This window comes from Melozone crissalis, unplaced genomic scaffold, assembly GCF_028551555.1.
Source record: "Melozone crissalis strain CALT ecotype California unplaced genomic scaffold, PUWL_Pcris_2 ptg000061l_1, whole genome shotgun sequence".
Taxonomy (NCBI): Eukaryota; Metazoa; Chordata; class Aves; order Passeriformes; family Passerellidae; genus Melozone; species Melozone crissalis.
In genome coordinates this window covers 18,167,929-18,456,286 of record NW_026535839.1, presented here as the reverse complement: position 1 = coordinate 18,456,286, position 288,358 = coordinate 18,167,929, and the positions used below count along the sequence as shown (strand labels likewise).

At 43.1% G+C, this 288,358-nt stretch overlaps 3 protein-coding genes across 4 annotated transcripts in view; all 3 read left to right on the top strand.

Annotated features, from left to right (window-relative positions):
• Positions 1-75,935: 75,935 nt before the first annotated feature.
• On the top strand, positions 75,936-243,663 carry LOC128944414 (Kv channel-interacting protein 1). Of its 2 annotated transcripts, XM_054287644.1 has the most exons (9): positions 75,936-76,610; positions 91,167-91,236; positions 227,714-227,838; positions 233,911-233,980; positions 235,416-235,486; positions 237,092-237,199; positions 238,117-238,221; positions 238,789-238,851; positions 241,066-243,663. In XM_054287644.1, the coding sequence occupies exons 3-9, from the start codon at positions 227,737-227,739 to the stop codon at positions 241,111-241,113; spliced, it is 567 nt and encodes a 188-aa protein (XP_054143619.1). In that variant the 5' UTR covers positions 75,936-76,610; positions 91,167-91,236; positions 227,714-227,736; the 3' UTR covers positions 241,114-243,663. The 2 variants fall into 2 exon arrangements, with proteins under 2 accessions (XP_054143619.1, XP_054143618.1); XM_054287643.1 differs by lacking the exon at positions 91,167-91,236 and having other exon boundaries at positions 75,937-76,610.
• Positions 243,664-259,809: 16,146 nt separating this feature from the next.
• On the top strand, positions 259,810-272,637 carry LOC128944563 (gamma-aminobutyric acid receptor subunit pi-like). Its single transcript, XM_054287876.1, is given in 9 exon segments — positions 259,810-259,863; positions 259,866-260,076; positions 262,432-262,499; positions 264,096-264,313; positions 265,171-265,253; positions 267,563-267,700; positions 268,907-269,059; positions 269,583-269,776; positions 270,698-272,637. Coding segments are annotated over 9 exon segments (1,434 nt in total). The 3' UTR covers positions 271,013-272,637.
• A 6,889-nt stretch (positions 272,638-279,526) lies between these two features.
• LOC128944549 (kazal-type serine protease inhibitor domain-containing protein 1-like) overlaps positions 279,527-288,358 on the top strand; it is a 9,993-nt gene continuing 1,161 nt past the window's right edge. The window contains exons 1-3 of the mRNA XM_054287852.1: positions 279,527-280,461; positions 286,272-286,432; positions 287,120-287,264. Of these exons, the coding sequence (XP_054143827.1) occupies positions 280,005-280,461; positions 286,272-286,432; positions 287,120-287,264 (763 nt within the window). The 5' untranslated portion in view covers positions 279,527-280,004. The remainder of the gene's footprint in view (positions 280,462-286,271; positions 286,433-287,119; positions 287,265-288,358) is intronic.

The window sequence follows — 288,358 nt, the reverse complement described above, 5'->3', positions numbered from 1 at the left end:
TTCATCCCACATTATGGTGAACCTTCAGTCAATATTTATGTATTGCTTTCAGATGAACATTATGTTCTAAAATAGCATCATACCAAGAAGAGAGATGCAAGTCATCTACATCTCTAAAGCGATGAAGACTTTTTAAGCAGGCCTGTACCTGTTGGCCTCTATTGCTTCTGCTTGCAAAACAGCCATTTGTTTTCCCTGTCAAATGCCAACTTAAGCCATGATTTATTCTCAAAACACCTTTTATAGATAAAATAAAAATTGCCAGCTTTGCTGGATTTGTAAGAGGAGCACAGTACTTGGTGATAGTTTATTGGTCGAATGCTTTTTGTGAGAACCAGTAGGTAAAAGTTTTAGATTTATAAATCTGAGCTCTCTACTGGTTATGTTACTGGAACAGCACTCATATTTACATACTTAGAACTCTCTCTAGGAAGAGTTAGTTGGATCATTTCCACTTGCTTATCTGTTTTCCATAGGTACTTCAACACTGCTTAGATTCTTCCTTTCTGTTTCAATCCTATGCTCATCATTTTCTCATCTGCTGCCCCACCACTTGCAACAGGCTGTAGTCAAAAATGTATTCTGTTAGCACTTTCTTTCTCTTTCCCCAGTCTCTAGCAGTTACAGGCATTTTTTGCTGGTGCTAGGGAAGTGCTGCAGACAGGGAACACCAGTTTTTTCATTAAATAATAAGCTTTCTGTGTGTCTGCAACCACAAATACTTTATGTTACAGAATGAGGTGATGCTGAGCCTCGATGGAAACGTGCACAGAAAAATTTCTCATGTAGTTGTGTTGGAAATCTAAAGCAGCAATATTTTGACTGTGTAACATAATACAACTGTTTATTTTTTGAAACATGCTGTATAATTTTGCTTTATTACTGAACTGTTTACCAGATGTGCCACTAGAGTGAATTAAAGAAGTTAGATTTTTAATTGTCTAAAAACATATGCAGTTGTTTAAGACTAATTCTATTAGCTTTTAAACATGGTGGGTCTTAGAAAAAGAAAAAAATGGGGGGAAAAAGACAGAAGTTACTTGCTTAGTTCAGCTGTTCTGAAATATTTCTGGAGTACTTTTTCCTTTGATTCTGTGCTGTAGAGGGCTGCACAGAAGGAATCAGTTTAGGACTAGATTTTTGGGAAGCCTTCAAGAGTTCATGTGCCTGGTTCCTCTCTTACTTAGGGGTAGGTAAGAACATCCTCTAAAGTAATGCTGAAAACCCAAAGCCATGAGACTTCTAAAAGCAAAAGTGCATTTACCATTAAAATGAATAAGAACTATGGTCTTATTTGAGCTACAGGCTCCCAATTTATGAAAATATTATTGTTACCTTTGCTAACAGTTGTGAAGAATTATCAGATTACATCCAGTTACAAAAGAGAGAACTCAGTCTGCATGCTACAGAAAAGTTATCTACCCTGTCCTCCATACTGCTGCAGACATAAAAAACCTTTTACTTACCCAAAAGTAGTTTTTTTGCTTCCCCCACTGTACTTTTCAAAACACAAAGCTATCATATGCTCTCAAGGAAAAAGAGTTGTTTAGAAATAAACTTACAATTTTTGATGAAATGCTGCTTTCTCTGATGAAAAAAGTCTGTTACATGACAGACTTGGGATAGTAGTGGAGCTCAGAGCTGAAAGGGATTTTTTATTAATTTTTTTCCTTTCCTGTACGTCGCTGGGTTTGCTTTGCTGTGGCTGAAGTCCTAACTTAATTCCCCTATTACAAAGCCTTTTGTAACCATAAATGGTAAGGTATGAAAGAGCACTGTCCTTTTGGAAATTAATTGCTGGAAACCAGGAAGTCAGAATACTGAGACTGAGCTTTCTCATACACTAGAGCTCCTTTACAATGCATTCTGGTGGATTTGTCTTAAACTATGGACCCACTCCATTTGTACAAGCCTTTTAGTTTAGAAATCTGACAGATCTTTTGAGTAAGATTTATGAAATTTAACTGTATTGATGACCAGTGGTATTCTTTCTTAATAACCTGAGCCATTACCAGCTGTGTGGGAATGCTTTATTGCCTCTATTTTCAGTGAGTTTGGATGCAACAGGTGCTACAATTTTGACTGTACATCAGAGCCTTGTAGATAAGAACATCCATCGTACCATAGGTGCATTAGTGTCTAGCATGTTCCTCCAGCCAAAAAGCCAAGCCTATTTCTGGGACATATAAACAGATAACTCCTAGCACAGAGCTTCAGAAAAGAGATTTTTTTTTTTTTTGAAACTCTATTATTGGGAGTCTAAAGGAATTTAAATGAGTTAATCCAGTAGAATCATTAGGAGAGAACATAAGCAAGGCTAGGGTATTTGCCCCTCCCTCCTTGCTTTAGGTATCTCATAATTAGCTGTTTCAGTTAAAGCTGTTCTTCTAAACTTGCTTTGATAAAAGATTTGAAGTTGACAAGATCAGAATGTTCATGCTGTCTAAAGATAACTGATTAATCTCCTTCAGTAGGACCCTTCTGTATTATTACAGATGCAGAAGAGAGCACACAAAGCTAACCTGGATTTAGATAACTGGTAGACATTTACAGCTTAGTAAAAGTAAGTCTGCTACTATCATCTAGATTGGAAATACTTATGATCATAGTAGTTTTATAATACTTGCGAAGTAATGTAGAGAAAATTTTGAAATTGCATTTGAAGTTTGGAAAAAGAGTCTTATGAATAAAAGTTATTTCTGGATAAAAGAGGATCTGGTTGAGTGGAGTTTTTACTGTTTTTAATGCTTAGTAATCAAGACTGGATATTTCAAAGAGGCAGTCTCTGTTGGCTCAAGGAACAGTCAGGCTTTTAATGAGGAATTCATTGTAAGTGATTTTTGGGTTCTGTGATTCAGGGTTCAAAGTAGAATACAAGGTAAGCCATGCTGAATGAAATTCATGAGTCTTCAAAGTGAAGGTTTGTCCTCTGTCTCCTCTCTGTGTATGACTTAACCCCAGTGGCCAAAATAGATTTCATTTCAGCCATAATTTCCCATAATTCTTTTAAAAAAGAGCAATGCCTCAACTTGGAAAATCTTGCCATATCTGTAAATTACTGAAGCAGCTGCACTCAAAATTGCCAGCCTACAGAACTGCAAGTAGCTATCTGAAAAATTAAAAGGAAATAAGATATATTTCTGGGGATTTATTTTCTTATTTTCCCTGTAGAGTGACTACAGAAGAAAATTCCTGTGAGAGAAGGTGCGTGGCTCTGAAAGAGACATTGTGTAAACATAAGCATACAAGGATTGTAGCTTTTGCTCTGCAAATAAAAGTATAGGGAGACTGTAAACATTTTGGCAATGGCAGGGAACAGAAGCTTCTGGTGCTTTTTTGCTGTACTGCTCTGCAGTGAGTACTCGCTGTTGTCCTTTGGGCACCATCTTTATCGCAGAGTGCTTTGTTCCAGCCCCTTCTGCTCCTCATGGCTGGCTGTTGCAGGGGCATATTTGTCCAGAGAGTGTTTAACCCTCCCAAGGAATCCATCTGACTTTGCTGGGATGCTGAAATTTCAAGAAAGTCTGGTTTGACCCCACATGCTACTGAACAATTTGTTCTTGTGAGGTCACATGAATCAAACTTAGTGTTTGCAGGTGACCTGTTCCACATTAGGCTGCCCTGTGTGACAGGGGGTTCTGGCTGGAAATCTGAGTCAGATTATATAAATAATGTCTGCAGTCAAACAGAATTTATGTGAATTTGCAAACTCTGAACTCCTTTTTGACTCTAATGTCAAAAGCAGTTCAGATGTTAAAAGGGGGGAAAGGGGAAAAAAAAAAAGAAGCCGTATCTTTCAGTTGCTCAAACTCCTTATTCAGTTCTTTTAAGCTGATCGTCCATAAGGGTTGTTTTCACATTAGAGCATAAGAAAAATTCACTGGCTATGAGATAAAGACAATTTAATAAATATTGTAATTTTATTTCCAGGACTCTCTAATGCTTCTAAAGAATCACTGAGCTGTGAAATGAGCAGGTTTTTGTGTCTTCAGAGAACCCTGCAAAGTGATTAGCTCCCCCTTCCTAGCTGAAACATATTCATAGTGTAGTACATTGTCATATTTAATGGCCTTCATAAAAAGAAGCTGTGGCTCTTGAACAAGGAACAGTCACATATTGAAAATTATATGAGTCAGGAGCACAAGGTTCTAAATGTTGGCATGCCTACAACAAACACAGGCAAACTTGAGGACTGGCTGCTTCCTTTAAAGTAGCTACATTAACAAACTGTCTGCTGGATTTGCTGTTAACTAACCAATTTCGTGAGGGTTTCGTGAGGAGAGTGTCCTCAGAATGTTTTTACACAGATACTTTACCATGAATTTTGAATGGTTTGTTTAGCTTCCAACTTCACAGTGTGGTGGTTGTGAAGTTCTGATGACTCCCCGAGTGGAAGACAGTGGAAGGCTGTTCTGTGGGGAGCCTCCCCTAGACACGTCGTACCTGCAGTAAAGCAAAATTGCTGTTATTCCTCTTCAAAGTCACTGAGAACTCTCAAATTACTGTGTCTTGAAAGTGAAGTTAGAGAGGATTCGTATCTCTTTGCTGCATCCAACTGCCTGTGGGGACACACTGCTGTCAGAGAAAAGAGGCATGGTTTTCAGTCAGAGCGTAAGTGCATATGTGCTTTGTCAGTCTGGATGTTGTATGCGTAATCAGTTCTTAATAATGTTATTCCAGGTAGAGGAGCCCTTTAAAAAAAAAATAAAAATCTAACCACTACCACAAAAAAACCCAACCCACAAAACTCATAAAACCAAACAAACTCACGACACAAAGTGAACTTAGAACTGTGGATTTAGAAGTATTATTCTTTATCCTTGCTTTATTAGATGGGCACAAGGTGATAACTCCTTTGCCTAGCAAGGGACAGGTGATCAGTTGTGGGAAACGACACTCAGTTTAAAAATTTCAAAGGTTTATTAAACCTTAACAAAATACAACAAAAGACTGAATAAGGAAAAATTTACAGCACTGAGACCACGGAATTAAACCACCATGTGCTCGTCTACAAAATGGATGCTCCACATTTTGTACCCTGGCCCCTCCTGTCAGTCAACTCCTTCTGTGCCGCCCATTGGTGGAGATCCCTTTCTTGCGGCTTCATTGGAGGGCAGGCGTTGCCATGCAGCGCCTCCTGGTAACAAGCCTGCCCTCGCCCCAAGTGCCCCGGCTACCGAGGATATCCAGTGACAACAATGCAAGGAGAAGGGAAGTAGGGCTATGGGGAGAGCATATCACAGGATCATAACTATACATCTATAAAACTTCTCTGAACATACACATAATATTCATCCCTAAACTGTGAGAGCCAATCGCATTACCCATCTATAACCCAGTCGACAGGCTTTGGACAGTTTCTGCCCTGTTCTCTGGCCAGACTGGAGTCAGAAGTACAAGGGAGGCATGGGGATTGCTCCAAGACCCTGTCCTCTTCCACCTTACTCCTTTTATCTGCCACTGTGACTTGTGCTATCTCACCGTTACATGCTGAGCTGTATTGAAACTAGCGGGCAAACCTGAATATCAAATTTTCTGCATAGCCAGAAATTAGGGTTGTCTGATTTTGTCTGAGGGTATATCTCAGTCATGTAATATGTACTATTGGAAACAATATAACTTTTTAATTTTTGTCTCTCCAGTTAGGCTTGAGTTGACTTTGCCTTGGGGAAAGGAATTTTCTTTAGTTTTTTCAAGAGATGTAGAATCACTCTAAGGAGATGGACTTAACATACCAACAGACTGGGAATAGCCCAAAGATACCCAGAAAGATAAAAGGCCATAAATGGAACATCAATGGAACATCAGAGTCTATCTACAAATATCTACTCACAGATGCTGCCTCTGGAGGAGTTGGAGACATCTGGTCTGGAAAAGACTGATATGAAAATCGAAGAATGAAGAGCTAATTCTTCATTCGGAGGCAAGGAGATTTGAATCCAATGGGAAACTGAATATTGAGGGTTGCTCAACTCTGGACCAATGAACTTTGAAACAGCACATCTCTATGGGTTTTGACTATATAAAGTTTGGGGGGAAATCCTGCCAAAAAAAAAGTATGCTTGAAATATTTTCCTTCGCACGTCCTGGCCAGAAAATAAACTAATGCCTGATTCTCTATCATTTCAAATACAGTGCTAGAGGGTTTTATTTTTTCCCCGATTTTTGGTGACAGTAGTGTTCAACAGTTCAGGAATTAGGATTTGTGTCTATAACGCTGGTTCATTGATCCAAATCCTCTCAAAATGTAGCACTGAGTTCACTCTTTCAAAATGCTTTTGACTTCTCAGCTCATCAGAGATGTAACAATCTTGTGATTCCCTCCCAGATCTGCTGCTGCTGCTGCAGTTCCTAGATGTGTTCTGGCTCTTAATAGAGTTGTCAAGGAATAAAAGTAGCTCTGAGCATTTTTCCCCTATCAGGTTTTAATTGAGAAGTTCAAGTCTGGTAGAATACGTACCACTCCTGTTTCATGCTCTACATTAGGATCAAACTTTAATATGAGAAATGTAGATTAATTTGTCATTAGCTGTCACCTACATATGTTGGTCTAGGGCCAGTGACATTCAGCTTCTAATTGCAGCTTGTTTTGTTGTTCAGCTCAATTGTGTCTGCTGTTTTCAATAAAACAAATCTGCTGAAAGCAAATTGTATCCTCATTAGGACTAATTAACAATTGCTTTCTTTTAAAATAACTTCATGTGAGGCTTTGCATAGAACAATAAGCTGAAATTTTATTCAGCTGCAGACTTCATGTCAAACATTTTGCAAAGAGAGGTAGATGCCATATAGAAATAGTTCTGCAAACCTCTCACTTTCTTTGTGTTTTAGCTTTTCCAAATGTTACATTTGTTCTTTATTCAGACTAGTAAAACTTGTGAAGTCTGGTATGTTGCATCCTGCTGCCCTGGAAATCAGGGGAAGTAGAGGCTGAAAACTATCATGTCTTAATACTGATTCTTATAACTTGTTTGCTGAGAAAATTCTGTTCTAGTATTCCTTTGGTGAAAGACAGAGCAGAGACAGTGAGGGATCCGTTAGATTTGCTCTGTTCTTTCACGTCACACAAGACCTTTGGCTTTTCATCACTATAGCTTTTTTAAACATTTAGTTAAAGTCTGTAAGACAAAAATAGATTGTGATCCAAATATGGTACTGGCAGGTCCCATCTTCTAACAGTCAAGGCACAGTAGCTGGAGGAGGCCTGCATGAGTGAGACTGGAAGGGACGCGGCTGTCAAATGATGCTGTGTATCTGCAGTTCAGGCAATTTTGCAGTGGCAAGTTTTCCTGAGAAACACTGTAATTCCCACAGCTTCCCCAGCCACAGGTCATTTGTTTTGCTTTGTCTCATCTCCTTGTCATTCCTTGGGGCAGCAGCAGGGATGCAGATCCCACAATCAATTCTATTGACTGCTGTTTCGAGAGCAGTGGCAAATGCTACCCTGTGCAAAAAGGAGTTCTCTCCTGTTTGTAAAACAAAATACTGGTTTGCTTTCATTTAGAATTTTTTCTCTTGATCCAAAGTTTTATCTAATTTGAGATCAAATAAAGGTGTACCCACTCTATCAGAAAGTGCACTAATTGCATAGGACTAAGTGATACACAGAGTAGAGACTCCACAACCAGCAAGGTTGTTAAGTAGGTATGTTCATTCAGCACTGGGTACACAAGGGATCTCTCCACCACAAATGGGTGCACCTGCCGTGGTGATTTACCTGGTCTTTATAAATAAAGATGTTACACATTCAAGATAATTGTGAAAGAGCCTATACATACTCATAACCTTTCCCCGAAAAGGCAGGTTTTATTATAATGAGTTCTGGGAAATAATTTCCATAGTCCCCACCTTTGGCTTCTCCTGATTGTGCTGCATAGTGCCTTCTGGTGGTCGTGGTCTGGGGGCTTAGGGTGAAGTTAGTTCCTCTTCTTTGCGCTGAATTTTTCACCTCTGTTCTCACACATGCTCCTTGGACCCATGGCATTTCTTCAGACCACAAAGCCAGTTTCAGCTGGTTTAAGATGCTCCAGGCAGCAGTCCTTGCTATTATCAGGAACTGTCCATAACAGACCTTCCTTGTCCCCTTTATAATAAGAGAGCTTTGTTTGTTTGTTTGTTTGTTTGTGCTGAGATTCATAAAGTAAGAGGGTTTTGAGAAAGTGGTTAAAAAGGACAGGTCTTTGAGAGAAGTTTTGTTAACATTGCTAATACAGCAAAAAGTTTTCTAAGCAGTAGAGCAGACGTGACAAATAGCACAACAGACCTCTGTAGAATTGGCCTTTTAGATTGCAACAAGGTTATTTAATGTATATTTTTAGAAAGTTAGTATGAATAGATCTTTGCTTTGTCTCTTATGAACAAGCCATTGTTTTAGCTACCATCACGTGTGTTTCATATAATTGGATAGAATTCTTGTCAATATGTTTTGCTCTATGTGTGATTGGCTGAAATCTCGGCCGAGATGGTTTTATGCTATGCTGTAATGCCACACCCCCTCGGCATTTCCCTTGAACCAGCGAGCTGTTAACATCCTGTCGCCATTGTCCTAACAATGTACTGAGACTGATGTGCTGAATAAGTAGCTCATGTCACTAGTTCAGATCTACCCCGTCTCCGTTCGTTTGTAAATACTGGCCAGAAGCAGTTTGTTTGTTTGTTTGTTGGTTGGTTGGTTTGTTTGTGTGGGTTTTTTGTTTTGTTTTGTATCTAGGCAAATATAGTTGTTTATTCATTCCTGTTTACTATCAGCTGTGAACCCAGCACTCAAAGTCACAGGGCAGGATGTAGAACTTCTAGGGGAATTTGAACTTGTCCTGGTGGTTGTTTTTGATCTGATTTCACAATTGGATCATATATCTGAATAAAAGAGAAATAACAGCAATGAGAAATTTTGTTTGCTGTGTCCTTTTTCCTGGCACCAAGTAAAACGTTCATCTGCATACATGTCCTTGGAAAGCCTTAACAGTGGAGGAGTAAGACACTGCCAGCTGCTTTGTTCTTCCAGATGTTTCTTGCAGTGCCTGGTGAAAAAGGACTCTTTTTGAGCATGAAGACAGCTTGGCAATGGGGACAAAAGAAATGCCCAGATAAGCAGTCCTGCACTTTAAAATCTAGAAAGTAGCTGTGTTTACTTTTCTCTTTGTCGTTCCCAGGGACTAAGGGGTTTGGTATTAAGTGGGGATTGCAGTCTTGGCATGGGGCATCCGTGTTTCATCTGCATCTAGGAAGGACTGCCTGCTAAGGAAAATTTAAGCAAGTCAGGCATGGTTTACTTGCAGTGCTAATATACATAGATCAGTCAAGGGTATCATTCATGTCTTAAAAATGTGTGCGAAATTTTGTGTGCCCTTGGAAAGAGGGAGAGATCCTGTAGACACTTCTGCATGGAATCCCTGCCCTGTGGCTTTGTCCATGCACACAGTCATGCAGTCATCACTTTGAATCTGCACCGTTACAGAGAGCAAAACAATAACAGATTTTGGGCTTGTGGCTTCTTCTTTTAACTCCTGAAGCAAGTGGGTACTCGATTTTTAAGTTGGTAGTTTGCAGCTTAAGAGAAAGCCTGGTTTGTAAAACTAGTGACTCAGGGAAATGTCAGTTTAAGAAGTGGGTGGGATGAAGAAAAAAGGCAAAGTCGAGTTTTTACTTCTTATTTTGGTATCTTTTCTAACTGAAGTGTCTGTTCCAAACATTGCTGAAGGGTGCTTAGGCCAAATTTCCAACCTCCCTATATCTTATTTTACTGTCTCTCAGAAACACATGAGTCACCCTGAATGAGAGAAAAAGATATTGCATCAAGCTTGTGGGTTACCAAAATTACTGTGCTCATATGGAGGAATAGGATTTAGGCAAACAAAATTATTTCTGTGGTTGTTCCTTTCTATGCTAATTCCCAGACATGCTTTTGGCTTTGGTCCCAACTCCACAGTGATTTTGGAGATGCTATGATTAGGGCTATGAAAAGGCTTTTTCAGTTTCACAGCTGTACCTAGGTTTGTCAAATGGGGAATAATGTTTTGACTGGAATAAACATGTAATTTTTGTATTTTATCTGCCAAATATAATGCTGGAAAGAAATTTCTTCTTTTAAAATGAGATCTCCCTTTGTTTCAGCATAGAGGTTTTTACTGTGGACTTGTATAGAATAAATGATAGCAATAAAGTGAACCATTTCGAAAGGGAGATTGCCAAATATTTCAGGGGTTTGACAGCATACATTCTATTGGCTGAAAAGATCCAAGTGCCATGAGCGATACTTCCTGAGTGTCTGAACCCTCCTCTCATATGTTTTGGAAAAGCCAAGAGGCAAAGTTTGTTAAACAGGCAGATAGGAAGCTGTGTTCTCTGTATGTCCTTAGTTACTGAATGTGCTTTTGTACGAAGAAGTCAGTCTTTGTCAGAACAGGGACTGGAATTCAGGAATTTCTTTTCTCAGGCTGGTGCTGCAAATGGCTGTATTAGTGCAAAATAGAACTGAGTCAGGGTGAGGTACCTCCAACTACTTGACATTTCTCTTCAGGTTGTTCTGAATGCTCAATGGTGTGTTCCAGACAGAATTTTGTACTGAATTCCACTTAAATGTGATTTTAGAAAACCTAAATTATATTCTTTTGAGGAGCTAGTAGTTCCAGGAAAAAAAAATTTTTTGGTGTGACATAGCTGAATGTGGGAAAACGACTGGGGTCCCTGTGGACATGTAATGCAATACAGTTAGAGAAAACTGAAGAGTTATATTAGCATCTTAACATGAGTTATAGCAGTACAGAAATTACAGGGTAAATCACATTTGCTGCTCCCTGGATGCAATGCAGTTGGCATGACTTGAAACCTATTCCAGGATGATTCCCCATCCACACACACCTCCTGAGGGGGATGGAATGTAGGGTAGGGCAGAGCAGAGACACCCTGGCCAGGCTCTGTGGGAATCCTTGCAGGGAAGGGAACTTGGTGGTACTTTGCAGCTGATAAACCTAATACCAGGGAAGATAAGGGAATATATCCTACCACTGAGCCAACAACTGTGGTGAAATCCCTCTCCTTAGATGAATTTGCTTCGTTAAAGCCTAATAATAACACTAAAGCGCCCCTCCATCCCAAAGTTCCCTGCCCCCAAGGTACAGCCACACTGGGCATGTGTGCTGTGTTCTTTTTGACTGTATCTGTAAAAGCAAGAGAATTTTATACCCATCAGTAAAAAAGATGTGTCTGTCTGACTCGAGTCAATTGAAGGTCCACCTAAACACAAAGAAATAATATAAAAATCATACAAGAATAGGGAGAAAATTAAGGAATACTCTATCATAACTGTTGGGATCAGTCAAGGGGCTGCTGCTGTCTTCGCCCTCATAGAGACCCCTGTTGGGTAAGAATCATACTCTATGCTTGCCAAACATTTTATCTGGTATTAGAGCTTGTCTGTACATTCCTAAAATAAAGCATATTTTTACAGTCAGACTATCACTGACAACCTTCCAACCTTAACCTGTCACAATTTTATATGAATAATGAATGTTATTCCTTAAAATGTCAGTGTGAATCCTTCCTGAGTGCTGGCAGTCACTGGCAGTGGGGAACACACTCCAATAAAGATGAGATTTTGGCTGTGCTTTTGGAAGTAAGAATGGCTTTTATTTTGTCAGCTACCATTATTTTTATTTACTTATTTTAACTAATCTGCAGGGAGATTAATCTATGGAGATGACTAGAACTAGTAAATAAAATAAACAAAAAAAATCACTCTTACTACATTCTGTTTGGCTTAACTCTGCTGTTACATGCATTTGATGTCCATATATCTACTCTGGGCTTGGAGAAAACCATAACTGCAGTTGAGTCAAGATTATAGTTAAGAAGGCACTTCCCATATCCCAGCTTCTCACTGCTTGATCTGCACAAAGCTAAAACGACTTTGCAAAAGGTTGTTTTATCAACAGCTGACTTTACAAGAACCTGTACTTTCTACTTAGACTACGACTGGATAGGAAAAAAAATTATATTTTCAGAGGCTGAAAGTGGTTATGCTTCATGCTTAGAGAGTCAGTGAAGCTCCTGGTCAGTAACCTATGGATTACTGTCAGCACACTGTGACCTCTTTGCGTGCTAAATTATATAATTCCCTTTTCACATATGTCAGGAAGGCCTTGGCAGGTGAGTGTGAGACTGTGCTCTTTTAGGACGATGCTGGACTGTCAGTCTAAGAACCAGGAAGGTTTTGCTGGCCTCGGCCATTGGACAGATGGCTGCAGGAATTATCCATCACAGTCATGCAATTAGTTGTGTGAAACAATGACGGCACAGGCCTTGCCTTTCATGTTTCAGAGCAGTGTGTGACTTGAGAATTGTAGGTGAGCCATTCCCAATTCTTAGGCTGGTCTGCTGAGTCAGGGAAGGTTCACCCTGAGGATGAATAAATCACTGAATGCTGGGTAGTCTCCTGTGTGAGTGAGCCTGACTCCTCACTGTCACAGGGATGTCAGGGGCAGGTTGAGTGGTGCTGTCGATTTTTTTAACATTCATCAGTGTTAAACAGTATTTTAACATCAGTAGTCTCTTGGGGTACATGGGTTCTTTTCAAAAGCTTTAACATCCTGAGGAATGCAAAAACTCATTCTTCAGTGACTGTTCCATAGACATGGGAGTGCGGAAAAGATGCATATCAGTAGAAATGTTCATCTGCTGTGGCCTAATAAGGCAGTAACTCTGGTTTGGCTACACAGTGACCAACCTGGACTGCCCTTGCTCAGAGGATGGGCCGTGCAAAGTCAGCTCTGCATGTGATTGATACATCAGCGCTTTTCTAAAGCAACATCTCCTTTGCCAATGTTCAAGGCATAGAAACTGATCTGTCCTAGAGGATTACAGTTACCCTCATATCTCAGCACATCTCTGCTCTTTCAGTTGTATGTAAATCAGAATGCATAGACCCAAATGATAGTTTGCAACAGCAGTATGGAAGAGATGCTTCTTCATCTGCTCTGGGAGTACAGCACAGCAGTAAAAAGGCTTGTACCTTTCTGCTGCATGTAGGGATCATGGGAGGTATGTGTGCCTAGAGCAGGGCCTATGCCATTTGTCCTGGCATGAAAATTCAAATTCTGTGTGTGTCCCTACATATTGGGGACCTCCTCCTGACCTCATCAATCCAAGTGTTCAGTGAGGAATATATGGTGATGTAAGCAAGAAACACATTTTCCTTACAATGCTCCAGGCTCTTAAACAGGTCATTTAGACACTACTGCTTGTAGTTACAGTCGCTTTTGGCATGGTGCTGTACTTAACGCCCTTTTTAATGTTTTATTGGAAGGTAGCATTAGTGCACAGTGAGGCATCAAGATTGTTTCAGGGAACAGAGGCATAAAAATAAGGAAGTGCTATCATTATGACAGTAGCAGCAGCAGTTGCTGCCAGCCATTATTAGCTAGCAAACTTAATTTTGGAAACAAATTGTCCCCTACTGTGGGCTAGCGCAGTAGGGTGTGTTTTCATAATGTATGCACTATATACAATTTAGTAAAACCTGATGGTAGACAATTTGTTTAGTGGCCACGTGGCATGTGACTGCATAATTTTAAGGAAGAAGCTAAAGTCTTGTCAGCTTTATTTGAACTTGTTCAATTAAGACTTAATGTGTCTTCCCTTTCACATAGGCTGTGATCTTTATCACTGCCTACAGAGGAGAGGGTGTGTGTTTGTCCTCTCCTGGAAGGACTGGGGCTCCCTTTTTGTCCTGTCCTCTTGTGAAGCAGAAATGCCTTAGACTTGCAAGAAGCTCCCTTCTTGCCTGATGGTGGTGGTGGCAGGATGCTGTTGGTTTCTGAGTGCCAGCACACATTGCCAGCTCATGTCCAGCTTGTCATTCACCAGCCCCCTTAAGTCCTCCTCAGCAGGGCTGCTGTCTGTCTATTCATGCCCCAGCCTGGATGGATTCCAGGGATTGTCCCGAACAACTGAAAATAAATGAAGAGGAAATCTAATTTAAAAAAACAGTAAATCTTTCTACCCTAGAGTGTGAGGTCTTTTTGAATCTCTCTTTTTATGTAGTAATTTACTGGTGGAAATCTGAAATTTCATTATCTCTGTCCTTGCTTTACTTTAGTGTCCTTATGGGAGCAGCATCTGTTGAAGTTTGAACCCAAATCATAGATAGTTGGCCAGTTAATCACCATGGTCCCTTTTCATTCCTGATGAGTTCATACCATGAATAGATGAAAGGAGGCGTGTTGGTTATAGGATTTCTCCCTAGCTAAAAGGTGCTTCCTTAAGTTCCCTGCTGCTATGCAGAGCTGCATGAGTGGACACTGGCAGGCACCCAGGACAACCACAAACTTGGAGCTAGAAAGCAAAGAGTAAATTTATTTCCATTACCTTGGGGTATCCTAATTGGGGTATCCCTGAAGCAACTCCTCAGCAGAGGCACACAGGTGCAGATGCAGGCACCATTAAAAACACAAAGACTGTAGTGGTATAAACCAGGGTTGACTTCATTGAATCAAGACCATTGATTCTATTGGAGGCTTGGAAGGCAGAATTATTAAAACACTCAGTGTTTGCAACAGCATGGATTATTTTATTTTCTTTTTTCTTCACTCTGGAAGGATGCAAACTGAAGACTTTTTGCAGTCCTCAATCAAGTTATAGACTTCCACAGCTGGTTTTGCTTACAATTTTAATTAACCTGCTCTCCTCAAAGAGTTGACAGATGTCATTCCAAAATGTCTCTCAGTGATTTTTTTTCATCAGTCTTGGAACCTGAAGAGATCCCAGCTGACTGGAAGCTGGTGAACATTGTCTCAGTTTTCAAGAAGGGCAAGAAGGAGGACCCTGGAAATGACAGGCCTCTCAGTCTCACTTCAGTGCTGGGTTAAGTTATGGAGAAGATTATTCTGAGAGATGTTGAAAAACACCCGAAAGACTATGTGGTCATTTGTCATGCTTGAGAGAAAAGTCCTGCTTGTCAAACATGATTTCCTTTTATGACTTGGTAGCCCACTTGCTTGATCAAGGGAAGCCAGTTGATGTAACATTTTTAGATTTCAGTAAAGCTTTCAATACTGTCTCTCACAGTTTCTTTCTGGACAAAATGTCTAGCGCTTAACTGGATAAACATATCATGGGATGAGTGAACAGTTGGATCACAATTTGGGTGCAAAGGGTGACAGTGACTGGGGTGACATCAGACCTGTCACTAATGGGGTTCTGCAGGGCTCCATCTTCTGCAGGGCTCCATCTTCTGCAGGGCTCTTCAGCATCCTCATAAATGGCTTGGATGCAGGACTGGAAGGGATCCTGACCCCATCAGATGATACAAAACTGGGAGGAGCTGTTGCCTCTCTCAAAGCCAGGGAGGCCCTTCAGAGAGACCTTGACAAATCAGAGGGCTGGGCCAGCACAACTCCATAAAGTTCAACAAAGGTAAGTGCCAGATTCTGCGTCCGTTATTGGGCAACCCTGGATCTACAGACTGACTGGTGAATGAGAGGCTGGAAAGCAGTGCTGTGGAAAAAGTCCTGGGGGCCCTGGTCAGTGGGAAGTGGAACATGAGTCAGGAGTGCCCTGGGAGCCAGGAGGGACATCCATGTCTGGGGGGCATCCGGGACAGCATCACCTGCCAGGCTAGGGAAGGGGTTGTCCCACACTGCTCTGCACTGGGTCAGCTTCACCTCAAGTATTGCATGCAGGTTTGGTAAGCACAATATAAAAAAGACATTAAGCTATTATAGAGTGTCCAAAGGAGGACAACAAGGATAGGGAAAGACATTGAGGGGGAGCCCTATGAGAAACAGCTGAGGGCACTTGGTCTGTTCATCTGGAGAAGAGGAGACTGAGGGGAGACTCATTACAATTACAACTTCCTTGTGAGGGGAAGTGGAGGGGCAGGCACTGATCATCTGTGGCGACCAGTGACAGGACCTGAAGGAACAGCCTGAAGTTGTGTCAGGGGAGGTTCAGGTTGGATACAGGAAAGGGGTTTTCACCCATTAGGTGGTTGGGCAATGGAACAGGCTCTCCAGGGCAGTGGTCACAGCACCAAACCTGGTAGAATTCAACAAGGGTTTTGATAGTACTCTCAGGCAGAGGATGTGACTCTTGGGGATGGTTCTGTGCATGGCAAGGAGTTGAACTCAATGATCTTTTTGGCTGTCTTCTAACTCAGCATATTCTGTGCATGGGACTATTGAGTATGCAAGCAAAAGGCAAGGTCTGCACTGGCAGCAATGTCCCAGCATTCACCAGCTCTGTTAGCCTCAAGGCTGTGGTGTCTAGAGAAAGGGCATCTTCCCAGGATAAGGTTATGGGGAAGATTGTGTTGAGTTGAGAAGCACAGGTGGCATTGTTTCTGATTTAAGGGCTCTCTAAACAGAGATACAGGGCCTAGTTCAGAAAGGAGATGTTTATTCTGTGCAGAGGGTGCAAAGTAAAAGCTTTTCACAAATCAAGCACACCAATTCTGAAAACTTTATACTAATATATAGATTTTAGCAAACAAATCACAGTTCATTTGCCACAAATTACCTAATTCTCTTATTAATTAGTACTCGACTTCTTTTGGTTAATGGTTCTCTTGCTTCTTATCTAATTAGTCCACATGTTCAATCTTTGCCTTTTTTTGATTTAGTGGGTTTCTTGAGACAGTGGTCTCCGTCTTCAACTGCTGGACTCGAGAGGCTGTGAACTGGTACCAATCCCTTGCAATACAAAGGGCCCAGGGGCACCTGTGGCAAGAGACAGCCAGGTAACAAGAGACATAGCAGAAGATGATGTCACAACAGGAAGACCCCAGACTATGCAGTAAAAGTTCAGGTGGTCTTTTGTTCAGGGTCAAGCTATGAGGTCTGTTTCACTGAAAAGGCAAGACCCTGTTTCACAACCCCATTCTCATTCTCTGTAACTCGCTGTGTGACTTGTTAACTGTTTCTGACTCCTGAAATGTCAGCATCAGCATAGCTGCCTTTTTGTTGCCGCCAGCAGGCCCTGCCAGTAGCTGATTGAATCCTGTCATTTTGTGTCCCGCGGAATGCCATTGGGGCTGCTGTGGCTCCACACCCTGCGCCTGAGTGCTGGTGTTCCTATTGCAAACCAAGAGCACCCTCCCGTGGACCTGGGCTATACTGTCCAGGCTGTGGCTGCCTTGGAGCACTGGCACCCGCCAAAAGTCCAGGTTGATTTTTTTGGTGCCTTTTGGGGTGTTTTTTACTATGTCTCTCAACCTGTTCATGGCTTTAAAAAAAAAAAAAAAAAAAATGTTCCTTCTGTTCAGTGCCACTTTTTTTTGGTCTGAGTTGGTAGAGTTGCGCATATTCGTGTTTGTGTTGCTGTTTGTTTACTCTGTAAACAGAAAATAAGAGACAGGGCCATGAAAGAGGATATTTCCTCCAAATTAAGGCCATTACTCTTTTTTTTTCACTGTTGAGCACAGTGAAATACAGACTTTCTGTACTTCTATTTGGTCTTGCACACGTTTTATTTGTTTTATTATTAAATAAAACATAAATAATGTTTTATTTTTGTATGTTGATAAAATAATAGGCATGAGAGTTCTCTGCTATACCCATCCTCAATGGATGATTTGGGGCCTCTTAATCTGTTTCAGAGCAGAAGAACCAGAAAAGAGTTACAGGCCCTTGTATAAACATGAGGTCTCCTGTTTGATACTGCTATTTGGATAAGTGACTTAAACTAATGAAGTCTGGTCTTGAGATCTGCTAATCCAAAGGGTTAAATAAAATTTATTAAATAAAATGTAGCCTCCAAAAGGAAAAAAAAAAAAAAGATGCATCATGATGCAGGAAAATCAGCAGGAAATATGCATTTGCAGCATAATGGAGTTTAGTCCAGTTAGTTTAGTCCTTAGTATTGTGCAAAATTATTGTAGTTGTAAGTGGAACACACAGAATAATAAAATGCAAGTAGAAAAGAGAAATAAACAATATTCTTCTGGTTTAGGTGAAATCTAGATGTGCTAATAACTTGTCTGTGAGATGGGAATTTTACTGTCTTCTCTCTGAATCTGTAGTTTGGCTTTTGGAAGTTATCTGTTACCTCTGGGCAAAGTCAAATTCTTATTCATACATGATCTTTTCCCCAATGTGAATACAGTTGCCTGTGTCATGCTGTGCTAAAATATATACTCGTTATATTGCTGGACTAGAAATGTCGTGTTCATTGGCTCTGAATAAGGTTAAGCTTCCATGAAAGGCACTGACTGTCAAACTGCCAGTTTTTGCTTCTGTGAGAAGCCCAATAAAGACCGTTTAAATCAAGCTCTCTGCAGTATACGGCCACTTAAATGTTTCATGTTGTCTGTGAGATGTTTTTAAAATATAGCAGATGACTTTGTAACCACTGCACAGAAAATAGATAATTGATGACATTTATGGCAATCAAAGTGTCATTTCTGCTTGCATTTTCATGATGAAACATTTCATACAAATAATTTATTTCCCATATTTCTGCATAAAAAAGATCTCTGGAGCACTGTGGAGTGAAAAATTCTACTGTTAAGAATTAGTGTGTGTGAACTTTGTTCCCAGAAATGGATGCTTGTGAATACTTAATGAATCATTGGGAATGATATTTTTGGATGTTGAGTGTTTATTTGCCCAGGCACTCTTCACTTCTGTTCTGTATTTGTTGTTTGGTTGTAGCATACCTTAACAAAGCAAATTTACTAATACTAGTCAAGGATTTAAAAAATGTTTTTATGTTCAGACCATTTGGCCATGTTGCAGCACCTGCGTCAGTATTATCTTAGTGAACTTGCAAACTGCCCTAATAGGAAAGGAATGATCAGATATGGACAAAAATACATTTCACCATAACTGATGATACAGATTTGGATGCTGCATAGGCCCTACTTGTATGTGATCAAAATTTAATTTGATTAGGAAACAGCCTAACAACTGTACCAGGCTGCCTGTTGATCCATCAGTAGCTACTGGTGCCATAACACTTGTGCCACACAACAGTGTCACAGCCAGGTGGGGTCAGCCTTAATACATGTCTTCTTGCTCCAGAGGCATGCTGCTGCCTCCATGATCCTTTTGGTTCCTTAAGTATTTTGGCTCTCAGACTGTCAATGGATTGTAGTGCTTCAAAATTTGCAAACACAAAGTAGTATGCAGAATTAGCAGATTTTCTGATGTGCTAGTGTCCTTGCTCTAATTTCCTCTAAAAAGACATAGAGAGAATGATTTTTTGATTATTGATAAAGCCATCAAAATAATTTCTTCTTCATCTGAAGAGAAATCCAGAGTTGAAGTTTGCATAACATATTTTTTTTTGTTTGAAGAGCCTCATTCAAAGCTTGCAGTCCTTAACCAGGTACGTTTGCTGATCAATGGACTGCAGAGGACTGTGAAGCCGTATCTATGCCTTCATGACAAAATCCAAAAGGATTCCTTGCATTTTGACTTTTGACATCATTATTCTTGGTAGCAAGCTCACTGTTCCTGTGTAGCATAAAAAGAGGGATAGCTTAGCATTTAGCTTCCAGCTTGTCTCTAGTATGTAAGCAATTCTGTGCCTTAAAATGAGAGGGTACCAAGGAAGTAATGGAAAAGAGAGGCTGTGCGAGGTGACAGGCAAACCTTTTGCAGAGAACAGTGCCTGGTGGGTCATACAAGAAATAGCTTCTCTCTTTGCATTGCCCTCGTTCCACAAGCCCTGAACTACATGCAAGGGAGAGATGTCACACTCAGCCTCTTTCTGTAATGAAACAGCAGAAAGTAACAGCTGTAGCTCAATTAGATATGAAGCTGCGGGGAGCTTTGGGATGAAACATGTTTATCTGATACTTTTGGAACTCTATTCCCGCAGTAACTGTTTTTCCATGTCCTCTTGAGGGACAGAGGGAGCTCAGCCAACAAGAGGTATTTCCAAAACTACCATTTGCACACATCTCCCACTGCTATGGGAAATTCAACTTTAGCAATGTTATCAAGGGTGTTTCATATTCCTCCACTCATCCTAAAACTGCAGGGGTTCATCCTCAGCTCTTATTCCTCAACCCTTTGGAGGTTGTACTTCCAAATATGCACAGTGCTGGTATCACCTGAGACAAACAAATGTTGGGGATTGAAGTCAGAAAGAAGGTTTAAAGCTGTGCAAGCTGGCAGGGTCTGTGTATTGCAGGAACCCTCCTCTCTTGTTGCAATGTAGTGAAAGTGGAGGTTGTGACAAATGCTGTAAAAAACCCTTTGATACATAGTCTGGCAAGGCCCTAACCCTTACCAGGCTGTCCTAACAGTGCTGTGCTTTCACCTACCAGATTAAATAATCAGCAGCTTCTGTAAATTTTTGTGAGTATTTATGGAATGAGAGGAATGAAGCTGCTGCTACAAGATAACGGGGTGAGACGGGGTGATGGTGGAAATAACTGCTTGTGATTCTGCAGGAATATATTTTCCAGTCAGCAAGCAGAATTTCCTCCTCAGTAAATAACAAGATTATAGCATGCTTTCTTATCCAAAAAGTGCTCTGCAAGAGCAAGCCCAGTAGAGTTTTGGAGAGAAGTATTGTCTTGAAAACAGTGTCATCTTTTGGGGTTTAATTCTGTTTATGTTCAGACTTGGTAGGGTGAAAGCATGAGAGAACTATAGCCATGGCACAGCTGAAATAGTTGATGGTCTCTCATCTCAGCTCTGTGATGCTTGAGGTGTTACTTCAGAAAAGCCCATCCTCAGGTCTGTACCATTTATGCAGTAGGTTTATTTCTGAAGGGGGCTTTGCCTTGTACTCTTATTTCATAGATGCAGAAGCTGAGGTACAAAGCAAAGAAAATGAACCTTTGGCCAGAAAGCATATCTTCAGCAAAGCTGGATGTAAACCTCTAATGAAAAGTTCTAGATCTTGCAGCCAGGCTTAAGAGTATTGTTACCCTTTGTTTGGCTTTTGCTGGGTTTGGGTAGACATGAGAACAGCATGCTGCACTTTGGTGTATTTGTTATAATGAATATTATGTATTTTAGTAATTGTTTCATTACATTCAAGGACTAAGCTTTCAATAGAACACACCACTCAGAAAACTGCCTGATTTTACTCTTATCTAACTGCCTGAAGCAATAGATCAAGTGAGCATGGGTGATTCTTTAGCTACACAGGTTTTGTTTATTATCTTTTCCCATCAATTGCTTTTCTTTCCCTTCTGTCTTCAATAATGAAATTAGAATGAAAAATAATAGAATTTAAAAGCACTCCCACAGTCAGATACAGCAATCATTTGAAGATGTTGTAAGTTTATGCCTCACACATACACAAAAGAGCTGTATTAATGCCTGTGGCGTGCCATGTCTTTAAATGCATTTTCAGGCTTGGCAACAGGGAGCTCAGATTTGCCCTCTTGGAGCAGAGCTGGAAAATCATAATTCTATCATTTTACAGCCAATGAATGAAATTCTGGATATATGTAAGATTATAATTCACTCAGTGGTGTTGTCTTAAGGGTCTTTAGAAACAATTGAGCCATGTACAGTCTGGCCTGGGAGTTTTGGGAGTTTAGTTTCTTGCTAAAAGTCTAGAGAAGCCTAGGGAGTTTTGGGAGTTGCTGTAAGAGGCATGCTCCAGTACCAGTTATTATGAACAGAATTGCTCTTTCCTTCCTGGTGCTGGAACTGCCTGTCTGAAGAGCTCTTGCCTAAGTTTAAATTATATCCTTCAGAGTCTTTCAGCTAGGGTGTTATTCATCTGGTTGCTAAAAAAAAATTGCAGAAATCCCCTGCTGCAATTCAGTAGATCTCCCTCAGCTGTTTTTGATATTTGTAGCCATAGTTTTTGGGCATCTGAGTCTTTAGCTTTAGCTCATCTGTGTGTGGGTGTTGTGACAAAAAGAAATGCTGCTATTTCTGCATTATGGGTGAAAAATAAAAATCATCACACAGCGTTGTGTTCCTGAGGAGGGCAGCTTTGGTGTTCCCAAGTTATGAGTTCTGTCCCCTGCAAGATTCTCTGTTCCTTTGACCATAATTCTGCTGTCCAGGCCCCAAAGCAGCTGTTTTCTATCTTAGGTTAACTCTATGGCACACTGACCTACTGTGTAAAGTCAGCTGTATTTTTTACAGGGTGTTAAATCCTAGAGCCGCTGGTACTCTTTCTCAGGATTCAAATACTCATAATTCTCCTTCTTTTACTTCCATTTTGAATAAAATAAACTGAATTCAACAAAGGATGCTTCAATTTTCACTGAAGACCACCAGAATTAGGAACAAGTGGGTGTGATGCATAATAACTACAGAAATCCAAATGTCATTTACTAACTGTTATATAAAACATAGATAAACTTGAGACTGGGGACCTACAAAAACCCTTGCCTATTTTTGCAGAAGCTTTGCAGCTGAGTAATTTTCTTCAATTCTTTCTAACTGTGCAATCCCTAAAATGTTTTTTCTTGGCCATAAGTGCTGCTGCTCTACTGGGCTAGCTCAGATGCCCTTTAGACTCAGTAGCCTGTTTTAGGTGATGTGAATATCAGATGCCATAGAAAGGCTGTTAAAGCATGGCAATCGTGTCCAGGTACTTCTTTCAATAAACTCCTAATCTCTAGAGGTCAGTAATCTAGAAATGTATTGAATTCTAGAAGTAAGAATTTAACTGGACTTCATGCACTGTTTTGTTTTGTTTGTTTTTTTTTTCTAAGAGGATTTTTTGGTCATCTTTGACCCAGCGTGTATTTATTACCTGCAACAGCTGTGGGAAGGATTTCCCAGCTTAACTACATATTACCCAGTGAAATACCTTCCCTGTGCTCCATCTCCTGTTTCAATAGGTTTCTTTGATGGCTTATGCCAGCTTTAAATATTTGGGTAACTTTTGTAGTCTAAGGCTTTCTTGTCTGCACTGAACATAAGACAGTCAACACTGTGGCCAGGGGTTGTGATAAAAAGGGACATACAGGAAGGGACAAGCCACTCTTGGGTGGCAGTTGGACTGATCTGTATGTAAAACAGTTGTTGCAGGCTTTTGTAGCAGTTTGAAAGCAGAGCAGTGATGGATACTTCTGTATGGAAAGGGTTTTGGAAGATCGGTAGATGAGCAAATGTGATTTTTGTGAAAGGATTGCTAGGCTAGATGTGTTTTCTCCATCTCATTCACACTCAGAAAGATTTGGTGCCATCTCCTTTTGACCTGACCCATGTAAAGGTGTGTGGTTTCACATGCCTTCAAGCTGCCAGAGAAACTGACTGTTAGATAACATGACATTTCCTAGCAGAGAAGCTCCAGGTACTAGGAGTATGACTGACCTTTTTATTTAAATTTCTCCTTGCTTACCCCATGAGCACATACATACACTGCTGCAGCTAGTCCCTCTTGCATGTCCTCAGCCTGAGAGTTGGGAATTCCTAGATGTTTGGAAGGCAGAAGGCAGTGCTCTCTGCTGTCTGCATGCTATAAGCCATCCGGTGGAAGGAAAAGGCTGCCTGAGGGGTTAGGACAGACCTTGCAGCACAACCTGAGGTACCCTGGAAGAGGCTGCGCTTCAGCAGTCCTGGCCTATGCTCTATAGGGCACAGGCTGAGCTTAGACCTGGATTTTAGGCTGTTGATTGCAACAGAGCAACTGTATTTTTTATTCAGCCTTCTAGGGAGTAAATATTTGGTTCTGATCACTTTGCAATTTGAACAGGGAACAGAATAAGGCATGAGGAAAGGGTAATAAAAGACTAAACTTCATTTTTAAATAATTAATATGTAACATAAGTTAATAGCAACAAGAGCAAAGGACTGAATGTAATGCAGTACAGATGCATTTTAAGCTATGCAAGCCAATGCACTTTGCCTTGAGGTGCCAGAACCACTGGAACCCTGGAAATCCCTGTCGCCCTCACACACTGCACAGCACCTTCAGGGCAGCACCTGGGATGGGCCAAGTGTGGCTCACCAGGGAAAGCAGTGATTTGCCACTGGGGTGAGAAGGACATGGTGTCCAAAGACTTCCCTGGGGCTGATGGCTGTGCTGGCTGCAGTGCCAGCTGGCCAGGCACTTTGTGGTGTCCTACAGCAGAGGGTAGTGTTACCTGTGTATGGAAATAGAGACTGCTTTAAAATGATGGCTCTATTCAGGCTGCTTACTTCAAGCTGACACAGAGTTGTTAAACATTTATGGCAGATGTATATAGACATCTTCACTGCTTTACTGAAAAGTTTTTTTCTGTGAAGGAGATACACAACCCATTAGTTCTTTAACTCTGTACCACTGTGTCGATATTTAGCTTGTAAAGCTTCTCAGGCTGCTATTTTCTGAGAGCATTCCTGTATAGTAGCTTCCTCTGGTAGCATTTTGTCTTACTGCTTTATTTTTGGGTAGAATTTTATTTTTCTCAACTGCCACCCACATGCAGGAGAACAAATTTGCAGTATGACCTAATTAAGGACAACTGTGTCATTATTGTTCCCAGCTGCTCAGCACTCTTGGTAGGTGGTTCTGGTATCTCCATCCTGGCATGAAGCTGTGGGCAGGAGCCCCCCATCCCACATGTGCCCCTGGTTCTGCAGCCTCTGGGCAGTGCTGCACACACAGAGGCCAGCTGATGCTGCAGTGCTCCAGATGATGCGTTGTTTGACTTGGCAGAGGAGCCTCTGTTGGTAGCTGGTTTTTGAGGAAACAAAAACTTCAGCCACCTAAAGGCTGAAGTTCTTGAGGCAAGGTGTGTGCCATGTCCCTTAGGCCTCCTGTATGCCTCTAGCATCAGCCATATCTTTACTGGGCTAACAGGGTGTTGTGGTTTGACCCTGGCCCGAGGTCGGGCACCCACAAAAGCTGCTCTCTTAACCCCCTCTGCAGCTGGACAGAGGGGAATGTACAGAATTAAAGGTTCATGAGTTAAGAATGGGGAGAGATTGCTCACTTAATTTCATCAAGGGCAAAACAGTCTCAATTTAGAGATCTAAAGTAAATTGATTTTACTAACAAAATCAGAGCAGGATAATGAGAAGCAAAACAAGCCACTAAAAACACCTTCCTTCCATCCTTCTCTCCTTCCAGCTGTAACTCCTAACCCAGCAGTAGATGGAGGCAGGAAATGGGGGTTATGGTAAGCCCATTGCCCGCAGCTTCTCCCACTGGTCAGGGACAGAAGTCGTTCCCCTGCTGTCCCTCCCACAGGAGAGTTCTCTGATGTGGCTTCATCTCATAATGAGTAATAGTTCCCTCCGACCTGCTGCAACTTGAGTCCCTCCCATGGGTAGCAGTCCTCCCAAAACTTCTGTGGTGTGGGTCACTCTTCCACAGGGTGCAGTCCTCTAAGGACAGGCTGCTCCAGCCTGGGACCAGGGGCCTCTCTTCATGGGTCTCCCACTGGATCACAGCCTCCTCCAGGCATCCACCCACTTTGGCATAGGTACCTCTCCATGGGCTGTGGGTTGATCTCTGCTTCTGTGGATCTCCATGGGCTGCAGGGGCACAGCTGCTTCACCATGCTCTTCACCATGGCCTGCAGAGGAATCTCAGCTCTAGCGCCTGGAGAACTTTCTCCTCCTCCTTCTCCACTGGCCTTGGTGTCCCCATGTTGTTCTCCTCTGTTCTCCCATGTTGTCTCTATGTTGCACTCTTCTGTGACTGTAAATTTACAACTGTGCCACAAACTTGGTTTTTCTTTCTTCTTAAATATATTATCACAGAGGTGTTACCACCATTTCTAATTGGCACAGCCTCGGCCAGCAGCATGTCCATCTTTGGAGCTGCCAGAGATTGGCTCTACCAGACATGGTGAAAGCTTCTAGTAACTTCTCACAGATGCCACCGCTGTGCCCCCCCCCCCCCCACTACCAAAAAGAAAAGCCATGGAAAACAAATGCACAGGGAAAAGCGGCATTGTCAAGGCAGGATTAAATAGTAAAACTGAAAGCCAGCTGTTTTAAAGTAATGTAAAAAGAAAGTCAAACCAACTTCATAGGTAGCTTTGAGAAAAGTAGTTCCACATGTTGAAATTCCCTAGATTTTTAAGGGTCTATTTATATTTGAAAGATGGATCTGTTGTGTCTTGTTCTGTGATTTTGAGCAGATGTTGCGACTTGGCCTGTGCTGAAGGACATGCAGACATGGGGCATGACTAGACTTCTCTTCCTGCTTTTGGTGTCTGAATATCACATAGTGGTAGTTAACTTGGGAACAGCTGGACTCAAACATCTTGAAGGTATGTTCCAACTGAAACTATTCTATGATGCTGTGAAAGATGACAGACCGAGTTCTTGATGTGATTGAGTGTGGCAAACCATTGTTTGGCAATTATTTGCCTTGATTTGTAATTTATTTTGAAAATTCTAAGTCATCCCTAAATGTGATTTTTCTGTATCCAACAGTGTGCTTGGAAGAAATATTGTCTAAGGGCTAAGAGAAAAAAAGAGTTTGTACAAATCCACTTATGATTTCAATGGGATGTTTTAATGCCACAAGACAGGCATCAGACTGGGAAAGGTGGAATATAAACTGAGAGTATCCCCCACTCTCATCTATAGGTTGCTTCAAAGTTGTGTGAGCACCTCTTTACACACATTTACATTGCCCAGTTTAGAGATGGCACTGATTTTTGTATTCAGAAATCAAGAACCGAATAAGAAGTTCCAGGTTAAAAACAAAAAAATTCTGTTGGCAACTTCATGATCCTTCACCAAGGTTTCACCTAGCAAGCACTTGTAGTACTGAAAATCCTGTAGCCATTTGGGGTTTTTCTCTTCATACAAGTTGCAAGAGTGAGATTTTCAAATTGTATGTCAAAAGGCAGGACTGAGGAAATGAAGACATATGGTTTCATTTGTTTGCATTTAAATGGTTTCATTATTTATGGTTATAGTTTCATTATTCAGCGTTTAAGATTTGAAAGATATTTTAACTCTTCCTTTTCATGTTGTTAGCTTTGAAACTGCAACATCACTTTTAAAACATTTTTTTTGCATGCAGTCTTGCATATTTTCTTCATATATTTTTATCTTGATAATGTCCCTCTTTTGCTCCATGTCTTATTTTAGATTTTGATTTTTTAATTTAAAAATTGAAACTAGCTTGATGCCGAATTTGGTGAGAATCATGTTCTGAACTCCTTTAAATATATTGTGTATCAACTTTAATTATACAATTGCATATTTTTGTCTCTGTTTATGTGATTATTTTGTTTTAAACCTGAATTTAAACACTGCCGCTCAAAGAATAAGAGAAATTGAGTAAAAACAAAACCAAAATGCAGATGAACTTGTAAACATTGTTGAAGTAATTTTCTGTTTTGCAAGAGAGGTGCTTGGACTCTGCATACATGGTGTTGGTCTGCTCATGACACTGAGTAAAGGTGCAGATGGGTTCATATGACCTTGTTGTCACGTGGCTGTAAGCTCCTGGGGCTGCCAGTGATATGTCCCAGTGAGCTGCTGTACATCTCTGCCCGGCTGTCTTGTCCCATTCTACCTCACTATAATGATGCCTTTATGCTAAAATACAGTTGCTGGTTCTGTGGCCAGTTCTATGGAGTTTGGTTTAGTTTTCTGAAGAGTACTTGGAAAAATTCATGACCATGCAAGTAATACCTGTAAAAAGTCTGTACCCATCATGTAATCTTTCAAAGCTAAATGTTTGTTTTCCTAGAACAAATACTACCTTGTGGCATTGACATTTTACCATGGGGAGCAGCTGAGCCTTCTCTGCATAAACCTTGGTTCCTCAGGCAATGAGCTATTCTGTTACAGCTGGAAACAGTGGTGGCTCTGGACCCCTTGGTAAGCATAGGCATCCAGGGGAGTATTGTAACCACAATCTCTCTGTGTGTTTCTAGAGCATAAAAAATTGTCTGAACAACAAAGTCTGTGTAAGATTGCTGGTGGATAATCTTCAAAGTTCTCTTCTGCCAGAGCAACAGGGAGAAGACTGTCCTACTTGTGAAAGAAAGCAGAAAATGCTGAACTGGATTCAGATTTCTGTTGAATTGTGCCTGTACTTTGTTCCTTGGATGATTTGCTTATAATTTTCTGCATTTGTTTTACTTTTCATTCAGTTCTGAACAGTTTAGGCATGGTGCAAAAGAGGAATTTGTTGACTGAAAAGTGAGAAAACAGAATTCTCATCTGCAAAGTTTTGAGCAAAGTTGGTAATTTTTGCCAGGAGAGATCAAAAGGTTCCTTTGAGAGGCTAAAGAACCCAGCTGCCCAGAGAAGGTCCTAGAAAAACATGCTTCTTCCCTAGGATGTCCCTGTCTGCTGTCCTAGATGACTTTCATCTCTTCTTAATTGCACCTGCCTGTGTTCTGTCATGTAGCTGCCAAGCAGGATATTGTTTTCTAATTAATTTCACACTTTACACTTCATGAATATATAATTCCTTCCATTTGGCTCTGTCATGATCCGCTCATATGAGTGGGAAGTCGTGATGGTTCGTTTTTCTGATCTCAGAGCGCAAAACACAATACGGAAAGGGGATTGCAGTATCAATCAAAATAAATGCACTTTTAATTGAATGACCACAGCAAATGCAATAGAAGGATTAAGAGAGAGAAAAAGATAGAGAAAGGGGGGGGGGGGGGGGATATAGCTACCAAACGTAGAAATGAATTCCTTTGGTCCAGTCGATGGAGTTCATCTAGTCACGTCAGGGAGATCTCAAAATCTCTGGTTAACTCAGGGGTTTTAATTATGATAAACCATCACGGGGGGGGGGGGGGGGGGGGGGAAGGTTAAGTCTATTGAAAATTGTCCAGGGGAGAAACAGATACAATAAAGAATAGATGTAACAGGCAGTCCATGTTCTCAGCAGTAGGTGAGAACCATTGTCTTCTTGGTCCAGTGGCCATGCCTGTTGGTAAATATCTTGCTTTGGTCAGGTTGGCTCCCCCACACACCTCCCCCATGTTAGGGGTTTCAGTCTCGGTCCTTGGGAGGGGGCAGCTTCTCTGTATAGGGGGCTCATGTCTCCTTGAGAGAGAGGCTTCTTCCATCTCCGTCCGTCACAGTGGTTGAAAAGCAGATGAGGGGTCTTCCGTGGGGGGACCACTAAAGGTTACTCCAGAAAAGTCCAACCAGGCCAAGAGGTAGGGAAATTCACAAGCTATTGGAGCAGGAACCATGAAGCAGGTGCAAGCATTCAGGGCAAGTTGCCCCCCTTTACCAGGCTCAGTGTTCCATGGCAGCAAACACACCTGCAAACAACAGCTTGGCAAACCAGCAGGGTTCTCAGGATCTTGGCAAGCAAACATCTCAAGCAAGACCAGAATTCCAACCAGAGTCTTTTTGGTGGTCTCAGTTTCCTTCCTTTCACGACGTTCATGAGGCAGATGAGAGAAACTTCGGACAGAGACTTAAAGGCTCTAGCAGTTACCCTCTGTGGTTCTGCTGACCATAGTTGTGCTCCTTTCATGATGAAGAATAAAGAAATAAACTCAAGGATGGGGAGGAGGAGTCATGCACTGCACAGTGAGAAGGCACAGTTGTGCCATCATCTATACATCATTTCCACAGCTTTCTCCAGTCTCACATTCTTTCTATGAGGTTCTGCTTGTGATTCTGTTTGGCCAGGATACTGATGAAACACAGAATCTGTCTCAATAACTGGGTTCATTGAAATTCATTAACTTTTCAACTGACCTTCAGAGTAATTTCTACCAATTTTTCCTGACTTTTATGTTAGGTCAGCAAATTCTTTTTTTGTCATGTAGAACTCATTAATTTCAGTGAAATTTTGTTTTGAAGTTTTGTATTCATTCACAGCCATAAGACGAAGCAGAAAGTACAAAGCTGGCACCAATTAAAACCACTTCAAGTTTCTTTCTGCATAAAGTGTGTATGGTGATGTCCTCAGGCAGGCTGTGTCTTGGCAGCAAGGACAAATGTATGCTCTTCCTGCAGTAACTCAGCTGTTTTTGAAAGGGTCACATCAATGTCCTCTTTGTGTAAACTTGATTATTCATATCCAAGTTTCTGGTTTATGTTCATTTTAACCTAAATATATGACCTGAGTTTTCCAAAATTCATGTGTACAAGCATAGTCTTCAAATCACAAACAAGACAGTGAAGTGACTGCTGCCATGAGCCTGGAGAGCTGGACAGAGTGTGAGCTGTGTTGGCTGCTTGGTAAGTTTGAAATACGCTGAGGAAATCATTACCTGAGATGTTTAGAACTGTGTGAAGGGTTTTGAGGCCACATTCTATGGGCTTAGAAGCCCACTGTGATCCTCCTGCTCAGCTTAGCCAGGAGGAGCTGGCTAATAAAGAGGGACAGGAATGATAGAACTAGCCTGGAAGATAAAACCTTTAATAATGAAAATAACAAATGTGGCGCAGGTACAGAGGCTAGATTCCAAAGACCCCTGGGTGGGGCAAACACAGCCAGGTATAGGGACACAAGGTCCAATCAGAAAAGTGAACTCAGAACATGACCTTATAAGAAAATGGTCTTGACTAACGGTGAAGGAAAACTGGAAACTTGATCAAATATAGGAAGGCTCTAATAGCATATTGGCTCCCAAGTACCCACCGTTACCACTGTGACCCAACTTGTATACTGTCTGCCATTGTCTGTGGCCAGAGCCCTCTGTAAAAGCATCTGCAGTAAAAATCTCAGCAGGATGAGACTCCATAATTCCCTGTCTTTAGAAAAATATTTTGCAAAGATTTCTGAAAAACCCTTAACAGGCAACTTACAAAACAAGGAAACAACATAAATACAAATACAACTAGAAAAATTAGTAAACCCACTTTGAGCAAAGATAAAGCCCAAGCTGATACATTCTATTTTTTTAACAGTCCTTTCAGCCAGTCTTCATCACTTTCCACTTGTAGTTCTCTGACTCTCCTCTTTTAGAATTTGGATGCTCTTGTGTATGGAATTGCTGTGATCTGAGAGCTCATGCAACACATGCCCTTGAAATCTTCGTAACCATGTCCTTGAGCTAGCAGCAGGAAGTCAATTGCATCTGTATTTTACAGGGTAGCATGTCTGATACTGTCCACATCTGTCAGTAGCTCACTCAGTGCCTGAGATATGGCATTGGTTTGCTTACTTAGCCAGCATCCTAGATTGCCTAACATTTTCAAAGCTTTTGCTGTAGCAACCCGAGGTGCCAGTATTGAGGCTGCCATTCTTTTTCCTTTACTCCAAAAGTTAACTTTGTCTTAGCAATCTGATTTGAATTGATGGATAAATCTCTTACATTCGGCCTTTTTTTCACAAACTGGGGCAATCTCAGGTTGCACGGGGCGGGGGGGGGATGGTGAGGGGCAAGGAGACAAAGACACAAATCACTCCCAGATGTTCGCGTGGCAACAGACATTTATTTTCCACGCCCCCCTCCCCTTCCCCCTTATAAAGGGCATTTTGAAAGACCTGTTCTGGATATTCTCAATGGTCTTAACTCCACGTTGCTTCGGGATCTGGCCAGTGCAATGCTTGCAGCTTCATATGCGATTTGATAGGGAGAAGCCCCTGTCAGTCAATCCTGGGGCTTGGTATGTGATATCCAGTAACATATCACCCTTCTTTGTTTAATAAAATTTGTAATTTGTTTTCTGTTACCCATCTGAAAGGGCCCTTTACAAATGGGACAACAAAAGACAGCACGGCTATATTTGCACAGAAGCTGCAGCATTTCTGTTCAGTATCTGCTGGGGGAGAACTCAGGCCACAGCCACAATGCTTATATATTATAACTTATAAAAAAAAAAAAACATTCAACCTTTAACGCATTTAACCCTTATAGAAAAGCCCAGTTATTAAAAACAACCTGTAACCCATTTATCTCTTGAAGAACCCAACACCCAGAAAACAATCTGTAAACAGAAAAACAGTTTGTAAACCGGAAAACATTTTGCAAACATGAGAAATATTTTGTAAATGAACCAAGTCCTTATATTGATTGTCCATGAGGTAGGTGGTCATTTGTGATCCATTGTTCTGTTGAAAAGATTTCAGAATGCTGTCCAGTGTCCTTTACCTTGGATTTCATAGGAACATTGTACTATTATATGACTTAGTATGAAACATAAGAAGGATATCACCCAAAACTACAGAAGAGGGGGTGTACCTTCACCCCAACCTTTTTTCCCCTTTTTCTATGTATAATAAGTAGAAATAGATATAAAGCATGCATTTATTAACAGTATTAATAGGGTAAGGGGTTGCTCACAGGTCTCTTTTTCATTATGAGCAAACCTGGAGGGCTTCTTCTGGACGAAACCTTTATGCCTGTCTCAAAAGCAAAAGGGTTAACTTTTTTTTTTTTTTTCACAGACTCTTTACCAGCCAGGTTCATAGGTTCATAGGTTGATCAGGCCAATGACTTGGTTGGGAGAGATTCCCTGTATAAAAAAGAAGTTTGTATTAATATCTAGTGCAAAACAAAATGAAAAATTTTTAGTATGAATCACAGTATAAGCAATACTCCCTTCCTGCCTTATTAGAAGCTAGAAATTTTGTTCGTGATTTGATAATTAACTTTTTTATTATTATTATTATGACAAGTGGCAAAACTTGAAGAACTTTGCAACTGAAATTTGCCTATGATAAATTAATTTTGGTATGTGTATCTTAATGGATCTTACCAATCCTTCTTGAAACAATGCAGCAATAATTAGTAGGAGTATGAAAAAAATACATAATAATACACACACTAATGCTTCCCTGATACACAGCATTAATAGTCTGAGGTAGAAATATAACACCTTACTCATCATAGGCTTGTTAATTTTGGTTCTAACAAATGCAAACATCCAGAATGAATATTGTACCATGAGTTGTAATGCATATTTTACAAACAGTTGTACATTATCATAACTTTTATATGGCAACCTTTCAGTGTCTTTATTAGAGTTTTTGTACTGTTATATATGGTAGAGATAATTCATGCTATAAGTATATAAAATATTATAGGATTTAAGGTATGTTTAATCACTCTGGCTGGGGGCAGAGTCTTATTTCTATTCAAACTAGTTCCCGGACAGGGTTAAGATGATATCAACAGTCACAGACACCTTTTGTGAAAAATCCTTTCTTTAAGATTTTTCTCCCTCCTGAGAAGCTGTAGCCTCAGCAACAAAATGTAAACAATGGTTATCTGCTGCTGTGGAATGCAACAGGTGGATTCGTGATTGGTCTTGGGTGAATGTTTGGATTTACTGACCACTCACGGTGGAGCTGGGTCTCGTTCTGTGCTGAGACACAGCCCTTTGTTTATTCATTCCTTTTCTATTCTTAGCTTAGCTAGCATTCTGAGAACTTTCTCTCAATTTCTTTTTAGTATAGTTATAATGTAATATATATCATAAAATAATAAATCAAGCCTTCTGAACATGAAGTCAACATTCTCGTCTCTCTCTTCACCCTGAAAAACCCTTGCAAGCCCTGTCACAAGCAACTTTGTTACCATATGAATGGGACTGGCCGGAGCAATGAGTGCCAACATCCTTGGTATCGGGCACCCGGAAAGGTAGTATCTAAGGCTTCCTGGACCATTATTGTCAGGATATCTTGGCTATCCACGGGACCTGAATAGTGCACCTGGAATGATTACATCTGCTCCGCTCGGAAGCTGGCGTCACCCTACTACATGTGAATACAGCTTCTGCCTGGACACTCAGACACTCATCTGGATACGTGGACTCTCTTTTGTCTCTCCCTGCACATGTATGAATCTGGTTATACATGTGAAGAGACACAAAGAAATATTCGGTCATCTCTGCCCCAGGCAGAATAAACTGTATATAAACCGGCTGTTCGAAGCACTCGGGTTGAACCTTTGGGGAGATGCCGTCACTCTCTCGGTCGAACCCCTGGTTTCACCCAGCGCCTGCACCCGGGGCAGAGGCTGTCTTGGCCGTGGTGGGTTTTCTTTCTAAATTCTTTTTTTGTTATTGATCTGATAAATCTTTGTTAAACTTTTATAAATTTGGCTACCGATTTGATAATTTACAACCGTACCATGAAAACTTCAATTTATCAGGAAGTAACGTGGTTGAAATGCTTTGTAAGGAAGGCAAGTTGGGGTGTCTTTGCTTTTTTTGCCTTCCATTTGCAAGCAGTTGCTGGGTTCCCCCTGGCCTGGGTGACAGCGTGTCCTGACCTCAGCTGCGGCGACACACGCAACCCGTGCATCCCACTCCATGTCTTTGGGACGACTCGGCTCCGCCGCTGCGGTACCAGCCCCCGGTACTGCCTTTTCCCGAGCGGGATCCCGGCCAAGGCTTCTCCCGCGCTCCGCCGGGGAGCGCTGCGGCCTTGCCCGGGGGCAGCCTCAAGGCGGGGCCCCTCGTGACGTCACTGCCGGGGGCTCCGCCGGCCGCGCGGGAGGGGCGTGGGGCGGAGCCCAGCGATCACGTGGGAGGGAGGGGCAGGGCTTCTCCGGTGCCGGGGGGCGTCAGAGCGGCTGCGCGGCACGGCAGCCCCGGGGAGGGGGAGCAGGCGCCATGGTGCGCCCGCCTGGGTAAGCCATTTGGCAGCCCGCGGCGGCTGCTCAGTGATTACTGCAGCCTGGGGAGGGCGCAGGGCAGCTCGGAAAAGCCGGGGCTGTTGGGGCCGCCAGCTCTCCATGTGGTTGGATTTCGCAGTCCATCCCGCCGGCTCCCTGGAAAACGCCGGCATCTGCTGGGGGTCCCTGTCTCCCAGGGGAAACAATCCCTCTTTTTAGAAAGAAGAACATCAGTAGCTTTATCATGGTGTTTTCTGGGTTTGATATCCCAGCTCCCATGGTCTCGGTTGTAATTTTAGTCCACCAAACAGGTTTTTAAACCCTCGCAATACTTTCTGCTGTCTGCTGAGGGGGGTTTTACCTCTGTCTAGCCAGTGAGTCCCAGTTTTTCACCAGAAGTCCAGTTTTTACACCGTTCCAGCTTCAACGCTGTTCCAGCTCTCAGGCTGTCTCTGGTTCCATGCACTGATCCAGGCTCCGATGTCCTGTACCGTGGGTCTTACCCCGATTCCCAGCTCTCAGGGTGTTTATTAATTTGGTTCTAGACGGAAAACCAGCTGTTATGCCATGTCTCCTTTGCTCTGTGCCAGGCTGTGAAAAATACATGTATTTTATGATTGGCTTTTCGCAAATATTAAGATGAATATTATATGTGTTGTGTTAGAAAGTAATGCTGTATTAATTCTCTTAAGTACTGTGTTAAATATAGTTTTAGGCTATAAAAATTGTTGAAATAGAAGCTATGCTATGTAAGAGGCTTTGTTTAACAAAAAGGGCTTGCAGCAAGATAGCAGCCACAGGACACCTAAATCTTTCAGAGAAAGAGAATTTATTGCCTTCTTATCAGAAGAAACTAACTACTTCCCGCCTTGGAGGCGCTGTTAGGATCAGAAGGAAGAAGCTGACACTGACCAGACAGAATCCTGTGTTTGAATGGAATTTATGCATCATGTATGAGGTGTATGAATATGCAACAGGCTATTGTTCTTAAGGGTTAATCCTTTGTTAACGGGGGTCCTTCTTCGGGCTCGTGCTGCCCAGAAAAAGGTACCCGGATGTCCGTAACTCTGTTTTTATTGTCTCACATTGTCCTAATTCAATTTGTCCAAATTGTTATTACTCTAATTGTGTTACTATTCTTTTTAACTATTTTATTACTATTAAACTTTTAAAAATTTCAAAAACAAGTGATTGGCGTTTTTCACACAGGCTATGGCTGAGTCCCAATCACTTTGCAGGTCACCACGTGTTAGGTTGCTCGTGGAAGGGGTGAGGGACAAGGAGACAAAGACACAACTCACCCCCAGATGTTGGTGGGGCAACAGACAGGTTTACTTTCCACGCCCCTCCCCTTCCCCCTTATAAAGGGCATCATGAAAGACCTGGTCTGGATATTCTCATTTGTCTTAATTATTTGTTATAGTTTTACCAGGCTGGTGGGGTAGGAAAATCCAGGATTTTCCTAAAGGATCAGATGCCTTGGGGTCCCATTGAAAAATTAAGGCATAGGGTTGGAGTCCTTTTCCCAAAATAGCTAGCAGGAATGGTAAGTTTGGATTTATTCTGTGTGCCTGACAAGTTTGAATGGCATGGGATACCTTATTTAAGGGATCCCTTGCCTTGTCAGTTAACTGCCTAGGTGAGTTTAACACAGAATCCCCCCTTAACAAAACAAACAATGGAGCCAAGTCCTCATTAGTAATTCCCAGCAGAGATCTGAGCCAGTTAATTGTTCCCAATAGTTTTTATAAATCAGGGAGTTGTGAGAAACACTACTCACTTCCAAAATTTGAAAAAGTTTATTAAAACCTTATTAAAAAAATACAATAGAAGACTGAATAGAGAAAACATTACAGTGCTGGGATCAAAGGATTTTTTCCACCATGTGCTCATCCACACAGTGGATGTTCTGCCTTTTAACACTTTAGCCCCTCCCAAAGTTCTGTCCATTGACTCCTTCTTCGCTGTCCAGTGGGGGTGATCACTTTCTTATACCTTGCTTGGAGGTCAGCTGTTGCCATAGTAACAAGCCAACCCTCCCAAATGTCCTGACTGCCCAGGCCATCCAGAGAGAACAATGCAAGGAGGTGAAACATAACTATAAATCTATAAAACTTCTCTTACCATATACATAATATTTGCCTTTTAATTGTGAGAGTCAATCATTGCATTCCTCACGTATCACAGAGTGTTTCTTGTTTCTCATTTAGTTGTAATGGGTGATGCTGTACATCTGAGAGTGAATTTTGAGTCCCAAACATTTCTAGGGTGATATTTGTTGTATTTTTAATTCTGCAGTGGTCACTCCTGCTTGTTGGATAGCTGTGACGGTGGCTTTTAAAGTTGCATCTAAAGATGAATTATTTCCAGGTGCAATAAATATACTATCCATATGATGAACAATTGCCTGTGAATAATTCTGGTGAAGGGAAGCCAAGACTTCAGCTTTATGCATGGTTTGCTAGGCCTTTGCTTTAAAATTACAGAGTCTAGAACAGGTGTGTCACTATCAGGCACTTGCATGAATGCTCTCCTTGCTGCATTTTTAGTATCATCAAGCACTGCATTCAGGAGGTTTGCAACCTGCTCACTGGGAGGGGAATATGGCTCTTCTCCAGCTAGGTGTTGTAGTGTTTACACCGACCCTGCTTGGTCCTCAGCAGAGACAAACAACAGTTAAATTAACAGTCTTCTACCCCTCTCCCACAGAGTGTATTCTAGTTGGGACAGCAGCACAGTCACCACGTGTTTTAGATCATGAGGGGTTAAAGGATACACAGAGAAAGTAGCTTGCATTAGATTGTTAAAGAAAGAAGAATTTCTTCCATAGTTTTTGGCAGCCTTACTCAGTCCCTTTATATCCCTGTAGGCTAAAGGTTTCCATGTACAGCCGGCCAGTCCTCCCCTGTCGCAGACATCTTTAAATGAAAAATCCTTTCCTTAGGATTTTTCCTCCTGAGAAGCCAAGAGACCTCAGGAACAAAATGTAAACAATGATTATCTGCTGCTGTGGAATGCAACAGGTGGACCTGTGATTGGTCTCATACAGTTGTTTGTAATTAATGGCCAATCACAGCCCAGCTGGCTCGGGCTCTCTGTCGGAGCCACAAACCTTTGTTATCATTCCTTTCTGTTCTTAGCTTAGCCAGCCTTCTGATGAGAACCTTTTCTTCTATTCTTTTAGTATAGTTTTAATGTAATATATATCATAAAATAATAAATCAGCCTTCTGAAACGTGGAGTCAGATGCTCGTCTCTTCCCTCATCCAAGAACCCCTGTGAACACCGTCACACTCCCCCTTCCGTTTTTTACCGTGGTCAGCCGGGACTTCTGGCATGGATCAACGGAATCATGGATCCAGGAGGAGTGGGTACAAGCACAATGTTGTTTTTGTTCTCCGATACCTCTGCTCATGTAGCCGGCACGGGTGCCACCATTTTCGGGATTAGCGGCTTCCAGGACTGTGGTGGGCGTGGTTCTGGCTCCCCAGGAGGGGCGTGCCCTACGGCATGCTGGGAGTTGTAGTCCAGAGCAGGAGCATCAGGAGTCTGGGCAGCGGTGAAACCTGAAGTGGCATATCATCTCACAAGGAGTACAGATTAGCAGAGTCATTAGTAGGCAATGCAACAGGGTATTCAGATGAATTGGAGGTGACTTGCCGTAGCTAAGGCACAGGGAAGGTGAAGGGGGAGGGGTCCAAGATGGCGTGGCCACCGCCATCTCACATCCTGAGTGGAGGAGGCAGAAGGGGATACGGGGTAGCAGAGTAACCCGTTGTGAAAAACGGGGTCCACTCTCCTGTAAAAATTTAAAAGTTTAATAAAGGACAATAGGATACAAAAATAAAGCAGAGTTTAATGGCTGAGTACGTGGCATTCAGTCAAAAGCACACCTGCTATTTTGGAGACACCCTTTACACACCTTTTCTATTGCATTAGCCTATTGCATATTCATAAACAATAATGCATATTTAAACTTTTGCCTAAACTAGTTTACATGTTCCAAGAACTGTGCAGCATTGCACCTTCTCGGGTCCGCCTTTTTAGAGCATGCGCATTTGTTGCCTGTGGTTTTAGTCTGGTATCGCCTCCAGCTTGGCCTTTGGCCCCTACTTTCTTCAGATAGCAGGCGCTGATAGTTTGGCATGTCAGTAGCAGGGGTCTGCATCATACGTTCATTGGATGTTATCCCAACCACGCAGGCAGTTCGAATCACAAGCATAACTGTATCAGCTATTTCACTACTATGTCTAAGTTTAGTTAATAGCAGAAATAAAAACGGTATCTTTATACCAAAGTTTCTTTAACATTAGATGTATAGCATCCATTTTAATATTTGCGAAAAACCAATATTATAATATGCGTTTATAGCACCATATCTAGGTTTTGTCTACAAATGGGCGTTCTCTACCCTGTATCCCATTACAGAGCAGTCTGAGGGGTGACAAGGGAGAGAATACGAGACAGCAGGAGTAGTTAAAGCTTTTGTATGCAACAAGATGTGGTCCCGAATTCTGTCCCCAGGGTTAGAAGCGTTGGAAGCAGTCCCGGTTTGGGAAGGGGTTGCCTGCGGCGGGATGGTCTCAGATCCCCCAGTCCTGCCACACTAGCAGGGCAGGGGACGGGTCAGGTGCTGGGAGCCGGAGCTTTTCAGCCTTAAGTGTTTCGAAAACCGTGTGGAAAGCAGGGAGCAGACGAACCACGACAGACTCTCCCTTGATTGCTAGGTCGTAAAGGGAATCCCCAGGGAATCGCAAAATCCCAGAGAGAACACTCCACCGTCTGTGCCATTTTCCGCTGTGCCGAGCGGGGCCGGATCGGCAGCCAGCGGTGCTGTGCCGCGGGCTGCTGCAGCTGTGGTGGAAGCAGGCGGGCTTTCTCCGTGGACAGCGGCAGGAAAGTTTTGCAACACCCACTTTAAAAGGTTTTTAACTCGTGTTTTTGGATTTTCTTGCCGTGGACTGCTAAAAGTGTTTAAAATCGTTCGTAAACATTCCTCTGAGGTCTAGACAGTCTTACTCCCCTTTTAAACGGGTTTAGGTGGGCACGTAGGCATTCCCACCCAGGAAAGGGAGGATCAGGCGGGAATAAGCGTATCCTTTTCTCTGCTTACCTGCTTTTTTCGGGCAGGCATCTGAAAGAACCAGGTCCAAGAGGTGGCTTCCAACAACGTCAACTGGCAATTTAATCCACAGCAGAGAAAAAAGTCCTACCGGTTTGCCAAGACCGGGCCAAACAGAAACTGAGGAGGTGCCTCAGTGTGAGGTCCTTGTTCTTGGGGCGTCAGATACGGGCTTAGAAACCCACTGTGATTCCCCTGCTCAGTTTAGCTGGGAGGAGCTGGCTAATAAAGAGGGATGGGAACGATGGAACTAGCCCGGAAAATTAAAAAATTAATGTAATAAATGAGTAATGAAATGGTTGACTCTCATAATTGAAGGACAAATATCATGTATATGCTAAGAGAAGTTTTATAGATTTATAGTTATGTTCCTTCCCTTCTGCATTGTTCTCTCAGGATGGCCCGGATAGTCGGGGCATTTCGGAGGGTTGGCTTGTTACCATGGAGAGCCAGCGAGAGATTAGGTCTATCCCTGCCTTGGTCTTATCTCTCGCGCTGGCCCCTCTCCCTCTTTTCACAGCAGCGCTTTCAACGCTGTCCCTCGCCCCTCTCCCGCTGCCGCCACGGCACCGCAGCGGCCCTGGCAAGAGCAGAGCCTGCCCTGGCGGGAGCAGGGGCCACTTGCAGACAGTCACCTGCGCGGGGACCCTGGAGTTATGCCTCCCCTCCCTCTTGTTCTCTTTTCTCTTTTCTCTTTTCTCTTTTCTCTTTTCTCTTTTCTCTTTTCTCTTTCTCTTTTCTCTTTCTCTTCTCTCTCTCTTTCTCGACCCGCTTGCCAGGGCCGAGGCTGCCATCGTGTACTCGGGACCTCAGCAGGCTGGAGCCACCCCCGGTAGCTCCACCACTGAGCCAGCCGGCTCCTCAGTGGCAAACTCCCGCAATCCGCGCCCAGCACGGGCGCCGGGCCCGCGAGTGCAACCCCTTCCCTTCAGGCCCCTGGCACAACCAAGCCAGCTCCCAAGCCCCAGCGGTGCCCCACGCAAACCACAGCCTGCGCCGCCTCCACTGCGTGGGCAAACACTGGAGTGCTGAGCCGGGTCGCACCCATAGATCAGCCCCTGCCGCAGCTCCCGAGACTTTGCCACTCGCTTGAGAGCGGCCAAACACCTCCTAAACTTGACAACCCCCAACCTGGAGTCCCCAGATGCTCTTATCATTCTTTTTTCTTTTGTAGACATCTAGACAAGCCATCAACTTTTTCTTTTTTTTTTTTCTTTTTTTTTTTTTTTTCCCTCTAGGAGGGCTTGTTCTGCTAGATCTTCCTGAACTCCAGTTCGGCACTGAACAACCTTTAAATAACCATGTGTTAAGGCTCCTCCCTGCCCTTCATACAGAAGTTGTATTCAAACTATTCAAACTCCTATCCTCCTCCAGTACCAAGTTATCATTATTTCACATTCCAACATCTTCGAGTCTGCTAACCTCCCTTCTTCTTTTTCAACCTCTCTTTTTCTTATTTTTTCTCTTTTTTTCTCCTATTTTGTCTTCTTTTTTTTCCATCTGATTTAACACACTTTGGACTGCACGAGATGTATACACAACTAGTCTATCTCTAACAACAGTCCACGACCATTTTTTCTTCTGGTACAACCCTCATTTCCAGTTGCATCTGCAACAAGCTGATGCCTGCCCCAGAAACCAACAAGACATCTCCTATCCCCATGCCAGTCTCTCTCCTAATTACTCCATCTTCAATGACAGAGATTTTAAACCTTTTTCCTTCTGCCTCTGCCACCTCCACCATGTCACCACCCACATCAAATCTACACGGAATCTCCACCACATAAGTTCTTTCTGTCCCAGCATCAACCACAAATTCCAGTACTTCCTCTTGAGGGCCTGTTTCCCAAGTTATCAAAGGCTCCAGATGTCATTTATCCCCCAGAACAATGAGCCCATGATCTTCCCACTCCTTCACAGGACACTTCCCCTGAAGCAGCACCTCCAAGTCACCCCAAGTGAGGGTGCCTTGCCCTGCTGCAGCAGAAACAGGCACCCCTGGTCCTCTCCTGGGACCCTGACCATACCAGGGCTCTGCCCCACTCCTGAACCCCTCCCACAGATACAGCGGGAGCTGAAATGACAGACGCAAGAGCGGGGGTCAGCAGTGAGGCTGGAACCAGTAAGAAGACAGAGTTAGCAGTGGAAGTCAGGAAAGCCGGGAAAGCCGGAATCAACAAAGAAACAGAGGTGGGAGCGGGCGGCTCCAGAGTCACGGCAGGGACGGGAGTGATCACAGTCAGTACGGGTAGGGAGGACTGAAACTCCTGACACAGGCAGAGAAGCTGGTACAGGTAGGGAGACTGGAGCTCCTAGCAGAAAAACTGGAGACAGGGAGAGGGAACATTTCCAGGGGGTCCCAGCCCCCGTCTGGCTCCCCATCTCATTTTCCCAGGTTCCAATCCATTCCCCTAACATCCAGTCCATTCTCCTGATAACTTGAACACCTTCCATTCTTCACAGCACAGAGAAATAAAATCCGCCTTCTTCCAGAAAAATTAAACTTTAAATTAACAATCCATATCTCATATACTTTCATTCATTCACAGTCACTCACTTTTATTTCTTTAATATGTCTCATTCACTCCCATTCACAGCAGGACAACACAAAAATAAGGTACCTTAGTTCTCAAATCATTTGTTAATATCCACCCAAGGGTATTATAAAATCTCAAAATGTTATTGGCCAACCCCGGATTTTCTTGGGCATATCCTCAATCCAGCTGTTATTCAGCCCCGGATGCTCTTGGGCATGTTCTCAATATGGCAGAATTTTGTTCAACCCTGGATGCTCTTGGGCATATTTATCCCTCAACCCAGAAGAATTCTGTTCAACCCTGGATGCTCTTGGTCATATTATTCCCTCAACCCAGCAGGTTCAATCTTGGATGCTCTTAGGCATATTTAGCCCCAACCCAGCAGAATTTGGGGGCCCCCTCCATTTTTTATCCTGCTTTCCCAGTGGATTGTGCCAGGAAAACACTCAGCTCCCTGCCTCCAAGGGGTCCAACCCCTCCCTGAGACCCAGTCCCAGTTACCCTGGGAGATTCTCTCACTCCTTTTATTTCTCCCTTCATCTCTTTACTGGCTGTTTTTCTCGCAAAAGAACGGAACTGCAGCGTGGGAGACTCCTCACTCACTCAGCAGGTCTGGGATAACCAGCCCGCCTCTCATTCACACACACATTCATCCCACCCGGCCCGTATTTCCCCCCCCCCCCACAAAGAATACCAATTCTCTTTTCTTCTTAGAGTCATCGTGCACAAGAATTTATGGGGCTACCATGGTTTTAGGGAACCTTTTTTTACGCCTCTTTTCCTTTGCTTTATGTGTCTCCTCTTGTCCACTGGGTATTCTGCCTGCAACTGCTGGTCGTGCCAGGAGAGACAGAGCTGGTTAAACCGGGCAGGGCGCGCCTCCCCTGCTTGGGATCTCCTGGTGGTCTCCGGAGCGAGGTGTTACATCTGGGACAAGCACCCATTTGTGAAAAACGTGTTCACTCTCCCGTGAAAATTTAGAAGTTTAATAAATGACAATAGGAGACAAGGACCATAAAGCAAAGGTTATTGTCGGGTGCATCTTGGCACTCAGCCAGACCACACTGTTACCTTTGGGGATACCCCTTAAATACCTTTCCCCTAACATCAGCCTGTTGCATATTCATAGACCCTTATGCCTATCCATAAATAGTTTACACATTCCAGGAACTATTTTACATGGTCCCTCCTTGGGTCTGCCTTTTTAGAGCATGCATGTTTCTTGGCTGTGGTTTTGGCTCCTTTATCACTTCCAGTTTGGGCCTTGGTCCACACTTTCTTCAGATGATGAGTGCTGATAGTTGGCAGATCTGTACAGGTGTCCTCATCCTGTGTTCATTGGATGATATCCCATCCAAGCAGGCATTTTAACACAAGCATACTTCTATCAGCTATTTCACTACTATGGCCAAGCTTAATTAACAACAGAAATAAAAATGATATCTTTATAGAAAAATTACTTTAACATCACACATATAAAATCAATTTTAATATTTGCAAAAAGCCAATATTATAATGTATCTATAACATGGTGAAAGAAAACTGGAAACTTGATCAAATGTATGAAGGTTCTATTAGCATACTGGCTCCAAAGCACCCACAGTTCCCACTGTGACCCCACTAGGTGCCCCCCTCAGTACACTGTCTGCCACTGTCTGTGGCCAAAGCCCTCTGTTAGAAGCATCTGCAGTAAAGATCTTAGCAGGACGACTCCACAACATTCCTCTTTAAATAAATAGTATTAACTCTTTTAACCTGAAGAAACTCTATAGCACATAAGCATTCACTGCCCTGTGGCCATGCGGATAGCTCCAGATGGAGTAAATGTGGGTTGGCCTTGTCCTGCTGCTGTAATCTTACTGACCTTCAGGGCCTTCTGTGGGGTTTTGTGTTTTCTTGGGACTTTGTACTTGTGTCTCACATTGATTTGGGGACATTTGTTTTTCTTCTTATACTATCTGTTCACTGAACCAAGCCAAAAGCTATACATGCTTTTAGTCTTAATATTCTCACTCTTTCTAACAAGCCTAGCTGCTCATCTTTACCTTCCCACTGTAGCTTGTATTTGACTCAGTCTTTCAGTAGGAACTGTCCTTATGTTTTATGTTTTATTTCATCTGTTATTTTTTATTTCATCTGTTTTATTTTTGATTTCATCTGTTTTTATTCAGATGTCAACAAGATTTTCAAGTTGATCTACAAGCACTGATAGTTAATTTGTAGAATTCTGTCAAATAATGTTGTATTTTGTCTGCTGAGAGTACCAAGGTATCATCTCAGCTCTTGTTTTCTCAGACTGTTCACAGCCAAAACTCCTGGCTGTCCCTGTGCACCTGTGTGCTGGTCTCCTCTGCATGTGCTACTAGTGAACTCAATTTTTTAAAATGGTTTTTTCTGTAGCTTTGGTACAGAGTTTTTGAATGCTGGGAATTATTTGGGGCTTTAATTTTGCTATGTCCTTTACAATACTTCCTTTTGCATTTCTCTTGCATTTTGACATGTGAAATCCCTTCTGAATTCTTACAGTTATGATCTTCTGGTTTTCAATTTCCTCTTAAAATGGTGAGACTAACCTTGTTTCATCTTACTTTCACTACAGAATTTCATTCAACACAATGGTTTTTTTCTGGAAGCAAAACCAGCCTTCCCTGTAAATCTATATTTGACAGTATCTCCTCTCTGAGCACAGTCTCAGTCTCATAAGAAAAGCTGACAAAGTATAATGGTTTATTTTTGTCTTGTTAATTTAAGAGCAGCCAAAAATGCTTCAGCAGACTCTCCTTCCTCCTACAGGAATCTTTTAATATTCCAATCCCCCAAGAAGGATATTCTGAATTGCAATGTTCTTAATACTTGCAAACATGAGGCTAATAGCTTGCCCTCTCATCCTGGTTTACTTGAATGATATTTAAGAGATCAATTATCTTCAGGGCTCCAGGGAAACATTTAAGCAATATCACTGTTCTATCTGGGTTTCCATTGTGCTTGAGTTCATCTTCTTTCTTGTGGATGAGAGGGTTCTATTTAAATGTTCCATTTTTTTTTCCCAGGAAATTTCACCACTGATTTTTACTTATTTCTGAACTTTATTTGCTCTACTTGTTTCTTTTTATTCAGAGTTAACTGTTAGGGGTTTTTCTTACCCTCCCTCTGATATTCCCTTTTCAAAGTTTTGTTGTGAGGTCCCATAATTTCTTAATGCAGAGTCTGTTCCAATTTCAGACAGTAACAGAGGGGGGAGGTGATACCTCAGTGCAAGGAGGTGTCTGTGTTCCTGGGGTCTCATATCCTTTTAACTAGATCTAGTAGTTGTAAGCGTCTCTGTCATGCATAATTAAGTTGTCATATGTCAAGACAGATGTGTTTGAAGGGAATGTTACAAAAAGAAGTTAAATTACCAGTGCTTTTTTCCTTAGCAGAAGGGTATAACTCCTTTTAAAAGAAGGGAGTTTTTATCTGCCACGAAGCTCAAATTATTTTTGAGGTGAAGCTGGAAGGCTGGAGATTAAAAGTTTTTATGCAAGACTATAGTTTTCTGAAATTTAGTCAGGTGATAGTTCATTGAGGCTGCAAAGGCTGACACTTGCTGTTCACCAGGAAAATACTATTTTCTTCAGAATTCAGCTTAGAACAAAATTCAGCTCTTCTCTGGAAAGGTGAAATGCTGTTCTGGCTCTGTGTGTGTTTGTGCCTTGCAAGGAAGCTGCTTTGTCCTAGTGCAGAACTGCCTTTCTCGGTACTGGCAAACCAGTTACTTCTGTCCTGCTCATCCAAGCCCTCTGTAGATGCCAGCCATCCCCTTGCTCTGCCCTTCATGAGCACTGCTGGTCTGAGACGTCCTTGCTCACACCCCAGGCAGCTCTGAAGGCCTCACTGCCAGTGCACAGCCTAAAGGAAGTTTGAGCCTCCACCTTTCTCACCTTTCTCCAGGTGATCCTTATGGAATAACTGCATACTTAACAGTCCAGCAGGGTTTCAGTAGCACAGCAGGATGTGTGCTACTTTGAATATTACAGCAAGAGCTGAAGTGTCATTGCTCTTCTCAGCAGATGGCTAGCTGGGAGCACAGTGTCCTCCTGATCGATGTACTTTTAGTTTGGAGATTATAGCCATATCCTGAAAACAGTTAATGTTAAATACCAGCAATAGTTAGGGTTTATATGTTCTATCATTTGTTGTTCCCGCTTTATCTTCTGCTGTTTTTTGAATATGTTGTGCTACATCCAAAAAACTAGTTATGAAAAAGCTATTTGTTAACCATTAAGAGAAGCCTGTTTTGTTTGCTGCAGGGGGCTGTTGTTGGAGGTGCTCTTATTTGAAGGAATGGGTTTCATGTAGAAGCCCCTTTCACAGATGTTTAGAAATCAGCTGGGACAGACTTATGCTCATGTTCAATGAAGGCCAGATCTAATCTGAGTTACATTTAATGGAGGTCAATTAAACTTTTTTTTTCTTTTTTTAACACTACTTCCTCCTACTGACGTGCAAAGAAACTGGGAAGACAATTTACCATCTTCCTTGTGGCCTCTGCTGAATGTAAAGCAGTGTATAGAACTCTGGCAGAGGACTGGAAATAAGTAGATGTTCTGACTTTAAAGATTAAAAGAAAAACATCTAAGAGGAGACTGCTAGTAGAGGCATACGCGGAAGATGCAGATCCAATGGCTTTGTTGAACTGAATTCCTCTCTTTTTAATAATTCCTGACTATTGTCAACATCTATTTGCACAAATAGTCCATTTTTTTCCCCAACATAGATTTGACTTTTCTGCAGAAAATTACAGAACACCTACTTTTTGACAATTCAGTCTTCAGCCCTGTTTTAGCTTTATGTGCTCTTTGAGTTTAGCTGTTACCACCTTTACCAATAACGTTTCAAATATAAATCTTGGTATGGGCCATTTAATCTGTGAAATGGATGCCTCATTTTTCCTGTGGAACATACAGGGGACACAGATGCCAAAGTGATTCCTCATTTTGAGTTGTAGTTGGATCTAAAGTCAGATTATTCATTTGCAATGTAGTCTTGCTGGAATTCCATGGAAATTACTTCTCTGGAGTTAAGCTCCAAAGAGGTTCTGAAGTTATGGATAAATATTGGAACTTGGATCTGCATTTTTATTATGCTCACTGTGTTGGCTTACCAAGGTAGAAGTATGTTTCCTGGGATAGAGAAACTGCTGAACCTGTTAGTGATATTTGTTCATTGTTCATAGTGAAGCTGCTGCCAAACTGCCAGTGGTATCAGTCTCTCTAAGGAACTTGCCAGAAAATGTCCTCTAAAATGTCCTCTTGGGAAGTACTGGAATAGCTCACCAAGCCATCTAGTATGTAAGAACACAAAAACGCAGGAATTAATTAACTGTAACTAGCTCTACTGAGCAGGTACAAGATGAGGTTTTTGGGTTTTTTTGAATGTTTATAACTTGGATGAAAACTACCTGGTTGCAAATTTATAATTCCCTTTAACAGAGCACAGAGTTGCAGGGATGCCTCGGCTGAGCAGATGTAGTGAGTTCTTAATACTTTTGATGGTTCAGTCTGCCTTGCCCCAGGCCGCAGTGCAGCCTGAGTGGTTTTCTTAGTCATTGTCCAAAAAAGTCATCTGCATGAGGACAGATGTCTTCTAGCCTGGTCATTTACACCTTAAATTTCTTTTTTTCCCCCCCAATATTTAAAGGAAACGTTAAGAATTCTTCTTTACCTCCCCATTGTTAATACATATCAGTAATGTGGGTATCAGTAAAAGCCTTCAGTATTGAAATCTGTCATGCTGTCTTGGTTTACAAGACGTGTCTTCCTAGGGAAGGCAGAAAGCCTCCTCTGGAATGGAGAATATAAACTCCCTCCCTCCAAATTATTATAATTTTGAAATTCAGGAGCTCTCAGACAAATATATGGGAACAGGAATAACAGTTCCTTATTAGTGTGTATTACAAAGCAAACAAACAACAACCACTCTGGCACTAACACCAAACAGAGCCCGAACCCAGTCCCAGCCTTGGGGCTGCGGCGCTTTCCCCTTGCTGCAGTTCCGGTCACAGCCGCCAGGGGCGCTGCTGGCTCCCGGCGGGCAGGGCAGGTGCAGTGATCCCCGCGGGGCTGCAGGGGGCGCTGTGGGGCGGCGCGGGGAGTGCACGGCAATGGCGGCTGGGCCCAGAGCAGGAGGGACGGAGGAGCGGCTTTGCTCCACAAGCCCCGGGGCAGCCGATCCCTGTGCCTCAACAGGACCCTCGGAAGCAGCAGACTGGAAGGGCAGGGATGAGCAGAAATAGCAGGGCAGTCGATGAGATATATCAGAAACTCCACGGCAATAGCTCCAGGACAACCTGCGGGATGTCCTGGCAGAGCAGGGGGCCCAGCAGCAGAAGAAAGGTTCCCTTCTGGGTGATGGTGCTGGCAGTAAATTCCTTTCCCAACAGGTCCAACCGTTTTCGTCTGAAGCCCAGCAGAGAGAGATAGCAAGCGTTCCCAACTCCACAGCCCCGTTTTTTTACCTGCCTCTATTCTGGCGGTATCTCTGTTCCCTACCCCACGCCCCCCGCCCCAGAAACTCCAATAAAAAAACAGAGGAGTTCCCCCTCCCTGCCATCTCAAGCACACAGCCATCAGTGCTTCCTAGCAACTCAATGGGAAAAATTTCCACAAATAACAAGGAAAGAAAATAAAAAAACCCAACATCCAACACATATGCATAACGTTCTCTGGTTATATTTGATAGAGAGACACTGCCTGACTTAATCAGTGAATGTTTCAAAGCGTAGCAATGTTTGCATGTCTCTTTCCAAGATTTTAAGCTTCATTTTCATCTTAAAAGATTTCACTAGCATGGCATTTATGTACAGAAAAACTACAGTATGTAGTGCAATGCCTCAGTGTAGCCAGGTGTTCTGTAATGAAATCAGGGAAAGACTTTGAATATCAGAGACACACGTGCACTAGGGCGTGACAGCACTATGATAAAAACATTGAAAATTGTTGTCTCCTTGTGAACCCTGTCTTTCCTTTTAGATATGTGCCAGGAAAAAGAATAGGTATTGTAAATCTCAGCAAAGTGCTGGGCAAAATGTGAAGGCAAAATTCCTTTTGTCTTTAAAATCTTCAGTAAGTAAGAGCAAAAGGATTTAAACATTTTTTTTGTTTTTTTGGTTTTTTTGGTTTTTTTTGTAAAAAGGCTTGCTTAGCTCAGCTTTGACATTTGAAATCAACTCTCTCTTGCCTTTGATTAGAGAACAAATGTAGTGTTGCAAACTGGGCTTTGTCACTGACAGGAAAATGTTTGTGGAAGATGCTTTCTTACTGCAATTCACACAATGCTGTCATCAAAGCAATAGCTTGGGTTTTCAAGATGCTTGTTGCTAATGACAAGATTTGTTGCCTTTCTTCCCTAAAGTTGTGTTAGGATTTTCATTTGTAGCCATGTAGCTATGGGGTGGCTTTTCCACCCTGGGCTTGGGTTGTTATGTGCACTGCTGCTACTGCCAGTTTTTAGGTGCTAGGCTCTCTGGACCTGGAGTATAGGGAGTTTCATCATTCATTGTAGAAATGAAGTGAAAAAGGGTGTCAAGCTCAACCCTGAACAGGTGGGAGCTGGTTTCTGCCCTCCATAACAACAGATCCTGACTTTAGTTATTGATCAGTTCATGTATACTAGATCTATTTGCTTCACCATTTCTAAAGGTAACTGATGGATTTGAACTTAAGAGTGGGACAGTTAGGAAAGGCAATATCCTGCTGCATTATTTTGAGTTATTTCATCCCAAACTGGGAAACTTTGAGGGACTTGACATTTGAAGAGGGGATCTAGATACATGACAGCTCAGCCTGCTCGAGCATGTGCCTTTTGCAGTCTAACTCATCCAAGATGAAAGCATTGATTAACCAGCTGGTTAAACTATTAGTGGTACATTTTTATTGTATTGAAAAGGTCTGTTGGTAGTAATGGCACATCTTTGCTTTTATTTTGTCCTCCTGACAGAAATGGGAAATTTGTCTTTGGAATGATCTCTGGAATGATCACTGGGGTACTTCTGTAGTTTGTAGTGATCTTCTGTCTTCCATGAAATGCAGCATAAACTTTCATAGTGGCAAGAGCAAGGTCTATGTCTGAGATAACACAAACCATTCTTGACATGTGGTAAATGAGGATCCTGAGAATGGGCTTTTGTCTGTGTTGTGAAGGATATTTACTTGCTGGGAGTTCTCTGTAGCTTTTATCCTCCTTGAGGTCATGGCATCTCTTGAACGCAACTAATTACTGTGAAAGTCTTCTGTTTCCTCCCACTAACACAGGTATCATCATTGCAAAGAAAAGAGACAGCTAAAAGTGAACAGTGAAGACAATTCTGTGAGATGCTTCTAGATTGTATCTTTTCTCCTTTTGTAGTCCAGGGGCTCTTGATAGCTCACAACACTATTTGTATGCCCAAGTATTCATTATACTGAGCATATTTAGCAAACTCAAATTCAAAATCTTCCAAAATTCTTGGTTTGAGATGAATAGTTTGGGTCCTTTGATCACTCAGCTAAGAAAAATAATTGCTGAAAAATGTTTAATTTTTTGCTGAGGGCTCTGCTTGCAACCTGAAATGGAGTTTAAGAATTGGACAATTTTAATGCAGAAGGTTGCAGTGGGCATTTGTATGGCAAAATTTGAGGCAGGTGTCCACAGAGTGAGTGCAGTTTCACTAGCAGAACTATCTGCTATGCAGTAATTTATTTTTGCCTTCCCAGTGGAACACACTAAAACTGGAGACATGTTGGGATTTTTCAAGGACTAGAGCATGTTGTTAAGGGAAGCAGCTTATGCAAACCTGGGGCATAAGTCTTCTCAGAGCTCTTGAACTAAATCAAACAATATATTATTACAAATTACCAGTAGAAAGTACTTTGAGAACAGTTCAGTGAAGAGGCTGGGGAAACACAGTAACATATGCTCCTTATACTTCTGAAAATGTTTTTAACACAAAATTGTTCATCCTCTCTTTCATATGGGGAAAACGGATATGCCCAAAGTCTTATTTCAAACATTCTCTTGCCTAAATAATATTTGCTATGTACTTTAATGTAACCTTGAGCTATGGCAATTGTGGTGCATGGAGGGAAAGGCTGTAGTGACTCAGGTGCTGCCATAGATAACTGTAGGTTTCAAGTGCAGACATTCCTTTTTCCATATTGTATAGTATGTAATAACTATGAGTAGTTTTACAGTTATTCTCATAACATTTTTACAAATTACTTTTTTGGGGGTGCAAAAAAAAGATTGATAGAAACAATTCTTAAGGGAATGGTTTTGCACAGAGGAAAACAATCTAACTAGAATTGTCCAGGGTGGCTTTTTACAACCAGGTTTCTATGCCAAGATTTTATGAGCAGTATAATTCAACTGTATAATTGTCATTCGCTAAAAAATGTTTTAGAAGTGCATAGTATCTGCATAGTATCACAGGAGTGGTAGAGGACAGGGAATTAGAAGAGAAGGCATTAAGAAAGAGATATGGAAGATATGAAGGCATGTGCTTATTTATGAGACATGGTAGCAAAAATGGGAAGGCAAATAGCTTTAAGTGCATGCTGTAAAAGTGAGGCTGAAGATGAAAACAATCAGGAATAATTCAGAGTCAGCGCAGTAGTAAATCTACAGGACAATTTGGAACATTTTTGGCTTTGCTTATTGGTGCCCTGAATTTCCACACTGACAGTGAGCTAAGGAAGAAAGAGCCATGCCAAAGTAGAAATTAAGGGGATATAGGTTAATCCCCTACCTCATTCCAATAAGCTACTCTCGAAGTAGACTTTTGTTGGGAGAAAATATTGTTCCATGTTCAAATGATTTGTTATTCTCTTTCTTTCTGCAGCTTCAGAGTCTAAACTTTCCTGCCTGGGAATCAGATTTCCCCGGGGTTCCCATTCTATGTTGCAGTGTTCACTGTGTGGGAGTTAGACCTGTAAGAGCAATTTAATGTGTAATCTGCTATTAGCAGTATTTGGGGCTTAAAAGACAAATTGGTAATTTTAAATAATAACTTTGAAATCTGGGTGGAACTACAGAAATGACAGTGAAATGATCTGACTCTGCTCTTACATTCTTTGTATTTAGGCCCCTAAAGCAGGTGTACTGAATCAAGGAACTCAAGGGGGTTTTAAACATATTCAGTGGTTTACAGGCTTTCTGCATGTCTGTACTCGCATCTTTGTGCATAAAGTCTTGCACAAGACTTTTGCTACTGCAAAAATTCACATCAATTCAGGCTGTTATGGTGAGTTTGTGATCTTCCAATGAAACTAGTTTACAATTGGGCAAAAAAGGGCATTTTTCACAAAAGTCATGGTCCACGTAAGAAAACAGCTCCTCTTTTTGCAGGTTCTCTTATGATCAATTCAGTTTTGAAAACGACCTTTTATATTAGATATTTTTACTGATGTTTCAGACCAAGAAGCCAATGAGTTATGTTTTTGTACTTGCTATCAGGTATAGAATATCTACCTTTTTTAAATATAAGGACACTTTAGGATAATACCTGACTGGATACTTGTGCATGTGACAACAGCTACATTTGTGTTAGAATCCTCATTTTGGTACCTTAATATCAGATTTAGTATTGCATTTGAAAATAGATCTATGTGATCTATTCAAAATGAATCCTTACATATCTGGAAGTCTGCTGGTGAGATATCTCAGTGAGCAGGTAATACTTAAATTGTTACTCACATCTGACCTCTTCTGAATGCTTATTCCCTGAGAAAGAAAGATGGGCAGTTATTATCAGATTTAATGCGAAAATTTCTCTTTCAATCAAATCCGTCTCAGCACCAACATGGAGTCAGGATCTGGTACAGCATTGCCACAGGAGAAAAGAATGGGAAGGGGGTGATGAGAAATCTAATTTTAATTATGCAAGTTAATCTTGGACAAAGTGCCATTTCATAAACCCCATATGCATAAGCAGACATCAGGGTATTTTTCTCTGACTTGTGATTTTGGAGTGACATTCCTTGTCTCCAACTAATTATCCAGTCAGTACACTTTGGGATTAGAGTAATTGTTCCTTATTTCTTGGTCTTTCCTGTGAACTTGCTCATAAGTGGATGCTGGTGATCTTCAGCAGTGACTGGAAACACAGAGGTCTGAGCTGCTGCCACTGGCATTAAGGACCATGGGGATCCAGCCCTTTCAGAAAGAGCTGCATTTATAAAAAGCTGAGTAACATCTCAAAGTTACTGAGATGTATTTTAATGGCACTGTGATGTTTTCCTCAAAGACGCAATGGCAAGGCATTTAAATTTGTCCAGGGGTTAGGCTACTAGGCTGGCAGTCCCATTGGAAGTTTTGAAGAGGGGGTGATAGCACCAAACCTGAAGTCACGGCTGCCATGCAGCTCCTACTGTACTTTAGTAAATTTTAAGATACTTTTGCCATCAATGTGAAGCCCATTAGGCAGTGAGCCTGGCTTTCCCAGATCTTTCCTTCTCCTTTTTAAATTTTGCCAGCTTGACTTCTGCTTGGAAATTCATGTATCATCATCCATTTTCTCAGTAGGAACTGGAATGTTTAAAAGGCTTACTTATAAATCTAAGAGTTTTGTGCAAAAGTCTCACAAGATTTCGTTTATAGCTTTGAATATTTGTTCTGTGTAAAGCTGCACAAATTAAGGGTGTAGATGAGTTTGTAGCATGAGAAACTGGACAGCATTCATAGATTCAGCACAGAGCAGTGTCTAGTGCTTTCCCTCTGGCATTAGTGGTGCAGTCAGACCCTACAGAGCTCAATGCCAAAGCCAAAGGAAAAAATGAAAGCAAATTAGTATTCATTAATGACTGTTATCCCAGTGCACATATAATACCCAAGTGCCTGTGCATATATTTAAAAGACTGCCACTGTCTCTTAGGAGAAGAATTAAATTCACTTGTTCTTGACTTTAATTGCTTCTACAAAATTAAATTTGGGATGATGGCTTTGCAAGAGGAACATTGCCTCACCTTTCATAAATTAAATTCTTGGATTGGTATAGAACCTATGGGAAATAATTATACCAACATGTGTAAGGTCTTTTCCTCTCCTGACAGGAGGAGAATTCTCTGAAATTTAGACTGGTGGGATTTTACACTATTTCCCTAAAAAAGAAATAATTAAGTGAGAGATAGAGGGATGACATTTACAAGGCATGTCTTCCAACAAAACTGACATAAGTATGGGTCAAAATTACTATTCCTTGGGTGAAAATCCAGGCTAACTCCTTTGGTGTCAGTAGATTTATGAAAGCAATGGTAAGATCAAGCTCACATGGCCAAATTTTCAAGTAGTGCCTGTGGTATTCACGTGCCCTCTGAACAGAGACAAGCTGTGAGACAAGCAGAGAAGGAGGAAAACACAATTCTTATCTCACTGGCTGTGGCTGTGTTGTGCTAAAGTAGAATTCAATATGGAGATTGTTTACCCAAAGTGAGGATGTTTTGTATCCTTGGCCTATCAGGGCCAAGAAGTGTGTGTGTGTCAGACTGTCACGGGACAGTCACCAGAGAATCAGAGATGAGTGCAGTTGTGAGCAAGAGTGAGTGCATGGCAGATTCAATTTAGATGAAATGTATATAGTATAGTATAATAAAGTAATTCATTAGCCTTCTGATGATGGAGTCAGATGCATCATTCTGTCTCCCCTTCGTCAGAGTTGCCTTTGATTTACAGTAGTGCCAATGTAAGAACTGAGTATTAGCATTCAATTTATTACAGTGGTTGTAGTTCATATAGGAATTCTTTTTAATGTGATAATCTTCGTAAGATCCCTTTGTATTTAAAGCTAGTTGCATTATAAAATATTTATTCCTGATGACTCTTTACTTGCCTAGAGATATATAATTTTCCCTTTAGTGTGTCAATTTTCTGAAGCTAGAAAATTGTAACTAATACGCACAAACTGCATTTGTGTGCCCTGTTCACATGGAATAACATATGTTTGCCCAGTTTTTATAGGCAAGTTACTTTTGGTGATGTAGACTGGATACCCAAATTATGAATATGGACTGATTGAAATTGAAAATTATCTCAAGAGAAGAACAGGTCTTGAAGAACCAGTTAGTCTCATTTAATCTTTTGAAGCAATTGAGGAAGTTTGCTCTATGGCATTTGCTTGTGCTCTAGAGCCAGGCTCTTGCCCCTCAAACCTTTGACAGGCCTTAGAGGTTCTGAGTCTGTTCAGCCCATCTTTTGAGAGATTTGCTTTAGGATGGGCCAGGGAGCTGGATCACTCTCACTCCTGAAAGTCCCTGGGATACTAGAAATGCTTAGAAACTGAGGCTTGCAGAGAGTCTTTTGGAGTGTGTGGTAGAAGGTGGACTTCTATCTTGGGATACAAGTTGTGGGACATGCTTTGAACAGCACAGGTTCATAGGGAGGATCAAGTGTCAAGCAGGAATGTGTCCTTCAAGACAAAGTTTCTAGGTTCAGTCCAATTTCATTACTGTTCTCATCATAAGGAAAAAAAAGCCTATACAAGTGTTTCCTTCTGTACAGATACTAAGAAATTACTTTCAAACTGATTCTTCAGCCAATACCAAGGCTCTGCAGCCACATGTATCTGGCTGATGAATTTGCTGGTTCATGCAGCAGGTCTGTGTCCAGGGATTGGATACCCCTTGCTGTGGAGTATATTGCTAGCCACGATCAAGCCTTAAATGGGAATAATAACACCCTTCTGCAATCCCAATCTCATCCAATCTTGTGAGTCTTTCATAACGACTCCTTTGGTCTTACCCCAGTTGGGAAGCTTGCTTTTGTGCATAGTGTAGCATCATGTGACAGAAAAAGGCATGTAGATCTTCAGTGCTATTTCTTCTTTCCTCTGAGGACAAGAGAGCTTTGTCTGCAAACATCCTCTCTTTTTATATGGTAACTTATAATGATTTATTATTTTTGCTCTCTTTATCAGGAAGTGCAATGACTATGATGCTTTCAGTTCTTTATGTAATTTTTTGTAAAGAAATTGTAAATATGATTTAAATTTTTGGGCATCCATGTATTCAAATGAGGCACTAGTAAGTAACAGGGTGGTTAAGGAACTGAGACTCATTTGTTGTATATCATTACAGCAAAAGCTTTGTTGTTGTTCCTTGCAGATGAAGTCACTTAACTATGATTATATTGCAGAAAATGACACGTGACAAAAATAAAAAAGCAATAAAGCAAATTTTTAGATGTCTAGAGGGACGCAATTAGTATTGACTGTGTTTTATAGTCAATAAATGTTCCCAAAATCTGACAATTTAAATTATACACCCATGAAGACAAAACTCTTATTGGTATCAAGGTCTTTATCTCATTGCTGCTGTTATATTCTTTTTGAAGTTCCAAAATAACAAGAAAAAAACCCAAATTGTCTTTAATGATGTTTCAAAAAGATAGAGTAAAACTATTTAAATACCAGCTCTGAAAAAATGAAAGTTGCCTGGGCATTTAATTTTTTTTTTGCAGTAACATTACTGGTGTTTTATACAATAATCAACATGGTCATACTCTATGCCCATGGAAATAGTGAGGGATGCAATTCTGGATTGGTTCTGTTTTCTTTGAAGTTCTAGTGTTCTAAATATTTTTTCCTATTAAAAATTAAAATACAAGGAAATATGGAAACAGTAGTTGCAGGGATAAAAGTGTATCTATTTAACTAGAATACACAGAAGGAATCTTTATGTCCTGTTTTTCATTTAGAGTATCCCAGCAACCTAAGAGGTCTTAGTTGTCTTATTTTTTCTGCATTTTCATTTTTCTCTCCAAATGTTCTTTCTGGCTGTGGCATTTGTCAAAGCTCTTTCAGACTTGGAGGGCTGATGTCTCTCTGTAGATATGTAAGCAGTAACATTCTCTCGTCTCTCTGCTTGTTGAGGGATGTATTTTAAGGGATTGCGTTCTGTTCTCTTCTGTAGCTGTGGTGAGTAATTTTTGAAGCTTTGATTTAAATTCATGGACCCCACAAAAGTGAAGTTGTACCATTTCACATCAGTGCCATTGCTGGTTTAAGTTATTCTTTTTCTGACTCTCAGAGATCTAGCCCACTATGTATTCCTGAAAAAAAAAAAAAAACTGAAGAAGAAAAGAAAGGGAGATGTGCAAATAGCCGAGAGTGCCAGGCTTGCCTGGTTAGGGCTGGATGAATAGTGAAAACTGGCTCCTCTCAGGTGTACAAGGCAGCCCACAGTGCGAACCAGCAGGGCTGCTGGGCTGGCACGGCTGTCCACTGCATCTCCTGAGCATGTGGAAGCTGTCAGCAATTTCCCTGCGAGTTTACTGGGTGTGGCATTAAGGAAGGGCTGCAATAGCCGCGTGTTTCTTCATTGTTCTTCATTGCTCCTCACACCAGCAAGTAAGTGGGGGTGGATGTGCAAAAGTTGGTGTGAGAGAGGTGGTGATATTAACGTGCTGCAATAAAATGGGGGGAATGAAGCTTGAGGGTAAGGTGTAGGGAATTAAAAACAGGTTTTGTCCTGTTTGAGCCACTTTGTGCATTGAATGTCAAGACTTCTAGGCAAAAGTGCCAGAAGGTCTGAAAGACCTTTAAATGAGTGTGCCTGGGAGTGCATAAACAATGGCAGTAGAAGGGGCTGGAACTCCTGCTTTAGGGCATGATAGTTGATTCTGTTTCATATGCCAGAAATCAACGCAGCAGAGATTAATGAAAAAAAAAAAAAAGGTACACTTTCTAGTTTGCTTTAAAGGTGGATCCTGCATGTCTTGCTGCACTGTGCTAGGGACTTTGCAAAAAATCTGCACTGGTCAGTAAGTGCTGGGAGGCAACCCGAGAAAATAAAATTGAATTGCAGGTAAGGCAGTGTTACTGGTATCATGTCATGCAGCCAAACTGTTTTTCAGTCTATTTGTGCAACTTATGTAAAATTTAGTAAAACTGTTAATGTTGTGTGAGCATTTGCTTATAAATATTCGTTAGTTCCGTTTTGGTTTTGTAAATCAAGTGAAGAAAAAAATATATTTTTTAAGAGATGGCTGTGTTTCAGCCACAGATTATCCATTTAGGTATTTTAGTATTCATTTATTTAAAAGCTCATACTCCAGACAAAAGATCTGGCCATAGTGGATCAGATTTTTCTGAAGAAAAATTCTAATAAATTTACTTGCATCACAAAGCATATAAAGTATTTTTGTCTAGTTATTTCACAATTTAGTGCCTGAAACAAGTAGCAGAACTGCTATTGTTGACTCAAGAGTTGCAGAGATGCTCAAACCTTTGCATGAACATTTTGGTATGTTCTGGAATTATTTTCCTGACCTTGTAAAGTCACTTTGGATATTAAAAGGATTATATAAATCTGAACTTTCATTATTCCAACCCTTTGTTCACAGCTCTAACAGAACTTTGGAATAGTTTCTCAGAAGTAACTTATATGAGAGCCATTGTAATTGAGGTCAGAGGAGCCACATGTTTGATGAACAGCATGGTAGGAGCTGAATTAAGTGATCAGCATCCATCTGGAGATGAGGTTTTATCACTGAATAATTAACTGTGCACTTGCCTCTGATGGTCACTGTTTTTGACAAGAGGCTTCTGCCTTCTGAATGGACTTCAGCAGTGTTTCCTTCTAAAAAGGTTTTGAAGAGCTCCTTTTATGTTTCATGAAGCTTTTTTCCCCCTGCTCTTTGGTAGCTATAGCTAGTTTGGGGGCGGGGAGAGGTTTGGATTTAAAACTTGGTGAATGCACATTGGAGAAGGACTTCTGTCGTCCTGCAAGCTGGTGCAGCTGAGAGCGGATAAACTACCATATTCTTTATCATCATATTGTTCTTGTATAAGGGAAACAGGTTGATGGTTTGTAGGTAAGTCAAGATTCATGCATTCTTTTGCATGCAGCTGGCCAGTGGAGACATACGAAGGCACATGCCTGCTTTTGTGGTGGGGTTATCTACATGTGTGCTCTCAACACAGTCCATTTGAAGCCTTCCAGTAACTAAAGATGATTTTTTTTTCCTTTTAGCTTGTCTGTCTCTTGTGCCAAACATCAGACTTAGATTTATCTGTCATACCATTCTTCATATAAAGACTTGGTAATATATTGCTTGCCGGTCCTGACTGATATGGAGGTGTGGGCATATATGTGTGCGTGTGAAGTCAGACAAAATTTATAAATTTTTTCTGCTTTCTTGTTGCTGTCAGAATTGCAAGGGGAGAGACAAGAGAAAATGTGTTGCACTGCAATACATGTACACTGGTACTGCAATGCTAGAAATTTTTCATTTGGCAGTAATCATGAGCTTCTTTAACTAGTCTTGATGCCAAAAGATTTTTGCTTTTTATGTATTTTTCATATAGGCGTAGCTCTGTAGTATATTATTGTAAAATGTCTTAGTTAACTGCAGTACTTCTCCTACCCTATCAGACAAACACATGAATCCTGTTCTAATCTTGCTTCTTCTGTGAATCAAGGCCATTTTAGTTTCCCGTATATTGAGATAGAAACAATGTTGGGCAATAAGCAAGGAGGAGGCTTCAGCAGGGGCTGAACTAAGAAGGGGAATTACGTCCTTAACCATACTTTTAATTGGGTATTCTTGACATTTATGCTTATTTGCTAAACTTATAAAAGTGTCAAAGCTATGTATCATATATGCATTCCACCCTAAGTGCACCTGGTGGACCTTCAGTAAGTGGTAACTGCATTTTATCATCTTATAATTTCATCAATTTTTTATCATTTTATCTTTTTGGTCTTGTTTGGCTTGTCATTTTAGGGCTGATAAGGCATCAGTCTGATGAAAAAGGTATAGTTGAGTATTGTACAGCTTTGTGTTCAAGCATGCTTTGTATCCTGTTAGCTTGCTGTTCACTGCCTATTTTTCTCTTGGTCTTCTTTATAGATTTTCTGAAGTTTTCTCAATAATAGGATGCCGGACTTTCAGCTTATGTAATGTTCTTCATGTTCCAACTTCAATTCCTGCTAACTTATTTTATCCTTGGTAAGCACATAATGTGCCTGTTTTGCCTGTAAGGAAATCTTGATCTCAGAAAATTCTGATCTTGAAAATTGCCTTCTGAATGAAGGAGCTGGGCAGCTGTTGAGGTGAAATTGAGGTGAATGAGATAATGAGATAACATACTCTTGAACAGTTGCTGCTTGTAACACTCACAGAGTGAGTAAACAATGTGAGCTTCAGGACAGATATATCTTTCTTAGAGTGACAGAATAAATTGTGCTACACATTTCCAAAAGGTAATTTTTACATCAGCTATTTATTCCTGTAGTAGCAGTGACAGGTGCAAAGCAAAAGCAAATCCAATCTCCTTCCTTCCTTCCTTCCTTCCTTCCTTCCTTCCTTCCTTCCTTCCTTCCTTCCTTCCTTCCTTCCTTCCTTCCTTCCTTCCTTCCTTCCTCCCTCCCTCCCTCCCTTCCCCTTCCTCCTTCTCTCCCTTCCTAACCAAGGATCTTTGAGGGGCTGTTAATAATCACCTCCAGTACCTTATGGTAGTGAAATGTGAACAGGCATTGCTAGAGCTGTCTCTATGCAAATACTGCACTTCAAAGAGAAGTCTTCTTACATCCAGTCATTTGCCATAAACTTTTCAAAGCTATAAGACATTAGATTTCCTTAGAATTCTTAAATAAGACAATGAAATAAAGTAAAGATAAATGTAGTGGTTTGTGTTTAATATTCTTTTTAGAGTCCTTACAAATCAGGCAGAAATGTTAGGAAAAATTGATTAAGCATATCCCTGCTGACACCCAACCAAACCACAATTGGTGAATAGACTAGAAAGAACAATTCAGTCAGCAAAATTCAAAAGAGAAGCATTGACGATTTGGATCCAAATTGTGAATCAGAAATTTTTCATTGGGCAAAGTCTAAGCAAATCGCTGTATCCCTGTTATATCTATGGGTCGCAGCCACCAAAGCTTTAGGTGAATTGGGTCACCTAGAGTGCTGGGTAATCAAACAAGCAAACTTGACATCCATGGCCATCAGCTCCCTCCTAGAGGATGAGGAGATTACCAGGCAGGCCACAGGCCAAAACCGTGCTGCCATAGACTTCCTCCTGCTGCTGCATGGACATGAGTGCCAGGAATTTGAAGGACTTTGTTGCTTGAACTTAACATTGAAAGCACCCAATGTCCACGTGGCTTTCCGAGAAGTGAAAAGCCTGATCAGACAAGTCAAGCAGGAATCCGAGGACTGGTTCAGCGGACTGTTCAAGGACTGGGAACTGTTGGGGTGGTGGACTTCCATAATTAGGACAATTCTGTTGGTTTTTGTTGTTCTTTTTCTAGTTAGTGTTCGGAATTCTGCTTTGCATACTTTTAACAGCTATCAACAGTTTAGTCTCCACTACCTCAGAGTTTGTGGAGCTAAAGCAAACTGACAGGCCCACAAATCAGGAGTGGTGGACAAATTCATAATTTGTATCAGAAATAAACCAATGCTTTTTCCTTTATTTTTTTAACATTAAAGGAGGAGGTGTTGTATTGCTATAGTTATTTAGTTGTCTGCACTGGGTGTTTGGTAATTTCACATGATCTGTATACTACTGCCACGTGATCTTCCCTTTCCCCCACCCCAAGTGTCAGTGTTGGTGGTCTCTCCCTGGTTTACCCATCCCCTTGCCCCTCCTCACTCGTATCCCATTGGCTGTAGTTCCTCTCCTCCAGCCCCTTTTCCCAGCTCTTAAAACCTCCTAGAGGCATCTGGCCTGGCTCTTTTTTCCATGTGGGTTGTTTCCATCTGGTGGTTCTCCTGGGAATAAACTGAGGACAATTGTCCCCACGTGGAGAAGAACATTTCTCATCTTCTGCCTTTGTCCATGTAAGATTGTGTGGGCTGGAGTCCATAGCTAGCCAGATTGGACCCAAACTGCCCGTCCAGCCATGGATTCTTACAAGCATATATAAGTAGCTAATAATGGAAGCCTGGATTACATCCAAGTCAGTGCTCAATATGAGCAAGTCATTAATATGAGCAGCTGGCTATATGTCTTCCCTGAATTCTGATGGCTTTAAGACTTTGCTTGTACCAGTGTAGGATGCATCCTGATGTATTTCAAAACCGAAGTCAAGCTTCTGTGGAAATTGATGCGAAATATTTGCTATTTATCTCCAGAATTTTATGCTGAGCTACTACATCAACAGCCTGGATACTACTTATCTTTAGATATTGTTTGATGTTTAATATTCAGTACTTCTAGCACTTTGCTAGCTCTAAGTGAAAACAGAACACATTAGAGCAAAATGTGCTTTTTAAAGTCTTCAAAATAAGCAGGGATAATTGTAAAATAAAATTTATTAAACACTTGTTGCACAATAGGGAAATGCAGAACTTGAAGGAGTTCAGAGTTAGTAAAGGTTTCTGTATGGGGCAAAAGGAAGTTTCCCATTGCAGTGTCTTTGAGCTCACAGTACTGCTGTTTTGGTGATTTGAGATCATATTATGGGAATTCCCACGCATTGGAAATTTTCTGTTAAACAATTTAGGTTGTTTGTGAAATGTGGATCATCATAACGAAGTGCTGTGAGTCTCTTAACACTTGTGGTAATGGTGCATTTGTTGGAAATCTAGTGCAGCATCATGAGAATAGGTGAAGCCCACTCTCAAAGAAGAGCTCTTCTTCGCAAAGCTGCTCTCTCTCAGAGTCGTGGGAGCCTGGGCTCCCTGGGGCCATACTGCTGCTGGCCATCACTTCTGGGCTGTGCTCTGCCATCAGTGCAGCTCAGGTAAGAGATCTCAAGGCTCCAAATTTCTAGCAGAAATGGTGCTTGGTGCATGGTGTGCAAATGCAGCTGAATTGTCAGACCTCAGTTTGGTGTGTTTGTGCTGGGCCAGGCCTGAGCTGGCTTTACTCACTGCGCGTATCCCTCGTTTGCCTGATGTACTCAGAGTCTGTGTGTTGCACACAATGAGGCATGATGAGGTATCACAGCCTGTGACATGCAAAACAGCTGGGATACAAATGAGCCCCAAAGATATTAAATGGGGTGTTCAGGGTCAACCAGTGATTTTTCTAGACAATGACAAGAGGTTCCAGATACTGGGTTTGTGTACAAGTAATGAATTGGGAGGTTACTTGCTCTGGACTTTCCATCACCAAAGCCTGTTCAGTAGCCTCTGCACTGGCTGCCATGCCCACTGCTTGAACCAGAGGAATAGTTTCCCCAGATCCACCCTGAATCTTCACATAGTGACTGACTAACAACATTTGTTTCCCTCTTATTTCTTTATTTTAAATAATAATTAGTCTAGCATAGCTGATTATGTGATTGCTGTTGAAGTAGTTTATCTGGGTTGCACTGCAGTTTTAAAAAATACTTCCTTTCTTCAGACACCTCTTTAACAGTCTCTCCAGTGCTCGCTCTGTCTCAAGGTTTTATCTAAAAATGGTCTTGACCAATTTACTTTTACTCAATTATTATTGTAAATGCTTCAGTGGATTAAGAGAATGCATCTGATGTGATACATTTTTATTGTAATAATTCAGTTGATATTTCCTCATTCAGATTTCCATGAAAAGTCATACTTAGTCTAAAGTAGGACTGTGGTGGTGTGGTTGGGTGGCTGAAAGATGTGACAAAATGGGAGCCCAATGACATGGGAAGATGAGATGCCATGGTGGAGAGCTGCCAGAATCAATTGCAGGGCTTAATTCAAGTTCGTTGCTGATTGGGAAAATGTGTTACACAGGACATTAATGAAATTTTCAGGTGGTATTAAATTGGAACCCCGATGAAGAGAGAGAAATTTGAGTTTTCAGTGACCACAAGAAAAACAAGAGGAATATCTACTAAAAACTGTTTCATTCTAGGAAAAAATAAACTATTTCTGAAGGAAGGTTATCACATGTAACACTGAAGAGAGAGGATAAAGCTTGGAGATAGAAATGCTGTCACTGGGTAACTCACTGGAGTTTAAGTACTCCATTTCTGTGTGTTACAACCATGAGAAAGCCACTGTAATTCTGGGAGCTGTTCCTGAAAATACTCTTTTCTGAACAAGTCATTAAGTAATACCGCAAGGCAGTACTAATGCTCTACAAGCTCACATAAAATCAGGAGGGGGGGGGAACGAAACCTGTCTTTTATAATGGTTGGGTTGTACAGTCTGACATGCTTCGTTCATGTACTGCACATGGAGCTTGTTTTTTGTCTACTGAAGCCTACATGGTGTAATGCCTGCTCCTGTTTTCCTTTCTTTTTTACAAATGGAAAAAGCATATCAAATGTTTTATTTCTGTTTTTATTGAGCTATTACTTTATTAGAAATGTTTCTACATAACTTGAAAACAATGAGGCCCATACAGTCACTTTTCAATCTTTATTACTAAAGAGGAGCTAGAGAGATACGTCATGCCTGTGTAACATGTAAGTCTGTTGCTGGCTGGTTGCAAACCTGTCTGGAGCAGCATCAGTTATGGTAATTTCTATGCAAGTTGAAAACTTTGTTTTGAGCAGAAACAACTGATGAGAAATTCTCTAGAAATACATAAATAAGTGTTAGAACTTAGACATAGTTTGTTTCTTGTGCTTTTGGGCAGCTGGTGATATCTCCACGTGCTTATAGCCATAATAAGTAACTTGTAAAATTACAGACATTATCAAACCTGGGGCCAGCTCTATGTGCCAGGGGCAGCTGAGTTGTTTCTGTGATGGCAGTGAAGGTGTTATTTGCAGCTTCCTTCACTTGCTGCTGGTGATTAAACTTCTAATAACCACAAGAAGATTTTAATTATGTTTGATCTTTCTAGGCTGTTTTGATATCAAATGAACTTTTAAAAAGCCACAATCTTCTTCTGCAGAACTAAAAATGAATTGAAATTCTGCCATGCAATTTTGAGCTGACACATTGGTAATTACGGAGAAGAAGGTGCATAAAAATAATATTCCAGCTGTACCAGGGCCCAAGGCCATCCTTGCGCAGGGCACTCATGTTAGACCACTGCAACGGGGCAGTGCCTTGCAGAGCCTTGCTGCAGGAATACCCATGGCCAGAAAGGAGAGGGGAATTTGGGGTGAAGGGATGAAGGACAGAAATGTCTTTAGCAGAACTGTGGCTACAATTTGCAGCTGGGCTATGGGCTAAGTAGTGTGAATTCTCCAGAATTTTATGCTGAGCTACTACATCAAATACAAATGCTGTAGCTTTTTTCATTGTCATTCTGGTTCTAAAGTGTGTTGATTTCAAGAGTTATTCTGAGATAAATATATCAGACTCAGCACTATCCTGTGCTGTTTCTGTATGTGCACGGCACTTACCTTGTACCAGCATGGACTAAATTTAAGAAATGAAAGAAAGTAACTATGTCAGGATATTTATTAATAGGACATTAGTGACATATTGCAGTATCTTGGGTGAAATTTTTTGTAATGCTAGCTAAATCCACAAACTGTTTGCAAATATGACTGACCTTGAGAAATGTCCCAGCGTTAGCTGGGACAAAGTTGTATGTTTTACTGATGAATTCTGCTCTCCTGAGAAAAATGAGACGCAGTAATTTCAGCACGAAGACACAGCACATTTCAGTGTCCTTTTCTAAGACTGCAAGGTGGTTTCTGTTGATATTTCACCCACAAAGTCTGCCCTACACTCAAGCCAATTGTACTGTTGAAAGTCTCTAATGTAAATAAGGGATAAAATTTGCATTGCCCACTTTTTTTAGCTACCAGCATTCTCAGAACTGATGAGTTTCCAGATTTCTTTGTTTAGGCTTTGCTCTGAGATGTGATTAGTTAGTTGTTAGTCATAGCCTGTTGGCTTTGCAGTTTGTTTCTACCTTGTTTTGCAAGCCCTGAAGATGATCTGTTAGCAGTTACTCAGGGAGACAAAATTTTTTGTAGGTCTGATTTTACTTTTTTTAAGAGATAATTCAGTGATTACTGGATGGATGGATGGATGGATGGATGGATGGATGGATGGATCGATGGATATGCAGCCTTCCTTGTTTTGGAGGTTGATAATGTGCCAAGGCTGCACTGTACCAGTGTTAGGCTTTGTTATTCTTCAACTCCTACTAGTTTGAAATATTTGTTGCTGTTTTATGTGAGTAAACACCTTCAGATTTGCTTTCCAGGAGCTTTCAACTGGATTCTGTAACCAAGACTCTCGATGAATGTTGGGTTCATGATGCATCAGTTCAAAATGTAGGTCTAGGCTGCTTGCTGCCTAATCATGCCTGAGAAGATGCAAGTGGGATCCAGCAACCCCAGGAAGGCTGGCTGGTACAGTCTCAGCGTGCATGTTTGTGTTGTATCCTTATGCCACCTGCACAAGGGTTTCTGTCAGCATTTGCCATATGCAGTGGCTGCTTCTGTCTTCCTTTTAGTAGGTCTTTTACTATGAAAGTGACGGATCTTGGGCCTGTCTTTATCCTCTGAAAATAGATTAAAAGGTTAGGACATTAAGATGAAATGGTTAAAAGCAAACTGATGTCCAGAGTCCTAAGCATCCCACCTTAACAGGAGTTTTGTACAAAATGCTCCCACAGAACTGAACCTAAAATAGAGCATGATCCATGGGTCTCAGAAAGTCAAGGGCCTGTTGGCTGTGTGCTTCTGATGATGGCTGCTCCACCCCCCTCACCTGAACCTCTGGTACAGCTGGGTCCCCAAGAAGCTGATCTGTTTTTTTACATCTGTTAAAATTTAATCAGCTAAAGGGAATGTTACCTGGCTGAAAGCTGATGCCATAAAGACAAAAGCATAGAAGAGACAACCTGTCTAGTCTAGCAGAATAGTATCATGAGGTTAGACGAAGTGTTACTTTACAATTATCACAGAGATTAATGCGAGCTTGGTTTCTGTAAACATGGCAGGCTTTGTTGTTGTCATTTGTGCAGTGAAGAAAGCAAGGTCATGTCTGTGATTTGCTTGTTCAGACTTTCAGCTTGGGCTGGATAAGTGAGATGAGTAGTAACCCAAAAGAGGGCTGCTTTACAGAAAGGCAAGTTGAAGAGAAAGCAAGTAACAACTTTAAAAAATGTAAGCAAAGTTAATTGTGCAGTAGCAATGTTGCTCTATGGGATGTGTTAATCCCAGCATTCCTGGACCTGGAAAAGCCTTTAACTCATAATAAACAAAATACAAATACTTTGGAATTCAGCAGTAAGTTCTAATGCTGTAAAAAAGACATGTTATTTCTGCTGTAGTGTTTTTTTAAATAACTCATCAGTGATAGAATAAATACAGGCTACAGCACTTAACTAGGCTGTGGGAAAGTTATATTAAAGCAGAAAAAATGAAAAGGAAGTATTAATTACAGTGAACAACTGTGGTACATCTGAGGCTGCATATTATCTATCTCAAAATAGTGAAGCTGTGGTAGAACATCTAGTTCAAGTCTTTCCACCTCCCAAGGGAATCAATTAGAAAATATTAGAACCAAAATAACTCTGAATTCTTTGGAGTCACCATCATTAAACAGAAAGTGAGAGTAAATATTTAATTACATATGCAATCAGACTGCAAAATATGGGCTGTTACAGCTTTACTGCTGGTCAAGACTGTATTCACTGGAAAGTCATGTGTTTCTGCCTGGCAATCTTTCAAATTCAGCCTTCCAAAAGACCTTTGGGAAGGTTTGTATGAGTGAAGGCATATCAGATGCAATTACAAAAAGAATCAAAAGATCAAAAAGCAAGACTGAGAGCAGTATAGGAGAAAGCTGCAAAGCAAAACTGGGAGAAAGGGAGAAAATACTGAAGAAAAAGTTTAAAAGCTTGAAATTTTTCAGGCACTGAAGAACAAGAGATCACTGAAAAATTCAGCAAGACTTCAAGAAATGATTTATTGACAAAATCAGCAGACATTTCTCAGATTTGATGAGTTCTCAGCCTCAGTGCTCACGCTCACCTAGCAAGGTGGAGGTCAGACACCACCTTGATAGAAACCTGCCACAGGGAGGAGAGGAAATGCTGGATGAAATTTTGCTCACTTGAGGTCAACCAAAATGTAATGAGCCTGTGATGCCTCCCAATGTTCCAGGAAGACAACTGTGGTGAAGTGAAGCTTTATTAACTTTAAGCGGGCCAAGAATCAATTAATTTAGGAAAAAAGTAAGATTTGTCTTTGACTGTGTGTATGCTTACCCTCTGCACCCTAATTCAGTATTTTGCATGTTTTTACATTTGTGGGCAAAGCTGATTGTGAGACTGAAGGCAAAGCCTGGCTGTAACAAACCTCTCAGTTATTTTATTTATATTGCTCATCATCCCATGTGATGCCCTACAGCTCAGCTTGGTGTTCCTTCCTTCAGCTCCTTTGGAACCTGTTGAATTCCAGTTCCATTGCTGTCTGAGCCTGGACACAGTGCAACTGAGTCACAGGAAGCACTGGCAATAGACTTCATCCTCTAGATTAAACCCAAGATAAAGCTAGTGTCAGGTATTTTGGATGCTTATTAGAGAAGAAGGAAAGATGTGGTATGGGTGCATGTGAAATACAGAGTATTATCCATAAGTAGAATTTATCTAAAATTGTTTCAAGTTTGCTGCTTGTAATGGTTTGCTTGCTTATAGAGTTTGTTTTCTAGAGCTGGACCCCTTCCATTTCCAGCTTCTGAGCTGTGTTGAGCACCTTGCAGGGTCAGGGCATATAAGCTCTTTGTGGAAAACAGCTTTTCTCAGCAGTAGTTAGTCCTCTATTCTTGTAGGCCATGAATCTCTGTAACTTCATTTAGTCGTCCAGTGGAGGGATATGTTGCTCACCACCAGAGCAGTGAGTGCCTTCTCAGGTTTACCTACGACATGGCACAGTATATTTTATATATGACATTCCTTTAAAAATGTTACTACTGTTGGATTTGGTATACTGGTGGAACAATTTCTAATGTATATGCTGCCACTGATCTCATTTGCTGCTGTCTGGACCAGTCATTTTTATGTGTGAATGCTTATGCTAATCCATTCCTTGTTCATATATTAAGTATCAATTTAATAAACAAAGTTGTTGAATGCTCCAATTTAAACGCTAAGCACAGCTTTTTTTTTCTGTGACAGGAAGGTATTAAAAATACTTTTAATAAATATTTATAATAAAGAAACAACATAGAAATTGCTTTTGAATGGCTCTACAACAACCAGAACATCAGTCGTGGTGTTGTAGATAGAGTGCATCAGTTCTCTAAGAAGCATGGATTTACTAGCCAAGGTAAAAAGAAATGAAAATATTTGGAATACTTTTCATTTTATTAATTTTTTCCTGCTGCTGCAAAAATGAATCAAGTTGTACCTTGATAATATCTATCCCATGAAGCTGACTTGTGAGATGAGTGGCAAAGCCCCTCTCAACTTGGCTCTTACTTCAAATGGAGAATTCCAGCATAAGTCAGGCTTAGCCCTGGCACGAGCCCTTCCTTGGTATCAGCTCAGTGCTGGAAAAAGTGACTCTGGGATCTGTTCATTGTTCAGACCCTGGCTAGCCAGATTAAACCTCAACTTGAGCTTGAAGACAGCTCCTTCTGGCGTTTTGGGCTGGGAGCTGACTTGCTGCGTGGATGTTGGGAACACGCAGCCACGAGAGCTGAGCTGTGCTCACTGTCTGCAGCTGTGAGCAGTTGTGCCAGGGCTCTGCTTACGAGGGTGACCGTGCAGCTGGATGTATACCCTTGTTTCTCAATATCCAGTTTCTAGAACAATGCTTCTACATGTGTTTCGGTGCATCTTAAATATGTGACAAAGCAGAATCTAAATTTCAATTTGGAATCTGAGTCTTCAGGTAAATGGCAGCAAGGAGAAAAATAATCAGGAGGCTCAGGAAATAACTTTGTTCCCCCAGTAAATATACTGTAACATATATTTAGAGTGAATTTTAAATATTTGTGCCTAAAAAATAAAGAATATGCTCAATTTTTGTGTAACACTTTTTCAAATTTCAGTAATTTATGAAATTGTCATTGTGACTTCTCTCAGAATTTAGCCTGGTAGAGTAGGGCTGATCCTGGTGCAATAGGGATTTCTTTTCTTTTTACTCCTATTTTTTTTTCATCTCTTCCCAAGTCATTGGCAACAATTCCTAGTTATTGGAGGACACTGTTTTGTTTAGATTGCCAGGCCCACATTAGAAGGCTGAGGAAGGTCAGTGCACTCCAGTAGATGACTTATTGTAAGAGGTCAGGTAAGTCTTAGATTTAAAATATCTACAGCAGAGAGAAATAACTTTATTTGTGTGTTTTTACTTCTGTATCTTGCAGAAGTGAAGCCAGTAACTCCACAAAGATCAGAAGCAGTGAATCTTCATTCACATTTTTTCTCTCTGGTGTTGTTCAGTGCATTTGGAGGGTTTTTATTTTTTCATGTGAAAGGTCAGAGCATTATTCTTTCTAATTTAGACTCGTTAAAGAGAAAATAGTATGTATTTTAGGTTTTGAAATGGTACCATAGTCTGAATGTCATAGGGGAAAATGGCTTCATGGATAATGTGGTTCAGTGTTTGTCAAGTTAGGGTTTGCAGCTTTAGCTGAAACCTGACATCTGCCTGTCTCTCAATGCCTCCATTCATACACAAACTTGCTTGCATTGCAATTTGTGGCTGTGCTGTGGGTTGCTGCATCCAGGGGCTTCTGTGAATTGGAGAGGGTAAAGGCACTGGTAGGTGCTTCTCTACCCTGGAGCCCTGCAGAGCCCTCTGCCCACTGCTGAGCCAACCTGAATCCTCTAAGTTACTCAGGGCTGCTGTATTACAGGGCTTTTCCCAGTGGATTAATGAAATCTTGCTAACAATCTTCATGAGAGAGGATTGCAGAAGATTTGTTTCATATAAATTGGCTATTAATTTTTTTGCTGTTGTTGCTTTGGCAAGAATTAAATCTAAACCAAGGAATAAGTCTGCTGCAGAAGCCAACTGGAGGTAATCTGATAAAAACCAAGAGCCGACTGGAATTTACTGATCAGCATGTAACTTCTCAGAAGTTATTAGCTTCATGCAGAAACTTCCAGTCTGTAATTGCCTAGGTGGTTAATGTGGGCTCCATAGTAAGGCAGTGGTTTGTGTAGCTTTTCTTTCACTGAGAGGCACTCCAGTGACACTCTGCCCCTCTTCAAAGATGAAAAAATTCCCACTCAGTGCAGGTTAGCAGCAGGGTTTTACCGAGGAGGGATCGATGGAATGTTAATCAAGCACCCATTTTCCAGTACACAAGTAAAACACTGACTCCCCTGCAAGAAATCCAAACAAGTCAGACAGCAGCTGGGAACCCTGTGATTGATGTAGCAGATATCTGGTTTGCCCAAAGAAGATAAATGCCCTGTCTTGGTGTCCATGCAGTCTGTGGGTCAAAATGAGTCTCCTGTAACAAGTAACAGAACTTGTATACTACTTACACTAATCTAAGTATGCCTCAACTTCTTGGACTCCTGAAAATACATTCTGGATGCCAATAGAGGAGAGGGGCACAGCAAAAAACCAATAAATTTTCTGCATATGTGAAAAGTGCTCGATAGACAAGAGACAAATTTTGTTCCTTTTATCCGTATATATCTGTCTGGGGACTGTGCACTAATTGTGGGAACATTTGGCTGACCTCTGTGTGTATGTGGAATTGGCAGGGCTCCCTGAAGCTTGTGGTGAGCTGCTCCTGCCTGCAGCTGAGGGTTTGGCCCTGGTAGCACAGCAGGGAGGCAGCTTCCCTGTCAGTACTTCCGTGCCTGAGAGATAAGCATGGCTTGTTCAACTCACAGAATCATATTCTGTGGAAGGTTTGGATTGGAAGGGACCTTAGAGACCATCTTGCTTCTACCCCCTGTCAGGGGCTGGGACACCTTTCACTAGACAGGTTGCTCCAAGCCCCGTCCAACCTGGTCTGGAAGTCGCACTTTAAAGGTGATATATTACAAATTGTTGAAGCTCAGTCTTGAAGCATTTACCCTCAAATGAGTAAATGAAAAGTAGTGCAGACATTCTGATCTGAATATATGCAGTTGAGTTTGCTTTAGTTGGGGTTATTTCACACATTAGTGCATTGCTAGAAGTGGAAGTAGTGCGACAGTGTGTCTCAGAGCTTTCTCCACCCTTCCATTGGTGCATGGAGTGTACTTGAAATGGAGTATTTTTAATTAGTTATTAACTCCAGAGGATGGGTGTATTGAACAGAATTTGAAAATATCTGCCACCAATAATGTGATTTGGGGAGCACTTCAGCAGCAAGATAAGAGTTGCTATATAATTGTAACAGTAGTAATTCAGTCCACCAGCTAGCAGGACAGGAATAGCATATATTCCTTTTATTGGAAGCATTCTTCATCTGCTGTAATCTTAATGTGAATTCTCTCACAAAAATGAAGTTAAGATGGAGTTACAGATGGAAATACTCACTTGTATTGCTGAGAGACTCGTGTTACAGAGACACTGCAGTTATTCTCCAAAAGAGGTGATTCTCTGCAATATGCAGAAATCTCTAGATTTGTCAAGATTTTTGAGTGTCTTAACAGTATATTTTTCACATCATATCTTTGAAGCTCTATATAGTTCTGCCATGTAGGAATGTAGCTGAATCTAGATAAAAACTGGCTTAAGAAACAGCTTCTTTCCCCGCCCCCCAAAAAAAAAATTTCCTTTAGTCAGAGTAAGGTTGAATTTGGCTCCCATTAAGATTTCATGATTTCAGAAGTCCTGAAAACATTTAGTGGAAATGTGATTTTAACAGTTTGGGAAATACCTAAAATTATTTCTTTTTGTGAAATTCAGTGTAGAATAAATCTTATTTTGTCCCCTGGGTCTCATGGGAAGGAAGTTTCAGTTTTATAGATCACACTATTATACTACTTTCTCAGTTGTTCCCAATCCCACTTAATTTACATTATTTGTGTATGTATGCTATAGTGGTGAGCTTTATGCTACAATTTAGTCTTTGTTTTAATTTGGTGAATGACTTTAGTGTACTGACTGCTGGCAGAAGTGTCACAGACCTTGTGGTTTCCACGGGGATGATGGAATTTCCCATGATTGTTTGCATAGATACTAATGAACAACTGCCCTTCCTAAGATTGCTTTTGTGTGGAATTGCTGTAGCTATAGTGAGGTATCAGGTACAATCTGGTTTTGGTTGGCTATTTAGGGCAGGTGCCACATCTGAACTTCAAAGCCTATTTATGTCCACTCTGCAGCAAAGTCTGCTCCATCCTGCACAGATGTAGTGTAGTTCAATGCACAGTAACAACAAAGCAAAATACTCCCAGGCAATTTGCTAGACTAATGGTAGTGTGCTGAGATGCTGTCATAAGTTGCAAATGCAAGATGTGGCCAGGGTGTGCATTATATTGCCATCTGTTACAAGTGGGCAGCAGTTGTCTGCTGTTAATGGGCCAGTGGTTAAACCAGGTGGGGCAGTTTTCTGTATCTCCTCCACAGCCAACCCTCCCTCCCGGAGATCTCTGCTGTCCATGGCCACTGAGTGTCCCTGCAGGGCTGATCCAATCCCAGCATCCCATGGGGAGATGCTGCGCCCAGGGGAGGAGCCAAGCATTCCTACCTGGATCCAATCTGGGCCTGGCACAGCACAGCAGCCTTTGCCCCCTGCATTGCCAGAGGAGCAGCTTTCTGCTGCCCTGCATGGCCAGAGGGAGCCCAGGCCCATCTGCAGCAGCCCCGGAGCTGCAGAGGAAAACTCCCCCCTTGTGCAGGATCCCTGCTGCAGCAGAGCCACAGCTGGCACTGCAGGAGGGCTGAGCCCCCATGGGATGGGGCTGGGACACCACCCTGACACACAAAGTGTGAGGTTCTATTCTGACTCTGCCAGTGTTGTTTTGTATTACTGCTGTTTTTAATTATTATTATTTTTATTTTTTCCTACTAAAGAACTGTTATTCCTACTCCCATATTTTTGCCTGAGAGCCCCTTAATTTCAACATTAAAATAATTCGGAGGCAGGGGGCTTACATTTTCTATTTCAAGAGATGTTCCTGCCTTCCTTAGCAGACACCTGTCTTTTCAAAGCAAGACAGGTGCACCTTTGTGTCAGAACCAAACTCTGAATTTACTGCAGGCAGGTTTACAGACAGAGCCTCAGTACATCCCTGATGTACTGAGTGAGGCAGTACCCTGCCCTATAAACCCCACCCTGGCAGTGGCTGCCAATCCTGGCACACTGGATGCAATGCCCCACACCCAACCCCTGGTGCCCCTAACACAGCTCCTGAGGGGCCAAATGACCCGAAGCCCCACCTGGAGGAAGGGCCAGGGGGTATTTTAAGGTCACAGGGCGTGAAGCACTCATTTGTCTTGACCCTACCTCCTCTTGGAATTTCTGTTGGAACATCATTGGAACCCAGGAGCTGGAAGCTATGTATGTCTTTTTCTATACCTCTTCTGTCTTTCTTTCTCCTAATTTCCTCTTCTTGGAATTTTCAATTTAATTCTTAATTTAGAATTTAGAATCAAATGGGCTCAAAGTTTGCTAAGTTGAATTGGCCCAGTTAATTCTTTGAGAAGTGTTTTGTATTGATTGAATGTTGCACTAAGCCTTTTACCAAAGTTCATCAATTTTCTGAAGTTGCCAGTAAAGTTCTTTTTGTTGTTTTGATCTCTTGAGAATATCTTGTCAGCACTTCTGCTGTGTGTCTAAGTCAGCATATATAAACAACCATAAACCCTTTTAAAAACCTCATCAGTGGAGTTGTTTGGGGCCTTACACCTTGGCAACACTTGACTTCTGCTAGTGACAGTTTGCCTAGATTGAATATTCCGGTTTTGACATCTTGGAGACATTGGCTGTAGCCTCTGGTCTCCCTCCAGCCTTTGCTGAATGCACAAGTCCCAAGAACAGTGATTTTCCACATGTACGCTGTAGTCTATGTAATATTTTGTTCTGTAAATGCAAATAAAATATTATTAAAATAAATATAAATATTTGAATTTTAAAAAAGCTTAAGGATTTCACACAGCTGTTCAGTGCCTGGTGCAGATCAACATAGTCTGAGAGACCCCCACTGGGAACTGGATGAGTGGAGAAGCAAGGGCAGTAGGACCTCAGCTGTGGCCAGCCTGCGGGAAGGAGAAGGGGCTGGATGGAAGGCAGGAAAAGTTGCACAAACTAGGACAGGGTCCTCCCACTATGACAAAGGCCCCTGTGTGCCCCCAGTCTTGGGCAATTCCCTGCAAACTGATGTGTTTCATTTCAGGACTTGGGTATTTAAACAGTACCTTCCCCCAGGAATTTCTCACAAAAAGTTAAATTTATGTGTTTTGAGTTATGAAACAATAAAAATTAAATTATTTTGTGCAATGCCTTCTGCAACTAGAAACTAAGGGTAAGCTCTTTGCTTGTATACACTAAGGATGCAAATATACCTGTGCATTCAAAAACAGATGCTGGCAGCAGGTGAACAGCAGGTGAGGCAGGGTTGTACCTCCAGGGACACCAGCATTTGGGGAGCTGGGATCTGCATCTGAGGGAATCTACTGCAAAGTTAGAGGAAAGCTAAGAAAACTTGTTGAGATGAGGTGGTTTGTTCTGTGCTGAATTTCCTCAGAAAAATACTGTGTTTGCGCAGATGCTGTCCTAATCTCAGTCACCACATGCAAGTAGCCAATTAATTTGGGTTTTGAGACCTGCCTCAGTGTATTTAACACCTTCTGTACCTAAGCACTTGCTATTTCACTTTCTGAGAAAACAACCTGATGTCTAGCTGATTTTTTGAAATATGACAGAACTGAAAAAAATGCTGGGAATTGCTCTGCCTCCTCCTAGTAACTCAATGTTTGTAGAGTTTTGTTTCAACAGCTTTTTGTTTAAATATCCTTGAAAAGGATGTGCACATTTATACTTGGCAGAAAAAAAGGTTAATTGTCTTGCATGTCTTTCTGGTGTTTGAGAAAAGATGTGAAGAATAAGGATTGCGGTGAAATTTTCTGTTTCCCCCCTTTTTCTCTGACTTTTCTGCTAGAGAAAACTGTTGGAGATTGCTGCTTTCTACCTTTCTGTCAGACTTTTAATTAGCAGGAGCACACAGCCCGTGCAGCTGGGGCTTTGATGCCTTCCTCACTATTGCTTCCCACTCAGAAGATTTCTATTCATTCCGAGCTGATATCCAGCCCAAAGCCCCAGCTTCCCCCGAGACCCTCAGCGTGTCTACAGGACTCCAGTTTAGTATTCACTGGAAGAGCTGCGCTCCTGTGCTAGACCTACAGGCTGCTGGTTGAAGCCATAAGGGAACGGGAGGAAGAATTAGCCTGTGTGTTTATGTGGCTGTGCTCCAGTAAATATTTTGATGCATCTGCTGCCAGCTCTGGTCTGAGGGAATCTACCTAGCATTTAAATTTTGATGGGGAGCTGTTTTGAATAATAACAGTGCAGCTGGCTGTGAGTCAGTGCATGTGTGTTGACTTAAAAAAAACCCTCAAAGCTTAACGCTTGCTGAATGCCGAGCTGCAGTGCTTTGCTTTTTCCCTCCTCCTTCCTTCTTTTCTTTCTTGTCTGGTCTTTCTCTGTTTTGTTTTGTTCTTGGGGGCATTTCACATAGATTTTGTTCACTGTCAGTGGAGGGGTGGGGTAATAGGAATAAAAAAAAAATCCTAGCCAAAATAAATTCTCAAAAACTCACGAGTAGCTTTTGCAATGGGTGCTGTCATGGGTACATTCTCTTCTCTACAAACGAAACAAAGAAGACCATCAAAAGGTAAGACCTCCTGCTATGCTTTTCCTGTCCCTTTGGTTTATTTGCTGTGGGAGATATTTGCATGGGGAAGGGAGGAGAAAATGAACATGTGCCACTTGCAAGTAACCTGGCAATGTTTTTGTGAGAGATAATTTGCAGAGGAGAGTGGGATGCTAGGTGGTGGAGAAAACGTGGGCATGAGGAAATTGCTGTGGAGGGGCTTGGGGGTTGAAAAGAATCTGAAATACTGTAATCCTTAATGCAGGCATATATGAGGAGGGGAAACTCAGTGGCATCATATGCAGAGCACTTGCAGAAGAGACCTGTTTATTTCCAAATCCCATGTTGTATAAACCCTTTGAAGAAGGAATAAAATGTAGATACACAGCAAATTCTTCCCAATACCTTCGGGTTTCTGTCTCAGGAAGTATTGTTAGTGTTGCATATTCAGTAATCCAGCACCAAGCATGCAATACTAATGATGTGTGTTTTATAAAGATTAGCAAGAGGGGAAAAAATTAGCATGTTTTTGTAAAAGAGAGAAGCAGGAGCTCATAAAAATGAGAAATTAAGAAGCAGTTCCAGGGATTTTAATCCTTAAATCCATAAATATTGCCTATAAATGCTGATTTTTCAGGAGGTCTAGTTTCTATAGTATTTCCTTGAGCTTTGCTCTATTTTCTTCAGGGTTAATTTGAAGATTCCAGGGTGTTGCTGAGCAGAAAGTTGAAAGCACTGTGAGTGGCACATCCATACCTTACAGAATGAGTATTTTTTAGAAAACAAAAGGAAAAACTCTATACCTTTAGCAATATTTGTGCTATTTAGAAATATTCCCTGCCCGAACCTCTGCATTTTAGAGTCTTTTTCTAGGGAGGTCTCTATTTCCACTGGATCTGTTGCTCAGTTCATATATATGCTTTTGAACTGCAGGTTGGTATGGATTTTCTTGCAATTTAAGTTGGAAACTGTCTTAGGAAATATCAAACACCAATTAATGATGCAAAAGGGAAGTGGGCAAGGGCTGTGAGATTTGTTTGTGGCAAGTTTGTGAGCAAAAGTCTGTGTTCCTGATACCTGTAGAGCAGCGTTTCACGTTGGAGTGTGTGTACATACTTTACAGTTCAGCTTTCTGTGTTACTGTAATGCCCTCATAATTGTGTGATTGTTTGGGACATGTATGATATTACTTAAAATGTAAGATGAGCTGTGTAACTGTCTAAGTACTGAGTTGCACCTGAAGCTGGGAAACTTGTGCTTAGGCACTGCAGTACACAAGAACTGAACAGGATGTGCTGGGCATGGTGGTTGCTGTGACACCAAGGGGTGTCTTGTCCACTTGCCAGGAACCTGGGAGCTGATTTCCACTAAATGTAGATAATTTGTGGCTGAACATATCCATTCTCTGTGACTTTGTTGTCTTGTGATTGGCTCTGTGCTCTAGTGGATGGAACCCACTGCTTTTGGTTGGAGGTCACCTGCAGTAAAAATCCAGGATATGGTTACACATTTTAACCTTTACAATGGAATTCACTCTTGCTGATGCCTGCTGACAGTGGTTGTTCAGCTATATTTATCAAAACCTGTGTTCCCAGAGTTATATCCTCTTGGCTCTGATGTGTTATCTGTGTGGTTTGCTGTTGTGTTTTACAATGACTGTTAGCACTTTACCTTGTGAGCAGTGAAACACTAATGCTGGGTTTGAATACAATCTGAAATTGTTCTTTGGCTGTCCATTAAATAGTAAATCACCCCTACATGAAGGACTTGACTCCTTGGTGCTGCCCATGCGTTCCCTTAGCATCTCCTCCAACCCTCAACCATCCTGGTGGCCTCTGCCAGACCATGCTCTATCATATTCAAGTCTGTTTTGGTCTGGGGAGTCCAAAACTGGCCCCAGCACTCTGGCTGGGCTTGCTGAAGTGTTGAGCAGAGAGAAAGGATCATTTGTCCCAGTGTTTGCTGTGCAGCTGTTGATGCAGCTTGATGTGGGGGCTTCTCTGCCAGAGGGCAGCTGGCTAGTGGTGCCTGGGTGCTACTGTTCCATTGGCTATTGCTAAGTTTATCTTTGATTGAGTAAAGTGTTTATAAAATCTAATCTAAGTGTTAATAAAGTCAAATTTTATTATTAGATTATCACATGATTATTTATTAATTATTATATTTATCTATGTGTTTATCTAAATATTTCAGGACTTCATGTAGTAGATAAGGGCCTGGAGAAATAGTTGTAACAGGGCTAGATCCACAGCTCTACAAATGCTCTCTCGTGCTGGCAAGTATGTGCTCCTCCAAGTAGAGCAGTTCACACCAGTGTCTGAAGCTCTGATTCTCTGGTGTAAGGAAGTAAAAGCAGAAAACAGGCATTGTTTCAAGAAAATAAACAGGTCATGTCTAAAGTGAGGCAGTTCTGAATATCAGTTAATACCAGGAAGCCCATGGTGGGCCAGGGCAGAGTGGGTGCAAGTGTTCCATGCCGAACCCTTCCAGCTTCAGCACATGACACAGCTCTGCCTGTGCTGCTCGCCCTCGTGTCCTGCTACTGGCTAGGTCTGGGGTGTTGGCAGTGGGACTGGGGGCTGGTTTGGTTATTCCAGCTGTGAGCAGAAAGGCTGGAATGGACATACTAGCATTGTTCAAGAATACGAGATTAAATTTCTTGTTCTGATGAAAATGGGGAGCCTGAATCAATAAAGGCAGGAGTGACACAGAAATTGTCAAGTGGAGAGCAGTGGTCCATCAAGCATGAGACCTTGTCTTTGGGAGAGGACAGCATTGTGCAGTGGTACAGGAGGACATAATTTGCTTGGCTCAAATGTAAAAACTTAATCCAATATAATTGGGCATTTTGTGTTGGTAGGTTGGGACTCACATGCCCTATCCTGTAAGATAAAGATTTTTGCTTCTTCGACTTGAAATCCTATCAGTAAAGCTGCAGAAGCTTTCCCTGTTCACTGAAGTGTCCCCAGACAGTCTGTGAGATTGTGCTGTTCACTTTGGGAGTGGCTCAGGACAGTTCCACCGATTATTCGTACATTTCATTAAGAATTGTTTCCTGTTGGGATTCTTGTCTGCCTTTTCCAGCATGGAGTCGACCTACTAAAAGATAATACCTCTTTCTAACATGTTCACTTCATTTGTATGTCAGATCAGCATTCCTGGGATGCTGATGGAGCCTGGCTGAGGTCCTGGGGACAAGCTGACAGTGAGCCAGTGTCTTGGTTTGGAAAGACAGGAATCTGCTAAAGAAAGCAGGAGCCCCCCCTGAAATGGAGAATGTAAACCCTCTCCCCCACGCTGTTCCAAATTGCTATAAATTTTAAATTAGGAGGCTCTCAGGCAAAAAATATGGGAGCAGGAAATAACAGTTCTTTAATAGGGAAGAAAAAAAAAAGGATAAAATAAACAATGCAATACACTAGAACAACACTGCCAGAGTCAGAACCCAACCTGACACCCTGTGGGTCAGGGTGTTGGTGGCAGTCCCATTGGAATTGTGGCTGCAGCCCTCCTGCAGTGTCAGGGGTGGTTCTGTTGGAGCAGGGGTCCTGTAGAGATGGATGCATTCTTCCTCTGAAGATCCATGGAAGAAGAGGCAGCTGCTGTTCCTCTGGGGAATCCAGTGGAGAAGCCGTGCTGGTGTCTCAAAACCTCTGGATTATATCTGGGTAGGAATGCTTGGCTCCTCCCTCTGGACTCACATCTCCCAATGGGATGCTGTAGTTCTTATCAGTCATGCACTGACATTCAATAGCTGTTATCAGCAGATGTCCCCTCCCAAGGGAGGAGTGATTGTGGTCACTCAAAGAGAGAGATAAAAGGCAAACTGCCCACTTGGCAAAAGACAACTGCCATATAGATGGCAATAGAACAGAATACGTCTTGCCTTGCAGTCTGGAACAGCCAGCAGCAAGGGTGGCGGGTGGTCTGCTGGGCTGTGCTTGGCAGAGCTTCTCCAGTAGACTGAGGGAGGTGATGCTCTTCCACTGGTGAGACATTTGCAGTGCTGTGTCTGGTGCTGGACTCCCCATGATGGAAGAGATGAGAACCTACTAAGCTGAGTCTACTCAGGGACCACGACAAATATGAAGTAATTGGAGCATTTGACGTACAGGGGAGAGATTGAGAGAGCTGGGATTGTCCAGCCTGCAGCAGAGGAGACTCAGGGAATTCTTAATCAAGGTGTATGAATACCTGAGAGAGCGGGGAGTAGAGGTGATGGAGCCAGATTCTTCTCCCTGGTGCCCAGAGGCTGGCCAAGGGGCACAAACTGAAATAAATTCCACTTAAGCATTACAGGGGGGGAAAAAATTACTATGAGGGTGATTGACCTCAGGGAGGTCCCTACAGGGGGACTGTGGAGTCCCCAAGCTTGAAGGTACTCAAAGTCCAAGTGAACACAGTCCTGAGCTGTAGTTAACCCTGCCTTAAAGAGGGAACTGGAGGCCCTATCCAACCTTGTCTACCCTCTGGTTCTGGGATTACTGTCTCTTTAAAAACCCTAAAGATACAAGAACTTGAGGTGTTGGGATCAGGAAGTAAATTCAAAGCTCATTGTGACCCAAATGCCAACAAAGCTGACTATTTGGTCCTCTCTTTAGTACATTGGTAGTTAGTGCTTAGACAAATGGGTGAGATGGACTTCAGACTATCTAGCTGCTTGTATGTTCTCCTGCAAACATAAGCAATAAATCAACAAATGAGCAGAAAAAAACCCCATCAAAACCACAGCACTAAAAAGCAGAGGGCGAGCAGAATAGATAATACACACACAAATGCATCTCTGATTTCAATTAGATGCAGAAATAGGGATTTTTTATGTTTTTCCAGCCTGCATCCAATCATGACCAAATTTGTGGCTACATTCAGCCATTTCCGTATTTGCCATGGAAACGTTTGAATTAGCAGATTGCTAAAGCAGGGGGAATTTCTAGTTTTGACTGCTTTCTGCACCTCTGAGTTCTTTTGTTTGTTCTGTAAATATGCACTCACCCCTACCTCCCCCAGTGAAAGTGAAATATCACTTGAATATTTCTCAATACCTGAATCTTGTTTGGATTAGACCTACAGGCTTTGATCCTAACAGCAGCAGCAAGCAGCACCATTTTCAGCTAGTAATCTGGCTCTCTTAAATGTGAGCAACCATGTTTTGATCAAAGACCACCCAAACCTAAACTAGCAAGAGGAGTCTGGCACAGTTGTTTAATTTTGCTAGAGCAAACATCAGAAATTCACTTTGCTTAAAATGTCAGATGTGTGATTTTTATAGTAAGTAATTTTTAAGCTTTATTTTGAAATGGCTTATTGTCCAAAATTATCAGATTTTGTGCCTGACCAGCTGTATTTTCAAGTGGTTTACTTCCCAGGTAATCAACTCTGCTTCCCTTTGCAATCATCATAAGAACATCAGACTGCCCCGAGCTCCTAAAGTTTTTGGGTCGTGACAGTGCCCTTTCAGTTCCCTGTGCTAGAACAACCTGCTTCTCTGCTCAAAAGGTGAAAAAGTGATTCAGTAGTGTTCCAAGGAGCAGGCCCTTTTCAGCCTAAGTACAGCCATGGAATGGAGATGATAGATTTGAGGAGGCAAGCTGCCTTGTTATTTTCTTTGCCCAGTACATCCTGTTGCAAAAGAAAAGCTTTGAAAGCTCCCCTTCTCTACTTTCTTTCTGTTCCTCAGAGAAATTTGAGAGCTTGCCACTATTGTGAACAAATACATGTGTTTTAAAGATTCAGACTGTGCTCTTGGTATTTTCCGAATAGAGAGAAGATTAGCGCTCACCTGTTTTCTTTCTAGAACAAGGACACAATTGTTCCCCCTGATTGGAGATCTGAGCAGGTGCTTGAGAGAATGGAAGAAATGGCTGACTTGGTTTCTCCTGGCTCTGCCTAAGAGCCAGTATTTGCACTGACACTTCACTTTCTCTCCCTAGTCTTGTCTGATTGTTGTCTGTTACAGCCTGGCAGGTCAAGTCCAGGGTTGTCTGCCTGCACTGAAAACTGAGGATTTGACAGGCAGATTTTTTTGAGGCAATTACCTTTGTAGAGAGTGTACAGAACAGCACTCGGCAACAAAACTGTTTGGTTTGATGTAAGCATTCAAATCAGAAACAATTTGGAAAAATTGTGGCAACCAGTAAGTGTTGTCAGAACATGCCTCTTTGCATAAAGCAGTTTGGTTTCTCTGAAGCGCAGAGAGGTGTGTGGGAGGCTGCTCAGTGTCACAGCAGCCAAACGTCCCCCTTGTGGCTGATGCACCTCTGAAGGGTGGCTCAGAGGCGAGGGAGCTGTTTGCAGCCGGCTTCACTGTGTCCTCCCAACCAGAGTTCACCTGAGTGTGGGGTTAGAGGTCTTATGGATTTGTGACTGCTTCCATTCCCCACTTCTCCATCTCTCAGCCAAAATTTCTTTAGCTTCCATGCAGTTGCTAGCTCTAAATTTCTTCCTTTGCCTTCATGTGATTCCTGGCAGTGTGGCAGAGTGATCTCAAATAGCTGGTCTTAGAAGTGGATAGCAATGATAAAATTAAAATAAGCTATGTGTGCCCCTGATTGCTTCCCACAGGCATACAGCTCCTGCCTGAAATGCTGCAGTCAGACACAGCTTGGACGTTTGGAATAAAATAAAATGGATGGAGGAAAGTTCACTACAGAGTGTTCTATGTTACATTAGCAAATACGTGTGCTGATTTCCTGCCCATGGGTATGGGTACTGTGTGCCTCTGTGCATACAGCATGTTCATGCGGAGCCATGAAATCCCACCACAAAGAAAAGAGGGGATCAGAGACTTCAGCTCTGCAGGCCAGTGCTTTGAAGTTTCATTTTGTTCCACAGTAATACAAAAGAGTAAGTCAGGAAAACTTTTAACTTTCAGCCTTGGCAATATTCCAGCCTTTGTCATTACTACCTCTTCCAGTGTGCATTACTGGATATTTGATGTTTGGAATGGGTGCTAGGAAGCAGTTGGGTTTTTTGCAACTGAAAATATTTAATGCTGTAGATGTCAAAAGCTTAAAACTTAATACATTGCGGAAGTTTTGAGTAATTTCTAGCTTTACAGTTGTTAATGTCACCACATATATAAAAGAGAGTCAGTACGGGTTGTACAAAGTTTTTGAAGAAAAAATTGAAGTAAAAAACAGGGTAAGGTGAACAAAGGCAAGTTATCAAGTCGTTCTGATTTTAGTCAAATGTGAGAGAAAAATAAAAATCTTATTTCTCCACTTACAAACCCCTGTTCAAATACTTTATTTTCATATTTATTTAAGCTTTGTTAAAAAGACTGAAGATTTAAAAATTTTTTAAAAATGAACTTTTTTTTAGCTAAAATGTTTCATTATTCAAAACTGGTATTAGTTATAATTATTCCCTGAAACTTTCCAAATTAAATAAATTGGCTTGTGATTTGCTGTAGTTTTAAATGTGAATGTGTAAGTGTGACTGTGACTTCCTTGCAGTGGGTGACAGACTTGTGTGATTATGTTAAGTGTTTTGTTTCTTATTCAAAAGTATTACCCAGAGAATGTCATGGCACAGAGATGCAGAAAGTTTGAGTATCTGCTCAGGGTCTCTGTGTCCTGTCGCTGCTCATACCATGGCTATTTATAAGGTAAGAAGCTTTTGCATTTCTCTAAGAGGCATTTTCCAGCAGGTCTAGAGTGCTCTAGGCACCTCCTACCATTCCTGCAGGAAGGGGCCCAGTGGCCTTGCATACCAACTAGGAAATGCAGGTAACAGCTGTATGGTAGCACAGCAGAATTTTTAACCAAAATATATTTGGGATTCCAGGCAAGGTATTTAATTTTTCTCCTTTTATTTGTTTGAGGTGCCAGAGGGAGGTGGAGTAACTGTTATTATAAAATGGATTGTATTTAACAAAAAAATTTTTAAAGTGTAAACTGCATCCATGTTTTCAAAATAGGCAAGTCAAAACTGAAGGCAGCTGTGTCCAGATGTCACCAGTCTGTGGTTGTGGCTGTGGTGATGTCTGTCCAGACTGAAAAGGATACAGATAGCGGTCAGTTCATCTCTACCTTACTTCTGCCAGCACTGCTCAGCGCAGAGAGGCTCTGAAGAGTTTGAGCAAAGCACAGTACAACTGATTACTGTTCATGGGCAGGATGTGGGTCTGGAGGAGGCAAGGGAGGACTGTGTGCTAGCAGGCAGGCGTGGGGCAGCACAGTTGCCTGGGGGGCTGAGCTGGTACCTGCGGGCAGGCCCAGGGAGAGCAGGCAGGAGGGGAACTGGCCTGGCTCTGGTACCAGGATATTTTAAGGAAGACACAAAAAGGGTAACAGAGTCATCCTTTCCTGGCACAGCTCTACTACATCTGTTTGGCTTTCCTCAATCCAAACATTACTTTCTTGACATATTTAACAACCACAGCTCTTCACACAAACCAGTGTTTGCTTTTCTTTTGCTCTACAAAAACCCTTCTCTCCCAAACTTGTTCTGTGGGTGGGCGGTTGGGAAGTGCCCAAAATTTCTGTAGATGGCCACAGCTACAGTCTGTAGGTGGCCACAGCTACAGTCTGTAGGCATAGGACATTTTATACTGTGGCTGAGAACAGCTAAGGGAGAACAAGGCTGTGAGGATACATGTTGTGCTGCTAGAGGCAGGTTTCTAGGAAACCCATGAGACTATGGCATTGTTTTACTGAGGGCTCCTTAGTGGAACAGGAGAGTGTTACTGGGAGAGGGGAACCAAATTATAGTCTGCCAGAGATCAGTGCTGAACATCAAGGGCTGTTAGTGCTCTGACACAATACATGCTTCAGCCTGTCAAATTTATATGCAGAAAAATATGGATGAAACGAGCCACATTCACAAAATTTACCTAGCTACCACATGGTTTCAGAAGCACAGCTCAAATGTTTTGACAACTATTGTAACTTTGCTGCCTGCAGCTCAGGGCCAAGCTCCCAGGTATGTTTTCCCAGGCTGCTGTTGCTCTATTCTAGTGAGTGATTCTGCACATCAACCCCATAGATTTTTTGATAATCAGCTGAAACCTCAGGCAAGGCCTCTGTTTAGAACATCAAACTTCATGAACTGAGGGTTGCTCCCTGTGGGGTACACACAGCCATGTAAAGGATGATGCTGTTAGCTCTCCAGCTGCAAAATGTTGGGAGCCAGCAAACATCCATGGGAAAGGACAATTTCCCTTAGGGAAACTGTTTCATCCCATGCAGATGAACATTGTGGTGCAGTGGGGAGCATCAGCACCCTTTTGCATTCCTAATCCACACAATTCAAAGACCTTGCTGACCATGTTGCCATTTGAACTGGGAGCAGTAAATGGAAATTAGAACTGGGAAGCAGGAAACTTTTGTGTCAGTGCAGAGAGGATTGTTGCCTGCTAATCCTAATTAGCCAGTGTAATTGAATTGGCACACTGGTTTACATGCTTCGCTGGGAGTGTCAAACACGACCCTGAACTGTGATGCTGGCACCCCAGGAACTGAAGGCATGTCCTTGTGTGGAGCTGAATCCCTGTAACATGGCTTTTGTTTTTAACCAATATTTTAACATGGGAGCTGACAGAAGGTCTCATTTGCAGTCTTGTGCACACAGAATTAGCCAGGCTGCAGACAGCTGGGGACACAGCTACAGTAGGGCATGAGGAAAATTCTGCCAGGGTGGTCATTTGTATATACTTCACAATGGGTAAAGGCAAGCATGTGCAGTTCTGCAAAGGAAATCTGATCCCAAAAGGTCCTGTCCTGATTGTGTAGGTAGCAGCTGGACCTGCATCCAGAGCAGGTTTGGTACTGGGACAGAAAGTCAACCAGAGACTGGGCTTTCAGGAAAATGCTTTTCATTTCCAGGGTTTTAAGTCATTAGAAGGGGCTATTTACATTAGCAATTTGGCATCCTCTGCTTGGCAGGAGTTAAGGACATTACAGCTGAACTGCATAATTTCTAATCACCTCTTTGACTGAGCACTGGGCTGCCCTGGCTCACTGCAGCCCTCTAGAAAAGTATGAAGTAAAAAGCAGGGAATTTTCTAATCAGGTATTTTCTGGGCAATGCCATCAGCTATAGCACTTCATATGACTACATTTGCATTTCTTGTAGATGACACTGTCTTTTCTGTTTCCTCTATCCTTATTGTTGATGGAGAGGAGCATGCTGTGTGCACTTTCCTCAAGTGCTGGTTGCTGTGGCTGCTCAGCAATGCAAGGAGAGACCACTGTGTCATTCTGAGTGTCACTCACAGCCCAATCACATCCAGGTGAATGCTGTGCAGGGTAAACATGGGGCAGCATCTGTTCAAGCAAATACATTCTCATATTGTGCATACTACTGGTTTGTAAAACCTATAAAGCCTATCAGTTGTTAGACTAAAAGTCTGGTTCAAACCTGAAACTTTTCTTTGCCCCATGGAATTTGTGAGATATTTTGGAAACTCTAGAAATGCTTAGACTTGGAATGAATTTTGTTATGGCTTTTTCCATTGTTTGTGTTTGGCAAAACTGTCCCCTTATGAGTTGTTGCCTAGAAATTATTGATGGGGGAATGACCTGCTAAAAGTTCTTAACCTCCATCTGGATCAAAACCAAGCTGCCAGTTGTTGGAAGCTGCTGGGGTGTGGCAGAGCCAAGGCCAAGCTCATGGGCTGCCGGGCTGCAAAGCACAGGCACAGCTTTGCTGCTCCCTTTTGCCAGCATCTGTCCCCTTTTGGAGGGACATGCTCCCGTTTGGAGATCAGTGCCCTAAATATCAGTATAGTTTAGGATCAGACCCTGTATTTTCAGTTAACATGCCTGAATTCTGTGTGGAAACAATAGTTTTAAATAGTTTAAAAATATAAATAAATGCAAGGGACATGTATGTCTGGTAGTGTTTTCCACCTGCAAGAAAGTTGCAAACCCTACTGAATTCCTAAATAAACAGAAACAATTGAGTGCACCTTTGATCCTCTCCCTGTTCCCATGAAGAGAGGCTTCCTTGCAGATGCCCACACAAATCACATTCGTTTACTTCATATTTCTGTCCTGTCCGCCATGAATATAGCGCAATCTGTTTTAGGAGCTTAATTTCCTTGTAAATTGAACTGCTGAGGCAAGATGAGGTGGGAACGATGCTGCAGGAGATCGGATTTCATCTGTGCTTTTCCTGTGACCTGGTGCAAGTGCCGGGTCTGCATCTTCACAGCACCTGCTGCTGTGTATTTGCCAGTCTGCAGGTCGAGGACATGATGCTGCCAAGCTGCTTTAGTGCCTTTGGACATCCTCAACAGCTTGCTGTCCTTTTCTGTGTGACAGCTGTTAAGAGATGTACAGTTTTGTCTAAGTTAGTTGCTTGTCACTGGCCTGCTTGTTGTGATTCAGTTTTGTGGTATTTTGTAAGCACTATGAGTTGGTTCCCAATCGTGTGAGATTTAGGAGAGTGGGAAAGGCATAGCTAAGGCACCACTATTCATATTGTGAGTGCTGCTTTGCAGTGTCAGACAGCACAGAGACCACAATATAGGGGTGTTTTGAGATCAGTAATGGTTGTAGACAGTGGTTGTAGGGCTCCAATGAGAACATTTGTGATCATCCACAAGTGGAAATGTTTGAGTGTGTCCACTCTGGTGCCAGAGTGGGCAGAGAAAGCTGGAACCCTGCAGAGCTAGGCTGGGCTGTGTGTGCATGGGAATAAGCATCACCTTCCTGAGGAGTCTGCGCAGCGTTTACAATAAGATTTTGTACAGAGTGAACAGATGTCAGCAGTAACTGCTCAAATCTTTATGTTTTAAATCCTGTGTGTGCTTTGAAAAGTGTCCTTTATTCTGGTTGAGGGCAAGGCGCCCTTCCTTCATCATGTTGAGGTTACATCAAACAAAGTGACGATTGTTAAGGGCAAAGTAAGGTAAATTAGCTATTTTGCTCCTGTTTCCCTGATTTTGAGTCTGATCTTTCAGTAAATAACAGTTTGTACTTTAATCCGTTCTCTCCTGTGAAGGGTGGTGTTGAAGGTACCTGCAGTGGGGAGAGAGCAACTCAGAGAGACAGAGGTGTTAGTTTCTATGCTAGAAAAGACAGCAGAATGTGACTTAAATTTGAACAAAGATAATATTAGGGTGGTTTCTAAGCCTGGTTCCCAGAGAACTACACATTTGTTAACTGAATGTTTCTTGTACTAGTAAGAGAGCCTTGACCTGATTTACATTTCATGGTCCACATAAATGTGGAGACACTGCCAAAATGATCTCTTTCCTACTTCTATTTTCTAATATTCTCTTTCCTTCCTATAATTACAGATATTCCAGAAAATGGAGTGAAATGTTTTTCCTACTGTTTGATTATTTGTTTCATGCATATGCATTTCTGGGACACACAGTTCTGGAGCATGCAGCTGAATGCACAGGCCTGGAGTCTCTGCAGGCTTGTATAGCTTTGAAGCAAAGAATCTAAAGCATAAGTAAGATTTTTGCAGAATTAAAGAGAATTTAGAGGAACAGGAGTAGAGATTTAAATTCCTGTACATAAAATCCAGTCTCAAAACCAGGGATAAGTTTTCACCTTCCTTCTGCTACCATCTTAGAGATGTTTTTTGGATGCTGAATGGAGATATTTACAGAATGAAACTGCTCACAATTATAAGGAAAATCACTTTAGTTACTGGCTCCTGTTGATGTTCACTCTAATGATCACATTACAGAAGGGATTTATTAGTTAACAGTCTTGAGTGCTAAACCTGCAGACACATGGCAGTGCAAGAAAACACTGTACATAAGTTGGATAGCTTTATTTTTGCAGCACTCTAATTAGGCACCTTCATAAAATAGACATGTGAATTTGTAAATCTCCCAAAATCTCCTTGCTCACCAGCTGGAACATATCTAGGATTCTCAATTCAAACATCTCAATCTGCCACATGTCTTATTTTAGCTAAGCCTCAGCTTTTAAACTTCAGCAGGTATTAGAAAAACGTTACCCTGCATCTTACAGCATCCTCTGAGTCCAGGAGGAAAGTTTGAAGCCATGAACTAATTGTGCAGGAATTTAATAAATCTTGTCGAGATGAATTCAGCCAGGAAAGTTTGGGGCTGGCTTTGCTACCAATGCTGCTCTCTCCAGAGAGTCCCTCCCCATTTATTCTGGAGTTGCACACTTCGGTAAGGCAGGAGGGCAGAGTAACGTAGGTTAATTCTCAGGCTCTCGCTTCCCCTGGTGCCAGTAACCTACTTAGAGGAGCGGCAGCGCAGGCCCAGTGCGCTGGGAGGATTGGATTGTCTCGCCCAGCAGTGCGGCTGTGGCTCCTCTCTGGCAGCAGCTCGGGTAGGGATTGACGTTGTGAGCCACAGAAAAGCCTCTGGTGTGAGGGATTGAGGCTGTGAGCCACAAAAAAACCTCTGGTGTGAGGGATTGACGTTGTGAGCCACAAAAAAACCTCTGGTGTGAGGGACTGACGTTGTGAGCCATAGAAAACCTCTGGTGCCCAAGGACGGTGAGGGGGCCCCACGCACCTGATTTTTCCGAGCTGTTGAAACAACAGGCGTTGGAAGCAAGGGAGAGGCTTGTGTAACAACGGGTGGTGCGTGCCTTGGGCTCTGAGTAGAAGCACACTTTGCTTAAAAGCTTCCTCTCGAGCAGCCTCCACAGGTTCCTTTAAAGCCAAATAGGACATGTTTTTCTCTGCAAGGGTAGCAGGCAGAAGTAGGACAGGGTTTTGTCCTTTTGAAGTATTAATACAGTTCACAAAAAAATGAAGTGCCAGAAGATACAGAAACTTTAAAAAATATGTTGAAACTTTTGAGATAATTTATTTTTTATTACAGCTAATATTGCATTTGGTGTAAAACACAGAACATGTTTTGATATATCCTTTCCCTGGTGGAAAAGAGAACAAAAAGGAGAATCCACATTTAGTCTTGATTGAAACCTTCTGAACCCTAAATATCTTTTTTCCATGAATGGTAGTGTTAAGAAAGACATTTCATTCCTAAAGCCCAAATTAAAAAAAAAAAAGTGTAGCCAGCACAAACTGCTACTGTCTTCTGAAAGAGCTTTAGCAAGTGTGTGGGACAATAAATCACCCAACATCAGTCTTGGCACCTGTACAGATTTGAAGAGGAATACAGCATCACTGTGGTGAATCCATTTTCTCTCACATGAAATAGAAATCATCACATGAGCTGTGTTAAAAGAGCTACTGCATGTGCAGTGTCTATATGATTTACACAGTTATTTAAATATCTGTAGATCTCAGCTCTCCAAGGAATTCTGTCTGTTGTGACTCACATCTTATGTTGTAAATTTATCTGTAAATGTCATCTTTTACTGAGGTATTTACAAACTTAAAATATTTTTCGTAATTATTTGTAAATATTAGCTCTATTGTCAGCAGCAACAGTTTGGATTGTTTTGTCATAGAAAAGTGGGAGGGAAGCACTGTTTTGGCAAGTGAGAAGCAAATAATTCAAAGTCAAGTGTTGGATTGGAGTAATTAAGTCCAACAGCAGTAGATATTCAGAGTGAAGTTCAGCAGTGATATTGTGGCTGCTGAAGGCAGCTGTGCTGCATGCATGTGTGAAGTGCAGTTTGGTGTTCCTCAGAGAAACCTTCCAACTGCACCTCTTGCATTTACCAGGTCCCGTGGAAGCCGGAGGAGTTTGGTGTGCAGCTGCTTTTCCAAAGTGTCTGGCAAGTGCTTCTAGAGGGTGAGTGTTTAGTAGATTACCTGCATGAGCCTGTAGAAATTTAGCCATTGACTGGGTAAATTGCATTAAAAAGAAGCCATTAAATCACTAAGCAAAGTCTCTTTTGAACTTGCCTAGTATCTGACCATCTTCTGCAAGAGAACACTGGCAGGGCTCCTGCTCTGCTTCTTTGAACTCATGCACATGTCCTTGTGCAGCTCTCAGTCCTGCTCTGTTCTCCCTTGCCCTCTACATGGTCTGGGCTTTTGTGTTGCCAGCTGTGCTCCTCATCCCATTGTTGCAGGCTTGGGCATAGCTGGGCTGCAGTTTGCTCTATGGGCAATTACACTGAAAGTCATTGGGTTTTTGCACTGCTTTTGCCTGTGTGGAGGTATTGTACCTACAGCTGTTCTTTCGTGCTCATGTGTGGTTTGTGCCAAATGCAGTCATTGCTGATGATTAATGAATAGTTTTGGTTTACACTGTAGACTGTGTTCTAGATTATAACTCAGCTCTCCTATATACAAGTCTGTAGCAGCACTGTGAGCAGCATGATGTAGAAAGCATCCCAAAGGACAGGATGTATGGGCACACAGTTTCTCTTGTTCCTTGCCAAACTACCAATGCACACATAGTTTCATCTTAAGCAGAGCAACAGCATTGCCTGAGGCTGTAACTACCATCCTTGCTCATAATGGCCTTGGGATCCTGAGGTGAGCTGAGTGCCCTGGTACCATTGTGAATTTGGTGAAATCATTGCATCCAGTTCAGAAAATCATTCACGTGCTGCTTAGAACCTGCACCACTTATTTTATAGAGAAGTATTATTGAATTAAGGTCATAAATTTATAAAGTGAACAGCAAGTTTTTTGTTTGTTTCAAAAACCTTTATTGCCTTCATCCAAGGATATTGTCTATCTGTAGTATAGCCTTTGTGGTGACAAATGGTTTTAATATTTGTCCCAGTTTGTAGCTTTTTCTTTTTTTTCTTTAGTCAAGCATGGCAGAAATAGGAGTGATTAATACTGAGAAAAGTTTGCAGCTACCCAGGCTCAGAAGTATTCATCCTGTCTTGGAGTATTCCACTTTCTCTTTTCACCTTTTCAAATAAGCAGATTAGATTTTGCCTGAACTAAGGACATTAAGCCTTCAAAAGATGAAGGTTTACTTTATTGAGCTCTCTTGAGAAGAAGCCCAAGGTCTAGGCCCAGTCTTACTTTTTATGATGGTCTGTCCCCACTGTTTCACCACTTCCTAAACCTCAGGGAGAAGCTAAAAAAAGAGGAGAAAGCGAATGATAGTTTTGCCCTTGGCAAAATGCTTTTTTTCACTTCCTCACTGTCATGCCCAGCACAAACCTGTCTGAGGAAGCCACTGGTGGGGACTGAGACTGAGATGACTTGAGATGACTGACAAGGTGATCAGGAAGTTCCAGCCTAAATTACAGCCCTGTGTGTTCTCAAAGTGCACTGGTGTAATCTTAGGGAGCGCAGTAAGAGGTTAGGACAGAATGAGGAAGGGGTCATGAACATGCATTACAAAGGAACTGCGTTTGTGAATATGAGTATAGAAGCTAGAATAAACATGTCAGGAGCCCACATGTTTATTTTTTTAGGTATGATAATAATCTCTTTCTAGGACTCTCAAGATTACCTCACCAGGGTTTATATGTGTTTGTAAGTTTAAACACAGTATAAGAAACAAATGCCACACAAGCCAGCTCAGAATTTTTTCTGTGGATACACTCAAAATTACTTCATGGAAGAAGCAAATTTTTTTTCTATTAAAAATGGCCTGAATTTCTAGTATCAGCATGTGTCTGCTTGTTTCTGCATGTTCCCCAATCTTAGTCAAAGGAAGAGTTATTTGGTATCAATATGCAAAAAGAAAATGCAGAAAGAAAAATAAAAAATAGAGGAAAGCAGATGATGTTATCAGGATGGCAAAGGGAATCCAAAGGTCTGTCAGCTTGGTCAAGAAAAGCTGGGAGAAAAATTTTCTTCTGTCAAAGGAGGCTGTAAAAGCATGCAAGCAGGTGGGACACGTGCCAGAGCAGGCAGTGTGAACTTTTGGATCAACTCTAATAAACTAAGTATTGTACAGGTGCTCTGAGGTTTGATTTCACTTGGAGGAGAAAGTGACCCATTTGGTAAGCCTTTTTCTTTTCTTATTATTCACACTGCCTTGTTCTTAGTGCTTTGTCTCACAAACCAGAGGTGAGGAACTCTCTGGGGCGGCAATCCCTGATGAAGCCTGGACTCTTGTATTGCCCCTATATAAAGAGAGATTTTGGATCTTGGAAACCTTGACATCCATTATTGTCACAAGCCATGTGAGACAGGTCAGGTGGAGGCAGTGACTGATCACAGCAGGAGCTCCATAGCATCAGCTGTCTGGACATAGAAATCATCTGTGCTCCTCCTCCCTGCTAATCTGTTTTCCGTTGCTTGATAGTTAAGTGTGGCTATAATACATAGGGAAAGAAAAACAAACTCATGCTATACACCCCATTGTTAGGCTACCAAAAAGACTCACTGTCATCCAATTCCTTCAGCTTTAGACTGCTAGTAGACTGTGGAGCATGGCTGCTATATCTTATTTTCAGTAGTGAAATTGCATCAACAAATTGCTACCAAAACTAGGACCTGAGGATGGCAGGGGGTGGTCTCTGAAAGCAGGAAGAGGATAAGGGGGATAGGCTTTGCCATCAGAGTGTTATTGAAGGCTTTGTGCAGTTTGGCTGAAACAGCTCAAGAAGCAGCTGGCACCAGAGTTTCCCTTGTAGCCAGGTTAGAACGGGTTGGGTGGGAGCTTTAGAGGCTGATGCTTCCCATCTCACCCATGTGCTAGCATATGCAGGAGAACAGTTCTTAGATGCTGTGTGACTGGCAGCACCAAAGTGTGAACACTAACTATTCCTCCTCAGTTCAACCACCTCCATGTATCCTCCAGACACATCTCTTTTAATCTTACTTTCTTCTGGTGCAAAATCTCAAAGGTGACTTGAGTCTGTGAGGATGTGCTGGGCTAGTGGGGCAGAGCTCCCTCCTCTCCTGTGCTGCTAGTTTATTCCCTTCCTGTGCACCATGCTCAGGATGAGCACGGTTGTTTGTCAACAATGAAGCTTCAAAGATGTACAACCCAAAAGTTGTGCCTTGCTTAGCTTGATGTACAGTGTGTGCAGCACCATCCCCTCACCCAGCTGGAAAACCAGCAAAGTACAGGGAACTGAGGAAACCTTGGTGACAGCTCAAACTGAGACAAATACTTCAGCTGTCCGGTGTCCATTCCTCGCCATATGCTTCACTAGTTAACAGTCTTATTAAATCTAAAATAAGTTTCCATGGCTTTATAAAGCTTATTGCATTTTTGTTGCCTCTGGAAGCTCCTTGGATTATAATTTGACCAGTTCGTGCCCAGGTATTAAGGTCAAAAGCAGCTTCTTTAGTTGTGTCTAATCCATGGTTCTTAGCCCACGTTATTAATGCTAATAATGCTTTTTCATCATAGTCTAGGTCCCATTCCTCAAGAAGAAGTTTCCATACCTTTAGTACTGGGTGGTCCTGCGTGGAAATAAAGTTTCCCATCTCTTCGGTGGGGTTTTTCCTCTATTTTCAGCTTCTCTGGTTTCTTCTTTTACACAGCCCTTTGGCTGTGACTCTTGCAGCCTTTGCTGCAGTTATTATTCTTGCAGTGTTGTTTACTACAGCTGTAATTCTTGCAGCCTTTGCTGCAAATTGGGCTCTCCCCACCTCTTTCTTTCCAGCTTTTCACTGTGGGGACAGGCTTTGCAGGTTCTGCCCTGTGTCCCTCTCTGCTCTACTTGTGGGCAAACCTTGGACTGTTCGTCCTTGCAGCAGGAGCACCATGTGGCACGTGGGGCCGTGTTTGAGACAGAACACACACACCAGGCCTCCGGCATACATCAGCCAAACAGCCTGTTTTATTGCAGGGAGCATACTTTTATAGGCAATTTAAAGCTCTCGGCTCTAAACAGTCATTGGTCTAATCTCCACACCCTCTGAACCAGTCAAATGCATGTATTTTAGGAGAGTTGTTATTGGTTGAAACATCTGTCAGTCAGCCTAGAGGCTGGTTTATGGAACTGGGCTGGGTTTCTTTTTATATAACCAGATTAATGTTCAGTACAAGTCAGCTTGTACTGCAACATCAGAGCTCACACATTTTCTCATAAAGCAATAAATAACCAAAGTAAATGTGTCTGGATGCTGTGGAGGATGACAGTGCTATGCCACTGTCCATGTAGACATGGGCTGTGGGCTGATAAAGCAGCATTTTGAGTAGTGGGATGTTTCTCGTGGTGTGGCAAATGCTCAGTCACCCTGCACGTGAGGCTTTGAAGTTTTCCTGTAGGATTAGCAGGCTTTGAAATTTTTGCTTAGTATTAGTGAGCTTCTATCTGCATAGGACATCTCTGGAGGCCATTAATAAAGCTCTCAAACACATTCTGCTCATCCATCTTTAAAACTGCTGTATTATGAGCAATAAAGAGGTCCTGGTGAAGAAGTTATTCCTGATGCAGATTCTGATGGGGTGCTGTCCTGCTGCCAAAACTTCTGGGCTGGTCTCCAGGTGTTTTAGCACTGTTCTAATTGCTTCTTGATTTCAATTCCTGCTGTTTTCTAAACTTTTTTTTTTTTCAAATATCTGCTTTTTCTGCTGTGTGAATCTTCTCCTTTTCTTTTCTTTTTGTATTCCTGATCCTCTTTTCTTTCTCTGAGTGTTTTGCTCTTTCTTTTTTGCATCTTTCCACGTCTCTGTTCTTTCTATGGGGGAGGTAACTTGTGACTCCTTCCATTGCAGCTGCTCAAGAGAGCAGGGATTTCTTTCACAGGTAGGTGGTTGGAAGGGAAAATGGGTGGACTACACCTGAGAGAACTGTGATCTCTAGGCTCCCACTCAGCTACCACTGCTCTTCTGGCTTTGGCATTTCAGCTTTCCTCAAAACCCAGCAATAATCAAAAATGATGCAAAGTCCTTCTGACCCTGGTTAGGGTAACCCTCTGAGGTTACCTCCATGTGCCAGTATTGAGGCTTATTCCTCCTGAAAGCCCCCGCTGTGATGACCTCCTGAAAAGTATTTTCTGCACTGCTTAAGTTTTAAGCACTGGAACATTCAGAAGGGAGAGAGCTGGGTCCCAGTGCAAAGCCTTTGGAGCACATAAACCTCACAAAGGGACTATGTGTTCTGTGTTTGCAACACAAGTTCTGTACTCTGTCTTTTTTGGGGAGGGATTTTCTCCTTAATGATTTTCCCACAACACTGGTTGTCTTGCAGGAGCCAAGAATTATGCTCATTGCTTTTGATTAAGAATCACACTTTCCCAGTTATTTCCATACACTTCTTCTAAAGATTATAAAGAGATTTGCCAGCAGCTATTAATTCTTCTTAGACCATCCTCCATGTTTTACAGAATTCCTGAGAGATGAATGTGCTTCCGTAAGTGTTGATTCACTCTTTTACTGATTGCTGTGCTGAAATATAGACCAATGTAAAAGATAATGGTAGCAGTTCCAGTAGTGTTACTTCTGATTAGGTAGGGCCTTGCTCTACAGATGCTAATTGCCTACGCTGTGTTAAAACTACAAAATAAGTTACATTAATCACTAAAAATTGATTTAAAATAGTTTCAAAGTTATAAACAATTGATCAATAAAGGTGAGAGAAAATGCTGGGGCCTTTGGGGATTTAGCAATACATTCATTACATTGAAAAAATTCAATACAAGGAGTAAATCAACGTCGTAACTTGCCAGCAATTTAATGTAATATTTAATAAAATATTGTCCCACATAATCTAGTCCAGGCCAGACTGATATTTCTTTCATGTCGTATCTGAAAAATTACTCTCCTTCTCCCAGTGAATTGCTGTTTGATATTTTCTGCAGAAGAAAATATGAAATAATAATGAGAGTGTCAAACACTGCCCTTCCCCTAGGCATGTGTCCAGCTTGCTTTGGTCTGCAGCCTACTTGCCAACACTTCTCTCCATGCCAAAACCCTGGACTGGTGAGAGAGAGTCCTACAGAGTGCAATACAGAATGGCAGCCCTGAGCCACCAAGACCAACAGCGAGATGAGTGCATTGTATGTCACAGAAAAGGATTGGATAAAATAATTTAAAAGTTAAAATATATGGCAATTTTTCAGAAAGGAAAAAGTCTGTACTGGGTGATACCTACTAGAATGCACATAATTGTAAGGTTTATGGCAGTGGATCCCTGACCAGGGAATAATGTACACTGACTCCAGGATTGTAGAAGGTTGATCAAATGCTTTATTGTGCTATACTACATTACACTATACTACTATATGAAAAATCCCTTTGCCCTTGCCAAACAATCCGCTTCAGCTTTGACCTAATTGGTCAATCAATCAAAACACCATCACCAGTGTCCAATTAAGAAACTATCTTTTGGTAAACAATCTCCATAACACATTCCACATGTGTACAACAACAGATGCAGCAAGTGGAGATAAAAATTGTTTATCATACCTTTTTCTGAGCTTTCTCCCAGCCTTCCCCAGGAAAATCCTGAGAAAGACTATGACTCTCTCTGTTCAGAGGATATGTGAATACCACATTTATGTGCTCCAAAGGCTTTGCACTGGCACCCAGCTCTCTCCCTTCTGAATGTTCCGGTGCTTAAAACTCTTAGTGTGCAGTATCAGTCTCTCAAATTCTTCAGAACAAAGACCTCAGTTAATCTCAGTTATCTTTTCCCGGATTGGTTTTTCCATGCCCGTTTTGCCCTGCAGCACCCACACTGCTCACAGGGAGAGCCAAGCCATCCTCACAGGTCAGAGGTGGAAGCCTCTCTGGTCTGGCCTATCTGGGATCCTTTTGTGAGTTTTCTTGCTGTTTTCTCTCTCTGATAAACACAGGTTAGTGCACAGTAGTGTGGTTTCACCATGAGAAAAGCAATGGCTTCTATCTCTTGAATTCTATTCAAAAACACTGAATAATGACTGAAGTGGATTTCCTATCCCTTGCTGAAACCCTTTGCCAACTATATTAGTAGTGACAAGCACCATGTTCCATCTGTCAGCACTGTTGCCCAAGTTGGCAGGACATGCTTCTGATCACAACTGGTCCAGGAGAATGTCCTCCCTCTGCCCCCCAGCACAGGGCATGGTGTCCAGGATGTCTGATATATAATAATTTGCTACTCTGCAAACATAGCTTTAGACATATTCTCTTCATGGTCTTTAATTTCTTCACATTTGTTCTCCTTGAAAGAACAGCAATGTTATTTAGCTGCTGTTCTCTGTTTATAAGGTACTGCTATGTTATTAGGTCAGGGAATTCAATCAGGAACAGAAAAATTAAATTAGAACAAATGAAAAGTGTACTTTGGAGGAGAGAAGTTCTAACTGCAAGGAGATGTCAGAACATACAGAACAGCTTAACACTTAGGTGTGAGATAAGGCCTAAGTGTCTGATTTTATCAGCATGTCTGCAGAGCACACAGAGGTTATTGAGGTGGATGCAGGCACACTTGTTAGCGTGACTCCAGCAGGAGCAGACAGAAGGGGAGCATTTTGCAAGTTTTGCAGTCGTGACACCATTGCTGTTACCCTCCTCTGTGCTGCTAAACAAAAGCCAGGGCAGGAGTGGCTCCCCTGACAGTGAACACTTTCTCCTGCTATGCTGCCATCCCTGCAGTGCCCTCCATCCACCTCCTACTCTTCTCCTCCTGAACCAGAATGTTTACTGCACGTGTGCCAAGGAGACCCTGCCAGCCAAGCTGCTGTGAGACCTGGATTCGGTCTTACAAGGTTGTGGCCAGTGAAAACACAGTGCCACTGTGTCTCTCTGGCCTGGCTGGGCCTTCTCTGTTCTTTGTTGTTCCCCAGGCATGTGATCTTTGCGACACTAAGTTGTTGGATTGAGAACCTTGTGGGGGTCCGGTTTGGCTAGCTCTGGACCCCAGCTTCACCAACAAGGACAAAAGCAAAAGACTAGAGGCACTCTTTCTTCTTGGGACTAAAAGTCCTACAGTTTATTGTGGAACCACTCCAAGGATGCCTGGGAAGGAGCTGTTCAGGAAAAGAAAGAGGCTGGGATGGAGCCGTCCAGGAGAAGAAAGAGTTTCTCAAGGCAGGAGATTTTAAACCTGGGGGAAGGGGGGGCGGAGGGAAGGGACTACAGCCAGTGGGATACAACTGATGGGAGAGGTGACAGGAGGAACCAGCCCGGGGCAACACCACCATCAAGGGCTTTGGAGGAGAGGGGAGAATGGAACAAACCATGTGATACAAACAAACCACTTAGTGCAATGTAAAACTACTAAGTGCAAAATTCCAATCACCTGGTGCAAAATAATAACTAAATAAACTACTTAGTGCAAAAAACCACCTAGTGACGCCAGTGGAGAATGTGTCCTCAGAGAAGCAGCAATCCCTACATTGTGTGAGTTTAACAACCCTCTGCTCCCTTTCTCTTCTAACTGTTCCTGTTATTACAAACCAAAAAGGGAAATTTATACATCAGGCGAAGAGCATTGGCTGCTCTATCTCTGTACTTTGGGTCTGGACTGTGGAACCACAGAAGCTCCCTATCCCTCATTTAACAATGGGCAGTGGTTTCTGGAAGGACTAGACCTCCATGTCCAGTCTGAGCTCTGTTGAACATTTATCACTAACCTCTAATGGCCATACACCCGGCACAGCCACTTGGATGTTATTTTTATGTTGGTTGCTGCACTGCAGTTGGGGTTTCAATATTAAGATCAGAGGCTGAGGACGAAAGAGCAATCAGTCCTGCTGGCACGTGTTCCCTGAATGACATGCTGAAGTGATGAATTTAAGCTTTTGACATGTTCTTCAATGTAATAATAATAGCAGTGATTACTTCAGATGACAGCAAATTACACAGGACAGGGTCCCCCAATGCTTACTCCCTGCTACTGAATTAGTTTTGGTGGTAATATTTCACTTGATTGAAAAGTAGCGATTAAAACCTGTACGGTGTCCCATATTTTCAACCTCTTCCAAGAAACAGAAAATCAAGCTTGGGCTGAAAGGGGGACATTGACATTCAGGTCTGTGTGATGACTGCCTTGGGGAGAACTGGTGAAGTTGCACTGGTTAGGAGTTGCAACCTCAGCTAATTGTGTGGAAATCAGAGGCAGGGAGAAATCACAATTTTTCTTTCAACTTAAAGACCAAAGCCTTATTTGTAAATGTGTATTCCAACAGTGCTCAACTGCAGATCAGCAAAAAGGTGATTTAATAAAATTTCTTTCCATAAAATTTCATATATCGTACTTGATAGTGGGGTAGAGCTTGAGGTTTTCTTGAGGGTTTTTTTTCCCTGCTTGGTTTGGCAGGGAGAAGCAAGGGAGAGCATTTTGTTTTCTGAAGTTGATTCAGTGCAAGCTTTAGTTGATCAAAAAGCTCAAGTTGCAAGAAAGTCCTCATCCTCAAAAGCTAGGCTGATGAAAGGCATATAATGAGGACTTCAAAGTGCTTAATGAGAAGCCACAGGCAAAAAGAAAACTTAAAGAATGTTCTTCTGCACTGGGTCAGCTGTCATGTGATATTTGTGCCATGCCATGATGCAATGTCAGAACCGGGCTGAATGCAATCCCTTGGGCTTTGGTGTATGGAAGAACTGCTCTGTATGGCTGGGAAGACATTCCCTTGCAGACACTGTCTTGAGTTAAACTGTCCCTCCTAAATCTATTGGGAACTAGAGTGTTTCATGGAACCGGTGTGAAGGTGTCCAAAGCAGTTGTAAGAAGGCAGGGATGGCAGAACACTGTGCTTGAGCAACGGAACACTAACTTTCTTTATGGTTAGCAGCTGTGGCAGCAGTTTCCATGTTTGTGTGACTATTTGGATTCAGAATTCAGAGCTCATTTTGTTATGCTTGCATTTCTCCCATGGTCTGTGTGTTGTGTCCTGTTTAGGTTTCCCTATGATCTGCTCGTGTGAAGGTGGGCTGAGTTGGGTCAATTGCAGGGCCCACGAGTGAGATCAGTGCTGCTTCCCTAAAAAGTTTCAGCTGTTTTTTCTTGACTGCTGCTGATGGGTTGAAGGTGGTGAATCCCCTCATGCCAGTTACCATTAATTCCCAGAGAAACAACCATTTCCCAGAGTACCCATTAATTTGATGAAAATTTGATTTCATGACTTGTTCTCACAACATGACCAGGGATGATTAACTGGTGTTGGCACAGGGCTTGCACTACTTATTTGACTTTTATGAGTCCTTGCAGCAGGAAGAGATGGGTGCAGTGGCACAGAGTCCTTTGGGGTAGTTTTAGTTTTTTTGAGATGTTGACCTAAGTGAAAACTATTATACTTTTTTTGCCTCCTTTGTTTTTTGTGGGTTTTTTGTGTGGTTTTTTTTGTGTTTTTGTTTGTTTGTTTGTTGTTGTTGTTTTGGGGGTTTTGCTTTGCTTTTGTTTGTTTGTTTTGTTGATGCTTTCTTTTGACAAAGAAAGCAGTAGCAACGAGGACCCTGCAAGTCCTTAGAGCCCCAGTTGATTATTGTTTGAATGTGGAAAAGTTAGCATTGTTTTACACAAGAAAGGCATTACACACTACTGGAACAAAACTGAGGCCAGCAACTTGTACATAAATTACACATTATTTCTGTGGGCCTAATCGCCACACATGCACTGGCCATTCTCCTTACTTGAGACACATAAATTGCAGAGAAGGGTCCAGGTGAAACCATGTATTAAGTTTCCTTGTGTTTTCTGCCCCAAAATCTGCTTCTGTTAAAGGTTTGCTAAAGTACTGAAAGTACAGAAATTAGTAAGAAACGCACCTTTGAATTATTATTGGGTTTTGGAGGGATTTTATCATTGCCCTCAGTTAACACATGATTACTACAAATTGTTGTGGTTCAGTACACACTCCCACAGTGTCAGAGGACCAATCATGAGTCACTCTGGTGCCTGTGGCTTGCCATGGAACTGCAGTCACTGCTGTCATGGCTAATGCAGAAACAGGATTCTGCAAGTTTCTTGTACTTCCTATGTGACTGATAATGTAGGCAAGAGATGGGGATGCTATAAAGCCAGAGTTTTGTGAGTGTTTATTTGCTTTACATGAGCTAGTCACAGACCTTGTAATGTTGTCTGAGGAGTGGCAGATGCATTTACAGATCAGGAGAATGTTGCTACCTAAAACTGCCAATGAAGATCATGAGGGAAAAGGAGAAGTCCAGAACTGAGCACACCAAACTTGTGTGCTTGGTCAGTGCCAGCAGCTGAGAAGGGAAACCCAAGGCTGGAGTTAAATATCAAGCTGAATTAGGGTTTTGTGTTGTATTTGCACTCATTTGTTCCTTCTTCTAATAGAATCACTAAAACAATCTTTACCTGAAATATTAAGCCCTAAATATTTCCTGCCACTGTAAATTTGCTGTCACTTTTGAATTGATTAGGCACATTTTGGAAATCAAGCCACATTCTTAATAGGGGAGAGGTGCATATTTCCAATATTTATCGTACTGTATTAGGTGTTTAATTAAAAATAGGTTCCCAGAGGATTAACCAGCTTTTGCCATGTTGATGGCAAAAGAATATCCGTTAGCAATTTTTCGCAGGTAATTATAATGTGGAACTGGATGGCTTGAGGCTAATATTTTATGATAGCTCTAGTGGGAATGAAGAGAAATATAATCACTCTTCTTGCTAAGAGGAAAAGACAAATTAAACAAGTACATCTGTTTGGTTCTGCAAGTTTGCTAGCTTGGTAAATTAGGACAGAATTAGTGTGCATGTGACCCAAATTACTGGGCTGAGCTCTGTGTCAGGGAGTGTGGAGTTGGCTGGTGGCTCTCACTGCATGCACTCCTACAGACACTGGCTCTCCTGTGCTCCTTGGGGAGCTGGGGGACTTGATTTCCATCATCTGCTCGTCCATTAGATTAAGCCAGACCAGCAGGATGAGACGTTGCCCTGCTTGTGAGACATACAGCATGGCTGGCAAAGCAAAGTGTCTTCCTCTCCTTAGGTAACATGCTGCCTATCCAGGTGTGATTTTCAAGAAACGATTTTACCCAATATAGCCAGCAACCACTGATCGCTTTGATATCCCTATGTCTGAGCAACCTTGTCAATGTTGGTTGATCTTAATACCACTTCTGGTGGCTGGTTTGAGAGGAGAAACAACGCCTTGAGAGATGGATGGGCACGGAGCACACTTGTTTCAGACAGCCCCAGCCCAGACCAAGCTGCTCCTGTATGAAATCTGCTTCCATGGTAGGTCTTTTGGACAGATTGGCACACATGCCACATCTATTTGCTGCTACTCATGTTGCTGCAAAAGCTGCAGATGAATAGGTTTCACTGGATCAGATTGTGAGAAACGATCTCTCACTTTTAAATTTCAAATGTTTATTAAACCTTAACAAATACAACAAATGGCTGAATAAAGAGAAAGAGCAGCACTGGGAGAATGGAACTAAACCACCAAAGCGCACCCACAAAATGGCTGCTCCACCTTTTATACTGGAGGTAGTGCATCCGGTAACTCTAACCCCTCCCAAAGTCTGTCAGTCAACTCCTTCTGTGCCGCCCATTGGTGGAGATCCCTCTCTTGCGGCTTCATTGGAGGGCAGGCGTTGCCATGCAGCGCCTCCTGGTAACAAGCCTGCCCTCGCCCCAAGTGCCCCGGCTACCGAGGGTATCCAGTGACAACAATGCAAGGAGAAGGGAAATAGGGCTATGGGGAGAGCATATCACAGGATCATAACTATACATCCATAAAACTTCTCTGAACATACACATAATATTCATCCCTAAACGGTGAGAGCTAACCATTGCATTACCCATCTATAACAGGGTCCTCAATCTTCTAAGTCCTGCAGCAATCCTTTGCTGTGGCTAATGCCTGATGTCTCATGTGAGAGCAGAGGGTCCTTTTCTAGCTGGAAATATTCTGTATGTTATCTGTCTGCAAATCCAAGAACCAAGTCTGATGACTCTCTGGGAGCAGACTTGTGAGAGACATTCATGAATGTGGCTCTATCTAATCACTCAGTGAGTCCATGGAAATGGGAGACCTTAAGGTGGGAGAACTTGACCCTGTACTGACAGGTGTTTTATTAGGTGTCATATTCAGGGGAGATGGAGACACAACCTGACACTCCAAGGTTCATGCAGCAGAGAGAGCTTTTAATGCCTTACACAGCTTTTATATACCTGATTCAAAATAATCCACACTCAGACCTGATTAGCTCTGATTGGTTACCTCCCAATTCACTGACCAATAGCTGCCTGGTTACATTTTCATCAGGGATTGGGTCTCTGTAGCCAAACCCCTCCTTCTTTCAGGCTTCACATACAAGCTGTTTCACTGTCATAATTAGGGGCTGAATTAACAATATATACATATTTTTAAAATTGTTAATATTTGGTACTGACCGCAGTGGTAGCTGTCTCTGCTCTCATCATGCCATGTGTAGTGGGGTATGTTTACACAAGAGCATGTCTTTACTAGAGCTGCCAAATCCAGGGCAAGGTGGCTGAAGTCACTCATGAACACTGGCTGGGGAGTTTAGAGATGCCCTGAAACACTTGGCTCAGCATTTTATAGGCATTAGGCTGAACGAGTTGATATGAGAAGAAGGAGAAAACAGATGGGAGAAAGCATTTATGAAGCAGCTGCCCGGTAACCAATAATTTGGTACATTTCCTTCAGTTATTTTCATTAAGCCACAACGTGTGGTTGTCTCATTTTATGTGAGATGCATTGAATGTTCAAAAGACTCAGCTATAATTACACAAACACTGAAAGAGCAGAGGCATGTGCTATGTCAGGAATAGTTCTCTCTCTTTGTGTTGTGGAGTACAACAGCCTGATGCAGCATCCTTCCTCTATAGCCATCTCTTCTCTTTGAATTCTTCTCTGCAATTAACAGGGAAATGTGAGGATGATTTACAATGAGAGTTGTTTAAATCTGAGGGCTCTGTATGGAAGATTTGATTTCAGATTCGGACACATACGTGGCAGCTTAGCATGGTAACGCAGAATTTATCAATTAAACTTGCTTGTCTGTAATCTCTGTTCCAGGAGAGAATTTAATCTTTCATTCTGAGGACAGCCAGATATGTCACATCTTCCTTGCAGTATTCTGAGACCCTTTACACCTGCAGTTAGAAATATAAGGCTGAATTTTTCTAAGAATTCAGAATAAAACTTATTTTCCTGACAGTGTTGCACAGTTTGTTAATGATGACGAATGTTTATGATATTATATGAATGGTCCATTACCTATGAATGTTTATTATATTATGTTAATGGTTCATTACCTGTGGACAGTAGTCCATTACTACCATCTTGCCTGCCCACCTCAAGTTCCTCACCAGAATGCAGGATGGCTTTGTCAGGACTCTGCTGTGAGATTAGTAGGGAGAGGCCATGCCATGTGAAGCATGTCTCTCCTGGAGCAGGAAGATGACCACAGCTTTGCTATGCTTGCCTGGCCCAGGAGCAGAGTGGGAGATGCTGTGAAGCTCTGCTTCTCATTCCCGGTCCTCTAAATCCACCTGCAGAGAATTTGATTTACACCAGTCTCAGGCAGTAGATGTGAACACAATTCCCAGTGTGTTCCATATAAGCAGTTTCCTTAGTGACTGTGTGCACTGAAGGGATGAGGTGCTGGATGAGGAGAAGTGCCTTGAATACACTATTATATGGGTAGGAATTCTACTGGATTTCAGATGTAAAGGACTTTTCTATGACAAGACTTAATACATAATCTTCTATATACTGCCATGGTGATCAAGCCTTTGTTAAGTCTGCAGTTCCCATGAGGTAAGTTAAGGCCTCAGATACCAGGTCTGCCTGCAGGAATCTTGCATCGTTTTTAACCTTGGGTGAAGAGAAACCTGGAAACCTTGAATTTGTGTAACTTTTGCCCACTTGTTCTTTGGGCAGAATTTCCAGAGAGTTTCATTCCTTCTGTGATTTTGGATTTTGAAGTCAAGGGCAGAAATACTGGACTGTTGGCAATTAGACATTCATTAGGAAGAGCACGGTCCCACGGATCTGGGACAATTTCCACCATTTTTAAGTGGTACTCAAAGGAACTTCTTAAGCCACTAGCACAGTGAACTCGAAATGGATTTCAGTTTTATTTCTGAAAACCTTAAAAATACTGATGTCAGAAAATAGTAACCTTCTAGTGAGCTTCAATTGGGGTAATATGCAGATATGGTAATGTGGGGATGTGCACTTTACCAGTGTCCACTCCATGAGGGTGTCTGAGGCTTTGGGGATGTGGCAGCCAAGTCCCACCTTTGTGCTGCACCCAGAGAAACGAGGATGTCCCCAGCCCCTGAGAGAGCTCTGCTCTCCAGTGAGCAACACAGTGGTGGCTCTTACCTCTCGGGTTATCTTTGGTCCTCAAACACAAAGTGTTTCAGGTCCTTTGTCCATGCCAACAGCCCAGCCAGCCCTGCTGGCTCACTGTGCTTTCCTCTCTCGAGCTGGAGGCTGGGCCTGCTCCATTCTGGCACTGGGGGCCGTGGGAGGTGTGTGCATGCAAAGCCTCTGGCTCCTGCGGAATGCAATTACATTGATCAGGAAGAAGCAGAGCTGTGTGCTTTGAGTTTAGCTTTTCATGCCAGAATTGTTACCTGCCAAATCCATTAACTCTGCAGTGCAGCTCAGGGTGCTTTAAAGATTTCAATAAAATTGACTGAAACCCAAAACTTAAGTACAGATGAGTGTTATTTACCTCCAGTTCTCCCTATAATTCTTATTTTGGAGCTAAAGCAGCAGCAGTAATTTTCTCCACCTTCTAGGGATACTAGTCTTCTATGTTAAAATTTAGATCAGTTGTGTGTCTGCTTTGCCCTGAAGAAAAGCAGGATCCACCTGGACACAGGTGAGGCCAGCATCAAGGAGGAGTTGAGGGCAGCAGGAGCTGGCACGGAGGAGAGGTGGGATTGCAGTTTGTGTGATGGCCACACCAGCCTGTGGCAGGTCAAAAGGCTGCATGGGCTGTCCCTGCAGGGGCTGGTGTGAACAGAGCTTTGCTTTCAGCCACAACATTGTACTGTGTGTTACTTACACAGAGTCTCTAATGGTTTCTGAGAATGGAGCTCTTCCTCCATAGAGATATATATACAACAAGTTCCTCCTCTGGCTATTACTCATACCTATTTTTTATGGCACCTGTATGAGTTTTAACTTTCCTCAAGGAGTGCTCTTTTGTTTTCCTCAGCAGAAGATTACATTAGTTGTTCTGAGCCTGGAACATGCAGCTGTTCTTATGGTGCAGGAGTGATCGGGAGGAAATCGGGCCCATTTCCCTTTTTTTTTCCTCATCCTTTGTAATATCCAAAGAATGAAAAGGTGGATTTTTCCAAGGAAGGGCATACAGCCAAAGAACAGGCTAAGCCTCAGTAGACTGATGTTGCCCATCCTGCTTGTTTTGCTGCAGGAAAACTGTAGCTGAGCAGCACCACATGGGCACTGGTGGCACTGGCAATGGAGTGTAAAAATCAGTTCTTCCCCTTTTTCAGTGGTGTCATACATACATCTGATGGACCTCAGGCAGAGTGCAGTCATGTCTATCACTGGCAGCCTGATCTTTCCCAGGAAATTTAAAGATGTCTGAGCCAGTGACAGGGTGCCCACATAGTGAGGAGTTTTTCTGTCCCCTTCTGCCTGCTGTGCTTTGGGCTCATGTTACTAGAAAATTACTGACTATGCAGAATATGGAGCAATGGATGCATAACTAGATTAACAGAGACAGCACACTGTGCAAGCAATTCTTCCCATCTCTAGAGACAGAAATAAGCAAATGTCAACACAGGACAAGATATTGCAGCTACAAAACTAGTGCTGGACTTACCATGACTCCTTATTTGTTTTCTGCTCTGATTACAAGTACTTCTCAATGCTTGTTATCTTTACTGTATACATTGGACAGAATATGTACAATTTGTTTCAATCGCTGTATTTTATAAGGTTAGAAGGCAAAAAATCAGAAATTAAATTTGAGGAGACTATAAAATTTAAGCCACTTAGGGACAGATTTTAATGGCTGTAATTTCTGATGATAGTCCTCTGTCATTGTTGCATTCAGCAGAAACTAAGTGCTCCCTGCACTGAAGTTTGAGGGCCTAAAGTGCTAGAGTTGCTCTTTAACTATTAATTAAAGTGTTCTGTTAAGATGGTGAAATCATAATAGATATTCTGCAGTTGGTATAATTAATTATATGATTTATCTAAGTGAAATTGTGACTTTGTGAGAGTAAAAAAAATTATTACTAGCTTATTGTTATGTCTCTACATCACAGCCTTATTACTTGGATACAGAAGGTTATTATGAAATCTCTTTATCTGTAACCTAGTTACATTCCTGAAATATTAGTGCCAGGCACTGCATTTCAATAATTAAAGGTAGATTGTTTTTAAAAACTAAGGACATACACAGTCAATACTGACCCTAGTTTAAATCTTTATTTTTAAAAATATATATATGCTAATGTCAAGCAAACTAGTTTTCTTTTAGCTTTGTAATTTTTTAGATCCTTTTTTACTCTATCAAGCTATGCTAGTCTTCAGCTAATTGGTACTGATGTGTGCCTGAATAGATAGGAAAAATATTGGTTGTCCTTTCTTGAAAGGGCTGGTCTTCTTTTTTGTGTTTTGAACAGTACTTATTGATGCCATTCAAAGGCATTCCTTGCTGAAGGATGAAAAGTTTCCAATAGCCAGCAATGATTCAGCACCACATTTGTGTATAACAAGAGAATCATCATAAATACAATAGCCAACAGCAAAGCATGTCTGCAGTGTCATGTTTTTGTGGAATAAAATAAGGAATGGTTCATGTATGAGGCATCAGCATAGCCATGCTAGAGGCATTTTGGGGAAACTGCAGTCCCAAACTGCCATTTAAGAGCAAAGTTGATTCTGTGAAAAGAATTAAGTGTTATAAGCATTAAGAAACTTAGTGTTATGACAATCAAACTGATCAAAGGAAAAAGAAACTATTAACAGGAACATCTCTGAGTTTTACTGAATTTGTTTATCCATTCTGGCAAATGCCCATTTGCCACTTGGTTTATCTGTTCAGGAAGGTGCTTGGAGAAGAGATGCAGTACATTCCTGCCCCAAACAGCTTCACACTCTGTTCAGAGGGCACATGCACAGATCTTGAGGCTTGCAGGCAGCATCAGGACAAGAAATCTGTGTAGCCTCCTTTTAAATACATTTCTCCACTGAGATTTTAGAAGAAGGAGAATGAATTTTAGCAGAAACTGTAAAAAAGCATCCTGCAGGCAGGGAATTCTTTACTCCCACTGTGTTAGCTATTTCTGTGCTACATTGAGCAGAGATTTGAAATGTAATGTTGGCCTTTTAATAGAAAACTAACTACAAGCAAGAAAGTGGCAGTCACAGTACCAAGGGCTTACATGCCACATTGGCCCTAATACGTAAAAAAATGAATCCGCAGTAGCTTGGTGGACACAAAGATCCTGCTCCTCTTGGCCCAGCTGCGGTAGCTCTTGGGGCTGAGCACAGTGTCATCCTGCAGAGGCTATTTGTCCTGGGAACTTTGAATACAGAAAGCAGCAAATGCACCTCCAGGATATTCTGTGGTACATGCAGAATGCGCCTGTACATCCTCATCTCGTCCTTTCTGTTTCTGCCTGGGGGAATGCCTGTCCTCTGCCAGCTCCTCCTGGGAGTGATGCTGGCCCAGAGCTGCCCAAGGGCTTGAAGGCTCAGTGCATCACCCTGTTTTATGGATGGAGGGGAGACCATGAGCATCCTTGGGTCTGGCACCCAGGGCTGGAAGGAAGCAGGATGAATTTATTCTACTGCCCAGGTTAAAACAAGCCAGGACACCAGCCAAATCTTAAGGCAAGTATGCAAGAGTGTAATGTGGGGATTTTGTAGGGTAGGTTCATAGCAGAAACTCAAACGACCACATACGGTATGTTCATAAGAAAGCCAGAACATAGAAAACTAGTGATGTGTATACATAGATTACATTAATTTTCTGGGCATTTCTACTCCATAATATCAGCTGCAATCATTAAAAATTTAACTTAATTATCTGCTTTGGCACAGGTACAAAAAAAAAATCCTGTCTTGCTTGTCAAAACTGAGATGGTGGCTGATGGCAGCTGTGTGATTGTCTCTGTCCCAACCATGAATTTCATTAACTCCATCAATGTGACAACTGCGGAGTCCTGCTATTGACAGGAACTCCATGGTAAATTTGCTAAATTCCTTGGCTTGTGCTGCTGCTCAGCTCTGTTATAATACAAAGATATTTTAATGAATCCTAGGAGCCAAATGATGTCTACCATAAAGACTACTCCACAGTTTTTCAATCTTATACAATACATAGAAATTAGTCATTTAGTTCTTGAAAGGGTAGAAAGTGTGTAGCGTTCACATCCCCAGTGAAGCATGCTTCAGTGATCATCATGATATAGTTATTTATCAGTGACTATACTGGAAGAAATGTTTGAATTCAGCACCTCTGCCATTTCTAAGAAGAGCATTGCTGGGAGAACTGTCAGCTCCTTGATACCAAGTTATTTGTTACGTCTTTTTATAATTCATAACATCAGTTCAGCCTTTTTTCAAACAAGTCTGACTTGCTTCTTTAAATACTTAATAATCTTCACAGAGGCCCTCACCCAATAATGCAGGCATATATTCCTATTTGAAGGAGTTATGTTTACATAGCAGTGAAGATTAGGAAGATCAAATGTCTTAATTATTAGCCTATATGTTTTTAATGAAAAACTGCAGGTGTCAGTGTTGGGGGAAGCAGCAAAGCTCCTTGGTGTCACAGTCACTTCTCTCCAGGAATGGGGTGCTTGCTGTCTTTCCACATCATCAGTTGCTCCAGCTCAGGCCAAAGGGGCATCGGTGAAGAAGCCCGATTGTTTCTTGAATGATAATCCCGTCCACAGATGGTGTCAGAGGGTAATGAGAGAAGTGCACTTTTGCTGTGACTGTCCCTGACTGCCCCTCTCCAAAGGGGGAGACTGCAGAGATCAATGCTGTACATATCAGTCCTATCCAGAGCTGATTCCCCATCCCCACAGCGGTGGCTGTACAATGAAAGCCTGCTGTAGCCAGCATGGAGAGATGGAGTTCTAGGTGTGCTCAAGAAATTTGGGGTTTTGGCCAATAGTTACAGTAATCTGACTAATGAGAATTACAATTTGACAAACTGCATGTGCTGATCCACTCTCTAACAGTCAAGGCAGGATCTCTGGAGATGGGCTTAGGAACACCAAATATTGATCTGAATCTTGCATTACTCCCTAGGTCCCTTTGGTACTTTGTGTGTTTTATCTACTCTTAACTTTATTTAGACTATTTTTGCAGCTTTGAAAGATGTGTTCTTGATTTTGCCAAGTGTGACAAATTAACTGTAAAGTCTTTTAAAATAATTCATTGGAATTCAGTATATTGCTTTAATTCAGAGAGATTAATGCTTAATCCCCTTTCTGAATTACATGTACAGGTCTATGGGATCATTTCAAATAAATGTGGATTTCAAGTGGGGTAGCACTGCTGGCAGTCTTCTGGGCGAACCCACAGCTGTGGACAATGATTTACTACTCTCTTTTAAGATGAGTAGAGCAAGTTTTCACTTGGTAGAGTAGGATACCAGTAGGATAAGGACATGGATAGGATAGGATAGGATAGGATAGGATAGGATAGGATAGGATAGGATAGCAGTAGGATAAAGGCAGGGTTAGAGTAAGTAAAGCAAAAAGAATCTGTATGACTCTGGGAACAGAACTTTTTCAGAAAGAATGAAGGTATTATCCATAAAGTAATTGTTTTGATAGACTCTCAGTGGCCCACTGAAGATGTATTTGGATTTGCATTCATGCAGTAGAATCAAGTAGATAACAATCGGCCCAGTTAAACTTGTCATCTGTAGTTGTCTTTCCAGATACCAAAGACCATCAACTTTTAATGAGATTGATTGTTAAGGAGCATTTGATGTGTTCATATTTCAACTGGGCTGAGCAATGGAATGCCCATAACACTTAAAACAGTAGCTTGACTTTTTAATGTCAGTTAAAAACTTTTTCTTGAGCTGGCATAATTTCCAGAGGCATGTGTGTTTCATTATTGGAATGGCCTCACAAATAGCTAGATAATGTGACTGTGATACCAGGTCCTTGCCAGAGTTTTGTTCTGCAAAAAGAGAATCTAAAATTAATTATTCCCAGGACCTACACAACTTACAGAGTTCATTATGACTGGTGGGGCAGCCACTGTGTGCAAGCAGGTGGGGACAGGCATGAGGAAGATTTGACTGACTGTGCTGGGGAACCATGATGCTCTTATGAAATTATGCCCGGAATAATTATGAAAATGACACATCTTCCAAACCATTAAATTGCTTCTGAGCAAAAATCTGCTTGGAAATAATAAATGACCACTGCAGTTCATGCTGTGACCATAGGATGAACCTCCTTAGTAAATATCTTGTGTGCTGGTGGGTGCAAAAGGTTATTCCTGAAGCAAACACAGTGCAAAGTGAAAATGGTAGAGAGTAGTAACAGGCAGCAGCTTGCAGAGCTATTCTAAGCCCTAGAGCTTGAGCACAGGAGGCTGCACTGTGATGGGCACTTCCTTTACCCCTGTGGCTTCCCTTGGAGCAGTCCCTAATCCAGAAGGGCTCTGGGCAGTTGTCTGCTACACAGAGAAGCAATGCTCCTTATTTTCCTATCTCTTTTGCAATAAAAAGGTCGTAGCTCTGTTGCAGGGGAATAGCAATAGAGCCAAGAGCAAAATTTGCCATTCTTCTTTGCCAACCAGCAGCATTCCCTTTAATTTTTAATGATTACAAACTACCCTATTCATGAGGCTTTGGAAAAATCAATAATGTATGCACATTTTGGGGTGGGGGGGAAGGCAAGTGATGTCATCTATCTTCAAGTGTGCGATTATGATGTGAGATGAGGTACTGACAGTTCAAAATCCTTTATAAATGAATTAAATTGCTTTGTCTAAAAAGAATAGCATGAACAAGATCAAAACTGTTATTTTCTGAGATAATAAATAAAGTAATAATGTGATTGTTAATTTCCCTGGTTGAGGTTTGGAATCAAATTTAGAAAGGAAAAACTGAACATAGGTGCGAACTCGTTTCTAACAATTGTTTTATCTCAAGAGGATCTTGGGTTCCCTTTCCATAGGAGAGCACTTGGGTTGTGTTGAGAAAAAGCCTGATATAAAACACAAACTAAAGCAGGCAAACCCAGGAAATTAACACAGGCCTTCCCAAACCTACTTTGATTGAAGTTCAGTGAGTGAACTGCTTTGATAATGTCAGCTAGTCCAGCTTTACCTTTAGGGAGAGGCTGCACCCCTGTCAGTATGCTGGGAAAACAGTGCTGGTGTGCCATTATGGTACAGCAAGGTTTACTGTTAGCAGGGCAGGGATCACTTTTTACTGGAGCACTGTGGTAAACTGAGTTCACTGAGTTAATTAATGTTAAGTGTACATTTCTATTGGGAGAGTCTTTCTGCTTCCTTAAAGAACTTTCTTCAAAAAACAGAGCAGGTGGTTCCTTACAGTTTCCGTCTGTCCACCCCTAAATAACCTGCTAGCACATAACTAAGAATCCTCCTCACACAGATTCTAAAATGCCCATAAAAAATGCTTAAATTTATTTGCGCCTTCCAGAGGCAAATATCTGTTCTTGTTTAAAACCTTCTGTAAGGAAATGTGTGCCACATCATTGTCACATGCTGTCAAATTAGAAGTGTTGGTCTGAGGAGATGTCCCCATCATTTTTATAGCACAAGCACACCTCACTTCACTCCCTGCTTACAGATAGGTACCAAACAAATCAAAGTAATTAGGAATTAAGAACAATCTATTTCAGACCACAACCATTTGAAATTTCAAAGTACATACCTTGCCTTGCAACTGCTGCTATTCTGGCTGGATTTTTCCTCTTCAACCGAGTTAGCATGACAAGGATGTAATAGCAAAGGATGAAACAGCTGGGTCCTTTTCAAACTATGTCAATTATTAACTTTTCTCTGTTTATCGAGGAAAGAATCCACAAGGGTTTATTTTTGGGGTTTTGGAGGAATTTGTTGTTTTTCATTCCCTCAAGTTTTTTCAGTATCACGTCCAAATAGAATTCACTGCTTTATATTGGATCCTAAGTCATGGTTGGGTTCTAAGAAGGCGAAGGGGATCTCTCCTTCCATTTGCAATTCCTTCCTTGTGTAAAACTGTACTAACTCAATGTTAAACCAATATCTAGTTAATAAAATTACCCTAAGAGATACTTTGTTGGCAAGAGGAAAGGAAAGGACAGTGGGGAGCCATCCCGCTGTTTCAATGTTTAAGCTTAAATCTGGAAAGGAAGAGCTTGGATTTGTCTTTTTGTTTTATTTATTTGTCGTTATTCACCCATGCAGCTGTTTTTAACACTTCCCCAGTTGCTGAAGCATGTTCTCACTGACAGTGCAAGTGAATAAGTCCTATGCACCTGTTTTTTCCCCATATTTTGCATAAGCACTATTAAAATACAACTCTTCACTCTGGTGCCATGTATGCTAAGCAGAAATGTAAATCAGTCTCATGCAATTCAAAAGCAATTCAAAGGAACTCTGAGTACTGCATAATTTTTAATCATCTTCTTGTTACAATTAACAACAATAATTAGTACTATTAGCAACAACTGTGTATCATTTTAATTTGGTAATATTTCCTGTTGTGAGGGAAAGGGTCAGGTTGCAGTATTTAGAAAAACATGAATGCCTGCATGAAAAGAGAGAAAAGTGGTTTTAATATTCAAATTAATTTTGAGTTGGGATGAAATTGAGACATTCTCGATTGTCTAATGGTTGGATTTATGCATTTAAGGCAGAGCAGGCTTGTGAGAAGGGCCAGCAGCTGCACTGAGGAAGATGGGTATGAATCTGGCTCTGCATGACTTGCCCCAGGATTTTTGCCCCATTGTCACCTAGACCCTGGCCAAGGGCCTAGGGCAGCCATCAATCTAGCAAGGAATATCTTAAAGATGTAATTCAGGAGCAGGCCTAGTAATGCCAATCTGGGAGTTAATCCAACTGTATTCCATTTCATGGGAGTAAAGCAAGGAGCAAGAAAGCTTTTTGCTGCACTCTGCAATATTAGTGGACATCAGAGTGGTGCACACAATTCCCACCCCTTGACCATGACTGAATTACCTTTGGCCCTTTATTCCTCTTCTGATAGCTTTCTTTTCGCATTTCTCTACTGAAGCTTGAGGTAGGATCTCTGCCACCAAATCTAGCTCAAAAGCAGTCAAAATACCAGGTGCTTACAAAGTAGATGCTGTAAAAACCAAGACTTTTGCCTCCCTGCCATCTGACTCTACCCATCCTTGCAGGCGCAGAGGGGGGGGTCTGCTAAACTTTTTACAGTTCCATTCCAGAACATAGGTGGATTTTTAGTTGCTGTGTTCTTTGTTAGTTTTATTCCTGGTTTCCCATGCTCTTCAATAACTATTTGCAAAGGCTAGGGTTAACTGTATTAATTCTACATAAATAGTCTTACATAAATTAGAAATGTGGAAGTTCTGAGATGTGCCTGGGCTAGTGAGGCAGGAGCTCTTGGAGCTCCCTGGAAGACAAGTAGCTCCATGCAAGTTTCCCTCCCACCTCCCTTGAGCACCTATTTTGGTAGGGGATGAATCACTGCTTTTTCACTCCTTTGTGCAGAAAGAACCTGGATGACTCACACACACTAGCAAAGTGCATAAATGTTAGATATCCTGGCTAAGCTCATCCCTGAGAACTTTTTCAGGAACTGGTACTTTCAGAGACTGGCTCAACTGCCTTGTTTTAGAGGAGAACCAGGGTGGGAGGGAGGGTGATTTCTGGCTGCAGTGTCAGGGCATCACTGGTCTGGCCCTCAGCTATGCAGTACATTATGGTTGTGCACCATAGCACAGGCTGTGAGTCCTGGTTACAGTGGCCTCATGCCTGAATCTGGAACTGTTCCAGTCAAGCACAATCTGAGCAGCTGAAAAAAAAACCCTCTCTAGTCCTAAGGAAGGCTTACACATGCCTCTGGGACGGCACGATCAGCAAGCTGCAAAAGGATGGCTCCAATCCCAAGTTATGTTTTCATCATTTTGTTTTCATCCTGGGTATCTTAAACTTGCTGAATTTCCCCAAATCCCCTAGATGCAGCTGCTGCTATTGCCTATGTCTTTTTAGGTGTGGGTATATTCTGCTTAAACTGCCTGTTCTTCATATGATTTCTACAGCAGTACATCTCATAACAATAAATTCCTTCCTCTTACAAATACAGTTAAGATAACTGCTCCTTTTACAACCCACGCTTAACTAAACAATTTTAGTTAAGAGCTCTGAACAAGCATTTCCACATCCAAAGCAACAGGACTATCCAAGAGTGCTGCTGCCAAGCAATGCTGGAGCCCCCGTGGGGCAGGGCCTGTGGAGGCTCTGTTCACTGAGGTGGTCTTAGAGCCAAGCTCCTCAGCTTCTTCTAAGAATTTCGTCACAGATGAACATTTCCAAACAGCTGTGCAGCTTGATACACAGATCAATATTTGGCATAAAAGGTTGCACAGTCTGTCCTTTTCTACTTCACACTCATCATTACTTTTCCACCATTTGGCATTGGAATAGCTGTCATTTGCTTGATTAGCTCCCAGATGATGGAAAAGCTGGCAAACTGTTTCCAATGGAAACACAGCAGTCTGTGTCTAGAAGGGGGTTGTTGAAAGTGAATTTAAAATATAACAGATACATTTAGGAAATTATTTACATTTTACTGTGTGATGGTCCCCTGGCAACTGTGCACAGAGTCTCGCTGAGGTGTTGCTGTGTAACAGCCCTTTGGGAGAGAGAGCTGGCTGAGAATTTCCCATCCAAGCAATTTTCTGAAGTGACGACACAGTTCCCAGAAAATAAAGTATTTTCCCAGAAGCTCATTTTTACTATTAACAATAAAAAATTACATATTTTGCAGTCATTTTCATCTGTATATTAACACGTTTGTTAAAATGGCCTGAGGCATTTAATATTGTGTTAGTATCAGCTCGAATTCCCTTACTGCTGTTCATCACTCAATGGAACCACAGCTCAGGACTCTCTGTGTTTACCTCCTTGAGGGCTGATCTACATATCCCTCAGTTCCAGGTTGGTTTCTGGCCAGCATCTCTCACTTGTTCTAGAGAGAGACTCATAGCAGGTCTGGGACCCAAAGGAGGGCAGGAACAGGGCTCTGGAGGTTTTCACATTGTCTCAAACTACACTGTTGTGTGTTGAAAAGGAGTGGCTAAGAGGTTGCACTCTCAGGTGGGTGTGAAATCAACAAAAGCCGGCTCAAAGGTAGTTTAGTCAGTTATTTAGACTTTCCCAGTGAGTCAGATTACTAATACTTTTTTTTTTTTTTTTTGCTGAGAACAATACCTTTGGAGAATATTCAGCACAAAATCTGTTGGACCAAATTAGAGGCATCGTTTCAACAAAGAGAGCAGGCTTGAGAAAGGATGTCTTCTCTGGAGGGGGGAACAAAAGATGCACAAAAGCAATCTGCATTCCCTCAGGAAAATGAAGTAAATTCATTTTAGCTTGTAAAAAATTAAAAGATTGAAATCCCAAGCTGTTTTGGTTATTTTGTCCTGATCACTGCACTCTGTGTGACTCTGCACTGCAAGTTAGCATTTGCTGTCTGTAATCTCTCTGTCAAACCAATTGCATTGATTTATACCTCTGCTCTTATCCAGCTTATCTCCCTTGTGACCAGGGAGGCAGTTCTCTTCTGCTGTTGTGACTTTTTCATTATTGGAATTTAACTCAGGGCTGTGAATGTGGTGCAGAGTGTGCTCACTGCCCTTCTGAATGAAGAGCAGGTTGCATTTTGACACAGCTCTGGAAGGAACAGTGCTTCCCTCTCCCTGCCTTGGGAGCCTGGTACCATGCAAAGCATTAAGAGTGACTTCAGAACTCCCTGGGAAACTGTTTCCACTGAATCAGAGTTTAAGAAGGCAAACATAAAGAAGAAAGCATTTTTCTTATCATGGCAGATCAATTCAAGTTGTACCCAACTGCATAATGCTGTAGATGCTATTTTTAATGAAAATATTTTTATCTCTGTGGCGGACTAAATGTTCCTGATAGACTGTATATGCTGTTTCTGACTTCTGTGGATAAAATAATTTTACTGTTACCATCAATAATTCTCTCTGTTTCCACTTAAAGTGCTTCAGTATTATTCCTGGTAATTGAAACACAGACCCACACACGGCACAGTGTCTGTGAATGGGAGCAGATGAAGGACGTGGGAGCCGAGCTCTTGCTCTGGCTTCATGGGCACAGCTTTGGGGTGCCAGGGGAGTGAGAGCCACCCTGAAGGGATGTTGTCTTGGAGGAGCTGTGTCCCATGTGCAAGGAGTTGTAAAGTGGGGGGTTACCCTTCACTGCTCCCTGCTCTGCAGGACTCAGTCTTTCATGGAGTCAGCTCAGCTGGTAGCAGAGATGGAGAAGGCACACCTAGGGAAAAGATACCCTGAATTGCTTGGAAAAGCTCCTGACACTTCAAAATGCTTCCATGTGACCCAGGTGTTACTATTCTTCTAGTCACTTTCACATCTGGATAGCAGAGAACAATTGGTAAGGTTTCTGGTTTAAAGGGGTTCTAATTCTTGTGTTTCACCATGAAAACAGGGAGAGCCAAGCCTGAAAATACACTTGTAAAATGATACCTGGGAGAGCAGAGCTGTGCTCCCAGGCCCGGATGCAAACCTTTGGAAGGGATGTGGGGTCATCTGACTGTGGCTTTAGGTAGTTAAATCCCTTCACTAACCTGCACAGTTCCTTCGTCCATTTACTACAACACTGAAACTGAAGTTCAGGACCTGCTGCCAGATGGCACTGGCACTGCGTGGGCATGAAGTGGCAAAATTCAACCCTGTGCAGTGAACCAGCCAGTGCTGGTTGGCTGCAGGTGTAGGGTTGGGAGCCACTGGCAGACACCTGAATTCCTGCTCCTGGTTCCTGAAGGTGTGTTGGCTGAGGCTGGGCCACCCTGTACTGTGGGTCTGTCTGTAATGAAAGCCAAATGTGCATTTTGGACACTGAAAAACACATCTGAGAAGCCCTCTGTTAATGGTTATCACCATGTCACTTCTGCCCACCCAAAATCGCATCAGAGGAGAACATCGGAGATAATGAATTGCACAAATCTTTTTTCTTCATTCACACATGCCTATTTACCACTTGGCTTTATTACAGGTTTTGTTACTTTCTTTTGTCATAGGCTATTGATTTGACCAAATCTTTTGGTAGGCAGCAAAATGTAAATTTGTAGTCGTCTTGTTACCCTGAATAAAAAAACCAACCGGAGGCATGGAGCAGGAGCCAAGGATTTGCTGTGTTCATCTCTATTTGCTGGGGAGTGAGCTGGAATTTCACATGGTGTGTTCAGCAGCAGCTGCTCAGCATCACCTAGGAAATTGTAATTAGGGACATTCCTCCTGCAGCATGTGCAGCCTGCTCTCACAGCTGCGATTCTCTTTCAAAATCCTCACATCTGTCTATGGGTATAAGACTTGGTGTTCATAATTCCTGTATGGCTGTTTTGGAACAGGGTTGTTTTTGGGGGTGTCTCCAAGAGCTGTGAGTAGACAAGTGTCTCCAGAGGAAGTGGCAGCCCAGTGTGGCCCAGAGGACTTGGGACAGATTCTGCAAGGCGTTGAGGAGGTTGATTTGGAGTCCAGCAGCTCCAGGCCTGCTGCTTGCAAAGTAACAATGTGTGGGTACTGTCCCGTCTCACCCAGCCTGTGGCCACCATGGGCTTGCAGAGCACCCGAGGGTACCAGGACACTGAATATCCCCTGCTGCAGGAGCAGGCACTGGGAGGGCAGCAGCTCAGGGTGCCTTCCTCCAGGGTCTCAGACATTTCTGTGCAGGAGAAGGTGGCCTGGGTGCAGCTGACATCCGTCTCCCTGCGGTCCCTGAGCTTTCAACAGAGCCACCGAGGAGGAGGGAGGGGTCTGGGGGCTGGGCAGAGGTCAGGGCTGCAGCAGGGTTGGGAGGGGGCTTGCACAGGCTTCAGGGCAGGGGAGAAGGGCACAGCAGGCTGAAGTCTGACTCAGGAAAAAATCCCATGATGTCAATCACTGGTGGCTTTTGTTTATTGATGAGAGCAGGCCAGAGGTGGTCTCTCTGAGCTTGGTCAACAGTTCTGCCATTGTCCAGTGCCTGGGCTGGTCAAGCTATTCCTTGCCATGGGCTTTTCTCGTGAGTAATCACCCACAAAGGAAAAAGCCTTGAGTGCTGCCCAGATGAGGTAACTGGAGTGTTACTAGCATGTTAGTGACAAGCAGTACCAGCAATGCAGTCTAAATTCTCTGCTTTCTATTAGAGCCCCCTGCTCTCACAGGGCATCCATGGCCTGCCCTCTGCTGCTTACAGGTTAATCCTCCAGCCTTGCCAACCTGGCAATGCCACTTCTCCCATGATCAGGGACTCTGACAAAAACAATACCCTGATCACAGACAGAAGCTTGATAAATTATAGCTCCTCAAGTCTGGAGTACAGTGAAATGTTATGCAATGAAAAAGAGTGAGAGACCATTTCAGTGCCTTTTATGGTGATTCATTTGGGAAATTATCTGGGAGCAGATAATTTAATGCTAATGTCTTTTTTTTTCCCCTAGTGTCATTGTCAGATGATATTCCAGCATCCACTCTCCATGCAAAATGGGCAAGGATTTGCTTCGAAATTCATCAGCTACACAGCCAGTGAGATGAGTAATGAGCAACAAAGATCAGGAAATATTCTGAGGAGGATTATGGAGCCTCCTAGAAACTGATTTTTTTTTCCTAACTGGGTGTTGTAGGGCAAAATCATAGTCTGGGGACTAAATACTTGGTTGGTGTTAGGTGTTGTAACTACAGTGAGCTTAAGAAATTGTACTTTATGGTAGCTCTAGATACAGCAAAGACTATGTGTGCAGAGAACAAGCAGGAAAAGTACTTGAAAGATGGGGAGCAGCGGATGGGCAAAGGAAGGGAATGGTTTATATAAATTAGTTTACTGGAAATGCTGAAATTGTTAATTTGCCATGTAAACAGTGTTTAATTTTCTAGCCCTCATAAGTGTGGTGTAGAGACAGGTGCTTTATTAGCATATGGTGGCAGAAGCCCATTGGGCAAGTGATTAGAACACTTGGCAGGTTGAGGGAGCCTGATTCCACCTCATCTCTGCAACACCAGCATCCCTTGCTGCTGACTCTCTGATTTTTATTTCCTCCTCTTGACACATCCAGCTTGCATGACCAGACATCCAACTGGCCCAGACTCCTGTTGGAGATATGGGAGAGCTTCATCCAATTCCTCACTCCAAACTGGGCTGGCAATAAGCAATTTTTCATCCAGGTGCAGAATGTACTTATTTTTTTCCTCACAGTTTCTAAAATGTTCCTAGACCATGTACCAACCTGAGACTGGTCTTCATGTTACCATTCCCTGCCACTGCTGAAGAGCCCACAACTTCTGACATTCACACTTAGGGAAAAAAAATGCCTTTTTAGAGTTCAAACGAAGCATTTCCATGTTACTGTACAGTCTCCAACACGTGCTTTTGCCACATCCAGCTCCAGTTCTTTTCTGGACAAAAATTGAAACCAACTGTATTCCAAGACTTGGTATATAATAGAAAATAGCCTGAAACAAAGTGAAGGAAAATGCATTTGAGATCAAAATGACTTCAAGGTGTAACGTGTTCTTGTTGCTGCCATAGCTTATAATGAGTGGCCATACAGGCACACAATTGAGATGTTGAGACACTCTGAAAAGAAGTTTTCTTCATGTCAAAAAGTAATGTTCAATCACAGCTGTTATTTTCATGCCAGATGGACCAAAAAGCCCCAGGAGTGAAATCTCTATTTGCAGTGTAGAGGAAACATTAGATCGAGCTAAACACAGATTTTGCAAGATCATGATTTTTTTTTCCTAATTTATTTCAATTTTTTGTACCTCTTAGAAAACTTTGCCTCTTTATCTTTTTTTAGGTATGCAAACCTCCTGATGGAGAGAATTGTAATTTTGTATCTCCACACATAGTTTTGTTGCATTATTTTGTGTTCTTAAATCCTTTGAAACCTTTTTTTCCATATTCTCATTCCCTTGTGTACATAGCAAAAGTCAACATTATAATTTCATTGCAAAAAAATTAAATTCATAAATTCTTTGATAATGAAATTCAGGGACATACCTTTTTTTAACAATGTTTTAAAGTGTTTAAACAAGGTAACAAGAGAGAAATGGGAAAACGTATAACAGCTGTTTTTTAATCAACTGTCTGATACCTGACCTATCGTCAAAACAGGAATCAGTTTCATGCTAAAACTTTCCTAGATTTTTTATGGCTCTGGCAATCTTAACTAAATAAAATTTAAAATGACAGATGTGAAAGCCTGCAGATTAATTGCTGTGTAGGTAAAAAACCATGTAATGGATTTGATGCTGATCCTGTGATTTTTCTGGGGGCAGTTTTGCAAGCCTGACTGACATCCTGTATCTATGTTTTCTGCTATTTTAGATGTACTTGTAGACATTGAAATGTGCTTTGAAAAGAATAGCATCCTGTGAATGTTCAACAAGAAAGCAGAATTTCAGTGCTGCCCAGGGAGCACGCCTAGGCCTCGTGCAGAGCTGTGGTGCAGGAGCAGGTGCAGGCTGTGGCCCCTCACACTGGGGATGCTGTGGGCTCATGGGAGGGCCAGAAGCCATAAGGAGTGAACGTGGCAGAGCTTCAGACTTTCTGTCCTCAGTTTTTCTGCAAACACCATCAGTGCAGCAGCTGGTGTGCTTTTTTTGTTGATTTCATGCTCCAGGGGGAGATTTCCATCTTTCCCCCAGAGGGAATCCTGTGGGAAGGGCTGCCACCATCTGTCCCACTCCTGGGCAGATGCTCTGCCAGGGGTTCTTATCCATTCTCTCAAATCTTCAAAACCTCTGCATTCAGAGACATTGTGTATAAGAATAATATGGCACAAATATTACAGATATGAGCATTAAGCATAGCAGTACTTTAAGGTAACATACAGCAGCTGAAGTCCCAAACAAATATAAAAAATTATGGGCCCCATGGCTGAGACAGGTTGCTGTCAGGTGCTGCATGCAGTTGCTGGGTGGTTCTTGGGATTTCTCATAGGCATCTCCTCACAGAACTGACTACTTCTTCACACCACAGCCAACAAACTCCAGCTCTCTCCTCACCCAGCTAGCCCACTCTTTTACAGCACTCATCCTTATTGGACACAGCTGTGGCCTGTTAAGGGCAGGCCTGTTCCTAATCTTTGGTAATTAGTAGAGCTGCAACTCTTCAGGGGTGACATTACCTTCTGCACTGTCTTTATTTTCTTACATTCTATCCCCCCACAGCTGGGCTCCTCATCTTGATGTGATGTGGATGGGGTCGATTGCTCAGGGCCTGACAACCCTGAATGACACTCAGAGGTTGTCTAAGCACTGGGTGTGACAAACATTTCTGCTCTGGTATTTCCTCAGAGAAGGAACCAGTGAAACTGCTGCTTGCCTGCTGCTTGCCTGAACCTGTTGGTCCTTTGAGGCATATACAACTTGTGTTGCACACAAGTAATACATGTGTGTTACTGAATTTGGTGAAATTGAGAAGTTTGGCAGTATGTTCTGGCATGGTTTATGCAAAATTCCATGATAGCTGTCCGTAAGCTTTTGCCTTCATCTTACACTACTCTTTGTTACAGTCATTTGGTGGAAGGCCGCAGTGAGCAAGAATTAGCTGAGGTTTACATTAGCACCTGTAACAAGACTGGAGATGACTAAAGCAATTTTCAGTGAGTCACTGGCATACCAGTGCTGTGATGCGTGTGGGTAAGAGCTTGACTAGCACTGGAATTCTCTGGGGACAGCTGCTGTCCACCAGGTGCTGGACTTCCCAGCCCAGAAAACTGATGTTTGAATCTAACACACTGAAAAAGACTGAGGCAGCTCTTCTGCAAAACCAGATCCCACAGATCTAGTCAATCACTGTTTAGGATACCCCATTGCTCCTGCAAAGGGACTGTGGACAGGTCAAGCAGTGAAACTTGCCCCTGGTTTCAGCACAGGCTTCAGACATGTCTTGTGGGAGGGCATCAGGGGTGCTGGAGGGCCTTCACTGCTTGGGATGGGATGGGATGGGATGGGATGGGATGGGATGGGATGGGATGGGAGCAGCTGGGAGCACTGCAGAGTGCAGGCATATGCCTGCTCTGAGAAAAAAAACTGCCTGTTTTTTTTGGCAGCTCCTTTGACCGGTTTTTTGGAGAGGAGCTCAAGCTGTAGAAGGTACACCCTGCACCTTCTAAATCGCACTTCATTACATGAGACTCTGTGTTAGGTTTAAAAATCTGTTTTAACAACCAGTTTGTTTGCCTGCTTCAAACAATAAATAATTCAGCATTCCTCCCAAATGTTTTTTACAATTAATAAAACTGTGTTTATGATATTGAAATAAAATATTGAAGACAGAGTAAAATGACTGTAAGTAACACAGTTGAGAATCTCATTCACAGCTCTGCGATCTGCAGTTCAGCAATGCTGCTTTCACTGCCTCTTGTTAGTTGTGTGTTTGCAAACTTCTTTGACAATATTGGGGAAGAGTTTTCTCTGGGCCAGGAGAGAGTGAGAGCCCTGGTGCTGCCCTTGACCAGTGCCAAGCTGTAACTGGCCTCAGCAGGGCCAGAGGGCAAGCTCTGGCTCCTGGGTGTGAAGCGCTATTCACTGCACTGTGCCCTGGGCTGGAGGAGTTATTCACCCCAGCAGACCCTTTTCTCCCTCAGGCATGACTTCTGCTTGCCAGGAACTTGTGTGCTGCTGGATGGATTGCATTTAGGTGGTGTTGTAGAAAAGAACAGTAGTTTGAAAATATTATTTTTACTGCGGTTTGTTTTTCCAAATGTAAAGAGTAACTAGGTTGTGTCTATTAGTGAACACAGATCTTTAGCATTGCAGTCTGAATAGTTGCTAGTAAAATGCAGGGTAAGGAAGAAAAAAGGGCCTTTGCATGGTATCCATAGATGCTTAATTCAGCCACACAGTGAGATGTTCAGAGTGCCAAAGCACACACATGTGGCAGGTCCAGGTTCCTCTGCGCCGAGGGGCCTGGGGTGAACCCAGTCTTGGGGCAGTACAAAGATGAGGGCCAACCAGGGAACAGAAAGGGAGTGGCTCAGGGATGTAGGAACATGGGAATGGGCCCAGGGAGTCTTAACAGCTTTTTGAGGGAAGCTTCTTATGTCTCTCTAAACCAGGGAATGCCCCCAGGGTCTTCACAACTCCCCCTTTTGATATTATTAAGAAAGCTTCTCTGAAGGATCAACTGAATCAACACAAAATGACAAAAACAATCAAAAGCACCTGTAAGAGAGTTTTCAAAATGCAAACAATTCTGAGTACCCAATGTCCAAACAGATTTTCTTAGAGCTGGCAGGACGGGTGCGAGGTTTTCTTAGTATGGTTTATTAGGAAACTGAGTCAGGAGAAAGTTCCTTCAGCAGGGACTGGTTCTCTGCCACCTGTGGCAGCGTTGTTGTGCTTGGCTCTGTATGAGGTAGTGTAGGTGGTGGTGTGTCTGCTGGAAACTCCAAATAAAAATCATTAATTTTAAGAAAAAGATTGTTACTTTAGGGAAACTTTCCTCTCTTTCCCTGCCAGACACCATCGCTCCGGTATACCACTGCGGTGCCGGATTTCTTCAGCCTGACTAGCTCCCAGCACTGTCAGCGAGAGTGCACTGCCCCCAGAGAGCTGTGGAATCCGGGGTGCAGCTGTAGGGCACAGCTGCTCTATGGCACAGGTGGACTGCATTGGGGATAGCACTGCGCTGAGGGCAGGGACAAGGAACAGGGAGAGATCTTCTGTGTGTTTTCCAAAGGAGTTTATTCTCTGGAGGGTCAGGGACAGAAAGACACTGACTCAAAAGCATCCATCAACTTAGAAATGGGGAGAGGTCCCAGCGGAGGATACAATCTTTAACCAACTGGGAGAAACTGGGGGTGGACCACAGGGTGGGGAATACAATGTTTAAAGCAATAGGGGACTACAGGGGAGGAGAAGAACATAAACAAACCAATGGTGTTTCAAAGGATACAAAATTGATTGGGAAGTTTCTAGAGAAAGAGGCAGGCTTGGGGAGGGATTGACATTCAGTGGGAGGAGGAACAGGGTACAAAAGCGCAGATCTTTGGGGAGATGGACAACTAGGGGAAAAAGCAACAACATGGGAAGAAAGGAGCAATCTATTGATAGTAAAATATGCTATTACAATACTAAATAGGGGGAGGGTTATAAAACTGACTACTAGCACTGAATTACAATCAAAACCACACACCGCAACACTTCAGAAAGTTTATTTATGTTGCTCACCTTGTAGCTTGGTTTATGTAGACTTTGCTTTACCCTGGTTCCCAGTGTGGTGTTCAGCTGGTTCCTCCTCCTTGCCCCAGGCAGCGCAAGGGAAGCGGCCACATCCCATGGCTGTATGCAGGTTCAGAAGAGCATTTCCCAGTGTCCAAAACTCAGTGCCTTTTTTAGGGGTGCCTTTGCAGAGGTGGGTTTTGATTCCAGACACTTCTTCAAGGCTATCCTCATAATGTGTCTCACAGATCACTCCTTGGGCTTGAGCTCATGGGAATGGCTTCAAGGAAATCCCATGGCATTTGTCATAATAAGAAAATGGAAACAAGGGGAATTAAATTTATACCTTTTCTCTGACACCATACAGCTGTTGGTTTAGCTTCCTAGGGATGAAGTTATGCATATTTATATGTTCCCCATGCTATGATGGTTCCTTCTGTAAGTGACAGGGTCTAGCAGATGGGGAAGCAGAGTCGCTGGGCTTACAAATGTAAAAGCCTGAATGCTGAAAGGAAGCATTCACAGCAGTTTTCCTGAGCAGCCCTTCTTTAAGGCTAGCAGTATCTATAGATTCCTGTGGCATTTCCACTGTGTTGGTCTGCAGCATGTGATGCTTGGTCTTGACAGACTGGATGCAGTTTATCTGAAGTAAGGAGCAGTCTGTGTTTGTGCTCTAAGGGCCTGACTCAACAATCTTTCAGCCCTCCCTTATCCGTGGTTTTATTGGGAAAGTGCTCTTCCTTTATCACTGTGAACTGTGCTTCAGCTGTATTATCTAAATAAGGGGTTTACACTTTGCCTTACCTGTCACTGGTTCTAGCAGAGATAGGTGGCTTTCTTGATCTTCCATCCTAGGCAGGCAGGTCCTTCCCATCAGCAGAGTACAAATGCGGCCAAGTTAAGCACTTAAAACACAGTGATGCTAGGGTGGAAGGTTTCTGTACAAACTGAACCTGCATCCTGGCTGTAAATGCTGAGAATGCAGGTCTAGCAGGGAGAAATACATCAGCAGCCAAGGGAAAGGAAAGCCCAGGTTCAGCAACCAAAGAGATTATCCAGTTATTGTAATAAAACAACAACAGCAACAAAGAAACAGGTGATTTTCAGTAGTTTCATCCACTAAACCAACTGAGTTGCTATGGCCAAATTTCCAAAAAGAAAAAAATTCATTAGTCTGAAAATTTTTTCCCATTCTGTAAAGTTTTAGCTTAGAATAGTGAGGAGAGTATGTTGCAGGAGGCAATGTCAGCCAGCAGTGCTAACAGACTATTCCTGCCCCTACCCATGCTTCCTAAATAAGTTCATTTCAAAGATTTAATCCATTATGTAGTTGAGTGTCTGTGTCATTTATATTTTCATGACATGTGTAATCTGGTTTCTTCTGGGTTTGTCCTTAGTGCTCCAATGTTCATTTTCTGAGTGTGACTCTGAAGTTACCTTGGCACAGAGATGAGCTGTCCCAGGCACTCTGCTCCACCAGCAGTAAAACATTCCAGAATGAAGTGGCAGCGCACTGCCCACTTTAAGAAAAGCCTCCCTTGTTTTCTCTGCCACAGTAGCTTCCATTGATGGATTCCACAAAGTTGATCATGTTTTAAAGAACAAGGCCATCAGTCATGTACTACAGGCTGTCCCAGGCATAATCTGCAACAAACATGTTGCCAATACATCCATCCCCACACACATGTGGTATACAGCAAGATAAGAGATAAAGAATATTTTTTGTTCTATCTGGGATTATTTGTTCTAATTCAGATCTCTGGAGACATGTTGTCTGGAAGAAGACAACAGAGAAATTAAGGCACTATGAATTAAATTTAATATCAAAGTGTTAACTGATAGTTGCTACACATCAGAGAAATCTAATAATTTATCAGTCAACCACAGTGGTATCAGATGTCCACTGCAGTTTGCTGGGGAATTAAACATGAGGGGAATGCAAGTATAGCAGACCCTCCCTCCCTCCCTCCCTCTTTGGTGACGTTTTGTGTTCATTTGCCTGCACACAATGAATGGCTGTAACTGCTTTCTCTACAGCACCTTGTTACCTTCCATTCAAAAACATTCCCAACAAAAGGGAAAGCAAAAGGATTAACAGTGAAACCCTGCAGAAAACCTTGTTTTCATTTCACAGACAAGACATTTGGAACAGGCGATAACTCAGGTATTTGCATTTAGAAGAATATGAAAGGAAACTCAGAGATGAACAAATCTGATTTCTGCATGCTGTCGCTGTTTTCTGTACATCTGTTCAACAAGAGAAATGGTGAAATAATGCAAGATTCCCCTCCAGCCTGTAAACATGCCCAGCACAGGGAATTCTGCTCAACCCCACCTAACATTGGTATCTCTTTTGGCAGAGTTATTGAAGTTTATTGCCATGATGCCATTTTAGCTGCTGTTTAAGCCTAAAGTTTCACTAACAATGCAAAAACACTTCTGGAAATCAGCCACATGCCTGGGTGCCTGCTCCATCCCTGCAGTGGCTGGGACAGCATGTATCCCTGAGCCCTTGCCTGCCACAGGGCCATCCTGAGGAAAAAGAAAGAAACAGATTGATTCACTCTGTGTTATTTTTATTTCCCACACTTAATGGCGAACAGATATTTTGTCCTGCTGTCCGTCTGTCCTATAAGTCCTATATAAGTTTTCCACCTATTCTGAGTACATTAAATACTCCCCTCATAAAAGTAGAAGGAAAAAAGGGAGTGGAAAAAAACCCACTGCTGATTGTGGGTGGGGGTAGCCAAATTCCATCCCCACAGTACTAAAAAAATCTTCCACATTGTCTTCCCCATGCTTTGTTCCCTGAGAAGCTGTAGTGCTGATACTGGTGCAAGCCCTGGTGTTCCAGGTACCACACTGTTTGCCTGACTGGGGCTGTCAGGAGCTCCACGGTGTTATGGCAGAAGCTGGACTCACTGGCTTGTTCTGTGCTGAGCTCACTGGTTACAGGTGCTGAGCCCTCCAAACCAGCTTCTCTGATGGGAGTCTCAGTGCTTTATATTGCCATGTGTTATACAGGGTGAGTTGAGCTCCTGGCTGGCACATTATGTGTTAATGGATTGCCCTTTAGGGACTTGTTGGTGAATAAACTGCCAACTTGCAATTACAGCAATTGGACTGCCGTCCTGTTCCCCAGAGCACAGCTTTCTGCTTTAACAGGTGAAACTTGGAAGGGACACGTGCCCAAGCCTCACCATGAAGCCATGTCCTATGAGCATTGTAAAAGCCCTTGAGCAGCACTGAGGTACCAGAGGAGCTCAGGCGCTGGCTGCAACCTGCTGCCTCCTCACCACTGGCCACCCCACGAGGCTTGGCACGCTCAGGTACAGGTATGACTAATCAGAAAACACTTCTCAGGCAGTTAGGGCCCTGCAGTAGGGCAGGTTCTTCATCATCTATTTCTCTGGATTTACTCAGTTGTTCAGAAACTAATGCAATTTCAAAGTCTTTTGAGCTCAGGATTACACTTGCCAGTAGAAGGATGGGACAGTATTGGGCAACGCAGGAATCTGGTACAGTGTTATGGCTGTGTTTTTTTGGGGCAGAGGGTACATATTAATGCTGTCCAATTTCTTTGAGAAAGGCAGCTGGTAGATGTTGTATCAGACTTTTTTCCCTAATTTGTTGTGTGTCAGGAGCCACCGCCCCTGTGGGGTTCATGCTGAGGAACAGGGGGTGAGCGGGGCAGCTCTGGCAGCGCTGGTCCATGCACAGGCACAGCGCTGCTGCACAGGACATTCCCTGTCTCCCTGCTGGTACAGAGGTTGTCTGGTTTTTTCCCAGTGGCTACCAAACTAATACACTGTGTGCAATGTAATAATTTGCTGGCCAGGTAGGATGTTCTGGCACTTACACTGCCGAATATCACAGATGCTCTAAGTTCAGTACGCAGAGAGGATAAAACTGGGCTACTCCTGATGCACTGGCACAGCCAGGGCCTGTGGTGTTGTGTAGGATCTCTTTCAGTTGCTCACCAGCACTGCATTTGTTAAGATGGTTTGGTGGAGATAGTTCTGATCTCCTTCATCGAGGCTTTTATGAGTAAATGGGCACCAGGAGCAGTGTACACCTTCCACTTCCACCGCGGCAGGATATATACCTGCAAACAGAGTTTTTTGGGAAACTCAAATACAAGCATTTACATATAAATTTGACTGACTTTTCAAAGAATTGCCCTCTTTGATATGCAAGGTTTTTATCTAAATCTGACTTCCATGTGTAAAGGAAATCAGGGCAAGCATTTAGCACTAAATAAATTAGATGCACAATGAACTAACTGTGTTTCATCTGCGAGAATTACTCATCACTAACATTTCATTCACATTAAATGCTTGTTCAACATGTTTACAAATTAAAGTGGTCTAACAACTTTCCAGTGATTCTAGGCAAGGCACAAAGGCATGCATAGCAGCTAGACAGCCTCTGTTGGGTGTCAGCATAGCAAACGGCAGTGACTGTGCCAGTCTGGCTGCTGACTCAGTGGACTTGTCCAGCAGCTACCCCGAGGGATGCTGGAGTTGTTTATCCTATGAAGTGAATCTGTACATGCAGGTTTATTACTGTCTGTTTTTAAGGAAAACCCCAAATGAAGCTCTAAACCATATTTAATTGATATGATGCTTTTCCTTACTTCTGCCTGTATTGGGCTTGCATGGCCAAGCTTTGGTAGCAGGGGGGCTACAGGGGTGGCTTCTGTGATAAACTGCTGAAAGCTGTCTCCTGTCTGGCAGAGCCAAAGATGGACATGCTGCTGGCCAAGGCTGGGCCAATGACAAATGGTGGTAACACCTCCGTAACAGATGTAAAATATTTTAAACAAAGCTTTTCCTTTTCAAAGGCGTGACTGGAAAACATCTAGGCAGCAGTTTTTTGCAGTTTAATGCTATGTGGATATGAATGTGCCCTAGCCTCAATATAATAGAAGATAGCTGGGGACTTCGGGATACATGAAGAAAAATATGGCTTCACAAAAACATTAGGAGCTAATTGCAAGACCAGTGGGTTAGAACAACACTAGGCTTCCAAAAATCCCTGGATAGTTTTTTATTCATGGTGAAATGAAATCTAGCAATTGAGTGGGGAAATGTGGCTGTAATAAAAAAATCATGCCTGGAATATTTATAGAGAAGTGTATTAAACAGAGTTCAATGAAAAATATAGTATTAACATTTATAGGCCTTTAAGACAATCTTCTAATTTCACTTTAAGCTGCATAATTTTATGCAGCACCAAGTCCATTTCAGCATGCCATGTTCATTAAAGAAAAACAAAAATAGACTGCTTAAATGGAGACACATTTCATAGACTCCCAGGCTGGGGCAGGACAAATACCTACAGAATACTTACATTGTGTTTTCTCTTCTTTGGCTCATACACTTCTGACGGTAGGCAGGGCGGTTTAGAAGGCTTCACCTCTGATGTTTGCTACAGAGGATTGGAAATAGTTGACTCTTTTCCTAGACAAGAGTTAAACAAGAAATATTTGGGAAATGTTTCTGAATATATTTTTTCTTCCAAGAACATTTCTGTCTTGCATAGAAAGCAAAGAAAAGCAAAGAAGAATCCCCATCTTCTGTTCTGAAAACCGGTGATCTTGTGTTTAGCCTGTAGCTAAGAGGAGCTATAGAAGATGGAACATTCCACAAAGTTCTTATTTCGTTCACAGAAACATGTATTCCTGACAAGTTGAAAGACACTTTCACCACCTATTTTTGCATTGTGCATGTAGCTGGTTCAGCTCCCAAATATGTCTGTGCTGCATCTGGAAAAGGTTTCAAATGTAAATATTTATCATCACCCACAGAACTTTGGTCTACCCTATTCATGCTTTCAGCATCACTGAGCTTTTGCCTCATAATTATTGGAATACAATGCTCCATATTTGGTGGTGTGTGTGGCCCCCCAGTCCTGGGATCAGGTCTTCCAGACGCTTCTCATTGATGTGAATCTGTTGGGAAGACCCCCGTGAAAGGCTGAAATGCTGCCTACCAGCCAGTCTGCCTGAAACTTCTCCTTTCTGACAAGTGCCATTCAGTTTTGTCCTGTTTAATGTCTGTGTTAGAGCAGAGGCTTCCTTTGCTTTTTGAGGTTTAATGAATGATTCAGGGCAGGATGGTTCTTTTGTCATGAAGGGAAAGCCATCACAGCTAACAGTGTCAAATGCTCCTTTGATGCCAGTTTGTAGGCAGAATCACCATTCTTTGCTTTCATCCATTCCTTTGTTCCTTTTCTTCATTCCCCGTTCAGCCTCCTAATACCAGAGTCACAAGTAGTGCAGCCACAGTGTTTTTTATGGTCAAGTTCCTGTGGCTTTAAAGAATGTGTGAAACAGGATTGTGTTGCACACAGGCTCACCCAGCACACCATCACCTAAACAGCAAATTCAGTTAATGAGCAGTAAAGATTGATGGTGGCTCACAAGGATCATTAAAGGCTGTGACTGAAGTCTGTTTTCTCCAGGTGATGTTTAATGTGATAATTCAAAAGGATCCATCTGTTTTCTGTGTTCTGCAGGAAGGCACTGCCGACTTCAGCACTGCCTGATGTGCTGTGCCTCACTGACCTTTGTTCATGTATCAGTACCTTCCCTGAGGGATGCAGGCAAGACTTTACGGGTGCTTTGCATATGGCTTAAGGGGATTTTTTTTCCTGCCCTGAGTGAACCCAATCGCTGCCCTTCTGGCTCAGTTAGAGTTGCCCACCACTGTTACCAACCTGGTACATGTGGAAGGGGAGGGAAAGCAAATCCAGCCAGTAAAACACTGTCTTTTGCTGTATGTATACTGTGACAACTGAAATCTAATGACAAATTGGACTTCTGTTCTAGACAGCAATCTATAGACTAAATAAACCCCTGTTATTACCCACGTTAAAACTAGAGAACATCCTGGACAATCAGAACACCAATAGTAATAAAGCAGCTTCTAGTGCCATTACCTAAGATGATCCAAGTGGGCCAGGTTTGAGCGGAGAAGTCTCATGTTTTATTGGACCAGCCAATGTAACCAGCAGACAAGGCAGAGCCCGAGGCTCCAGCACTGGAGTCCCTGTGCGTGCAGCAGGTGTGCTCAGCTCCCAGGCTCATCCCATGCAGTCACTGCAGGCTGTGCTTTCCAGCGGCTTCTCACCATTTGTTTGGAGGCACAAACATTGCTACCATGTTTTTCATTTTGTGGAAACAAAAATGCCTTCAGAACCTAGAATATCTCATAGCACTTAGTTGTTGTTGTTTCTTGTGCTTCTTTGAATATTTTTTATTACAGTTGCTGTTTCCTTAAATATTCCCTGCCAAATGGTTGTGAAAGGGAGCTGCTGCAATTATTAATTTCAGATTGAGACCCCCCTTTTTTTTCTGTTTTGTTATTTTGTGAATCAGTTCTGATTTCAGCGAAATCAATTGTTTATTCCTAAGCATTCACAGGAGAGATTTTTAGACTGTGAATGCTTGCTTTAGAGTGTTTGCTGCAATTATGGGTCATTTAATTATCTGGAAATGTTTGTTCTGTTGCATGGGGCTCTGGAATCTTAGGCTGCATCAGTGGACAGGTAACAGTTGAGCAATTTTCAGTGTGAAATTGCGGGGGAGGGTGTTGTGGTCCACGGTGGTGGTGGATACAACCTTCCCCAAGAGTGCTTCCCACCAATGGGTGGGAGCCACGAGAGCACCAGCACACAGATGGACGATGGACAGACAGACAGACAGACACACACACATACAGACAGACAGACACAGATACAGACACACACACAGACAGACATACAGATACAGACACACACACACACACACATACAGACACACACACAGATACACACACACACACAGACACATACAGACACACACACATACAGACACACACACACACACAGACACACACACACACACACACATACAGACACACACACACACAGATACACACACACACACAGACACACACCACACACACACACACACATACAGACACACACTCATACAGACACACACACACAGATACACACACACACACACACACACACCACACACATACACACAGAGCAGCTCAGCAGTGAAGACATGAGAGGGTCCAGGCATGCAGCTCCAAGATGCTTTATTTCATACAACGCTGAAGGGGTCCAGGGCCCAAAGACAAAGGAGGGTCCAGGGAATAAATCCAGGGAAAGAAGGGTCAGAGGAGAGCATCAGGGCCTGAGGCCTCTGGGGTGGTACCCAGGGAAGGGCCCAATAGGGAGTGCCAGGGTGGATGGGCAGGGTTACACAAACCAATGGGAAGACAGGGAAGGGAGAACTCACCAGAGCATGAACTTACAAAGGTAAAATGGGTAGGGGAGGCCAACGAGACTAATGTTCCAGTGAGTAAAAGTATTTCTGTAGTGGTTTAGCAACCCATGATTGTTTTATTTCACCAGCATAACAGTGATTAGAAAGAATTTCCCAAAATCTGAAATCTTGAACTTCTACCTTGAAAACCTGATCAAAATGTTTGGCCTCTTGTTTTTCGTCACAAAACTGTCCTGTGCATTTGTCCCCCTCCAAACCCCATCAAGCAGTGGGATTTCTCCAGCTCCCTCTTCTGTGCCCCTTGTAACTGTCAGCTTCCAGGTATTTGTATGGTTGTAGTTCCTTACTCAAAACCTCAACATTTCTCACTCCTTGATGTTCAGACAATCTGTTTTGTATTTCCTAGTAGCTGGATTTTCTGTATGCACCAAAATGAAGGGAGGATTTTTTTCAGTGGGAATGACATGCTTATGTAGCCTTAATGCTAGGGAGCTGGGCATGGAAAAGTGCCTCCTGTAAGCAAGAGGCACCAAAAATTCAATTTTTTAATGCTGCGCTTCTGGTAATAACTTCTCTGCTGCTTTGGGGTCGGAATGTAACCTTACATCTGCAGGCAGGTCTGTTGCTGATACCAGTTACAAATTTTGCTGGGAATACTGAGAATATAAATATCCAGCCTAAGCTAAGATCTTAATGAGACTGTCTTATATATTAAGTTTAATTAGCCTGGCACAGACCAAATTAACATAGATAAGAATTTGCCTGGATAAGCCATGGAGCAAAGGTCTATAAAAAAATGCGTGAAAGACTCCTTGTCCTCCTGTGTCTCAGCATGAGCTGCAACAGCTCTGTAGTGGTGCTTGCTGGGGAAGAGGCGTTGTTGTGATGGGAGCCAAAAGCCAGCCTGGGGCTGGAATTCAGAGGAGCCCCAAATACTTGTCAGGAGAAGAGCCTCTTGCTGGTGAGGGCTTAGTGCTAACGGCAAATGTAAATGTCCTAGACTCAAGCAGAGAACAGGTTCTGGAGCACCTCTTTCAGCAACATCTTGGTGTGTGCAGGGCAGACAGGTTAAGCTGAATTTTCAGTAGCATTAGTGTCACCAATGGCTGTGCTGCAACCTCTGCATTTCAGTGAGATAGCAAGGTAGGAGAGTGAATATTCAAGATGAAACAATCTCAAAATTAGACAGTAGTTGTGATGTTTGCAAAGCTGTAGCAGACTATAAGCACTTCTGCTTTCTGTTGCTCTTGCTGTACAATTTGAAGCATAAATGATTTTAAAGAACCTTTATATTTTTGCATCTGGGATGAAATGCTGTTGTGTTGGATCATTCATCATCAATCCAGCAAATTCAGAATTACCGTTTGCTTGTGCAGGATTTGTCAGCAGAATTGGAATAAATAATTTTTGGTACGTGTGAACAGCCCCAGTACTGTTTTAGCGAGCTCTTAGTTTGCATTGGAACAGACTGCTGCTCCAGCCTGGCTGTGATTCCTTGCCCAGGTGAAGCAGGAGATGCAGTAAGGAGCTAGCACTGCATTTTCAGAGATACTGATGCTTCCTGGCACTTGCCTCATTCCGGGTCCGGGGGAGCCTGCAGATGCCGTGCCTGTTGGGAGAATGTGGCTGGGGCTGCTCCAGATGGGCTGTCCTGAGGGCAGGCACGGCTGCTGTGGCTTTGGGGAGAGCACACACAGCCCTGGCCATCCTGTGCTGTTTCGAATTCTGTTTTAAAACTTAGCGAAATATTTCACTGTGTGACAGCACAGGCAGCTGGTCCCCACTCCATGATACCAGCACAAGGAACATCATCTCCAAAAAAGCAGATGGGAACAAAAAAGTCCTGAGCCACATTGAGAGAAAGTGTGCAGCTCCACTCCAGCTGAGGGAGGTCTAAACTGAAAGCCCTGAGATTGGGAAGCCCAAACAGAAAGTCAGAAACCCAAGAAAATCCTCCATGCCAGGCACTTACCCAGCATCACAGGCAGCAGGAAGGCTTTGGGTTGCTGTTTGCAAATCTTTAGTCTGTCCCTTCTGCAGGGACATGTTAAAAAAGCATCCAGATGTGAAGTGACAGCAGAGAGATTTTTTAGTTCAGATGTAGCCTCTGGAAACAGAATATACTATATAAAGCTGTAAGTCTCACCATACCTGTGTGACCACACAGCTCTTGGTTTTTAAAGTACAGGCTTAACCAAACAGTTCTATCCACAACAAAACAGCATGATAGTAATCTAAAATGATTAATTTTAGTTTTTTCTGCCTTTTGTTACCATTATTGCAAATTTTAATCAAGATTATTTCACATCAGTGAAGTTTCCTTAAGCTGTATTATCTGCATATTACATGGAAATCACAGAGCTCAAGTATGTAATGGTATGAAAATAGTATGTGTTCATTTCTCTCCACTCCTAAAATATAAAACTAGATCTTTTTTACTGGGATGCTGATATTCTCTACTAAAGCTCTACTCCCATTTCTCACTCCCTTTCTTGCATTTGTTCTGTAAAGATTTCACACAACCAAGTTTGCAGTGGTAGCTGCTGGAATCAGACTCTCTCATCAGGGAAGCCCAGTTAAAGGCTGGGCTAATTCACCATATCTTTCAATTATTCTTATCACTATATCTTTCAATTATTCCATTTATTCAGATTTCTGTGAGTTTTTCATGGACGCTCTTTACAAGCTGTGGTTCTTCAGATTAGCCAGGCATTTGTCCTCCAGTAATGCTGATTGTGCTGAGATAAGCCTGACATTCAGGGTTGATGTTGAGCCTATGGCTCAGCAAGCCTAAGCCACACAAGCCAACTGCCCCTTTCATGTCCTGCACGAGGTACATCTTTTACAAAGCTTTTCTGTCTTTAAGGAAAACTAATCAAGGAAATAGCACTTCTGATAGCATTGCTGGCAGCAGGGCACCAGCTGCAGGAACAAGAAACCCGAGCGACTGCTCCTGCTCTGGACCAGGACGTAAGTCCCTCCTGGAAAAGGTGAAAAAACTCGTGTTAAATTAAAAATAATATCTGAAATCAACGTACAGGAAATACCGTTCTGGTGAGGCACAGCTGGACACAGCTGAAATGCCATCTTTCTCATTGCTCTGGTTACCAATACTCTAATGGGTCAAATTTTTCAGAAAAATGTATCCTCTGTCCTTCAGATATGTGTGTAACAAACAGGGCTGTAGTTTTGCTTGCTTGTTCTTCTGTGCTCTCACTTGTTCTGTACTTCCATGGCTTTTCCATTTTTGTACAATTCTTTATGTTTCGTGCAGACTGCTTTTTCTTCTTCATGTTTGTAGCAGATCTTAGACATCTTACTGTTAAGAATGGTTTTCTTAATCCATTTTTAGTTTTCCCTTTGTTAAGTAAAGCAGTCTTGTACAGCAATTCAGGAGGGTCTTTGCTCCATTTCATATTAAATTCGAATTCAGTGGCAGCACCTTGTAAAAGAAAAACCCGGTGACCATCTTTCCAATGACCTCAGTGTTTTAATCTAGCAGTGCTTGATGGAAGGCTGATTGCAGGAGGGCTGCAGTGAGAGGTGCTTGCTCTCTTTCTTGTCTCGCTGCTGCTCCAGGGTGCAGGCTGCTCCCATGTCGGCAGAGCTTGCATTTGTCTTCTGCCTCAGGTGTTTTCCCAGATCGAACTCCATCACCTGAACTGCTCCAATAACTCATTTTTCTCCATGAGTTCTACTGCTGGGTGTTGCTGAGGATGCTGGTTGGTGAGGGACCTCCCAGATGCCCTCCCCACGCACTCCTGAGGCCCTGTATTGCTCCTGCCCCTCTGCAGACCTCTGGCATTTCTCATTCTTGCTCTTGTTTGGGCTGTGTAACTTCCCGGGCACTGCTGTGAGCTCACATGAAGAGTATAAAGACTCCAGGGCATTAAGGGTATATATTTTCTTTACTATGAATCCCTAAGGGAAGCAAGAGCAGGTATTTAAATTCTGGCAGTGGCTGCTGGATGTTTCAGCTCACAGCCACAATAACTGTCCCCATATTAGAATAAATCTCTTGGATAAGAGATCTGAGAGTGGTATTAAACATTGGTCTGAGAAGTCCTAAGGCTAGAGGAGTCACCTCATCCAGTCACACGACTTACTGATTTTAGTCTTGAGCTGAATTCTCCCAACTGGACGAAGTCTGTGAGTAATGGAGCTCTGTGTGGGGCTGCACCAGGCTTGGCTGCTCTCCTGTCACTGGGCTCCAGGCTGTCACTGCTTAGGGTAAATGGGGTGCCTGGCTGGCTGTGTGCTCTTGGCAGCCTCTTCCTAGAGCTAAACCACCCCGTTTTAGCACTGCACTCAACAAATGAGCTCTGCAAAACTTAGAAATCCCTTAGTGCACGATGCAATTATCTCTATATTTTAATTTTATTTTTCTGGCCTCAAAAGATGTGAACAATCCAGTTTAAACCTGCTCTAGCTCTGTATCCTCCTGGATTTTCTCCCTCAAGGGAGAGATCATCACTTCACAGAGATTATCATAACATAGGGGACAGGTGCCTGAGATGAGAATGTTTTAATATTTGTTTTTAAATTATTCTGGTCAAATGGATCTACGTATCAATTGTTTAACTCATCAGCTCTTAAAAAGTATACTCTGTGGAAGGTAAGGTGAAATTTGGTTTAGCCTGAAGGATGGTAGAGAGGTGTGACTCATCCTTCAGAGATAAAATTTTTCTTTTCAGTCATGAATGGATGCACTGTAGGTCAGGCAGGAAAGTGAGGCAGAGCTGTACATGGCAAAAAGATTTAACTCAGAAGAGTGTTCTTGTATTGACAGCACAAATTATATAAGCAATTTGTTTTAAATTACTACTTTCTTTAGAGGAATTAATGGCTCAGGAAAATCTCTTTGGTTAGAAGTTTTCCTATTTTATGAACAGATCTGCTTCTCTTTGCCAGTGTGTCACGCCACTCCCTCCAGCTGACACAGAAAGATTCTTGCAATTACAGGAGCTATCAGCTCCTTAATGATAAGGATTTTAATTTGGCTGTTTCTAAGACATGCCATGCATAGAAATTACAAGGTCCTCAACCCCTTCTGCACAAATTGTAATTGCAAGTGAAACTTCATCAGCTACTTCACAAGCTAGGTCTTCTTTAGGGTCCTGAATGCGTTGAGTGGTGAGGCCTTGGGGAGATCTGCAAGGAGCTCTCTGGCAGGCTGAGGTTTCTGCTGGCAGAAAGCCGTGGAAATGAAAATTGTGGAAATGAAACCCTCTGTGCCATGTTCAGCTGTGCCTCTGCAGCACCTGCCCTGCACAGAGCCTGAGGAGAGGCCCAGCTCTGCTGTGCCCGGCTCTGCTCTGCGGGGACAGGGACAGGGACCAGGACAGGGACAGGGGACAGGGACAGGGACAGGGACAGGGGTAGGGGCAGGGACAGGGACAGGGACAGGGGCAGGGACAGGGACAGCCCAGGACAGGGACAGGGACAAGGACAGGGACAGGGGACAGGGACAGGGACAGGGGACAGGGACAGGGGCAGGGACAGGGGACAAGGACGGGGACGGGGACGGGGACAGGGACAGGGACAGGGACAGCCCAGGACAGGGACAGGGACGGGGACAGGGACAGGGGCAGGGACGGGGACAGGGGACAGGGACAGGGATGGGGACAGGGACAGGGGCAGGAACAGGGACAGGGACAGGGACAGGGACAGGGACAAGGACAGGGACAGGGACAGGGACGGGGACAGGGGACAGGGACAGGGATGGGGACAGGGACAGGGGCAGGAACAGGGACAAGGACAGGGACAGGGACAGGGACGGGGACAGGGACGGGGACCGGGACAAGGACGGGGACAGGGACAGCCCAGCTGTTGGTGCCGCCGGGTGCCACGCAGCCTGCCCAGGTGCTGCCACAGCTTCCTGCCTGCAGGGAATCGTGGCAGGGTTACCTCGCTGCAGGACTTCTTTTGCTGGCTTTTAGTTACTTAGTTAAAATAAAAAGACACAGAATGTGAATTATGATCGTCAAGCAAAAACAAAGAATGCAAATTGAGAATGGTCTATCCTTGTTATTTCTTTCACATTTGCCATTACAGTTTGATTTCATTCTGCAGCTGTTTACCTAGAAATACAGACTTTTTTAAGGACCTCTGGTTTTTTGTTTTTCTTTTTATTTTTTTTTTTAATTCTACAACAGGACCAAAGATGCATCCCCTTACTGCTAGACTGCAAGAGACTTCTGTGCTGCTACATCTAATAAACATTTTTAATATAGTTCCATCTCTTCCAGCCTTTCTGAAACATTTAAGAGCCCTATTTGGATTCTGATCCATGCTTGCAAGCTGGCATTAATGTCCATGTCTTAAAGAAAAGTGTTTGCCCATGTTAAGGGAGGAAATAAATTACATTTACCCTGATGGGGACTTCATTTTTAAATGTCTTTAAAAACAGCAAGAGCTCTTTCTTTCTGAAAACAGCAAGAGCTTAATTTTGTACATGACTCGAGGCTTCCCTGGGCTGCCAGCGTCGGTGGCTCCAGGAACAGCAGGGAAACAGTCTGGCCCAGCTGGCTGCCACAATTAGCACAGGCACATGCTGCCTCCCCCTAATTACTGTGCACTCACTGTGGGCCTGGAGTGATCCTTCAGCATGTGCTCCATGTGCTGCAGACACGGAACAGCCTTGCTCCAGTGGTACTTCCTCCCACTCTCCTCTGGGTGCTGCAGACCAGTGAAATGGAAACAGATTTCAGTAAATAATTTAGATGACCAGGTTTTCAGCTTTCTGAATTTTCCATCCATTTTCACACTGGGTTTCATACTGATTGTATCATCCTTTGGTTGCTGATTGCTAAGGGGTAGCAATTATTACTAAGAAGGTTTAAAGCAATCTCTCTTTGATTTTGGTGGGGGGGAGTTGATTGATTTTTGTGGAGACACGCTGAACCCAGATTTTCACAAGCCTGAAGGTCTCTGGGCATTCTTGGCATCAACATGAGTTTGAGTGAGAGTTGCAGAACCCTCCCCATGTCTGGGACTGCATTTATATTGGCCAAAGATCTACCAGCTCTATGTCTAGGTGCAAGCTGATGCTCTGTATACAGTCCCATATGGTGTTCACTTTATCTTGAGAAAAGACAATACTTAAAGTCACCTACATGAGTGTTTGATACTACGTGCTCTCTGCCTGTGCTGCTGGAAGGTTCTTCCATCTCATTATTCATTAGTGAGTTATGAAAAATAAGCTGGCAATGTAAATCCAATATCTGTTAGAAAATGGATATTGCACTCGTGCTTGGCATTCTTCTTGGCAGAGACAGTAATAACAGCAGGTGGAAAATTCATCTCCTCCTGGTTATGGCCTCCACAAGCACAGAGGAGCACAAGGCTAGTACATTGGACAGCAGGAATTAGCTGACCAGATTGCAGTAGTGTGGCATTTATTTTTTTTAAGAGATAATAAACTGTACAGTTTAAGATATAAAATTGTCATTTGGATCATTCCTGAGCTTAACAGCTTTTTTTGCCAGAGGAGTTTTATCTGGAGAAGTGTCTATTTTGGAGCCCTAGTTTCTTGATTTTCCTGATCTTTTATCTGGTGTGACTCTTTCCACAGCTGTGACTGCAAATGATACTGATCTATGCACGAGTTACACATAGAAGAGGACTTAATGTGGTGAAAGAGAAAATCTTATGCTCATCTTTTATTTGAAGAATCCAGGTACTGCTTCATGAGGGAGCCAACTTGAACCTCCATTCACACTTCACAGATGAGCTTTTAAAAACTTCTTCCTAGAAGAGCCATGTGCACTGCATGGTTTGCAGTTAAAACACCACGACCCCCTGTTTACTGCTGACTAGTTGCCATTGTCATTGGCTGACTAGTTGCCAATTGATAAAAACTCCATTGTTCACTACTTCCAGCAACTGATGCTCCTTCCTCTACTTGGCCTTTTGCTTTCCCATCCCCAGGTGTAGGAGGAAGAAAAGCAATATGCAGTGGCAGTAAGAGAAGTTGAGTGTCAGAGAGTTTTAGTGTTTGAATGTGAAGTTTATGCATGCTACAGAGCATGGCTTTCTTGTCCCAAAAGATGGAGGAAATGGGCTGGCACTTCCTTCTCTGCACATTTTGTTATCCTAAGTGTTTTCTCCATCTCAGGCTCCTGGGAGAGTTGTGTCCATGTCCAGACTTTCTGAGACACAGGATTTACAGTCAGCCAACCTTTTAATGACTGTGAGATATAGAAAAAGGTACCTGCCATAAAACTCTGGTAACCTGCCCACTGCTGCCTCTGGGCATAACAGAGTTGACCACAGAGGCTGCAGGTGGGTGACGAGGGAAGCTCCTGTCCCTGGTGGAACAGCTCTCGTGTGCTGCCTCGCACTGATAAAACTTGAGTTGGGGCAGGCTGCAAAGTTCCCCTGCCCAGCTGAAACCTGGCCATATTTTCTCAGCAGATCTTAGCTCAGCTTTTTCCCAACTCTTGCAGACTCTGAAGGTGATGTTGGCCTAGTCCACCTCCTAGTCCACCTCCTGCTACTGGGAGTCCACCTAGTCTGGCACTGAGGTAACTCTGCTTCATGGAATATCCAGCAGGATAGTCAGCCACAGTGACAGCCTGTTGTGATTTGGTATTTGTTACTGCTTTGGTGCAGCAAAAACAACCATTAGGTGTCACATGAGAGGATTTCTGTTGGTGTGCAGGGAAAGAAAGTGCTTCAGGCAAGTATCTTCTAATTGGGGAAAATACCCACGTGTAGGGCTGAAATTGGATCCCTTATGTTAAGCTAAATTGGGCTCCACCTGCCTTGAAATCCTCTTCAACTATGCTCTTTCCAAAAGAAAACAAACTAACAAAGCTCATAGCCCACCTGAAAATGAGCAGAACCTGTTCTCTATTCTAGGAGGAGACAATTAGACAAAATTATTTGTTGTGATGAAAAATTAGCAGAAAAGCCTGTTATGCTATTAGCCTTGCTGTATGCAGAGGAAGTTGGATATTAAAAGAAAAAAAAAAAAGAAAATTATAAATGGGAGAAACTAAACTGAGCTGTGAGACCATGATGCTCTACTGCCACATGGTGCAAACACATTCCTTGTTTACAACCCCCTTACACTTTACAAATTATGCTGTCTCATGAATCAGATAGTTAAACAGTGCTTTATTATCTCTGGTTTGGGGAGATGGTTTGCAGGGCAGCTTGCAAGGCAAGCTCTCCCCTCTTGTCCCTGGGCTCTGCCTGCAGCTGCAGCAGCCCCAGAAACTGCTCCTGGTTACTGGGGTGTGTAATCCTCCTTCCTCTGCCAGGAGAGCTGTGCTCCCTCAGCTTCAATCCCTTCTGAAAACCCATTTGTTGTGAGGCTGACAAATACTAATCTGCATACATCATGTCTTTATGGGGAATGTGATTTACATCTAGCTCTCAGATCTCCTACTGTGTGGGTGTCTTCTCCGATGGGTTTTTTTGCACTCTGTATTTGGTAAATGTAGGAAGGCAGAGCACCCTCTTCTCCCTCCTAAAGTGCCAGCCATATTGTCAGTAGGGAACTGTCAAACCCTTTCTGTTTTACTGTGCCATTCTGCAACCTGCCCACCAGATATTTTAGTTTTCCACTGACATTTGAATAACCCACTCTGCACTTCTTGCTTAATTCTTTCACTAATGCTTCAAAAGAAAATCCTCAAGACTGTGCAGCAGCTTGGCATGCTGTACTTGGTGATAATACGGTTGATATATCACATGTCACTTGGTCAGAGCAGCAGAAAGCAATATCCTTCAAAAGCAGCTGCTTGCCTCTAAAAAGGTTACATCTATGACTTTGTGCCGTGGAAAAATAATGTACAGCAAAAATATTTTTTATTATTGGCAGGGGCACAAACAAGAGTGAGCTTCAGGGAACAGAGAGGCACTTTGGGCTAATAACTAAAAATTTGTGTTCAGTGACATCATGGAAGTCACCAAAGGATGGGAGTTAACATGGTGAACATAGTATGGGAAGGTGGAGAGGTTCCCATTGTCCCTCTTGAGTTTGTGTGACACCAGAGCAGGATGTGTTTTGTTATGTTCCCATGTTAGGATGGGAAGGTTTCTGCCTTGTGGGGGGAATTGTTTCTCCATGGAGTAAATCTCAGCTCTGAGATGATGCTTTACAGGCAGGATTTTAGTAAACATTTTGAAAAGCATTTGAAGGTGTCAGGAGCCTAAATTCTCATGGCAGATGTTACTTAGTCTTTGCAGTCAGTCCTGTGCCATTTCTGTCTGCAGCCCCGTGTAAAAGCTGACACGTCTTGGGTATGTGCAACAGTGGTCTGAGCTGCAAGGGCAGCCCAAGGCAGTGGCTGTGCTGGTGCACACAGGCACTCAGAGGCATTTGGCTTGGGTGGGTTTGCCTTGCCAGTGGGAAATTCAATCTGCTTTTGGAAGAGACAGACATCAGGTGGGCTGGAGCCATATCAAATCTGAGACCGTGTCTTCCTGTGTGGCTCATAATTGTCTGTCTCTGTTACATTTGCTAACAGGAGGAACAGTAGGTGCTAAATGGAAAAGGCTTTTAAGACTATGCCTGATGGTGTAAAATAATCAGGTTTGTAAGCTCTTTACACAAACAAACAGCTGTTTAAGGCACTCAGCTGGTGAAATGCAAATACACATTGCAAAAATGTACAGCACTATAACCTGCTCTACTCCTCAAACACTCCTGTGCTTCCCCTCACCAGCAGCACCATGCTCTGGCAGGATCAAAATCACAGAGAATTGGAAGAAAATGAAGCATTTTAAGGTAGTTTAAGCGTGTGAGAATTACTGTCCTCGCTCGTGGTCTGTGCCATGAGCTGCAGTGGTGTGCTTCCTGCAGCCCGAGTGTTGATGGGTCCGGATAATACAGCAGTGGTCCTGAAACGTTTCAGATTAACTGGCAAAGGGGAGTTTCCCTTGTGTGGATGCCTTTGTGCCACTCCTCATGGATGCAGTTGGAAGCTGGAGCGACTCAGGGTGCTGCTGACCTCCTCTGGCAGCACACAGCAGGCACTGAGGGCAGTCTGGCTTCAGGAGGGAGACGGGATTTCCCTCACTGTGCGAGTTAACGCTGAGATTCCCGGAGCTGTTGGCAAAGTGAGCTCCCGGTGCTGAGAGGGTGCCCTGCCTTCTTCAGGAAAGGTGATGTTTTAAAAGGGGTAAGGCTTTTCCACACAGAAATTTTAAATGGAATTTCAGGATTTCTAGTTTCTTCTCAAGTTATCTCAATCAATTTTGCCCCTCCTGGGAAGGAACTGTGTTTCAACAACAGTCATGAAAGCAACTTACAGAAAGTAAAAGGCTATATTACCATTAACAGCTTCATGAAATAGCATGTGTGCCAAAGTATTTTTATACCTTTCTATTTTCTGTTTCCCTTCTGTGTGAGAAAGATGTTTATGTGCTAATCACATGCATCTTTTTTTTTTATGTGTCAAATGTCACTTATTAATCACTCAGAGCCCTTCCTTTCACCATAACTCAACTTCTAGCCTTGAAAATGAGCAAAATGTGGTTCTTCTAGTCTATGCCCAGTTTGGGTTGACTTATTGCACTAAAGTTCATATCCATACAGCTCCCAGGGTCAGAAAATCTACAGTACACATTTTCTATCCCATGAAAGAATAATCTCCGTGGAAAGACATGCAGTTTTTAGTTGAACATGTTCTTTTATCTTTTTGGGAACATTCTGTCTTGGCTGCAGTTTTTGCCTATCTCTGACATTAGAATAATGGTGATTTGGACAGAGCCCATATTCTGCAGAAGTGGGGTCTTAGGATGCAGAATCTCACCCCCTGTGGAAGGGGCGAGATCACTTTGCTTTATTCTCACACTCTGGTTACCAGTGTCTGCTGGTGATTCTGCACTGAAGTTTACCATCAGGTTATCCACCTGTCAGTAATCTCCTTGTGTATTTTTCACTGCAGTTAGCTAAGAGAGAAGAGACAGACGGATGATGAGTGATTTATCTCTTGCATTCTTTAAAGTCTTCTACCTCAAAACTCAAAATACAGGCAATATAAGTAATTTATCACATAGAAAATTACTGCTTCACTTTTAGGCATCTCACTGCTGGACCTTAAGCAAACAACTATATAAAAATATGTTTAAAATATAATTAAATTAAAATGTCATTATCTCACATCCTGAACAAGTAAGACTCATTGAAATTTCTGTTTCTTTAATGGAAATACATGCTAGTACATCATCAGTAAATCTGTAATTGTTTAATAGCTCAAATTCAATCAGCCCTGCAAGCCTCATTTTCCATAAGTTTCTGCTATAAGGGAGCTGTAATTTCACATTCAAGTAAGCATTTTATTTAATGTGTAATGACTTTAAAATAACAGCAGAGCCATAACAGGATCAAAGAGCTTAAAGCACATGGAATACTCTGATACACTTTAAGTTGTAGTGCATTGGGAGAACCTTAACCTCTTAGCATTTGGAGATACTTTCTGTATTTTCCATGTGATGCCAGTCAATACTGCCTGGTCCTTCCTTCCAAAAGCCTGAGATGCTCTATGAAATCTGACCCCTGTATTTTGGGAATTTTTTTATTGTTGTGAAGGCTGCCAAGTGAAAGGGTGCTACAGCTGTGGCCTGTTATCTGTCGGGTCAAAATAAGAGGTTTTGTAGACATATACATTGCCTAGGGAGTATGATGTGCTGCAAGTGAGAAAAGGAGGCAGTGTGAGACTGGCTCTCAGCCTACCAAGGTGTCCAAGGAGCAGTGCTGGTCTCAGGCCATGCTGTTAGGATATCCTATGTTTTAAGGAGCACAGCTTCACACAGATTTAATGGTCCCATGCAGTCACAGGAATGAGAGCCAAGTCCTGGGAGTAATCCAAACAATGAATTTTGTTCTCACTACCGAGGCTGGGCCTCATTTTCTCCCTGCCACTGGAGTGAGACATCTCCAGTCTAATCTTTTAGGGATAAGGCCTCTATTGGGCCTCGTGCTTCAGCTGCACGAGACCAGGAATCAGAGAGGAGCCCCTTGTGCCAGCTCTGGGAGCACCTTCCCTGCCTCCTCCTTCCCAGCAACACTGCTGTTGTGTCCTGCTGCAGGAACATGCCCATGGATCACAACCTGTTCCTAGAATATCAGCTTCTGTTATATATAGGTGCATCTTGCCTTCCTTTCCAAAAGCCTGGCATTTGCTAAAAGTCACCCTGTGGTAGGGCCTCCTTCTGTCTGGAAACAGGGGACACATGTTTGGGTAGGAGTGTTGGGCTTCTGAACCAGCCCATTAGCTGTCAGCCACAGGCAGCGCAATTAGAATTGTCTTGCTGTTACAGGGCACCTTTGTTGCTTTCCTTTGGGATTAAGCACATTTCTCTGCCTGACATTAATTGCTGTTGAAGCAATAATTCCACTTGCTCAAACCCTTGTCAAATTCCTGACATGAAAATTTTAAATTATAATTAAGATGAAATTAAGAAGTCGCACGATGCCGCTCATAGCCTCATTTTTTCATGCTGATTAATGTTACTGTAAATGTCTTGTTGAAGCTGCTGAGCTGAGAGGAACCAAGGTTAGGCCTTAGCTTTTGTCCCTCCCTCCCTCCCCAGAAGCCTGCTGCCTTTTTCAGTGTAAGGAATTACATTTGATGTTAGGTGAGATCGTTGGTTGGAGACAGACAATGACATGAACTCTCTGAAGATCATGAGACAGACAGCAGTGATTTATTATGGAAGACTCTTGGTACAGGGGATTGAAACTCCTGGGTTAAAACAGCTGACTGGTTGGGATCTCTCTCTGCCCAGACCTCTGGCCAGTGGTGTGCCTGCATCTAAGTTTGAACAGGGTTGGCTGAGGGTCCCCTGTATAGCTTTGAATACAACCTATCATACTGTGAAAATTTGATATTTTGGAAAAAATGTGGTTTAGTTTTAGACTTGTTTTACATTCTGCTCCAAACAAACCACTCACATTCTCTACTCCCCCAGCTTGGCTTTGCCAGAGAGTTGTCAGAGATGCCTCAATAGGGGGAAATGGTGTGAGATGTAAAAATCTGCACATCAGTGTTCTTGATGGCCAGTTCCTCATATCTCCATAAATGTTTACAATTCCATAGCACAGCACAAGTGGAAATTGCTCTTGAATTTTCATCAGCTGATTAAGAGATGAAAACAAACTGTGGCTACTGAGGTTTGCTGTGTAAACCTGAGGAGCATTAAATGGGAGGTTAATGGGGTCTTGACTTTGGCTTATTTGGCCTCTGCTGAGAGTTATAAATCTAGAGCTTATGGAAAGGAATTGTTTTCTAATAGGCAGACTTGAAATAATGCAAACATAGAAAAAGTTAAGTATAAAGAGTGTTGTCTAGTGTTATCCATGGCTGAAGCTGGGCATTTTTTTGTTCTTGGAGGAAGGCTAAAGTTTAGCCTGGATTTTACAGCACTTTGCTGTCTGTTAATGGGGGTGGCATATTATGACACACTTCAGTTTTTTAATTGCTGAGTTGAATTTACATTTGTTTACTGAGATATTAAAATGAAGTAAGGATAGTAATTAAAAAAAAAAATACTATACCAGATTTGGTCAAAGCAGTTGGGTAGTGGGAACAGGTTTTGTGGCATTTAGATGAAACAAAGATTTTTCTTCATGAAATGTTTGCTGCCTACAAAATGTTCCATTAAAATCCTTCCTTTTTATACAAGTAAGTGAAATTGCTTTTATATGTATTTCTCTATTGGATTTATTTTGCCTTAAGACATCAGCATCACATTAGAGGTATCATGATGTTATTTTAACTCCAGGGCACTTGCTGTTTATGTATAGCTTGTTTCATTACACCACACACAGAGAAAGCTTCAGCTTTAAGATAAATCACAAAGAATTCTCATATATCAACACCTGAAGATCTGGAGGATTGGAAAATCACTGTAAATTTGCTGATTCTAAAAAAAATCTGTAAATTGGTAAATAATCTTGTAAGGACAGATCTTTAAAAAATCATTGTTATTGCTGCTCTTTGAACTCCACAGACCTGGCCAATACTGGTCATCAATGCAAGAAGATATAGCACCAACCAGACATGGTGAACCTGGGTTCATTATGAGCCTCTGAGCCCTTGTGTAGTTTAGTGTTGATATTGTGATGTCTTGCTGAGGCAGTCAAATCCTGCAAATAAAGTTTTCTTAAATTGCTCTGCAAATTTGAAATTACTCTTGAGGTCTTGAAGGTTTTTGTGAAAGCTAAGCCATTCTTCATGGATTCTTGTTCTCCATAAATTAGGCTGCAGCACAAGAGGGCACTTCATTAGTGTCTCAATCACATATTTTTCAAGTGGGATGTTTTCAGTGCAAATGTCATGGATTCAAAGAGTTGTGTTTGGTTAAGTTAGAATAAAACTCTTCAGTGAGATTGCTGAAAATATGGAGTCTTAAAAACAGGCAGACGCTGCTGGAAGGCTCTGTGCCTTCCATGTATGACAGGTGTTTCCCTCCTTTGTCCTTTCAGTCCTGGCACAATGAGGAACTGGACTCTCTCAGGTCCCCTGGCACTACCCAGAACCAAGCTGGTAGCTCCCACAGAGAACTTGAGCCGTGAGCACCAGCAGTTTCCATTTTCAGATGTGTCAAGTGTTCTAGCATGTGAATCCTTTAAAACAGTAATTTCCCATAGGGGTGTTCCGTGTGTGTAAGTGTACACAGCTATAAAGCTGGACACACATGAGCTTCATCCCCTCCTAGCCATGTTCTGCAGCCCTGGTACTATCCTGTTCCTCAATCTGAGAACCCTTGCTCTCCCCTGATAACTTATCAGGGAGTCTGTTCTCAGTATGGTTTTGATTGCCAGGAAAACAACCAATTTGATTCTCCCTTATGCTTCAGCTGCCTGTTAAATTCATCCTGGACAGAAAACATCACAGTTTGCAAATGTATATTAAATTTTTTGAGATATTTACTACAAAAAAAAAATCAAACCATGAAATATCTTCTTGATTTACATTTGAGACACTCATTGAAACCCCTCAGAGCTGGTTTGATGCTGCAGGCAGATTTGCACAACTCTTCTGTTTGTTTCTGGTTTTGCATGCAGCATCAGAATCAAATCCCAGCAGCTGTGTCCTGCGACCTACCCCCACACCAGGGCATGCAGAGACAGTACTGGACACTCTGCTACATGGTGCTGACATCAAGAGCTTCCACCCCTTGTATTACCAAGGCATTGCAGCATTTGGCAAGATGTGAGTTATAGGTACTTTCACCAAACAAATCCATATTTCTCTTGGCTCTGGCACTGTATTGAGAGATAAAGCTTGGGAGGAGCATTCCAAGGCTTGGAAACAGAGCACAAGGTTTAGTGGTGTCTGACTTGTTACTGTTAAATGTAGCTACTGCTAAACGTAGCTATTGTTCCACCTCAGGGTTGAAGAAGAGTAAATAACATGTTCCCTTCAAGAGCAGGCTGCTGTGGCTGCAACCCTGGGCAGTAAGATGTGAATGTAGAAGCACCATAATACAATTTCAAGAGAGATTGTTCTGTATTTATGTGGTGAACAGAAGATTAACGTTGCAGTGTTGCATGGGGAAAATTCCAGGTTTTACTAGCTACTTCTGATCTTTTGGTAGACCTGCCAGCTGAAGTCAGATGTAAAGGGGCAGACACCAATGGGAATTTAACATCAAACCAGGAACTTCTATGACCCCCTCTACTGCAGCAAGTTTAAGAGAGTGAACCCAGCATGCTGGAGCTGGAGATAGCTACTTTGCCCTGATGGTCTTTCCCTCCATATAAAGGAGAGCTCCTCTAAAAAGGAAAGCTGCTTTGCAGCAGAATATAGTAGCAAGTGTTTGAAGCATTCTGAAAATATATTCACTTTGAAATTTCAGATTGTGAGAAATTATACTCACTTTCAAAAAAATTTAGAAGGTTTATTAAAACCTTATCAAAAATACAGCAGAAGACTGAATAGAGAAAATAATACTGCCTGCCAGGAGCAAAGGATTCTATCACTATGTGCTCATCCACACAATGGATGTTCTTCGCCTTAACCCTTTAGCCCCTCCCAAAGTCTTGTCAGTCAGTCCTTCGCTGTCCAGTGGTGGTGAGCACTGTCTGACACCTTGCTTGGAGGTCAGGTGTTGCCATAGTAAGGAGCTGACCCTCCCAAATGCCTCCACCACCCAGGCCCTGCCACAATAACAATGCAAGGGGAGGAGAAACATGACTATACATCTACAAAACTTCTCTTAACATACACATAATACTTGCCCTTTGATTGTGAGCGTCAGACATTGCATTACTCATCTACAACAAGATCAAAATGACAAATGTAAAATTCATTGCATCTTGAAGTGCAGACAATAATTTAACAACATTCTCTGTTCAAAAAATTGAAATCAGTGACATGTCAGGGAATAATGTCTTAGAACTGAAGACCATTTTGGCGATTGTTACCACAGTGATGATTTCCTGTTTAAAGTCAAAGTGATCAATAACTCCAGTTAGAAAGAAAACCTTTTAGAGGAAAGAAAACTCAAGTCGGAGGAACTCACTGCACTGTTTATGTAACAACATTTTATAGATCTAATAAAAGCTATTCCCAGTCCAGTAATCATAATTCCTCAACTATAGGTCAGGTACAGCAGAAATTAACTTAGTTCAGTGTTATAAATGATCAAATTGGTAGCCAAATTTATAAAAAAAATTAACAAATATTTATTAGATTGATAACAAAAATTAGAATTTCAAAATACCACCACAGCCAAGACAGCGTCTGTCCCGGACACAGGCGCTGGGTGAACTCGGGTCCAGTGACAGAGTGCCAGCGTGTCCCCAGGAGTTCACACCGAGTGCTCCGAGCAGCTGGGTTACATGCAGTTTATTCTGCCTGGGGCAGGGATGACTGAAATAAACAGGGCCAGGAGACTTCTTCTCGTTTTTAATGCCTTTATTAAAAGTGATCAGCTCAGCATTGGGCAGCTCGACAGGTCTGCAGGTCCCGTCGTCTTCCCGGGCGACTCAGAGAAGGAGGATATGCACAGCTCTGTCCGCAAGGGGCACAGCTGGGGATCACGTCCTCGTGGGAGCCTTTAGGGCCTGCTGATCCCGTCAGATGGTACCTTTGCTGGCTCAGTCAGCCTCGTCTCACCGCCGGGGTCGTCTCTCTTGGTCAGGGCGAGAGGCTCTGAAGGTGTTTTGCATCTCTGCAGGTTCAGCATTCGGCTCTTCACGTCTAGACATCACTCCAGTCTCTCAACTCTTAGGTGGCTCGTTGTTTTGGGGTTTTCTCCGTACAGCGGGGGACCCATGCTGCATTGTGGTCTTGGAGTCACTTTGCATAGCCCCCCCCACCTTCTACTGTTCGGGAAGGTTCCCACCCTTCTGGGAAAGGTACAACTTAGCCTCGGGCGAGGCTCTGCTGATACAAAAGGAGCGATTAGCCACAACGACTCGTGATTACAATAACAAAACACGAAGAACTTCAGCAGCTACCCGTGGTCTGGCTGCTTTTTGTAACTTTTTCTCACAAAAAAAAAATATTACCCGAATTTTGTTCATAACAGTGACCACATATTTCTTTGTGTCTCTTTACATGAAGAATACATGTGTAGATACAGACAAAGACGAGTTCAGACACGACATCCAGTCTGAGTCCCCAGGCAGAAGATGTATTCACACTTAATAGGATGATGCCAGCTCCTGAGTACCACAGATTTAATCATGTCCAGGTGGAAGTCTTGTGAGCTTCTTTGAGACATTCCATTAATCATCGTCCAGGAAGGTCCAGATGTTATCTTCCAGGTGCAAGTGCCAAAGGAAATCCTCTCTGATGGCCCAGGACTGTCTCATTCATACAGTAACAGGTCTGATATTATCTTAACGCTGCCCGGGAACCGGTTATAATGTGAATAGAACTCTGTTCCCGGCCAGAGTGGCTACAGGCATAGTTTTGGATTTCACTAATATTTTATACATACACATATCTATTTCTATAGCATGAATTATCTCTACCATATATAACACTCAGTATGTGTGTAGCTTGGAGAATCATTCACAACATTACAGAATTATTTTGGCAACACTCCTCAGTCCAGTCTGGCTCTCCACAGGGCAGTTCACAAAGGAGGATCACAGACTCACTGTCATTACATTTGGAAAACCCCAGGTAGGATTCATCCTGTGTGGTTAGATAGAATCATAAAGTCATTTAGATTGTAAAAGAACTTTAAGATCATCAAGTCCAGCCATTCTGCCAGCACTGCCAAGGCCATTAGTGAACCCATTGTGCCACATTCACACCTCTTTTAAATCCCTCCAGGGATTGTGACTCCACCCCTGCCCTGCTCAGCTGGTTCTAATGCCTGACTATCCTTTAGTGGAGAAATTTTTCCCAATCTAAGCCTTCTCTGGTACGACTTGAAGCCATTTCCTCTTGTCCAGTCACTTGTTATTTGGGACAGGAGACTGAGTGAGTCCAGACAGACAACATCTTCAGCCGTTCCCTCATTCACTGAGTGGGTCCCCATGTCACAGGAGGAGATAAGATTGGTCTAGCAGGACCTGCCTTTCATAATGTCATGCTGACAGGTGTTTCCCTTTTGCATCAGCTGCAATGGAAGGTTTTTATCCATCTCAGCTGATCAATATCTGTGCGAAATACAGTCATAAATGAGTATCATCTCTGCATGACTACAGCTAATGTGAAATGACCAGACATATCTGGTAGGTCAACAAATGGTTAGAGCAATGGTGTCACAGTCAGGGTTGGTATTCAGACCATGGGACTCGCTCTGCCAAGCCTGATCTGCTGAGGGCTGATGGAGTCTCTCTGACAAAGAAGGGAATAAGTATCTTTGGTCTAGGACTTGCCAGATGAGCGAAAGGGCTTTAAACTAGGTTTAAACTGGGTTTGAGACGATTTCTACATGTGCCTCTGTGCACTAGCCTGCTCAAAGTAGAGAGCACTAGCCCTGAATTTCATTGACTGCCACTGGGAAGGATTCTCCTGCATTCGCTTTAGCCGGGCATGACTCTAATGCTTCAAAAATGGGTCATCTTGTTTTTCCCTCTGATCTCACAGGTTCTTTTCTCACCACGTAAATATCGATCTAGAATCAGCATAGGCCTAGCCCTGCTCCCACAGATCTTGCAGAATAATTTAGGAGAAGTGCACGTAATGGTTGTTTTGACTACCTCAGTCTTAATGTGAAATGACAGTTCTTCTTAATGCCAAATATCTTTTATGCTTTGCATAAAATGCGTTACTGATATGGAGGGTATTAATCTATGCCTAGCACCTGAAAGAGGATTTAAGTTTAAAAGCTGTTTCCAGATCTCTATATTTAGCTCTTCCTGTTTCAGAGACATTCAATTTGCAAATACCTATGCTACTATTTTATATAAATCCTATTTCAGGTATTTGCATTTCAAATTTGATTGGAGTTATGCAAAAGGCTCTGTGTCGTGTAAGGCAGCTTGGTTTGGAGGCCTTCCACTGAAAAGTAGCAATGTAGCTCAATGCATGTTCCACAAATTGAGCAAGATACGATCACATCTTAGATGCTATTTTCCCACTGTGACTAATGCCCCACTCCAGCCCCCACAGCCATCCTTGACAGTGCACAACACTGCAATTCAAGCATGAAGCTATACCCACAGATAGGAATGCCAAGAACACTTAGCAATCCATGATTCAGTCCAGCAGATTCAGATAATGTATTTGACCCATAAAGAAAAATATGCCTTTAGAGTACTACTAACATTTTTCTTTCTGAAAGGGAGGAGATTTTCTGCACAGGGTTCTCCCCTTCTCCAAGGGAAGTGGCTCTTTAGAGATGACAGCTCCAAGAGCCTGTACCCAGCCCAGCCAGTCCTTAGGGTCAATGAACTCAGACAAAACCACTTCACTTCTTGCTCCCACGTGAGCCACGGAGACCTCAGCTTAGCTGAAGAGTGCTCACCCACTCTTGATCACATGCAGTGATCTTTTGTGCAGCAGGGCTGGTTTGTATCTCTGGCAGAGGAGGAGCACTTCTAATATTGCTGGGAAGCAGGGGGTGTCTGGCATGCTTCCTAATATCATTGCAACAGGAGGAATCTGCAGAGACCCTGCAAAAGAAAGGACATTTGCATGGAAATTACTGATCACTGTAACACCCTCCTTCTCTGGGGAAATAAATGGATAGAACTGCAGGTGAAACCCAAGGGGGCCTGAGGTACTTCATGGCAGAAGTATAGGGAAATCAGCACCCAAAGAACAGTGTCAGGGAATCTGTCTCCTGGTTGCAAGGCCTTGTGATATGGCTGGGCATGCTGTGGGACACAAAAAGAGAGAAACAAGGCACCACTGCCAGCTGTCTTTCTAGCCCTAGAGAAGGAGGGAAGTCAGTCGCTGTTCTTTTCACCACCTGGAATAAGACAGGTGTAGGGACACTTTGGTTGGAGTGTAAAACACTCTGATGTTGACCTGACAATCTAGAGCAGCAGAGTCCCATCAGCTTGGATAGGAGCCATAAAACTTATTCTAGTGGAATGTTTTTCCAATTTTTCCTCTTTGTGAGGATCTTTTAGAGCTGGACAAGGAGAGGATGAGTGGACTGTGTACACTGGGGGAACAAAAGCCTGTTAAGGAAATTTCTCAGTCTAAATAATGAGACTCTCTGGCTGTCGCACTTCCAATGTCAAGACTTTTACTGCTGGTACTGAGGCCTCTTCACAACAGAGGCTCCAGTGAGCCCACGGGTGCCTTGCTCCTACACACCCCTCACACACAGTGAGACCAGGTTTCCCATGACAGAGTCTCAGATGTGCTTTTCCATAAAGCCATCTCTTCCTGGTGCGGTCCTGTGGCTGTGGCAGACACTGTGAGAGATGATTCTTATCATCTCTCAGCAGCCCATTGCCTGCTGTTACTTTTAAGGGCAGAAATTCAGTACTGCAAATAAGGTAGAATCCTTATGCCTATATTTGCAGGTTTTGACGTGCATTAACTTCATTTAAATGCAAGTTTCAAATGCTTAGACTTTAAGCCTGGCAAGGCTGTGGTGTCAAACAAGCCTTAAGCAATGCTCTTGGCTGGCATCTCCCTGAGCCACAGGCCAGCCAGCCTTGGCTGCTCCTGCTTGGTGGCACCCAGAGCTGTGTGGGGCCAAACTCCAACTTTTAGCTCTTTCCTGCTGTTATCTGGCTTTACATTGGCTAGGTACTAGGAAAAGGAATAAAACAACAGCTAAAAGAGAGAGTCCTTGGATGCCCTTCCTGCTGATTCTTTGGCTCTGGCTTCCCTATCCCATTCTCCAGCTTCTGCCTGTTGTGACAATGCTCAGCCCATCTCACTTCTCTCTGTTGTCAGCCACTGAGGCACACTGCTGTACGAGTGTTGAGGGTTGGGCCACAAGAACAAATTTCTGTAGGAAGAATGGCAAGGTTTTTCAAAGACTGTGCTTACAAAGACACAAGTTTATTTGTGCAGCAAAATAAAGTTAATGTAGGGTTGCCCAAATAGTCCCTTTGAAATTTTGAACGTTAATGTGAAAACTCAGTAAAGCACAAATTGGGTTCATTTATGCAGCAGGAAAGGAGGAGAATTCCTCATAATCTAACCTAAACTCGTACAGTGATCGCCATTCTTTTCTTTATTCACGCAATTCTCATTCCCTGCAGTTGCGGGCTGCCAGGGCACAGCGTGCGGCGCTCGTGTGTGTGACACGGTGACAGCAGGTGGCAGCAGGATCCCACCGGCTCCCGGCATTGATCCATCCCCGGGGCCGGTGCGGGTGGAGCGGTGGGAGCTGCAGAGCGCGCTGAGCTCGTCCTTGGCCCGGCAGTCCGGGAACGTGCGGTGTTCCCGCTGGATGTGCCCGGGAACGTGCGGTGTTCCCGGGGAATGTGCGCTGTTCCCGCTGGATCTGCCCGGGAATGTGCGCTGTTCCCGGGGAACGTGCGGTGTTCCCGGGGAATGTGCGCTGTTCCCGCTGGATCTGCCCGGGAACGTGCGGTGTTACTGCTCGATCTGCCCGGGAATGTGCGCTGTTCCCGGGAATGTGCGCTGTTCCCGCTGGATCTGCCCGGGAATGTGCGGTGTTCCCGGGGAATGTGCGCTGTTCCCGGGGAATGTGCGGTGTTCCCGGGGAATGTGCGCTGTTCCCGGGAATGTGCGCTGTTCCCGGGGAATGTGCGGTGTTCCCGGGAACGTGCGCTGTTCCCGGGAACGTGCGCTGTTCCCGCTGGATCGGCACCGCCGGGCTGCTGCTGGCACCGCGCACGGACGCCGAGGCGGGAGGCAGCGCAGCGCGGCCGGGCTGCGGCGCTCGGCTCCTGCCCCTGCCGAGGCACCAGCGCCGCTAGGTGGGGGTAAGAGCCTTTCGGGCTGAAGGAGATAACGCTGGCACAGACAACGGCATCAATGTGCCTTTACTGAGCCGCGTGTAGAGTAGAGAGGGGAGAGTCTGGAGTGGGACTGTCCCCTGGAGAGAGTGTGTGGGACCATTTGTCACATTCCCACCCAGGGAATTGACGCAGAATCATTCTGTGCTGTGGAATCTAATTCACCTCAGTGCATCGGGGTTAGAAATCTGGGAAACCCGGGTATTTCCCAGAGGAGGAATATTTCAGTTAGAATTGCAGCCTGCCACCCAGCATGGAGAGGCTCTTCTTGTGATGATTGTTAAACCACCATTAATAAATTTACTGTCTTTTGGCAAATGGAAAAAAATTTGATTCAAATATTTTTCACCCAAATGTCATTCTGTAAAAATACTGCTGGGAGACTGATGTGAGGACTTCGTTATAAAAGCTCACCTGACTCCAACTGGTAGTTGGGATCCAGGTACTTGTTTCCATGGTAGGAGCAGAAGTTCACCCATGTGGATGTTGGATTTTGACCTCTCTTCTATTTAAAAGGTCAATGAAAAGTGTGCAAACCCCATCTTCTCCAGTCTGCTCAGCCTTGCTCTCAGTCATGCTGTTTTAAACAATGCTGAAATCTGCTGCATTGTAAAGTAGCTGTGGAAGGGAATGCTGGGCTTGGAGGGCAAAACTCAATGAACAGACAAAACGGTACTTTGTAATAAGAAAGACAACAGATATTTTTTCTCTTTGTCAGTGCAACCTTTTTTAATTAAATTATCAGGTTAAAATAAATGTCTTTCAATTATTTAAGGACTAGGAGAAGAGTACAGTTAAATAAATTATTCATCATGCTATAAATAGTTATTTTAATTCTAAGTACTGTAACATTTTTTCAGGGAATCATTATTTATTTGCATTATTATTTATATGCCTCGGTGAGAGAGTTTTATTAAGTCTGAATTTGTAACCCCAGATTTGTGTGTTGTTTTCTTGCACGTAAGTTTGGATTGGTCTGTTTGAACTGTGCAGTTTGGGATGTATGTGAATAAAAGTAAGCCTTCTTCAAGCTGTCCCAGCCTGTTGACAAACTCAGAGAATTTTTTTGGAGGTCTAATACTCTATGTAAATCAAAATTAAAATGGAATGGATACTGTAATTGTAGATTGCTATGGTTGTGAGACACAATGAGATCTTCCTGTCAGCTGTGAATGTTACAGAACAAATATGTGCACTGGGAACTATTATGCAGGCTGCTGTTTCTCTGGTCTATCCTTTAACTACAACTGAGTGGGGACAATGTGAAATATTCATGTTACTGACATTTTGGAGGGTAATAAGACTTTTTGTACTATTTTTTCATTGATCATTTAGATGGGTTCTCTAGTTATTATAATTTTCAGATATAAAACTTATAGTACCTTCACTTGAATAGGGCCAAGTTAACAGGTCATACTCTGAAAACTTTACTTTGTGGATCATTCAGAGCTGGTTATCTTTTATTAATCAACTGACAGCAGGACCTTGCTAGAAGTCAGTAAAATGCTGGACTGGCATGCTGTGCTTCCCACCTAACCCGTGCTCTGTGGCACTGCTGCTAGCAGCAAGAGGGCTTCCCTTGCAAGCTCCAAGCACTGGAATGAGTGGGCTCCATTCAGACAGTGGCATGTTTATTGTATCAGAGTTGAAAATCATTTCCTTTGAAATTTTCTTTCTCTTTTTTCTTCTCCCATTATCTCCAGGAACAATTACATTCACATCCTGTCAAATCCTAGTGCTATCTCTGTAAATCAAACTGTGGCTTATTTAGAAATCCATACTATGAAGGATTCTCTTGTCCTCATCTATGATTCCTCTGTATGCACCAGTAACAAAAATCTTTCTGTAAGCAATATTTCTGTACACCCATGTTGTGGTATCTCTTCAAACCAATGCTATTATAATGCAAATTGCAGATATTGAAGATCAGTATACAGAAGATGTATACTGTATACTGCAACATAACAAGGCATGTTATGTTGCAGTCATTTGGGAATTTTAAAACTCTTCACTATCCAAATACATTTTTTTCATATTTCAGGTAGACACAGCAAAAGCTACTGCCCATCCTCATAGTATTGATTAGTTCTGCACTACTCTGGATTTTGTGCATTTGGTTTTGTTTCAATTAGTATTCAGATCTGCCAGCAAAATGTTATATGAATGCTGAGAAACTTCTTATTCTTGGCTTTTCCCATTTCCTTTTTTCCTTCCCATTTTCTCCTTTTCCCTTTCCCTTTCCTCTTATATTTCCCCTTCTGTTCACTGGTGTTAGGATGGTTTTCATCAACTAAGAATTCACGTGTTCTTTACAGCTGTATCACCACTACCCTTTTGAGCATGGCATATCAAGGGACCATTTTCCCAGGCTAGTGAGTGCCTCCCTTCTGAAGTGAGTGAAGCTGATAGTTGAGGTCAGCAAAATGTGTAACTGGATTCACATGTGCTGCATGTCTGTCTCACTTTTTCCTCCTGAAAGATAGCATGGCTTTGGTCATGCTCATCTGTCTGTTTGGACATCCTAGATATAACAACCTCAACATACATTTACATCCACTTTTGAACACCTTCTGGCTACCAGTTTTATACTCAGCTTGCTTCAGATCACAGCATATAATCCAGCATTTGCTTCAGATCACAGCATTCACCACAGAAGTTTTACACTTTAGGGTTGTTCCTTTGAAGCCTTTTGATTCCATTTTTGGCTTTTGAAATCAGTTTGGTTTCCAAATAATGGTTGAGCAGATTCTTTTCCTCTGCAACAGTTACCAGCCTCTAACTCATCTGCGTACCATTGACTCTGCCATGACATGTGATACTTCTGTGCCTTTTTAAATGCCATGTACTGAGCTCATGCCTTAGGTACCTGGCTGTGTTCCCCCTCCACATTCCTGAGATCCCTCATCAGCCTTGGCTTGAAGAGTTTTGCACAAGGACCAATTTCCACACTCCTTGAACAATTTATTCATTGCCTCCAAGGGCAGTAAGCATCATTTTGAACCAGGCATACTGCACTGTAATAAATATGCTGTAGTGTAACAAGGTTGTGTGGTATATTTTAAGGAGCTCTGGAGATACTAGTGACAGAGGGGTTGAATGTGAAAATACCATCCATCACATCTCATTGCCATGAAAAGCAAACTTGTATTTCAGCATTTCTGTTTGAAATGCTCTCTCAAAGGTTTTTAAATGTAAGTATGAATACTGCCAAATAAAAATAAAGCCTTTAAAATAGACATCTAAAGTAGCCAAAGTTATAAGCAGCATTATGGAAAGAAGCTCCAATATAAAAAACATACGAAAAATAACTTCCTGTAGATCCACTGAAGCTGAAACTGGTATTCAGTTCATATGATCCTTCCACTGGGTGCAGCAAAGATGATGATGATTTAGAAGAGAAGGTAAAAGGGAATGCTTTTGAAAATGCTGTCCATAAATAGTCAGCATCTGCCCCAGTATCTGCCTCAGAACTCTGCACCATGTAAGATTTCATCAGGGTTTAGAATTTAATTTTTAATTAAATTCTTACTGCATCATTTTGTATGACCCCATTAGAGAAGAATAATATTGGTTTTTGTGAATTTTATTCATGGAATAATTGGCCCAGAATTAATTCTTTATCAGCAATTGAGAAAATACTGAGAACATAAAAGAAAATATTCAAAGAAAACTGGAACTGACACATTTGGCTTAACAGAGCTGTATTTAAAAAGGATGTGCACATGAAGAATCCAAGGCATAATGAAGCCTCCTACACAAAACATGGAATAAAATATTTATACTGTAATCATGCTATTAATAAAATGATGTATCAGCTGGTGTCTGCTGCAACAAAACTCAGCTGAGAGCCTGGTCACTGTCTAGATGGGGCAAAGAAATCTAAGAACTGAAGACCAGAAGCACATGCATTAGCTTGGGAATCCCTATCCTGATTTAGCTGTTCAGTTGTGTAATACCCTGACTTTCAGGGGATTGCCAAGTCTCCCATGGCAGCTGGCACTGTCCTTTCACACCAAAGATGTGCAGTGAAGGGAGCAGAGGGAAGGTCCGGCTGTGCTGCTTCCATCCCTGGTGGATCCCTGTGAGTGCTGGGGGTGTCTGCAGTGATTTCTTGTTTCCAGTTGTTGTTGAAGGTAATTCTATCCTTAGGAATGGTTTGGCTTGATCAGAGCAGAGCAATCTCAGGGGCTTTGCTGTCAGTTGCTGCCCTTGTCAGAGTGCTGCTGTGGTACCCAATGGTCATCTTCTCTTCTTTGGGCTTGGTCCAGTTTCCAAGGTTTAAAGAAAAAGATAAAAACCCAGGAGGTTTGTGCAGGGGCAAAATGACAGATAGAAATGAGAGGAACAGTTAATCTGCACTGTGAATGGACACTTCAGGGCCAAATCTTAGATGCAGTCTTAAGGGTAGCTGTACAGGAAGATTTAAATAACAAATAGATACTGCTGGGTGCTTTTCCTGTTGCTATCATGATTCCTTGTCCTGGATTGCCAAGCAAATTGTATTCTATTTGCCATCTGTATGGCAGTTGTCTTCTGTTAAGTGGGCAGTGTTCTTATCTCTCCCACAACCACTCCTCAATCCACAGGGACATCTGCTGATAACAGCTATTGAATGTCACTGCATAACTGATAGGAGCTACAGCATCTCACTGGGAGATGTGAGCCCAGAGGGAGGAGCCAAGCATTCCTAACTGGATATAATCTGGAGATTCTGGAACACCAGCACAGCTTCTCCACTGGGTTTCCCAGAGGAGCAGCTGCTTCTTCCACTGGATCTTCAGAGGAAGAATGCATCCTTCTCTACAGGATCCCTGCTCCAGCAGAACCACACCTGACACTGCAGGAGGGCTGAGCCACATTTCCAATTGGACTCCTGTCACCCTGTTCTAAGTTCTTCTAAGCCTTCTGATGTTTACATTCTTGTAAAAAACTTTCTCACGTGCTTTTCTCTAAATAATTATTGGTTTACAGTCTTTTCTGAGGGAGGAGAAATTTGATGGACTGTTGGTTTGTGCAGTGTCATTGGAGAGGTGGCACTGTCACCCTCCAATCCACTGTCACTTTTGAAAATCTGTAAATGTTGGAGTCAGAAATTAAACTGCCTTCTTTTTACCTTGGAGATTCCAATGTCTGCGTAGTTTTATTTCATGTCCTATAGTGACAGACTGCTACCAGCACCCTGACCAACAAGGTGTCAGGTCATGTTCTGACTCTGTCAGTGTTGTTTTGGTTTACTGCATTGTTTATTTTATCTTTTTATTTTCTTCCCTAATAAAGAACTTGTATTCCTGCTCCCATATTTTTTGCCTGAGAGCCCCTAAATTTAAAATTTATAGCAATTCGGAATGGGGTGGCAGGGGTGTGTGTGGTGTTTACATTCTCCATTTCAGGGGAGGTTCCTGCCTTCCTTAGCAGACTCCTGTCTTTCCAAACAAAGACACCTACTTTCTGATGCATGTGTGAATTCACTTTGAGATCTCTCCTTGTTTACTGAGAGCAGAAGGGAGGTGTTGCTCACAAGTGAGGTGATGGCCCTTGGCATGAGCCATTTATCTGTGTGGTCCCCAGAGTTCTGCCCAACATATTACCTGCCAGAAGCATCTTGATGCCCAGTTCTGCAGCAGTTCAAACTTTATCCAGAGCCAGAGTATGCGGAGCTCCCAGCCTTCCTCCTTGTGAGAGAGGAGGAATACAGGCAGCAGTACCCCTACTGCTCTGCATGTGCATGGCTGAATCGGATAGTGGTAGGCGGATATCCTCCTCCTAGAACACTCCTGCATTTCTTTGTTGACAGGAGTAGTTTGCTGCACAGTGGATTGCTCAGGCTCAAAAAAAGAACAACTGAAAATTATATTGAGAGTTTGTTATAAATATGATCTATTGCTGTGAGAAGGTTACAAGCAGGAAACACACAGCCTGCAGCTTTGTTCTGTCGGCTTGGCCAAGCTAAATAAATTTTGATTGGAGTTTATTGGAGTAGGTTCTCTTTTCTCTCTCTCTCCCTCTGTCTCTCCCCAAAGACACTGTTACTGGTGGATTAGGCTGTTCAGAGAACAGCTGGGAAGTGCTCTAGGTTTAAAAAATTGTTCTTTTTTGCCTGAAAAAAAAAGAGGAAACCTCATGTAGCCTCCAGGAATTAGGGTGCAGAGCCACCAATAACTCAGTAACAGAAGTGTCATAAGGTGAAGGCAAAATCTGTGGAAGTCCCTCCCTGCTTTCCAGGGGTGGGAGAGGCCCCCTGAGTGGAGCAGTGTGCAGAGCAAGGGCATTTCTCTGCTCCACTTGGGATAAAGCAAAACTTGGACTTTACCTCTTGAATCCAAGCAGGGAGAGTCACAGAATTATAGAATGGTTTGGGTTGGAAGGGAACTTTAAAGGGCATGTAGTTCCAGACTCCTTGCCATGGCAGGGACACCTCCCACTGTCCCAGGCTGCTCCAGCCCCAGTGTCCAGCCTGGCCTTGGGCACTGCCAGGGATCCAGGGGCAGCCACAGCTGCTCTGGGCACCCTGTGCCAGGGCCTGCCCACCTCCCAAGGAAGATTTTTTTCCTAATATCTAATCTAAACCTACTCTCAATTTGACCCTATTCCCCCTTTGTCCTCAAACTCCAGGCTGTCATAAATAATCTTGCCCCATCTTTTGTGTAAATTCCCTTCAGGCACAACTAGGTGTCTGAAGCCTTCTCTTTTGTAGGATGGACAATCCTAATTCTCTCAGCCTTTCCTCATAGGAAAGGTGCTTCATCCCTCTGAGGAAGGGAGGATGCCTTGGCATGTCAAAGAGATGGGCTGCTCTGGAAATGCAGCTTTTTTTAAAAAAAAAGAAAAAAAATCCATTTCTCTGGAACATTTTTGTTTTCTACAAAATAGATCTTTTAATAAGAAAAAGAAATAATGTATTTACTAATTGGTTATGTTGGTAGATCAGCTGAGAGCAGCAGCAAACCAGAAAAGAGGTAAAAGTGAACTGTGAGAAATCCCCTTTCCCAAACAGAAATAAAAGTAAATTTCAATACTTATTGGCATCACCAAGCTAATTTCATTTTTTGTAGGAGCAGAGATTTTAAACCTGACCAAAAATAAGATTAAATTGCTTTCTTCTTTTTACCCTCTGTCCCAGTCCATTTCCATCAGGTAGTGTTTCTTTCTTTTGCTTTCTGTACTCAACCATTGCTTATTGCTCTAAATTATAATAACTTATGTCTGGACTGTTCCAAAGGTGGTTTGATTTCCATGGTAATTGGATTTGATATTTCAGTAAATTCTTAACCTACTCTCAGAAGTGTTTATGCTCACTGAGAATTTCAGTAAGGGCTGTGAGATGCTCAAGTGAAGTTCAATAATGAGAAGTATAAGATTTATTTTGGATGAGAAAAGCTGTGGATGTCAGTGATGCTAATTACGCTGCTAAGGAATTGATACTTCTAAAATATTAATAAATATTAGTATATTGGAATACTCATACAGAAAACAGCTTCATTCAGGCCTTTAGGGACACCTTGCTACACAGCAAAGCTTTAGTGAAGTCATTAAGAAAAGCATTTACAGCTTTCAAAAGAATCTGTGGGACTGATCCTGCTGTGAACAGCAACACAGGGTGCACTGTGCAGCTCAGGAGAGTCCCCTCTGGTCACACAGACAGCCTCAGACTCAGCATATCAGTGCTTAATGTGGCTGGACAAGAGTGGCCTGGGAAACAGCAACATACAGCATCAGCTGAAGATGGAAGTACCCAAATGGTTAAAAATGAGTAACTGAAACAGCAAGCTGGATTTCGGGCTTTCAGAGGAGTATTATTAATGCAATAGCTTAATAAGTACAATAGTAATGTAAGGTTTTACTTTTGCACACATCTATCTAATCTATCTATCTATCTATCTGTCATCTATCATCTATCTATCTTCCCAGGTTAGATTGTCCCAAAATGAGTTAAAAGAATGATGAGTGTGGTACTTGATGCTGTGTGCAGAATTTTATTTTTTTTTTGTAATTGTATGCATGCCTGGCTGCAAACCTGGAGAGCTAAGGGAAGGTAAGTAGGAAGGACAGACAAGTGCTTGCTAATGGCAGCTATTGGGTGGCTCCAAATAAGGTCCTTCAGAGAATCTGTTCCTAACTGCTGTGTGCAAGGACTTGGAAGCAGTTTCAGTGTTTCTGGGTGCTCGTGGAAGTGTCTCCTGAGCCAGGGGAGTCAGCTGCCTGCGGTGCTGGCTGTAGGCACGCTTGTTGGCTCCCCTTGCCTGGGACAGCTGACCTGCACCACGGGCAGCTGTTAAACACCTGCACCAGCCCCCGGTGCTGTGCAGCACGAGGAAAAGGCTTTTGCTGCCCATATACCCCTCAGACTTAATCTGATTTCCTTCTACCAAGCTGATTCTTATAATATTTCAGATTCTGCTAGGTTCCTGTTAATGTATTTGCAGTGTGGGAAAACAAGCTACTTGAACAAATAGCTTACCTTTTGTAAGTGTATTCCAGTCAATAGTGAAATACAGAAATAGGGCATCTTTTTAATGAAACAATTTTGCTTTGAGTTTTCTAAACTTCACTATCAGGCAAAGAAAGTGTTTTGGACTTTTTCCTCTGAGTCGTTAAAGTATAAGAGCCCTCTAAAACTGTAATTCAGTGTGAAAAATTTACTAGGTACCAATCAGATCTGGTGGATTTCGGCTGTGTCAGAGAGGAAATGCTAAACAAAGTGGTTACTGTATATTCTGTTGCCTTAGAGACTGAAACATCTGTATCCATGCAGGCAAGTGATGCAGACATGGTAAGATTTGACTCCTTACATTCCTCTGTTCCTCTGGCTGTCAATGGAAATGTTTTATGGTGCGAATATTCTGGGCTTCTTTAGCATTGTATTTATCTGGTTGTGTAGCATGACTTTGGACTAGGAGGGGTTTTTAATTAAAGTCTAACTCTGAAGTCAGGACTCTCCCTAAGAAAAGATGCTTTTACATAAATAATTTTTCAAGATGAACTTGGAGGGACTTGAAATGATTGTTGTACTGGTGATTATAGTTGGATTTGTGAAGGCACTTGAGCATATGGGTCTCCTAGAAGACAACTTTGAAGGTAGGATATTAAGAAATGGAAAATATTTTATTCTGAAAGCCAGTTGCTGCAGAGGCTTTTACTTTAATCTGTATGTGCATGTGCAGTATCTGGGGAGCTGAAAGGTAGCTGAAATAATGTTATACACTCTCTTTAGGCAAATGATATGTATTTAAATGTCTATATAGTATTGTAGCTCTCATTGCAATGCTGAAAATAAATATGACAATTTAAACCATTCTTTGTTTAAGATTGTTTCAAGAATTTCAATACAGATTTGTGTGCTTTAGTAAACTGCAGCTCACTTCCCAAAGCTCTAAATGAAAAGTTTGCATTTTAGTAAGTTTATCATTATATCCTCTCAATTTGTTCTAATTTCTAGAAATGTCATGGCTTATTTTTAGCTATTGACTGTTATTAACAGAAAATCCAAAAACCTTACTGAACTTACTTGGCTCCATGTTTCTGTCATAATCAATTTAGCCCTCTCTCAGAATATTTGTCTTTAACAGATCTGCTTGGTCTTGCTCTCTATTCTTGAATATGTTTTAGGGAAACATTGCTGATTGAAAGGTAAATATGCTTTGCAGAATATAGTTTGAAGGAGCTATAGGACTGCAAAAGATATCCTAATTCTTGTTACCTCTCTGATTTATAAACAATTCATGTAGAAACATGCAAATATTAAATTTAAGAAGGGATGAATTTTAGACAGTGAGATCCATAAATCAAAACATATCTGTACAGAGGGTGTCATTGTTTAATAGGGAGAGTAGATTTACAGTATGCCTGAATATTCCTGAATATTGAACAGCTGCTTTTTTTAGACACTTGAGAGTCATTCTTTATGGTGAGCAAGAAATACACAGTTGTTAAAATAACCTTCAGCTACCACAGACAGAGAACAATTATTCCTTTCTGCTTCAGAGCTTATGACAACCTGGAAGAGGTGAGCTTGCTGGCCTCATAGTAATTTACCTGACTGCATTTGGTAGAAGGTTTGAAGAATCTTGAAGAACTATAAATGGAGGGAAAAAGTTATAAAACTTTTGGTTCTTTGACTGTGTGCGTTATTTTAGTTCTCATGCATGTGTTTGCTTTTCCTACTTCCTACTGCTTTGAGCATTTTTCCTAACTTTTATGTTTGCATGAATTAAGAGGTACCTGGTGATGACTGATGGAAAGCATTTTGAAGCTGGGGCAGTAATGCAGTTTGCATAGCAACTGCTTTACCTACCAGCTCTGACTTTGCCAGGGCTATTGAAATTATCAAATTCTGCAAGCAAGACAGAATGACAATAGAAAAATTCACTTATTCTGGCTTTTGTGAGTCCTCAGATGTCTATGTGCTCCTGTCACAGAAAGATGTTAGATAGTACCTGATGTACAGGAAATTTCATGTCTCCAGCTCTAGCAAAGTCTGTTATGAATTGGTCCATCTGGGCACCTGGATGTTTGGAATCCTTTTATTGTCTGCCTGAATGCATCTAAGGGCAGATTCTATTGAACAACTTGGTTAAAAAAGAACAGAGCATTAAAGAAGGAAGCTTTAGGAGAGAGTGGTTCATGGGTTTGGGTAGCTGCTCCTTCCCAGCACCCAGTCTCCAGTGTACCTGCAAGCTGTACTCATGTCATGAGTAAGGGGGGAATGGCACATTGCTGACTCCTAAGGAGATAGAAAGTTTGGGAATATTTGAATAATTCAGAGGAAATCATCATAACGTCTAGTTGTATTTCTGATTAAATTTACATTAAAATACTGTGAATTACGATGAAAAAGGGATGAGGTTAACTTCACATTAATATGTTAGAACTTCAGGTAAGCTGATATTCAGACTCGATACTTTGAACCTGTACACAATTATGGCTTCCTTACAGCTTCTCCTGCCATGTCCACCCTTTGTAAGAACATACAACATACACATTCTTTGTGAAGCTCTGGTCCTTGTGAGATCTGCTGCTTCCTTTGCTGTAATGGTGAGATGAATGAGGTTGTCTGTCAATAATTTCCAGCAGAGACTATTGACTATTTGTTACAATAGGTTCTTAATGCTCACATGTTGGTTGTTATACAAAGAAATTATATTTATTATTTTAGTGAGAAAAAATTTGAGCTTTAACTTCCCTTATTTTTAATAGTACTGCGTAATGCTGTAGGATTTACAGAGCATGATGCTCCATAGGAATCTACACTGTCAGTACAGTGTAAATTCCACAAGAGTGTGTTATCCTAAGAAGAAACAAATTTCTGTTGCCAGGCTTCACTGAGCAAAGAGAAAACAGGTATCAAGTTGAACATGGAGCTGTAGAAAGGTGTGCTGAACCTTAAGCACTGCATATGGAGTGCTAGCCAGCAATAGCTGGAACAACTGGACCTTGCCTTGGGCCCAGATAACTCCTAGCTGTGCTTTCAGTTTCCCCAGACTGTTGTGGACTTTGTTTATACTGAACAGCTTACAAAAGTACACTGCTAACAAACTCTGTGTTGAAACCATTGTCATTATAATTCAAACTCATCAGTACTTTCTACAGGGAGACTTTCAAACTGACATACAAATATAGAATATAAAATCTATACATTTTTAAGTGGAGGAAGAGAACTCAAATTACCATCGACAGAAATAGGCAAAACTTCTTGAAATTCTGCACCCTTCCAGCTAGCCATGACCATCCAGTAATAAGTGTTCTCTCTGGAAGATCACAGTCAGTAAAGGAGATGCTGGTGCTGGAGTTGGAGTCCTTGACTCTTGCTGGCCTCTTGCTCTTACTCAAACATTGGGCATCTGGACAGGTGAGCCAGCTGAGTCTTTGTGCTGCTGAGAAAGGGCCTCTGTCTAAATGTCACACAGAGCACTCAAACTTATAAACTTATTTGCAACAGCATTAGCTCAATCCATCTGTCAGTAACTGAACAAGGTGGAGGACATCAGTTTTCCCAACTGTGCTTTTGTTTCTGTCCAAAACTGGTTTTGAAAAACATACCAATATTCACAATAAACCCCAAATACTCCTATGCAATTTCCTATCTCCTCCACTTCTACTAAAATGCAGTGGAGAACAATGTTCAACACTAGACGTTCCTAGGGAAACCTGCTGTCCTTCAGCTTCAGCCTGTGGTGTACAGGGTGCAGGATAGAGGGAAAGAGTAGAGTTTCTCACAGAAGAAATGCAGAATGATATGAAGATTCTCTTGACAACTACAATTCAAATGTTCATATACATCTCATAGTCTTAGTTTGGTTAGAACACCTGCATATTAATTCCCATCTTTTTGAGATCTACTGCCATGTAACTGCCATTGAAATTTAACTCTCTGTTCCTCAAATCTCTTATTTCCTTTTCCTTTTCCTCCTTTATTTTCTTGAAGTGTGTGCCTTGTTAAGTCTCAGCCCTGGCTCATTTCCCATGCCTTGCTGTGCTGTGGCTTGGCTGTTTGGCAGTGTGTGGCTGTAGGACAGGGGTTCCTCAGCAGGGCCGGGGCAGAGCAGCACCACCACGGTGCACTGACTGCCTGTGGCCAATGGGGCACACAGCATGGCAGCACCAGCACGGCTTCTCACACTGCAGGGCCACTTCACACAGCAAAACACAAGAGCATTGCTAGAGATATATGGTCACACAACAGATTGAAAGGCCTGAGCTTGTATTTTCTGGTGCCCACACTCGGGTTTCTCCCTTTGCTACTCCTCTTTCTGGACCATTTGTTACTGATTTTTATCTTTAAAAAAATTAATCATGCCAGTGCCCTGGAATGAGCTCAGAGTGCTACCCTTGAGGATAAAAGACTGGCTCTGAGTAGACTGAGCCAAACCAGCAGCTGACAAACCAGACTAACAATGAAGACAGCTCTGTGTATGCATTGACCCTTGCGAGCTGAGAGACACCTGCTGTCCTCAAGAAGGTGACAGAGCTGACTGGCTGTCACACACTTGCTGGCTGAAAGGAAGTCATTATCAGAACTGCAATATTTTCTCTGTGTTCCCACGGCAGTCACAGCATGGCTATGTGCTGTGTCTCTGCTCATAGGTTCTGGTACTTGGTGCACACTGACATGTGTGCCCACAACACACCCCCACAGTGTGCCCACAGGAGAGCCTGAGCTCATGGTCAGCACCTCTGCTTTGGGCTGTATGAAGTTACACAATTAATCTGGCACTGGGCAGTTTCAGCTGTCATTGATGGACATACTTTGGGGGTGTCTGCTTCAATGTGGACTCAGGATGAGCAAGTACTCATCTTCCTGTTCCAGCTTTGGAATTTTTATGGTCATGCACTTTCACTGGCTTTTTGAGTTGCTAACGAACTCAATAGGAAGCATTTATACCTACAGGTGAGCTCTGGCCTACAAATCACTTTTGTGCACTCATGTGACCCACTAGGACTGTACCCCTTTTGTGAGCACAGAATAACCAAAGGACAGGGACCTTCTGAACAGAAATAAACTTGTTTGCTACCATCTGGCATGGTTTTCTACATTCTAACAATGACAGGAGTGTTCAAGAGATTTTCCTCTCACTTCTTCAAGATGGTGCTCAGACAGATTGAATGTCTTTTTCTCTACATAATTTATGCATAAGTAAAATTGAGTTAAAAATAATTACTAGTTCCATTTTCCTCCATGCTTAACCTTGACCATAAAATACCTGTAACTTTTACATGAAAAGGTTCTAAATCAGCAGGCTGTAAACTGTAAGAATCTGCTAGCAGTGTGTGCTATTATGTACTGCTGTGCATGTAATAAACTTCTGTCTTCATTCTGCCACTTCTGACAGGCTCATCATAGTGATCATCTAATTCCCACCTTAGAAGCTGGATGAGAGATCATCACAAGAGACTTGGTGGGTGTAATGCAGAATCAGGATCCTAATTTTTTTCCACTGGTCTTACATGACTCTTAGTTTGTAATATCAGCTGGATATTTTACATCTCTGCTTATCACCTACACTTGAAAAATCTTTCCACATTTCAGAAAAATCTGAAAGAGCTTGATGCTTTCCAGGTGAATACAGTGCTGCACTTTTCTTGCATTCAGTGCACTCCTCAGGCACACACACTTACTTCAAATGTGAAAAGTGACAAAGTAAGATTCTATATTAGTGTATAATTCCTAATAAGGTGTCAAATTAAAAAAGGCAGGAAAGCGGGTTAGGGCAGAAGAATGTAACTGCTCTTTCAGGTGGGGAAGAGTCTGCCCTAATTGTAGAATCATAGAATCGCAGAATGGTTTGAATTGGAAGGGACCTTAAATATCATCCAGTTCCAAGCCCCCTGCCCATCCACTAGATCAGGTTGCTTGAGGTGGCTCCACAACATTATGAGACTTCTTTTCTCAGGCAGGAGCTGATAAGTGTTTTTGTCCCAGAACCCTTGTGTATCAGCACAAACAAGAGTGAGCCCGAGTGCTGCTGTGTTAGTGGATGGAGCTGCTGTTCCTGTGTCAGTCATGGTGCGTGGCCCCTAGCAGGGTGGTGCCACAAATGGTCTTACTGAAAATTCCTGCCAGGGGAATTGGATGCAAGACATGGTAACCCAATAGGAAAGTCACTCTATTTATAGTTTCATCATCTCAGGTCTTTTTGAAGGGTTAGGGGATCTTCTGTGACCCCATGATTCCCACAGAGGCCACTGTGGTGGACTTAATCCCTCTGGGGCACTCCCTGGACTCTACTAACTAATCCTAAATCCATATTGACAGAATGTAAATTTTATTTCTGTATCTCAAAACCATCTAGCTTTGGGCTTGTTATTTTTTCTAAGTTTGCCGTACTGCGGAGTGGAAAAAAACTTTTCCCTTTAATCTGTGGTTTTCCATTGAACACCTGACCCACTTTTGTTTTAACTGGAATGCTTCTGTGCTTAAAATTGCTTCCTAGTTCAGTTGTCTTGGATTCAAAGGATTGTAGCAGTTGTTAAAACTGTCCCTCTTTTTGGCTTTTGTCCCAACCTCTGAATTGTTAGCATTCTTACAAAATTTCTTCTATTGTGTCATTTGAAAAATGGTAGAAAAATATGAATTCAATAAACATCCCAACAATGTTGAGATGACCTAATTCTGATGTGCTCTGAAAGGTGGGTTTTTCTCCTAGTTCATTCTTGTGAAAATTCTACTGTAAAATATGCATATTTTCAGAGTGGAAAAAGAAGAGGTACTCCATAAAAATGTGATGCATCTTAATTTTAATTTATCATATAGTTCAATATATTCTGCTTTCTATAGCACATTTTTCAATTCTTTGAGCACACACCAGCTCACATGCAGTCACTAATTTGCAACGCCTTGGTTAATATACTCTGAATTGAAGTATTTCATTGAAAAAGTAGGGAAAGAATGTTCTTATATGTACATCAGTGGTGACATACCGTGGTTCTGTTAGAGGTCAGTGTTATACACCATAGGGGAATCTGAGTTGTCTTTTGAGGGTGGAAGATGATTGCCTTGTATGAACCATAAAACACAGGATGAAGAGGTAGCCCAGAAAATAACACAGGAGGAGGGCCTCGAGGATCCCACTTCAGTTTGGATCTTCCTGCATCAGAAAAAAGAAGAAAGAGAGCCCCGGAGTGAAACAGTCTGAATAAAAAGCACTTCTATAGCATCTCAACAGGTTAAAGAAAGCCTTGTGAAATGGACAGGTCAAGGTTCAGTGGATCAAAGAGAAGGTGTGACCAGAGGGCTCCTTCTGCATTCCTGTTTGTCCATGGCCTCTCAAGGTCTCCCTGTGTGGGACCAGTGGTCATGCACAAGGCAGGCTGAGGCTTTCCTTTGGCAGAGGAGGATGCATTGCTACTCAAGGGGCATCCAGTCTGAGACAGCACGTGAGCTGCTCTACCAGTCTAATATTACTTTAGAACATGCTAGGATGATAAAAGCAAATCATTATACAGTACTGGAATGGAGGAGACCCAAATCACCCATGTGAACAATTAGCTACTTCCTTTACCACACCCTAAGCTGGTTTCACTTTTGTAAGTAAAAATAGCTCCAGTAATTGTTTTCTCTGGGTTTTTCTCCAAAGAATATGAATGTGTCATTGCTTCCAGTTGACCTAAATTTGTTTCCTAGCAGGACTATATGCTAGATTTTTTTCTCCATGTCAGGAGGAGCACTGGCTATGGTTGGCCATCTGCTCACTGTCCTCTACCGGCTGTCCAACACTTGCTTTCCTCAAGTTTCCTGTTATTTATTAAACTTGAGAATCCTGTGTTGAGACCTGCAGACCAGAGGGTTTGAAGAACAGTGAGGTTCTTCAAGTTTCTAACGCTTGCTTGTCCCTGCAAAGATGTTTGGGAAAAACCTGTTGTCAGTCCTGCTCAGAACAAGCCACCCAGGTCCTGCCACATGCATCCTGCATGGACACACTGGGAACCAGCTGGCTGTATTGCAGCATTTCTGCTTCCACCTTTTGAAGATTTCAGTAGCTCTCCCTGCAGCTGATTGCACTTCTGCTTCTTGATTTTAAAAGCAACTTTTTGAGTTCAGCTGCTTAGAACTCCCAACTGGGCTTTTTAAATACAGAAAGAAAAGGTTGAAAGGAGCTACCATTGATCCTGAGCAGAAAAGACAACTCCTAACACAACATGCACATTTTGTTGAGAAGAAAGAAAACAAATGTGATGGGACTTGTAGGAGAAACTTAAGTAGCACCAGTGCAAACATCAGAGACAAACTAAAATGTATGGTCTGTTAATGATGTCCTGAAGGTCTTTCTTTTAAGTTATGCTTACTCCTGGCCTCTCTCCTCTTCTGCCTTCATCCCTTGATTCTCCCACATCTGTTCAGTGGGAAAGGAAACTGGCTCCAAAGTAAAGACCTGAGTAATGAGCTAACAGAGCTGGCAGAAGCACAGAGCCTGGTTTCCTAGCTGTGGGATGGCATGCTCCATGCCAGTAGGGACAGTCTTCCACTTGACTGTAGATATCTAACTGCGCTTATAAAGGAAGTTGTTCGTCTGGATTTTGGTTTTACAGGCAGAGATGATGGGAATAGTCTTTGGATGTCCTACAGCTCTCCTCTTCACAGAGTTTGTTTTCTGCAGTCCTGGATCAGTTTCCTGGGTCCAAGTTCCATGGGACATTGGTGCTGACCCTGCAGAAAGTTTTGAAGATCTCCACTGTATCTTCAGGTTTCTCATTTTGTTTTCGACAGGAAGACCAGTTCTGCCTATGAATGGGCTTCACAGCAATATGAGTGAGAAAAGCTTTTCTTCCTTGTCTCTACTTGAGTTTTTGGCCCAGTGATAATATTAAAGTGAATTGCTGTGCATCTGGCCAAAGAGCAGGGTCACACTACATACCCATAGCTGCTGTTGTATGGGAAGAGCTTTTGCTTAATGCAGTGTTCAGGCTATACTAATTTGTACATTATTTACCCTTGTGGAAAGAGTTCTGAATTGCTTGAAAACTTACATTGCAAGCCTCAGAAAACCTGCACGGTAGGCTACTGTAGGCTTCAGCAAGAACTTTAACAGTCCTTGGCTAAAAACTCAGCATTTACTGTAGGTCATAAAAGTAAACACAGATGTAGCAAATCCAATTACTGTGGAATATCAAACATCTGAGTGCAAGATGAAGGAAGTTCTACATGAATGCCTGACAAGAAAACTATTGAACATATTCAATTATGCACCTCTCCCAAAATAGCTGTAGTTTTAAAAAGAATATAGTGCAGCAGTACTCAATCAAGAACAAAAGTAAAAGCCTGGTGCACATCAGACTTGGGACAACTTACTCATAAGGACCACTTTGAAAGTGAGAAAATAGCTTTGAACTGAACACTGTGCCTTTGTGCAAATACGCATGCATGCAAATTAGAAAGCAACCTCTCAGTAAAAGTGAAGCAATGTGACAGCACCCTCCTCTATAAACCAGGACAAAGGCAGTGGAAATAGAAAAGAGAGCTGGGAGGAATAGCCGAGCACAGAGCCAACACCCCAGCTGGCAAATGCAAACTGCAGGCCACTGTGCCCTGGCTGCAAGCCTGCTATGTTCTGGGGGGGCACAGCTGCAGTCAGGCTTTTCTTCTTGGTGCCTGATGACTCTCACAGTTACAGCTGCAGAGGCAGGAGCAGGAAACCTCAGTGGAAGAGAAACAGTAAGGTTAAAAAAAAAAAATCCCTCCCAACAGCTGTGAATTATTATTCTCTCTGGGAGGTTCTTTCAGACCCTGCACCATGTATTGTTTGTTAATAACACAGAGCAGGTTTGATTCCAGCAATGTGTTGTGGCAAACATAATGGTTATCTTCACTTTGTTTATTTAGTTATGCAGAGTGGTGCATCAAGCCCAAGTGCTTAGATTTAGCCCTAACTCGGAAGCTTTGCATTTCAGCTGTGTTGTAGTTTAACCCTAGCCAACAGCCAAGCCCATACTGCCTCTCTCACTCCTCCACCAGGAGAATCAGGGAGAGAACCAAAAGGGTAAAATCTGGAAAACTCCTGGGTTGAAATAAAGACAGTTTAAAAGGGAGACCAGAAGTTGTCCACACAAGTAAAGCAAAACTGTTGTCCCTCTTCTTTGCTGGTCCTAAACACAGGCTTTCCTTACTTCAAAGATAATATAAAGTCTTTTGTATGTTGGTATTCATCATAAACATCACATGAAATAATGTTAAAATCATGATACAATGCTGGAAGAAAAATTCAGTTTCAATTATTCAAATTAATCCCCAAATTTCCTAATCAATAGTTTGCCACTGATTTCTTCAAAAGCAAGGTACATTTCAAAACATACAACCTAAGGAGTTGTGCTTGAAAAGTGGGGGATATTCATTGCATGGGAATAATTTCCAAGTGATCAGTCTGTGATTCTGTGTGAACAGAATCCCCAAACCTTTAGCTTGAGAAGGGATGTGAGGATTGAGAGCTGTTGAGGTGACAGGATCTGGTTTGTAGGGAAAAGCCTAACACTGACTTATTGGAATATGAATCCCAATATTACCAGGTAGATTGTGCCTGGGCCAGTCTGACCCTTGCTGCTGGGCCAAAGGCAGCAACTGTGGTGTATCACCCCTAGAGACACCTTTAGCTTGCTGATGGTTGCAGCTGGGCAGCTGAACAAGTCCAGGCTTGGCAGGAACTCTGTTCGCCTCAGGAAGAAGGCTTCAGGCGATGGTGAAGACAAAGGAGATGGATTCTGGTGGAGGGTTAATATCCAGAGCTTTATTCCATGTTCACAGAGGTCTGAATCTTGGCAACAGCTCCAACAGAATCCCGACCGCGTGGTCTGATTCACCTTTTAAGCTCCCGGGGCAGGGGGAGGGGAGGGGACAGCTGAGCACCAACCAGGTGGGAGGGGCAGGGTCTCAGGGGAGGATGACACCCAGACAGGCCAATGACCCCTGGGCATAGGGGAGCATCCTTTGAAAGTGACGAACCACACGAGCCTTGCTGGAATGTTAAAACTGATTGACAGCCCAGCAGGGGGCGAGGGGGGAAGGGGAAGAGGGGTATTGGCACACCTGGGGAAGGGACCCCGAAGTTTAAAACACACCGCAACACTGACTTATTAACAAAATACACGAGATCAGGCTGGCATTCCATAGCAAGCTATCAGGCTTTTTGTCATTATCAAGTTCTAAATGAAAATGTTTGCTCTTCTAGTAATGTTAACTTACAAAAAAAAAACCCCATGCCATTCAAGAGTTTTGCTTTTTGAAAATGTGGGGGGATAGAATGTAAGAAAATAAAGATAGTGCAGAAGGTAATCTCACCCCTGAAGAGTTGCAGCTCTAATTACCAAAGATTAGGAACAGGCCTGCCCTTAACAGGCCACAGCTGTGTCTAATAAGGATGAGTGCTATAAAAGAGTGGGTTAGCTGGGGAGGAGAGAGCTGGAGTTTGTTGGCTGTGGTGTGAAGAAGTAGTCAGTTCTGTGAGGAGATGCCTATGAGAACTCCCCAAGAAGATATGGAACTTTTGCAATAAGATGACAACAAAAAAAATAAGGTGAAGACAATGTAAATCAATTATTCTTTAGCCCTGACGCAAGTCCAGATTTGGAGAAGTATATACTGCCAGCATAAAACTGTATTTACAGGGACCCACTCAACTAAAACATACATTTTACTGTTTTCCCGGTGAAAGCCTGGCTTTGCTTAGGTACATTTGGCTTAAATGTTCATAGATAATGGGACTAAAGCATCTGTTGGTGTTAGTGACAAATTGCCCAAAGCTCTGGTGCCTGTCATCCCTTCTAATAGTAAGTAAATTACTTATTAGTCCAAGAATTAATTCAAACAAAGAGGTGGTTCTTACAACAAAATTGATTCCAGCTACTCATCTGGCTAAGATCTGTAGTACTTGCAGCATTGTGACAAAATCTGGTCCTAAGTGAGGGGGAAAAAAGTCTAAAAACTTGGATTTTAGCCTTGACATTTGTTTAGTGATGTAAAACTTGTGCAGCATCAACATGAAAGCTGGGATTATGGAAACAGTAAAGGGAATTCATCCATGTCAGCTCTATGTATTTTAATGAGAAGGTAACTAAACCCTAACTCATGGTGTTGTCTATAGAGTACTCCAAGGATTTTGTAGTGCATGCTGTAAGCACCATAAATTAATTGGAAGGTTGCTCCTTAGCTGTATTTAATGCAAAACTTAGCCATTTGGCTGAATTATCTTTTTTAGGGTTGTATGGTTTGGTTTTCTTTGCCGCTACAGCAGTGTCCTGGGTTGACAAGGAAGTGAGTTTTTTGGGAAGTTGTCGTCAAACCAATCAGTGCTCAGATTTGAATACTGGCACCTGGTGTGGCCACTGGAGACATGGATACGCCTCTGAGAACACAGAGGGTTAAAAGCAGAGAACTCACATGGAGCTCTCTCTTGCTTGAGCCGCCCTGCCTGGCTGCGGGCTGGTTGCTGGAGGGGAAGCCATGGGGCCGGGTGAGGTAGGCCGGGCCTTGGACAGAGAGGGGAGGTGAAGGCCCTGCAGGATGGAAGGGTGGAGGAGCACTGGGAGGCATCGGGCAGCACCCCAGAGAGAGAGAGAGAGACGGTGCCTGTGCCCGTGGCACCTTGAAATTCGATATCATGTGCTGGGTGTGGTGAGAAGGTGCCCGGTCACTGTGGGAGTTCTGGGTGGGCAGAGCCTGAGATTTTAACCCTTTTCTTGGATAATGAAGACTTTGCAGAACATTAATCCTCCTTGATTTGAATGACAAGAGAGACAGACATGAAATAGAAGGAAATGGGCAAGTGTGGTGAAAGTCTGAGCAAGTGAAGGATGTCAGAAGAAGATGAGGAAGAATCCTAGGTGGGAGGAGATGATGGAGTGGCCTTTGGCTGGACTTTTCTTACGTAGCCATAGATTGAACCAATTTTTCCTTTAACACAGAGACTGCTTTTAGGGGGATGCAATGGCTTGAGCCAAGAGAGTGACCTGCTGCAGTGATGTCAAGTGCAGGGGTGGAGAGAACAGAGAAGGATGAGGAGGGTGTGGTGGTGCCCTGTGGCTTCGGGGAAGAAGATCTCTGCTCTTGAGACCCTCAACCCCAGGGGAAATGAAAATGGTGGGAACAGGACACTGTTGTTCCCAGATGAGAGATGGTTATTCCGTGGTACTTGGCAAACCATCCTGAAAAGGGAACCCTATAAGCAATTTTGGTCCATGAACGGTGGTGAGAGCACTGCACATGGAAGGAAGGTGTCACGATGGTGGATTTTCTCCAGGCAGTGCTATGTGTCACGTAACTGTGTTTCCTGGGGAAGACTATGGTACAAGAGAGGCTCCTCTCTCCCTTGATGAACTGAGAATTGATTATCTGAGGGGTGGTGACAAACTGAGAATTGATTATCTTAGGGCTGGTAATTTGACAATCTAAGGTTTTGTCTCACTGTGCTTGGGTGGAAACTGGGTGGGGGGAGGGAGGAATGTTTTGGAAGGTTTGCATTTTGAATTCCGTGTGTTCCTTCTGTTATAGTTGCAGGTTAATAAAGTTGTTGGGTTTTTTTATTTCTAAGCTTGAGTCTGCTCTGCTCTGTTTCTGGTTGCATCTCACAGCACTCATTTGAGAAAAATATATTTTCATGGGTGCACTGGCATTGTGCCAGCGTCAAACCATGGCAAGCAGGTACTGTGGAAATTGCAATGCTGCTTGTAAGACCAGTGGGGAACATATCAGTCACACACCTCTGTTATCACTGCCTTTTAGCTGGGGATGGGGAGGCTCATCCTGACATTTGAAAGAGAAATGGCCATGCTCCATGTAATGAATAAGAAGCTTGACTAGGCCAATATTCAAGCAGCAATCAATTTATTATTTGATATGGTAAAGTATGAGCAATACAGCGCTGATTACAGTGGGGGAAGTTTTCCCTCCAACTGCACACCGATAATTGATGGTTACAGGTATTTATAGGGGTTCCCAACAGTTTTTTTCAGCAATTTCTATTTCTAATATTTTACTCATCAGCAATTTTTATTCCAAATTATTACATCACAATTCTATACACTATTGTGATTTTAATTTCTCAGGATGTATCTCAAAGGAGTATCCCCAGATGGTGATGGTCCAGTTTCCGAAAGAAGAAAGACGATCCCATCTGGTGGGGTCCAGCTCCCCAGATGTGGGTCCACCTTTTAGTTGCAGAGACTATAAATCTCATAACAGTGACATCCAGCTTCCCTTTGGTCGAAACCATAAATCCTTGAGGTGATGTACATCTTCCTTTCTCAAGCTGTTTTTCTTTGCTTCAATAAGGCGTGAGATAAGCATATTTCCTTAATATATATTCCAAAGCTACAGTTTCAAGGATATAAGTAATATTCTAAAATTGTACTTCAAAAGGTTATTATTGCAGAGCTCTTTATGGTTAACTGCAAGCAAGAAGCAACATCTTCAACACCTTAATTCCAATGTTCCTAAATCAACCAGGGTTAATTGCAAACAAAAGATAGGTTCAAAGGCCTTTTTCCATGCTTTATTTTCCTCAGTTATCATTAGAATTTGCAACTGTCCCATTGTCAGGCTCCTTACATTTTGCATTCACAAGTGCACACGTTGCCTGTTTGTACCTGACACGAAACACAGCTTTGCATCTCTCATCCAGCAACCACCCTGGGGACTGTACAGCACTGCAACTCTCCCGTTCTGCTTTCCACACCCAGGGAGTTGGGTAACAGTTTTGTAGTTTGATCAAGAGACACTCCTTAAACATTTCAGAAGCAGAAAAAAATATAATTTTTAATTTGATGAACTTTTTTTAGGTACAAGTATCTAATAAATCATTTTCATAAACTACTCTTGCCCACTAGCTAAGGAAGCAAGCCATTTCAGGCAACCTGTTGTGACTACTTGTAGCACAGAAAACTCACAGATGCCTCCTTTTGGATCCAAGTTTTCTAACAGCCTGATTTGTAAAAAAGATTTGTGTATTCACATAGTCCCAGTATTTTGGCTGGCAGAAAATGCAGTCATCATGCTGTGAACAGTTTCCCACACTTTCATGCTTCATTTCCAGGGAAAGAATCACGTGTGACTTGAGGGGAAAGAACTTCTGAGGCATGTCAATACCTCTGCTACTCTACAACTCTGCTGCTTAGATGTGATCCTATGTCTCAGGGCAGTTCTGCTGGGAGTCCTTTCTGCAGGAAACAAGCTTTAACAGGACATGCACAGACTTGTGCAGGCAGTAGCAGAGCCTCCTGTGAGGAGTGAAGGTTGCACGTGAGCAGAGGTAGAGTTACTGATAGGCAAGGCTTTATCAAGGGAAGGCTTAGTAACATGGCTCTGGCCTCTTACTTAGAAGGAAACTATGTGAGAGTGACTCAGCTGGAGCAGGGGTAGAGGGATGTGCTGCAGAGACTGCTGCATGTCCACACTGTGGAGTATGGTGATTGGTTGACTTGTGCTTGTTGTGCCTTAAAACTATGTAAACTGATAACCAGCTAACTGCCTAAAAAGACCGGGTTTTTTGCAACCAAGAGCATTCCTTTGCACCTGCCTGTGGTCCCTGCATCACTCATTGTCACAACACAGGTATGGTGAGTGTGTGCACTCCCCTAATGCTATTAAAAGTACTGATCTGGCTTCCTACCTGAGGCCTTTGCAGGCACTGCACAGGACTGTCTGTATGTGGAAGTGTGTGATCACACACTGCTGGAGAGGTGCTGCTCTTCAATGCGAACATCTTTGGTTAGCTGTGAACTTACTGCTGTAATAATGCATTAATGTATTCTCCCCTGTACTCTCTCTATGTCTCGTGTGTTTCAGGGATGAGTTGTGATCCAGAGGGAAGCATTGTGCTGAGGTTTAAAGTGTGGAGTTGGTGTTGGATCTTTTCAGTTAAACTGTTTATGCAGCAGAATGGTCAAACTCATTTATAAATTTGACACCTTTAAATAACTAGTTTTAGCCAAAAAATAGATTATTGAAGTGACATATACACGTAATTTGAGCTCATTTTAAAAGTTAAAGTAGTTCACAGAATAGTAAGAATTGAGTCTTGGCAGGTGCTGAGGAAACCATGATGTATATTTGGGGAGCCTGAGGAAGAAACTCATAGTCCAAGAGTGCTCGTCTGGTTTGGGGGAAAAATTCCTTCTTTTTGAAGTGACATTTGAATGTGGGTTCCCCTTTCCCAGAAGAATGTCTCACCCCAAGAGGTACTCTGGTCTAGGTCTCTTTCAGCATTGTTGGTTGGGTTCAACATGTAAGAGAGACAACTGAAATAGTCACAAGGCCAAAGAGCAAAAGACACCTTTGGCAAGAGATCTCCAAGGATAACTTAGGTTTAAAAACCTGAGATACAGGAAAGCAGTTTAAACTTGGGTTTGTGTGTTCTTGATGAACAACAACAGTATTCCTGGTCCCCAAATGTTGAAGAGGAGCTCCAGGAAAGGCTTCATGGCAGTGAATGCCTGTTGGAGGGAAGGGCCCTTGTTACCACAGGGCCTCCCCACCACCCTCCTGCTGCCTGCACAGAGTGCAGATCTTCCAAAGCCTCCAGGTGGGCCCATGAGCAGGGAGGGGCTTCCTCTAAGTACCTGCTCACTAAATTTAAGCAGTGCTTAATCCTGCTCCTTGCCATCACTGAACTGATATTCAAAAATGCTTTGCATTGGGATTTTGCTGCCATTTGAGCTGTTTTACATGAAAGCCTGTGATTACAGAATGATTGTGTTTTGACACAGTGATAAAAGCCAGGAAATGCACCATCAGTGGTGGTGTTTCTCTTGCCTTCACTGCATGACTGCTCTTGTGTAGGCAGTAATTGAGGAGAAATGACAATAGCACTTAACTTAGAGCCTTCTGCTTTGGTACACATTTTATCATTCTTTCTAGGAAAAATGTTCATCAAGAGTAAATATTTGTATCTGAGTGATGTGTTTAAAAAATGGCACAGCTTCAAGAATCTGCTGTAAATATCTGCATAAATATAAGTGAGACTAGGATTTTTTATTTCCCTTTCAGGTTTTGCCATAAAAGAAGTATCCTGAATTCCTTCTTTCTTCTTCCCTAGTTTCATGCTTTCCCTGTAACAATAATTGTTGAGAAAAGTGAAGTTTAGATAATGTTCTTTACACAATTACTATCAATTGGTTAAGTAGGCCCTTTTGGCATTGAATTTTTCCCCCAAAAAAGCCTTTGATTTTTTATGGTTCATTACTGTTTGCAATTAGCTGGGTGGGAAAAGAAATGGAAAATGCTGATTTATGTTTCATGAATGACAGCTCCCTATTTCTGGTTGCTCCATATTTGTGGTTTAAAGCCTGGTTTATTAATAAATAAGTAGAATTTCTCTGTGTCTTTGATCATTGATACAATCACAGAGAATACTGATTGTTTTAAAGGAGTTTCCAGTTAATCTCTAGCACATGTGCTGTATCACAAGTCAAAACATCACCTTAAAAGAACTATCTGCAGTGAATAAATACAAAAGAGGCTTACTCTCCTGTTTGGAGTGAATGTACTGTTGGTGAAAGTGATAGGTTTAACACTGATTTGGGCTGAGCAGCTGTCAGGGCAGATTGTGAAATGTTGCTCTTAAAATAGCTGCTGACAAAATTAAAACAAAATTATTTTTTAAAATTATCCATCTTAATAGCTAGACCTGATAAGGAATAACCTGATTTTCTGAAGTCCTGGACTTTTCAGAAATTTTATGGATTTTGGTTCCTCTTAAAGACAAGTTATTTCATTAAAACAACTGGGTTTAACCTACTACCTAATTAGGGGGAAAAAAGGGTCCCCTCAAAGCCAACAAACAAAACTGAAAAAATCAACTCCAACTTTCAACACCAGACAACGCCAGCTCCTTTTTGGTGGTTTCTGAAGATCTGCTTAATGTGATAACTGCTCGTTTAGGCCTTGGTTTCCCAGCCTGTCAGCATTTTGTCCCAGTTCATGCATAGCAGGGAATTTAAAGAGAAAACTGTGTTTGGGATAAGGTCAGCGGTTCCTTACTCATGTAACGTTCTTCTATTCTGAGTGTGCTGGGGGAAGAAGCCTTGGATTCAGAGGCAGAGCCTTTCCCAGGACTGTGGCACAAGTCCAGCCCAGCCGAGCCCGGCCCGAGGGGCGGCAGCGCTGCCGGAAGGAACGGGGTGGATCGGGGCAGGGCTGGGCAGCTGGGCAGGGCCTGCAGGGAGCTGGGCAGGGCCCACGGAAGGAGCGGGGTGGATCGGGGCAGGGCTGGGCAGCCGGGCAGCGCCTGCAGGGAGCCGGGCAGGGCCCACGGAAGGAGCGGGGTGGATCGGGGCAGGGCTGGGCAGCCGGGCAGCGCCTGCAGGGAGCCGGGCAGGGCCCACGGAAGGAGCGGGGTGGATCGGGGCAGGGCTGGGCAGCCGGGCAGGGCCCACGGAAGGAGCGGGGTGGATCAGGGCATGGCCTGCAGGGAGCCGGGCAGGGCCGACGGCGTCTCCGGGGCCGGGGGCTGCGCCTGCCCCGAGCGCTCCCTCAGCGGCCCCAACCCCGCTCACCTCCAGCTTCATCTGCCGCCAGTAGAGCCGTGCAGAGGTGAAGGCTAGTTTGCCAATGGGCAAAGCTCAATGAGAAATAATTCCCATAACTCAGCCCAGCTGTTCAGAGTTTATTTGCAGCTGGTTCCATTAAATCTGGTAGATACACTCGAGGCTAATGAGCACCTGAGTTGCAGCATGTTTCGATGTGTGTTCTGAGGGTTTACGTATCCCTTTGTTGAATGCTAGTAGATTTTTTTAAGGTACTGTTACTCTTGCCTTTGGGATTCCTTCACTGTGCAGCACTTCTACTTGAAAAAAAATGCATTTGTATGAAGTATAGCCCTTTGTGGACGAGAGGCACTTGCTGCTGGGTGAGCACCTGAGTGAGCGCTGTTGCACGAGGGACTGGACACCAGGTCAGAGCCCTTGAATAGCACAGAGGAGCACTCAAGTTCAGCAGAGCTGTTTCAGGCATGTTTGTATTTTTTCATCTCAAGTAAGACTGTTTATTTAGTAGTCTACTTCTCCAGGTATCTCCAGGCTAAAGATTTTTGTGTGTGGCTTTCAAAACCTTTTTGGTTTTGAAGTATATTGAGTGCTTCTGAAACAGTTTTTTTTTGTAAATTGCTTTTTCTTTATTGCCTATTTAGTAGTAATTAGATTTTCTAATTGTTTTAGTCTAGCAAAATTTTGAGTTGCTTGCTAAGGAGTTTGTGTAGCTGCACAGGTGGATCAGGCTTGCAGAGAGCAGGAGTGCTCTGGAGCTGAACTAAAAGGGAACAGCTTCATGGGGCTGAGCTGCTTGTTGCATTTAAGTCACAGCAGCAAGTTCATGCCAGCTTCATCAATTCCAAACTTAGCGGTTTTACTTTTGTAATGTGGAGCATCTCTCAGAGCACACTTAGGCTGTGGGAAATAGCACCTCTAATTTTCTAGTGTGGCTTTTAGTTGAGCTGGGAAATGCACTGCATGCATCAATTACATATTGGCCAGGATGGGAGCACAACACCCATGCTTGTGGTGTTCACCTGGCAGAAATACTTCCCTCTGCAACACCAGCTTCTTGATCACTGTGTTTACACTGCTGCTCCTGAGGGCTGTGGTGAGTGAGTGCACACAGGGCCTGCCTTGCTGCTGCTGGATGTCAGTTGATGGTCATGCCATGGGAACTGCTGGTTTCTGTTGCTACAGCAATTAACCAAAAGAACCTGTAATGCAGCAATGTAGTATCAGAAAAGCTGTGAATGAAAACACAGTTTTCAGTGAAGGAAAAGAGGGGAAGGAAAATGCCCAAATCCCATCAGTGTTCAGGGCAGAGTTGGGGGGATTGATTTCAGTGACCTGACAGCTGTCTTAAATCTGTCCTATATTTGCTTTAATGATTTGGTAAGCATGGGTTTTTTTATGAAATGGCTTCATCTGAATGAAAGTATCAAAACCTCTTCTACATGTAATGTACCAGATTGCTTAGTGCCTGCAGGTGTAGAAGTCTCACAGGGGAAACGTAAGTGCAGGGATAGTGCAGCAGCTCTGCCTGCCGACGTGACACGGATGTGCTCCTTGTGCTTGCTCTGAGGATACATGAAAGACTTTTAATCTCTAGAGCTTTTACTCATGTTTTTTTCTCAGCAGTTCCCTCAAAAAAATGCAACTTTCTTTATTTAATGTACATTTCATGCAAACTTGATTAGAAGGAAAACAAAGCTTATCTGATGTAGCAATGGATGGAAGCATTCCAAAATCCCAATTCTGTTGTCAGAAGTAACAATCTGATTTCTCATTTCAGTGCCACCAAATAATTCAGCATTCAAATTAATCATAGACTTCAGGAAAATCAATAACACAATTATGCATGAAATAAAGCATGGTTTCTGTTCAAATAAGCCTGCTCATTTCTATTGTATTCTGATTCAGCAAATCTTTAATATGCAGTTAGCCTGCCTAGGAAGGTTGCTCACAGCAAAGCATTGATGGCAAAAGTGCAGTATGTGTCCTCAGATCAATTTTCTTGTTTGGTTTTTCCTTTATGACGCAGATAAAGAACTGCAGAAGGATCTTGTAGGTAATTAAAGAACTGAAGCATCTAAAAATAAAGAAGCAACTAAGTCCAGGATGTGCAATTGACAGCTGAGATCTGCAGAGAGAAACTGCACATTCTTTTTTTACCCATAAAAACTCATGTGTAGATCAGCTTGATGACATAAAGAGTCAGAAAAGAGATAGCTCAAACTGTGGCTCCAGTGTTTCATTATAGCTGCTGGGACCATAGAACTAGTACTTAGTAGATGAAAGCTTTAAATTATACTCATGTCATCACACCTGTTGGCAATTATGGCATCTTGTCTCATTTGGGGTTTTGTGCCTTTCTTGTAGTAAACTGAAGTCCATTCTCATTTAGTGAAGGTTTTAGAAATAGTTCTGTAGAGTGTGAAGAGCACTTCAAGAGTAATGAATTTTTTTTGCATGAATAAGTGATTGTCAGGATTGATGTTTGAGCTGCTTGAGGACAATAGTAACATGTCTGATGTTGTTTGTGAGGTGAGTAGGCAAACTGGGAGCAAAACCTGTATTTGATATCTACATATCTGGATCAGTCTTTCTTTTCTCATTTTGTCCCTCATTTATTTTTCCTTCAGCAAAATCCAAACTAAACCTTTTCAACCTGATCCTATTAAGAAATCTAATTAGTGCTACAGCTTGCAGGGCACTATTATTGTGATGACTTTTAATCATGCTACTGTGAGAGTGTTTTTCCTGAGCCCTGAGTGTTAACAGAATAATTAGCTTGAACATGCTGAGGCAGAAAACTTTTCTTAAAAAAGAAAAAACTCTTCAAAGTATTGTGTATTTACTAGTTGCTTATGAGATGTGGTAAGAAAAAAAGATAAGTGAGCTATCCAGACTGGACAGGTGAGCTTAACGTTGACTTATTTGTAGCAGTCCTCCATGAGTGGAACAGATTGTCTTGTGTGTGAGAAAGTGTAAGAAAGTGCAAGCTGACTAATAAAATTAGCTGAAGGACTCCAAAATTGAGCCTCCTCTGTAAAAGGACTGGCCACAGCTTTCAGGGATCTCTGAAGGTTTGTGTAATTGCTTCTTATGGCTGTGTCTTACTTATGAAATAGTTTCTTTTAATTAACACATAGTTTGTATGGTAAGTACTACTTTCACTTGGTTTTTAATTAGAAAAAAAAAACTGTGCTGTGTATTGCTGAGCATTCAGAGGATACCAAGTGAAGAATAAAGAATTGTACAAACAGAATGTCAAACCTTGTGAGTGTTCCTTCATTCACCCCTTCCCCAGACCTCATTTCTACACTTGGGTTTTGCTGTAGTTGTCATGGCTATAATGTCTATTAAAACACTGCCGGGATGATAAAAGTACCAAAATTTTCATATAAAGTCCCCTGCAAAATAGGAGTTGGGAGGAATATAATGGTTTGGAGAAGCAGGGGGAGGGAGGAAAGGTCTGGAAACTTTCCTCAAGAACTTTCTTTAAGAGTCATCCTGCCTTGCAGAGCAGAGCCAGAGGAATGCAAGGGCTGTCCTGGCCCTGCTGCTTCTGCTGTCTCTGTGACTGAGTGTCCTGAGCCTGGGGAGGGAGGAGCTGCCTTTCAGAATGGATATTTTCACTTCTGAAAAATTAAGTGTATATTTTGTCTCACAATAGTTCCTTTTTGTAAGACAGGAGAAGTTATTCCCCTTTAAGGGGTAGAGAATAGAATTAATATGTTGTATACCCAGAAATTTGGAACAGATTCCCTCAGAGTGATGGGCTCATCGGGCAGAATCAGGGGCTACCAGGAGCCTGTGCTTGTCTCCTCAACAGAGGCAAAAGGACACAAAGCCACTTCTGCCCTTACAGTTCACTTCCACCATCCAAACTGCCTGGATTTTTCTTTATGCTACAAATGCATGGACCAGTGTGAGCTGTGACTCATGGGGGGCAGGGAAGGTGGGGCAGGAAAAGCCACTTGTGTACAAGACTTAGGGATCTAAATTTGGGGCTGGGGAGGTGAGAAAATCTTGGTGCTTTGGCAAAATTTGTTGCTGTGAACTAATTTTCTCTGACTTTTTTTCATTATTTCTGCTGCCCTTTTCAGTAAAGGGGTCACTTCCCAGCCCCAAAATTCTGCTCTGGGCTTTTGTTGTAGATAATGAAATGTTGCGGGAGGGTTTTTTTAGTTAGCTGAAAGAGCACCATGCCAATTTGCAGAAAACTGTAGTCATTACATGATTATATAAACTGTGTAGCTTTTCTGCTGTTTTTTAAAGTTTCATTCCCTTACTGAATTACTACAGTGACACTGAATCTCATCTAAGCCAAGGCCTTTTTATTTAGTATTATTACAATTCCTTAAATCAAAGTATATATAGATAAATTCAGTATAAAACAGTGAACAAGTTCTTTGAAGTTGTGAGTTATGAGAGATTTACATGGTTTTTTGTTTTCAAATGAGACATGGAAAACTGATAAATATGAAGACATCAAGCTGTTTGACTCCAATTTGTTTAGAATTATTTTTGTGCACTTCCCATACCACTGCATCAAACTGTCTTATGAAGCAGAAGGCAGAACCACTTGATTTCAAAAAACCTCCATGATGTTTCTGGAGTGTTTATGAGCCTAAATATCGAGTGTCATTGTGCAGGGTAACTCACAAGGTGTTGAAGTCAGTAGAAGGTTGCTTGTTGACTTGAGCACATTTTAGATCCAACACCAGAAGAGGCTGACTTGATGGGTTATGGAGTCTGTATTGGAAATAGCCCAAGCCTGACTCTAAACTACCCTGCTGTAGTTAACCCAGCTCTGAACAGTGCTTTTCATCATTTTCCTAACATCAGCTAGTCTCTGATATTCTGTAAGAAAAAAAATATGTTAATGTCTCAATCATATGCTAAAAGAATGAGGATACGAAATTGCAAAACTAAGTATTTAACAGAAGAAAGAGCACTTAAAGTGAATGTTATCTTTTTCTTGGAATAAATCAGGCTTTTCTGATATAGTCTGATGAAATAAGAAGTGTAAGGATGACTTCATGATTGTTCTATCTAGCAGGGGGCAAAGGAAGTTTACAAACTTGTATTATTCTGTGTGCTGCCTATAATGGGAAATGAGATTTGCCCTCTCTGCATGGGATTAGTTTCCTTTGGACATGTAGTAGAGATAGACATCCTGGTTTCAATTGTCCTTGTTCATGATAGATTAAATGCTGGCTCTCTCATTACCAGATAATAATTTGGATTTACCATCTGTGAAATAAGACAGTCTTACTCCAGTTGTCACTGGCTAGGGGAGCTCTTCTCTGTCTGCTTTCACAGCTGGATGTAGTCCACGTTCTTGCTGATAATACCAGCAAGGAGATCAAGCACAGAAATATCCTGGCTCAGACCTTACTGGGTAGTGAGGTTCTTTGCAAAACTTACCAGTGCCATCTTCAACAACATGGAAGATTTACATTTACTGCTGGAAAACTTCTAAAGTCAGACATAAGCTGAAGTGTAGGTGTGCGTTGTGATCCCCTCAGAGCTGGGATTCTGTGGGTAGAGGCTCTCATATGATGGTGTTTGCAGCAGGTCTCTGACTTCTGGGCCTTCTGGCTTCAGCTGGAAACTCCCAACATCTGTTCCCAGAGTGCACAGGTAGTAAGAAGCAATTCTCTTCTTAAAGAAGGTGACATCTATGGCCTCCCAGACGTACGAGAGGAAAGGGTGTTAACATGCTGTTGAAAATACCCTGCACAGGAGTCAGCTCTCAGCCATGCAGCCTTCAACTCCAGCTTAATACTTATGGAGAAAAAAAGGCTAAATTCAGATATTTTTCCTGAGTCTGGTGAGCCTGGGTTTATTCCCTCTCACATGAAGGTATGCATAAAAAGTCTGCAATCTGCACTGGAGTCTGGGCAGGTTTAGGGTAGGTAGAGGATCTAGAGGATTTCTGAACAAGCAAAACTGTGTTGTCTGAATTGCTGGAATTATTTTATTTTTAAGATTCCCTGTCCTTCTCGCTGTTATGTCATGCACATATTAGTCCTTCAGAGAGTAATTTGAAAACAATGACTGTGTGTGACAAGAAGGTACAATGTGAAATGCGTGGTACTTTTGTTTTCAGTTAATTAGAAACTTGAGATCTCTCATTACTAATAAAGTTCCAGGTTTCTGTTCTTTGAAGCAGACACATTTCTAATCAGCCATAATTACTGAGAAGAACTCCTTGGCTGGATCCATTACTTACCCTCCTCTTTTGGTTTTCCCACCCCCCCTCTCCTTTTCCTCATGTCTTGGACTGAAGACAGTAAAATATATAGCAAACCTCCAATAATTACCTGAATGGTAGACATTTAATAGCTTTATAATGTGTCTGAGTGAAGGTTATTAAATCTGCTGTATTGAGCTTTTCAGCTACAGCTGTTTTATTCTCCATCTACATAGAACTTTAAAAAATTCTCTGTGCAAAAGAAGCACTACTTTCCAAGTACGTGTTAATTAATTGTCCATTTGTATTTATGTTGGACATAATTTGTGAAAAATTCTTACAAAGTGTCTGCCCTTGAATGTTTTTTGGGGTAGACCACAAAATGCAAATGCCTCCTTATTGTTACAGATTGCTTTTCCCTGTGTCACTTTAAAATTACTGCTTTCTCCTGAGCAGTGAGAAATTATGCATTTCAAACATTTTCCATGGGGACCTTACCTACTAATTCCCTGAACAGCCTGAGGTTTGCTCTCCTCATGCCCAGAGCTGAGGTTTTTCTGGCACTTTTCCTCCTGTCACCAGGGATTTTAAACTTGATGGCTCTGTGCTGGCCATGGCCAAGCCATCCCCAGTCTCTGCTCTGCTCCAAGATCCGCTCTGTTGACCAGAAGGGTGGCTTTGCCAGTCGGCTCCCTTAGGACCTGTTCCATAAAGTTGTCTTCCAGGTTTTTTAGCAATCTCCTGGCCCAGTTTATATCAGCTCTGTGATGTTCTCAGTTAATTTCTGGAAAGCAAGTGAGAATGGCTTTGTGGATGTTTGCTTGGGTAAAAGCAAAGGGTCTCAAGAGCTGCCTGTAAGGTTTAATGAGCTGCAGTCTGTTGTGACTTCTTAGTGTTGAGTCCAAGTGTGATTATTGTTCATCAGAATTTCAAATGGGCTCATGAAAATTACTCCTAGAAATGAAATCCTGCTGGGAGAACCTGCTGCTGGCCTGTGCTCTGTTTTTGTGTGTGCCTGGTGTCACCTGCAGGGGAGACAGAATTGCTTGTGATGAGTACTGCAGATTTAGACAAAAAGTAACTGGTGTTAGGTTATACTCCTCTATCCGTGCAAGTATCTGCATTTGGATAAATGCTTTAGATCCATCCTCAGTCTTGAGCTGCTTATTAAGGCGTTTTCCCTCAAGGCTGGTTCAGTCAATTGACACATTTCTTGAAACAAAGGCAGGAATCTCTCAGTGGAATTAGGCAATAAGCAACACAGTTTTAGCTGGCACATGTGGTGGATAAACTGGAATCTGATGATTCTCTTGTTGTTAGTCTTGATTTATCACTCAGTTTTCACTGTTTCCTTCTTTCTTTTGTTTTGCTTTTTTCTCCCTTTGTGTATTCTTCTGCCTTGTGTTCTGAGGCTGACTAAAACAGTATTAAATGGTATGGAAATTAGGAAAAAAATTAAGGCAAAGGTGTCTATGAACCTGAGCTTGAACAATTTGAACTTAGGGGTTTAGAAAGAAGGCAGAGTACTAAACTAAGCTGCTTCAAAAACTCAGGAAACCTAACCTCTGTCCTAGCTTTCCTTCAGGTGTCTGGGAAACATTATTTTGCTTTCTTTCATTTTTTTCTTACTAGAATTTTCTTTGTCAAACATTCCAAAACCGTAGGTGAAGTTTCCATAATAGTAATAGCAATTATCTCCTGTGTGGTATTTACCTAACATGAATTTCTACCAAAACAATTTGCCCATTTGCTTTCTTTTGCTGCTATTTGTTTATTACAAAGGTTGTGTGACACTTTCTCCCCTTTCTTAATAATTTGCTAAATTTTATTGTGTTGTGCAATTTATACCTCATTTAAGCAATGTATTGTACAAACCATATCATCCAGAACTGGAAAAAAATATCTGCAGACATACTACAAAAGTGCAGTTCTCCGGACTTAGTTCCATTTTGTTATGGCTGTGAAATGGAGATCTTTGCTTTTCAAGAAATAATCCAATACTGTAAGAAGCCCCAATTGCAGTGCCAGTTCCTAAACCAGCTAGTGAATGTTTCCTGCTGATCACATAGGTGTTAAAAGAGGTTTTATGTCTTGATTTATAAGCAGAAACTGAAGGAAAACCAGCTTTTGAGTTCCCTTCTTTAATCCTAAGAAGGAAAGGAGGCAGAGAGCTGAACTGATAACTTAGAAAAAAATTGCTGTGAAAGGGAATTTAGCACTCTTTCTCTGTAAGTGGCTTTCAGGCAGAACTGAAGAGCTGCTATTCTCACACTCCTTGAACACATCAGGCTTTAATATTTGAGCTAAGACCCAGCAACGGGCAAATAAGAAGGTGTGACTGAAAGGTTCCTGTAAGTGCCTTTGCCTTTGCTGATTTTTGCTGTGTATTGAGCACATGTTCTGTTGGTAGAGCAGGGTCTTGGAGGAACTTTCTAAGATACCTCCAAGTAGTGCATCCTGAATATTTTGATACACAAGGCTCACTGTGCACAGAGATTTATGCTGCCAGGCCTTGCCTTGATATGGGCCAGTTCATTACTAGTTTAATACTATGTTCAGACTACTACTTAAAACTACCCATCTTCTGTGTAATGGCAGCTGGCTCTGAGCAAGCCTGCCAGCAGTTGAGTCCCTCCAGCTTTCCTTGGCTGAGCAGTGTGGGTCAGCTCTGGAGTGTGCTTGAGACTGCAGCAGTTGTATTAGATGTGTCTTACTGGGTCTTACCTCTCCCACCTTCTTCTGTGATTCCAATTAGCTGGAAAGCAGAGGCTAGGAGGAGAAGTTAATGAAACGAGAACAACTTCTAATGACTTATATCTAAGATAATTGGTTAATTACAGAAACTTGTTAATTCCCCATTACTGGAACTACCTTCCCCTGATGGCATTTTTGGTAACTGATTTCTTTATTAAAATGGAAATGTTGGTATGTGCCTTTCCTAAGTCACTGCACACCCACAAGATAATGTGCCTAGCAGCTGATGTCTTACTGAACACCATTAAGATAAAGGGGACCCCAGCCTGGGGCCTCTCTGGAATGCAGTCTGCTGAAAATGTATTATTTCCTATCTGTTGGTAGAGCAGACCAGAACGATTTTCCAAGGAACTTGTTTTAAAATTATGCCGATGAGACCTGGGGAAGGGATCTAGTTTGATCCCAAATGACTTCCTGGAAGGCAAGTGTCCTTGTCAGCATGTGACAAAATTGGCAGTGAGTTGCTGAGCTCTGAGAGGCTGATATTTATATGAAGAGGTTGTTAATATTTTGTGCCATATAGTTATTTCCTAGAGCTAAGGCTTACACCAATACCAGTTCTTGTTTCATGGCTTTGCCCTGTTGTGTGTTTCACACTGAGCTTTGCTCAGTGAGCGCCCCATGCTGTAAGTTCCCAGTGTTGCCCAGCACTGAGCTCACTGGTGGGGAGAGCTCTCTGAGGCAGCGCCCTGACATGCCTGGGAGAGGGGAGCGGAGCCACAGCTCAGGGCAGCTGGGCCCCTCAACACACCAGGCCTTTTTGGTGGCTGGGACTCGGCTGTGATTTCATAACTTCTCCCCAGCACAGCAACTAGGTTTCTGAAGGCTTGGGCTCACACACATCTTTCCTCCCTTTTTGTGACACCCTGTAGCATGTTAGGAACAAGAAAGGGCTGACACTAACCACCTATCAGTTATTGCTTCACACAAGTAACAGCATTTGTGTGAGTCACCTAGCAGTAATTGAGGAGCACTGTAACAGTGGTGACACAGAAACACTTCAGCTAGGCAGGAGCAATGACAAAAAAGGGCAATGCCACTATCTGAGTGGTGTTGACTTAGATATGCCCAAGAGAAAAGTAAAGCTGATAGAAATAAATAAAGAAATTAAGGTGACCAGCAAAGCCAAACTTATTAGGTGTTTTTTGGATAGTCAGGCAGAATACAGGCGTGCAGAAAAGGACTTGCCATACCTCCCATACAGATCATATATTGCCAGCTTTGTGTGTCTGCAAGCAGCCAGCCCCCAGCAAGTCACCGTGTGCTGTGATGCCCTGGTGATTCATTTGTGGGTGTCCGATACAGAGTGTGGTGAGTTGATCCTGCTTCACTGCTGTGTGGATATGCAGGTGGAGCTCTGCATCCTTTCCCTCCAGCACAGTAAGAAGGAGCTGGATTGGAGAAATTGGTCTCATGAAGGCTCCAGCTCAGCCATTGCAATTCATCATGATCCAAAGGGCAGTTTTACTTTCAAGTACAGCTGCAGTTTAAGACTTGTCAGCTTAGTTTTTTGTTAGCACAAAACAAAAGATTGTCAGCTTTGTGGCACAGTTAATTCCCCTGTTGCAGTACTTTGGAGTTATAGTAGAGACCAAAGCAAAGTCAGTTGAGTGTCTGTGCAGTTAACACCAGTGTAAACAAGTAATAACCAGAACCCTCAGCTGACATTTAAAGTTTAAAGCTGTTGTATGGCATTTCCAAGTCTATGTGCTGTCTAATGCCCCCTCTGAGCAAAATTACTGTATAAACTGAACAGAATGTATTGAATAAATATGCCAACTTCATCTTCTCCTTCTAGAGTTGTAACAGTGAAATTTTAGTAGGTTTGAGATTATGTTAATTGAGAAGATGCTATTTCATTCTTAACTGACTCTCATGACACTCTTCTGTGGTTCAGGAAGCTATATATGTATATATCTTCCACTGGAAAATAGTTTATACCCAGGTCTGAAGATACCTAAGTATTAATGCTTACTGATGGTTATAAACTAACTAACAACAGGCTGCCTACTTCGTATCCAGGAGAAACACAGGAATTGGGTTTTTCTGTGGCTTAGCATAGATTGCAGCTTTGCAACCTGGGCAAGAAACTGGAAAATTCCTTCCTGTTTAGATCAGTTATTTTAGCAGAATCCATGCCATTTTGCCCATGTGTGAAATCAAGTGGTTTTCCACTTTCCTGTTTTGATGATACTGGAGCTAGCAACTGAAACAGGATTAGTGCACTTAGTGGAACTGGATGATTTCAGAGGCTTGCAAATAGCTTTCAGGCTCACAAAGCCTCACATATTCACAAATATTTTTATGTATCTTTTCCAAAAAAAACCCTCTCATAATCATGATGTATGAGATTTTCATGGTGCCTTAAGATTCAAATGTGTTTTTCTTCTAATCTAAAAGCACTCCCTCTTGTAAGCAGCCCATGCAGCTGAAATAGGTCGAAGTAGGCAGAAAGACACTAATGCTGCCAGCTGAGCCTCTGCTCCTGTGTGGCTGTAGGCAACAGCCAGTCTGCAAAGGCCACCCCTGACAGTCAAGGGTTGTACCAAGCAGTGGGAATGGTGGGCAGCAAATATGGTGTTTTCCCAACATCCATCTTCCCTTAAGCAAACTAAACCTTTATATATAGCAGCTTGAATGCTTGCATTTACATCACCCAAGTGCTATCATTCTCTCTGAGAAGCCTAAATTGTCAGAATGTTTTCATGATTTGCCACAAAATTTAAAGAATCTTTGCCTGCCTTCATTTCCCAAATGTTAGCATGCATGCTTTTCTTCTGCAGTGAAGCATCCTTCAGTTCTCAAGGCCCAATGAAAATGGAATCCTGCTCAGTAGTTTGTTATTGAGTAGATAGTGGTTTGGATGTGTGCCATCTTTTTTTCTCTCTAGAAATAGCAGAGGTATATCTAGAGAGGTATCTCTAGAATTCATATCAATACTTTTGTTCAAAACATACCTGGAAGGTAATCCTAATACAAACCCAAGTGTATTGTAGTGCATGTTTTCCTGATGACTAGCAAGAGTTAATTGAAATTAGCTACTTGCTGTGAATGTAAAATGCTTAAGGATAGAGAAATCTCAAGCCAAGGATTCTTCAATGTACTGAAGAGTGTTTCGTGTTCTACATTAACTAAACTGTTATCTCCAATACCTCCAGACATAATTTGGCATAATTGCTGGATTTTGGGTTTTTTCTTTGCCTGAAAGCCCTCTGAACAGAAAAAAGTAGTGACAAGTGAAATACCCTTTGATTTCATCTAAGTGTATTGCCCTCCAGGCCTGAGCAGGGATGTATTTGAGCAGCAGCAAAGCATGCACTGATGCATCCATTGATATGTAGTTTAATGATGACAATTAAGCTTTGCACTTTTTTCATGAGAATGTAACTGGCAATTAATTAATAAGCTGCAGTTTAATTAAATCGCAGGGAGGGCAGGGAAAGTAATGTCCTCTGTCATATTCTTTTCCATTAGTTAGGATGTGTTTCAGTCAGCAAATTGACAGGAATATTTAAGTAGAGGCAAAGGTTTATTAAAATTTTCAATTAATAGTAAGGACCATTGTGAAAATACCTAGTTAATTGAGATAGACATATTTGACCAAGTTTTTCCTTAAAAATGCTCTTAGAGGAGTCCATTGCAGTGTCCTGGAGAACAGTGAGCTTCTTGTACTTGAACTGATCAAAATTTAGGTTGGCAGGGAACTGGTCCATCACAATTCACTATGGGATTTGGCCTTTCATCTCTGTGCTTTGCATGCTGTGTATTTGGTTTTCATCAAGAAATGTTATAGTACAAATGATAATGCTCATCACATGGTCATTTACATGTGGACACCCAGGGGAAACTACTTGGCTCCTGGTTCCAGGGTCAGGCGAGTGCTGCTGTTCTGCAGACATTGGCAGGACCACTCCAGTCCTGTGCTCCTGTGCTGCTGACATGTGCTGAACTCTGCCCCTAATTCTGGAACCTGGTTTTATCCCATTGAACTGGGATTAGCCTAAGAGGTGTATAATTCCTTCAGAGGATAAGTGACTCTGCAATAAGATCCAAAATTTTTCATGCAGATGAATGTTTCTCTTATCAAGGAGCTGGCTCTCAAATGTCTTACTTTTTTTGGAAAAATGTTAGGCTTTGAGATTTGCATGGTGAAGGCTTCGCCACATTTCTCTTCACAGAGAAAAGCAAGGCACAACTTCCCAAGGATATGCTGGGACTCATATTCTCTGAACCTCAGAGAAAGGAAAAACAATTCTTATCTCATTTACTGTGCCTGTATTTGTTCACAAGTGGAATGCATTGTGGAAGATTGTTTACCTGAAGAGAATTGGTAATTGGATTTTGATGTGAGTGTTTTGATTCACTGACCAATTTGACCCAGGTGTGTGTGTGTGTGTGTGTGTGTGTTGGGACTGTCAGCTGACAGTCACGAGATGTTGTGCAGTTGAGCACTGGGCAGATTCAGTTTAGATGTCATATAATATAGAATAATATAGTATAATAAAGTAATTAATTAGCCTTCTGATAAGATGGATTCCTCCTCATCATTTCTCCCAGACGTCAGGCAAAAATATCCACTATAGAAGGCCTTTGAAGAAATTCTCACACACACACACAGAGCTATACTTGTGATACCATCTTAGCCATGGAACTGTGAATCAGGAGGACTGGGGAATACTGGGGGAGTATTCTGCCTGCTCAAGTGTGCATGGTAACATGCTTGGTCATGGAGTATTTTGATACACACAAGACATATGAAGGAGGCTTATTATCTGAGGCTGCTGCTTAGCTTTAATATCCTAAGTATAGTTTCTGTCATGTGCTCTTCATGTTCTTTGTTTCCATGACAGTCAGCCTACCTTCACGTCAAGCAGCAGAATTTCACTAGTGGTGTCACTAGAGGAGCAGTTAAACTGTAATTTGTAAATCAGGGACAGTGTGGTTAGCTGGGGAGCTGACCCTTCTACCGAGTGCACGTTCCGTGCAGCTGCTGCCATAACCTTACAGTGGGAGCCCTGCTGGCAAAAGCAAAGCCAGCCCCCTTTCCAGACAGCCCTCTAAAAGTTCTACTCTCTGTGTGCTTAGAACTACATCGAAAACTGGCATTTCAGCTTTTGCTGCCTATGTTTTACAAACTACTTTAGAAAGTTTGACTTCAGACATTAGCTTTATAAATTGACATTTTTGTTTGCTGAGAGTTTTCCTGCTTTGTACAGATTTCAAAAATTTTGGGGATGGTGGAATTTGAGGCTATGATGTATCTAAAATAGTGTGGTACTACTTCATAATTCACTGTGATGTATTTAAAATATGGTTAGTTTTATACAGATTCATAATTCTTTCATTAATTTATTTCTCTCATCTCCTAGTAGTTGTGGCACTATCTAGTATACTTCTGCAAATAACTAAGTAAATTAAACCTTTTGAGCTGGGTCTAGAACAGGAATACAGATGATTTTTTAATGATATATTAGATGATAAATTACAGATGATAAAATAAAAACCTAAGTGCAACTATTACATAGATGGTAAAATGAAGATGAAATGCCAGCAGAGTCAACAAGAGTATTTAAAGGTAATTCATACAGCAGTTCAGTAAGTGAAACAAATATAGGCTTATTCCGAATATTGTACACAAGTATTCATCCCTTGAGGTCACTTAAAAATAAGAAATCCAGAACAGCATGAAAAATGGTGAGAAAATAGTTTAATGTAGCACACAAAGAAATACTGGTCTTCAAGAAGTGGAGTGTTTTTCAGTGCTTAGGCCTGTTGTTACTAAGAAAAATGTATGAGATGACTTTATGAGATAACCATCTCATTTTTTATAATTCTTACACAAAAATGAGGGCATAATTTAGTATGTCACTCAAGTGTGAGTTAAAAATGCACTAAGCAAAGTGGTTCTTCAGTTTGCCTCTTAAAAATAAAGAGAAATGGGTAAATAAAGGGGATATCTTGTTTGGAGACCAGCAGAGCTGTGGTGGGTCCCCTGCAGCCCGAGTTGACAGCAGAGGCTTTGAGCTGTATGCCCTTTAACTGCTTCCAGAGCCTGGCAGTGATAGACCCCCAAGGGAGGGGTCACATCTCCTCTTGCTTGGGGCATGTTGTAGTTTGACACTGGCACAATGCCAGTGCCCCCCATGAAAATACACCTCCCTCCCTGGCATCTGCTGTGAGGTGGTAGCCGGGAATAAGCAAAGCAGGCTCCTGCTTAAGGAAAAAAAAAGAAAAAAACTTTATTAACTAAACTACAAAAGCTAAACTACAAAAGAAAAAAACACAAGGAAAATGAAAACTACACAGAAACACTTCCTTATCCTCCTCCCACCAAATTCCCAAGTACATTTACATTTCCAGAATTATCCACACTCGGTCTGGCACCACCCTTTAGAAAAAATCAAATCTTCAGCTCATAAGGGATAGACGGAGTCCTTCCTTGTGCCAGGGACTTCTTGTCACAATCAGCAATCCGCCCGGAATCTTGCTATCTCGTGACATCTCCTTTCCATGCCAAGGTGCTCTCACCACCAGGCGTCGGATGGAGCAGGGGCCTGCCTTCAGGGCCTTTTAAGGATGCCTCGTCTCGTTCCAAGCAGAGCACAGTCTCATCTCTGGGACCTTTGTCCCCCCCATCTTTTCTATACCCCCTGGGGCCAAGGGGTCTCAAAACCAAACTCTCTTGACTCCGAGCCTCCGCTTCCCCCTGCAATGCAGCCTCTGCATCACCAGGAAAGAGTCCATGGATATACAACAAAAAAGAGTCCAGCAAAAATTGCCACTCCGTCTTCCTCCATTCCTTCAACATCTCTCTTCTCCCTTTGCCAGACCCCCCTTACTGGCCTGGTTTCTTCCTTCATCTTCCACTCCTATCCCTTTCCCAGGAAAGGCAATGTTCTGCGAAGCCTTCATTCCCCGAAGGGTTAAAAGCTCTCCCAGGCGGCCGGACTGCCCGCTGCCCCCCCCTTTCTCCTCCCAGCCGTGCTGCCTGCCGGCACATGATATCAAGTTTCAAGGTAGCACGGGCTGCATTCTCTCCATCCCAAAAGGGGCGGGGGGGGGGGGGGAATAAACAGGTCGCTCAAGGGTCTGCCACCCTTCCTCCGAACCCGGGCCTACCGTAGATGGGCCACGTGGCTTTCCCCTCCCCCAGCCCAGCCAGCAACTGGGCTGGGGGAGAGAGGCCCGACTCCTTCGCGCCCGGAAATCCCAAGAGGGCTCTGAAGGACAAGAGCCCTGCTTTTAACCCCTTGGGTTCGTAGTCTCAAGAGGCGGATCCAAATGCCCCACTGGTCAAACCAGGTGCTCATCTTAAAATCCGACCACCCATTGGTAACCACAGCAAAATAACATATCCCAGATGTCCCATTTCCGGTCAAACCACAATAGGGCACAAATCCAGTCAGCTAAAAACTGCCACTGCAAAACACATCTGTCCCGTGGTTATTGTGGGCTTTAACAGCTTCTTTTGGCTGCTTGGCACTCATCACTGACACGTATTTGCTGGCCAGGTGTGCTCACCTCTGAGTACAGGCTCTGGGGGAAATGCTCTCTAGCTGGGTGTGGGGCTCAGCACAGATTCGCTGCATGGACTCATACAGTGGGATTTTCCCTTTTGGGGGAATGAGCCTCCAGAATAATTGAAACATCAGGTTTTCTATTTTTGAGCAGTTTCATGTTGTACATAGTCCCATCCCGCTCCCTCACAAATCTGTTGTTCCCATTGCATGCCCTTATGCATTGTTCCTTGTTTCAGCCTTGAAATACCTTCTTTTCCTGTTTCTTCTTAACTTTTCACCTTCTCTGCCTTACTTCTCTTTTCCTTACAGCATGTGTCCTCCTCAGCTTTCATTGGCTGTTTGAAAGTAGGACAATGAGAAATGTCCTTGCAGCCTTTCCCTGTCTCGTCTCCTAGCACAGCTGAGGTCATTAAGTGATTGCTAGCAGTCCATCCAGCCTCAGCAACAGCACGACAGGACAGTAAGTTCAGTGTTGGAGAACTTCCTTGGGTCCATCCTGAGAACAGACACTGCATTTCTGCAAGTCTGAGAGTGATGTGTGATCTCAGAGGAGGCTGCTGGCTTTGCTGCTGTGGTTTGTGTGCCTGGGTTGGTTTACAAATAAAAATCTAGAGAAATTGGTGCACACTAGAAGGGAAAAGTTAAATAGAGCTTCACAAGGATATTTAACAGTTGTGAGATGCTCTTACTACTTTTTCATTAATTATATATTGCCACTATTGTGGTTTCAGACTGTGCATGTAAACTGTGGCTCAGGTTATTCCTTCAAGGTTCCCTGGTTTCTTTGTTAGCTGCTGGTCTTCTCATGACCTGGTGTGCATTGCTAACACTCACTCAGGTTTTGCCATCGTGAGCTCCAGGGTAAAGCCAAACCCTCACTTCAAGGTGGGATGTGCTTGTCTGTGCTGCCAACTCCTCTGGAGAAAGTCAGGAACGATGGATTAGATTTCTGGAACCTGTCAGAGCTGTTTCTGTGTGTTGTGAAGCTGACAATGTGAATTGTGCCAAGATGCTCACAGAACATTGGGAATCACTGGCTCAAGACAATCCTCTGAGAGGGGGGGATCCTCCTGCTGCTCCTTGTGGGTCCACGGACCCCACAACCACCTACTGTTGTCAGCAAGCAGGGAGATTCTGATAGCTCAAAGATAGCACCACCTTCACATGCACCAGAAGAACTGAACCAAGGGGGAATGTTGAAGGAATTATAGCTGGTTTTGTTATAGCAGAAAAATTGATACTATGTCAGGACACGTGTTCATCTGCAGGTTATTTCCCTTTGCTCACACAGCAAGGAAATGGCAGCTGAAGAACTGAGTTTCTTTATTCCCAGCTCCCTGGGTAGCACTAATAGAAAAACATCCCAATTTCTGTGTTATCCAAACTAACTGAGGAGATTTGTGTTTCATCTATCCTTATACTGAATGTACCTCTACTGACAAAAATAATAAATAGCAATCAGCCAGGACTTTAAAAAAACTATTCTAGCTGGTGGATAACTGCTGGGAAATACCAGTGTGTTATGAAATCCAATTAATTTGCAGGCAGAGGGGTCAGGCTGGAATTGTAGTGGTGCAAATGGGCAGGGAGCCGAGCTCATTGGCACCAAATGGCTGTGTGACTGTGGAGATTTTTTTTGGACTTGCTCTAAATCATCAGTTACTTAAACATCAAACTTCTAAATTTTCTCACACTTTTTTTTTTTTAATTGTAATCACTAGTTATCAATAAGTGGATTTCTCATCACGCAATTTGCAGATGACACAAATTCTTTGGGGCTAGTGAGATCCAGAGAAATCTGACAAATATGGATGGGCGTGAACAGGACAGAGAAATGACTGGTGACCAAGGCAAGCTGATAAAAATCCTTCAATTTATGCAGTAAATATCATTGCTTGGGACTAGGTAAGTTAAAGTCAGTCACAAGAAAGGCCTAGTTTTCTTTTTGGTTTGAATAACATTAAATCAAAACAGCAACAAAACCAGCTAACTTTATGTACACACAAAAGAACTCATTGGATAAATATGTGGGAATAGTAAATTCATACTCTTGATGCTGCCGTGTTGTGAATCATTATGCCACTTCTAAAACAAGCCACAAGTGGACGGGCTTCAGAAATCTGCAGTGGAAATAGATTTATGGGCAGCAGCCATATGAGAAGACTGTTCAGGACTGCTGAGTGTCAGAAGATGGGTACACAGAGCTGTTCTGGGCGTGTGTGGAATAATGTACTCTACAAGAAGAATCATTCAGATGTTTTTATCATAACACACGAGCAAATGAGTAGTTCATCAAAATGACAGAAATCTAATATTTAGAGTTTTAAACCAGGCAAATCATAGAATACCACCAAGTTTTCTTAAAGGTATGGGTATTGAGAACATGTCGTGCTGCATTTGTATTATGCAAAATGAGGAGACAAATCCTCCTCTTCAAAAGTGTAAATCTGTTCCAAATAGCTTGGTCATTGAAGAAGCTTCTGCTGAGAGGGGTATTATTCTCCATTTTGCTGTAAATTTTTCACCTGTTTGATGCATTATTTCCCCCCAGCCACTTTTAAGAGCTGATTATAGATTACACAAATAGTTTATATGACTCATCATAGCAATTCTTTTATTACCAGAAAAGACTTTTCATTGCATGTTATTTTGACTGATCTTTATGAAGTTCCCTCTTACATTCTCAGTGCACCTGCTGTGCATACCTTTTCTGCAGCTAATTGAGGCATTCAACTCCTTTTGCTGCATATGAGAGATGTGTACAGTAAGCACAAGCAGGAAGATCTATCTCTATTATCAGAATGTCTGGTATTTTAACATTACATCCTCATTATTTAAAGTTTGGTAAACACAAAGCTTACTGCTTCATTAGTGAGCTTAACCTTGTCTGCATATAACTAGAAAAATGTCCTTCCAGCTGCTCTTCTGCAAAATCTGTTGATCAGTGTCTACAGTAGAAAACCAGGCAGTTTAATTTGTGCAGTTTGTTCCATGCGATTCTAGGTAAAATCATAATCCCTTGAGCTGCCTGCCCTAAGGATGACAGCATGTATTTTGCAGAATATTAGAAATCTTTGGGAAGCATCAATCCAAAACCTGAATCTGCAGCATAGTTTACAGATTGCAGAGCGGAGTTCTGTAGAAATTAAAAAAAAAAGAAAAAAAAGAAAAAAAAAAGTCACACACAATATTTATTTGGCATTGGTTTGGGGTTTTCCTCATATCCTCATTGCTTCAGAAGCAACGCAAATAAAATATCTAATAATATCTTGATTAATATTTCTGCCTCTTTTTAAGAGTTGATGATCCTCTATTTCTCTGCAGATTTCTACTGGAAAACAAAGCTGGATAGCCTTCCTTTGGTTTAATCACAGAACTAATCTCACTCATTAGCTCAACACTACAGTAAAGAATGAGTGTGACTGTAGGGAATGGGCCCAGCTGTTGAGGAAAGCTCTATCCCTTACTGAAATTAGTTCTTATTATGGGGAAAACACATGCGTATTTTGGTGCATAGGATTTGCCTCCCATGACTCATCTGTAGTCAGCTCTTCAGTCAGTCACTTGTGATTATTTGAATTCTTAAGGAACACTAGAAAGCTGATTTGGGTTAATCATAAACCATACCAGCAGGTCAGTATGTGGCTTCCAAGCTGGATGGTTGTATGTACGGGGGCACTTGGTGCTCTGCATGTCAGGCAACTCAACAGCATTTTCCATTAAAAGTTAGCACAGTCTGACCCTGATATGTGCCCAACATGAGGAATCCCTGTTCTTGGGGTGTAGCAGTCTGAATTGCTGCTAGTATAGTCCAAGGTAAGGAAGCAAAAAGGGCCTTTGCATGATACCCCCAGATGTTTTATTCAGCCGTGCAGGGAGATGTTCAGGTCCCAGCAGCCACACACAGAGGGTCTGAGTTTCAGTCTGCCAAGGGCCCTGGGGCTGAACGTGGTCTCTGGGCAGTACAAAGACAAGGGGCAATCAGGGAATAGGGAGGAATGCTCAGGGACATGGGAGCAGGGGAAGGGGCCAATGGGGTCTAACAGCTTTTTGAGGGAAGCTTCTTGTGTCTCCCTAAACCAGGGAATGCCCCCCAGGGTCTCCAAATTGGGTCACAAACAAGCATGTGAACAATGAACCAAGTGACAATTTTGAGTAGTTTTGGGAGGTGGGAGAGAAAAGGCAGCATCCAGGAGGAACTGCCAGCATCAAGGTAATCCTAAAGCAGCCTGAAGGTCCTGGATGGGAAAATTCTCATTCAACATTCCCTCCAAGCTTGTTTGAAAACTGATTCAACCTCAGAAAAATCATGATTTGGCCTTGACAGCATTGGATATATTGTTAAATGAATTCTGAACTTCTGGCATGCACGAATGCTGGCTCAGTTCAAGTAGTGAGTACTCGAGGGAACAAAACTGCATGTTCTTTTGGAGCTGCTTGTATCAGGAATGCCTAAAGCATCAAACACTTTGGACTTGGCATAAATTGCAGTAACACAAACAATGGAACTCACGCTTGGCTGTGTCTTTCTCCCTTCTCTTGCTGAGGTGCTGCTGCAGGGCTTTAGGAGCTGTGGAGTTAAGATATTAGGGTGAGAGAACCAGAGAATTGCAAGCTCACCCTTGGGGAGCCAGATGCTTTGAGTTTCATTACTCATTATAGCACAATTTTTTTGAGTTTCCCTTTCTTTTTAATTAGTGTTAATCGGATGCAGCTGGGAAGAAACTTCGTGACTAAATGTATCTGTAAGTAAACAAAGTGCCTGGGAACAAGTGTGTGAAGTGGACTGTGATGCTGTGTGCTCTTTAGGATGTGCAAACTTAAGGAGTCTAAGAAAACAGTGCAAAGCCCACCAGACAGCTAGTAAATCTGACAAGCATCCCTTCCATAGACAGGAAAGAATCTGGCTATTTTTGTGGTCATTTTTCCTGTTCAAACCTCATGTGATGAGGGAACTATTTAGTGCAATACAAGAAGGGGGGGAACATGATTTCTTGTTTATTTGGAGGTTTTGAGTAGTAGTAGTAGTTTGGTTTTTTAATTGGAACAGGACATGGTACAACAAGGAATTATCTAAATGTTTTGAGGTTTACTTCTCATACTACTCTTTCAAATTATCCTCTCTATCTGGGAGAGATTTGACAGTACAGTGACTTCAGATCCTTGATAGTTTTAAAGCTGGATGTGTTAATCTGGGAGATATGAAACATGATGTGGCATTATAGCCAGCCATACAGCCAGGGGAATGAAAACCTAATATGGCAGATGGTACAGAGCACTAAAAATTGCTTTGGTCTAAAGTATTCATCAGGAGAAGAGGCTTTGATATAATGCCACTGAGCTCTGGGAAGGTGGATGCCCGTGGCAGAGAGCCCTCATAACGCATTTGCTAGTGTGTTCTCCTTGGCCACCTACATAGAGAAATAAAGCTCAAATTCAATTAAAGTGCTCATTGCTTGTTGACTTGATCACTCGAGTGTGTGTGAGTAGTCTGCACCTCCAATTGGCCTCACTATGAGCATCTCTTAGCAATCCAAGTGCACTATTTAGTTACTATAATGCACAAAATCCTGTTGAGGTTCTGCGCCTGATGTTGGTATTCACCAGCAGTTTAAGGCAGTGTCAGCACCAGGAGAGGCTGTGGCCCAGTGCTGTGGGTGAAAGGCAACCTGCCCTGCCCACTGGGAGCTGCAGGAAAGGGGAGCTGCTGATTGCCTGGGTTGGGCTGGACTGTGGGGATGCAGCAGCCTCTGAGTCCAGTAACATAAAAGGCATCAGTGAGCTCAGTTCTCCTGAACATCCAGCATGGGACTACCAGCATCTAATAGAATGCTTGAAAACCCCAGCTTTTACTGGTGTAGCAATATTGCAGCAAAACCAAGTGTTTTCTCATCTCTGGTGATAATGGGGAAATACATAATCAGCTTGTGAGCAGCCCACAGTGCTGCCCAGTGCCAGCAGCCTGGTGAAACACTGGGATGAAATGGTGGGAATTGCTCTTCTGCCTCAGCTGCCTGCAAGGGGAGCTCGTTCAGCCAGCCTGGCCCACCCCAGTGTGGCTGCATTGCAGATGGTGAGTGCACTTCTGCCTGTCCAGCTGTGTACCCAGGGGAGCTGTTAACAGACAGATTTACTCTGCAGCTCCTGGGCTGGGTGTGGGTGCACATGGGGATGTCAGAAGTGTGATTTTGTTCATCCCAGCATGTTGTGGGTGAGGGGAGGCATTCAGCAAAGGAAAGCCCTTTCCTCTCCTACAGTTTCCCTTATTCTCTTATGCAGTACAGAAGAGGCATTGACAAAAAGCATCTGCATTGGCAGGATTACTGAGAAAAATCTCGGATGCAACTGGTATCACATGTATTTAAAAAAAAAACAAACAGCTGTTAGATGTCACTGAGGTTAGCAGCGTGGTCCTCAATTGTTCTGGAGCAGAGCAAACTCCTGAGAGAATTACCCTGAGGTGAAAGAAAAGAAAACCTTAGATTATGGTTTAATGCAGAAGTTGCTTGAATGTTCAAAACAAAAAAAAAAAACAAACAAACAACAACAAAAAAAAAGGCAAGTGAGAGGGGAGGGGGAGAGGCTGGGAAAGAGAGGGAGTGAGAGAGGGGGAAGAGGGGAATGTGCTGTGCACTGAGCTGAGCAGCAGGAAGGAAAGCTTGAAACAGGATTTCTCAGCTTCTGATGCCTGGCAGTTGTTTGCAGGCACACCAGGGGTGTCCGTGTGGTGCCTTGCAGGATGTGGACGAAAGGAGAGTCAGAGGGACTCCAGACTTTAGGGATTGTGGTGGTGGTGTGCTCCTCTCTGAAACTCTTGCACTACCTCGGGCTAATTGACTTGTCAGATGGTAAGAGAACTCCAGTTTTGCAGCTGCTATTTGCTTGTGTTGAAATGCATGTGAGTGTAGCCAGGGTAGGCAGCAGATGGCTGTGGGAGGAAAGTGGTGTCTGCCAGTGCACGGATTCTCAGTGTGGGCTTCGTCCTTATTAAGAATCATACAGGCTGCAAAGAGGCAATTCTGATTTATGCTTTATTGAGGACTTTTGTTTGCTTTTGATATGTTACCTTAGCCAGAGAGAATCTGAAGTTGCGATGGTTTTTGCCTTGTGTATTATTTAAGTTTTCCTAATTTTTTTTCTTACTTGTAATTCTTGCTCTTTATTGAAAATGAATTAGAACCAAACTTGAAAAAGGAAAGGGCCTCTTGGGATAATGGAACCAGAACTGATAATTAGGTGTATGATTTCATAGGGCTACAAGAGTTTTGTTGTGACTGTAAATTGCAGATTAAAGACATGATGGATTGAATGTGAACAAAACAAAACTTCGCTGTAATTGCCATTCCAGACACATAATCTAAGAATAAATATTTCTCTTTTCATCAGCTGGAAGATTTGGTCTCTCTTCGACTTGTAGTGAAACAATGTAATGAACTCAAATTAATGTAGTGAACTTTTTTTGTATTAAAGGTTTTCCCAGATGTAAAGCATACAGGTTTTAACAACTGAGTGTGCTTCAGAGTTCATCTTTTTATAAAGGGATGTAGGTATCACTGAATTTTTAAAGAAAATAACTTCCTAGTTATGCAAGTGAGGTATTTTTTAAAACAAAGGGACCCCCAAGTCACTGACTATATTCTTGCTTCGATCATTAACTGTGTCAAGTTTATCTACCAAAGGAAATAGTAAGGATAAAATACTGGCATAAAACCTATGTTTCTTTATACAGATTTCTTCAAGATATGGGTTAGTACAGGCTGGCAAAAGATTCCAAAAAAGTAAAGAAAATTTATATATTGAATCTGTTTTACTGGATCCAGAAAAGCAGATGGAATTTTAACCCTACTGCAGTAAAATCAATGCTGTCACATAATCCTAGAAATCCTCCTGCAGAATTAGGAAAAAACACTAAAAATTGCTTAATTAAGAAATAATTATATTAAGAGATGTAAATCAGCATGTATTTGTTATTACATGATTGATTTCCTTATTTCAAAATTAATATCGTGGGAGCTTTTAGTTTACTCTTAGAATGTCGCTGGATTGCAATTACGTAATTACAAATAAATTAAGATCTCCAACAATGACAACTAATTTCAAATAATGGCAACAGAAATGCTCACCTAAAAAATAGGTGACAAGTAAAATGTTGAGGCATTTGCATTGCTATTGCATTTGTTTTGCATTAACTGCAAGAATGTTTTTATACCTCCTTTGCAGACCTAATTACTATAATTCCAGCGTCTGTTCCTGAAGCAATTACTTTTTTCCTAGAAGAGTCTCCCTAGTGTTTCCCCAGCAAAGTCAAGTATATGACAGGTGAGAAAGGTGTCTGTGTGAAGGTGAGAGGAGTAAAAGGGAGCAGATAGCTCACGCTGTGTCCATGGAACAGCTCTGCCTGTGCTTGTTGGTGCTCAGCAGTCAGTGCTGCTCCATCCCTGCAGGTGCAGGAGATGACATTTACCTCTGTAAGGGACCGCAGGTACTGGTGCACAGAGCTCTCATTGCATGGGCTGCCTGACAACATGGAGGAACACACTACATAAACCTGATCAGATTTGGATAGTTTTTTATTGGAAATCTGTGTTTCTGGCTGCAAAAGAGTTCACTTGGAAACCAAGATATATTTACTTGGTACTTATTAGAGAAGTTTGCGTTTTTCCCTTTTGACTTTGTTCCTGTGCTAAGAATTATTTATATGCGAAATTAGAACATTAATATAATGTGGGTGGTTGTTAATATCATGCAATACAGATTTCAGTAAGTCAGAGATCTTTAAAGGTGACATTAAGTTGTTTTCTTTGATGTGCTGGTGGCAGCAATGGAAAAGGCAAAGTAGATGATTACATCTATTTATCAGAACTTGATACTCACTAGAAATGATCACTACTTTTACTTATTAAAAATCAAAACCTTATTAAACACCTAGAAATTCCAGCTGTGTTCTCATAGTTGTGGGTAATAATACTAAAATAAGACACTGCAATTGGCTATGTATATTTCTTTTAAAACTGTTTTCTTCTGAAGATGGAACAGGCTTACTTAAACCATGTTCCTTTGTTCTGTTTAAATAAAAAATATTAATAATGAAAACCCCCCCCATACAGAGAAAAAAACTGGCTGGAAAAGCCTGTTCCTGTGAGTACTTTTGGGCAAGTCCTTGCTGTCTTTGCAGCCTCTTGAGACTAGTCATTTTTGTTCAGCTCCTGACCCAGGATCATGTGCAGATCTCCAGCTGTACCTGTGTGCTTTGCTCTCTTGTCAGACTTGCAGCCCTTTGCGTTTGTCTTTCTTGGAATCCATCAGTAGGAATCTTCAGGCTTTTTCTCAATTCTTCCCAGCTGTCAAGTCAGTTTCCCTCTGACTCACAGCCCTTTCATAGACCCTTCTTTTCCCCAGCTGCCAGGAGTGAATGATATGTGAGACAGGGCCAAAAAGGATTACTGGGATGGAGATGTAATGCATTCTGTTTCTCTCCTCTGCACAAGGATGCATTCTGACAAATGTTCTCCAGCAGTTCTGGCCATTCAGTGACCATGCATCATTGGTTGTTTCAGTACTTCCCAAGAAGAGAAGTGAACGGTGAAAAAAATTACATAGTCCTGTATCCCTCCCTCTCTTTTAGCTGTTTCTCCCCTACAGGATAAAATAGAAGGGCCAGTCTTTGGTCTCCCAGTTCCCTAAAGGTAGGGAAAGCACAACGATCACCAGTCCTGTGAAGCTAGGAACAAAAACGGGATGAGAATATCATGGGACACATTCCACACAGCCTCATATTTAGGATTGTCTTACGGAGGTTCTGGTTGAGGAACTGTTGCCTTCTTGCTCTTGGTGCAGTGTCAGCTCCCCACAGGCAGCCCAGGGCAGGAACAGCTACCTCAGCCCCCTTGCTTTGGGTCGATTACAGTGAGATGCTAATGCTCTGTAAGGAATTTGGAAGTAGGGGGTGTCATCTGACTGACTTCTTTGGCAATGCCCTCCCCCACACTTCCCCAGGTCATGTTCTTTAATTGCTGGTATGGGAGTGATCATGACTTGAAGTATAGCAGAGCCTTCCTTGAAATTCTGGAGCAAATGGCCACGAGAAGAAAGAGATGTGTTTTTAGTGGGATGGGCAGAGTGCTGAGGGGAAGATAAAAAGTGCACTAGTGTGTGAAGTAGAACTGGTTATTGTGCTTTATGCATCAGTGTTTGAAGGACTTGAGTGTTAAGTTAACTTAGAAGTTTGTAAATGGTTTGAAAAGTGAAAACCTTTGTAATAGTGATGCAACAGCTAGATAACTATCTTGATTAGGTATTTTATTAAGCACAACTTAAAATGGGCCTTTCTTAAAATAACATGGTAGATGTGCAAAAAGAATATACCAATATACCACAGCAAAATTTCTAACATATCCCACATCATATTCCATGATTATTGTGCTTCTGGTAATTTTCCATGTATATAAAAATGCAACAGTACATGAGTTTTGTACCTTGATATGCTTCTTCCCTTGCATCTTGTCTCTATCCCTTCAGACTTCCTCCCTATATGCATCACTTTATCTGCTGGGAAGAAAGCTGCAAGAAGCACTTAATATTCTGTAGACTATTTTAAAATAAAAATAATTGAACTGTATAAAGTTTGATGGAAATCCTCAGTTTTATTTTTTACAATAATTTTTGTTTGGCTTCAGTTTTTTCCCAAGATAAAATGCACTGATGAAAACTGATCTAACATATTTCTGAAGAGGAGGAGCTTATGTTTTACCCATTTTCTAGAGCTGCAGGAGAGACTGTGGAGTACCTTGCACGCTCTCGGGCTGGGGGTGGCCGTGCATGTCAGGAGTGCAGCTGCCTGAGCCAGGATGGGGTGCTGAGTGCTGCCCTCATCCATGGGGATGCACATCCCATCCAGCTGCAGCAGGGCTAGAGGCATCAGGCAGCTAGAGGGGAGAAGGGTGCAAGCTTTACTACCTGCGAGGCAGGGCTTGGTTTTAAGGAAAAGCTAATATGATTCAAGAAAAATACATGCTCAACATGTTCTAAACTGAATGGCAGCATCACTGAAGCTGAGTTTGTCCTTGTAGAGCTTGTAGCTGTCAAAGTTATTCTTCATTTATAACCACGGAAGTGTTTGCTGTGGAGGGTAGAGATCCCCCGATGCTCCTGAATCAGCTGTCGGGCTGCTTGATAGATGTTGGAGTGTCTGTGATCGATTGTTACAGACCAAACTCTCTGCACCTGACGAGTACCTTTCTGTTCTCTTACTGTTTATTGTCTCTTCCCTTACAAGACTTTCCTCTGATGTACTTTGGAAAGGAGCAGCTGTTGGATGACGAGGGATTCAGGCAGAATTGTACATCAGTTCCATGAAGGTTACTTTGTTTAGAAGAGAGTAGGTAATAAAGGTAATAAAAAACCAACCCAACCTCCTGAAGACTGAAAGAGAATTCTGAAGTATAATCTGAAGGGATTTCATTTTCACAGGAAGAATATTTCTTTTTCTTTCAAATAGTGGGAAATGCAGCCAATATCTAATAGAAAATGCACATGGTAAGGATAATACCTTACTAAAGAAATTGGCATCCCTGCCTGCTTCGCTCAGCCAGGCAAGACGGATGTCCCCGTGTGCTGTCCCAGTGTGCAGTCTGGAATACACAAGTCCTGAACGTCTCCCTGAGTTCTGTCTTTTGTCTCTTCAGTCCTGCCATTGTGTTACAAGTGCATTTCTAGGTATTTCTGGAATTATTTTCCTGAGTGAAGCTGTGCAAGCTGGCCTCAACATGTAACCACAAGGTTGGGTGTGCTTAAAGAGCTGACCCTTTCCTTGTGTGTGGTGGCTATCAAAAGTCTCTAAAATAGGAATGTAATAATCTGATACTCAGGAAGAAATTATCAGACATCTTTGTTGTCTGTCAAGAGATAAAATGTTAGCAAATGTGGAAAAGAAAATATTCCTTCCATGTATGCTCTTAAATGTAGCCATGAGAGGAAAACTTGTCTTTTCATATGAGAATTTAGCAGAAAGAACAGAAAATATTTTGTGGTTTACCAAAAAAATCTTTGTTTTTCTTCTTGCTTCTCTCTCCTTCTTTTTCTTATTTCTGAAGTGATACTATGAGGCTCTTTAAATGAGTTTTATTACAGTTAATTCCCCCTCTCCTCAGGCAAGCTGCAGCTTTATGTACCAAATTTTTATTATACCCAGAAGCTTTCTGCCTGCTAATAAATAATGGTGGTAAATTTTATATGAAATAGATGTGGTTTCTTATTGCAGCAGAAAGGAAAATAAGTGTGGAGTTTTTCCCGCTTGACACACATGTTTAAATCATAGAAGTTAAATAGTGTGAAAACAGCATTCACTTTAAAGAGATATGACCAGGTTAAAAAATAGGGGTTTTTTTGCTTGGACCATTAAAGATAACTTAGATCATCATTACACAAAAGGTGTTTGAAATCTTGCAGACAGATGTGTTTAGTAATTTTTCATTTGGCCTGTGAGGAGCAGTCAGCTGTGGTTTCTGTTCCCATTGCTGCAGTGAGCTCCTGTGAGCAGTGCCAGCCTCAGTGTCCTGAGAGCAGGTGAAGCAAGGGCAGGAGATTCTCCTCTCCCTGCAGGAGGAGGGAGGGAAGGAAAGGCGGCACTGAGGGGAACCAACGAGAGGTGTGTGACCTGAAGCTGACTGTGTGAACTCTGGAAACGACCATCAGGGTTTTGAAGACCTGTCCTTCCACCAACCCCAGGGCAGCGTCTGAGGTGGCTTCACTCTGGTGAAATCTTAAAAATTGCTCATCTTTTACACTGATTTGCCAAAGCATCATGGACACACTGTTACTAGTAAGCCTTAAAATGAGAGTTGCGCTCCAGCTTCCCCTGTTGATGCTGAACACATTCTCACGGACATGAAGCATCACTCATCTAGATACAGACCTGACTGTGCTTTCATGGTTGTCTCTGTGTTTTCAGAAGCATTCAAGAACCACAGGAAAGCTATCTGAAAGTGTCATGTTTTGAAATCTGGAATAATTTCACTTGGCTTGATAAATTTATGGTTCTAGGGGGAGAGATTTCTTTTGACTGAAGAGGATCCTCAAGAATTTCAGGATAAGGCTGCTTTTCTTGAAGGAATTGAGTTAGACATGCTTATAATTGGAAAGGGATAGCTATATAAATAGTTGATATAAATGGAATATAATTAACATTACTTTAAGCCCTCTTCTGCAATTCTTAAACCCACACATGGGAACCTTGAATTGAGGATGCGTATCCAAATGTATCTTAATTAAGTCCTAATTAATCTTAATGTATCTTAATTAAGTCATAAATTAATTCTTTCTCTCTTAAAAGGAAGTTTCACACAGTTGAAAGAGTAAAACATTTAATTTGTCCTTTTTATGTGTACCACCCTTCCCGACAGCAGTGCTGGCAGTCCCTGGCTCCCTGCTGCAGCCGTGTGCCCATGGGTGGCAGTGGCAGTGGCAGTGGCAGTGGTGGGGTCTGTCACCACGCCTGGTGCGAGGGGCTGCTGGAGCTGAGTGCACCTGAGAGCACTGGGGTTTGTTATGGATGAGTAATGCGATGGTTGGCTCTCGCAATTATGGGATGCATATTATGTGTATGCTAAGAAGTTTTATTGCTGGATAGTTATGTTACTGTGCTTTGTTGTTTGGATGTCCTCTGTTCTCTCCATAATCCCCTTTCCCCCTGTACGATTGCCAAGGGACGGCCATGGTAGTCAGGACATGTGGAGGGAGGGCAGGTGGGTACCTGTGCCCCTTGCATGGGGCATTTGGGGTACCTGTGCCCCTTGCATGGGCATTTGGGGGAGAGCAGGTGGGTACCTGTACCCCTTGCATGGGGCATTTGGGGGAGAGCAGGTGGGTACCTGTGCCCCTTGCATGGGGCATTTGGGGGAGAGCAGGTGGGTACCTGAGCCCCTTGCTTGGGGCATTTAGGGTACCTGTGCCCCTTGCATGGGCATTTGGGGGAGGGCAAGCATGGCAACACCTGCCCTCCAATGAAGTTGCAAGGAAGCAGTCTCCACCAATGGACGGCAGAGAAGAGTTAATTGGCAGACTTTGGGAGGGGTCAGGGTTACCTGGCACAACACCATAGGCATAAAAGGCAGAGCATGCATTTTGTGGGTGAGCACATGGTGGTTTAGTTCCACGCTCCCAGCGCTGTAATTTTTCCTTATTTGGTCCTTTGTTATATTTTGTTAAAGTTTAATAAACCTTTGAAATTTTAAAAGTGAGCATCATTTCTCACAGGTTTAGGCACAAAAGGTTCTGTAGTGAAGGTGAAGCTGCCAGACCTGTCCTAGGGCTGGAGGGGCAGGAGTGCCCTGTGCCCACACCTCAGGACTGGAGTGAAGGCTTGAAGGCTCCCAGGTGCCAGGGCAGGACCTGGCACAGAAACTCACAGAGACTGCCTTTGTGTGTCTGCATGTACAGTGCTCTAGCTCTCCATTGTCCTGTTATTCTGGGACTAGGCCAAAACTTAATTAAATTTTATGTAGATGAATAAAAGGAGTATTGACATTGCAAGATGAAATCTGAAGCATTCTGAAAAGGAAATTTTTCTTCTTTATTCTTCACATGCACCATTTAAAATATTTCTAGCTAAGTATTTCTTGCTCCCTAAAATAATTAGGACTGTGCACCTGCACCTGGTCAGGCTTCCCTACGTTGATCCTAGACCAGAAGTTCCTATCACGGGTTGTGGGCCTTGGTTGCCTTTTCTCTTTGGTGGTCCCCATGCAGATATCAGAGCCCAGAGCAAAAGAGAAAGAGCCAAAGGGCTCTTCTGTGCAAGGTTCAGCTCTGAGATGAGCTTATCCATGATGGCACATTCATCTGGACCTGTTCCTTGTGCCTCTTGCTCTTTGGCAGATTTCCTTCGTGTGATGGTTTTGGTTCGCCAATTTAAGATTTCCCCAATTTTAAAATTTCCGAGTCAATGCACAAAGGAGTGTGGGGGATTTCAGTGTTGGCCAATCACCAAGGCACTCACTTTCTGCTGTGAGATAGGATTAGAAGAAAGACAAAGCAGGCGTAAAACTTTAAGAGAGTAAAAAGAAAATTTTATTAATAGTGACTAAAAGAAAAAAAGTAGTGAGAATCAAAACAAACCCTTTAGAACACTTCTCCTCCCCTCACAACCTTTTCCACTGTTAAGAAACCAAACCTAAAATTTCCAGTCAGTTTACCACCTCTAAAATAGTCTTTCTTCAGTTCACTTAGGGAGAGAAGTACTTCTTGTTAAGGTTATGGAGACTTCTCCACAAGAGAAAAAAACCAGTTCTCTCATGGCTCTCAATTTCATCAGGACTAGCAGCTGTCTGGGGAACCCTGCCATCGTGAAATACTTCCCATTTCCACAAGCCTTCCCACAGCTTGTTGATGGGCCATGTTGACTTATGGGGTATTGTTTTAAAGATGAGCTGTTCAAAGACAAAAGTTCTCTTTATCTATCTCTAAAATAATCTTCATCCCTGGGAACAGAAATCTTCTTCTCCTGGGGGCATGTGAGAAGGCACCCTTCTCTCTTTCTCAGTTCAAACTGCTTAGGGGATCACAGCTACTTTAACATCAGCTTACTTTAACATGGAGGCCTTTGCTCGATATCAGTTCGAACACTTTCATCTCCCCATAGTTTCATGCGTTATAGGGGGGAGAAAAAAATCTTTTCTCCATAGCTTACAAGAGGATTTCAGCCTGAAGATCAAGGCATCTTCTCCTCCCTCCCATCTGAGACTTAACTTCTTCCTCACTAACCTCGATGTTTTCATGTTGTTTCTTTACATGCTTGCATCTTGTTCCTTTCTCTGATTCCAGTGAGGACTGAAGCACTGAGCATCACGCCTGGGGCATACCTGCCGCCGGTATCTCGTGGCGGGAGCTGCGCCTGGGCTGTGTCAGGATCGATCTCATGGTTGATCTTTGGTTTTCTCTGTGTTCACTTCCAGCCGCAGGGCCACACGTCATGGGCTGCAGGATGCAGGGCTGCCTTTGGTCTCAGCCGCGCTGGGGGAAGGGCTCTGACGCCAAGATCTTCAGAGTCGCGGCCAGCTCTGCTCCGGCCGGGGCTCAGCAGCCTCCCCCCATTCCTGCCCAGCAGCTGCTGGGGCCCAGCCTGGCCAGAACGGGGCTGATGGGGGCAGCGGATGGCCTGGGGAGGGGGAAGGGACACAGCCCGCAGCGAGACGGGGGCCAGCGCTGGGGCCTGTTACCTCTTTGCCGACCAGAAAAGAGAGTTCCTGGCTTTTTTTGTCCTTAACATGCGTCTTTCACAGAGGCATGTCCAGCTTCTCAGTGGTTCAATAGACTTTCAGTTAAACAAAAAATCTTTGCATCACTTCCCTGAATTTCCTCCCATTCCAAACCATGACACTCCTATAGATTGCGTTAGAGCTGCTACGTGACTTCCTGAAAACAGAATGAAACAATTAGAATTATGAAACCTAATATAGTCAAATGTTTTCGTGGCTTCTTTAAAATCAACTGACTTGCAAGAGCGATCAGCGCACATGTGTGCAACATCTGCTCTAATGACTCTTTTCCAAATCTTGCTCGTATTGCCAGCCATTTCCCAGTACTCATGGGCACTCTGTCTCCTCGTTCTGGTTTAACATCTGTGCTGCTAAATGAAAATAATCAGAGTCAGCATGAAAATTTAATAAGCTGCATTCTGGCACTGGTCATGTTCCTAATTGTGTATTTGTTTTCTGCCCACAGAAGTCCTCAAACATTGTCAGCCAGAACACCTCCAGTGTTTACAAGCATTGGTGTTTATTAGTCTCAAATTACTCTCTGTTGGTGGTATTTCGAAAACAGACCAGATCTCTGAATTTGCCAATGTTGTTAGGGGACTGATCAAAGCCGGACCCCAGCCTGGGAAGATCTAAACCTCACGGCCTTCCTTTCCTAGTTAGAAAATTACTGAGTTTTGGAAGCAGAAAGATCCTTAGACAGAATAGTAGAATCTAAATCTTCTAATCCAGAGAATGGTAAAGTTTTAAATAACTAAATATTTTGGCTTCACAGCAACTCACCAAGTGTGTAGTTGGTTGCATTTACATCCTACTAAGTATCTTACAGTGGTTGTCCCTATAGGCCTTCCAGGAGAAGCAGAATAAGGACAGAGAAAAGTGGAAGGAAGTTTTGTGCTTGTCCCAAATAACCTTCTGCCACAGGAACAAAGTTGTAAGGTTCCCAGCACCACTAACCGGGCCAAGTTTAGGAAATTGTTAAGCTACCGTCTGTTTCCTGAAACTCTTCTGTCTTGTGTGCTGGGCTTTCAGCTCCCTGCCTGTTTGCTTTGCTGCCTGGCTGGAGCAGCCAGCTGGTGGTTTGGCTCTTGCACAGGAGTTCAGGGAGGTCTCAGTTTCACCCAGTTGCACAGTTTCTCTGATGCTGCCAGTGAAACACCTCAGACCATGTGCCCCTCATTCGCTTTCTCTCTCCCCCCTCCAGTGGGATGGAGAAGAGAATTGGAGACAGAAAGGTAAAGCTAATGGATTGAGATAAGAACAGTTCACTAGAAATAGCAATGAAATAAGAAAACAAACAGTAACAACAGCAATGCTGATAGCAGAGTGTTCAGGACAGGTGAACTATTCATTCCCTTCTGACCACTCACTCCCTTCTTAAGGGAATAACCCCAGGGGTGAAGGATGGGGAAGCAGTTGGCTGAAACAGCACCACAAGCTAGGTAGGCCCTCGGGAAAGAGAAGAGGAATTCCTCATAAGAAACTGTTGGAAATCTTGAAATAACTTGCTGCTTTCACACTGGAATTTTACTAATGCCTAAGAATATAGTGTATTGGATGAGGTTTTCTATTTTTTTTAATTGCCATCAGGAACTGACATTTATTTGGATGAAAAGCTTCAGCAAGAACATGCTCTCACCCTGGGCAGTGGTGTGTTTGTGTATGTATCAGTACCTGAATTATTCTGCATTCAAAATAATCTGTTGGAGGAGAATCTGAGTACAGGTACCAAAAGCAGCTTCATCTGAGTCGGGAACAAGTATGTAGTCTGTACTTAAAGGAACATCGGCTGTAGTGGGGTTCAGGCACTGTCCTTTTGTCTTAATGTCCTGAAGCCTCCCTTCTGGTTCTGCTTCTTGGCAACCAAACACTGGGACATAAATGTTTTTATGAAGACATCCAGGCACTATTGTTTGCCCGAGATCAGGATCCATTGAAATGCCCGAAGTGAGGGTGCTGCCCATACAAGCCCATCCAGAGCAGTCTGTGCCCCACGGGTGGCCCTGAGCTGTCCCCAGCCCGCCGGGCGTGCACCATGTGTCAGCAGAGAGCTTGCTCACAGCACCACACACATCTAAGGACATTTTCTCTTACTGAAACATCTGGATCTGTATTGGAATGATACTTCTTTCGCAGTTTCTTCTTTGCAAATAGAGCTTAATTGGTACTTGTGTTCTGCTTAATTATGCTTCCCATTTTAGAGCAATCTGTTCAACTTGAACAGTTCTGTGAAGCGGGAAAGTGATCTTCTGGGAAGTACTAGCTCATTTGGATGGGATATGCAGAGTGCTCATTTATGGTGGTGTTTCTGTCCTCAATTCTGACTGGACCAAACCAATTTGTTCTTTTTCTAGTCTTTACACAGGTGAATTGCCATAATGCAGTGGTCCACCTGTTCTAAGAGGAAAATTTCTTCACATTCACACTGTTGCTTTATATTTCTATGGCAAGTTCTGTTTCATACACTGCAGTTTCTGAAAGGGAGCTGTCTTGGTTTGGAAAGACAGGTGTCTGCTAAGGAAGGCAGAAGCCTCCCCAAAATGGAGAATGTAAACCCCCTCCCTCTGAATTTCTATGAATTTTAAATTAAGGGGCTCTCAGGCAAAAATATGGGAGCAGGAAATAACAGTTCTTTATTAGGGAAGAAAATGAAAAGATAAAATAAACAATGCAGTAAACCAAACAACACTGACAGAATCAGAACACAGGCTGACACCCTGTGGGTCAGGGTGTTGGTAGCGGTCCAGTTGGAATTGTGGCTGCAGTCCTGGTGTGGTTCTGTTGTAGCAAGGATCCTGTAGAGAGGTGCAGTCTTCCTCTGAAGATCCAGTGGAAGAGGCAGCTGTTCCTCTGGGAAATCCAGTAGAGAAAAGCTGTGCTAGTGTTCCAGAATCTCCAGATTATATCTGGGTAGGAATGCTTGGCTCCGCCCTCTGACCAGAGCATCTCCCAGCGGGATGCTGTGGTTCTCATCAGCCATGCAGTGACATTCAATGGCCCATTATCAGCAGATGTTCCCCTCGGAGGAAGAATTGGGTGTGGAAGAGATAAAGGAAACTGTCCATTTAACAGAAGACAACTGCCATACAGATGGCAAATAGAATACATCTTGCCCTGCAGTCTGGGACAGGAATGTATGCTAACACACACACAAATTTCCTTAATAAATGTGAGCAAACCCACATGTTTACAGCTTGGGAAAATAAATATTTCTGTTTTAAAAACCCTAACCGAAGCTTCATTTAAAAAACAACAACCACAAATTCCAAACAAACTGATCATAAATTGACATTTAAGGTCAAAGTAGAAAAAACAGCTAATTGTTTTTTAAAGATTCTTAGCATGAAATTGGTGTTGTGCAGAATTCCAGTGTAGGTTATGAGCATGGATGTATTACAGCTCTGCTCATTTGCTGAATAATGCCCCAGTGAAGAAGTAAAATTTTAAGTAACTGGATAACTTGGGAGAGAGAAAGCTGCAAAGAGCTGCTGTGCTGTCAGTAGACTTTGACAAACTGACCACAAACATGGTGCAGGGGGAAGATGGCTTCTGGATCTATCATAGTCACGTGAACATTTGCAAGGAATAAAATTTGAAAGTGCTCTGGCTGTCCCCACATGGGACAGGTTGCTCCTGCAGGATGCTCCTGCACCTCCCCAGATCTGCGTTTGGTGTCCCCCGCTCAGGGTGCCTTGGGGAGGGCACAGGCCAGGCCCTCCGTGCAAAGGGAATGCACACAATGCACAAACTTCTCTGTCTCCAGGTGAAATGTCCCAATACAAACTAAAATCTCAGGGGAGGCTACAGCTTTGTGATCCGCTGCAATTGTGCCGTTAAACACTAGACATGATTGAGAGTGCACTTACAAGGAGTTTATGTGGTTTAATTTGTGTTTGTGCCTAACTGAGTACCTGTTCACCTTCTCTGTGCCAAACCCTGTACCTGTTCACCTTTTTCTGAATGTTTTTATATGTTCTCTTGTCAAGTCTGCAGCCAGTGCCAAGTATGTGTAATCCTGCCTGCTCAAAAAAAGGTGCCTCTAAGAGGGGCAAAAAGCCTTAGGTTTTACATTGCAGTTAAAACCTGCATGAATATAAATACAAAGGTCTATTTTCCCCATGATAGCTCAGGGATAAAAGGTACTTGAATTAGGCACTGAACTAATTAATATTTTTGATTGCTTGATTTCACTCTATTATATATATTCATTGATTATTGTTCTTCCAAAACCTGTTTCCTAACTCAAAGCTAGAGCAAACCAGTCTAAATGGAAATTGGTGAAGTCATAAATCAAGGACTTGAAGTGTCTGATTTGCTTTTTAATGACCAAAAAAACCATCAACAACAATAATTCACAGAGATAATAAGTTTATTTGTAATGCATTTTCTGGGCTCATCAGAGGTGGTTTTTTGATAAATTACCTATTCCATAGAAGGAAAAAAAATAGTTTTACTTACCTAATTCATAATTCAGAAGTCTCTTACGACTATTTAATGAAGTGCGCTCTGAAGAGTTTCTGATAGTTCTTCTAAAAATGCATCATGTTTGATGCATCATGGTTTTTCTTTTCCCTTGCTGCTTTGGAATGATAATCCTGCCTTGGTTCCAGCTCAACCTGCATTTCCCACCTGGGGAAACCAGTTTAAGGCCAGTGGCTCCTGCCTGCATATCCTTTGTGTGCACTGCAAGGACATGTTGCATCTCCTCCTCTGGGAATGGTCACAACAAAAACAGTTCTAATGACAGGTGAACTTCATACAGTGTCTGCAAAACGTCTGAATCCAAATTTGACATTGCATATTTCATGTTCAAGCCATGGTACCTGATCTTAGCTGTGTGCCAAAAAGCATTTGGGAGGTACCTCAAAATTCTGGTGCCTCCTTTTTTGGAGAATAAAGTTGATTTTGCATCCCTGTGTACAGCTGTGAAACTAATTTAAGGAGAGGCAGAGGACATTATTTATACCTTGTGAGCAGATGATTGTAAGGATTAGGCAAGAAATTTAAAAAATCTATTTTTTACTAATTATATTTTGTATTATTAGCTATTTTTATCTTAGAATTTTATACACTGATGGGTTTTCAGGTATCTTCTCTCAGCAAGTGGTGGTGTTGCAGGTTCACACGGGCAGAACCAGCCTCCTAGGCTTGGCTGTTTGTGAAATTAATTTGATGTTGCTGGTTTAGTGGTGAAAATCACAGAATATTCTGGTTTAGGGGGCCAGAATTTGTGGGCCATCAAGGGCCATCAAATCTAACTCAAAATAGACCTGAAGGAGTCAAAAAGTCTTATCAGAAAAAAGGGATTGGATATGGAGACAACACTCTCTTTTTGGTTTATTGCCTGGAGAGAGTCCCTTTTGGAAACTGATCTCTCCAGCCAGGCAGTATAATGTTAATAATTATTTTAAATAGTAATAATGGGTGTTCAACTTTAGTTGCGTTTACCATTTGATACATCAGTAGGTACCTCTGTTCCATTTTTTCACTGCTGCTTGCCATGAGCAGATTTTCCTTGCCGGTTTTCGGGATCTCAGCTGGGTGTGAGCTCCTGTCCCTGTGCGGGCTGTGCCAGGCGGGTCGGGGTGGCCCCAGGGCCGGGACAGTGCCCGGGGCCAGCGCGCGGCACAGCCAGGAATGAGCTGCCGGGCAGCGGGGCCGGGCATCGGGGGCTCGGGGTCCCAGGGACACCCCAAAGCTCTCGCCCAGCTCCTGCCCCAGTGAGCACCTGTACACTCAGGCCTGGAGTTATTTTTCCTCATGAAATTTCCAAATATTTGCAATTGATCTCCCACGGGGAAGACCTGTTTTCTGCGCGACCTGCCCAAGAGCACATTCTGTCTGGAGATGAATTTCAAGTATATCGTGGGTAAACTAGAGTTAATTTTTTGTTCAGGTCCTTGCTCCTAAAATATAGCTGCTTTTTTTTTTTTAATAAAAGTAAGATGCAGTCTAATAATTCTTGCACATAATTTAATCCCCTTCAGCTGTATTTGTAAAATTACCCATTTCATCTAACGCCTGTCAGTTTTACAATTAACACTGGGCACATTAACTGCACTTTATGCCTTGACTGTTTTCCTTAACAAAAAGTGAATTTATTATAAGCAACTTGTTTTCAAAGTCCTCCCATGAACCATGGAGACTGGTGTTCTGCATTTTCACCTCGCAGCCTTCAGATGCAGGGGACAGCGTCATTTACATCTTTATTAAAGTCATCGTTTAAACTGTTTTAGGCTCTGGGTTGTCCTTGGCCAGCCCAGCACTGTATGAGACGTCACTGTGGCTCATTTGGCAGGGCGTGGGCAGGAGATGCTGCAGGATTGCAGCTGAGGAAGATGCCAGGGGCTGTTTGGGGCTTGTTTGCCCTGAGCGCGGGCCCAGCGCCCCAGCCCTGGCACGGTCCGGGGGTACTGGGGCAGCTGAGGGCACCAGCAGGGATGGGCAGGCTCAGGATGGCAGCTGCTCGCTCCCGGAGCCAGGCAGCAGCTGAGGAACAACACACCATTGTTTTATGGAGCACAGATTGGCCTTGGGTTGGTGGAAGGTGTCCCGGCCTGTGGCAGGGGGTTGGAACTAGATGATCTCCAAGGTCCCTTCCAATGCAAACCGTTGTCTGAAATGCAGAGTGTGGAACTTCCCAAATTAAAGATAACAAAAGGTAAAATTGGAACAAATATGAAAGGATGAATAAAGCAAGGATCATTAAGTAACTTCTAAAGCGTATTCTGTTTAAACACTGATTTTCCTTAAGGAAAATTCACTCTGTGCTCTTGAGCAGGGAACAGTGAAATGAAAAAAGTCTCTTTCATTAGCAACAATCTAAAATATGCATGTACCTGCAAGTGTGTCAAGATTATTTTTCTTTGTAAAGTGAAGTCACTGTTTGGTTTCCATTATGAAAGGAAATGTGCATATCCTATGGGCTAAGCAAATACAGATGCTATTTTGCACAAAAAATACAAACCTAAGTGATTATTTTAACCTGGGCCTACAGTAGAGTAAGATTACTGCAGGTGATTCTACCAGATGCAGACCTCATACCCTGCTATTAAAGCAGCCACAAAAGTATGGGCAGAAATAAATCCAAACTCAAGAAATACCACATCCCACTCTTCCATTTTAAAACACATTGTAAGGAAAACACCAAGTGAATGCTCTGTACCAGCTAAACAATCCTCAGCCTAGGACAAAACTCACTGCAGCCATCTGGTGTGGAAGGGATTCATCCTGGGATGATTTCAACAAGTGTTGGAAATAAAAACAGAAAAAGAATAAATTACCATTTATCAGTACCTGTAAGCAGAAGAAGCCTTCTGCATTATTTACTACTTCCCCCTGATTACTGAACACGGAAAACCCAAAAAAAAAAGAAAAAAAAACCAGCTTTGCTAAAGTTCAAGCTCTCACTGAGCAGCTGGATGGTGTCCAGCCCCTGAGTGTGTGTCTCCACCAGCAGCACAGGGATGTCCTTCCTGCCAGCTTGGAAAGGACAGGGATGGTGTAAGAACCAGGCAGGTACAGGTGTCACTGAGCCGGGAGGTGACCACACTCGCCCCTCACTGTGTGTGCAGTTGGTCCCAAGGTCTGTTCATGCATCAATGAATTGAAGAAGAAAATTAACTTTAAAACAGCAGCAAGGTTGTTTCCTACGCTTGAATCTCTCAGGAGAAAACTGTAAACAAGGCAAAACTGAGGAAGAATGTGGTATTAGATAAAATATCTTAACACCATTCCTATCAGAAGTTTAAATTTGCATATGTTTATGTATATACACTTCTGCTTGCACTCACCACCCTCAGTGAACTTCAGTTTAATAAAACTGTAGTTGTAATAAATGCAAGAGCTCATATTTCATAGTGACACCTCTGAAGAGCTGGAGGGACTGAGCCAGGATGATAATGAAAATGCAAATAAAAGGAAATACAATGCCCGTGATAAAAATGAGGGCAGAGGAGGAAGTGCCAATCTCCTGGTTTGCCACTGAAGTTCCTGTGGTTAATGTATAGGTGGAAGAAACAGGTTGAAAAGAGCTGACTTGAGAGCGAGCACGGAAAGGAAACAAAAAAACCCAAATCTTTGTGGAGGGTGAGGACTATTGAGGTGGATTTTTCTCTCCTTTTTTCAACCACTCATTTCTCATCCCTCATTTTAAAGAATTTCTTCCCCACAATTTTCTCTCTTTACAGCTTCTACATTCCTTCGTTTTGTGTCATGAATTCTCTTGCAAAGAAAATGGCTTTCCCCCCTTATTTCAAATTACTTTTTCCTGTAGCAGACATCCTTTTACATTTCCTTTCTTCTGACAGGAGCTGTAATTTCTAGACTCTTCATTTTCCCTCTGTGTGGGCAAGGTGTGTACTTCAGGCTTCTTTGGGCCCCTTGCCAGCCCTGAGTCCCTTTTCCCTTATCCTGAACAGCTGATACTCTGCTCCTGTTCCTTGCTCTTACAGCCTCTCACCTCCTGCCCTGCTGTGCAAGGCACCTTCCGAACAGGATTCAGGAACACATTTTATCTGTTCAAGCCTACAGATGCTGACTGAGATGTTGCAGATGTGGTGGATTAAGAGCATGGCTGAAGTCACCAATATTTTGAACCAGTTTCTTAATACTGACAAAATGAACCAATGTTAATTAAACATTAGCATTTACTGACATGTGCCCTCCTTAACAATGATCAATTTAATATGTGTATATGTATGTGTGTGTGTGTGTATCTCTGCAAAATTAATTAGCTTATGAAATACACCTTTGGGCTGGTCTGTGCTGTTCTTTCACTAAGCTAGTCTGCTCTGAATTTATGCCTTTCCTCTATTCAGAGTAACTCCGTTTCCTTGCAAATTTCCATTTAAATTGTTGGCTTGCAACAGAAATGACTATATTATGCTTGAGCCAAATAACCTAAAACGTTTTTACAAGATATGAATTGTGCAGTTTTTGACAATAAGGGGAGTGTTTGCTTTTATGCCAAGCAGCTTTTGGGTATGGATTGGATTTTCAGGTCAGCTGAAGGCTGGATCTGGTCTTTGAAGTTTAGAGAATCTCAAACTGATGGACACTAAATATCTATGTATTTGGGTATTTCATGCACTGCTGGGGGATGGGCTTGGCAGGGGGAAACATGCATCAAAAATAAAGTGAGGTTATGTTAAATCAGGGTGTGATAGTATCTTTCTTCCTTGTAGAAGAACACTCTCTTGAATAAAATGCATAGAAGTGTTTTTCATTTTTATCCCTTTCTCCAAAAAAGTCCTTCTAAATCCTGGCTGAATTAATTCCAGATTCTGCAACTGTGGACAAAATTTGAATTTCTCCTAGGACTAAAGTGATCTTCAATGTCTCTAGAGCAAGCTTTTTGGTTAGCACACAGAGGAGATTCCCTCGGTGTTTAACCCCAGTGTAAGGTCGTTGTCTGATATCCCTGAGCGTGTCTGCTCTCCCTGGTATATTTGCACAGCTAGAAAGCTACAGCCAGTACTTCAGAAGTGCCCTTCCTCCACGCTGTCTCAATATTTACTATGAAATGCCTGTGGCTGCTTTTGGAGCAGTGTCTGCTGCCATCCTGCTGCTCTCAGCACCATTTTGGCTCTGTGAATGGGCAGCTAATTGGCAGCCCAGGAAGAAACATGAGCTATTGCCTTACTCCTGTGGCTTTTATTTTGCTTTCAAGAGGTTAAAAACAGTTACACAGATCAGTCCTGTTGGTGGTTTCTTTTTGATCTATTGCTCTTGAAATCCAGTCTGTCCTATCCATCATGTTAAAAGAGCAAGGGTAACAACCAAAATAAATATTTTCCTGTCTTCTCTTTCAGATAAAATTGAAGATGAATTAGAAATGACGACAGTGTGCCATAGACCCGAGGGACTGGAACAGCTTGAAGCACAAACCAATTTCACTAAAAGAGAACTTCAAGTTCTTTACAGAGGATTTAAAAATGTAAGAACAGTACTGCAATGAACAGAGTCTAATATGTATGTCCTCACCAGCCTCAACTGCTCAGCTTGATTATGTATTATTCCCCTGCTAAGCATTAGTAGTTTTGTATAAGATCTCCCTTACCACAGAAAATGAGCACAATCTGCCTCTCCATCTAATATTTATGACACTGCAATCTGCCTAAAACCGGGTTTGGATGAATATTCAGCACATAATGGTCTCATTAAACTTGTTCCCCAAATGTCAGCAAGCACACTTCAATTTCCTCAGCTGTGCCAGTACTTGAAGATAACCTGAAAATGTTTTTATGGCTACTTATTTAAACCTTGTTTTCATCTCTTCATGTTCAAATATGAGTGGTACTGTTCACTTGTGATTACGAGCCCAGGATGGACATTTCATCCCTTCTCTAGCTGCAGAAATCTTGCTCTTGTAGAAGAGCACTGTAGGACTTTAAGGTCCTGCATAAGCAGGGAATAAGGCTGGAGTGGCAGGAGCTAAAGAGAAACCAGAAGTTGGGTGTGTGTTAAGGCTGAGGAGAGCAGGGGGAGGCTGCAGACAGCTGGGCAAGCAGGCAGCAGTGCCAGCTGTGTGCCTGGGTGTGCAGAGCACTCCGTGCCCAGGCTGTGAGCCCCGTTCCAGCCCTGAGCCTGCAGCCCCAGCCTCAGCCTGGCTCTGCTGCTGCCTCTCAGGGCTCCTCACAGTCAGCAGAGATGGATGGGGAATGTGGAGGCTGCATGGAGCAGATGCTTTATGCACCTTGAAGAATGAGTACTCATTACATGTTTGCCTGAGGGTCAGGATTTAGTCACCCAGGTGGTTTGTGCCAGCTGATGTTTTAATGATGATTAACAGGTCAGAATCAAACTGGCTCAATAAACACAGAATTGTTTTTATATTCTCTTGCAGGACAGCTCCAGCATTTAGAAACCATTACAGCAAAATGCTGTAGTTTCTCAGTCAAGTCTATTGGGTAAAAACTTGTCAAAAGAAAGCTGGGCTGCCTTAAATACAGGCAGTTCTGAGGAACCTGTGGGACTTTGACAAGGGCCTTTATTATTTACAGATTTTTGAAATTTGATCAAATCACATTTCCAGTGTTTATTTGACTTTTCCAAGGAGTCTGTTGGTTTCACCCTTCATTTCTCTGCTCACCTAAGTGGGCCAAAGCACAGCTCAGCTTTCTGTATTTTTTTTAGTGTGTGTGGCATATTTCTGCAGCTTTGCTGCACACAGGAGGTCATTTCATGTGTGAAGTTGCCTAACTGAACGCTGGTACCTCTTTATGCTTTTGCCAGCCAGCAGGAAATCACATGGCTTTTGAGACAGAACTTGGCAGGTTAACACCTTGATATGATGTGACTGCTTACAGAGTGAGGTTAAACCCAGTTTTGCTAAGATCTTACCGTGCCTTCTGTGTCACTGTCAGGTGGGAATCCTGCGTGGGAGAGCTCTGCCCTGTGCTGGGGGGATTTGCAACTGCAGATGCAAACCCGTGAGGCAGACCTGGAGCACTCTCAGCACACAGGACATTTACCCCCAGCCTTTTTGAATTCTGCCAGCACTTTGCACTACAGACACATTACCTCCCAGGGCAGTAGTGGCAGACAAGGGCATTTAACTTGTGACCTAAACCTAGGATATCACTGAAGGTCTTGGTATTAATTGGCAGTGGTGGCAAGGTCTTGGTTTATATCTGGATATTAGGACAAAGCAGGCTGGTTTTATCCAGCTGATCTGCGTACAATATACACAAAGTTTCATATGTAAGGTTTAAATTGACATGGAAGTACAGCTTTAACACTGGTAGCCTGCAAATCCTGGTTTCAATGAGGTGGGTAATTATGCTCAAGAGGCAAACTGGCTCATCTGTTACCCTATTTGCTATTGTACCAAACAGTCTGTTCCTTGGGATGATGTTACAGTGCCATCTGGAGATTCAAAATCCCTGTGGGAATACAGTAATTTTCCTCCCTGGCTTATACTCACTGCTTGTTCTCAGTGATTATTGCACAGGTCCTGTTTAATCACAAGGCAATACCTGGATAATCACAGAGCAATTTGCAGGAACTCGTGTAGGGGACAGAGGGATGGAGGTCCTGGCTGCAGAGGATTTAGTGCACAGGAGCAGGGATGATGTTCCACCAAAGGCAGCTAGCACAGCCTGGGCTGGCCTCTGACTAGTGCTTGTCTGACCAGTGTCCTAATTCTCAGTACCTTTAAACCTGTTCTTTCTGTGTCTCTGAATTCTGTTCCCGCCTCCCCCTCCACATTATCTCAGTCTTTACTGAGGATGTCACTGGTCTGGTCTGGTGGTTTTGCCCCACAGTGACAGAGGATGCCAATAAATTCATCTCCAGAGAAGCCAAGCATGCTAACCAGGCGTGTATCATTGCTGCCTGGCCAAATGTTCCCTCTGTCTGCCTTCAGCTTGCTTTTCCAGTTGTGAGAGTGTGCCACCCTCCAGCATCTCTTGGTTGCAGGACCAACAGTTCACATTTACCTAGCAGCTGCCTCTGCCCACAGGATTCTGCATTATGTGAATGGTCTCCTTGGCACCTCTCTGTTAGCTGTGGTAAGACTGAAGCCAGACTAACATGAGGTGGTTGGTCCCATCTCTTTGGTTGGGATTCTAAAAAAGCAAGGTTACAAGCAAACCCATCAGAGCCTTTGGTGGGTCTTGCCTTGGTACAACTTAACAAAAGAAAATGTGATGCCTTCTGTCTACGAAAGCACCAGAATTGTTTGAGCTAAACAGCAAAATTGGCACAGGAACAGAATGGCTGTGAACAGGCATAGGCTGGAATTAGAAGAGAGCTTCTGCCCCCCAGAGGAGTAAAGTTTGGTGGCCAGTCATGGACTTGCAGGGAGGAGAACAAGGAAGTATTTTTATTATTAAAATTGATAAATTGATGTCTAATGAAGTGACCAGCTATACAGAGATTTGAATTTGGTAATTCAGGATCTTCCACTTAGGCCATGTTTCATGGCTTGCATTCTTTGGAATCGAGTACATGGATTTAAAAGAACTGGAGGTTTTGTGAGGTTTTTTGCTCAGTGTGGGGGTTTGTTCTTTTAGGGGAAATGCTTGTTAGCTGCAAGGGATAATTTCTCAATACTGAATCAGGAAACAGACAGCCCAAATGACTGAGGGGCTGCTGGAGACATCCTTGCCTTGCTTTAGTGTGTGTATTTTAGCAAATCTGTAACATAGGGTAGTATGAGATGTAATTGTAAAAAAAGGCAGGATTATGGAGGTTAAAGTGAGCAGTACAAGCAAGGGAGAAATGTTCTCATACTTTAATAATCCCCAAAACATCTCCAAAGTGGGAGAACATAGAGCAACAAACTACATGGAATGTGTGAGTGCTTAGAGATGCAAATCTGGATTGTGCCTTTGTCTGTGGTCAGCTAACTTATTAATTTAGCAAAAGGTGGCCCTGGGTGCTCATCCTCATGTTCTGGCCAGCTGAACTCAGGAGGGTCTGAAAGGCAGGGCATGCTTTGCTCCCCTGTGGTCCCTGCATCTCTGCTTTGCACAGCTCTGAAAGCAATCAGTGAAGTTTATTTCTGATTCCAGCAGAGGACAAATGCAACTGCTTTATTTATGTTTTATTTTCCTTTTGGTTTTGTGGGTTGGTGTGTTTGGTTTATACATGGGTTCAGCTCCTTTGTGGTATAGTGATTTAAAAGAAGAGGGTAAGTTCAGATGCACAGCTTGTGCTGCCAGAGCTTGATAGTCAGCCCTGGGAAAATGAGGGATTTGTTCTGTGCTTGATGGCAATACAAAAAAAAATGTTCACTGTTTGGCATTTAAAAAAATTATTAGTTTAAGGAAATGAGAAGGGTTAACCTAAAGCCCTGCTTTCAAAGGAAAGCCTTATGAATACTACAATGAAGGACTGTGTTCTCCTTACCGACAAGGATTTTTTCTTGAATGAGTGAATCTTTATTAACTTCAGTGGAATTTTAATTGACACTAAGCTCACCTGCTCTGTGTCACAAGCGAGATTTCTTTCGAGTCAGCAGAATTAAGTAGTACTGTAGCACTAATGAAGCCTCTGGAGCATAATTTGGCTCTTATAAAACAAAAATAGTGATCAATTAACTGCAAATAAATTGGTAGTAGCATATGTGTCTGAAAGCAATCCAGTTATAGAGAGCTAAATGGGCTGATCAATGTCAGCACTGCCTCTCCCCAGCACTCCTAGAGCTGTGATGCAAACTTTCATTTGGCTTCCAGATGGAGCATCAGAAGCAATAAGGATCATGTAGAAATTCAGAAAATTAAGCAGGCCAATGGCCCAACTGCCAGGGTAGCCCTTGGCCCTGTGGGAGAGCACGGGCAGCAGCAGCAGCCACGTGCACACCTCTGGCAATAAACAGAGGGAAGGGGCCTCAGGGACTCTGCACTTGTGGGAAACACAGAGAAAAGAATGATCAGTCCCTCAACTGCAAACCATCTCTCAGCAGGTGAAGTTGTGGTTCTTAGAGAATGCAGCAGTTGTCTTATCACAAGGAGAGAAGGAAATAAATCTTGATGTAGCACTGTGCTGGAAGGATGGGCCAATTGTGCCAGGCTTGGTTTTAAAAAGAATGACAGTTTAGAGAAGTACTCTGCAAGGGCCCTGTGCAATCTTGTAGTAACAGCAGCTCAGTGACCAAGGAGAACACTGCTACCCAAGAGTGGCTGTGGATATGGTTCTGAGCCTGATCAATGATTAAAAGATATCATAAATAAATATCAGATGATTTATTTAATGTATGTTAGCTTACAAGCTTCAGAAAACATGTATGTTTAGGAAATATTTGGGAGAATCTCTTATGGTAGCTATTAGCTTCTATTTAGTTATCTTCCTTTGATGACTTTTGCTTTACAGATTAAAAAGTAACCACTTTTCCTGTGATAAGGAAACCAGGCAACAGATGTTTTATGAGGAGCTTTGGAACAGTTTGAGAATAGTCATCTAACTAGAAATCTTGCAGCCTACGAAATCACAAGTGGCACATAGAAAAGTTGTCTGATTGACTTTTTGCTGTCTCTGTCTAAACAGCAGTTCAGGACTGTCAGGCAAAGCAGTAGGAGTCAGGTTCCAAGAATGGAAAGCTGGTGGCTCCTTGTTCAAACTGTTATTTATATTTTGTGAAGTTTCCTGGCTGAAGCACCTGTGTTGAAGTGAGGCAGGGGTCACAGCCTGACCAGAGAAGGATGCATGGCGTGAGTGTAGTTCCAGGAACAGAGGAACTTGATCCCAAGTGTGCCCCCCAAGTCAGTATAAGCATCAAGCCTGGCCATACATGCCAGTTGTGTGAGTTTATGAGAGATTTAGCCTGCTCAGAGAATCCATCTCCAGCCCCTGTAGCAGCAGGGACAGCACTCCTGCTCCCTCCTCCCTCCCCGATGAGAGCCTGGGGAATTGAATGGCTGAGTGGGATCAGTGCTGCAGCAGGACACCGACCCCAGGGTCTCTATTGATCCGTGCCTCACAGTGTGGGAGCAAGCTGACTTTTCTGTGTCCATAATTCTGTGCTCTGTGAAAAAGGTGGAGTCATGTGGTTATTTTATTGGTTTAATTTTTAAAATTGGTTGATAGGCAAATTTGAGGAATAATGCCATCAACTGGGAAGTATTCTCTCTAACTGAAAACATCACATGGATAGGTAGCAGTGCCCAAGGCTCTGTAATGTATGTTAGAGCAGCACTGAGCTGGTGGGGGTGTATTTATTATTGAGGTTTGTTTGTAAGGACTTACTAGTGTGCTATGGATTGTTCACCTGGCTACAGTCTGCTGCTGAGGATTAAGAAACAGCAATGAAACTGCTGAAAACACAGTTAGAAATGTTAATAATGGTGAGCCAGCTTTGTGAGATGCTTAGGAGGAAACTGCAATCTGAATTACTTTAATTTCTCCAGCTGCACAGCCTGGCCTGTGCATGCAAAACACTGTGAGAACAGGAAGGTGATTTGTTTCATTGCTCTCTTTGGGCTTGTAGAGTTTGCAAATGAACCTTTACAAACCTGTGTTTTTCTTGATTCTCTCTCTCTCTTTTTTTCCTTTTGTTTTCCAACAGGAATGTCCCAGTGGGGTTGTTAATGAAGAAACATTTAAACAGATCTATGCACAATTTTTTCCTCATGGAGGTAAGTGGAGTGATTTGTGCCTGTCAGGATTCTTGAAGCCTTAACATTGCCTAATGCCAGCTGGCTGCAAAACTGCTGCAGATCATCTGTGCGAGAAATGGGAATCAAGCTGAAGCTTTGAGGGGTTTTAGACAGAAACACAAACATCAAGGGAATAAAATTTTAGGCCTTTGAAGTTATTTCACATAGAAAAACCCCCATAAATATTGCCTCTCAATGTCAGCTCTGCATTCCCCAGGTCCAAAATAGAAACTGGGGGTTGGTGTTTTGTTCTGTTCTGACTTTCTGTTGGCAGAAAGGGGAATTGCTTCCCCTGTGTGTGGCTCTGCTTCCCGGCTGTTGAACTGCTGGGCATGTAGTGTCTAGCACAGGAGGGTCTCAGACTTCTTTTTGGCCTGAAAATTATTCAAACCTCCTTAAAATTCTTAAAGCAGTTTTTAGTTAATAAGTAAACTCCTGGATACCTGAAATGATAATTTTTGGTGTTTATGTGACTAAGACAGGACCATGTCATGAATAGGCATATTAAGGTATTGTATGAAATCTCTCAAATAATACATGTTCTTGCCTTTTAAAAACATCAAGAATGTATATATTCTAATTGGATATGTTTTGTGGGGATGCTGTTGACAAATTGAAAGAAATTAGTCATTTCAGTGGCTTTTAGCCAAGATTAAGTATTTGAGGCTTTCCAAAATATCCCACTCTGTAGCAGCTGCAGAACACAGTCTTTGAGGAACAAAAACCTTTCTGCTAGGGTGTATGTGTGCATGTACATTTACTTAAAGAAGGTCATTAACAAGTGTTTTTTCAACTAAATGTCAAAATAAAACACATTATGCTTATGTTTTACAACCCATGGCACCTGAAAGACATACATCTGTAAAAGGTTTGCATTAAATTTCATTATGAACTTGATGATTTCCTGTCATGATTTTCTAAACCCAGCAGTTTAAGATTCAAAAGGACAAAAATATACCTCTAAGTGAGATTGCTCTCCAGCAGCCATGGGTCAAACTCAAGTAACTGGAGCAAGACCCTTCTGAAGCTGGGCATTTCCTGGGGAAGTCTCTGCTGTGTCTCCCACAAAACAAAAAGGTAGAGAAAGGATGTTGCAGATTGCAGTCACTCTTCAATGTTTTTGCTGTGTTTCCCACATTTGAACCGGACACACTCATGGTTGATGGGAATTTCCTGCTTGTTCTTTCAGGTAATGCTCCAAAATCCAAATAGTTTCTACTGTAATAAAAGCTTTTGCATTTCAAGTCTGTTTTAAGGGAGGGTGCCAGGATTTTGCAAGTCCATGGTAACATTTAATAGTTCATAGAATACCTGGCAATGTGTCAGGGTTGAGTTGCATACAGAAGGAAAACAAATTCCTGACTTGTTTAGAACCATCAGTGTGTGATGAGTGCCTGTCCTTTGTGCCTTTCAGATGCCAGCATGTATGCACATTACCTCTTCAATGCCTTCGACACTGCACAGAATGGCTCCGTGAAGTTTGAGGTGATTCTTTGCATCTTCCATCCATGCCACTTTCTCAATTTTGTGTTTTTAACCTTTTTTGTGCAGTCCTCATTGCAAAGTACTAGGACATGTTGGATTAAAGATTAGAGGTTTCAGTCTAAAGCCAGTCAGTGTTTTGAAATCTGGTTCACTTTAGTTTATGCAGATGCAGTTCCATGTCAGTAAAGAAATATCTCGATTGTGCTAGTTGGGATCAGAGGGAGAAAGTGCAAAGGAGAGGAGTGGCTGAGGAGAGTCCCATGTGAAATGAGATGAGGGACACAGAAAACTTGCATCTTATACTTCTGCATTGCATGATGTGTTGAACAAGCATGTCAAGTACTTGGAAACTAAATGCACACTTTAACTAAAAGGCCTGTTGCAGTGGCCACAAACAACCTCTCTTCATGCTCAGCCCATAGCTGTAGGAGTGCAGCAAAGGGATGTATTAAATCATAGACTTCTGGAGGATAAACTTCATAGTTTTGAAGACTATAAAACTATAAAACTACAAATCATAGGCAGTCTTACCTTTGCTGTCAAAGTGTCCAAAACCTCTATTGATTTCCAGGTAAGGCTGGGAAAGGTATCTGCTCACTGAATGCACAATGGGGATGTTTCCATCTGTATCTGTGTGTCTCTGTGGCAAGGGCTGCAGTGAGAGGTTTGCATGGGGCAGCTCCTCAGTAGTTGAAGGTGTTCAGAAACCTAAACAATCTGAGAACGGGAAAATGCTGTTAAAATAACAAACAAACAAAAAAACCTCCAAACCTAGAAAGTGCTGACCTTTCATTCCTGGCAGATCTGTCTCTAAATGGTTGTCAAACATGAGAATTTTGTGCCCTTTTTTATCAACAAATTCAAATTCCTCAGAGGCTTGGCAAAAAGGAGCAGAGGTATCTAAGCAGTGCTGCACTGCCCCATGCCGAGCTCATGGAGGTGACTAAAGCTATTAAATGAGTTATCAGGAGCTGTATAACTCTGTTAGCCTTAAGCTCTGCCTGTGCTAAAAATCCCCTGTGGCTATGCTACTCTCAGTGCCTGAGCCACCGTGCAGTATAATTAATAAATCACACTTATCAGAAGCAGTATCTTTACTGGAAGCAAAGAAAACCAATTAAAATAATGTGTCCCACACTGAGTAATTAGTGGTGGGAATCACATCTGGTCAAGTCTGGTAGATTTTTTCGGAGAGCAAAATCTAGGGCTCCCTGTGTTAAGGATTTTCTCTCTCAGATGGGATTTTCTCTCTTCTTTGCCAGCACCTCAGTCAGGAGATTAGAAAGCACCAGCTTCTACTTCCACAGGCACAGTCCAGCTGTGTTTAATCAGGTGGTGGCAATCTGAGTGACAGGTCCCTGCAGCAGGGAGGAGAAAGGCCACTAGAGCATCTGGCAGTGCTCCTAAAGACCAGACATCTCTGTGAATGCTTCAGCCATTGAGTTCAGTCAGAGAGGACACATTTCTGGAAAAGGAGGCCAGAAGAGTTTGATAAGCATATGCTCCATCCTAAAAAGATAAATCTTTTGACTGGTATTGTATGAAGAGGGTGACTTAGAAAATGATGTTATGAGAATTCTCACTTCTCTCACTGCTCCAAACCAGGATTTTGTGATGGCACTGTCCATTCTGCTACGGGGAACTGTTCATGAAAAGCTGAGATGGACATTTAATCTGTATGACATAAATAAGGATGGCTATATAAACAAGGAGGTAAGGCTGTTCCTGACAAATATGGTTGATTTTGGGAGAGTTGATTTGGTTTTGTTGCAAAACACAATTAATTATACATGCAGCTAATTAAACACAAATCAGAGTGGACTCATGCATTTGTCTGTGTGGAAGCAAAATGCATAGTGGTCTTATTGAATTATTTTCTAGACATATTTTCCTATATTACCTTTAATGAATTGTGTTATCCAGGAGCAAAATGTTGGTTACACCTCTGAGCCACATAAGCTTTGTGAAGGGGAGGGTGATGGTGGCAGAACTTTGTGACTGAGGCTCAAGGGCTTGCTTTCTGCACAAGGAGATACTGTGGGGGTCATCCGAAGCAGCACCACTACCAAATCCTGCATTGTCATCTGGTTTATTCTTCTTAGCTGGTACTGCTTGTTCCTGTTATGGGAAGCCTTAGTTTTGAGCATGGTGACCTTGAATATGTGTCAAATACAAATTGGTCCACTCAAACCCATTGTGCCTCCCTGGAGGGTTTGCAGTTACTGCCACCAGTGATGGAGCTGAGGGGCAATTTGTGCAAGGTGTGGGGAGGGACCGGATTACCAGTTCCAGTGTGAGGGTCCCTGGCCCTGGAGGATGCCCTTGGGACAGGGTTGGTGCCACTGTTGGCTGCCCTTGCTGCCAGCACCTGCTGTGTCAGAGCCAGGCCAGGGGAGGGGAAGGGAGGGAGCACTGGGAGCATTTGGCACTGTGGGGGCAGAAGGAAGCAATTCTTTCTGTAGGATGTTTGTGTGTCTGGTCCATCTGTCTCCATGCACATGCACAGGCATTCCAGGTGCTGGTTTGTCATAGGAGAAGGAGGGTGAAGAATAGGGCAGTGCAAGACAGAAATGGGCCCTCATTTCTCTTAATTTCCTTTTTGTGTTTGTGCTGGCATGCTGCCATGGCAGGAAATGATGGATATCGTAAAGGCGATTTATGATATGATGGGAAAATACACGTATCCAGTGCTCAAGGAAGATGCACCAAGGCAGCATGTAGAAGTGTTTTTCCAGGTATCTGGGTTTTTATTGGTTTTTCTTAACACTCAGACTAGGCACTGATAGACTTTCCTGTAAAGCTGAGTCTCATACCTTGTTATATATTTCAAAATAAACCCTAGCAGCCACTCAGCCTAGCACTGCAATGCCTGCTGATTTCCTGGCTCCAAAGGTATCTCCCATGTCTCTCAGCCTGACCCTTTGCCTTGGGATGTGCCACGTCCAGTAAGTCTGAAGCCTCTGCATGTGTTGCAGGCCTGCTGTGCTGCTTCTCTGAGTTGCCCTAAGGACTGACAGGAATGTGGGTGTGGGTCGGTCAGGCAGTGAATAAATAAACGATGGAATAACGACAGAGGTTCTGGTGTGTGTCAAGAAAGCAGTTAGAGATGACCTCAAAAGTGCTCCAAATCCCAGAGTAAACAAGTCCTTAGCAGCTGGCCAGTCCAGCACTGGCCACTGGCCACTTAGTCTGTGGGCTAAGCTTAAGTGCCCAGCTTTATTCAGATTGCATCAACTAAGATACTGTACTGCAACGATAGTGTTACCAATGTAAACTAATTTTGACATTATCTTATTTTACAGAAAATGGATAAAAACAAAGATGGAGTTGTAACTCTAGATGAGTTTATTGAATCATGTCAGGAGGTAAGAACTAAGTTATAACTGCAAGGAAAGCTCTATCTCATGTCACATCATTTGCTTTCCTTTGGATAAACTCTATTTGAAACAAGGTGCTGCTCAGGATGCTGGGTTTTCTTTGCTCTGTGGAAAAAAAACCAACCCAAACCAAAACAGCTTCAAGACTGAGTTTGTGATGCCCTGTGAAGCCTGTGACTCAATAGCAAGGTAGGGTGAGGCAGAATATGGGAGATGATATCTTTGTGTGCAGTGCTTTTATTTTCCTGAGTGGACTGCAGTCCCTGATTCTACAGACAAGCAGACACCTGTAGAGAAAGCTCTTAACTGTCTTAGGTTGTTTTGGGGTTTTGTTGGTTTGTTTTTGAGGTTTTTTCCTTCACTTTGAGAGTCTGCTGCTGTCCCTGTGTGCTGCCCCAGATGTCATTATCAGGTACCACATTGCTGGAACTGCCCAGAGTCAACAGTGTCTCAAATTCTTGCAATTACAGCATTGAGTTATAAAACAAGTTGATGTTTTCATGGTCAAACATTAAAAGCAAATGCTGTCATTGTAGCAATGATTTTCATTTTTCCTCTGTTTTGAAAGTACGCCCCTTCTTACAAATTCCATGTATGAGGTTGGCTGTGTTAAGATTTGTTGGTACTTTTAGCACTGGCACAAAGAAGCATCTGCATTAATATGCAATTGGCCTAATGTCTGTTGTCTTAGACCTGGACTGTGTGAATATTCACTCTGAGATATCTCTAATATTTGACCACTACAATAATAGTGTAAAAGGTAACCTCTGCCTTTTGCAATGTTTATTTTGGTGCACCGAATTGCATATTGACCCTTCTGTGCATTTTATGTAGCCTGGAAAATTCCTTCAAGTTCTGCAGCCAGACAGCTCTCCTGTCCCTGAGCAAGGGGAAGATGCTCACTGTGGAGGGCTGGGCTGGCTTCTGCTGCTTTGGTGTCAAACCTGGCTCTGGCCACATCCAAGTCTTAGTCGTGGACTTCAGGCAGCCAAATCCTTGTTTAGCAGATGCAAAACAGAAAGCTAATGTTTTTCAGTTACTTTGTTCTTGGTGCCTCCTGATTGTTTGGCTTTTTTGTTTGCACCATCTTTATTTAATCATTTGTGTTGTGTATTATTCTGAATGTTTGTAACTTGCCTGTAGGTGTGTGTGTGTGATCAGGTGGTCTCACTATTGAAGCAGCTTTACTTTACCTATAACTGTTAGAGTTTTAATTCTCTGTCCCTGTTTGGGTTTGGTTCCCTCTGCCATCCTGGCACTGGAGCTGGGCAGGCTGATGCACTGCCAGCTGCTGTTTCCTGGCAGGCAGAAGCAAGCCCCGCCACACCAAGATTTATTCTTTTTATCTTTATGAAAAACAAAGCAAAGTGCACAGCAGTGCTCACCTGTGCCTTTGCAGCAGCTCCAGCTTGAGGACAGTGAAGGCCTGGCACGACCCTGGAGAGGCTGATTGGCTTCCAGCTGCTGCTGAGTGAGCAGTGACAGGGATGATGCAGCCTCACAAAACAACTGAGGAATGCAGTGCAATAGATCTCTTAAACTACTCAATGTGGAAAATTGTTTTCATGTTACAGGCAAACAGGTGTTCTGAACTGAATTCCTGAGGGGAAAAGAACCATGATTATGTTTTTGAATACTAATCTGGTTCTTATCTTGAAGTAAAATTCCAATACTTCAGGAGAAATAATCCAGGATTTCCCTTGTGTCTGTCTGTAACTTTCTCATTTGGCTCTAGGAACTTTGGAGAGGCTGAGGTTGCACAGATTGCATGTGTTTTGGGTTTAAACTGCAATTTCTGGCAGGAAGTGCTCCCTCAAGGCAGTTTGCTTGTTGGTTCAAAACCTGCCATTCCATTTGGACCTGTGGAGCACATTAGCCAGGAGCACATTTGCACACCCAGGGTCAGGGAGGGGTTCTGAGGGCTGAGCACAGGCACCCTGGCAGTGCCCTGCCCAGCACAGCTGTGCTGGACATCAGGCTCAGGGGCAGCCCCTGTGCTTGGTGTGCCTCACACCAACCCGGCCAAAGCACAAGAGGTGCTGTGCTGAACCAGGCCTGGGCACTGAGCCCCAGAAGGGGAAAGCATTCCCAGAGCAAGGCTGCTGACTGCTGGAGTAGCTGCAGAGCTCCCTGTGCCAGGCAGGGCTATGAATTGTGCTTGTCCATGCTGATTTCATGGCAGTATCTTCTCCTTGCTTTCAGGACGACAATATCATGCGATCCTTACAGCTCTTTGAGAACGTCATGTAACCAGAAGAGCACTGGAGGAGTCTGAGACTTCTGTGTAACAAAGATCTTCTTTCTGGGTGAAAGATTTTCCAATTGAGCCATGTCCAGTGTGTGAGGATTTTGTACGATATGTCCAACCAAATGGCAACTGAATGCAGCCGATGCCACCACTTCTCCCCGGAAGATGCTGGTGGACTTTTCTTTCATTCTGGAAGCATGTGAATACTTTATTAAATCCCGACAAGAGAGAACTGCTGCTCGAAGTTCAATGAGTAATACAGAGCATTGTTTGCTAGGCACAAATCCTGCTTTTAATCTAGCAAGCTTAATTCCCTATAATAGCACATGTTGATAGCTATTCAGCCATCAATTGCAAGTGACAGCTCAGTCCATACCTCTGTTTGGCATAATGTTCTGTGGATGCCTTTGCTGTTAATCTGCTTTGACAAAACCCCAGTCTGCCAGGGCAGTCTGTGAAAAAATGAACAGTCAATGTACCTGGGACATTAAACAGACAGCCCATGTAGCCAGTATCCCCATTCCTGCAGAGATCCTGCTTGTCTTCTCACATGCACTGGTGCCACTATGCTGAGGTTAGTGGAGTTCTTCCTGAACATATTAATCAGCTGATCTTCATGCCAGGGTGAGTCAGAAAGGAGCAGAACATGTTGCACATATTAATATAAAAGTACAGACCAAATCCTGTTCAGGAGTGGTAGGTTTCCAAGAGACCAGGCAGGTGTGTAAGGGCTGGTGCAGAAAGATGAACACGAGCTCTGGTCCCAGCTGCCTGCTGAGCCCCAGGGACACGGGGTGATGCTCCACAGAGCATCTCAGCAGCAGCAGGGCCGTGTGCTCTGGTCCTTTTGCTGTGGTTTGGCACACACTCCTAGGTTCATCACTGGATGTTACAGTCGGGTCTTACCCCCCCCTTATGGATTTATTTAAGCTTTCTTGTTTGACTTAGTGAAGAACTAAGATGCAGCTGTGTTCCAGCATACAGACCGTGGTACCCACAAAGTGCCCAGCACATTTGATTCCTGAATTGGTATTAGCCTCAGAATCAGCTCCCAGGGCCCATATTTTTTCCTACAAGGCAGTAGTATGCCTTGTATAAGCCCCATTTCTTTGCTAATGCCAAGTAGAGTATTGGTGTAGGGGTTTGATTTTTTAATTAATAAAACAGAAAAGTTCATGTAGCGAATTTACACCAAGATTGGATGACTGGTCAGCTGGGGAATGTCAGAGTCTTCTGTGAAGAAGCCTTTTAGGAAAGCTGACCCACCAGAGTACCACTGTCATCTCCAGGCAGACAGTGGCTGAGAAGCAAAGGGAAGAAGGGAACAGCTAAATCTTCCAGCTGCTCAAACCCCACAGATGGGACAGTCCCTGCAGTAGTGCTGCATCATTCCCATCCAGTAAGCATCTATTTTTATTGTATCACACACTGTATTACAGACAAATGTTAGCACTGAAGATATATTTTAAAAATTATGTAAGTGGAACGTTTTTATAATACAGAATATACAGAATGCCTCAGTTCTGTAGCCCTAATTTTATAAAAGTTTCATGTATTGAATTATTCCTGATTACAGAAGTAGATCTGATCAGTCCTAGTATAATGATAATGCCAATTCCCCAAGACGAGGCATCTTCCCCTTTTACTGTGCTCCTCCATACACTTCTGTGTGGTCTTAACTTTATTTCTCTAAGTTGTTCCCTTGCCATCAAAAGTGGTGTTCAAGTAAAGTTACATGTCTGCAGGAATGACACCTTAGTCTGTCTTGTTTCGTACAAATACTGCCTTTCATACCAACACCATCAATGAATTCCTCCCAGCAGTGATGCAGCAGCTCTGGTGAGGGGCTGGGATTTGCAGGAGGGATGCCCTGCTGTGGGAGCACCTTTCCTCCAGTCGTTGGGTCATGTAGGCTTTATTTAACAGGCACTTTGTAAAGACATCAGTTGTAGCTGAAATAATACACAGTTTACACCATTCCTTCTTGATTCTTCTTGCAATCACTTCAGCAAATGACAGAATTTAATATAATTACAGGTTTTCCCTCCCACCATAACCGCTTAATCTATTATTCCAAGGAGTTCACTTCAGCAAAGGGAGAAGTGGTCAGAGCAGTGGAAATTAAGGATTTTAATCTGGCTAGCACCGTGCCTTTTTCCTCTAATAGTCTTGCTTCAAGGGTGCTTATGAGATGGCACATACAGACAGAAGTGTTTGGAATGTGCCCTTTTCAAAAGAAAATGTTATTAGTTGCATGATGCCACAGTCCCTGAAGCTAAATTAATTTCTGGAGTTACTGTGATGAATTTGGCCTCATCTGTGTTTCCTGGCCTGCTGGCAGCAGTTGTGTGGGGGCTGCCTTTGTCACCAGGGCTGTCGCTGTTTTCTCTGGGGTGTGGCTCCAGCTCAGCAGCAAACAGCTGCTGTCACTGTCAGTGTGTGCTGGCCTGCATTGCTGATCAGGGTGCCAGTACTGACCCTGCACTTCTGCCATCTCTTTGCTGCTCCACTGTGCCTGCTTTTCACTGCCAGCAACCATGAGGGGCCATCAGGTAGAGAGGAGCATGCTGACAGCCACACTGAGTCTGCCCTTGGAGGATGAGGAGCTCTGATTTGGAGCCCACTGGAGTCAGTGCCCTCCCACACAGCCCTGATGTTCCACCCTGGGTTGAGCTCTGTGCTGCACCTGAAGCCCACAGTAGCTGAGACAGGAGGACTTGCAAAGTGCCACCCACAGCTGCATTTTCCCAAAGCTCAGATTGCAGAATCTATCTGTGGCAGAGTCCTTGCCATTGCAAACCCAATTATTTCCCTGTGTTTGTCCCTGATCCCACTGTTACAGCCAGAGGCTGAGATGCACCAGTGCATAGAAGGCCTCTGGGCTTTCCATCAGCAGCATCTGTCCATGGCAGGTGTGCTCCAGTTGGCAGGTGAGACATCAGTGACTGTGAGAGAGCTGCTCTCTGCATGGAAATGGCTTTGGGTTTGTTTTTCATGTTTTCTGTGAATGTTACTCTACTGCAAACTTGCCAAGCCTCTGCTCTCATAAATGAGGCTTGCAATATTTATGACAAACACTACTACAGATTTCTAAATAAAACACACTATGCTACTCCAGTCTCCCACCCTCATCCATCCTCCTGCCAGTAGACAGAAGGCAGTCAGATTCTCTGTCAGTGCTATTAACTGTGCACGTTTCCTGCAAGTTATGAACGTTTAAATAATGTCTGAATCAGGACTCTTGACTGTTTCACTAGTTACAAACATTAGTCTGCATCTTCATGCCAGCATTTTGTAAAGAAAGCCTTTCTAACATGCATTTTAGGTAACAATCTGTTGACAAATAGGAATGTGATAAATGATAATGCAAAAAAAGAAAAAAAAAGGAAAAAAAAAGTACCATGCCTGTTCTGTGGCTGTTTGTTTTTCTATTCCTCTGAATGCAATGCAATATTGTGAGTAACCATGAGCCAAGCTAAAGGCTTGAGACACAAATACCCTGAGGTTCAGGCATCATGGGCAGAGCCATTTCCTGACTACAATATGTGTTGAGATCAAACACCCTTGTATCCCTGGGTCACCTCTGATGAGATAGTAGCAGCAGTGCGTCAAACTTTTCTTCTTCTTTATGGAAGTGCCATGAAAGACCTAAGGAAATGTGCAAATAATGTAAATTATGATATCTAAAGCCATGTTAATGGATCAGCCATGTATAGCTTCACTGTTACAAATGCTATTCTTCAATGGCAATTTGTATTCAATTTTGTTGAATGGTTTTAAAAATGTTGGTTTTAATAATAAAAATAAATACCTGTAGGAGGGTGTCCTTTTCTAGACCCAGTATGTATTTTTTCTCAGGGGACACTGTTAGGTTAAAAATTTGCAATGAAGCTTTTAAAACTGGGACTCAAACACATATCTGTGTGGGTGGGGGCTGTAAAACTGAACTGTGCCATGAGCTAACACTTACATGCCAATGATGTATTTGCATCACTGATACAGGGGTGCTCTTACATCTGATGTGGTGGCATATGCTGAGCTGATAGTTTGGCCCTTGTGTAAAGTTCAGAAATGTTCTTCTACCTGCACCGCTGATAGTAACTTAGGGTAGTGAAAACTGCAAGCTTACAGGCCTGGCTTTTCTCTTCTGCAGTTCTGCTTAAGTATAAGCAGGAAAACAGACAATCATGTTGGAAAAGAAAATACAAATACTATTTTATGTTATAGATAAGAAAATAACCCAAAACATCAGTGTCCCTTCAGCTTTGGCTTATTGTAAGCATCCGTTCTGACACATTGAGGAATGCAGAAGTGATTTTGCCAGACTACATATATATGTGTGTACATATATATATATATATTTGCTAAACTCCATTTTGTAGGGTATTATCTGTCTACCAGTACATCCCAGGAAAAAGAACATTCATCCATGCAGAAATATGGAAATAAAGGTGTCTGTGTGAAACGTGGTTTGGTGTCACTGCAGTGCCTGCCCAGCCCTCGCTCCCGCAGGCGCCTCCTGCTCCCAGAGACAGCAGGGCCCTCTGGACAATGCCAGACTGGAATTCTTGCTCCTGCTGCAAGAAGAAGGTGTGCTAACTGCCTGTCCAGCACCTCTCTCTCCCTGGGACGTGTCCCAGCTGCTGCCAGGCAAGGCAGGCTGGGGCTCCAAGCACGTGCGTAGGCTTTTTGTTCGCTTTTTGGCTGAGGTTTGTTCCAGTGGCTGGGGAAGCCTGACTTACTGCTGTGAGATGCTGGGCAGCTCTGGTTTTATGCTGAGCCCATTCTATTGCAGTTTGAGCATCTCATCCTGCTGCTTCAGGGGTCCAGGGCATTGACCCTGATGGATGGAGGGGTGGTGGGGAGGGAGCAGCTGAGCACTGGCCCAGGGGCTGTCCCTCACTCTGGAGCACACTGGGGGAGCCTCAGGTGTGCCCCACAGCTCAGCATGTGCAAGATTACTTTTGAATCCAATAATAGCCCTTTTTTTTTTTACTGAGACATTAAATCTGTAACCTTTGCTTAAACGATGCAGGTCCAGCAAACTGGAAAGAGAGGAGTTTGCTGGGAAAATGTTGGCACATGAAGTCCTTTCATCACATCAGATCTGCACTCTGTGGGATTGGGCATGGGAGCTGCAGGAGCAGAAATTCTGTGTGATGGAGAGCTGATGATGGGCCCACCCCTGCTGCTTGGCCAGGAGAGACTGGTTCTCTATGAACAGGACCCCTGTCCCCGTCACCCTCCAGGAGGTGGGAAATAAGGAAATGACGATCTCCTGAGCTTCAGTGGATGTGGTTATTTCCAGATTGTTCTGTTAAAATTTCCCTTGTTGTCTTGCCAAGGAAAAGTCTCTCTTTCTCCATCTGTTCTTGTAGAGACTGGAATTGCTGTAGGGCTCTGGCTGGAAGCCCCCATGGCAGGAAGGTGCCTCCTGAGCACAGGGTGAGTTGTCACATTGCCTGGGACATTCTCCTGGGCACTCACCTGCTGTCCTGTCCATGAGCACAGCAGCCTGTGAGGAGCCTGTGGGGTGTGGGGTGATCCACACTCCTTGTTCAGGACAAGGCCTTCTGCAAGGGGTGGACAGGGCTCCTGGTGCTGGGGAGAGGGAGACGTTTCCTCTAGAACCTGGGACACTTCCAAAGTTTCTTGTTGGGATTTGCACCCACAGCCAGCAGCAGCCATGAAGTGGAGAAGGGGAACAGCACCAGAGCAGAGTTCCCCTGGCAGGAATCTGCTCTGCTCTGCTCTGGCTGCAGGGATGGGCCTGCACGGCCACTGCCCTCACCCAGATAACAAAGCACAGGAATGAGCCTGAAGGCTCCTGGCAGCTGTGAGCTCCCTTCCCTGCAGCAAAGGGGACATCCCCAAACCCAGCCCCAGCTCCCTCTGCCTCGGCTGATGGAGCACACCAGGGATACACTGCCCCAGATCTCAGTGTTTGCTCTTTACACTGCAGAGAGCCAAGCAGTGAGTACATTGATGTTGTGAGGGATGCAGGGGAAGGGCCCACTGCTAGTAATGTCCAGTCATCTTGTTGTTAAAATGTCTGTGAAATGTTAATCAGTGCTGATCCAGGATTTTCCAGAAGAATAATAAGTTATTGAAAACTGTTGAATTAAAAAAAAAAAAATCCAAGATTGATTTTGCAGTCTCAGGGTTAAATTGAACTTGTTGAAATTTTCACAGAAACTGATCCAACCTTTGTGTTCTAATTATCTTATTGATTTACTTATAAAGCAATATAAATTGAAAATATATAACAGCGTAAATATACACAAAGATAAATGTCAGCACAATGTTTTCTGTCTGAACAAATCTTCTAAATTCTAGAGAACTCAGAACACAAAGAATTACCAAAGCCTTGTTTTCTTCATACAGCTTAAGCTGTTACAGAAGAGCATTTGTCACCAACCAGTTAGAAGTAAGAAGAATAATACCCATTGTGGTGGGTGGGCATTGGCAGGAGGGAGGCACACTGTCTGTTCTGTAACTGATAATGAGGAAAACTTTTTGGAAAAACCCATCCATGTGTATTACAAACTGAGTTTCAAAAACACTTCTAAATTTTTATCAATTTTTGTTTCAGACTTTTAAAAATTTACCTGACTTTATTTGCCTTATATTATTTTGCACTAAGCTGTGATATCATAATGCTTAGATCTTGAAGAACATCTGCTACAAACAAGTTACTGAATTGCTTTTGGTTCCTTTGGTATTCAAATGATGGAGCTATGCACAAACAAATGAGATGCTTTGAAAGGCATGGAAGGTAAGAGATTTCTATCTCCTAGAAATCTAAGAGATTTCTATCAACAATACTTTGCAGTGATTTAACCAATGAAATAAAATTAACAGAATATTGAAGGTTTTAGTTTCTGTCCTATTCTAGCAGTGAATATTTAGTGCATGTCATAAATAAAAAATGGCAATATATGTTGTAGATTTCAGCAGCTTCAAAGTGTCCAGAAGCAGAATTTCAGAACACAAAAGTTTCCTTTTCTGAGGGCATTAATCCCCATTTGGACCAGAAATCACATTCCAGCCTGTGAAGAGGGTATTTCAGGGCTTGAGCTGCCCTGCTCAGCACGGCCCAGAGACATCAGTGCAGAAATGGGTGTGACATTGCAAAGACCTGCAAGTAACTTTAGATACAATAAAAGTCACATTCAAAGGCAGTCTGTTCCTTTACTGCAGGTCTACTCTGGGTCTGGTATGAATTTGCAGTCCCTGGGCGAGCTCTGTGCTGACACTGTGGGAGCACCTGGCCAACCCTGTGTCCCCAGAGCCCCAGCGAGGCCTGGAGTCGCTGCCAGTTCTTGCTGGAGCTGAATGGAACCAGGGAGCTGGGGAGGACATTTTGACAGCTGGGAACTAAGGCAGTGTTTCACAGAGTGGATGAGTCCCTGTGCATGAGCTATGCCTTTCCTCCAGGGACAAGTCCATGGAGTGAGGAGGTGCCCTGTTCTAGGCATCTCCTTCTCTGGAGGAAATCAACAGCAGCGGCTGGAGCTGCCCTGGGGGAAGAGCCAGAGGTTCTCATGGCACTGACACAGTCTGGAAGGGATGGACAAAACCCTGCCTGGGTCTGTGTTAGTAGAGAGAGCACAAAAATGTGACAAAGCTGGTCAAACCTGCTCCCTATACTGGGACTTTTGGAGATGTTTTTTCACTTGGCAAAGAAGGGGCAATAGTAGTGTTTGGCTGGTCTTCTGTGGTTGTGTTTTCCAGGTATTGTGTTCTGCTCTGTGGGCACCTGGTCCCTGGCTCTGCAAGTTTCTTCCTTGTTCCCAATGAGGGGCAGCACTGCAGCTCTCAAGCCCTCAGCTCCCACTCACGACACAGGCAGAGTTGGGAATAAACCAGGGCACAGCTGGCACTCAGATATTGGGATGCTGACATGAGAACAAGCAAATGGTCTGAGGCTTCCATGGGGAACAGGCTGTACCCACCCCATGGCTCGAGACACCTTCCAGTGCTCCCTACTCCCTGCATGGAGCTGGGCAAAACAGCCAGGGTTGTCAGCTTGTGTGGAACCTGTGCATGTGCACAGATGTCTATGGGGGTGTGGGTGTGTGTGGATGTTTGTAGTGTAAGGATAATGTCACACATTCTGTAGGGTCTGCTCTCACAGGCTATACAAGCTGTTACAGGGCTTTGGGGATTAGAGGGTTTGGAGTCTTAGGACAGGAGTCTCCAGTGAAAGAAGTTTGCTGCTGTAGAGCAGATGCTTGTCGTGCTCTGGACAGTCTCTGCCTGGCAAATGGAAAACAAAAGGCTGTGGATTTGCTCAGAACTCCTCAAAATTTAATCAAATGCAACTAGAAAAATGTGGTGGTAAGTCCCATTGAATTAATATTTATTAGACTTATATTTTCCCTTGCAAACATGACGTGGCATCTGGTGTGTGTCTCAAGACTGTGCTTTTCAGGACATCACAGGGAGGAGTCCAGTGCTCCCAAAGTGGCCCTCAATTTTCCCAAAGCATGTTCAGTGGATGAGCCTTGCAGAGACCCTGTTGTCCCAGCCAGGGCGGCATGTGAGCCACGGGGACAGCTGAGGACACTCTGTCAGTTGTCATTGCACCGTGTGACACAGCTCAGCAGCCCCGGAGCACAGATCACCAGGGTGCTGGGCTGCAACCAAACCTGCAGGGTGGCTTTGGAGGCTGCAGCTTCTCCCTCAGCCATTGTTAGGTGACCACTGACTGCCTGCATGTGGCACAGAGGCACACTATAAATAACTGCAGGAGCTATTCCTTCCCTCTGATAACAAGGCCAGAACTGCACATCAGCTTTATCTTCTTGTACCAATCTCCCGGTTCACTGGCAGGCAGAGATATGGCCTGGCATACAAAAATTCCCTGTGATAATCACACCAAGGCTCTGCCAGGGCACTGCTGGTCCCCACGGTGGGGACATACTGATCAGTACTTTTCCAGGTGCCACAAAGCTTCCTCAGGGGTGTGTGATGATGTGGCTTGACCACAGATGTAGCAATAATTAGGCTACAGGGCCTTTAAGGACACCAGACATTTTCTCCCTGTCAGATAATTATCAGTCTTGTACCCAAGGGCACATTCTCCATCAGCTCACAAGTGTTCCCATGATTTTTGGTTATTTTATTTGTGCCAGGTCTGGTGGTGCTTTATACTGTAACAAACATAAACTAAATAATCATGAGGGAAAATGTCAGATCTTTTCCTTAATTTTTATGGATTCCTTTTTGGTTTGGTGTGTGCATTCCCAGACAGACAGGTCAAGATCAAGGGTTACCCCGAGAAGGAGAGGCCTGAAAGCTGCTCTCTCCCAGATGCCCAAGTCTGTCTGCAACCCAGAGCCTGTGGGGGGCTGACTCCAGCCCCTCACACACAGGGCCAGCGATCCCTGCAGGTAGCACCTGCTGAACTGTGGGGAAATTATGTACAGACTTTTTCTGTCCTTTGAGGTGCAAACCTGAAGGTAAGTCTGCAGTAATTTGGTTTTATCCCTTTAAAATATTTTCACAGTTTTTTGGGAAACTTCCATCATAAATTTCTCCCCTTTTTCCTTATTTCCACAGTGTTCAAAACAATCTACTCCAAAGGTAAACGTTTCAGTGAATGCTTCAGTAAAATGAAAGGTGTCTTTTGTGACACCATTCACAGCTTTGAAGACCTCTGAGTTCATCCCCTCCAAAGCAAGTGCAGCAGTGGTTTTTTTTAGGCTATTTACACCCCATCAGAGCTCAGAGCTGAGCTGATGTTTCACCTCAGGCTCTAGTAAATTAGATAAAACAGTATTTCCTCATTCCCAGAGTTACCATTTTACTTTGTCAGCTGGTACAGCTCCGTTTGCTGATACAGGAAAAAACCATTGCTAAATCCCTTTTAACAAGCGTTGAGACTATTTTTAAACACAAAATATGTTTCTGTACTGCATTGTCTTTTGCTGAGACATTTTTAAGACTACCAAGCCTCAACCCATTCTAAGTAATGAGAGCTGTCTTCCTTCTGGCAAACCTACCAGCACTGTTTGGTAAGTTTAGAAAGATAAACCCATGTGAACCTCGGTGATTTTTCCACCTCATTTTGTTTCACCCAAAAGCAGGCAAGGTTTGCTCCTTGGACATTAATTTTGGAAATTCTGAATTGCTCTTTGGGTAAGCTTTTCGAAGAGGTCCTTACCAGTGGAGACAGCACCCACACCTGGCAGCTGACAGACCTGTGCCAAAGGAGCTGCTCCCACACCTGCCATGCTGGAGCTCCTGGGGAAGGGCCGTGGGACCCCTGCTCGCCTGTAACAGCAGAGGACAAGAGCTTCAGGTGAGACTTTTATCTACTCTTTCACTGCTCTGCTGGGAACTTACATATGCCACACGAATAGCATGAAGCCACAGTCTTCCACTGGCCAGAGCTCCTCAGCAAGAATTATTATTCTCAAACAGTGAAAATAATAGTAGGAAGTGTTGTCCTATAATCAACATCCAGTTACCCCAGCAGGAAAACACTGGGATGTGAATGTGTCTGCTCTCTGTGACTGCTCAGGACAAAATGAGGACCCAAAAGATTCTGAATTGGGTGTATTGCTGCAGTGCTTGGAGAGGTGCTGAGAGCTGTGGGGTCCCTGCTGCACCCTCACCTCTGAGGCACTGTGGCTGCTCAGTGGAGATGCTGCTGTGCCCCTGGGATGCATCCCACTGCTCAGTGCCGTCTCATTTGCACAGCAGCATAAAGCAGTCATGGATTCATTTAAAGGGTTTTGGGATTTTTTTCCTTAAAAATATTCCTCACCCCTCTCTTGACAGAACAATATAGGCCTAGGTCCTTTGGGGGGAAAGTTAAACTAAAAGAAAGCCTTTTAATTAGGACTTTTTTTTATGTTTATGGTGTTCAGAACAGTTCCAAGGCACTATCAGTAGAGATAACTTTCTCTAGAACATGAAAACTAGAAGCTAGTACTTACTGCAGCTCATTTAATGAGTACATCTTGATCTGTTTGGTTGTCCCTGAGTGTATTTCATCCTATTAATATAAAGGTACACAACTGTTTCCAATAAATCCTAATCTTGTGTAGTTATACTATCTGCCCAGCTTTTGACAGCCAGAGTCATTTGTATGCATGAAATATTTATTTAACAAGTTAGGGAGCAAAAAGGAATTATGTCATATCAGGTAAGAGCTTGGCCAAAGATAAAACCATAATTGTGCATTAATCTGACATAATAACAGAACATTGAGCACTTAAAACTGTGTATCCAATTAATTGTCAGTTCCCAAACTCATTCCTGTACCTGACAAGAGGTTACACCAACCTTCTTTTACATTTAAACTGTGTTCTTTGTCTTTAAAGTGGAGTTAAAATCATGAACATTGGGTGCTGATGTGCACACAGATAAAATGTTTTCAGGTTGTCATAGGCAACGTCATAATGGAAATAATTAAATGGGGTTACAGATTGGAAAAAAACAAGCCTGGTATCAGTCCAGAACTTTTGCTCTTACTTGAAATATAATTCTGGTGTGAGCATCACTGGCCCATGGGCCGTGTTCAGAACACAGCAGGTTTGGTGACAGAGCATTTGCTGAGGGCACTGAGCACCGAGCACTGAGCGCCGTGTGTTCCTCGAAGGGAAGGGAAGGGAAGGGAAGGGAAGGGAAGGGAAGGGAAGGGAAGGGAAGAGAAGGGTCACTACCTGGATTTATGTGTTCCTTGGCAAAGGCCTCAGCCAATGGGGATGGCTGAGCAGTACTGCAGCCTGGGACCAGGGCCACAGGTGGGAAAGCACTGACTAAAAGTGGTTCCTGCACTGTCTGAGTCTGCTTTGAGGTCTGTGTTTGCTGTGTCATTTCACCCAAAAAAAGCCTACTGGTAAGGACTGAGTGATTTATTTTCTCTGTTGCTGTAGACGCTGTTGTCAAGTTACAGAGTTTGATGTAAATAAGTCTAGAGTATAAAACAGCATTTTTTTCACAGAATGTCAGTTTTCTCCCTCCTCTTTCTAGTCTGTCTTTCAGGCATTTATTTTGGAAAATCTAGAAAGATAAGTGATGCAATGGTCTGGCTTGGCAGTCACCTCAAAGGCTGCAGTGGGGCAGTACTGCTGCTGGGATGGCATTTGGCTCCAGGTCACTGCTGGTGCTGAGCCCCTGCCTTGCCCTGCTCCTTTCTGCAGGTAGTCTTTGGCAAGAGCCCCACCCTCACCTCTCCCTGTAGCATGAGTGGGTTTTGCTTCTGCTTGAAGCTGCCAGGAGCCCAATGCAGAGCTACAGAAAATAAATGTGCTATGAACTGATTGATTTATCGGCATTTTCCAGCCCAGCAATTAATTCTGCTCTTGGGAGGCAGAACCAGAGCAGCAAGCAGGCTGTAAAGCCAGATCAGGGCTGATAAGGTATTCCTCCCTCGGTGGCCCTGTGCTAGCACACAGAGCAGCCTGTTAAGGAATCATCTCCCCCAGGATCCCAGCGAGGACCAGCCCCGGCTGCAGCGCTCGGAGGTGCTGGCACAGGAGTGGCAGCAGGGCTGGCACGGGGGTGGCAGCAAGGCTGGCACAGGGGTGGCAGCAGGGCTGGCACGGGGGTGGCAGCAGGGCTGGCACAGCGGTGGCAGCAGGGCTGGTACAGGGGTGGCAGCAAGGCTGGCACAGGGGTGGCAGCAGGGCTGGCACGGGGGTGGCAGCAGGGCTGGCACGGCGGTGGCAGCAGGGCTGGTACAGGGGTGGCAGCAAGGCTGGCACAGGGGTGGCAGCAGGGCTGGCACGGGGGTGGGGTGAGCGCTGGTGCTGCCCTCCCACGGGGCTGCAGCTGCTGCTCAGGGCTGGCACGTCACTGCTCTCACCTCCCCTTTTGCAGATTGCTTTGACACTCATTCTTAGCACATCTTAGCCCAGATACATCTTCCCACAGCTGGAGCTGCAGAGCTGGGTGGCCCTGAATGTGATGGCCCTGTGCTGGTGGCTGGTGGTGTCTGTGTGGGCTGCCCAGGGGCGAGCATTGGCCACTGGGCAGTGGGGCCAGCTTGGGGTTGTGGTATCTGTAAATGTGAGGCCTGTGGGGACACTGAGGCAGCTGGGAGTGCTGACCCAGGATTTGGGAAATGGTCCCCACAGGTGCTGGAGGTGCCTGACATTGCCGTGGTACCTCAGGCACCACAGTGGGTTCTCAGTCCTGGGGATGTGGGGGCCAGTAAGGAGGGGAGGGAGAGAACTACTCTTGCCACTGCTTGTGTCTCTCCCCCTTCCCAAGCACACTGCACCCCCTCTCCCTGTCCACACTCTCTTTTTGTGTCAATTTCTCACTTTTGAGACCTGTATTAAATTTCTCCCAGCCCTCAGGGAGCTCAGAAGGGAGTTCAGACGCTGTAGGTAAAAGCTGCAGCATACAAGCAGCATTCCTGCTGGGAGGGTTTGTGTCACAACAGCTCAGCAGCTCACTGATACATCCCTTGGGCATGCAACAAGTACCTGTGCAAAGCCAGTGCAGCAAAGAGAAGGCATGGAAAAGGAGGAGGCTGCTGCCAAGGAAAGCTCCTTGAGCCACTTGTAAAATTCTCTGTGTTTAAGGGTCTCCGTGTGCTGCTTTCATGGGAATTTTCCTCTATCTATAGCAAAAGAAATAAGCTGAATCGATGGCCTCTTCTACAAACCTTTCTGTTTCAGTCAAGCGGAATCAGTGTAGCTCTTTTTTTTAATCGTGAATTGTGTCCTTCACGTGTACCTTGCAGTTCTGAACTGTTTGTATGTACAAACTGAAAAGTAAAAACCAGAAACACTTTAGAGATAAAATTCAACCTCCCTCGGGGCACGGCGAATAGCTCCCTCCAGCCTCGGGGATCCAGATGAAGTTTCTCAGAGCTGGTGGCCAGACCCCACAGGAGCAAGGCAGCAGCACAGATTGCTGGCCAGTGCCACAGCCAGGACTCCTCCTGTGTCCTGCAGTGCTCTGTGCTGTGGGGTGTGATGCTGATGGCACTGGGCACCTCTGGGGCAGAGCTGGCCTGGCCCTAAGCTGCCTTTGGGGTTCGGAGCAGACATCTGCATCTTTGCAGGACTGAAACTGTGCAGCCCAGAGGAAGAAATGTAGCAATGTTCTAGATTCTTCCTCCTCCCTCTGAATTCTAAAAGGGATGCCTTGAGTTTCAAACAAAGCAGTTCATTTGAAACGAAAGATTAATGCATAAAGCTGCCCTTGCTCTTTTGCAAGTTTAAACACATCATCTTTCCTCAAAGAACAGCTCTAAATAATTTTATCTGCAAGCCCTAAGCAGGAATTTGTATTCATGGTAAGACACTTATTGAGTTAATTTATTTAATGCTGGGGCATAATTTCTAATAGTGGAGGAGTCCCTAGGCCCAGTGCAATTGTCTCCCTGTTAGGGCATTAATATTTAAAGGAGTTATAATATTATGTCAATTGATCTGTGTCTTTTAGGAAGTAGGTTAGCAGCTATTGATGGTCACTTGTGTGAGGGATTAGCTAAAAAAACCCTGGTACTTGGCAGAGCAATGCCTGCCCCCGGTCACATCCCAGCCCCGGCAGGGAGGGGCAGCGGGTCCGACTGGAATGTGCAGAATGCGGAGGGAAATTCGGCAGTGCACATCTGGAGGGCGGGCTCAGACAGCGGCAGGGGGAACGCTGCAGTGCCTTCGTGTGGCTGCAGTGCTGCTGCTGTCAGCATTTCCTGCAGAGCTGAGAGTGAGCCTCAAGTGATCTGAGCTGCTGGTACGTGTTCTGCAGCAGGCTTGTTCATCTTGTCAGATAGTCTTGCTGATGACACTCAAGACAAATAACTTGACCTCTGTGTACCTTAATTTATCTGTTCTTAGAAGTGGGGAACATTTATGCTATTTCTTGAGTGATTTAAAATGAGAACTGTTCTGAATTTTAAAAAATTCTTGGTTGTTTTACTACTGTATTAAATTCCATATTGCACTAAGAAACATGGTGCTGAATGGCCTTTAAAAACAAGGTAATGTGGAAACCAATCCAGATGAAATACCTTTGTGCTTATTGTAGATATTGAGTATTTATTGAGGAAAACTGAATGTTGGCATGGAAGGACGTGCAGCTGCAGTGCAGCTTTTACTGTGCTGCCTGCAAGAGCAAAATAAATGTGTTGGGTAAACGTGGGCTGTGGAGGTGCTCGGGAGGGTATGTGGCTGGTTTTCCCCCAAAACTTCCTGCAGCGAGGAATGTTTCTCTGCCCTGCAGAAACGCAGACTAATAGATGTGTAAGATGAATGATTGTGTCTGAACTGTGCTCCTCGAGGCCCCATCTCCTATTTTTTCTTTGCATGCTTTTCTGTCAGCAGATTGTCAAGCCTTCAGTTAATGCGTCACTTGCAGCTGCTTTCACCCCGCTCCCTCCCTTCAGCCCTGCCGGCTCCTTTCCCATCCAGGGCAGTGCTCAGCCAGAGCACAGACACAGTGATTCTGTCCATAGGTGCTCAGCCAGAGCACAGACACAGTGATCCTGTCCATCCTGTCCATCCTGTCCATCCTGTCCATCCTGTCCATGGCTCCTTTCCCGCTGGCAGAGCTCAGCCCGGGCAGGGATGGAGCGCTGAGCTCCCCCAGCTGGGCCTACCAGCACGGTTCCCTTTGCCATGGGCATCACAGAGGGCCAAGGAGAGTAATCCTGAATTACCAGGGGAACTGCACAGTTTATTTGACATTTACCTGTTACCTGGAAGCTTGGAAGAAAAATTCCCAAGTGTTCACTGAAGATTTTGTGGCCATGTGTTTGCTGCAGCCTCTTGGTGTATTGACTAGGCCTTTGGTCACCAAACAGTGTTTAAGGCTACATTTTTCTGTGAAAATGAAACCCTTTGCTGGACAGAGAAACATGAATACACAACCTTATTACAATTTCTTCCCACTACTGGTAATCTCTGATGAAAGCTCCTGCCCTATAACAGCAGAATTGCTGTTGTATTAACTGACACACTGAGCAGTGAAGAAATACTGTGGTTATATTCAGCTCTGGGCACTGGTGTCACCCTTCTCTTGCACAGGAGTACTTATAGATTTCCGTCTCACTGCCTCCCAATCTTTTATATTTATTGTCTTTACGGTCATCCTGTGCAAAACATGGGATATTCATTAGGGATGTTCATGAGAGGTTCCTCAGATGAAGTTCATGAAGTCTCATACTTTAACTGAAGTCTGATTTGTAAATTAAATTATTTCTACAAGTTTTTTCAACAGCCTGGACCAATCTTCCTTCTTTTCAATCAAAATTGTGGTCTAATATTGCTGTGAGTGGGTAAATTATTCTCTCTCTGGTCCTGCATCCTCACATTATACTGAGGAGCCCTTAAGAGCATCTAGAAACATCTGAGTACAATTTCAGAGAATGGGCTAGAAGAGCAAAGCCTTGTTGGAAATTCAGATGTGGGACTGGTATTAGAGCGTATTGTGTTTTGACAAAACGCCATCCTTTCTCCAGTGGGATGCCTTGCATTCATAGTACTTGAACGTTCAGGTATTTTACTGGCTCAGTGTGGGCAAAGTTGTCATTTCCTGGTGCTCAGCTTGTCCCGTGGCACAGCACCAGAGCTGTGCACCTGGCTGAGGAGGCAGAGTGTCCTCTGGGCTCTACAGGAAGGATTTAACCCAAGCAGAAAACTCGCGATGTTCGGGTTATTATGGTGCAGCCACATTGGAGGCTGAGGCTCTAAATGCCATGTGTGATGAGAGAGGTGCTAGGTCTGAAGAAAAGGAGTGTGACTGGAGCAGCACTTCCAGCAGGAAGCTGGAGATCAGAGGGGAGCAGAGCACAGCTCAGAGCTGTGGCACCTGCCCCAAGGCCAGCACAAGCCCGAGGAGTCTCGGGCCAGCAGCCAAGATTGGTTCCACTCCCAGAAAAGTCAACGAAACCCCTTTGAAGTGCAATGACCTCATGCTCTGCTGCATGCTGAGTGGCTTGCCAGCTTTGCCATTAATAGCAGGGGTTTATCCCACGAACAATCAATGGAGCACAGAGTTACAGCACTTCTGTGAGGCTGGGCAGGGGAGCCTGCGACTGAAAGAGGCTGAAACTGCCATCTGTGGGCAGGATCTCTCTTGGCTTCAGAGTCTGACTGCTCTGGGAGCTACCCACACATTCTCCTGTTTACTCAATCCGTTCCTGTGGTGCCATTCTCAACATCAGCTATTGCCTTCCCATACTGAGAGGAGAGAAGAGGAGCTAGAATTTGTCAAGGACTTCAAGACCTGAGTTGTCACCAGGGCTTTTTATGTGGTAAGTGACAGAACATGCTGAAAAATGAGACTAGTCAGGAAAAAGGGCAGGAGCCACTGCATATCAGGTATGTTAAACATCAATCTGTGATGGTTCTGACTGTGCAGCATTTCTGCTCCCTGTCTCCTTCCCTTAAAAAAATTAAAATAATTTTTCTTAAACCACAAGACTTTGTCTTTCTTTTCTTCTTTACAGACAAGCAGAACAAATATAGAAACAATCTCCAGACATGTTCTGCAGATATTTTTCCTTCTTTGGTCTGTGTCTTTTCCTTCCAACCCAAAGGTAAGTGTAGAGTTTGTTTTGTTTTAAAGGGAACATTTGAATGATGTTTCACATAAATAATGTGGGTCAAAAGGAAACTATGCTTCTAGTTATCCAGCCCACCCAAAGGTGGCAGGGTGCAGTCAGGGATGTGGTATAGGAGAGAGCAATCTTCATAGGTCCCTAAACCACATGACATCCATCAACAGTGCAGCCCCTGATTTCCTGTTCAGAACCAGCACAGGCTGTAGTTCTTTACCAGAAATGCCTCCCACAAGGTTCCCAGCTCTGTTATTACCATCCTTGGTAGTACAAGTCCCAAATTTGTTGAAGTATTTACATACATACTGTGTAACACCTTATTCTGCTGTAAGGTCCTGCTTAGTCTAAATCCTGCATCTCCAAGGCCCTATTAACCCAGCTGTGAAGGAAACAGAAGAAGACCCTTGGTGAGAGCTGTGAGTAACTCCATGGCTGCTTCCTGCCCAGAACAGGTCCTGGCACTGGGAGCAGCAAAGGCTCTGCCTCCCACCTCCTGCTGCCCAAAGCAAGAACAAACTCCCAACCTTTCACTCAGTTACACTTTTCTCAGGTGAGGCAGTGCCACCCTGCACCCTAACACTCACCTTTTACAGTCCAAACCCTATCCCTCTCACTGTCTGTGTGAGGGTACAGATCTGTCAGCCTCATAACACAGCTTCTGCCTTCAATGACCAGCCACAACAGGTAAATGTTGACATTGTAATCTAGATAGGATAGCCTCAGGATAGCCAGCAGCTGGAGCAGCACTGCCCACAGAGCTGAGGGGGTGTCTGTGAAGTGCACAGTCCTCCACCTGTCCCCTCCAGTATTATTCCTGACAGCAGCTGTAGAAGCTGACACTCACATGTTATGAGGATGAAGCTTATTTAGGGGACTAGAGATTAGAGAGGAAGAGCTGTTGGGCTGCAAGATTTGTCTCAGGTTGTCATAAATGGGAGGAAAAAAGAAAATAATATTCCTTAAATAGACTGTACAAGAAGGAGTGGGAAGGGGAGGTTGGGATTTTTTTCTCAGGCTTGTGATCTACAGATCTTGTTTGATTTTTCTGTTTGAACAGAACATTCTTAAGATACTGTGTGTGCAACCTGTAGCTATCAGCTGAGGCAATTTGCCATTTTCCCACCTCTTGAAGGTGCTAATTTTTCAGCCGGGACAGCAATGTGAGCAAATGCTTGTAATTTCAATTATCTACTTGGTTTTAATAACTATTTTATACTGTTTGATTGTTTGTTTGTTTGTTTGTTTGAGCACAAGCTGGAAGCAGCTGCAGCTGCACGCCAGATGTGCCCAGCCCGGCCTGTAACAGTTGGTGTTTGTGTCCCCAGGAGCTCTCTGGGTCATGGATCCAGCTTGCATGGCAGGGGCACCACGTCCCTCCCTGGATTTGAGAACCTCACCATGGGGTACAACAAATACCTGCGGCCCTACTTTGGTGGTATGTTGGCTCCACACAGGGGAGCATTTAAAATCGGTCTGTAATGCTCATGTGGAGGGGAGAGCAGGCTTTGACCTTGCTGCAGTTTCAAAGGTTGTGTTTCTTTTAAATTAGTTGGTGTCCCAGGCTGCCCTCCTTTCTCTGCAGCCACTGCTGTCTTGAATAGCTGGTGCAGGTATGTGTGGGGCTTGGGTTCAGGTCCAGCTGTGAGGTGAAGAACAGGGAATTTACAAACTTTAACATCTCTATGAAAGACCTGACTAAATAACTAAATTCTGCTCTAACTATAAAAGCCTTTGTTTAGAGCCTGACCCTTGTGATTTTCTGCTTTGCTTTTGGTCACGTACAGCTATTATAGCTATTTAGGTAGCTCTAGAGGAACAAAGCCATTCTTCTTGCCTTGATTATTGACTTTTGACACATGCTTTCACCTCACACTGCAACACAAATCTGTTTCAAACCCTAGTGAGACTCTGGGGAGTTGGGAGCAGGCAAGAATTTAGGAACTTATCTGAGGCTATTGAGCAATTTGGGTATCAGGTCTCCCACCTTCCAGGTTAGTGCTGTCATCACACAGAGGAACAGGTTTCTCAGAATGACATTCAGAACCTAAAAAGTATCATTGAAAGTTTTAAAAACAGCAATGACCATTTTTATTTTTTATTAATTTTTATTTTGTGCCTGAACCATTAATGAAACCTCACTTGGCAGAAAAATTTCCCATCAGCTTTCACAATGCTATGGATATTTCCCATTGTAGACTGACCTGCTGCTACTGGCAGCCCTGAGCTGCTTCCTTTCTCTGGCCATGGTAATAAGTGTCTGAGACAATACAGAATTTACCATTGTGCTCTGCCTAGAATGGCTGACCTGATGCAGGATTAGAAAAACTCCTCTAAATCCTGTGACACCAGTGAGCAGATGCTTCTCTACAACAGAGCAGAGATCCACTGCATCTGCAGCAAATGTCAAACAAATCCAGCCAGGACTCTGGTGTGACCTCCCCTGGAGCCGAGGCCTCACAGTCGTGTCCTGTGCTCAGTAAATGCAGTGGGTTTGAGTCTGAACAGACACGTGAACAACAGCTGCTTTCAGAAATACACATCTTCTGCAAACGAGATAAATTTATGAACCCGTTAAAACAAACAATCAAAGCCAAAACCACCTGGAAAGAGTTTCAGAAATGGTGTGCATTGGTGGTTCCTCGCTGTGACTCCTGTGATGAGCAGCAATTTCAGCAGTTCCAGCAGGAAAGGCCCCGCTCTGCTGTCCCGCAGGCAGAGGGGCTGTGCTGGAAACGGTCGAGCTGCGCTCGGCATCGGCGGAGCCCGGCCTGCCGTGGGGTCCCCGTGTCTCTGTGTCCCCATGTCCCTGTGTCTCCCTTTGTCCCCGTGTCCCTTTGTCCCCGTGCCCCGTATCCCCAGGTCCCCCTTCCCCCTGTGTCCCCTGTGTCCCCCTGTCCCTGTGTCCCTTTGTCCCTGTATCTCCCTGTCCCTTTGTCCCTGTATCTCCCTGTCCCCCTGTCCCCGTGTCCCTTTGTCCCTGTATCTCCCTGTCCCTTTGTCCCTGTATCTCCCTGTCCCCCTGTCCCCGTGTCCCTTTGTCCCTGTATCTCCCTGGCCCCCTGTCCCTGTGTCCCCCTGTACCCCTGTCCCCCTGTCCCCTGTCCCCCTGTCCCCCTGTCCCTGTGTCCCCCTGTCCCCCTGTCCCTGTGTCCCTTTGTCCCTGTATCTCCCTGTCCCCCTTCCCCGTGTCCCGGCCGGTGCTGCCCTCTGGCGGTGGCTCGCGGCGCTGGCGGCTCTCGGTTCGCGGCCCTGTCTCGGCGGGAGCTGGGCCGGGCCGAGGCCGCGGCTGCTCCGCGTTTCAGGAGCGCCGGTTCTCGGGAACCGGGACCTGCTCTCCTCTCGGTGCCTCCTCGCCAGGAGCCGGGGCTGCCCAGCACCCCCTGAGCTGTGGGAAGCGCTCTGTGCAGAGGTTCCTGGCCTGGCCGCTCCGTGCCCGGCGCGGGCTGGGATCAAGGGACAAAGTGGCCCTGGCTGCCTGTCCGATGGCAAATGCCACTGGAATGCTGCTGATCTAAACTCTGAGCTCTGCAGCCAGTGTTAATGGGTATTTGCCCTCTGCTACCACCCCCAAACACAGAACTCCACCTCCCTAACAGTGGCAACTGCATTTCAGATCATAGAATTTGTGAGCCTAATGCTCTGAAACTGTGTGTGACCCTCCGGGCCTCTGCAGTTTTAGTGCCAGTGAGTGAGGCTGGGACAGTGCCCACCCTGCACAGCCTCCTGAGTGGCTTCACTGTGCCCTCCACACTTCCCTTCTCTCTGCTGAAGCATTTCATTCCCTCTGCAGGAGAGCCTGTACAAATTGCAATGAGTCTGGACATTGCAAGTATTTCTAGTATATCTGAGACTGACATGGTAAGTGAAAAAACACTTTTATTTTATAAGATAAGATTGAGATATGCCTGAAAGACTTCACGTGTATTCCTGTGTGTCCAGCACAGAAATGGTCATTTTGAAACTGCTTTGCTGTTGGGGGCTCTTGACCACTTTCAGCAGTGGGATGAAAACAGAGCTCATTTATGACTGCAGACTATTGTCCTGGTTTAGGGCAAATTTGGGAGGAAACTCCCAAAAGGGTTCCTCTAGAAAGCAGATTCAAGTGGCTGCTCCCTCAACCGGTTCACGAAAATATTTCCTTGGAGAGAAATGGAAAAACCTGGTTATTTACCAAGCAAAGTATACACAAGCATTAAAAAATAATAATATTAAACAATAAAACCTCTTGTTGTTCTGAAGAGATGGCAAATTCAGAAAGTCCTTTTCATGGGCTGTAGCTTGGCTCATCAGTCTGTTATCAGTCCCTCCCATGCTGGAATGCCGTGTCCTGGATCCAGTGGGCCACAGGCATGAGCTCCTGGTGTTTTTCTGGGTTTTCAGTCTAGAGCGGGTTCAAACAGTTCCAAGAAAAAGAATGAAAAACACAGTTCAGGGAACTTCTCTGCCTCTGCTAGCTAAAAACTAACTAAAAGCAAAGGAGAGCTCTGTCCCACTGTCTGTGCTGCAGACAGCACAGTCTGTGAGAAGGAATGTGGGGGAGCAAGTGCAGTTTCTGAAAACAAACTGCACACTTCTTTTCCCCTGCTTCACTTTCAGAAGCAGTTTTAAAGGTGCAGAACTTAATATCCAGCATAAACAGAGCAGACAATTAGGAATACAAACATCTTAACATCACCCTAAGACAACTGTGTAGATGCCATAGTAATGTGAGCTTACAAGAAAAAAGAAGTGGTTCCAAAAGTCCTACTGGTCAAAAACTCAGCACCTTCTGGAAATCAGACCCCATGGAAATAGAAAAAATCAATCCTGTGTGGCATCCCTTGTGAGAAGGAAGTTGAATAGTCCAGCAGTGCCAGTGGTGTCCAGAAGGCTCAGCAAAGCATCAGCTTCAGAGCCAAGTGGTGCTGCTCGGGGGCAGGCCAGACTCAAGTTAATCCCAGTGTTCTTAGATTCAAAATTCCTATTAAAATAGAAGACACAAGTTTTCTTTTTTGACTTGTTTCGGGTGTTTTTAAGATGTCCCTGACATAACAGGTTGGATTCACTTTCCTTTTTTCCCCAAAGTGCCTTGATGACCAGATTTATAGTACGTGTGGAGTTTCCTAGCTCTAGGCAATGACTGATCTGTAATGTCAATGGCTTGTGGCGTGGCCTCAAGTGTGTGCTTCCTATCTGTTCTCTGCAAAATGGGCACAAAGGCATCAGTTATAAAAACTGCCCATTAAAAACATAAAGTACTGTAATTATAATCTTTAGTCCTCAAGTTCCACACCTTAGAGTGGAAATGTATTAGAAATATTACAGAGTGAATGAAACTGTGACAAAAGTGAAGCTTGAAGCCTGGCTGTGCTAGGTTGAATAAGGATGTGTTCTGTGCCCTGTCACACACTGGTGTGTCCAGCTGTGCTGTGCAGGTGCCTGGACACACGTGCCAGGCTCTGCTCTGTTCCGCAGGATTTCACAGCCACCATCTCCCTGCGGCAGCACTGGACGGACCCACGGCTGGTCTTCCACGGCAACAGGAGCTTCACGCTGGATGCTCGCCTGGTGGAGCTGCTCTGGGTGCCAGACACCTACATTGTGGAGTCAAAAAGGTCTTTCCTGCACGACGTCACCGTGGGCAACCGCCTCGTCAGGCTGTTCTCTAATGGCACTGTCTTGTATGCCTTAAGGTACAGAGACCTCCAGTTTTGCTGCTGCTGGCTTAGAATAGATTTCCAGAATTGCCCTGGACAGGAGCAGGTACCAGCTGTCACAGGTCATGGGTTTGGGGTCAACAAGTCAGCTGTGAGCATTCTCTGCTGATGCATTTCCCCCTGTTCTGGCTTCCAGAAATGCCAGTCAAGGATCAGGGTCTCCCATCACGGTATATGCTGTATCCTGAGGCCTGCTCAGAAAGCTCATGAGTTTAGGTGTCACTGAGGAAAAATCCAGCCAGATGGGGGCACGGGAGGAATGGAAGTAGGACATCACAAAGTTAAAGTTCAACTGATAGTGGGAAACCATTTGCTTTTCCAGTGATGACTTCTGGTTTTTTACCAAGAAGTGTATTTGTCCATGAACTGCAGGAAGGCACCCAGCACTTGAGTTAGCAATTCCTACAGTGCTCTCCTTAGCTTGCATTAACTGAGTCCCAGTTACCTCATCTGCAGAGCAAAACTCACCTCCCTCCACATCAGAGAAAGGCAGAGTACGTGTGCAGTTAGTCACTGCACCTCAAGTCACAAGTACTGACTCCTTAAGATGAGCAAATTGTAGCAATGGGGAAAAAAATGTGACTCTGCACTCTATATCCCACCAGATCAAAGCAAAATTCCTCCTTGGGCTACATTTTCATTGGGGTGGCTGCAGAGAGCGATTGTTCTTGAGGGTTCTCAGTTAATTGTTCAGGGTTCTCAGTGATTGTTCTTGAGGGTTCTCTTCATATATAGGTCCAAATAATCTAACTGACAGAGCAGAGCTTTGTGATCCAGTTTGCTGTGTAAAACATGCTTTTATTGCAATTTTCAGATTCTTTGTCTCCCTACAGAATCACTACTACTGTTGCCTGTAACATGGACCTGTCAAAATACCCTATGGACACCCAAACATGCCGGCTGCAGCTAGAAAGCTGTAAGTACAATGTTCTAGAAAACTCTAAATTTTTTTATTCATAAGTAACTACACATCTTGAATATTTGGATTAAGCACGGTGGCTCTCTGGAGTAGAGTTTTGTTCCTGCAAATTATAATGTCCAAAAGAAAACAACTTCTGTGTCATCTTTCTTCAAAAGTTTATGTTGTGATCCACAGCCCGGAAAATTCCTGTCACTGTGCAATCTATGCAAAAAAAGTGGTAATAAAGAATATTTATTAAAGTGTGGATAATTAAATCTTGCACAGAAAGGATGAAGTAATGTTGGCTGGTTTTCAAAATTCAGATTCTTTTGAACACACAGCTTCTTCCAAACTAACTTGCAAGGTAAGTGCCTGTGACAGAGTACAAGAAGGAAAAATTCTCACATCTTTAGGTAGCTAATACCTGTTGCAGCCCCGAAATCCCCACTGTAAAAGGGCATGGGGAAGGGTGGTTCTCACTAGAATTAGAGTTGAATGTGGCTCTCAAACTCCTGAGCTGAAATCAGGGCCAAACCCAGGTCTGTGATACCTGCCCCCCACTAGGGAGGGGATACAGAGGATGGGACCCTTGTCAACAGAAGAGTGTCAGACTGAGAAATCTCAAGAAGAGGAATTATCAGAGAGTTCTGCTCTCAGATTACAAGCTCACCTAAGGCAATGCTGGCTGAGAAAGACTCCAAGGCAATGTGTGCCACTGCAGGGTTGCTGTCCCAAAGCTCAGCCAGTGCAGTGCTGCTGCTCCAGACCTGTGATGAGCATGCAGCTCCTGCTGCACGACACAAAACCAAACTTCCACCATCTCAGCATGGAAAAGACCAGATTTTTAACTTCTGGGGTTGCAGCATAAAGCATCTAGGGAAGAACATATTATTTTCACATTAAAATCATATTAGTTCACCACGGTTAACTTTATTACAAGGAATAGCTGCTGAAATAATAATGATTGGCCTCTTCTGCTAAAGTGGAGCATGTTTAGTCCTGGTTTAAAACTGATTGGGTCCTACATCATGCTCAGTTGCTGTATAATTCCAATGAAATTACATACATATTGCCCACTGGAGATTTCATTAGGATAAGTGCCCAGAAATAATGCTATTTAAATATATGCCAGATGAATTAACAACAATCTATCACTTATAAAATTTTCCTGATTAACCACGATTTATAAAACCACTTAGGAACTTTGAAAAGTCACATGCTTAGGATGCTACTCAGGGATTCATGCTCTGGACACCTAATTTAGGAGTTCATCACGCCCAAGCTCTGGTAATTTGTGTCTAATAAGAAAACACAATTAGATGTAAATAGAGCTGCAACTTCATCTGATTCCTTCTACCAGGACAAATGGTTTATTATCAGAATCACAGTGTCCCTACTCATGGTCTCAAAGAAGGGCTCTTAATAAAAGAATTAAATCAGTGGAACTGATGGACTTGTTTCCTAAATTAAGTCAAATTTTTGAAGGGAATGGCAGGCTGGCAACTCAGTACAAGATTTACCCCTCAGACTGAGGTATCCCTCAGTCTAACGTGAGGTTATGTCATCCCTGGAGGTACACACTCAGATTGCATATATGGAGTCCCACTGCTTTGAGGCAGGAATTTGGTGTTACCTAAATGTTGTGTGCATTTATTTGTCCTCAGTAACTTAATGCCTATGAGGATATGAGGAATGATGTGTAGAAAAGGTTGGTTTTATGAGCAGGTTTCCTGGACAATGTGTACCCAGTCAGAGGAGCCTGGTTCATAACCACAGAGCAGTCTCAGCTGTAAGCTCCTGACTGACTGAAAATGCATTTTCTGATGTTTTGAAGCACTTGAATAGATGACTCAGTGAAATGTGCTTCTGCTCTGTGGTAAGGGGCTCAGTGAGATCTGAATTCTCTTTCTTAACCACTGTGTTTCTCCTGTTCTCCTCTCAGACACCAGAGAGAGAGTGTCTGTGTTTGAGGGTTAACCACGGCAGTACTAATGTCCCATTGTATGTAATCAAGCTGTGTATGACAGCAATGGATTATTTTTGAAAACATGAACAGCCCATGTAAACAACTGCAGCAGGCTCTGAGCAGCCTTGCACGTTGTGTGTCATTCCCAGAGGGGTGTGTTGCTGTCCACATGTGGAGCAGCAGACCAAGGGCAGTGAAGGAGGCCCAGCCGATGTCCCCGCGTGGTCAGACACAGCTCAGGGGCCTCTGTCCAGTGCGCAGTGCCAGGATCAGGGCTCTGCTCCCCACAGGAGGCAGGGCAGGGCACAGCTGGGCTCTCCTGGCCTCAGCAGTCACACAGCGTCTGTGTTCTCCTCAGGGGGCTACGATGAGAACGATGTCACCTTCACCTGGCTGAGGGGGAACAGCTCCGTGCACGGCCTGGAGAAGCTGCGGCTCTCCCAGTACACGGTGCAGCGCTACCACACCCTGGTCTCCAGGTCACAGCAGGAGACAGGTAAAGGTGGGAGAGCAAAAAGCACTGAAAGCTCTTGGGTATTCCCCCTCCCATCTCCTCTCCTTCTGTGGGCCAGGATCGTTTGACTCAGTCCTGAACCAATAAAGCCTTTAGCAGATTTTAATCTCACAAAAAGAGATGAACTGAAAGGTGGTGTCATCCTATTAGCTGCAGTCAGGATATTCTGTAAGATGGAAATCCACAGAAAGGCGGAAGTTTAAAATATACTGTATTCATTTGATGGATTTTAATTTATTTTTTTCCTTCTTCCTATTTTCCTCCACACATACCTGAAGAAACTCTATCCCTTCTATCCAGGTATGCAGTGTATAGGTACTGTGGAAAGCAATGTTTACAGTAGCTAGGAGTAAAATTAATTGTTAAAATATACATTTGTTTGTAAATTACAATTCTATCACGATGGAATAACATATTTTTGTAGATCAGAATTTGATGTCTTTTTCATTATCAGTGTAAAATACTCTTTTCTCCAATTACAGATAGTATGAAAGGGGGCAAGACTTCCTTAGAATGACACGGTTTTAAAAATAACAGTGTTTTGTTGTTTTGTTGCATACACAGCCATGAACAACATGGACTTTGTTTCTACACTTCAAAGGGGGTTGTTGTTTATAGAACAGAAATACATCCTGAAAACAGTACTGTTCCAGCCTCAGAACCCCTATGTCAGTATTTACAACAAATTGGTTTTTAAAAGATTGAGAGCTCAAAAATATACCATTATCACAAATCACTAATGAAAATGTGAGTCTGATTCTCTGTGATGATAAGGCACAGGGGTGCTTTGGGATGTGAGCCCGAGCCTGCTGACATCAAGAGACAATGTTTTGTCTGTTTTTCAGCCATCAGGTAAGGCTGAGCCTGGCAGTGCCCTTCAGAGCAGGTGTTGGGGAAGGTGCTGTGCTGGGTGTGAAAGGGCAGGTGAGATCATCAGCCCTGCTCTGCTGGGAGCTGAGGCCCTGCTGTGACATTCCTGTCATGCTCAGGGGCAGGAACCCTTGGCAAGGCATCTGCTGTTCAGATAGGGTTGTTCAGATGCCTCTTTGTCAGTGCTGTGTGTGTCCTCCCGTGTCAGGTGTGTTACCTGCATAAGCTCTGCTGAGCTCCATCAGCTGGGCTGTCCCAGTTTTACTTTGGGGGTCCTTGGGAACCTCACATTCACCAAGTCTGTTCTTTCATAAACAGGCAGTTACCCACGACTGATATTACAGTTTGAACTGAGAAGAAATGTCCTTTACTTCATATTGGAGACCTATGTGCCCTCCACTCTGCTTGTCATGTTGTCCTGGGTTTCTTTTTGGATCACACTGGACTCAGTGCCTGCAAGAACCTGCATTGGTGAGTTCTTGCCTGAAGAAGGGAGAAGGTTTAAGTAGACAGAGGAGCCTTTGAAGGCTGGGTAGATGGCACTTTTCTTGAGCTACCTGCTCAGGGATAAATGGTCTGCTAGCCTCTGCTGCTCTTTGGGGCAGAGCTGGGTTGGTGTGGAGGAGATGCTGTGGCAGGGACACGTGCCCACCTGCAGGGCTGCGTGTGGCTGAAGCTCTCAGGAGATCCATTGCAGAGTAGAGGACAGGGCACAGGTGGTGTGCTCTGGAGAAAGCAGGATGGAGGGATTTCTTTACTGAAAGCATGAAAAACAAGAGAGCCAACTGCCTGTTGGAGCCAAGCTCCCAAAGGCAGGGAGAGCCTGTGTGAAGCTAGTGAATGCTACTATTTCAGTTGCTATGATGGATGATTTGGATTTGGTAAGAAGTGATGTGCTTTAACTGGCCAGGAAAGGAGAGCAATGACATGAACAGAAGGGTAGGCCAAGACTTCTTCAAAGTGTCCACAAGAAAAGTGTCTCTCTGTTTCCAAGGAGTTACAACAGTGCTTTCTATGACAACTCTGATGATCGGCTCACGAAGTTCACTTTCAAAAACCAACTGTTTCATTAAGGCCATTGACGTTTATCTTGGCATCTGCTTCAGCTTCATCTTTGGTGCCCTTGTGGAATATGCAGTGGCTCACTACAGCTCCTCACAGAAATGTGCAGCTAAAGTACCAAAAGAGGTAAGGCCCAAGGTACCTTAATGAGGCCAGTGGTCTTGGACTGGCAACAATTAGTTCTCCATTCAGTGAACAAGACACGAGGTCTTCTTGCTATGGATACATCAGCAATGCTTCTCCTAATGGGCACTAAATCTAAACTTTTGTGTGTAACAAATACATGAATAGCACAGGAATGCTGTGTCTCTGGCAGACTTGTGAGCAGCAGCCTTAGCTGGCAGTCCTGTTGGGCTCACAGGATCACGTCCAGAAAGGCCCTTGGGCCAGGCACTGGATTGGGTCCACAGCCCTGAGCTGAGCTCAGGTGAGCAGGAAGCATCACTGCTCCTTTCAAATGCACTCAGAGAAGAGCCAGTGTAACACAACTCTTCACTCTCTATCAAATAACTCCAATAAGGGAGGTACTTCCCTCTGCCAGAGGAAAACTGAACCCTTCTTCCTCCTTTCCCAGAAGACGCTTCCAAACATCTGTCCCACAGTGTTCCGTGGGGACTGTGAGAGTGAGTTGTTCAAGGGCCCAACTTTAGTGTGAGAAATTAAATAATCAGGTATGACTGTAGTCCAGTTGTCATCAAGGGCCCAAATCCTGTTAGGAGAAAGGAGGTTTCCCACTGCAATACTGAGTTCCCGGCCATTAAGCTACTGTGTAGACAGGAAGAGATGGATATCCTGTAGGAGATGGATGTTGGATTACCCAGAGTAAAACTTGCTCAAGGATCTGAAAATATCTCTAGAAATAAATACAGTGGTGGAAACAGGCATCCCTTGGACCTCAGGCCCTCCTAGGATTAGGCAGCAGCTGAAGGTTGTGTTTGAGTATTGGGTTGACCACATATGAAGCTGTATTCTTATGTCTTTATCCTTATGGTCTTCCTCCTCTGCAGGAGAAGACGGACCTTAAAACTGTCCACTCTTGTTTCCTAGGGGCCTGCAAATGAAGTGACTGAAGAAATGGAAGAAGTTAACATCACCAACATCCTCAAAAATTCCATCACCAGCTATAAACAAAAAATCAGCTTCACAAGCATTGAGATTTCCAGTGATAATGTTAACTGCAGTGACTTGACCATGAAAAATCATGAGAAAATCAAATGTGTCTTGAGGAACAAAATGCACAGGATCATTGGTTATTTCACAATTCAGAACCCTGGCAATGTGGACCACTACTCCAGATTGCTTTTCCCTTTGTTTTTCATGGTGGTCAATGTGTTTTACTGGGCTTATTATCTATATTTTTAGTAGAAATTAGTTGCTTCATTCTCCTACTTCAGCAGGAAAGGAATCGTGCCAGTGGGCATCCGGGTACCTAACCTCAGTAAATTCAATGTGGACAAAAAGCTTCTTTGTGTTTCCTGAGGTACCCAGCAGAAGTGTGTGAGGTGTGCATGCATCAGCAGCACTGACTCTGACAGCAGCTCTTCAGCTGTGGCTGTGCTGGGCTCTTCTGCTCACAGCTGCATTTCAGACCACACCTCACCTGGCTGGAGATGGGTGTGCAGGACTGCACTGGCAGTGCAGAGCACTACAGGTGGCAGAATTATTTTGGTAGCTTGGAGCAGGTTGGAACCTTCAAGATGAGATGTCCCAGAGGATGAATAGGATCATGACTGTTTTTCTTTGTTTGCCAGAGAGAACAGAGGGACTGTGATTGCCTCCTCAATAGCTGCTCTGTTGCAGTGAGAGCCCTGAGGCAGCAGCAGGAGCTCAGTGCAGTGCAGCACAGTGGGATGCTTCTGTGCATGGTGCTGCTTTGTCCTGGGTGGTGCAGGGCCAGGATGGTGATTCAGTACTGCACAGTGGTGCCTCACTGCTTTTAGCCTGTAACCCACTGAGGTAACCCTCACTTGCTGAAGTTCTCCATCCCTGAGACAGATGGAAGGTTGTTGTTTGTTGAGCTGCACTCTTTCAGAGATTTGGGAACATGAAATAGAGGCAACAAAATAATTTTGAAACCCATCTCTTATACTCTTCCTGCTGCACTGCACATGAACAGATTCTACCACTTTCCATGTCTTCCTCACAAATTATTTTCTGTCCTGGAGAATGCTTCCTTCGGCCTTCACTGCTGCAAGCAGCTCTCACTCATTGGCAGCCACAGGCACAAGCAGCCATTTGTCATCCCCTCCTTTACATGGCTGTGCAGCTGTGGCAAGCCAGCAGTGCTGCTGGGTGTGGAACGTGCATGGGTTTGGGGCAGGCTAGTCTAAATCACCCTTTCACTCTCTCACTTTCACTTTTAGGCTGAAACACTGTTACTTTTTTGAGAAAAATCATATTCTATGCGGGCTCTGGAAACTACCTGAAGTCAGCTTTATTTATCCTGCAATCAGCAGAAGCCAAAGTTTTCTTTTAAAGATAAATGAAATGCGGCCACACAGTTACATTAAAAAACCAAATGCTATTTGGTACTGTGTAGCTTAAGAATACTGGAAGTCTTTATTTGCTGTTTGTAAAATGAACGTTTTATGGCAGACTCCCCCACCTGGCAGCCTTTTTTGGTCTGTGCTGCTTTCATCCCTGAGAGGGGGCAATGCTGCAGGTCTGTGGGCAGAGTTGGGACTGCCTGCAGTGGCTCCACTCAGCAGAGCTCTGGCTGGGGGAGGCCTCTCAGTTTGTAGCTTGTGTTAGAGCCTCAGCATGCAGTGTTTGCTTAGCTTAAGGATCTCTTCTTGGGGGTTCCTAGAGAAGGTGAACAGAGCACATGAGACTATAGATTTTTTTTACTTTAATAACTTTTTATTGAACCACTTCACCACACTGTACTTTGAGAGGTCTAACCCACATATTCATAAATCATCACTTTAACAAAGAGCAGCGCAAGAAGACAGAGGGGAACAGGCTGACAATGGCAAGTGGATAAACACAAACTCCAATAATGAAGTGTTGGCTTGTATATACTGGCATTTGAAGTCCATTCCATAAAATGTAATAAAGTGAATGTTTGTGATATGAACACAACCCCTCAGAGAGATTCTCTACCAAAAAAAAAAATCATCTCTTCTCTCTCTGTTGGTTTCTTTCTTTAAAACCCAACTAAAATGTCCTTATGTGTTTTACACTAGTCACCAAATATTGATGTTAACAAAAGGAATTTCATTGTACAAAGCCCTCCAAGATGATCAAGTCCAGCTGTTCCCCCAGCCCTGCCAAGGCCACCACTAGCCCCTGTTCCTAAGTGCCACATCCATATGGCTTTTAAATCCCTCCAGGGATGGGTACTCCACCCCTGCCCTGGGCAGTCTGTTCCAATGCCACCACCTTTCCGTGAAGAAATTTTCCATAAAATCCACCCTGAGCCTGCCCTGGCCCAGCCTGAGGCCGTTCCCTCTGCTCCTGTCCCTGTTCCTGGAGCACAGCCCGACCCCCCCGGCTGTCCCCTCCTGTCAGGAGCTGTGCAGAGCCACAAGGGCCCCCTGAGCCTCCTTTGCTCCAGGCTGAGCCCCTGCCCAGCTCCCTCAGCCCCTCCTGGGGCTCCAGCCCCTTCCCAGCCCCCTCAGCTGCTCCTCACATGGCATATGCCACAGACCCTTTCCCAGAAAGGCCTTCTCCAACCTGAACAATTCCTGATTTCAGCAGGTGGCTGCTCTCAGGGCTTGCTTTCATTTGCCACAGCTTTTGTTATGACTTTGCTGGCACCAGGGGTGAATCCTATTTCCCTCAAGAGACAGGAGTAGTTTATGCAAGATCCATGTGCAGCAGAGACAAGGTGAGAGAATGTTGCTTATATCACAGCTTGGATTCTGGTTGCTTTCCCAGAGGAAGACCAAGATAGAATATCTCTGCATTCACTGTCATGGAGAAGACTCAGTACTGCTGTGAGAGAAAGCAGAAGCATCTGAAGGAACATCCCCCAAATTTCCTCTCTGTGCCTGATTTCCTGGCTGGTTTTAGGGACAGGTAGTTTTTGCTAATGTGACTTTGCATTATAAAGTTTCCTTTGCTTTGGAAAATATTAACTTTGCTCTGTAGACAGACAGGCCCTACAGTTCCAGGGCCTGGAACTGTATAGCTGGAATATCCTAAATATTTAGTTCCCAGTAACAATAGGCTAAACTGCAGCACAACTAGAGGCAAAACCTACATTATTTGAAATTAAACTTCTCACAAATATCCAGCTATGAAGTAATATTATATCAGCTGCTCTTATATAAACTGGAAAAGGCAAACTGTCCTATCCATCAGCATTAAGTTGGCAATAAGAATTACTCTGTATTCATGGCAAATTTGGAGATCTCCCTTTCCATTAGATTTCCCAGGAAACACTGTGGTTGCCACCCTGAAGAACTTTGCTGGTAGCAGCACCAGTGCCAACTTTGAGCTTCAGCCTCCTCGTGTTCCTCCTATCTCTGCCTGTGCAGGAGAGGGATGGACGGGCGCCCACAGCAGCCAGAGATGACACTGCTGCTCAGACTGCTGCCAAAAGCCCCTTGGAACGCTGTTGAAGTCAGAACCGTGTCAGGGTTTTCTATTTTGTTTTCTTCCAGCCCCTCTCCAAATGCTCAGAGCACATTTGTTGCAGCAGGAGCCAGGCCAGTTTTCCAACATCCTACTGCATGTTGAACCCAGAAGGGACTGAGAATAGCGAGGGGCACACATGGATGTTGCTGGACACTTTCATGCCAGCCACACCCTGGTGGCAGAGGTAAGTGGATGCCACCCGGAGCCCTACCTGTATTTCCCACCCTTTGCTGCCCACTGCCTGCAGACCCCCAGTCCACTATCCCATTTCTGTCCTGCTGCTTGTAGCTGGCAGCGTGTGCAAGATTCTTTCTTGTGTTGCTCTTTTATCCTCTGGATTTGTGGGCCAAGGTCTGATGTGTTTTCCCCAAGCCCTGCTGTATCTGGTAGCACTCTCATGTCACTGGTGATGTACACAGCAAATGCCTTTGACACACAAATTGCTTCACCCTGCATAAAACTGCAGTAAAACATGCCACCTGAAAGTACTGTGGTCTGTGCAAAATAGAGGGCTAATGGAAAAGTGTCGCAGTTCAGCTGGTCTGTAACTGAACAAGATAAATCTGGCCATAACAGATCCAATTTGGCTGACCTAGCTCATTCTAGAAAAGAGGCAACAGAGACCTCACCCAGCCCTGCTCACACTTCCATGCAGATGCCCCATGGCCAGAGAGAGGTCTCATCCAATCAGCCATCCGGGCCTGCAAGATTCAAAGCCCCATGAAAAGGGCAGCCATAAGAAACTCACTGCTGTTTGCTGATCTTGATCAGTGTGTTGTGCCGTGTGTCTGTCTCCAGCCCAACACCCCATGGAGCAGAAAAGCATTCCCAAAACAAAGGCAGAAGGTGGACAAAAGTTCATGGCTTCCTCTCAACAGGAGGAGGAACGATGATGGCTTTTGCTTCTATACAGCAATATGTGGTGGAAGGGTACAGAATAGGGGTGAAGAGGAGCAGGCTAAATTTGCCAGGTTAGAAATGCGGGCAGGGCATATGTGTGAAATGTCCTCCTGGTATTTTCTGTGAAAGTCTCCTTGCTGCAACTCTCACTTCTCAAGAGGATGACTTCAGGGAAATGCTTGATTACCAGCTGCTGGTGTTTCCAGCATCACCTTTCGTTCTGGGATGGGAGGCTCAGGCGTTTCTGGATAAGGCTGCAGAGTTTTCAGAAATTTAGTCTACTTAAAGGACAGAAGAGACATTGAACAAGCTTGAAAAGAACCCTTGATATATCTGGCCCCTTGGAAAGAAAGAACTTGTAGGAAGATGAGTCAGTAGGCCTGTATTGAAACAAACCCAGCAGCTGGTACCAGCACAGTGCTATCAGGCACTTCTTTCATCTTTTTAAGGTAAAATTTGTCTGCAGTGACCAATAATGAATATGCTGAAATACATAACAGGAGAAATCTACAGTGAGCCACTGTTGGAGACAGGTGCAAGGTGAGTCATCAAAAGTCTGGTCAAAGCCTTTCATGGAAAGGTCAGCTTACAGGTAGGGGACAAACATTGATTTTGGGGTTTTTTTTAATTATATGTTAAACCCTAAAAAAATGAACCTACATTTTAAGCTACAAAGAAAATAATTAACATCTTATTCAAATATGCAAAAATTATAATTTAATTTTACAATTATAGTCTAATAGCTCCACTGTATTTTGCATATTAGGGAACAATTGCTTCCTTAAAGCTCATAGCAGAATTATTTACTTGATGCTGGAGAATAAGTTAATTATGGATCTCCTGCCTTTGATTAATGGATTTAATAATCATGTTACAGTAGGATTAACTTATAGTTCATGTGCTTACAGTACTAATGATGAGATGAAAGCAGTGTCAGCACATTGGACTGGCCCCAGAAAAGGCCCTGTCTGGAGATCCCAGGGCTGCCCCAGTCTGCATTTCTGGAGGAGCCAGCACATGGCATCAGTCATGCCCATTTGCCACTTCAACAGAATTAAACATTGCTCTCAGGTGAGCTAAGCACCTTGACTGAAGCTCAGTTCTGGATACTATGGGTGGGAAAGTTTTCCCAGGAGATGGGTACAGTAGCAGGTGATGCAGCCACTGGGCACAGCCACCTGAAGCCTGCTCTGAGCCAGTACAACAGGCTGGACATTCTTTAATGCTTATTTTGGGCACATAATACAAGTATAAAATTCCTTGGATAGAAACACATGGAATCAGCCAAGATTTCCTATTTCTAAGGAGCCTCAAGTATAGGTAATTAGTACAGCCTAAGGGACAGAGCACTCTAGTTTCTAAACTTGACTCCAAATGTTTTAGGAGAGGAACCATTGCAGGACAGAGAAGGTAGAAGGAATATGTGGAAGATTTTTGTATTTTGCTGTTATTTCTTACAGGACTCCTGTGCCTATGTAGGAACCAGATCTGCAAGTCTGGCAGGAGCTGAACTGAGAAACCTTCACTTACTTAAAATTCATGTTGACAGAAATAAAAACAGAATAAAGAGCCAAACCATATTTTGACTGGAGGAGCAGTACCTCAAAAATCACCAGCAACAGAATTTCAAATTGCATCAGCCACATACCTTACTTATTATGATACAAAGCAGAACAATGTAATACAAATCAGAAGCTGAGCATAGACAGCCCTGGGCTGCTTTGCCGTGTCCCCTCCCTGCCCATCACCCAGCCTGTGTTTCCACAGGAAGGTGGCAGAACTCCTTGCACTGATCATCCCAAATGGAAATCCTGGGGAAGAGCCAGGGAAATTGCTGCACAGCCAGCACAGCCCTTCCTGCTGAGACCAGGGCACGTGAATGCTGCTCCATGTCCCTGTTCAGGACACCATGCTCCAAGGTGTCATTTCCCAGCTGATGGCAGCCAGCTGCCATCCCTGCAGGGGCTGGGAGCCTCCAGTGCCCTTGCCCAGCCTGGAAGCACAGGGCACAGTGCTGCTTGTCCTGCAGCTCCAGTGCTGGCATTCATACACGGCTGCTTGTGTTTGCTTCTAGAATGTACTCAGGGTTTATTCAAGGTTTGTGCTGAAAAGCAGCACTTTTCCCTACCAAAGCAAGCTGCAGGGATTAGAGACATCCTGAAATAATGCTTATTTTATTCCTGAAGCAGATGGAATTATGCCTTTAATGTGCCTCTGAAAACCCAGCTGTGCATCCTGCTCTCTGTCCCTGCTCCCCTCTGCTCTGACTGCCACACACCCATCCAGTGTGGGAAGCTCTCCTCAGCTTGTCACAGCTGCCTTGATAATGAAAGACATTCAGAGATTTGCCAGGCCACTTCTCCATGTCATACCACAGTGCTTTAACCTCAATTTGTTCCAGGTGATCTCAGGAATCTGTGACCTAGTAACCCTCAGCTGCAGATCATCTGCCAGGTGGCAGCTGTTTAAACGATGCTGCAGGCACTTCCAGTTCTTAATTTAGAGGCTGAACCCACCAAGAATTCCGATTACATGAGTCAGGTAAATGCCAAAAATGCTTTCTAGGATATCTGTGATGGGTTTTCTCTGTGCCAGCTCCCAGGAGGTGCTTCCTTGCAATACACTCACTGTTTTTCAGCACTAAGATCCCAGGTTTCCTGAGAGATGCCAGACAACCTCACCCTGCCAGGGGTGTTGCTGGCCTGCAGCTCCATCCTGCTTTAGCTCCACTTAGCACATGTGGCTTCACCCCTATAGACATTCCTTTACTTCATATGAGCCTTAGCAAATCCTTGTCCTATAGGTACTCCTCCCTACATCTATAACATAAGCTGTACAGACAGATAATGAAATAGACTATGATGGCTAGACCCTATAATGCAAAACTAAATGTCCAATTAGGACTTGATAAAGAAATGTGAAATAAAACACATCAAACTGGACAAAATAATCAATTTCCCATTAAATTGAGGTTACTTTTTTTTCTGACTCCCAATGTTAAAAGCATCAATTACACACATAATTTACTTGTTTACAGTCTGATTCAGAATTCAAAGCAAAACCTTGCGCATCCAGAATATGAATTATCCCAGTGATCAGAGGAAAAACCCAGTGCCCTGCAGGTGTCTCCAGGCTGGCTTTGAAAAGTGTGATCAGTGTAGGCTGGGGGAAATTGCATTTTGTGCTGTTCAGGAGAAGGAAGTGATTTTGAAGCAGCTTGCTACTTAACTCAAAGGAAGAGGCAATCTCAAACGGTGCAGAAGGTATGGGAGCTGAATTTAGGAAAAGTTGTGGAAATGGGATGAAAAGTAAATATGTACCTCAAAAGATTTGCCTTTGTGAATGCAGCCAGAGGATGCAAGGCTGATACAACAAAATGCATCCTTCACTGAGCTGACGGAAGGACTTACACACCATGAACAAAGAAAAAAGAGGAGGAAAAGCTGCCTGTGAAAGATTTTAAGTAGGCCACAAGCATGACTTCTCTTTTATTTCAGCTTGTTAACAGTGCCCTAGTTTTATGTGTTTATCTTCAAACTGTGATGCACATAGGATTATTTGAAGCTAGCACCCAGAGACATTTGCTTTGTAGTGGTGATCTCTGACCCATGGCATTGAGCCATGCTTGCAGGGCTGCAGGTCCACGATGCTTCACTTCCACCCCCACAACCAGGAAGATGAATTGCTGGTGAGCTGCATGTGGTTTGAATAATGGTAACAGCACTCTGTGGGCAACAATCTCAGCAGCAGGGCAAAGGAAGGGAGGTTTCTGCCAGGAGATAGGGAGGACATCTAAATCCTGAGATGGAAAAAGAACAGTACAACACCTGGTGAGAAATGACCCTGCAAAGCCATCTCCCTGAACTGGCAGCCATATACACACAGGAAGAGCATGGAAAGAAATCCAAGCTACCTCTTTCATCTTCCTTCATAACCTGCAGTGTAAGCACATCTTAAGAAACTAAGGCAAAGAAGTGCTTTGAAAAGATGAGCACAGCATCTAATACTTCAGCAGAATCTCCTTCTGAAGCTGCAGCAGTTTGCTCAGTTTGCCTGTGGTCATTGTTCTTAGAGCCAAACATGGACCACGTTGTTTTGTGTTGCAAAGCACAGACACCCATAAACACCGAGCAGAAAATATATGGAGAGACAAACAATGGGTCCTTTAATGATTACAGGCATCTTTCGTCTTAAACGTGAGAGCTCAAAGTCAATTGCAGCTGACTTGGATTGCCTCTTGCTTGTATAGAGCCTGTAAATAAAGTGTTAATTCAGAGCCCTTAGCTGTGATCAGGAATGCATCACATTTGGTGTTGCACCAAGCTCTAGTCTCTGGAGTACTGGCCAAGCCCCAGGGCACTGGGGTTTTGGGTGCTACTTTGTACACATATTTATCTTTTTGTGGACATCTGTTTTGCCTGATGTAGGGGAGGGCCACTCATAGCAGTGACTTTTTTGATTTCACACTCCTTGTCCCTGCTCCCCTTTCCACAATAGCTGCAATGTAATGTTTCACTAGAGCTAGGCTTTGCAAATTTGGCTCAATGAGACATGGAGCAAACAGCTTTTCAGAGAGCTTCAGCTCAGCTGTCAGAAGGGGCAGTTTGGTCTTTGTGCAAGCAGTACTTGCATTCCAAACTGCATTAGGGAAAAGCTGCTGGGTTTTTATGCCTTTTTATTATCAGTTCCAGATTAGGAATCTGATACTAATTTTTTCTTAAAGCCAGTGTTCAGAGTACAGCTTATATTCTAAAACAAAACCAGGATTGTGATGTTTTTCTCTCACTAGCTTGCTCTTTTTTGGTTTGCTTTTTTTTTCCCTCTCCCTGGCTTTACTCCAAGGACCTTTTCTGCTTTTTGCTACACTCTCGAGATGAAGCACCGGATGGTTACAGCAGTGCTGGTGGCACTGGTACAGGTTTCACAGAGTTTCCCTGCCTTGTACCACCGAGGCTGGTGGAGGCTGCTGAGGGAAGGAGACAGTTGTGGAAAATGTGATTTGGCACTCTGCTCTGAGCCCAAGGACTGTCCAGCCGGGGCTGTGCCGGATCGCTGCGGCTGCTGCCTGGAATGTGGGAACGTGGAAGGTCAGATGTGCGACTTGGACCACGGCAATCATTTCTATGGGCAGTGTGGGGATCACCTCGAGTGCAGGCTGGATGCTGATGAAGCAAGGTTTGGGGAAGTCCCTGAACCCCAGTGCGTTTGCAAATCTCAAGAAAGCATCTGTGGATCTGATGGGAAAACCTATGAAAACATCTGTCAGTTCAACAAGGCTTATGCTGCGAAAAGAAACATCAGCATGAAACATAAAGGGCCATGTGAATCAGGTAATGCGTACAGCGGCACTTCCAAACTGAAAAAAAGAGCTGGTTCTTGTCTTCAGACGTGTTATTAGCTACTCTAGCCTAACTTCATTAAACTAATACTGTGGTTTTGTTACAATTATCATTATTCTGTGATAGTGCTACTTTGTGTTAAAAATGTGTTTCAGCATCTGGTACTAAATCTTGTTTTTTATAAGCCTCTAAATTACACTAGTGGATTAAATCTCGTGGTAGCTAAAAAGGCATCAATCTACAACGTGGGTCTGTTCTGAATAATCAGAGTACGATTACTATAATCAGAGTATGATTTTTTTTTTCTACAGAAGTTGCATGTGAAGTTGAGAATCAGTAAACAGATAGGATAGTCTGGGAGGAATTGGCAAATGATTATTATTGTAACAGGACTTAAAGTGGTGAAAGTAAAGCAGATCTCATTATATATATATATATATATATATATATATATATATATATATATATATATCTCCTGTGTATACATATACACACACAGGTACATGGGTGCATGTGCGTATCCACCTGTGAGGATACATGGTAAGCAGTGAAGCAGGGGCAATAGAAGAAGATAGGGTTTAATTAACAGCTCTGTTCTTTTTACCAAAAAGCTCCAAATAGTCCAATTCAGAATCATCGTAAAATCTAGCTAACCCATGAAAGAGAAATCCAAATAGCAGAACAGAATCAAGCTGAAACAATTTCCCTAAAGGACTCTTAAAGTGCACTGTTGTCTCTGTCCCTTGTTTGTGGAGGGATTCTTAGGTGGGCATACAGGGGACTCCTGCTCCCTGCTCATATGCTGTTCCCTTTCTTTGCATTACTACAAGTCATGACTCCTGGGCATCTATCACTCAAGACCTGACTATAAAATGAAAATGTGAAGAGGGTTTTTTTTTTTTTTTCTAAATGAGAAACTACTGTGGGGTTTTAAGATAATAAAATATTTTCTCAAATGAAGTAGAAGAGATCTGTGGGTCACAAATGGGTCACAGCTCCAGGAATCTGAAATTGCAGCTCTGGCAAAGGACTGGGAGTAACTCGGGTGTATTTCACCCGCTCTTCTCTAGCAGTCTTAGACTGTATGCTGTGGTTTTATATTGAATGAACAAGGGATATTGACTACTTAGAAAAAGTGATGAACAATTAATATCAGGCTTCTTTCCTTTTTCTCTAGCTGAGAGAGATGGGTCCATTAGAAAATCCTTTATTTGCTATCAGGGTATTAAGGTGGGAAATGAGGCTTGTCAGGAAAGGGACATGCATGCCAGCCTGCAGTACAACTGCAAGTCTGTTAGGTTGGGATGGAGTCTCTGTTTGGGACTCGGTAGCAGCAGTTCTTGTGGCACAACCCCTCCGGCAAGATTCCGGCCAGCAGCGTGCCTCCCTTAGCGAGTGCCGTAACTTTGCAGCAGCGGCAGCTGCTCAGCGCGCAGGCTTAAAGCAGTGGTCCCTCTAATTAATTTAACAGAACTGGCCCGGTTCAAGAGACTTTTTAATTTGGAAGTGCTACCACTTTTAGTGCTGGTGTCATCGAGCAGCCCCCCGTCGCCCCCGTGGCGCATCGCGCTGCTACTCCTCCAGCAGGAGAGGGATCTTGGCTGCTCTGCTCTGCATGCAGGCATCACCCCCAGCGCTTTCCCTCTGCTCCCCGGGCTCCCCGGAAAATCTGGAGCCTCTCTCCAGAATGCAGAGAATTATCCTCACCGCTCAGCTTTTGGAATTGCACAGAAGCCTGCGCAAAGTTCACAGCCGCGTCACTGCTGCGCGGTTTAGTTAAAGAGGCTGTGGCGGAGGAAAGCGCCCGGCTGGAGCGTGCCCGCGCTGGGCAGGGCGCTGGGCTGGCAGCGCCCGGGGTCACAAATGCCCAGGGTCACAAATGCCCAGGGTCACAAATGCCCTTCTCCTGTCCCCGAGCTGCCGCCCCTCACGCTGGCTCGGGAGCTTCAGAGCCGGCCGGAGCCCGGGGCTCGGCGGGGCTCGGCGGGGCTCGGAGGGGCTCGGCGGGACTCGGAGTGGGCTCAGAGAGGCTGCCGCGGGCTCGGAGGGGCTCAGAGGGGCTGCCGCGGGCTCGGAGGCGCTCGGAGGGGTTCGGAGGGAGCTCGGAGGGGTTCGGAGGGGCTCGGAATGGCTCGGAGGGGTTCGGAGGGAGCTCGGAGGGGTTCGGAGGGAGCTCGGAGGGGTTCGGAGGGGCCCGGCCCGGCCCGGCCCGGCCCGGCCCGGCCCGGCCCCGAGGGCACCGCGCTCCGGCCCCGCCGCTGCGGGGACAGCTGGTGACAAGGGGCAGCCGGAGCCTGGCTCGGAGAGCGGCAAACCCCGCAGCACGGGCTGTCCTGAGGGCGATTTGCATGCGGAACAAACACTGAGCGCTGTGGGGCTTTGGTACCAAGCTATAAATATAACCTTCACTCAGCTCAAAGTACTTTGTTTTGTTTTTCTCCCCTTCAAAGCATCTGCTGTTTCCTCTTGATGCCAAATGGACTAATTGTATACAGCAACCAATGAATAAATAAATAACAATAAACTCCTTTCATCAGAGGAGTACAGCCTTTCATCTTTCTTCTCTTGCCAGAAAAAGGAGAAGAAAAAGGCCTAGCTCGCTAAAGAAACATGGAAAAAATCTTTCTTTTCCTGAAAACTAGTTTTGATCAGTTTATCCAATAATTTACCAAGGTTTCTAAGTACATTGATTATATACACAGATTATATACAGATTCTCCACACTTAAACCATCCCCATTCACATTGAAACATTTCTCATGCTAACAGAACAACATAGCAGTGATTCTCTTTATATTTAGCTGTGTCACATGATTTATTTTCAATGTAAATTTTGGAGTAAAAACGAATAAACAAGACACAAAAATTTCTGCCATTTCCATCTAATCAGACATAGATTAGCAAAAATTAATAATGTACAATATGATAAAAAATATTCTATTAAATATGTGATTAATTGGTCTGGAGTGATGTCAGGTTGATTGTGAAAGGTAAAACAGTATTTTGACCTTTCCTGTCTTCTGGTTTACATCTTCTATAACACAGAGGGATAATTCATGAATGACTGGGACTGTAAAAGGAAAGAAGCAGCTCCTGCCCATTCAGCTCTGGACACCAGGACACCAGAACACTTACCTTAGCTATCAAAAAAAATTATCTACTCCAGGAATCAAAACGACACGTTATCATAACAGTACAGCTCTGTTTCTAATCAGTCATGCAAACAAAATACACACAGATATCAAGGGAGAATTTGCCAGGACACAAAACCTGAAACACTCAAAAAAATTTATAAACTTCTGTTTAAATTGTAGAATGTTACTTTAATTTTCTTCCACAAAACACAGCGAAATGATATTGCGAGGTTGTAGTATTTTATTTCTGAAGTTTGGGTGGGCAGTGAAAGCACTGAAAGCATTCAGTTTGGTCAGATCAGAACTGAGCTTGGTCTCAGAGGATGCCAGCCCTGGGCTCAGCTGCAGGACTGGGACCCAGCTTGGACATTTCCCCGCTGTCTGCTGTGTTCTCCTCACAGTTCATGGAAAGAGGAGCATTCCTAGTGTGGAATTGTCCTAGTGCACGGCAGGCAGGGCTGGACAGCTGCAATGAGGATTTCTAACTCAGGCCTTTGTGTGCTCCAGACTCCAGGTGTGCTCCCGTGGGTGGCTGAGCCACGGCTGGGGACGGTGACGGGGACAGGACCCAGCCCTTGGCCACACCTCAGTGCTGGCAGGGATCCACAGCACACCTGAGTTGGCGGCACAACAAAAATACTCACGAGGCAGCATCAAGTTTGAAAAGCTTTTTGCACTGTCTCTGTGTGGGAACAATTTAAAAAACTCCCGTGAGTCAGTGTAGAGTTTTGGTTTCTTTTGTACATTTTAGGCTTAACTACAGTGGATCTATCTTTAAAATGAATGGGGTTTCAATTAATTTTAAGATTTAAAAATATATTTTAATATCAGAGCCTCTGTGATCAGTTCATAGGAAAACAAAAAGAAAAAAAAACCAAGCAAAAGCACTCTCATCCAAGATATTCAGTTAATACTGATTTGAATAAAGATTTTTGAAACAATAGATTGTGAATATGCAGTTCTCATGAAAGAACAAGCATTTAAGGATTTAAGTTTCCTAGTTTGAAAAACCTTACTTTTAAAGAGTAGCAAGGTTGTTTAATGAGGCATTTATAAATGAGAAAATTGATAGTTTTCTGTATATTTTTTTTGCCCTTAATTTTAATCAGGAAGCATTTAATATTTTTCTGCACAGGCACTAATCCTTAAAAACTGATAAATGTGTTAGAAATTGTTGAAATTGTTGTTATAAATTGTCGAAAACATGGAACAGGCTGTTAAAGTTTCAAATGCTGAAGAATAAATGCTGCACCTAGGTATTGATTCAAACACTGCAAGTAAAAATATATTAATTATTTACTTGAAGTTTCTATTTCCAAGCATCTGTGATGTGTGGAAAAAAATATCCGGCACAAGTCAAATCACCCAGAAAATGCATTCTTTTTTGAGCACTGGTCTGGAAATAGAAAATAGGTTTTAGAAGGCAAAATATTTCTTGTTGTGGACAAATAGGTCAGGGGGGAAAAGCAGAGATCTCCAGCTCAGGAACTCTGTGCTAACAGCGCATCCACAGTTTGGTCTGTGCCCTGCTGGGACGGGAGAGGAGCAGCCACTCCAGCTGCGCAGGGACGGACGGACAGAGGGATGGATGGATGCATGGACGGATGGATGATGGATGGATGGATGGATGCATGGATGGATGCATGGATGATGGATGGATGGATGGATGGATGGACGGATGGATGATGGATGGATGGATGGATGGATGCATGGATGGATGGATGATGGATGGATGATGGATGCATGGATGGATGGATGGATGGATGATGGATGGATGATGGATGCATGGATGGATGGATGGATGGATGATGGATGGATGATGGATGCATGGATGCATGGATGCGCCGCCATCGGGGTGGCAGCACCGAGGAAGGTCCCGGTGCCTCCGAGCCCGGGCTGGCTCCCTCTCGTGGCTGCCGGCAGCTCTGGCTTCGGGAAAAGGGAAAAAGGAGAATTCCGAGGCAATCAATAAACGCTGGAGGGGGTGACAGTGCGAGAACATGAGGAAGCAAGTGGAAATGTAACAAGTATAATAAGCATAGCATGAAATCTTACAGAAATAATTGAATTTCAATCCTTTTCATTCCTAACACCAATATTGGATGACATCAATAGCAATTGAGGATAAATGTAATATTCATTAACGCTGTTGTAACTTGTGACTTCCATGGATAACAGTGCTTGACAATGTTTAGCAGCTTCAAGGCAATGATATACGCAGAAAACGCCAGCAATAGCAGTGTTTTGCCTTTCAGCTAACCAAAATGTGACACATTCAGAGCTGTCACACAATCAAATCACTCTGTGCCTCATGTGCTGCGAATTTCCTGTGGTTCCCTCTGAGGCCCAGGTCAGGCACTGGTGGCTCTGCTGAGGGGGCTGAGCCTGGGCCACACTGACAGCTCATGGGGCCAAATAAACCCGCAATGTCACCTCGGGTTCCACTGTCATCTGCAAGGGGGAAAACAGACCTGAATAAGCATTTTTAGACACAAGGTTTTCTGAGCTTTAAAAGGTGCTTGGAATCATGTGGCTCTTTGCAGTGTGTGAGACCCAAAAGGTAAAGACAATCTGATGGCAGCCTGTGAAGCACAGATTAGTATTAACAAAAATTTTCTTTGTGTTCTTTGTGTACTGTCTCCTAAAGCACCTTGTTGGCTCTTTGCAGCTCCTGTTATTTCTATGCCGCCTCAGGATGCCCAGAATTACACTGGCAATGATGTAATTTTTGGCTGTGAGGTGTCAGCATATCCTATGCCACAGCTTGAATGGAAAAAAAAGGGGAATAAAATGTTTCTGCCAGGAGATGATACCCACGTCTCTGTTCAGGTAAAACTTGAATTTACCTTTGCATACAGTTTGGGAGCAGGAACAGGGCGGTTAATCTGTGAATTCCTCCTACAAAACACAACACTTGCAATAAATAGATTCCCAGTAGGGGCCCTGTGACTGTGCAAAGAATGAGGATTTCTGCCAGTGCTTTGGCAATCCCAGCAGAAGGAACAGCCAGGGTACCACTTATGCCTCTTTAGGAGGCTTTACTCCAAGCCAGCTGAAACTGTCCTGAAGTGTGAAGGTGCCCATGGGATGTCATGACAGCCCTTAAAACCTGGCTGCTGAGTGTCAGTTTGGTCAGGCCCCCCTGGCCCTAACAATTCCCATCTCACCCTGAGCTGGGGCAGAGCTGGGATGCTCTGGGGAAGCAGCAAGTGGTGCTGGGACAAGGGAAGGGGCAGCACTGGGAAGAGTGGCCTGGAGGGGAGCAGGAATGAGAGCACTGTGCAGGGCAGTGAAGGTGCAAGAGCAGAGACAGGAAAGCATGAACTCACAGGTGCACAGCAGAAAGAAGGTAAAACACAGTTCAGCAAGAATAAGCAGAATCAAAGCATGATGGCATTAAAAAAAAAAAAAAAAAGCAAAAGTTGTTATGATGTTTAATCCATCCACAATTATTTTGAGAAGCATCATGGTGTGTCCTAGCTACTTAATTTCAACCATTTCTTTTTTTTCTCAAAGGCAAGAGGTGGGCCTCAGAAGTATGGTGTGACAGGCTGGCTGCAGATTCAAGGCCTCAAAAAATCAGATGAAGGCATTTATATCTGCCACACCAAAAATAAGCATGGTGCAACATATGCCTCTGCAAGATTGAAAGTCATTGATGGTAATCTTTTTTTTAAATTTGGATGTAAAATTATAAAAATGCATACAAGCAGGATGCAAAGGATGGGGTTGTTGGAATGAAAATGAAGCATGGCAGAAATTACCTAAAACTGACCATGTTTTCACTCTTCTGTGTGCTTTTATTTTACTTTATCCCCTAATGGTTTATATAGTAATATTTTGCTGCAAATTATCCTGGCTTCCAGAAAACAGAAAGCTGTAGATTGGAGCCATACAGCTGAGACACATTATTCCACTGTCCTTCTCCCAGAAAAGTCCTTTGATGTTAGCAGGACCCAGAACAACAGCTGGGGTAACTGAGGGAGTTTTTGAATCATGGCAGGTTTGCTTAGCTGTTTATTTTTCATAAAATTAGGAAGGAAACAGTTGTTGTTCCTTAATGAGAGTGGTTCAAAAGATGTAAAAAATAGCTTTGCTATTGATTTGCTTTGGGCCCAGCCCTCCTCCATAGAGAAATGTTTTTCCTGGCAAATTCAGGATAAAGATGTATTGTCATATTTACCTCCTGGACTAGGGGAGTTTGTCACTCATCTAGTTTCTATAAGTGGCTTTCAAAGCTTTATTTTCTCTGGGAATATTTGCAGAAGCACAGGAGCTGCAGAAGACTGATACCATAGTTTACTAGTATTAGAAATTAAATGCATTTTCAACATATCCTCAGCAGAGCGAAGACATGGACCTGTTAGAGTGGGCCCAGAGGAGGCCATGGAGATGCTCCAAGTGCTGGAGCACCTCTGCTCTCGAGACAAGCCTCTGGTGTCAAGCCTGGGGAAGAGAAGGCTCTGGGGAGCTCCCAGTGCCCTTCCAATCCCTAAAGGGGGAGTACCAGAAGGAGGGAGAGGGACTTTTTATACAGGCAGATAGTGGCTGGACAAGGGAGAATAGTTTTAAACTAAAATAGGAGAGATTTAGATTAGATGTTAGGAAGAAATTCTTTACTCAGAGCATGGTGAAGTGCTGACACAGGTTTTTCAAAGGAGCTGTGGCTGCCCCATCCCTGAAGTGTCCAAGGTTGGACGGGACTTGGAGCAACCTGGGACAGAGGAAGTGTCCCTGCCCATGGCAGGGAGTGGA

Coding starts and splice junctions, on each gene's coding strand:
- LOC128944414 (XM_054287643.1), top strand. CDS start 76,550: ATGGGTGCTGTCATGGGTACATTCTCTTCTCTACAAACGAAACAAAGA. Junction 227,839..233,910: donor TTTACAGAGGATTTAAAAAT/GTAAGAACAGTA, acceptor GTTTTCCAACAG/GAATGTCCCAGTGGGGTTGT. Junction 238,222..238,788: donor ATGTAGAAGTGTTTTTCCAG/GTATCTGGGTTT, acceptor CTTATTTTACAG/AAAATGGATAAAAACAAAGA.